This window comes from Manis javanica, chromosome 13 (assembly GCF_040802235.1).
Source record: "Manis javanica isolate MJ-LG chromosome 13, MJ_LKY, whole genome shotgun sequence".
Lineage (NCBI taxonomy): Eukaryota > Metazoa > Chordata > Mammalia > Pholidota > Manidae > Manis > Manis javanica.
In genome coordinates, this window is record NC_133168.1 from 56,728,334 (window position 1) to 56,982,440 (window position 254,107).

At 39.9% G+C, this 254,107-nt stretch overlaps 2 protein-coding genes and 1 long non-coding RNA gene across 5 annotated transcripts; 1 reads left to right on the top strand and 2 right to left on the bottom strand.

Moving 5' to 3' along the window:
- Positions 1–28,234: 28,234 nt before the first annotated feature.
- PERP (p53 apoptosis effector related to PMP22) lies at positions 28,235–42,383 on the bottom strand. Its single transcript, XM_017665317.3, has 3 exons — positions 42,058–42,383; positions 32,735–32,875; positions 28,235–29,687 (listed from the first exon to the last, which is right to left on the bottom strand). Exons 1-3 carry the CDS (start codon positions 42,269–42,271, stop codon positions 29,461–29,463), a joined length of 582 nt encoding a protein of 193 aa, XP_017520806.1. The 5' UTR covers positions 42,272–42,383; the 3' UTR covers positions 28,235–29,460.
- A 42,276-nt stretch (positions 42,384–84,659) lies between these two features.
- Positions 84,660–239,887, top strand: ARFGEF3 (ARFGEF family member 3). 3 transcript variants are annotated; one of them, XM_036994810.2, is made up of 35 exons: positions 84,660–84,922; positions 93,692–93,743; positions 121,208–121,289; positions 124,112–124,243; positions 144,109–144,177; positions 154,679–154,801; positions 158,055–158,097; positions 160,274–160,352; positions 168,099–168,203; positions 169,099–169,432; positions 174,613–174,725; positions 175,474–176,384; positions 184,311–184,477; positions 185,505–185,670; positions 188,961–189,068; positions 189,400–189,615; positions 189,776–189,886; positions 191,591–191,741; positions 192,984–193,304; positions 195,270–195,403; positions 195,770–195,886; positions 197,334–197,479; positions 199,048–199,227; positions 205,356–205,500; positions 207,061–207,183; positions 211,508–211,611; positions 213,302–213,446; positions 217,437–217,565; positions 219,466–219,642; positions 222,056–222,170; positions 222,943–223,045; positions 223,291–223,422; positions 225,598–225,719; positions 229,633–230,854; positions 232,045–239,887. In XM_036994810.2, exons 1-35 carry the CDS (start codon positions 84,838–84,840, stop codon positions 232,234–232,236), a joined length of 6,654 nt encoding a protein of 2,217 aa, XP_036850705.2. In that variant the 5' UTR covers positions 84,660–84,837; the 3' UTR covers positions 232,237–239,887. The 3 variants fall into 3 exon arrangements, with proteins under 3 accessions (XP_036850705.2, XP_017520577.3, XP_036850708.2); XM_017665088.3 differs by lacking the exon at positions 195,770–195,886; XM_036994813.2 differs by lacking the exon at positions 144,109–144,177.
- Positions 144,184–154,636, bottom strand: LOC108399990 (uncharacterized). Its single transcript, XR_001853788.3, has 4 exons — positions 153,859–154,636; positions 149,182–149,267; positions 146,114–146,244; positions 144,184–144,887 (listed from the first exon to the last, which is right to left on the bottom strand). It is a non-coding gene; the product is annotated as an uncharacterized lncRNA (long non-coding RNA).
- Positions 239,888–254,107: the final 14,220 nt, after the last annotated feature.

Consider the following 254,107-nt stretch of genomic DNA (forward strand, 5'->3'; position numbering starts at 1 on the left):
AGGGATTAGGAGGGGGAGGAGTGGGCAAACTATCTTAGGGAGGTGTTGAGAGGTATGATTGGCTAAAGGTGACATAATAGTCAACTAGAAACTTTTCTTTCCAAGAGGGAGGAGGCTGACATCTGGGTCTTAGTTGGCACATCAGGATGGAATTCAGGGAGAGCTGTCCCCTTTCCATATACGGCACGGACTTTGGGGTCTGGTCTGTTCTCCCCCTATGGCATCTCTCTGTTCTGTTTCAATGTCCTTGCTTTTCCTTTCTCCAGCCTAACACCTAGCACAGTATCTGGCACATGGTAGGCATTCAAAATATATTGTTTGAGGCCTTAGATCCACTCAGGGCTCCTCCTCACTGAAGAAATAAGTTAATAATAGCTAACATTTATTGATTGCTGACTAAGTGCCAAAGACTGTTCTAAATGTTTTAATATCTAAATTAATTGCAACACTCCTCACAACCACTTAATGAAGTAGGCATTATTATTATCCACATTTTACAGTTATAGACAATGAGGCAAAGAAAAGTTAAGTAACCTGTCCAAGGTTACACAGCCAGCAAGTGGTGGAGCCAGGATTCAAACCCAAGTAGCCTGGCTCCAGAGCGTGGGTGCTGATGCGTAGGCAGCGCCATTTTCCCCAGGGGAGACCATAAGCGTGGGTCAAACACAGCTGCATCTGGCTCAGTATCAGTGAGAAATATTCCTAAAGTGAAAAAATAAGACAGTGCCTCTTGGCCTATAATCAAGCTCTGAAATTATGACACACATGTAAGTCCAGAAACGGAAAAAGTTGAGACACCTCCAAGTTCTGAACTAGAAGGGTCTTTGATGCCAGAAGGTGAAGACAGCGATGATTTGCCTGCCTCTCGCCCAGCTTCCTGCCCTTTGATCCTCTGCCATCAGCCAGAGTCTCCTCCCACTGGGCACGCTCCCCATACCACCTCAGTTGCGCCTCTGAACTTCATCAACAGGTGGGGCCCTGCTTCAAGCGGCTCGGCTTCACTTAGATGTTAATTTAACCTCAATGTCAGGATTCTCCTGACTCTATGCTCCGAATAACCCCCAGCTGAATCCCAGAGCCTCTGAGCCTATTTAACCTTCAAAGCCTCTGCCAGTTCCTTTCCTTCCTCCCAGGATGAGAACTTTGCTCTTGGAGCCTCCTTTTCAGTTACATCCTGTTAGCTTTGGTCAAATCATCTGGCTCACTGCATCTCCACACATTGTCTCCACTCAGCTATTATACATGCATATGTGCGCACACACTGCTCCCTGCCAGCACCCTAACCTGCCTGGCTAGACCTCCCAGCTGCCATGGCTGCCTAGATGATCAGCTCCTGTCCCTTTCACACACTGTTCTCCACCCGCCTGGACGCCCCACGGCCTGCAGCTGTATGTGCCCTGCGCTGACCCCTCAGTTATGAGGCTGCTCAGAACAATAGCTCAACCCTTGCTGAGATCAGCCAAACTGCGCTTTCCTCCTTCACCCACGCAGAGCTACGTCACTGCCTCACAGCCGTGAAGGTCTTCCTCAGTTCTCCGGGACAAGTTGACCTCTCGTCCTGGGTCAGTCCAGAGTACCTTCAATAGATCTCTGTGAGGACACCTGCCACTAATGACATTTACTTTTAATATGTGTAACAAGGTAGAGAACGTTCTCTGCCTTAGCAGCAGGCATGAGACTTCTCCTAGGACAAGAAACACTTCTGTTGGAAAGCATTTTCTTAAGATCACTTGGATTCAATGAGTTCCATTATGAACTATCGTCTGGTGCTAAGACCTCAAAGAAAAAGTCAAGACCACATCAGAAAAGGATGAGGAATCAGGGCAGGTGGGGAGAATAAGGGAAGGAGAAACAAATGGCTGGGGAGAGAAAGAGGACAACTGTCACCATACAAAAGTCTACACACTCTATAATGAGACTTCTTCCCCGAGAAAACACAACTAGCCTTATGAGTAGGTTGTTGCAAGAAAGTAGCAGTAAGTTTGGGTTTGGCATCTAGGTGTGTTTGAAAGGAATCAGAAGCAGCATGTGTAGACACAGACCCAGAGACAGAGGAATCTCAAGCCCTTTGGAATTAGTCGTACATATAGATACATCTTTTTATATTTACATTTCAATAGATAAGTACACAGAGATATCTTGGGAAGACTTAGGGCTTCCCAGCCATGAACTGGAAATCCCAGCACCTCCAACCAGATGTCAGACATGTGTGGAGAGCAGGGGGTGGGCAACTGATATCTGAGCAGCATGTGTGTCCTCTGTTAAACACAGAACTCCTTAACAGCAAAGAACATGCCTTCTGCATCTTTGTTCGGCCTTTCTTTTAGCACAGTGTCTGCCTGGTATGCACAAGCTACTCAGCAAATATGTTATGAATTGGTAAATTACTGCATCTATTCTGAGAGCAGCCCTACCTTCCTAGGTTTATGCAAGATGTCCTTGTACCTTCTTGTACCCTAAGTGACTAGAAACTGCCATCTGAATAATCCTCAGCACGCCTTGTGAGAAACCATCTCCGGAGAGTCACCAAGGCAGTGAATTCTGTTTTGTCGCCTCACTTGTGTGGGCAGAGGGCACAGAGCCCTGGGCAGAGGGGCCGCCGTACCCGCAGGCCTCCAGAGAGTGCTGAGGCCAGCCTTCCTGAGTCAGTGCAAGGGTGTGGCCCCTGCGGAGGTCCCCAGGTGCAGGGTGGGAATGCTCTCCAAACCTGGGCGTGGAAGGGCGAGGCAGGGTAGGGAGGAGTCGTGTCAGCTTCTGTGTGTGCATGTTTATTTAGTTCTCACAATTATGCTCCCAGACTAGAGGTTGGGTGTGAGAGCTATCCCTCTGTGAGAAACTAGGGGCCTTCAGATGAGACATAAGAGCTACGATAGTTTCAGGATTACTGGCCCAACATAAAAACTGACACTTGGCCCTATTTTGATGCATCCCATCCCCTTTACCTAGCATTTGAGGCTCTCCTCAGCCGGGACCAGTTTATCTAGCCAACTGAAGACCCTGAGGCCATCAGAAGTTGACCTCACTTGCTAATTTGGCAGCTATGTGGGTTGGTCCCAAGTAACAAAATTCCCACAGAAATCCTAAGAGGAGGGACTCTAAGAGACAAAGCCCTGGTTTGATAATTGAATGAGCCGCCCATTTATCACAGGGGTTGTTAGTCACTAACCAGAAGACAGGTAGCCTTGAGTTAAAGGGCCAGTTTATCTGATTTCTCACCAGCTGACTTCTGTGTGCAACTCAACAAATGAGTATTTATGTTCTTTCTAGATCTGTCACCATCACATAGGAAGCTCAAGCTATGTGCACTAGAACACCTTATTTTCCTGGAAACAATTATAATAAATGCTACTTACTCGCTCTTACTAAAACATGCCAGCCCATTATCGCTCAGGAGAAGGGATCACCCGGAGGTCTTACAATGCCTCTTGTGGCTCTTGCCACATTGCCTCTTCACCACCAACCAAGTTCACAGAAAGAATGAACAGTTGCTCACTTGGGTTTTCCTTAGCCAGAGACTGATGTCACAGCTATAAAGGCTGCAGGGGGTAATATTCAAGTAATAATGACTAGAGTCATAGAAGGAATATTTGTACTCTGTTGCCTGCAAAGAATACCTATGCTAATGAAGCACTGAGGTTTCTCACAGTTGCCCCATGGGACTCTCAATGTTGAGCACTGCCTTGACACCCAACCCCCTACTCCCACCACCACGTAACAACATAGGTTTTTGAGCACTTACTCCTCACAGGCATTGCCTTTAGAGCTCCCAAGTGTTGACTCATTCAATACTCACAACCTTCTGTTGTAGGCACACTTACTACCCACTTTTGACTAACAAGGAAATGTAGGCTTGGGCCCATTGAGTATTTTGCCCAGCAGTATAGTTATTAAGTTGTAGAACCTGGATTTGAACTCAGGAAGCCTGACTCCAAGACCTATGGGCCTAGCTGATACACTCTTGCAAAATCAGAATGAGAGAACAGAGAAAGGAAGGAATATGTGAATGGAATTCATAACCAACATGAAATTAAACTATTGAAATTGAATAAACAGAACCAAAAAAACCCCATCAGGACAAACTATGCTTTCATTAACTCTGTAGTTCTCTCCATTTCAATCTGACATTGACCTGCCTTACTTTAGGGATATGGAGGCCACAGTTAAAATACAGGGGGGGAACCAGAAAGTTCGCTTTGGGGTTTCACTGTTTGGGTAATGTAAAGAATTTCCACGATAGTTTGATTATCCAGTGTTTTCCTTCCACAGTGAGTCAAGATCCTAACCCCCTACTAGAATGTAACTCCATTCAGTTGATGTGACCAATTTGGGAAAACCTTAAAACATTTCTTTCCTCACTGGGTCATAGTCAAGAGACAGCATAAGAAACACCAGCTGGGTGCTGGGCTGGCATTCAGAGCTGTACCATCTTTTTATTTTGGTAGCAAGGACCTTCCTGTCACCAACCAAGTTCACGGAAAGAATGAACAGTTGCTCACTTGGATTTTCCTTTAGCCAGAGTATCTGGGGAATGGCAGGGTAGAATACATCACAAATAGCAAATGTCAAAGGTCAAATGTATTTTTCTCCTTTCTCTATCCAACTATTTCCTCACTGCTGGTGACTGAAAACACATGAGATACCTGTCAGACTCAGGAGATTCCAGTGCCTAATATCTTCAAAAACATTTGACCAAAGTGTAATTTCCCTTATTCTACAGGGAGATACTAAATCAGTAAATGTATTTTATTAGTTGATTTGATTATTGAATTTTAGTCATGGATGTGTTTCATTAATCCAGCTGCTGATCTCTCAAGAAATTTGGTTCTGGTTAGCTTAATTCTGAAAAAGAGGTGTTTAGAATAATGTTTTGTTATCCCCCTTACTCCCACCATGAAGCTAACTTTATCATGGACATCTCTTAATTGGATCTAAATATCAAGAATTGAACCCTTAAGAGATTGAATAATAAGATGGTGTCCACCATATGCACTCAGACTGGGAGCTGGAAAGCAAATTACAACCCAGGATCTGTCTTTCTACTTCAGTCCACAAAGCAGGACACGTTTTCAAAAAAGAGTGAACTTTAAATTATAAACCAGATTATCTAGGCCCACAGACCCATTTGTGTTTATTTCACACATGTGATCCCCTAAGCCTTTTTTGAATGGCCCAGTCTGTCTCAGCAACGCTTCAGGGACGTGAGGGTAGAGTCATATGTCCACATTAACCTGACGGCTCAGAGAGGAAGGACTCTTTTAAAAATTCAAAGTAGAATTACTATATAATCTAGTAATTCAGCTTCTAGGTATGTACTCAAAAGAATTGATGACAAGATCTCAAAGAGAGATTTGCACTCTCATGTTCATAGCAGCATTATCCACAATAGTCAAGAGATGCAAGCGACCAAAGAGTCCACTGACCAGATAAACAAAATGTGATAAATACATACAATGGAATAGCATCATATGGCAAGAGCTGGGGTAAGTTGAAGCTTAAAGGAGAGTAAAAATCTCAGGATACAGAACAAAAGTAGTATGGCCCAACTGTACCTCCCCATCAGGAAATTCTCCTTTTGATGAAACCAACCCAATTGAGAAGTTGGACATTTTTCCCTTTTTAAGTAAAGTTGCACATCCTACAAAGATAATATCCCCATCTTGCAGAAGAAATAACTGAGATCAAGGTAAGTTAAGTTTCTTTCCCCAAAACAATACAGTTTCAGATGGTAGTATAAAAAGTGAGAATTGTAGCACGTAGTGTCACATTACTGATTTTCAAACTTTTGGGATTATAGCATTCTTTTAAAAATCTTTTCTTAAATTGTAGTAAAATACATGACATAAAATTGCCATCTTAATAATTTTTAAGTAGTGTTAAGAATAGTCACAGTATTGTGCAACAGATCTTTAGAACTTTTCATGTGCATAACTAAAACTCTATACCTATTAAATAACTCCCCATTTCTCTATCCCTCCATTCCCTGGAAACCACCATTCTGTCTCCTGTTTCTATAATTTAATGGCATTGGACATCTTATATAAATGGAATTATACAGTATTTGTCTTTATTTGGCTAGCTTATTTCACTTAACATAATATTAAAGTTCACCCATGTTGTAGCATGTGATGACATATCTTTCTTTTTTAAGGCTGAGTATATTCCATTGTATGTATATATCACATTTTGCTTATCCAGTCACCCATCAACAGGTACTAGGGTTGCTTCTATCTCTTGGCTATTGTGAATAATGCTTATGTGAACATGAGAGTGGAAATATCTCTTCAAGATCCTGCTTTCAATTATTTTGGGCATATATCCAGAAGTGGGGTTGCTAGATGATATAGTAATTCTATTTTGAATTTTTTTAGAAACTGACTTGCTTTCCATAGTGGCTGCACCATTTTACATTCCCATGAACAGTGCACAAGGATTCCAGTTTCTCCACAGCCTTGATAACACTTGTTATTTTCTGTTTTGTTTTTTTGATAGTAGCCACCCTTATTGGTGTGAGATGACATTGCATTGTGGTTTTGATTTACATTTCCTTAATGTTACATTTCCTTACATGTCCTTAATGTTGAGCATCTTTTCATATTCCGTTGGCCATTTATATATCATCTTAGGAGAAATGTCCATCAAGTCATCACCCACTTTTTAATTGGTTCATTTGGATTTTTGTTATTGATTTGTAGGAGTTCTTTATATATTCTGGATATTAACAAGTTATCAGATATGATTTGCAAATGTTTTCTACCATTCTTCAAGTTGCCTTTTCACTTTGTTGATTGTGTCCTTTGATGCACAGAAGTTTTTATATTTGATGCAGTCCCATTTATTTTTGCTTTTGTTGCCTATGCTTTTGATGTCATATCTGGAAATCATAGCCAAATCCAATGTCATGAAGCTTTTTTCCTCTGTCATCTTCTGGGGGTTTTATGATTTTAGGTCTTACATGTGTGTTTTTATTCCATTTTGAGTTAATTGTTGTATATGGTGTTAGACAAAAGTCCAATTTAATTCATTTGCATGTGGATATCCAGTTTTCTCAACACCATTTGTTGAAGAGACTGTCCTTTCCCAACTGAGTGGTCTGGGCGTCCTTGTTGAAAATGCACAATGCCCCAGTTAGGCTGCCTTAAAAATTTATGATTAAAGCTCATACATATTTGCTTAGTAAACATGAGATTTTCTTTGATGTAAATTACTTTGTTATTCCTCTACTTCTTGGATATGCATTTCAATGTCATTAATTATAACAAAAATAACAGCAACAACTTTTGCATTGATCAAAAATTAGTTGCAAGACAATGACAGGATTATTGTGCATCAATGTGCCTCATCATTGCAATTGAACACCACAGTGCTACAGTGTAGTCTCTCATGGTAAGTATTTCTTGGAACCCAAGAATATTTTGCCCATCCTTACTAAGCTATTTAATTGCATTCAATGAATCAAAATTAAATTTTATGACTTCTGTGGAAGGCATCATTTTAAAACAAAGTACATAAATAGAGCTAAACAATAACTGCCATTTGACTCATGAATGAGTAAGAAGTATGTTGCTCATAGTATCTCAATATTTAATTGAAGCATAGGCCACTTCATCTTGGGTCCTTCTGTGAGAATGAATTGAGTCAAGAGTACTGGGAATTAGGAAGCTTGGTGTCATGATATTCTGGTTCTGGATGTGTTACAGATAGAGAATCACCAGCAACATCTCCAACATGAGCAAAGCCTTATGCAACAGAGGTTATGAGCATGTCCTACTCTTCATTCTGCTGCTGTTCTTGTGCTGTCTAAGGATAGCTTGAAGAACAATAGCAATCTGCACTTAATATACCGATCATTAACTTGACCACATAGCCTCAGTGTTCATTATCTCTAGTTTTACAGAGGAGTAAATATTAGGTCTATAGAGATGAAATGTTCAGCCAGAGGACACAATAAATGATCAAGCATGGCACTCAAATTCAGATTCCTAGACTAGTAACTGGCTTTCTTCATTCTGCTGTTTTATTGATTTTTAAAAATTAATCTAAACATTATTTATGAGCATTTGCTACATAGTCTTTAAATACACAAAATACAAATATTACTTAGGTACTGTTTTTCACATAGCTGCATTTTTTTTAAAATTTGGCTTCCATGACACAATGCTCACCTAATATTTTTCCTTCCTCACTTCTTGCTCCTCTCAACCTCCTTTACACCTCTAGATGTTGGCAGATTCCAATGTCTTGTCCTTGCCCTTCTTCTTTCTTTTGTCTATGGACCCTATTCCAATCCCATGATCTTAAATAAAATCTTTATGCTGATGAGACTTGACTTCTCTTTTGAACTCCAAGTAGATATATTCAACTGCTTGCTCAACTTCTTTACTTGGATATCTAGTGGGCTCTTCAAATGAAATGTCTAAAATAGAATATTTGGTTTTCTTTCCAAAATCTGCTTCTGCTTTTGGCTTTCAAATTCACCAAAATATCCAGTTGCTCTGACTAAAAATGGAGGCATCATGTTTAATTATCCAGTTTGTCTTGTCACTTACCACTTAAACATAACCATACCCAAGCAGTACTGTCAACTCTACCTCTGAAATATATCTGGATGCCAACCACTCCTTTCCACCCCTGACATATGGCCTTAGTCAAAGCTTCCATCTTCTCCGTCCTGGACTACTAAGGCAGTCTGTTAACTGCTGCCTCTGCGTCCAATTTATTCCAGGTACACCACTCTGGTCTCAGTCCATTCCCCAGTTAGTAGGAAGATGATATTCTAAAAATACAAATTAGATAGTCTCATTCCCCAGCACCTGCCAATAATTCCCACTGCAAGTAGAATAATATCTGAAATTTGCAAGATCTGGCTTTTGGCTATTTTGCTGAACTCATACATCCCAGCTCACTGACATTGTTTCTGTTCCTCAAATATGCCAAGTTGAGTCCCAACTCGCTAATTCCCTCTGCCAGGAACACCCTTCTCTGAAAGTTTCCCTTGGCTCTCTTCTCTTCAACATTCTTTTCTGAGCCCAGATGTCACCTTCTTAGTGAAGCCTTCCCTGAACAGTTAAAAAAAAGTCACCACAGCTCCATTATCTTCTCTCCCAATACCCAGATTGTGTTTAATTTGGGTCTGCCTAAATCATTTCCTTTATTCAATTAGCTTGCTGACTATCTTCACCTGTCAGAATGTCAGTCTCATGAGGACAGGAACTTTGCCCATCTTGCTCACCTCTGGACCGCCAGTGCCTAAAGTAGTGCCTGTCACAAATTAAGTGTGCAATAAACACGTTCTGTGGGGATTAACAGCAAAATGAACAAATACAGAAGGCTTGTAAAACATGGAAGATCATTAAAAAACATTTTTCACCTCATTTTCCAGAGATAGCCACTCTTTATACATTTTCAGGTTTATTTTTTAAACCTCTGTCCTTTCTCTTTCTCTTTCTCATTATGTTATTGTGTATATAACAAAAAATATATGTTTTTTTCATACATACTATTTTATAGACTGCTTTTATCACCTGGCAATAACTACTCATCATATACCCATGTCAATAATAATTATTATAAAGTTTAAATATGCCTGCTTAAAAAATAAAAAAGGAAAAAGTAAATAATGAAAGTCTTATCCCACTCAATCCAGTTCTGAGAAGTAACTACTGTTAGGATTGTATATATTATTCCATGGTTCTTCCCCTATGTATATAAACACACACACTGCATAGACAATATTACATATATCTATAATATATATATATAATATATATAATATATATAACATTACATATATCTATAATATATAATATATTATATTATATATAATACATATAATATATGTAATATATATGTAAATAACTTTGTATGTATATACATCATATATGGAAAAAGAAATTCTCAGAAATAAAACTTGTCTTTTTTATTTCAGAATATATTCAGATCTTCTCATGTCAGAACATGTTTAAATTTTTAAGGGCTTTTTAGTCTTTAAAATGCTTGCAGGGTGGGGAAAGAGATAAGCCAACAAACCGATTCCTGCTTCAGAGAGGTTCAGGAATTAAGGACGAACTGTATCTCTGAATGCAGGGACTCAGGGTAGGACTGAAAACAGGAGGATAGATTCAAAACTTTTACAGGAAGCATACAGAAATCAAATTCCCTCCCTCTACTGCACAGTTAAGAGACTTCTTCTTCTCAACCTTGGCAGAAGACTAGAACCGGGCCCAGAGAGTACTGGGGGCAAATTAAGGCACTTGTTGAAAAAAGGTGGGTTATGTTTAAGTTTACACATTCAATGGTGAAAGTCCCAGCCAGTTCTGCCACTGGCTCCTGGAATAGTAACAACCAGGCTCTGCCTTCTCGGGAAGAGTAGGAAAATTCTGCTTCAAGAACGTGGTCTTCCCAAAAGACTCACGTGGATTGACAGTTTGGAGTCCTCCAAGGCACCAGGTTCACCTCCTTAACCTGTGGTGAGGGCACTCGCTGAGGCCAATGAATATCCATGAAGCTTCCAAACTAGACTTTTTTGTGGCTTACTCTGAAATTTAAATAAATAGCCAGGAATCACCAAACATCAAGAACAGCCTCCAAATTGAGAAATAGAGGCTGAAACATACACATAAACCATCAAAAAACTGGAGCACAAAGGAAAAAGAGACATGAACGGGACCAGAAGTAAGCTTCAAAAACGTATTATTAATATCTTCTAGGACATGAGAGATTTTGCTTCCACAAAATAAGACAGGATGATGATTTTTAAAAAAATAAGAATAAGAGAATAATAAAAAGCTCTTGGAAGTTAAATATATAATAGAAGAAAAATTATTAGAGTCAACAAAAAGATTGAAAGATTAATATTGATAAAACTAATGCAAAAGAAACATAAGAGAGATGAAACATTGAAGAGAAAGTAAAATAAAAACAAAAGACATGGAAAAATGGAGAGAAAAAGACAGAAAATTAGAATATGTACGAAGAAGTCCAATGTATGAATAAGAGGACTTACTCTAAGAGAGAACAGAGAAATGAAGCATTTCAAGTGGATAAATACTGACAATAAGGCATATTAGAAATTTCAGAGCATGAAAATAAAAATAAAATACTAAAATATTTCAGAGATGAAAAAATTAGTTAACAGCCAAGGTTTGAATGGCATCTCAAGGACAGCACGCAAACAAGAAGGAATGCTTTCAAGTTCTGAAAGAAATTATTTCCAATCTAAAATTTTAAGTAAATGAGAAATGAGTCAAGAATTCCAGTTAAAAAGTTTAAGAGAATGAAAATGAAATCATTCACTATGAGACTCAGCTGACAACTACATTCCCATAGTCATAATAATATAAAATATGAATGCTGATATAACCAAAATAGTGACATAACACCACTGGGAAATTGGAAAGCAAAGAAGCCTCTGTCTGTGAACATGCATGCCTGTGCACATGTGTGTACACTGTGTGTGTAGGGATGAGTAGGGTAGATACAAAAGAGTTATATCTTTATCTTCCATGGTAAAAAGTCAGTATAAAATTAAAAACTCAAGGCAAAAAGGCACATTATTTTGAAGGATGGAGGTAAATATCAGAAGGAATGACTATAAAAGTTTTCTGTGGTTGCTTCAGGAACATGGACATGAAGATTGAGGAGAGACTGGTTGTGGCCTGCTGTTTCCATGATAAGCTTTTACATTACGTGACTTTAAAATTTAGCATATGTACCATTTTAACTTTATATACCTTTAGTGCATTTTTGTAAGTTCAGCATACATAAATATTATGTAAGTTTCAGGTGTGTAACAGTATTCAATAACAATATACATTACAAAATTTTCACCATTGAAAGTGTAGTTACCATCTGTCACCATATGAAATTATTAAAATATTATTGACTATATTCCCTATGCTGCACTTTTTGTCCCCATGACTTATTTACTTTATAACTGGAAGTTTGTATTTCTTAATTCCCTGCACCTATTTCACCCCTCTTCCTCCTCCAGACACTCAAGTAGTTTCCATATTTTCGCTATTCTAAACAATGCTATTATAAACATAAAAGAGTGGATATATCTTTTCAAATTAGTGTTTGCATTTTCTTTAGGTAAATACCCAGGAGTGGAATTACTGGATCATATGGTATTTCTATTTTTAATTTTTTGAGGATCCTCCATAGTGTTTTCCATAGTGAATCCACCAATTTACATTCCCATCGACAGTACAGGAGGCTTTCCTTTTTCTACATCCTTGCCAATACTTACTATTTCTTATCTTTTTGTTGCTAGTCATTTTGACCGGTGTGAGGTATTAACTCATTATCTGATTTCCCTGATGAATAGGGTTATTGAATCTATTTTTGTGTGTCTGTTGGCCATCTGTATGTCTTATTTGTAAAAGTGTCTATTCAGGTCCTCTGCCCATTTTTAAATCAAATTTCTTTTTGCTGTTGGTGGTGTGAGTTCTTTATAGATTGGGATATTAACCCCTTATCAGATATATGGTTTGTAAATATCTCCTCCCATGTAGTAAGTTGCCTTTTCATTTTATAGATGGTTTCCTTTGCTATAAAAAAGTTTTTTAGTTTGATATAGTCCCAATTGTTTTTTTCCTGGGGAGTCAGATCCAGAAAAATACTGCTAAGGCCTATGTCCAGGAGTTTACTGCCTACTTTTTTCTTTTATGAGTTTTATGGTTTCAGACCTTACATTCAGATCTTTAATTCATTTTGAGTTTACTTTATGTATGGTGTAAAAAAGTGGCTCAGTTTCATTCTTCTGCATGTAGCTATCCAGTTTTCACAAATCCATTTGTTTTTAGAAATTCTTTTCCCCATTGTATATTGTGCCTTTGAGATGGATTAATAGAACATATTAGCATGTGTTTATTTCTGGGCTATCCATTCTTTTCAGTTGATCTATGTGACTATTTTTGTACCAGTACAGTACTCTTGATTTCTATAGCATTGTAGTGTAGTCAGAAATCTGGGAGTGTGATACCTCCAGCTTTGTTCATTTTTAAATCAGATTTCTTTTTGCTGATCCAGCTTTTTGCAAGATTGCTTTGGCTGTTCTGGGTCTTTTCTGGTTCCATGTAAAGTTTAGAATTATTTGTTTTAGTTCTGTGAAAAATTCTATTGGTATTTTGATAGAGATTGCATTGAACCTGTAGATTGCCTTGTGTAGTATGGACATTTGAAAATACGAGTTCTTCTCATTCCATATGGTTTCACTTAAATGTGGAATTTGAAAAACAAAACAAAACAAAAAAACAGACTCTTAAAAACAGAGACTGGATGGTTGGTTACCATGGAGTTGGGGAAGGGATGGGTGAAATAGACAAAGAGGATATAAACAGGTACAAATATCAAATTATAAAACTTAAAATTAAAAAATTACAGACTTCACAAGGATGGAAACATAACATAGGAAATATAGCTCATAGTATTTTAATATCTTGATATTAAAATAGTAAACTACAGACAGTAGGTAGGTACACTTATCATGGTAAGCATTTAATAATGTATCACTAAGTTGTTCATCTAAAACCAATGTAGAAATGTATAAATATTGTATATTTATATTTTTATTTATATATTTATATTTTAGGTAATATATAATATTACAATGTAATATTTTAGAAATACAGTATAAACTATATTTCAATTTTAAAAATCATAAAAAAATAAAAGTATTCTTCCAATCCATAAGTATTATATATTTTCCTGAACTTCTATTATTTTTAATTTCTTTCTTTAATGTCTTGTAGTTTTTAAAAATACAGGTGTTTTACCTCCTTGATTAAGTTTATTCCTAGGTTTTGTATTCTTTCAGTGCAATTTTCAATAGGATTGTTTTCTTAATTTCTCTTTCTGCTACTTCATTATTTGTATATAGAAATGAAGATTTTGTATATTAATTTTGTTTCCTGCAACATTACTAAATTCATTTATTCCCATAGATTTTTGGTAAAGTCTGTAGGGTTTTCTGCATGTATTATCATTTTATCTGGAAATAGTGTCAAGTTTTATTTCTTCCTTACCAATTTAGATGCCTTTATTTCTTTTTCTTGTTTGATTCCTGTGGCTAGGACATGCAGTTCTAAGTTGAATAAAACTAGTGAGAGTGGACATCTTTGCCTCGTTCCTGATTTTAGGGGAAAAGCTTTCAGCTCTTTACTACTGAGTATGATGTTAGCTGTGGGTTTGTCATAGATAACCTTCATTATGATGGAGTATGTTCCTTTAAACCAGCTTTTGTTGAGAATTCTTTTCAGAAATGGATGTTGAATTTTGTAAAGTGCTTTTTCTGCATCTATTGAGATAATTATGATTTTATCCTTCATTTTGTTAATGTGCATATCACATTGATTGACTTAGGGTATTGAACCATCCTTACATCCCTGGAATAAATCCCACTTGATTATGGTGAATGATCCTTTTAATGTATTTTCAATTCTAGTTTGCTAATATTTTGTTGGAAATTTTAGCATGTATGTTCAGCAGGAACATTGGTCTGTACTTTTCTTTTTTTGTATATTTCTTTGTCTGGTTTTGGTATCAGGATAATGTTGGCCTGTAAAATGTATTTGGAAGCATTCTGTTCTTTTCAATTTTTTGGAATAGCTTGAAAAGGATAGATATTAACTCTTCTTTAAATGTTTGATAGAATTCTCCTGTGAAGACATCTGGTTCTGGAATTTTTCAGGAGTTTTAAAATTACTGCTTCAATTTCATTACTAATAATTGGTCTGGTCAGATTTTCTATTTCTTCATACTTCAGCCATGGAAGATTATATGTTTCTAGGAAATGATCCATTTTTTCTATGTTGTCCAGTTATATGTCCATATAATTTTTTGTTGTAGTTTTTATAATTCTTTCTATTTCTGTGGTGTTTTAATGTTTTCATTTCTGATTTTATTTGAGTCCTCTCTCTCTTTCTCTCTCTCTTTTTTTGATGAGGCTGGGTAAAGGTTTATTAGTTCTGTTTATCTTTTCAAGTAAACAGCTCTTAGTCTCATTAATCTTTTCTTCCTTTTTTTCTTTTTTTAAGTCTCTATTACATGTATTTCAGCTCTGACGATTTTTATATCCCTCCTTCTAGTAACTTTGGTCTTTGTTTGTTCTTCTTTTTCTAGTTCATTTAGGTGGAAGGTTAAATTGTTTATTTGACATTTTTCTTGTTGCTTGTTTCTTATGCCTTGAGGTAGGCCTGCATCACTCTAACTTTCCTCTTAGAACTATCCAATTATTTTATGTTCTTTCTTCTCTTACTCTTTTCCCTTGTTGTTGACGGCTTTCTTTAGTGTTGTACTTAGATTCCCTTCTCTTGCTACATCCTAAAGATTTTGAACTGTTGTGTCTACATTTACATTATTTTCCAGCTATCTTTTTATTTCCTCTTTGATTTTTTCATTGACCCATTGGTATTCAGTAGCATGTTTTTAGCCTCACATATTTGTGGGGTTTCTTTTTTTCAGTTTTTTCTTGCAATTTCTAGTTTCATACATTGTCAGAAAAGAGGCTTGATATAATGTGAACTTCTTCAATTTATTGAGACTTGTTTTGTGGCTACCATGTGATCTATCCTGGAGAATGTTCCATAAGTACTTCAAAAGATGTGTATTCTGCTGTGTGGGGATGGAATGTTCTGTATAAATCTGTTAAGTCTATCTGGTCTAATTTATCACTCAAAGCCACTGTTTCCTCATTGTTTTTCTACCCAGATGACCTATCAATTGATACAGTGAGGTGATGAAATCTCCAATTATTACTATATTACTGTCAATTTCCCCTATTATGTCTGTTAATATTTGCCTTCCAACATTGTATTTCAATGTTAGGTGCATAGATATTTACAACCACATATCCTATTGTTGGATTGATCCCTTCCTATTATGCAATGCCCTTCTTTGTTTCTTGTTACAGTATTTTTAAGTCTAATTGTCTGCCATAAGTATTGCTACCACAGCTTCTTTTTTGCTTCCATTTTCATGGAATATCTTTTTCCATCCCTTCACTTTCTGTATGCATCTTAAGGTCTAAAGTGATTCTTTTAACAACAGCAAATAGATGGGTCTTGTTTTCTTTATCCATTCAGTCACCCTACATCATTTGATTGAAGCATTTAATCTATGTACATTTAGCATAATTATTGATAGGTATGTAATTATTGTCATTTTTTAATTTGTTTCTGGTTGTTTTGTAATTCTTTTATGTTCTTTTCTTCTCTTACTCTCTTCCCTTGTTGTTGATGGCTTTCTTTAGTGTTGTACTTAGATTCCCTTCTCTTTATTTTTTGTGTATCATAGATTTTTGGTTTGTGGTTACTACAAGGTTCATATATAACATCTTATGTACAGTTGACCCTTGAACAATATAGGTTTAAACTGTGCAGGTCCATTTATACACTGATAGTCTTCAATACATGTACATTATCTGTATTTGGATGTAAGGCACCACATTCCACAGGTGGTGTTGATAGAAATGTTAAAGGAAAAATGTACATAGTGGCCCATGATGGGATCAAACCTGTAACCTTGCTGTTATTAGCACCACACTCTGAGTTTAAATGGCCTCTATCTGGACCAGAGAGAAATATCAGGATCTGAGAGGAGCAGAGGTCAGGGCAACTCAGAGAAAGGAGTTGAGAAACTTTGCCCCTTCAAAGTGCTCCCATCTCAGCCTGGACATGACCCACCTGCAGCCAGGTCTCAACTCTTCCAGGGACCAATAGAGAAGCCAGTTCACCCTCTGTTTGATCTCTTTTCTCTGTTGGATCCTACAACCCTCCCATTTTTTTTTCTATTTTTCTAATTTTTATTGCATCTGAACCTAACTGACCCATTTTATATATGGTAGGTTTTTAGTAAAGTTTTGGGAAGTCAAAAGTTACACTTGGATTTTCGACTAAGTACATTTGTTGGTGCTTCTAAGTTATTTAAGGGTCAACTGTATATAGCAGTTTATGTTAAGTGGATGACTGCTTAAGTTCAAACACATTCTAAAAACACTCCATCTTTACACCCCTTATACCTTGTAGGTCTATGTCATATTTTATATCCTTTTACTTTGTGTGTCTCTTAACAAATTTTTGTAGATATAATTGTTTTTACTACTCTTGCCTTTGAACTTTTATAATAATTGATCTACTACCTTTACTGTATTTGCATCTACCAGTGAAATCTTTTCCTTTCATAATTGTCTTACTTCTTGTTGCAGTCTTTTTTTTTCTGCTTAATGAAGTCCCTTTAACATTTCTTGTGAGATCACGTAAGTGGTGATGAACTCCTTTAACTTTATTTATCTGGAAAACCTTTACTCTTTCCTTCAATTCTAAATAATAACCTTGCTAGGTAGAGTAGTCTTGGTTTTAGAATTTTCCTTCCAGCTGAATATATCATGGCACTCCCTTCTGGCCTGCAAACTCTCTGCTGAAAAATCAGCCGATAACTGTATGGTATTTCTCTTGTTTGTAACTATTTTCTTTTCTATTATTGCTTGTAAGATCCTCTCTTTGTCTTTAACTCTTGACATTTTAATTATTATTTGTCTTGGTGTTCACTGTAGGTTCATCTTATCTGGGGCTCTCTGAACTTCCTGCATCTGGGTGTCTGTTTTTTCTTCTAGCTTAGGGAAGTTTTCAGCTATTATTTCTTCAAGTAAGTGTTCTGTGCCTTTCTCTCTCTCTTCTCTTTCTGGGACTCCTCTAATGTGAATGTTAGTACACTCTATGTTGTCTCAAAGGTTCCTTAATTTATCCTCATTTCTTTGTATTCTTTTTTTCTTTTGTTGTTCAGCTTAGGTGCTTTCCACCACCCTGTCTTTCAGGCCACTGATTTGTTCTTCTTTATATTTCAATTGTTGTTTTCTTCAGCTCTGATTGGTTCTTTTTATACTTTCTCTTTCTGAAATTCTCATGAGTTCATCCATTCTTATCTCAAGGCTGGTGATCACCTTTATGGTCACTACTTTGAATGCTTTATGCTTATCTCTGTTTTGTTTGGTTCTTTTTCTGAGGTTTTGTCTTAAGCTTTCATTTGTCTGATTCTCTGGGTTTGTTTCTGTGTAATAGGTAGATCCCGTACCTGGTTTTAAAAGCAATGGTCTTATGCAGTTGTCCTGTGGGACCCAGTAGTGCAGTCCTCCCAGTCACCAGAAACGGATCCTTCAGACATGTCCCTTGTGTGGTCTATGTGTGCCCTCCTAGTGTGACTAGGCTGTGACTGCTGTGGGCACACTAGTGTGAGAACAAAATAGGAGTCAAGTTGCTATGGAGGCAGAGAGGAAATGGAAACTCTAAGTCCAAGGAAGTCTGACAAAATCTTGAGGAACATCACTCTCAGCTTTCCCCAGAGTTCGAATTTATCTTCTTCAAGAAAATTTCTCCCATCAAGGGAGGTATATTACTCTGGATTCTCCAAAGAAACAAAGCCAGTAGGAGATATCTATATCTACACCAATGTTTCTGTATGTATTTCTCTATCTATCTACTAGAAAGAGATTTATTATAAGGAATGGATCACGTAGTTATGGAATCCAAGAAGTATCAACATGTGCAGCTGGCAAACTGGAGACCCAAGAGAGACAATAGTATACTTCCAGTCCCAGTCAATGCCTGGGAATTGGGGGAGCTGATGGTGTAAATTCTTTAGTCCAAAGGCAGAAAAAGTGAATGTCCCAAGTTGAATACAGCCTGAAAGAGTAAATTCTCTTACTTAGCCTTTTTGTTCCATTCAAGCCTTCAATGAATTAGATGAGGCCCATCCACTCTGGGGATAACAATGCCTTACTAGTCGATCAATTCAAATGTTAAATTCATCTAGAAACACACCCAGATTAATGTTCAACTAAATATCTGGGCACCCTGTGGCCCAGTAAGTGAACACATGAAATGAGCCATCATAGATGGGAAACCCCTAAATAGTATCTGACTCAAATATAAGATGGCAGAAAGAAGAGTCCATTCAACTGGGGGAGGTGGTTTCCTAGATGGGCTGCTTTATCTAAATAATGACAGATGGGATTTTTTAGGGGTGAGGAGGGATCCAGCACATTGCTTTTTAAAATATATTTTATTGTAGTAAAATAACATAATATTTTCCATTTCAACCATTTTTAAGTGTATAATCCAGTGGCATTAAGTACATTCAGTGTTGTACAACCACCACCACTCTCCAGGAATGTGGTGGAGGCAAAACCATTGTGTGAAAGATCACTCTTGGCAGAGGAAGAGTAAGCTTCCTTAGAGAAATAACATACCAAGGAACTGTAACAAGTTGTCTCTGATCAAAGTATAGAATGCAGTAATGGTGTGTGTGGATGGGGGCAGGAGTAAGACATTGAGAAGAAAATGACTTCCAACATATGAGTCTAGAAAAGCAGACAGAGCCAAATCATGCCAGGTTGTGTAAACTATGCTATTGAGTTGCAATGTAATCCTATCAGTATGAGAAGCAATGGAAGTGAATGAGGCACAGAATCCAGAAGTATGTCCCAGCCAGACTTCTATTAAATGATGACAGGTCTGCATAGCAGATGCTGTTGATGCCCAGCCTGAAGGCCCCTTGGCCCACCCTGAGTACCCCCTGCAACTGCAGTGGATGGTTGCACATCCCAAGCAACTCTGTCCCTCTGAATCTTTGCCTGAGGGATCTGACTAGCTTGCTTAGCCCATGCACAGGACTCCTTTGAGGTGCCGATGATTTAATGTCCCCAAGAGAACCCTGACCATTAAGGGACTGAAGTCAGTTTACAAATACTCCAGCTTTTGCATCTGTCATGGGCCAGTTCTACTTGGTTGCTCAGAGAGTCCACAGCAGAATTGATCCCCAATTGCCTGCAGTAGTGACCAGTAGTAGTACCATTAACATACACTTTATTGGCTTTTTTCCCTTCCCTATATCACTGTTCTCACTTTGTCATTTGGGATTCCTGGGATCACTTTTCAGATACTACCAATACCCAAATCTTTGTCTCATGTTCTACTTTTGGGAATAGCTGATCTAAGACAATTGGTTCTAGAAGTGGTCTCAGGATAGAGCCTACAATTGGCTCACTTGAGACTGGCAGAGTGGTCTCTCCCTTAGCAGCGGAAAGCAACCTCCCATTGCCTGGAACCATACAAAGACCTCACTTGAGTCAGATGCCTCACAAGATGCTAGTGTTCTCCCAATTGCTCCTTGCTTCATTGCTACCAGACTGACTAGTGTGAGGTCTTAGAATATCCTGAAAGGGGAAGTAAAATTCATGTGACAAGAAGAAATGGCTTATCTACCAAGAAAGCTGCAGGACCTGGCTAACATGTACAGTAGGCATTGAGGGAACATCTATGGGAGTGGATCTTGAGGCTGCTGGACTGGGATAGACTGGTAGAATGAACAGCTCCTCAAAAAAAGTAAACCACCCACTTAGAAACAACTTGATTACATGGGTCCTTCCATTCTGGAGGGAGCGATAATTCATTCTTCCAGGGTTGATGTGGATTTTGGTTTCCTTCTCTGCCTGCAGTGCCCCTGCAAGCCCCATTATGAAGTCGTCAAATTATTGACATGAGATCCTACGTAACATTTCCTTACACCGAGGGAGCCAGTATATCACAAAGGCACATTACCATGAGATCCACCCATCTCTCCATGCACTTCATTTCCCAGGAGCTGTCAGCCTGATAAAACATTAAAACAGCTTTCTGTAGTCTCAGTTAAGATACCAGCTCACAGACTTTTCAGAGCTTGAATTAGCCCCTTGTACCTTCACTCCAGGATCCTATTTGGGGAATTTGTGCCTCCTCTAACAGAAAATTTAGGCTCTGCAGAATTAGAAGTCTAGGTCTCCAAGTGGGTTTGTCTGCCAGCCAGGGCACCCCATAAGAGCTCCATGGAATCTGGAGCTACTGCCACTAGTCACTGTGTGTTCCTCAGGCAGGTAGACAACAGGCCAATAGTCAGAGTTAATACAATGTGCTAATTCACCCTGATCATCACAAGGGACTATGGTTGCTGTTAGAAAATATCAACTAAAGCCTCAGCAACAGCTACAGCTATGGGGACTGTAATTCATTTCACTAATCCTCCCGTTTTTATATTCTACCTAGAGACTATGGCCACAACTGCCTTGAAGCAACAGTATTGGATTGTGTGGGGCAGAGACGGTCTAAGCAAAGCCAAGAGTGGGGACTGCCGCAGACAGTGTAGAGGTCCTGTCCATGTCTCCTTAGCTCTGCTCTGATTTAGCCCACAGTAGACAGTTGCTGTGCACACCAATAGCTTCCTGCCCCAAGCATGTGTCATTCTGCTTCTTGACCTGAGCACATTACCTGGCTCCACGGGAGCTTGCTCTGCCTGCACACAGGACAGCCCAGATGCCTGGATTTAAATCCCAGGAGTAAATCTCAACAATGGAGGACAGCAGTCATTGGATAAACACCCAGCCTCCCTGTCCTTCAGGAGAACTAGTTTGAGGTGCATTTACACAGCAACTCAGACCCAGTTGCAGTGATCCAACTATACACACACTTGATTGTGTTTTGTCCTAAGCTCTTCTACTCTTCTCATTCCTTCATTTGTGCTTCTGGGGGTCACTTCCCAAGTAAACTTCCCACCCCCTAGTCCTTATCTCAGGAATCCAAATTAAGGCAGTGTGCCATGACAAAAAAGGGAAGTGTTGTGATGTCAAACTCTTCTTGGTGATTTATAATTCACTTATTATAGTCCAGAAATTTGTATAGTAATAAAAAAAAGCAAAAAACAAAACAATTCTTTAAACTACATTTATATCTATATCTCCCAACTATATTTGTCTATAGTTAAGAGAATGGACTTTGCAATCAAACAGACCTGGTTTGGATGATGGCTCCATTATTTACTTTGTAAGTCAAGGCTTCAGTGTCCCTAACTCTATAATTGAGATAATAATGAATCTACCTAATGACATGTTGTTGAAGTCAAGAAATAAAGCTTGGCATAGTAAGGGGGTGATAAAAGGTAAGTATTGTTGTAATTAGTTGGCTACAGAATCTTTTTTAGTAACATCCGTTAACATCTAGAGCACAAATCTTTTTTGGAACTTTTCCTACATAGTCCTCTAAGAAAAATCTGACCTCTCATCTTGTGCTGAGGATATTAGGTCATAATGCTGTATAGTGACTTTTCTTTTACAAAAGTCTTAAAGGCCTTTATAGAACTCAGAAAGAAAAGTATTCCTATCAGTTAATTCCTGCCAATGGAACGATGTTTAACAGGTCAGCTTGGCAACAGCATATAAGCCTTATGACTTCTTCTTTGAGGATTTTCACTTTGCCCATTTTTTCCAAACTTTGTTCAGTGTAAAAGATGTTTCAGGAGAAATTTTTGTGTTTTAAGAGTGCAGACATTATCGAACTCATGCTGTGATGCCTTGCCCACCCCCAGGTTGAGGGAAAGATGGGGCTGCTCTGTAACCAGAACAAACACAGGGCCCAAGCCACTTTCCTCATGGGCAACCTGCTAAAACAAAGACCACGGAAGTAGCAGCTTCATATCCTCTCGTTCTTCCTTTACTTCTCAAAGCAGCCCCGTGATTACACAGCTATTGATTCTGAAAATTTTTCTTACCTCTTAGTACAAAAAACTGTGGTGTGAGGGAATGCAAAGAGCGAGGCATATTTTATACATAAGCCCCTTAGCACCGAAGCAGCTCAGCAGAGACGTGCAGGTGGAAGGCTCTCTGCTTGAAATGGCTCTCGCTTTAACGACTCAGCTTTACTGTGGTCCCAGGACAGCATCCTCCATGTAAACATGAGCGACAGCACATCCCGTGATTCTCAGAGAGTCTCACTGGGGCAATTAGGCTAAGAATTAGCCAGTGGTAACTGGAAGCTTACCGTCAATCTGCTCAGTCAGGAAGCGCAGAAGAAATACCCTGAGCTGAGGAACTTCAATGTGGCACTTTTTCTTTTTTTTTTAATATGGCATTCTTTCCCTTGATGTCTGTGTATTTGCAGCATGTGTGAACAGAAAAAGACACACATCATTGGACTCAGCTTTGACTTTAATCGATGATGTCTCTGAATGTTGCATTTACCTTTTAAAGACAGAAATTTGAAAATGGGGTATACATTCATTATGGTACTAAGTTCCTGATGCTAATGACGAAAGCTGCCTGGGTTTTGGAGCCTTACAGAAAATCTGGGGAGGCAAGTGTGGAGAGCGTGCAGTGGAGGACAGAAGACTTGACTGACTTCTTAAAACACTACTGGTAGTCATTTTCACCCTGACCAGGGCTTCACTTTGCAGTGGGGACTGTTGCACCATGGTATCTGGATGCCTTGATCCCAGAGCCAGGGCTGCCAGGTGGGGCCGGGCAGCTGTGTCTTGCGCAGGGCAGCCAGCCCAGGGTGCTCCCAGCAGAAGGCTGCTGCAGTTCTTCCCCTAAGTAACAGCCCTATGGTGACCCCAGAGAGATAGCCAGGAAGTGTCCTGCCTGGATAATCCACTGCCTGAGACAAAAGCATTTGGGTTTGTTTGGTCTCTGCTAGGAATTCATTTTATCTTGTTAATATATCCCGTCTCCATGATCCATCTTCTGACCACCTAGGCATTTTCAGACGTGGAGATTATTCCAATCATGGCAAATGACAGCTTCATAAATGTACTTCAGTCCATCAGTCTTCTATATATCTACAGTGAAACCAGTTTTTTGTTTTTGAAAAAAGGTTAGACATTGAGGTATTACTTGATTACTTGACTAGAAATTGGGTGCGGTAGCATTTGGAAATAGGAATTGTCACTGAAGCATTTCAACTTAAGAAAATTTACTGAGTAAATAGGAAGCAGAGAACAGGGACACATGATTTGCATATGGAATGTGCTTTCCAAGTCTCACTTGGCAATTCATTTTTAGTGATTAAATTCAGAGCTTCTATTTCAAATCTGTGTTCCCTCATAAAAGTAACTAATTCAAAAACAGTTGATAATAGCAGGTTAATTACCCTGAATCTTTGTACTGGAAAAACTGGCTTGGCAAACCATTATACAACCATCTATTATGATTATTTGATGACTCATATTATCACTAAGACTGTCTTATGCCATTTAAATCTACAAGATTGCATTTCTTCACAAGAAAACTGTCTTTAAACACACACACGCAGACTTCCAAATTTTCCTTTATTTCTGCAGCTAACGTGAGTAAATACTTGAGATTAGCAATACAGCACAGATTAGCATAAGTGGAACATCAACAGTATGACGAGCTCAAAACTTCTTTTCGTTTCTCTTTTTGGCTCTCTTCCCACACCTGAGATGTGTTATACTCACCTCCACCACACCCAAAAAACACACCCAGATTCTCACCAGAATTGTGAAATCCAGGAATAATGAACTGTATGTGTAACAAGGCAAACGGAGCTCACTGAAGAATTATCCCAAAAAGCAAAGTCATCACGGACAGGGCCCAAGGCCAGTCTGTCTTCAGGAATTTTAAGACCTGAAGCCACTCTACAGAGATAAGATAAAGCAATCTTTTGACACCGATAGGCCTGTTTCCAAATTCCACTGCAAAAATAACTTGTTTCAGAAAGAGTAAGGGAAAGAAGAGGGAAATCAAAAAGAGGGGCCCGGAGGTGACCTTTCCTGGGAAGAAAGTGACCTTTTGTTCCCAGCTTCCCTCGGCCATCTGCTTCAGCCCCTGGCAGCAGTTACAATTCCATCCTTACTACAAAATCTTGCGCATTATTCTTGTTCAGTCATCCCCTTAGAAAGCAATTTAGATTTCAAAATTGTTTAAATTTCTGTACGGTTTCACTAATAGTGCTTCGAATTTCTTTCTACAGAGGGAAATTAAGTATTAAAGGCCTATTAAATATGTTTATTTGTACCTTCCACCTAAATTAAAGTCAAGGTGTCAGGAGCTCCGACAATTGCTTCTAAAGACACAATGTCTTCCCCGAATGTGTCAGGCTTTGCTCATCTCTGCTCTATTTTATTTGAAGATTTGTGGGTTTGGAGGTGGAGGGTTAAACAGTTAACTTGTGACTCAAAACATTTTTATATTAAAACATGCATGGCTGTATTTCAGATTAAATATGTGTAAAAAGTTAAGATAAAACTGAGGGTTATGCATTCACTTTCCTCTCTTTGAGTACTTGAGTGAAAAAGTTTTAGATGCAGTGATGTAGGAAAGTGAACAGGAACCCTTCTCCATGCCTTTCTATTTCTGATCAGAAATATTCCAAAATAAACCAAAAGCCAAAAGGATGAGATATGGTATATCTATGTCTGTGTACCCTCTGTTCTATGTGAATGGCTATCATGTGTTGACCATGTGTTTTCTTTCTCTAATATGTATTTTAAAATATCCTGTAAACAATAATTATGACACAACATTCTATACAGGGAATGGGTGATTTTAATGTCTAAAAAAAAAAATCATACTTCAGTTAGGACCAGTGGTAACAGAAGCAGTACATTTTAGAAAGGCTCATAATGGACGAGGTTGAGGAACCAACCCCAACACTCTGGGGGGAGGGGAAGCCTGAGAATCCTCAGAGGGTAATAATGCCTATCGCACTACGGGCCCTGCTGCACCAAACAATATGGTGACACTGTATTTTCTATCTGTTATTACTGCTGTGATTTACTGGCTGTCTTAAGAAAGTTACTTCACATTCCTATATTTCCATTCCTTCTCTGCACAATTAAAAATAATTAAATCTGTGTCAGAAGGTCTAAGTGAGGTTTATTTAGGCTCAGATGTGGGAAGCACTCAGAACAGAGCATGCTATTGAGTAAGCATGATCACCTCTGGGTTTCGCCCACAGGTAAACATGTTAGGTTAGCTGTTCCACTCTGGAAGTTGGGGTGGGAGTGTGGTGGGGGGCAGGGGAGGCCGACTGGCAAACTCCTCCTGGGGCAGACCTCTAAACCCTGACCTCCACGCTCCTCCTTTCCCATTGCTACTCTTCTCCACGCCAACTCCCAGCTGGGTACCTCTTTGCCACTTAGCAAACAGCACAACTCTTACTTTCCCAACAGCCAACTTGAGTTTATTCGGGGTCGTGGATTCACTACATTGTTGACAGCGTCACTCATATTTCATCTTCCAGAGATTTGACAAAATCCCTGGTTAGCTAATGGACCCCCTCTCCTTACGGATTTATTCCCTCTGGTACTTGTTTATTATTCTCTACTTTTTTCTATACTGGTCAGAAATGAGGTATGTAATGGACTCTACTCCACTGCCTTGACTCAGAAGCTCCCTGGAATACAAATAAAGTTTTTCTTCTACACTTGAGGGTTATTTATGCTCATGAACAAGTCTATATTCACTTATTCAATGGTTCTTCTAACTAAAGGAATACTTTTCCATTTTCCATTTTAAAATTCCTTCACATTATTAAGATTTTAGTCATCATCTCTAGTTATTAAAATCAACTTGAAAAAACAAACATACAAAAACAGCATCACTTTAGCTTTCCCTTTCCCAAGAATTTTTAAGTAAATTAACAACCAAGCAGATACACATACAAAGTAGTGAATCAGAGAATTTGAAGAAAAACGGATCATCATTTCACAAACAAGGCTGGGATCTCAAGTGGGGAGGTGCCCAGGCCTGCCCAGCTAGCAAAAGCCAGAGTAAGGATGGTATTCAAATATACCCTTTTCAGGTAGGCGGAGAAAAACAGAACAAGTCAATTTAGCATTCATGTCTATTATGTTATAGGATTGTCTTTGGGAGTTTCTAACAAAAATCAACTAAGTTGTGACTATACTCTTCCATTGTTTTCATTTCCTTAAAAAAGAAAAGCCTGCCAAACTTTATTGTCAGTCCTGCAGTATATGGTTTTGAAGCTAAAGTAATCACACTCCATAGTTTAGCTTGTGTGACAACCGACAGACCTTGACATATTACTCTTTGTTACATGCAACAATAAATGGCACTTACCATTCCTGACTACTTATAGTGTGAGAGTGAGATAATTGTTTGGGAACCTAGAACTGCTTATTTCAAGGGTGGGGACTCTTAATATGACCGCAGAGCCCAAACAGGCTCAGCTTTACCATGGGAAATCGGCAAGGCACTGTTGGCCTTCAGAAGGTTTCTCAAATCCATTCGTTTCCAACATTCTCTTGAATTCTCCTGCTGTTTATGACAAAAAGATATCTGTCCTGGTGAATGGGAACCAACAACGAATGTAGGATCTCTACCTTTGAACAAGGCTAAAAGAGGAACATGTTCACCCAAGTAATGATATTTAGTGTGTCTTCATCACAAACATTTCAAGTTGAAATGTTTCTATTAATACAGACCATTGGTCCCAGGAAGTTGTATTTTTCTAATGTGCATTTATTTACTGAGGAGAGGAAGACAAAAGTTGGACAGGAAAAAATCCAATGTCAAGAGTGCTTGCCTTAGAGAGCTTGTATCTGAAAGTCATTTTCGTGTATAGTGTGAGACCCAGTTTCTTATTCTCTAGATATCCATTATCTTCTTGAGTTAGCTGTGCTACGACTTTAAAGGATGGCATTTTTAACCTTGTGAATTGCCACTTCAAACCCTCTACCTGTTATAGAATTTACTTTTTAAATTTGTGTAAAGAAACAGCCAGACTACATTCTTTTGAATTTATGGTCAGAAACATTCACCTTGTATTTGGAAAAACATAGAATAATAATTTGCTGTCTATAACCAGCTGGCCAACAGATTCACTAAGAATAAATACCTCCATTCTCCTACCATGCCTCTCTGCAACCCTTCTTCACATCTACATACACCATAGTAGAACTAATTTACCAACCATGGTGGAAAAACACTACCAACCTGGAAGGTGGACAAGGAGAAAAGAGGTAAAGAGACTACTTGCCGACCTACCTTAATGGAAGAAGATCCTACCTTAAGCAGGAAGGAAGACGTCAGGGACAATGAGAGGATGAACCTTCAGCTCAGCCACACAAATGTTCCCTGGCATCTGGACCTATCAGAACTCTTACTCCATTCCCCTCTGGTGGTAGCACTGGACATATATAATTATTTGATATCTGTGTACTAGGTATTGGCCACTGAGGAAGAAGTTCAGGAAGCAGACTACTAGAATCCATTAAAGTTCATTCAAAAATTAGTATCGGACAACTAAAATGAGCAAGAACCTTACAACTAGGGAAAAGCAACTTTTCATTTTATCCCATGTTCTTACTATGCCACTCAAAGCATCTTTAAAAACTCCCTTCCCCAGATTTGGGGGGAAAAAAGCAGAACCAAAAAATTACAAACTGGAAACAAGATTAGAACACCTGGTTTATTTAGGAAAATTCATAATGAAAACTGCAATTGCTTATTCTGCAACTTACAAAGTAACAATTTGATATAGAAAATGATTTGGCTTTCAGTGTACAAATGGTAAAAAATAATAATAATCCATGTGATAATACATTTGACCTTCAGCAAAATCTCACATCCCTGAATTCTCCTGTTGCATGTTTTACATCATATGTTTTAAATGTTTACCATGGAAGACCAGGTTTTCAACTATATTTAATTTTTTGCTTATCGTTGCAATCTGTCAGAAGCTGTGTCTATATGATTAGAGCCCAGTCAAACTTGAGATGAAAAATTCAAGCCATTTCTTCTCCTTAGGCTGTTTTAATGTTATTTTTGTAATAGGAATGACCTTCCAAATGCCTTATTGAACAACCTGATCATATCTATCAATCATGATGAATTAGATCACTCTATCTTTCAACCCTATCTACTCATATAGACACAAACAGTAGATTTGTTAATGTAGCATTTTCCCACACCCAACCTTATAAACCACTTTAAAAGAGAACATTTCTTAGCACTTCACTATGTAAGGAGACCTTACTACTGCAACAGGCTTTGGCCATGAAAGAATACTTTCTTAAAGGCCCTATCAAGTTAACATGAAGCTTAGCAAAATAATTATTTAGGGTACTAATTAGAAACTCTCACAAATGATATGTATTTAAGAAGCTGTTATGCTTCTTTAAGTAGCTGAAGGCTAGAGAAAATATTTATTTTTTTCCATTTCTTTTAGAATACTCGGTCATTTATTTTTATCGGTATCTCCCTTTTCTCCTTAGCCCTTAATAGACCCAGTTCATTCCATCTGGGAAACACAGAAACTTGATCAGTTTACTTAAATCTTTGAAGCCTTCTTGTTTTTACTTTGTAAAGTGGTTAAGTTTCATATTCATATTCTTTTACAAATGCAGTATAAATGATATGGACAGATACACAAAAATATTGGCATAATAGTTAAAAGAAGTTAAGTCCTCTTTAACTCTACAAAAGCATATATAAAAGATGAATATGAAACCGTAACACCATTTAAGATACATTGTGTCCCAAATTATTTTAGCATTTTGACTACTTTAATTATATGAACACTGCCCAAAAATAGGTTCAAAGTACTCTGGGGAAAACAGTTTTTTCCTCTGGAATCCATCCTGGAAGCAGAAATTGTCTTCTGCTCCTTCCCCACCTTAGGCAGATGTGTAGAAGTACCTGGGCTTGGCATTGCCCAAGAGATCATCTTCATAGTTGGGTAGGCAACAAAAGAAGAAGGCACAGCCGATCAGGATGATTGTGGCTGCCCACCCGAAGCCGTAGGCCCAGTTATAGATGTAAGTGATGTTATAGTTGTCATGAAGGTTGAAGGTCTGGGTGTACTTCACAGGGTAAATTACCAGGGAGATGATCTGGAACACAGCTAAAGTGAAGAAATAACCCCAAAGTATGAATGCAAGCACAAATGAATGAACTGTAACAACAGATTAACTCCCTCTTCCACTACGTTCTTGTCTTTAAATAAGTGTTAAATCCACTTAAACAAGGCTAATGGAAAGGAATGGGGAAAGCTAGTTAATCATAAGCCAAAAAGGCTATTGAATATTGCATGTGAGATGCCTGACACTGAGTAGTATTCTGAATATATGAAATACAGACAAAAAACAGAGAATCACTCTCTAGTACACGTAAAACATTATGCATACTAAAGTAATAGATGCAAAATGTGGTGTGCAACTGAAAGCAGGGCGGTAAAAAAGAGTCTATTTTTGTCACCTTTGTACTTCCAATGCCAAACACATAGTTAGTATTTTCAGTGTTAGCAGAAATAATACATAAACATGTACATACATGTGTGCATGCACACATACAGCATAAATGACAATATTGATATAAAAGAATACACTATTGGAACACTCAATAAATGAATGACTAAATGAACAAACTAATGATATGAATGATTGATTTTATATATATTATCATTGTGTATACTTTGCCACAATTAAAAACAATCCTAGTAAAACTTTTTTGTCCATCTTAGCATTAAAATATTAAGATCTAGTAATGGCAACCAGACCTAGTAAGAACCAGAAAAACCTGCACAGCAGGTGAAAATCTGAAGAAAAAATAGAAATGAAGAGATGGAGGGCTGAGAGGAGAGAATTCCAGGCTAGGGGGAGAGAAATAAAAGAGGGAATAATCATGGTTGTCTGGGAAAGTGTAAGGGAGGATAGATGAGGAAAAACATATGTCAGGAAAATTTCTAAACTCTTTGGTATAAGAGTCACATTATTACAATTATTATTGTAACATTTTTAAACAATTCTTAAAATTAATCTACTTTTGCAGTCTTTTACAGTGATAATGTGTAATTCCACAAGTTATGATGAGAATGCACATGCTAGACTAGGTTACTCATTTTTTGTACTTGTATTTCATGGGTACCGTGCCAGGTCATAGGGTATGAACAGATTTTCACACTGTAACATAAAGACGCTACTCTCCCCAAAGGGGTCTGTTAGCTGTGCTCCCAGGAATGTACCAGGAGTGTGTAGTTCTCACACCACTTTTACTTTGCAGGATTAAGCTGTTTATGTGTTAGAGAGCTCTAGAACTAGTTTTCTTTACAATAACACCTACAACCCTCTCAGCTTGTGATGGCCATTACTAGATCTTAATATTTTAATGCTAAGGTGGATGAAAAAGTTTTGCTAGGATTGTTTTTAATTGTGGCAAAATATATACAACATAGCATTTATCCTTTTAATCATTCGTGAAGTGTACAACCCCTGGTTAACCTCAAATCTATTTCTGTCTCAATGAATTTGCCTATTCCAGACACTTTATATAAGTGAAATCATAAAATATTTGTCCTTCTATGTCTGATTTCTCTTAATATACTGTTTTCAAGATCCACATTGTAGTATATATCAAAACTTTATTCCTTTTTATGGCTAAATAATATTCCATTGAATACATGTATCACATTTTGTTTATCCATTTATCTGCTGATGACCACTTGGGCTGAAAAATGATGCTATGAACATGGGGTGCAAACATCTGTTCAAGCCTCTGCTTTTATTTTTTTTGAAAATATACCCACAAGTGGAATTGCTGGGTCATATGATTCTTCCAGGGTTTTTCAATGAATGTTGATGTCCTAGGGTATTATTTCTAATGGTGATTTCAAAGGGTATCCATCCAGTTTTCTAAGACTTGTGAAAGGAAGATGTATGAAATGTGTTTCTTAGATGAGATCTGATAAGTTTAAACTACAAAGAGTCAATCAGAAGGACAGATGGAATTCAACAAGGTTCCTTATATATTTTGAGATTCCAAGCCTTGTCTGATTTTAAGATATTATTCCAAAAGCAAACTCTGAAACATGAGGAACTCTAGAGTAAATCTTATTTTCAATCAAGAGACATCTTCAAACGTCCAGGTGAGGGCTAGGCCTGCACAGGCTGCTCTCCAGGGGCCACCTCCTTCCTCTCAGCAGGGCCTTTTTGCCCCTCAGCCAACCTACCCTAGCCTCGGCCAAACGCTTTTTCTAATTTCAGGGTACCAGCACAATGTGGTTTCCCCTCCAGCTCATGCTTGATCTCTTGGACCCCTTCTTGTCACAAGGCTTCTGACCTGTTTCCTAGATGACCATCTACTCACCTAGTATTTGTACCCAAGTCTGTAGTTGGATTTCTGCTTTGGTCCCATGAGCCTATGTTGGTACCTTGAGAAATGACCTTTGGCCTTGCTGTGCCCTTACCCACACCTTCTCTTTTCCCTCCCTCAGAAAATCCTGTTCTGCATCCAAGTCCAGCTGTGAGGCTGGAGTCCTGCCCTCTTTACAGACGTCCCTAGTGCCAGGTGCCCACCTAAAATTTCAAGTAAGTCTTGTGCCTAGATTCCTAGTTCCTATGTTCCATTAATAAATGTTCACTCTGAGCCCCACCCACCTGCACAACTAAATTCCCCACCTGGCAGCACTGGCTCTATGCCGTGGAGAAGCAAGTCCCGGGGTCTCCCATCCTACCACAGAAAACCCTCTATGACCCACCACATTCTAAGATCGTAAAACTCCTTCAACAAGTAAAATGGCTCAGGGACACTGCAGTCCCCTCGGCACGGGGCTCGCAGGAGGCCAGTGCTGGGAATATTTGCAGACACTGCAATTCCAGAGCTGACCCAGCCCTGGTCCTTCAGGGTATGAATGTCACTGGTCATGTAGTCACCTACTAGAGATAGGGGCATGCAGAGTGAAAGCCTTCCCAACTTATATGGGGAGCACAGAATACTATCTGGGGTGCGGGAGGAAAGGAAAAACATCTCTCTTCTACTTCTGCTCTTGGAGGTATATTTTCAAGGAACAGATCACAAACTGTAACTGTCAGGGGTCTTCTTTGTGGACTGGACATTATTATACTGATGTCCACTGAAGGTATGAGTGAAGAATTGCTGGTTACACAGTCTTACCAGCCAGGGCAAGGAGGCCTCCAATCACTCTCAGGAAGACGAGCATTTGGGGTCCACAGAGGGCAAAGAAGGAGAGGATGAAACAGATCACCAGGATGATAAAGCCGCAGAAGAGCATGGCAGCGGCTGCCCTCCCCCACGCTACAAGGGAAAAAAAACAGCAATTAGTAAGACAGACATGCCAAATTTAAAAATCACTATCAAAGCATCAATAGGAATTTTTTTCTATTAATTATCTGAGTGGAAGGACAGGTTTTCTTTTGACAATACTTAAGATCTCCATATCTCAAGGGAAGACGAGGCAATTCTTATGCAGGACATTAATAACTGCCGTGCAGTAATGCCTTCTCCCTCGGTTTTTGGGCAAATATTTGTATCTCTGAAATGAAAGTTATACTTCACTAAACTGTTTCCCATTTCATAAATTGGCCATATAAAGAGATATATTTAAAAGGTTCACTCAAGTTCTAACATGAAACGACAACAATAAGCATTTCTGGTATTAAACCATCCAAATTACAATCTCTTTAGGAAATGGTTCAAAGACCATTAAAAGGATCTTTGTTTCATATTAATGTTTGGTTCCCTGCAAAAATAATCATTGAAAATATACTCTTATGACTAAAGCAGTGAAATAAAACAATTCAATTATAAAGTAGCTGCTATTTTTAAACAAGTGTAGGTGCAAATAACCTTTCTAATTTTTGGCTAAGTTTTAACTTCTTAAGTATTCAGAATTTTCTGCACAAGAGTTCTTAAGTATTGATACTGGCCCACGAGCAGTCAGGATGCATGGCAATAGAGGTCTAGGTTTGAAGATGTACCTTGCTGTCATTCTACTCTGTGTTTCTAGGGAGAACCATGATAACAGGCTAACAATACCAGTCAATAATTCCCAGTATTTCACATGCACTGATCTTTAAAATCTCTTCGCACACAACCTTCTCTCTAAAGGTAACAATTTTCATGAAGGCCAGGTACTAGGGTAAGAACTTGAGCACACTAGCTCACTGTATCCTCACAATAATTTTTTTAACATTCATACTCTTACTGTTTCTTTAAAAATGAGGACATACTAAGACTCTGAGAGTTCAAATAACCTGCCTGTAGCTACACAGCTGGTAAGTGGTTTAGGCAGTTTGATTTCCAGCCTGCCTGAATCCAAAACATGGCTCTTTTTTTAATAGATAATTTACATACCATAAAATTCACCTTTTCAATGTGTACAATTCAGTAGTTTCTATTGTCTTCACAGAGCTACACAACCATCACTTACAATCCCAAAATTTCCAGCACCCCCAAAAAACCCCATATCCTTTAGAAGTCATTTCCCTTTCCCCACCTGGTCCAGCTTTTTGCAATCACTAATCCACTTTCAGTCTCTAATAAATTCGCCTATTCTGGACGTTTTATATAAATGGAATCAAAGACTATGTGGCCTTTTGTGACTATCTTCTCTCACCTAGAGTAATGTTTTCAAGTTTCATCCATGCTGTCTTTCCTTTTTGTGGCCAAAAAATATTCTACTGTCAGGCTGTCCCACATTTTATTTATCCATTCATTCATTAATGGATGAGCCTGCACTCTTACCTATTACTCTTTATGGCATTTGAAAAGGAGAGTCATGAGCACCTCTGCCCTGGTTTTACTCCTATGCCAGCACAACTCATGTGACAAATGTGTCTTTTCTTAATTCTAGGTCATTCAATTGGTCAAAGTTAAAGAGAGGGCACCACAGAAAGAGCAAGGGCTTCAAAGGCAGCTGAATCTCACTTATACCCTTCCTGCCTCTGCCACTGATTAGTCACTGTCAGTCTACAAATCTCTTAACCAATGCTAAAAATGCCTTATTTCAAGATTATTCTGAGGGGAAGAGCCCTTGTGTGAAGCCACAGAGCTCTTAATTCACCAGTCTTCACTGTTCAAAAGTTCCTCGTGTATTCCTACAACTTTTCTCTAGTACCTCCAGTTTCCACTTGATTCTACATTTGCACGGTTCTGCACCATCCCACAGAGATTGTTCCTCCATTACCCACTGCATGTTCATACCTTCACCTGTTACAGACAAACCTGGGCTAAGTTCCCCTGTTCCTGTCCTCAACCCCTCTCTCCCTCCAGATTTTTAAAGGACTAGGCATAATAGGTTATTAAGGAGAAGACACATTTTTATGTCTCAGAAATACCATGTTTTCCCACAAATGACCCCTGAGTGGCACTGGTCAGAATGAGACTGAAACAGTACATGAGTGAGCCCAATTTTATATTAATAATTGTCATGACTTTGCTCCAAATCTTGCTCTTCCTATAAGACCTATAAGACATTTTAGGAGCAAGCTAAAAGAGAAATGTTTTATTTTAAAATAGAAATGAATAAAGCAAGTGTGAAATTTGGTTAAGTCTCTTTTATCACTTTTGTTTTGTCCTTTAAGTAAGGGAACTATGCTTTGGGAGACATTAATTAATCAGATCACCTCAAAGTCTAGCCCAGAGACCACGGAGTCAAAATCGTCTGTGGTGCCCTTAAGAATACAGATTCCAGTGCCTCCCACCCAACCCACAGAATCAGAGCTGGAGAGGTCATGCCCAGGAATCTGAATTTTCCTAGCATTTTCCTAATCCACACTGAAGTTTGAGGCCAAGTAAGATAGATGGTTAAATTCCTAATAAAAACAGATGCAGCACTGCCCAAAAAGAGCATATAAGTTTCAGTATGTGACCTGTTGTCAATTACAGTCTGACTCCCATAGATGTTTATGGCTACTGCCAATCATTAAACTCAATTATTAAATCCAATCATTAAATTCAAATAAGTAGATATTAATGTTTCTTTTTAAGTTGAGTTCACAGGTTAGAAACTCCAGTGAAAGGCCACATACCTATATAAGCACACAGTAGAATGTAAACATAATGGAAATTAATTGCATAGTAGAATGTGAGTTTTCAATAAAAACAGGAAAAACTTTCTAGCAAAGCATACATTTCATGACTAAACTTTGACAATCACAGATTAAGGTTTTAAAACTGTGGCTAAATAAATTACGTATGATGTTGCTATAAACAGTAATACAAATTATTTTTCCTGTATATCTGAGGAAGATTAGTAACAAGCAGATTATTGCTATTATTACATCCTCTAATGTTATAGCTGAGGTATAATTTACATGTAGTTTCAAGTACTTGAATTAAACAAAAGAAATAGCAAACCAATTCACCTAGCCTAGGAACATAAATATAAATACACACCATTTTAAGAACTTTTCCTATTATATGTTAAATCAGCCGGTGTCTTGCTTATTTGAAATGCTGAGTCTAAAGAAAATCAAAATGGAAAATTAAGCAACATCGTGTCTTAAGAAGGGCTGCCCTGGAAGTAGAATGTGTAAAACCTGCTCCCATAGCATGGAAACACCTACTCTGAATCATTTAGCTACCCATTAAGGTAGAAATCTTGGCATGGTTTATAAGATCCTGGTTGATAAATCCAGATCAGTGACTATTTTATTGCATGATGAACTGAGCCTACCAGGTCTGAGCAGGGTCCTCCCAGCCTAATACTCTGCCTGAGAAGGGGACCCACAGCCATGGACTTCCGACTCAGCACTTAACCATGACATACATTTCAAAAAGTTAAGATAAGTCTGAATCCTAAGTTGCTTTGGTCTCAGTTATCCAGAATGAGCCTAGTACCTACAAATTTACCCAGTCCTTTTGGGAGCTGTTTTTATTTTATATTATACAACAGTATAAATTATAACATATTTACAAACCCCAGTGGAAAATGTCAACTTTGACAACTTACCCTAAAACTACGTCTTCCATGATTCAACAGATGGTCCTCAGGTCTTGGAAGGCAGACTGTTCATGTTTATCTCTTCTAAAGACAAGTCTGTCCTTCCATTATTTTACATACTAAATTTTATTGCCTTTCTTAATTGTATGTGTAAGAGAGTGGAGAAAGTCCCACTGTCAATTATCATTCTCTGAATTGAGGCCACAAAAGCCCACAGCACCCTACGTAAATAGGTTCTGTGTTTGTGTGTAGGAGTGCTTTTTGTTTTGTTTCCTTAAGGAAAGAACAGTTCAGCATTCTATATATAATCTGTTGTGTCCTGAGTTTATTTTCATAAAGTGCCAGCTGCAGAAGTTCATGTTATCAAGGAAACCAGCAGTGGAGAAATCCACTTTTAAATAAGATCACTAAAGATCCATTTAGATGAACAACAGTTTACAGAATTTTGCTATCACTTGCAAAGATTCAAGAACATAAAAACCATTCAAAGGTCATTAATGAAATTCGGAGTTTTTCCTAAGAGAGGGTTTTAAGTTTTTGATGTGAAGAAAATGCCGTATCTTTTCTCCAAAGCTGATGTATGAACACACAAAGTTGCAAGGCAAGTGCAGCCAGGAGAAGACCAGTAAGGTCAATGGACAGGAAAAGAGACAAGGTAAAAAATAAGGAACTTGAATGTCAAACTAGAAACAACAAATCAATCTGAAGCTTGTGAAAACTAAAAAAGAAAAAAAAGAAAAAAAAAGACTTTTAAGACAATTAAAGTTTTAGGTAATATTTTGGAGACTGTCACTAATTTTTCCCCCAAAGTTAGTATTTCTTTTAATGTGCTTGCTACATTCTTCAGTAGTTTTACACATTCTTCAGTAGTTTTACATGAGCCCCAAACATTGACCAAAACAGCATTTGGCCTAGTCCCTTACTCAGGGCCCTGCAGACACTAACCTGTCACCCAAATAGAGCAGTGTCCCTTTCCAGAACAAAGGAGTCATCTACAAACACCATGAAGGCCCTGCCTAGTGATTCAGAGCTCATTTTTTCTATAGGGTTCTTTATGTCACATCCAGGCAGAACTGAAAACTGGATAAATCCATAATTGAAAAAATTTTTTAAATTCTATCTACAGATAAATATAATCATAGGTGGATGATATATTAAAAAGATTGTGCATGTTCACTGAGATCATCTGCAATCATATAGGCCAGGGTTTCTGGAACTTAAGTGCTTTCAAATCACCTGGGGATCCTGTTAAAATGCAGATTCTGATTCAGCAGGCAGGGCCAGGGACGATAGTCCAGGAACCTCCCAAATAATGCTGATACTGCTGCTCGGCAACACTTTGAGTAGCAAAAACCTGGAGGACAACTCCTAACAGGTCTCCAAAAAAGTCTGCACTTAAAGAAGCGATTCTGCGAAGTTTTAGAAGGCAGGCAGTAGAGGAGCGGCAGGGCCATGTGGGAAAGCATTCCGTGGTGGCTGTGAGAGTCTTCAGGGCTCTCCAGTCTCCCCTGAAACTGAGCCAGATGGTAACTATTTACTCTTGTGTTTTTGTAGAACCAAGAGACTTTACCCCTTTGTGGTCTTAGTGGGGAAATCATCCTACACAGGAAGATATGAAAACAGGGAATTGTACCCCAAATTGAGACAAGAGAACTAGCAGGGAATTTGGGATCTACCCGCAAATAGTTGAAAGTCTGTCCAATGGAAGAAGGCTGGAAAGTAGCATTTACAGGGAAGCACATTTCAGTTCCGTTGGTATAAGAGAAGTTAAGTACTTTCAAACTGCATCATCCAGGGAACGGAATTAAGTTGCCGGACAAAGGGGAGAAGCTCAGTGTAGTCGTCCGTGGTGCTGATAGTGGGGCTTTGGTCAAATTGCTGTTAGGTGCATTCCACTCCTAATTTTGTAATCTGGGAGTCTGTCTCCGTTTATAAGGAAGAAGACAAGTCAGGGCATGAAAAAGGGACTGAGGCTCTCAGTTGGTTATGCTAAGTGCAACAAATGGCCTAGATCACTGGTTCCTGGGTTTCTAGATTTTATTTAAAAAATACATCTATGTTTTTTAATTATAGAAATCAACAGTGGCCAACTTTTATTTTGCTAAGCAAGGATGGGAACATGCACTCGCAAAAAGTAACCTGTCTACTAATGCCTAATTTCCATGAAATGAGAGCATTTTAATACTTCATGCTGCCACAAAAAGCCAGCCACAAAAGCATAATCTCAAAATGAAATCCTTTAAGTTGAATTTAGCCTAATACAAACCTGTTCACTTTGTACTTATTTTTCTCATTTCCTGTACATTTAAGAACCAAAGGGCTAAATGATCTAAAACTATTTTATGTAATATTCTGATTCTTTAACTTCATCAGTGGCCAATTTCATGTGAAAATAATACTATATATATTCTGGTGGTATTCAAAGGATGTCTTTGGTAAAAATGAGTTCAGATCCAGTGCAAGCATTCTGCAGCCTGGCCACACTGACTCCGATTGTCATTCTCGGTGCATAACCGCATCCCCAAGAGTCCCCACCCTGACAAGCTGGAGTTTGCCTGGGGTCTGAAATCTGTTGCTGATGCTTAAAACATCCTCCTGATGTATTCTTTCTGAAAACTGGGGAAAGGTGCTGGCAGTGCAAAAATGGTATGCATGAACATGCAAATTTAATTTTGCATTTTATTTATAGGTATATTAGAATGACTATTTCAATACTTAAATCTAGATTTTCTACTTTGAAAAATACAAACCATGACTTTTTAAAAAAATTCAAACAAGTATCTGTTACATAGGGTATTTATTATCATGTAAAAGAAAATATTCAGTGTAATAATTTGACTCAGTTATGAGGGAAAATGAGGTGATATGATCCTCTGAAATTTATTTTTAAAGTGTTAACAGTGAAAAATATAATATTCTGATTTTTTAAAAATTCTAAAGAACTACTTGCCTGTATAAAAAAAATCTATAGTATTTAGTATTATTGCCAATACTTGCCAGGAATAACTTGTGTCTTGAATACCAAAACGACCATATTAATGTTATGAATATGAACTTGTAAAAGAGTTTACAAGCACTTTGTAATAAAAAGGCATGTTTTCTTAATAAAATGGTAAAACACAACATTTATTTTTTAGTACATACCAAGAAGTACCGTGCCAAAAAATGGATATACACACTCAATTCCCTATATTGAGTTATCATTTTAATAGAAGCCTTATTCATTGTACATATGTGGGAGTGTTTATACATATGTAAACTACTTACTACATTTCAGATAAAGTATGACCTCATGTAAACATATTATTTTTGACAAGGCCTTATGGAGGCTATCTGAAAATCTCAAAAGCTCAGAGATAGCCTACTGCAGGAATGTATAATTTCCATACTTGTGAGACAAAACTAGCTGAGTCCAGAGTTGGAACGAAGTATAATAAACACTCCAATTCATCTTTGCCTACAGTAACCTTAGATGGGCCTCTCCAGAGAATTCGCATCCATTTTTTTCTTCTCAGGGTCACCTCATTAAAGTGGATCCTGGATTCATGCTATGATTCCAGATCTTGAGCAAAAACTGTATCTCACCCATTACTGGCAGTAATTATCTTTGCAAAGGTCATGGGAATAACTAAACTAGGATGTAAGAAAATCATTTATGAGAATCAGTCTTGCTGCATCATAACGGTAATAATAGATTTTTCAAGATTCACTTGGAAAACAACTTTTCCAAAAACCAATTTCTATATCATACTGAAATATAAGCAATATATTGGATCAGTGTTTTCTTCACAGTTAAAAGAGCGAATGCTTTGGATTTCCATCTAATTAAAAAATTAAGAAACACAACCTGCTGATTCCCTCCATATACAAGGCACCTATCAGTGGGAGGCTGGAAAAGCCACACCCTAGGACAATGAGCTCATCCTGCAAGTCATGAAAAATAAAAACTGCCTTGTGCAGGTTTCACAAGAGGGCTGTGGTTACAGCCACAGCCTTGCAGGTCAGATCATGTCCCAGGAACAGTGGCTGGCTGATCATAGCTCTGCCCGCACCCTCTCCTATCTGCACACTAACCTTCTTCATATGTGGAGGATTGCTGAGTATTGTTTGGGTGTGTATCAGTCTTTCCAGTGAGGTGTGATTACCGAGTCTGTTTAAAAACACGCCTTTTAAAGCAGACCTGTAAGTTCCCTACAAGGGTCTGAGTTCCAGTGCTTTTTAACTAAAAGATAACATATTATTTCAAAGACATTAATTTCTTGTAACATCCCTAAAGACTTGGGATAATACAAATCCTGGCAGGGCTGCTGTTTGTGTTTTAAAAGAGAAAAAACACAACCTTGAAAGAAAGAAGGAATTCCATGCAGTCTTTACATTTTATTGCCAGCTAATGAGGACCATGTTTCCTTTTGTCAGAAAGCTCCTGGTAGGAATATTTCAGACAATTCCATGGTAGGTAAGATACAGAACCAAGCCTGGGATACAGGGCCCCAGAACCACAAGTACGAAGAGTCTTGCTGGGGGGTCTGGGTCACTTCGACATAAAGAATCCAGCCAAAGGTCCTATCAGAGAATGAAAAATTGGCAGAGACGCCTTACTTCTCAGTTTTAAACTATTTAACTCAATTGGGAAGACCCCATTCCGCAGTATTTGGCTTTAAATTTCAGATTATGCTCATACTTAAACCTTTGTGTCCCACATCCCCCACACAACAGACTCCAGCAGTTCCTCAGTTCCTCACGTCTACCCTCCAGAGCGAGTGGCACCAGTTCCAGCCCGGCCGTTACCAAGTCAAGCACCCAGGCCTCCCCCGTCCTGGAAAAATATACCATCAACAATATATTAAATTTGTCAACTCTGCTTCATTTTGCTAGTGTAGGAGACATGTTTGCTGTTTAGATTTCAAATCAGAGTAAAATAAAGATTTCTAAACAACTGCCTCGCTTAAGCCAAAAGACACCTAAAACAAAGGCTAACACGAACTAACCTGATGCCGGATGACTGCAGTATCTATTGAATCTTACCTGCTAAACTTTGCCTGAAAAGGCTTTTTTAATTGCAGAAGGGCTGCTTTCGTATAGTTCATAAACGAATACACCTACATTAGGGAAGGCACGTATTTTAACATTTATATTTTAATCATAAGAATCAGAGGAGGAGGAGGAGTGGGAAGAAATTTCAGTAGGTTTCCAAAAAAATATACTTTGTTCAGTATATTTACCCACCTAAACCTTTTAAATGGCTGAAAATCACCTTTGGCACGAACCCGATAAACCCTATTTAAAAAACATGTTTTGAATTAGGGCCGTTTTCTCCCAGCGTTGAGCCCGGTCTTGGGCACTCACAGCTTTATTTTGTTAATGTAGGGTACAGGAACCTAAGCTCTAAAGAGGTTTGTTAGAATCACCCATAGCCCCTGCTCCTGTTCTGTCCTTCACGAATGGCAGCTTCCGAAGGCGGCGCCCTCCCTGGGAGACGGAGACCGCGCGGCAGCTGCCCGGAGGGCTTCCCGGAGGCGGCGGCGCTACTCACCATACTCCATGAGGCTCTGGCAGCCCTCCTCGAAGGACCCGCTGCCGCCGCCCTCTTGCCAGCATCGCCACCACAGCGAGGACGTCTCCTGATGGTTGCTCGACTGCAGCCAGCCGCGGCCGGCCAGCGCGACGATGTCGAAGGCAATGGCGCTGAGCAGGAGCATGGGCAGGATCCACCTGCAGCGCTCGCAGGCCAGGCCGCAGCGCAGCATCTCGACGGGGGTGGCGCGGACGAGAGGAGCGCGCGGGGCTCGGACGCTGGCGGAAAGTGGCGGGCGAGCGCGGGCAGCGGGACAAAAGGGAAGAGGCCGCGGGGAGGCGGCTCCCGGGCGGACGCGGCTCGGGGCGCGCGGGCCCCACCTAGATTCCGGTGAGTCAGAGCGCGCCGCCCCGACCTGCCCCGCCGGGCCGGGGCGCAAGGGGAGAGGCGGTGCCGGCTCGGGTTACACCGGGTGTGGGGGCGCTTAACCCTGCCCGGAGCGGCCCGGTGCGGCCCCGCGCGCCTCTGCGCTTCCCCAGCCTCATATGAAACCCTCCGACTTGATCCAGTCGCACCAGATGTTTTTCTTCTCAGTGCTTCAAGGTGTACACGTTTTTATCTGCTTAACACCAGCTAACTAACCCCTGATGGCGGATAATGGTCTGATTTTCAACAATACCATATTTAAGTTTCAAGCAGTTTGAGAAGGATGTTCAAAGTGTACGCGCGGGTCAGTACTGCCCTCCATCGAATGCCTGTGCCAAACCCAGGAGCCCGACCCGGACCGTCCCTGGCGGAGGTGGGCCCTTCCTCCTGGCTCCACCTTTGTACCTTGTACCAGGGCTCCGTTCATATGCTTATCTGTTTACAGGCCTGTCTTTCCGCTGGATCACCAGGTCGTTGACAGCGGAGACCTTGTTTTATTTAACTGTGTATCCCTGGTGTCTAGCACCGTTTCTGGATCTTAAAGGGAACTCAATGAACATCTTGGACACACTGATTTTAGCAGATGCCCACTTGAGTCTTGGAAGTGATTTGTCTAGCTGCCTCAGACACCCTCAGGTCCTGTCTGCTGAGTCTACTCCCTATCACAAATGTCTTACCTAGTGAAACCCTCCTTTACTCCTCTCATTTACTATTTGAGATTTCTCCAAATAACAACTATAGGATAGCATGCAACCAGCACCTAAAATCCCACTACCAGCGTCCTGGCCCTGTTTCTGTCACCACTCTGACCCTGCAGGTGTGGTAGTGAAGGTGGGGGGCACCCTGGAGAGGGACTGAAGAGAAACAAAACCTTGGTGTCAGGCACCAGGGTGGCCTTGGGCAAATGATGAAAAACATTCAAGGAGAGTCATATCTTACTTTGTACCTCCAAAATTTCTTCTCAATCCCTTGCCTTTTTGATTAATTTGATATGAAAGATGTGGGAAATACTTAGCAAAGCTTATTAACATTTAGTCCTCAATAGAAACAGAATATTATTTTTCTTAGCTAATTCTCTGGCAATTTTTGAGGACAAAAAAATTAAGTACTGAGAAAATGAGTGTCTGAAACCACGTGAAAGATTTTCCCCAACCTTAATTTTACAGAAGTCAAGTTCACATATTTTCATTAGAGACAAATATTTTCACTTTCAAAGAATAGCATTAATAGGGGGTATTCCATGGAGAATTAACAGCATGCAGTGTAGATTGTTAAAGAAAATATACTCTCCAGGTTCTCAACAGTAATGAAAACATTTAATTAACTGCATATAATATATTTGTGAGAAAAAAAGTCATATTCTTACAAATAAGACAGTACTGATCATGAGCAAAGCGGTTTCAGACTGAGTTTCATTGGTATCTTAACATCTCTGAATAATTATGGACTAAATATAACTTATTTTTCTTCTTCCAATACACTTAGGAAAAGAGCTTATTGCTGTTGAGGTGAAAGCAAGGAAAGTGAGAATTTCTGGAGGAGACTAAACTCACCCTGGTTTGGTTCCAACAGGAACGTATTTACATGACTTACATACAGAAGGTGAAACCAGTTAGACCAGATTCAGATCTTTTTTCAAACTAGTTGTGTGACATTGGGCCACTTAACTTCTTTGTGCCTCAGTTTCCTCATCTATAAAATGGATAGTGCTCGCCCCATAGTGTTGTAATGAGTATTAAAAAAGCTAATACAGGCCTTGTTCAGGATAGTGCCTGCACATAAAGAGCCACACCTAAGCGTTAATGATGGTGGAGATGACTTTCATATATTTTCCCACTCTAATAAGATTGGAAAGGGGCCTTTTTATGTTTATAAGGAGGAAATTCCATATGAGCACCAACTACAAATAAATCACTGTTGTCTTAGACAATGCAGTCATTCATACTAGCCGTATTGGTGAAATAATGAAATGTAAGTGGATAGTAGACAGTTAAATAGTTCCCCCAGCTGGATAACCTGGGGATTGCAGAGCGCTTGACAAGGTAAATTGTGCATGAAAAAGTTTTTATTTTTATAAATTGGCTGGGTGGGGTCATAGCTATAAAAGCCATGAATAATACAAGCAAAAATACATAGTTTAAGAATGTGTATAATTTAAGAATAAAAATATGTAGTTTTCAACTCCAGAGAAAGTAACAGTAAAGTAGCCGTAACAGCTAACTAACATTTGCTGGGAGCTTACTGTATGCCAGTATTTCACATCCCGATGAGGTCTGTACTATTATTATCTTCATATAAATGAGAAGACAGGGACATGAAGAAGCTAAGCAACTTACTCAAGACCAAACAGTCCCTGAGTGATGAAACACTTCACTCTAGGCTGTTTGATACCAAAAACAGTGCTTATTTACCACAATAACCACTCATAAGCATTTGGAATATATTTCTCCAAAAGTGGCTTTCTTTCTTCCTTCTGTGTGCCTTTGTAAACATCCCAGCTACACCAATTCGCTGCCAGACTGGAATCAAATGATCTGCATGTCTGCTGCCATCTCTCACAAGGAAAGCAAAGCTGTAACAGTACGTGGAGTACCCTATCATAGTAGAACAAACACTGGACAGAAAATCGGGGAATCTGAGTCCTGGTTCTCACTTGCCCCAGGTTCTCTACCACCGGGAACACACCTATTTTATCAAATAAGGTTGGATTTACTAGCATGCTGCAGCAGGGGGCTGCACACCACGAGAATCTGGGGATGTCTCAGTGACAGTGTGAGGAGGGCCTACTAATGAGATTTAGGCTTACGTTAGGTAATTGTGGAGAGGGTTCAAAGATGTAGGTACTTTGTTCTGAGTTCAGTCAGGCGGAGCAGTATCTTATTTTGTAGGTGCATGGTGTTTTTGTTCCTCCTGTACTTGGCTATGATTATGGAGCGCTCTTATTTTTTGTGTCTTGTCCTACCACAATTACAGAATGACCTTGTCTAATGTTAATACTCTGTGAAATTATTATGCTCAGCATTGGATCATCACAGCCTAGCTACTGGCTGCCAGGCCAACTACTAACATCAGAGATTGGCTTTTTTCTTTCTTTCTCGCTGGTTCTCCGTTGACTCTGACCACCCATCCTTTCCTTTACTACTGGTCTTCCTCTGACTCCTGCTTTCACCCAGTGTTGGATTCTCCAGGATCCTTTCCTTGTACTACTTTGTTCTATACATTTTCTTTGTATTAAATCATCCAGTTTCATAATTTCAACCCCTACCTATATATACATGACTTGCAAATACATATCTTTAGCCCATACTTTTCCCCTCTGCTTCAAAATTTTACATCCAGTTCCCAGCAAGTGGCACCACTTGATCTCCCTCAAACAATCTAACCCCAACCAGTCCAGAGTTCAACTGCCCTCTCTTTCCTCAACCATTATCTTTTTTCTGTAGCCTCTGTAGCACCTCCATCATCTTGGCCACCAAAATTAAAACTACAAGATCATCCTTGACTCTTTTCTTTTATATCCAATTTAAATCCGGTAATTTAAAGTGCCATCACCTCCTGTACCTCCCAAGTATTTCTGCAATACAGACTCTGCTCCACACCTACTGCTCCTACCCTGGTTCATTTGCCTTTAGGGCCACAGCTGCCTCCAAACTGTGCCCCATCTCCAGTTCTGAACACTCCCCCCCTCCAGAATCCATCTTTCACAAACATGAATCAGGCTCTGACACTCTACTTGTACCCGATTCCTCATCACATCTACAATCAAGAACGAGATTCCTAAAAGTGACGCACAAATTCCTCCATGGCCTGGCCCCAGCCTCTTCTGTCACCTCTGCTTGCATTCCCATCTTTTTGGTTCCCCTCAACCGATCACAATCTGAGTCTGCTCATGCCACTATAGTGAGAAGCTCTTAATAAGAGTTTCAGTGCCTTCTCAGTTTATAAATCAGATGGATATCTTTAAACCTTATCCAAACACTGTGGTGTTCAACAGTGCTGACGACATCCTCCTGGGAACTCGTACCGCTTCTGCCAGAGCACTCTCACTGGCTTCTTACCCATCTGACTTTCCTTCTCATTTCCTCCTACTGTTCACATTCTCCCTAGATGATTTCAAAAAAAGGAAAATCCAGTCATTTTTTTCCCTCACATCGATGATACTATTTTTTGGCTATATTCCTGATGTTATTATGGAAAAGCTTTCTTCCCAGGTCCCTCTCTATTCACTTAGGTGCTTGCTACTGATCTTTAACGATCTGCTTTAGACCCCTTGTTTCTCAAGAAAACGTCTCTGAATCTTGGCATGTTCAATCTCTTCCCACCTCCAATCTAAAATAGCTATGCACACTTTCCCAAGAACACTTAAAACATTATGTACTAATCACATTTTTATAATAATATTTTTATGTCCCAGTTACACTGTGAGGTCCTTGAAGAGGGTGGTCATGTCTTATTTGTCTCTGTAGCCCTCGCACCTTCTCTAATGCAGGTGTTAAGTAATTGTTTGATGAATATATGAATGAATGAATGAATGAATGAATGGCTTTGTCAAAGCTATAAAACTCGCCCTCTCTGAGCTGCAGCAGGTTCTCATTCATACTTGCTGAGGTGGTTACAAAATGAGTTATATGGAAAAGTGTAGCTCTAAAATGTTATGCAAGTACAGATAAATAAAATTCTAAGAGTCAAAATTGAAAAAAGATATATTTATTTGAAACAGTAGATGGCAGTAGAATATTATTTTTAGCATAACATTTGCAAGACTTAAAATTGACCAAATACCCATAGAAAAATGAATTCACATGGTATGATTTTTTTAAATGCTTCTACACTTCAGTTAAGAACAATATGTCCATATTGGTTGATTAATTGTAGCACATGTACTATACTAATGTAAGATATTAATAATAGGGGAAACTGGATTCAGGGGGTTATTGGAACTCTGTACTGTTGAAGATTTCTGTAAATCTGAAACTATTCAAAAACAGTTCATTTCTTTAAATGCCTTATTGCTTGATATATAATTTTCCTCATACAAAATAATAAATGTGAAACACCAGTATCAGTCATTTTCTTCATATAAAATTAAATATGAAAAAAAATACCAATAATTAACTCTTCAAGTTTTAAGATTTTCGGTATCCCGAAATAAAGGTATTTATTTATTTATCCATATGGATAAATACCATTTAAACATTTTATTGTTCTGTTGTAATGATAAATGTATTATTTTAGAAAATCTGAAGACATAAAGTGTAAAAAGAATAAATCACCCATAAATAACTGCCTTTTTTTTTAACCAGAGATAATTACTGCTAATATTTTTACTTTCTTAAGACAATTTTTTCTGTGTGCTCTGATAGTAGAGATTCTCGCTTAGCTTCCAAGAACCCACATTCTTCTGCAGACTTTTTTACAGGCATCCCTAACGTCTGTAATCTAACCAGTGGTGTTCATCAGGGCTTGGTCCTGACCCCAGCTTCTCCCTCTACGTTCTCTCTTTAGATGACCTCAACTATTCCAGTGGCTTATATACTTTAATGGAAACTTCCAAGTTCATTTCTGGTCCAGAATTCTCTTCTACACTTCATCAAGCTGAATGTCGCGCAGACATCTCAAACTCAAAACAGCCCAGACTCAGCTCTTTCATCCCCTAAATATCTTCTTCTAACCCTCTTCCTTGTCTTTTCCATATTAGTGAACGGTGCCAGCATCCACTAGCTTCTTAGAAGACACCCTCGATCCAGTTACCCCACATCCAACCCATCAAAAAAATCTGTAGCTGCCACCTGCAAAAATATACCTCAAATCCACACGGTTTTCCCAAGTCCATATTATCACCCTGTACCAAGCCACCATCCTTTCTCACCTGGACTACTGTATAAGCTTCCAAATAGGTTTTCTAACTTCCATTTTTATCTCCTTCAAACAGCCAGAGAGATATTTAAAGATACAAATCACTTCCTACTTAGGATTTAACAAAGCAAAAATGTCCATGGCCCCTGGATTGCAGCTGACACTGCTCCCTGTGGGCTCCAGCCCCTGGCTGGTCCCTGGTGGAGGAACTGATGTGGCTTTATGTCCTGGTAAAACTCTGACACAATTTCTAATTATTGGAAAGCACAAGAAAAAAAATGTTTGAATCATCATAATCCTATCATTTACCTGGAGATAAGCACAATTAATGTTTTGATATATTTCTTTTTACGTCTTTTTTTTCTGTATGGACATATACACACATACATATATATGCATGTATATGATTTATACATACTGTTGGTTTTACAAAATTAGGATTAAACTCTAGACATAATTTTGCATCCTGCTTTTTTTCATTTATAGGTAAAATATGATTCTTTTGAAGTTCTTTGTTCATATTGCCAAATAATTTTTCCAGTTACACTTACCACCACTAACAGTGTTTAATACCTGACTCATCCTGCCTTTGCTACCTTTGATTATTGTGTCTGTTTGGATCTTTGTATTTATTAATATATATTGTTTTCCTAGGGAGCGCTTATTGAGGAAATAGTCTAGGAATACAGAGAGGGCAAGGGCTCAAAGCCACTGGCTCAGCGCTCAGGGATGCAGGAAGTTACTGCCACCAAGAGATGCTGGCACCAGTGCAGTGCGCTGTCCTGGGGCTCTGGGAGCAGAAAAGAGGGCCCATCGCTCTTGGCTCTGTAGGAATCACCACGATTATTAAGAGTGGGAGACGGGGCTGATTTTGGGCCTATTTGTTCTCTGTGACCTAATTCTAACTGAATTCCAATTCTAAACCCCTTCCTAGGACCAGGGTGGCAACATTCCAAAAGGGATTCATTGACCAAAAGGGACCCAATGACAGCCTTCCAGTAGGTAGGAGCAACTAACATTTGTTAAAAATTGCTATGCTCCAAGGACTCCACTAAGTTGTATTACAAGTAATGTTTAAATTCTCACAAGTATCTGCAAGTTAAATGCTTTAATGCTATTTCACAGATGAAAAAAGCTGAAACTGAGCAATTAAGGAAATCACTCTAGTAAATAAGAAGATTCAAACTCTGATCTTGCCCAATGTCCATGCTATGTCCACTCCAATGTATCGATGTCATGATCTCTGAATGGAGTAAAATGTGGTTTCTTAGGTAAGCACTGCATTTGGAATAAACAAGTAAATAGAGTTATTGAGGTATTACTGTAGGCATATACTATGTGGAAATAGTGGTTAAATCTCAACATCAGTTCCAAACTTTGAAAGTCATTAAGTAGCTACAGAATGAAATACTGAGCTCTGGAACTCAAAAGTTTAATTAGAAATAATAAAAACTAACATTCACTGAGGCTTGCTAGGTTAACACTATTCTTAGCATATGATATGTGTTAATTTCTTTATTCTCAGAACAACCCTATGAGGTAAGTGCAATTATTGTATCTACTTTGCAGATAAGGATACTGAAACATAAATAGTTTAAGTTACTTGTTTAAGACTCAGCAGTTGATGTTAGACCTGGGATGAAAGCCGAGCCAAACTTCTTGGTCTAAGGCTTCAGCACCTACCCACTGTGCATGTAACAATAACAGCAACTAACCTTTAGATGGCACTTAGTATGTGCCAGTCCCTGTTTTAAGCTCACATTAATTGTCCTTATCCTTACAGTATCATTAGCAGTGTACATCTGTTGCTTCTACATTACAGGTAAGAAAACCAAGGCACAGAGAAGCTAAGTGACTTTCCCTAAACAACACAGCTAGGCAGAGGCAGAGCTGGGCCTTAAACCCAGACATTTGGCTGCAGAGTCTGCATGATTAACTCCCAAAATTGAATTTTAGTGTGCATATTTTAAAATTTATTGGCACACATTTGAAATTTATAGAACATAGCCAGTATATGTTTAAGACTGCTTATCTCTCCAAACCAATTTCAACAATTCCAGCGTGTGTGCACATACCCTTTTCTAGCACAAAAACGATAATTGTGTTCCTGGGACAATCACTGAAATGCAGGTTATATAGTCTAGGGTTATTTCAGTCTGGAAAATTCCCAATAAATATTTAGCTAAAACCTCAATGTGTAATATGTGCCCTTAAAAAGTACACTTTCTAAAAATATATTCACAAGATAGGGAAGGGGATGGGAAAGCACAGGACCAGGTTGAGCAGAGCTGTATTAAAAAACTTTTTTAATGAACTGAAGAAACCATCAATGTTTGGGAGAACATCTGTGTTTAAAATTCACACACTTCAGTCTGTTTCTGATATGGACATTCTATTTTATTTGGAGCATTCCGTGAGTCCTTTCCTGTTTACATCAGACCCACATTATGAGATCATGTCAGCTCAGCCCATAATGACATCTTGGAGACCACTTGGTCTCGTGTCCTGTCTGTACACAGGTCTCCATGTTCTCTCCCAAACTACTGACTTTAAAAACTTCCAGAGGAAGGGTTATACTTATCCTTTTAGTGTCCACTCAATATGCCAGGCTCCATATCTCTTGATCTCAGGAAATATTATTGGAAAATAATAAATTTATGTTCCATATGGATAAAGATAAGAAGGAGAAAAATATTCTTAAATACATGAATGTTATGTAATATTAGCATCTCTGTTGAGGCAAACACATTCTTAACCTCAGGGAATTTGCATTTGAATCAGCTGTCACTGCTGTGCAGAGAGAGCCACAGTCCAAAGGTTTATTAATTTATTGTTCAATTACAGAGTATTCAAATAACTGTGTTAGCTCTTAGAATTAGAATATTAATTAGAATACAAGGATATCTTCAAATATTTTTGACAAGTTGTCAGACTCATTTTTTTCTAGAAGAACACAGCAAAATGTGACATTTCTTGTCCCTTATTGTATCATTGTCACTCTTTCCATTCACTGGGCTCAAATGAAGACTTCTCTTATCTAAGTAAAGCAAAATCTCTAGTGATTTTGGTGTCCTAGGACACACGCATATGCACACACACAATATATGAAATAAAAATGCTCTGTTTTAGTAAACCAGTGGTAAATGTCTGGTTTGAGAAATTTAATGTATGAATAAGTCAATTATTAAATTCTTAGAAATGTGTATCTCTTGTGATCTTGACATACAACTAGAGAATACTAGTGGGCTTAGAAAATTTAGAGATCACTGAAATTTCAAATGGTAAAACACAAATGAATTATGAGTTTTCTTTTTTGGTGTTTACAAACCACTGTATGAGTTAAGAGAAAGGGACAGAAGTTATACGATTCCATCTCGAGATTGTTTAAACACTACTAGTACACAACAAACGGTGTGATAAAGCTCTGCTTTCGTGACTATTTTTTTCAATACTTGTAGACATCACTCAACCTCATTCTCTTTTCATGCATCAGAATTCCAGATATAAACTAAACACAATTTAGTCAACCATTCTCCTATTGATGGATATATAGGCTGTTTCCAGCTTTTTGCTCTTGTAGACAATGCCACAAAAAACATCCCCTTGTATATTTCTGCAAGTATTCCCTCAGGATAAATCCCTAGCCATGGAAATAATGCATCAAAGATGATAGGTGAACTGATAGATATTAACAAATTGCCCTCCAGAAAGGTGGCCATTTTCATTTTTACTAAAAATATGTGAGAGTTCTAACAAATACATAGAGTTTTATGAATGTTTTCACTTTTGACAGTTTGGTAAGTGAAAAAATATGGTATCTCTTGATTTTCAGCTCATTTCAAGTGAGGTAGAATGTGTGTATTAGGCTTTTGTATTTTTTAATAATTTAAAATTAAGAATGTATTGAACTTAGGTTTGCTGCTACTCAGAACAGAAAATATGGAGAAGAAGTAATCTCTAATTGCTCCAATCTGTATTCAGTACTGAAGGACCCAGTGTTTTTTGCTTGTTACTTCCATTTACACGCCTCGGAAATCTGCCTATGAATGCCTTCATAAAAACGACTTCACATGCCTCAAGCTTATGAATGTAGTTGTGATTCCCTCTCCTCCAACACCAGATGCAATGGTGTATTGTTTCCCTACATGTATATGTATAACAGTAACAATATTATACACAGCAGTAACAGTATTATAACTCCATTTGGGTTCTTGGACCCAACTTCACTGCGTGTAAATATGTGGGAGGGGGTCTTCCCACACATACTTAACACCAAGCAGTTCTCAAATACTAGCAGGGTGTCCGAGAACTCAATTCTGATGCTATCTGCCCAGAGGCAGCACCAGATTCCCCAGGTTAAGGGCACATCCTGCAAGACTGCCCTCCACCCCCCTCACTCTCAACTCCAGACACTGGTTGCAAGCCCCAGGCAGTACCTGGGCTTCTGACCTCCCAGCTACAGATTGGAGGTTCCCACAACCTCCCCCTTAGGTTTGATTAATTTGCTAGAGCGGCTTACCAAACTCGGGAAACCACTTACATTTATCAGTTTAATAAAGGATACAAGTGAACAGTCAGATGAAGAGAGACACAGGGCAAGGTCCCAAATAAAGAAGCTTCTGGCCTTGTGGAGCTTGGGGCCTGGTTTGGTGGCATCTGGAGGTGTTCTGGGTCCCCAAGCATAGAAGCTCTCCCTGGCTGAGAAGCAGGACCCAACTGAGCAGAGCAGAGCAGAGAGATAAGCTCTTCTGCACAGTTTTTGTGAGGCTTCATTGCACAGTCATGATTGACTAAATTATTGGCCATTGACTGATTCATCCTCCAGCCTCCATTGTTGGGTGGGAATCAAAAGTCTCTCATTAACATGGCAAAACGCCCATTTCACCTTTAAGACTTTGCAGTGTTTTCAGGAACTGGGGATGAAGACCAAATATACCCGGGAAATATGTATTTGGTCATATGACCAAATATGTATTTCTTATGATTCATTATATCACAGTAATAAAAAAATCAACAGAAACAGAACAGGGTATAACCTTATCCAATTAAGACTTATTTGCTTATCATAAAAGCCAAAGTCCTGCAAACCTTTAATTATTAATATTGATAAGTATAACATTTTGTCTATGTATAAATTACAATTTGTTTACTATTATGTTTGTTTACTAAATTGACATATACTTTTGTATTGAATAATTTAGACAATGAAAATAAAAGTAATGTATACACACTAAAAATTTCAGGGAAAAAAAGGGCAAGTATGGTTTTAAAATATCAGTGATATATATTAAAAGATGGAATTTAAAAACTGAAAAAAAAAAAAAGTCAGAGTCCTTTCTGAGCCCTAGAAGCCTCTCCCAATGTGGCCCTTGCTATTCTTGCCAGCTCATCTGGTGCCTTCTGGCCTCTCCCTCACCACGCTCCCCCCTGGCCTCCTTCCTGTCCCTCCAACACACCAAGTACTTTACTGTCCCACAGCCTTTACAGTTACTGTTTCCTCGCCTGGAATGCACCTCCCTAAGCTCTTCACACACTCATCCCTCAGGTTTCAACTCATTTCCCATCTTAACTAAGCACCCCTGACTCAGTTACTTTAACACATTAAGTCTGTGTATTAAGGATCCCCAAGACCACACTCAGACTCAGTGATTTGCTAGAAGAAAACACAGGACTCACATAGTTGTTATAGTTACATCTGTGCTTTATGACAGTGAAAGTATGCAAATCAAAATCAGCAAAGGAAAAAGGTGTATGGGCCAAGTCAAGGAGAAAGCAGGTCAGTGCTTCCAGATACCCCTCCCAGTGGAGCCACATGGAGATGCCCTTAATTCTCCCAGCAACAGTGCATGACAACATGTGTGAAGTATTGCAAGCTGCACTGAGCCTGGGTGTCCAAGTTTTACTGTAGATCATTCACATAAGCTTGCAGTGCCCATGGGACTGACCTTAACAATTAAGTTGCCAGCATCCTCACCTATGGGTAAAATTGCAATATTTGCAGAATCTCTTGCCTGGCCTTAGTGCATCTCCATATCAATAGGTGTTTCCAAGGGGTGAAGAGAAGTAGTCCATCTCCATATTAATAGGTGATTACATGGGGGAGCAAGGGCATATCTGGACTAGAGAGGTTGGGTGGGTCCCTTTTTGCAGCCCGGTCACAAGAGACACACATGGGTGACCTAGAAGTGGATGACTGCTTGTAGGCACTAAATGGATTTCCCCCAGTTTATTTCTCCCTTTGACTGATTTCAGCTTCAAGGGTAATTTGCCCTGGGCTGGGAACATATTTTCCCCCTGGAGTTACACCACCCCACAGATGTCAAACTGACACAGCAAGACCTCAGGGATTTAAAAACGCTTATTAGGTAGGCTATTCCAAGGGTCAGAGGTTATGTCCCAGCAACTGGTCAAGGGCCAGTCAGCCTTTCTTTGTACTGTGCAGTATTTGAACAACCTGGGTCTGCTAAGCTGAACGTTTATTGCATAGTATGCAAGGTCTAGTTTATTGATCCATTGCTTATTGATGTGTGTCTTCCCCCCTTAGGAGATGGTTCCACGAAGGCAGAAAGACCCTGTCTGCCTCCCTCAGTGCTGCACACCTGGAACTTAACCTAGTACCTGGCACAGACAGACACTCAATAGATATTTGCTGAAGGAATACATGAATGAGTAAATGGAACATTACAATGACTTCCTCTTAGCTCAGCTTCTCCTGAGAACTTTGCCACACTGATACACCTTGAGGGCTTGGAACAAAGCTGCAACATTTTCATGGGGAAAGATAATCCTCTAAAGTTAAGTTCTTATTAGCATAAAATTCCAAGCATCCCTTCAAACAATTTTTTAATTTCATATTATTTGGCTTGGGATGAACATTCTGAATATCAGAAGTTTGAGAAATAGTTTTGTCTTTGTAATGAATTTCACTCTATTTCAGAGCTTACCATTCTCAAATTATAGCAATAATTCTCCTGTAATGTTTTCTGAAACATTTATGCATTCCTTCAATTTACATTTTAGTAGCATCTTAATCTTTTGAACTTCCTGATGTGGAAATATCTTTTTATCTAATGCCATAATTTCTTGTAATGTATCCCAGTGGAGTAAAAACATCCTTCAAGAAATGAAGTAAGTTTCCAACATAGAAAATTTGTGCTTTTTGGGAGGAGGAGTGTTTTATGATTACACTGCCTGATACTTAGCTTTCACCATCTGTGCTGCCCACTAATAATAAATAACAGGAGAACGACTCACAAACATATAACAGAGAAAAATGATTTAAAATCCCTGTTTCTTTCATTAAGAAATGCTGCTAAGAAGACATTATTATTCGTGATAATTCATGATTCAGGCACAAATTATAAAGTGAATTGGACATACATGATAGAATAGTTGGTTTCTAGGACTAAAGATTTCCTACAGCTGATGATGCCAGGGTAGGACCACCTTGAAGAAGTTGATGGCATCTTTAGCATTAAGGCACCACAGAAAGCAAACTGTTTAAGGCATAATGCTTTGGGCAGGGTTGGTAAACACAGGGATAGTTTTGACTGTATTCATAACAAAAGGATTGTTAGAAAAGGAATAAGATGTGGGATGTATGTAAGCTAGGCAGATTTGCATAATCAGAATAATAAAAAATCCTGCTGTAGACATGAATTTAAGCCCTATCTAGAGCCACAGTCTCCTGCTAATCACACTGCTGTTTCAGCAAGTGAAGGTCCCTTGCTTTTGGAAAAATAATTGCTCTGCCCTGGTAAATCAAATACTGATAATGATAGATGCTATGCTAATCCTATACTTTGGTAATAATAAAAATCACCTGGGTGCTTATTAAAATCATAACTTTGTAGGCTCCAGGCCTATAAAATATGTTCTTGTAGTAAGGGAGGGGTATGTAAGATTTATCTTCCCAGTGGTATGCTGAGCTAACAGGAAAATGTCCTAGACAAACCAGGCCATATGGTCATTCAACAGTAGGTTTGGATATATATTTACCAAGAACACCATATGATTCTTGGAAATACTAAAGGAATTAATCTCCCTCTGTCCTTCAAGACCAAGGTACTTTTAGGAAGTTTCTACCTGAAGGGAACCCCCTGCTATGTAACAAGGAAGGGCCTTCCAGGTAATTGTCCCAGTTTGTCTAGAACTTAAAGGATCCCCAGGACACGGGACTTTCAGTACTAAAAACCAAGGCAAATGGGGATGAGTTGGTCACCCTGTCGTGGTCACCAGCTTCCCATGGTTCCAGCAATCCTTGACTTTCCCTGGCTGTGGTCACATCACTCTGATCTCTGTACCCATTGTCACACGACCTACCTCCCTGTGATGTGTGTATGTGTGTGTTTCTGTCTCCAAATCTCCCTCTCCTTTCTCTTATAAAGATACCTGCCATTGGATTTAGGGCTTACCTGGATCCAGTATGACTTCATCTTAATGAATCACATCTGCAAAGACCATATTTCCATAAGGTCACACTCCATAGGCCACTCTGAAGTTCCCAAAGGATATGAATTTGGGAGACGGAGGGCACTATTCAACACGGTATAGCATATAAGCTACATTAATGGAAAAAGAGCTATTTTAAAAGATGGTTCCTAGAGTTCCCTTTGTTTGGAGATTCTGCTATGCAGTATTCCTATTCAGAATTTATTTACCTGCCCTGTGGTCTATTTAGCATTCCCAATCCACTAGCTCAAAACCCCAGAAAGACAAACACCATTCCAAACACACAAAGATGGGGCAGCTTGGTAACAATATCACCATCTGAAATGTTGAATTATGTTTCCCAGCAACACTGACTTGACTAAGTTTTGCTGGCAAGTTCTCAAACGTGACCTAAGAATTATATACTGAACAAGAAGGCAACTGGGCCTTTTCATACATATTTTTGGAGTTTGACAGGGACCCCTTGAATAGAGCTAACTTTATCAAACATCCAACTCTACTAAGTTCATCCCATATATTATTTCATTTAGTCTTCCTAATAAGTGTGTGATGTGCATTATTAGGTCCAGCTTCCCACAGTCTCTTTTCTTCTCAAGGTTATTTTCTTAGAAAAGGGACTTCAGTTCTCATGAACTCATTTATTCCCAAGACCTCCTCAGAGGTCAGCAGGGATTGGTTAACTGTCTGCTGGGGCACTTTATCTCACTTAGAAAGGCAAAGCTTAGTAAAACATAGGAAGTAAAGTATTAGATGGACTTGCTTCCCTAAGCAGAAACAAAGCTGTCTTCCATTCATTATTCAAAAACACTATGCACTTACCACAAGCCTCAGTGAATGTTAGTTCTCCTCTTACACTGGGTCATCAGGGGTCTGTGAACAAGCCCCCTCTCCACTACTCCTACTTCCAGCTGACACCTGCTCTCCTTTCCTGAGCTTCCAAAGGGAGTTGAATATACCTTGTGCTTTAAGACCTCTCCTACACAGCTGGCTCCAAAGCCCTCACTGCCTAAAACAGCAGCAGAGAAAGAAGGCAGCTGGAAGCCTATACAAGAAACCTCAGACACATGGGAATCCATATTTGGGGAGGCAGGAACAAACTGCCTCTCTAATGGGGGTCCCTGAATCTGGCATACACCCACCACTAATGGCGATTCAAAGAGAGGTCAGATGCACTGAGTCTGTGGCCAGTGAGGTGGGAAAGGAGACATACAGATGGCCAAAGAACACATGAAAAGGTATTTGGCATCACTAATCACCAGGGAAATGCAAATCAAAACCTTAATGAGCTATCACTTCACACTGGTCAGAATGGCTAGTGTCAAAAAGACAAAAAATAGCAAGTGTTAGTGAGAATGTGGAGAAAAGGGAACCCTCATGCCCTGTTGATGGGAATGTAAACAGGTGCAGCCACTACAGAAAACAGTATGGAGACTTCTCAAAAAATCCAAAATAGAAATACCATATGACCTACAAATTCCACTTCTAGGAATTTACCCAGAGAAAACAAAAGCACTAATTCAAAAAGATATAAGCACCCATATATTTACTGCAGCATTATTTACAATAGCCAAAATAAGGAAGCAACCTAAGTGTCTGTTGATAGATGAACAGTTAAAGAAGAGGTGATATATATATATACAATGGAATATAACTCAGCCATAAAAAAGAACAAAATCTTGCCATTTGCCACAACACGGATGGCCTCAGTATTATGCTAAGTGAAATAAGTAGACAGAGAAAGACAAATACCATTTGATTTCAGTTATCCCTGGAATCTAGAAAACAAAACAAATGAGCAAACAAAAACAGAAATAGGCTCATAAATACAGAGAACAAACTGGTGGTTGCCAGTGAGGGGGTATGGTGGGAGGCTGGGGAAGTTAAATGAAGGGGATAAAGAGGTACAAACTTCCAGTTATCAAATAAGTTATGGGGATGAAAAGTACAGCATAGGGAATATAGTCACTAATAGTGTAATAGTTTTGTATGCTGACAGTCACTACGCTTATTGTGGTGAGCATTTCATAATGCACATAAATGTTGAATCACTAAGCTGTACACCTGAAACTAATATAATACTGTATGCCAACTATATGTCAATAAAAATTAAACACTAGTCACATGTCTGCACTGTACACATGGGCCTAAGAAAAGCGCTTTTAAATACAGTGGCTCGGGGCCACCCAGCTCCAGAGGGAGCTCCTCTGCTCAGGCAACCTCACAGCGGGGTGGCAGCTCCCAGCCACCACCGGCTGCAGCAGCCTGGCTCCCAGGAGGCAAGACCAGCAGGAGTCACCATGTGACATAGCATATTAATGATCTCAACAGTATTGTGTCCCTAAAGGACGTTGCACTTCACAAAGCTTACTGAATGAAGTAGTGTATACTTTCTTTTACTCTTTCAGACAGATCGTGTATATAGATATATCCAAGATTGCAAAAAATATTTTGTTTAACGTATGGATTGAAAATGTTCACTACATCACAGTCAATTTAACTTCTTAAAGGACAACAGCTCATTCTGACCCATCTTTCTGTGACTCACAAGAAAAATAGATCAGGTTTCAGGAACTTCTAATCATTTTTTTCTATATAAACTAAGTCATGGTTTTCAGAATTGAATTTATAAAGTGTTATGTAAAGATCATTTCAAACATACCTAAGAAATAGATATAATTTCATAAGGGCTTTCCTGTTTTCTTATATGTGACAATAAGTTTCCTCCCCAGAATGTTTGTGAAGGGAGGATAAGCACACCCAGGTCAATTTCTATCAACTTTGGGTCCCAAGTACTGTATATGGACTGAGAGATGACGGGTGCGAGCACTGGGGCAAAAAGCCAGGAGTCCCAGGTTCTCGCTCAAGCTCTCTAGTAACTCACCATGTAAACTAAAACTTCTCTAACATCTTTCTGCCTTACAAATCTTTTCTATAATGCAAATATATTCAGCAAAGCTAGTCATTTTCAAAATGTAGCCCCAAACCCCAGCTGAACTTTCATTCTGACTTTTCTCATTCACTCCTACTGGAAATGCAAGAGCCTAATGAATAACCCAAGTTTCATTCCTTTCTGAGTTTGGAGATAATGATCAGGGCAGGAATCAGACAGACTGAAGAGCGAAATTTGGGTTTGATTCCTGAGAGAAGCTGGACTAGGGAAGGTAACTTGCGTATGCTGCAGCAATGGGCGTCCTTGTACATCTACCATCTAAGTCACTGGGCCACTGGGCCCCCTCGGGCCTTCCTCCATGGACGGACAGAAAATATATGTGTCCGACAGAGGGGCTGAGTCCAAAAGGAACAGAAGCCCGGAAGAAACTGAGCCAAAACATTCCATCTCTTTTTCTTAACCAACCACTTAGGTCATCCTCTTGCCATGCAGTGGGGAGGGAGTAGATGCAAGCTAGGCAATTTCCTCCCATATTCCTCCCTCCTGGAAAGTGGAATAAACATTTTTAAAAAATTGATTGCAGTAACAATTGTATAACTCTATCAAAGTATGAAAAATCAATAAGCTTTACATGTTAAATGGGTAAGTTATATGGTATATGAATTGAATCTCAACAAAGCTATTGTAAAAAAATCAATAATATAAAGTATATAATCAATTTGTATAAGGTGATTTAAATGAAATTCATTGGAAAACATGTTACTAAAGCTCACGTAACAAGAAATAATCTAAATAGCTTCATATTTATTAAAAATCATAGTTATAGGGGGCGGAGCCAGGATGGCGGCATGAGTAGAGAAGCGGAACTCTCGTCCCAAAACCACATAGAATTATGAAAATATAACAAAGACAACTCTTCCTAAAATAGAGACCAGAGGACACAGGACAACATCCAGACCACATCCACACCTGCAAGAATCCAGCGCTTCACAAAGGGGGTAAGATACAAGCCCCGGCCCGGCGGGACCTGAGCACCCCTCCCCCGGGCTCCCGACAGGTGGAAAGAAACTGGAGCAGTTTTTTTTTCTTTTCTGGTGAGTGCTTTTTGGAAGCCTTAAAGGGACAGGGACCCCAATACCAGGGAAATAGGGCAGTTAGACCGGTGAGCGGGCGCCTGAGACTGGCACCTGAGGACAAAGATAATCACGTGTTTTTCCCTTTTTTTTTTTGGTGAGTGCTTTTTGGAAGCCTTAAGGGGACAGGGACCCCAATACTAGGGAAACAGGGCAGCAAGACTGGTGAGCGGGTGCCTGAGACCGGCGCCTAAGGACAAAGAAAATCGCGTGTTTTTTCCTTTTTTTTTTATTTCCTCTTTCATTGTTGCTGTTGTTGTTTTGGTTTGGAGAGTGCTTTTTGGAAGTTTTAACGGGGCAGGACAGGACACTTAGCCCAGAGGCAGGGAATCTGGGGATCTCTGGGCACTCTAACCCCCTGGGCAACAGGGAGCACAGAGGCCCATTACAGAGAAAAATAGCCTCCTGGCCGCTCCCCCTCCAACAGGGCTCCACCATTTTGGAGGAGCAGCCCCAGCCAGGCCACGCCCACAGCAACAGCGGAGATAAACTCCATGGCAAATGGGCAGGTAGCAGAAGCCCTGTCTGCGCACAGCTGACAAGCATAAGCCACTAGAGGTCGTTATTCTCCCAGGAGAGGAAGGCCACAAACCAACAAGAAGGAAAGCTCTTTCAGCTGTCACTTGTACCAGCTCTGCAAACTATCTCTATCACCATGAAAAGGCAAAACTACAGGCAGACAAAGATCACAGAGACAACACCTGAGAAGGAGACGGACCTAACCAGTCCTCCTGAAAAAGAATTCAAAATAAAAATCATGAACATGCTGACAGAGATGCAGAGAAAAATGCAAGAGCAATGAGATGAAGTCCGGAGGGAGATCACAGATGTCAGGAAGGAGAGCACAGAAGTGAAACAATCCCTGGAAGGATTTATAAGCAGAATGGATAAGATGCAAGAGGCCATTGAAGGAATAGAAACCAGAGAACAGGAACGTATAGAAGCTGACATAGAGAGAGATAAAAGGATCTACAGGAACGAAACAACACTAAGAGAACTATGTGACCAAGCCAAAAGGAATAATATTCATATTATAGGGGTACCAGAAGAAGAAGAAAGATGAAAAGGGATAGAAAGTCTCTTTGAAGAAATAATTGCTGAAAACTTCCCCAAACTGGGGGAGGAAATAATCGAACAGACCACGGAAATACACAGAACCCCCAACAGAAAGGATCCAAGGAGGACAACACCAAGACACATAATAATTAAAATGGCAAGGATCAAGGACAAGGAAAGAGTTTTAAAGGCAGCTAGAGAGAAAAAGGTCACCTATAAAGGAAAACCCATCAGGCTAACATCAAACTTCTCGACAGAAACCCTACAGGCCAGAAGAGAATGGCATGATATACTTAATGCAATGAAACAGAAGGGCCTTGAACCAAGGATACTGTATCCAGCACGACTATCATTTAAATATGATGGCAGGATTAAACAATTCCCAGACAAGCAAAAGCTGAGGGAATTTGCTTCCCACAAACCACCTCTACAGGGCATCTTACAGGGACTGCTCTAGATGGGAGCACTCCTAAAAAGAGCAGAGAACAAAACATACAACATATGAAGAATGGAGGAGGAGGAATAAGAAGGGAGAGAAGAAAAGAATCTCCAGAAAGTGTACATAACAGCTCAATAAGCGAGCTAAGTTAGGCAGTAAGATACTAAAGAAGCTAACCTTGAACCTTTGGTAACCACAAATCTAAAGCCTGCAATGGCAATAAGTACATATCTCTCAATAGTCACCCTGAATGTAAATGGACTTAATGCACCAATCAAAAGACACAGAGTAATAGAATGGATAAAAAAGCAAGACCCATCTATATGCTGCTTACAAGAAACTCACCTCAAACCCAACGACAAGCACAGACTAAAAGTCAAAGGATGGAAAAACATATTTCAGGCAAACAACAGTGAGAAGAAAGCAGGGGCTGCAGTACTAATATCAGACAAAATAGACTTCAAAACAAAGAAACTAACAAGAGATAAAGAAGGAAACTACATAATGATAAAGGGCTCAGTCCAACAAGAGGATATAACCATTCTAAATATATATGCACCCAACACAGGAGCACCAGCATTTGTGAAACAAATACTAACAGAACTAAAGAGGGAAATAGACTGCAATGCATTCATCTTAGGAGACTTCAACACACCACTCACCCCAAAGGATAGATCCACCAGGCAGAAAATAAGTAAGGACACACAGGCATTGAACAACACACTAGAACAGATGGACCTAACAGACATCTATAGAACTCTACATCCAAAAGCAACAGGATATACATTCTTCTCAAGTGCACATGGAACATTCTCCAGAATAGGCCACATACTAGCTCACAAAAAGAGCCTCAGTAAATTTCAAAATATTGAAATTCTGCCAACCAATTTTTCAGACCACAAAAGTATAAAACTAGAAGTAAATTCTACAAAGAAAATAAAAAGTCTCACAAACACATGGAGGCTTAACAACATGCTTCTAAATAATCAATGAATCAATTAACAAATCAAAATAGAGATAAAGGAATATATAGAAACAAATGACAACAACACAAAGCTCCAACTTCTGTGGGATGCAGCGAAAGCAGTCTTAAGAGGAAAGTATATAGCAATCCAGGCACACCTGAAGAAGGAAGAACAATCCCAAATGAATAGTCTAACATCACAACTATAGAAACTGGAAAAAGAAGAACAAATGAGGCCTAAAGTCAGCAGAAGGAGGGACATAATAAAGATCAGAGAAGAAATAAACAAAATTGAGAAGAATAAAACAATAGCAAAAATCAATGAAACCAAGAGCTGGTTCTTTGAGAAAATAAACAAAATAGATAAGCCTCTAGCCAAACTTATTAAGAGAAAAAGAGAATCAACACAAATCAACATAATCAGAAATGAGAATGGAAAAATCACGACAGATCCGACAGAAATACAAAGAATTATTAAAGACTACTATGAAAACCTATATGCCAACAAGCTGGAAAATCTAGAAGAAATGGACAAGTTCCTAGAAAAATACAACCTCCCAAGACTGACCAAGGAAGAAACACAAAAGTTAAACAAACCAATTACGAGCAAAGACATTGAAATGGTAATCAAAAAACTACCCAAGAACAAAACCCCGGGGCCGGACGGATTTACCTCAGAATTTTATCAGACACACAGAGAAGACATAATACCCATTCTCCTTAAAGTGTTCCAGAAAATAGAAGAGGAGGGAATACTCCCAAACTCATTCTATGAAGCCAACATCACCCTAATACCAAAACCAGGCAAAGACCCCACCAAAAAAGAAAATTACAGACCAATATCCCTGATGAATGTAGATACAAAAATACTCAATAAAATATCAGCAAACAGAATTCAACAGCATATCAAAAGGATCATACACCATGACCAAGTGGGATTCATCCCAGGGATGCAAGGATGGTACAACATTCGAAAATCCATCAACATCATTCACCACATCAACAAAAAGAAAGACAAAAACCACATGATCATCTCCATAGATGCTGAAAAAGCATTTGACAAAATTCAACATCCATTCATGATAAAAACTCTCAGCAAAATGGGAATAAAGGGCAAGTACCTCAACATAATAAAGGCCATATATGATAAACCCACAGCCAGTATTATACTGAAGAGCGAGAAGCTGAAAGCATTTCCTCTGAGATCGGGAACCAGACAGGATGCCCACTCTCCCCACTGTTATTTAACATAGTACTGGAGTTCCTAGCCATGCCAATCAGACAAAACAAAGAAATACAAGGAATCCAGATTGGTAAAGAAGAAGTTAAACTGTCACTATTTGCAGATGATATGATACTGTACATAAAAAACCCTAAAGACTCCACTCCAAAACTACTAGAACTGATATCAGAATACAGCAAAGTTGCAGGATACAAAATTAACACACAGAAATCTGTAGCTTTCCTATGCACTAACAATGAACCAACAGAAAGAGAAATCAGGAGAACAATTCCATTCACAATTGCATCAAAAAGAATAAAATACCTAGGAATAAACCTAACCAAAGAAGTGAAAGACTTATACTCTGAAAACTACAAGTCACTCTTAAGAGAAATTAAAGGGGACACTAACAAATGGAAACTCATCCCCTGCTCATGGCTAGGAAGAATTAATATCGTCAAAATGGCCATCCTGCCTAAAGCAATATACAGATTTGATGCAATCCCTATCAAATTACCAGCAACATTCTTCAATGAACTGGAACAAATAATTCAAAAATTCATATAGAAACACCAAAGACCCCGAATAGCCAAAGCAATCCTGAGAAAGAAGAATATAGTAGGGGGGATCTCACTCCCCCAACTTCAAGCTCTACTACAAAGCCTTACTAATCAAGACAATTTGGTACTGGCACAAGAACAGAGCCACAGACCAGTGGAACAGATTAGAGACTCCAGACATTAACCCAAACATATATAGTCAATTAATATTTGATAAAGGAGCCATGGACATACAATGGCAAAATGACAGTCTCTTCAACAGATGGTGCTGGCAAAACTGGACAGCTACATGTAGGAGAATGAAACTGGACCTTTGTCTAACCCCATATACAAAGGTAAACTCAAAATGGATCAAAGACCTGAATGTAAGTCATGAAACCATTAAACTCTTGGAAAAAAAACATAGGCAAAAACCTCTTAGACATAAACATGAGTGACCTCTTCTTGAACATATCTCCCCAGGCAAGGAAAACAACAGCAAAAATGAGCAAGTGGGACTACATTAAGCTGAAAAGCTTCTGTACAGCGAAAGACACCATCAATAGAACAAAAAGGAACCCTACAGTATGGGAGAATATATTTGAAAATGACAGATCCGATAAAGGCTTGACGTCCAGAATATATAAAGAGCTCACACGCCTCAACAAACAAAAAACAAATAACCCAATTAAAAAATGGGCAGAGGAACTGAACAGACAGTTCTCTAAAAAAGAAATACAGATGGCCAAGAGACACATGAAAAGATGCTCCACATCGTTAATTATCAGAGAAATGCAATTTAAAACTACAATGAGGTATCACCTCACACCAGTAAGGATAGCTGCCATCCAAAAGACAAACAACAACAAATGTTGGCTAGGCTGTGGAGAAAGGGGAACCCTCCTACACTGCTGGTGGGAATGTAAATTAGTTCAACCATTGTGGAAAGCAGTATGGAGGTTCATCAAAATGCTCAAAACAGACCTACCATTTGACCCAGGAATTCCACTCCTAGGAATTTACCCTAAGAACGCAGCAATCAAGTTTGAGAAAGACAGATGCACCCCTATGTTTATCGCAGCACTATTTACAATAGCCAAGAATTGGAAGCAACCTAAATGTCCATCGGTAGATGAATGGATAAAGAAGATGTGGTACATATACACAATGGAATACTACTCAGCCATAAGAAGAGGAAAAATCCTACCATTTGCAGCAACATGGATGGAGCTGGAGAGTATTATGCTCAGTGAAATAAGCCAAGCGGAGAAAGAGAAATACCAAATGATTTCACTCATCTGTGGAGTATAAGAACAAAGGAAAAACTGAAGGAACAAAACAGCAGCGGAATTATAGAACCCAAAAATGGACTAACAGGTACCAAAGGGAAAGGAACTGTGGAGGATGGGTGGGCAGGGGAGGATAAGCGGGGGGAGAATAAGGGGGGTATTAAGATTAGCATGCATGGGGGGGAGGGAGAAAGGGGAGGGAGGGCTGTACAACACAGAGAGGACAAGTAGTGATTCTACATTTTGCTATGCTGATGGACAATGACCGTAAGGTGGTTTTTAGGGAGGACCTGATATAGGGGAGAGCATAGTAAACATAGTATTCTTCATGTAAGTGTAGATTAAAGATTAAAAATAAATAAAAAAAGAAAGAAAGAAGAGGGGGATTACTCCTTGATAGGATAAAACAATTGGTAAATCAAAGATTAACGCATGCTTTAAATATCCTTAATGTTGATCACTTAAAGGGTGTCACATGATCAGCTATGGAGGTACTCTTTTCTGATAATATTCCTTTCTCTTAATAAAAAAAAAAAAAAGCAGTTACTGTGTGCTGACCTCCAATGAGTTCTACACAGTGGTATGGAAGGCATGTCAAAGTGTGGGCAAAGGGTCTGTTTGTTTCTATGCAGAAGATCAAGGCCTAGCTTGGCTACCCAGAAAATGAACTAAGATACGATATGAGGAGGAGCTTCTGGCATCAGCACTCTCTGGAGGACTCGTGCCGGGGGATGATCATCAAAAAGCCTCCACAGGGATCCGGGTGATGCTGCGGTTGTGGCTGCGTCCACCCCACCGTTTCCTGGACTTGCCATTGGAATGAGGAGGGAGATGTCTAGGCTGGCATGTGCATACAGTGACACAACGAATTTGACCGGATCTGTACTGTTGGAACTCAATCAGGAGTTGGGAGGGGTGCAAGCTGTGCTCCAAAATCTTACGACTCTATACTATCTACGGTTAAAAGAACATATGGGATGTGAACAGATCCCACAAATGGGTTGCTTTAATTTGTCTGATTTCTCTCAGACTGTTCAAGTACAGTTGGACAATATCCATCATATCATAGACTAATTTTCACAAATGCCTAGGGTGCCTAAATGGTTTTCTTGGCTTCACTGGAGATGGCTGGTAATTATAGATTTGCTTTGTTTATGTCACCGTATTCCTATTATGTTAATATGTGTGTGCAGGTTAGTTAGTAGTTTAAAACCTATACATACTTAAGGTACTCTACAAGAAGATATGTCAAAGAAATAATCAATCCTCCCATGTTTTCTTCCATATGCTACCTCTATAGCTTTTCTTCTTCCTTCCTATTACAACCCTTAAATAGAATTCGTGCCTCATATCGAATTTACCAAGTATCATAATTCCTCCAGGTCGTAAAGATACCTCGAGACAAGTGCTGGGCATAGAAGCCACAGGGCATAAATCTGCAAAGAAGTAAAAAGCTAACTTTTTCAAACAATATGGCTTCTCTCTCACTTACCAACTTTACATTTTCCTGTATGGCCCCGGAAGATGACTGGTTAGCCAGAGACAGGTAAGATTCCTCAAGGTAGGAACAACCTAAGACAGGCACAGTCGCAGGGGGGCCATCAGGTGAGAAATTGGGGATCAACAGAGGGGAGGCTTAGAACCTCACCCCCCCCCCCCCCCCGTGTTGAGAGAAAGCTTCTGCATCCATGGATGTTTTATTGCCCTTGTGTAGCTCGGATTAGCACATAGTCTACAGGCACACACCTGATCATCTACAATTGCTCTCTTACAACACTAAACTATGTTTTCTACCTTTATCTTGCGTCTACCTACCACTTCAGCAGTTTATTAAAAATAAAAATAATAATAATAATAAAGGGAGAAATGTGGGATCCACATATAAATCAAGTATAAAAATTAAACGAATATTCATATTTGACCTGATTGTTTATAGTTCATAATGCGTGATCAGAACCGAAAGTTTCTGTGATGAATGCCCTTGTACTGTTCACCATGTAAGAATTTATTCACTATGTAAGAATTCGTTCACCATGTAAGAAATTGTTCATTATGCTTCAGAAGATTGGAGACTGACGAGAATTAGGCTTGAGATGGATTAATGATTGTGCATTGAGCATTGACCCCCCTATACAGAATTTTATTGTTGTTAACAACCATTTGATCAATAAATATGAGGGATGCCCTCTCAAAAAAAAAATCATAGTTATAAACCCTTCCACAAAGAAAAGAATAGATCCAGACAAAATCAATGGTGAATTCAACCAAGCATTCGAAGAAGAAATAATACCAATTCTACACAAACTTTTCTAGAAAGGACAAGAGGATCAGCACTTCTCACTTCATTTTATGAGGACGGCATTATCTTGATACCAAATCCAGAGAGACCAAATCCATAAGAAAACTACAGACCAATATCCCTTAAGTATATATACAAAGAAAAAATGCTTAACAAAATATTAGCAAATCAAATTGCACCAAATATAAAAAGGATAATACATAAGACCAAATGAGGTTTATTGCAAGAATGCAAGATTGATTTAACACTTGAAGATCATTCAGTGTAATTCCCCATATTAAAAACTAAAAAAAAAAAGCATATGATTATTTCAATAAATACCAAAAAATCAGTGGAAAAAAATAGAATGCACATTTGTGATAAAAGCTTCAAGAACACTAGAACACTAGAATAGAAGGGAACTTCCTCAACCCAATAAAGGGGATCTACAAAATTCTTCAACTACCTACATCATACTTAATAGTGAAAGACTGAGTGTATTACCCCTGAGATGAAGAAGGCAAGGACCTCAGTTCTTAACATTTTATGTGTTCAGTGTTGACTATGGAGCTTGAATACCTTTTCATATGTTGATTGTCATTTGTATTTCTTCTTATATGACTTCTTATTGCCCAATTTTATCTGGTGTTACTTTTTTTCTTATCCTTTAAGTACCCTGTCACTAAGAATATTAAACCTTTGTCATATATATTGCATATGTTTTTCTAGGTTGGTCACACTCTTTTTAGTCATTTGCTTTTAATTTTGTTGATCACTTTTATAAAAGTTAATGTTTTTATGAAGTCTAAACATCATAAATCTGTCTACTGCCTTTTACTTTTTGAAATTAAGGTACAGACATCCCAGAATATGGTAGTTACCAATCAGAATCTTCATCCCAGGAATCTATATTTTGAAAATGTTCTCTGTATACTAGAAAAAAAACTCACCTTAGTGAAGACACGAATAACTTTATAAGAAGGTCAAGAAATTGAATTTTCATGACAAATGTCAACTTGGTCATTTTTTACATGTTATTTAATATATATGGATCACCTTCCAATAAACAAGTTAGGACTCTCCCAATCTTCTAGATCAGGTATTTACTGATCAGGGTCAAATTATCTGCTCTACAACACCTGCCCAATGCTGACGTTTGAGAGACATGGTTGGTATATGTCCCGCAAATGGTTCTGAAGATCACCCATACCTTTTATTTTCCTTTGTATCTCGTGGATAGAATGAGAGTTCCTGTGGCCAGGATTCTCACCTAGCCCTGGTTGACTAGCTCACTGTACAGCTGTGGGCAATACATGGCTGTTGACTCTATATAAAGAGCTCTGCCCAGTGCTCTGGGCACAACACGATGGCAGGGCTGCAAGGCTGCCTAAGAATAATTAGAACACAATGTTTCAAAACTGTTATATTTGCAAGCATCCCCTGACTCAGAAACACTCCACTCAATAATACAAATGAATGATTACTACCACTTGCCCACAAGTCTTCTCCTATCACTGATACCCTGTTCTTCAGGGACCTCCCCCTATCCTTGACACCCTGATCCATGGAGCTCTTCCCCACCATTGCTGTGGAGAACACCTATTTGTGGTCTCTCCAGTCAATAGCATCTCCAACCATTCTTCCCTACTGAGAAAATCAGTAGGAGTCTCAGGACTCAAGAGCCTCAGAGTTTGGGATTGAAAGTGTGATGTGATGGTCAGGTATCTCCTTCTGGGAATGCTAAGAACTGCATTCAGGAATATATCATCCACAGGATGGTTTAAGTTAAAATTTTGTGAGTTGGGCTGAGAATGAAACCACCATTTACAACACTTCCAAACATAGATTTAACAAAATATTTTTGGGATTATTAACCATTCATAGGTTAGGATTGCCTATAGAGTGAATATTAATATAGTAGAGTGAATGCTAATATGGTAACTTGATTTTTTTTCACTTGATAAAATATTAAATGCACATTTTATCTTTAATATTAAAGCCTAGTCTGATTGTAAGGATAAAAAGGAAACTGTTCCTTTCTGGGGATGTCTGTAGCTAACTCAGGGGAGCTCCCAGCCATAAAGGCCAGCCGAATTTTTTCCCCTTCAAACACATGGCTGTTTAATGCCATTCTACATTTATTTGTGTATTAAAACCATAAGCTTCTGAGGATCATGATCTGTGCTTAGAAAACAATATACATATGGTTCCCTAGATCAAAAAATAACTGAGTCACAGAAGAGAAACATTCAGCTTTTCTCATTCTGAATGTCTTCAAAGATCTCTTTGGGGTATGTTAGAACATTTTTACAGTATAAATTTCCAAGTGTGACAAAGGCAGATCATAGCAGTGCTCTAGAGAAGATCCCTGCATAGGTTTATTGCCCAATAGACAACATTTCCTTCTACTTCTGGGACCAAAGGTTTCTTCTCTGAAAAGCAGGCCCAGGGTTAGCATTCCTCACTTGCTACATCAGTCCTACCCCTCCAGCCAGAAAACTCAATCAGCCACTTAAATGCACACATGATTTCTCCAGGTGTCAGGGACTCCCAGGGTCTAAATCACACCCAGGAGAGTTGTAATCAAGGAGTAGCACATGGCTACTCCTACAGGCCAAGTAAGTCTGGTTGATCCTGGTTCTCTTTCCCAGTTCCCCTTGACTTCTATACCCAGCCACAGATTAGAATTATTTGAAATTAGAGAGGCAAAATCCAGTTTGCTTGATTCTTGAATGCATCCTCGGTCCTAAAAGAAAATTGCTTTTCTTCCAGCCACTAAATTATTGACTTGATGAGTCTCTCAGAGTTTGCTCACAAAATGCAATCCTTTATCTAAATGCGTGCCTTCCTCTAAAAAGATCTGAAATAGTTTATTTGCACCCATAGTAAATGGACAGTTAAAGTTTAAACATAAGCCAGAACATAGTAGAAACATGAAGATGGGTATTTCTGGACACCTGGAATAATATAAGTATAATTGTTTACTCAGACATTCATATGTATTTTAATTAAATAACCACCATGTGTCAGGCACCATTTGTAGTACTGGGCATCTAACAGTGAGCAAATCAGTCATGCTTCTTTCTGGGCTATTAAACTACTTGCACCCAGAAAAGGTATCTGAGCTGGACAGTGACCAGCACAGTGATAGTGTTAAAAATTCTGAGGGTGGATGTGACAGACTTTGGGGGACAGGAAGGAGAGATAGAAGAGAAAGGAGGGGCAGAAAAGAGGGAGGGAGAAAGAGAGAGAGAGAGAGAACCATGAGAAAAAGAAGGCTAGGACTGAGGTGTGCGGTTGCCCTGATGAGAGCCAGTAAAGATGACAGAAGTACGGTTGGAAAGTACAATTTGAAAAAAAGAAAGAAGACAAGGGAAATGTGGTCTCGCAGAACCCAGTAAAGGAGTGTGTTCCAAGCAAAGATATCAGTGCTATCAAAATGCTACTAAGAGACACAATAAAATGGAAGTCTTGTCTAAGGTATTTAACAAATAGAGCCCTAACGGTAGGTCAGGGCTGGTTGAGCAGTAAAACAAATCATGTGGCAGGGGAGGCAATGGGAGAAGCATAACAGGAGGGGCCCGGACCTCCCCTCTGGTCACCTGGTTCTCTTCTATTCAATATTCAGGTCAAAGCTTCAGTGGTGCTACTTGGGGGAAGGTTCCTAACCCCAAGACAATTTTTCGGAAGGGTATCTAGTAGCTCACAGAATTTTAACAAGAAAGGCTGCAGAACTAGGCTTGGAAAACAGGCCAAGTCAAGTCCAAAGCAGACCAAGTGATGAGGCATACAGTTTCAGGATCCAGTCTCCATGTTGGGGGTGGGCAACCAGCCACCCCACACGGGCTCCATCGCTGCGATCGCCACCAGGTACAGGGGGCAGCTGCCATTGTCTCACTGTGGGAATGAATTCCAAACTGTCCCCTGTTCCTCCACTTTATTAAGTTGTAGAAGGGAAATCATCCACAGGCAGGAGGGGATACAACATTTACATACAATATAAAGGGTGATAAAGTGAACACTTCTGTAGGTACTGCTGAGTCATGATTTTGAAGCCACTCGAGTACTCAGTGGAGGATTTTCCCCTCATTCCCTTCATGTTGGAGGTGACTTGTCTTTATAGTTTTGCATATTTTTATGGATTTATCACATGTTTGTGTCCCCAAACTCCATACAGCATTGACAGTTCCACTCATTTTTGTACATTATATGTAAGTGAGATCACACTGTATATGTTCCTCTTGGACATGTTGTGAAATTGGGGTTTCTAATAATATATATTTGATCTTTGTTCCTGTTTCTGGCACAGAGCTCCTAAAACCCTTGAAATTTCCTAGGTCCTGAGAGCCATACTGGTATCTTTTGTTGTTGATGCAGTGGCTTTTGCACCTCACTTCAGGGTGGAGGGCTCGTTGTCAGGAAAGCCAATGCAGGATCAGAGGACATATATCCCACCCCAGCCTCACCTCCAAGGAGAGGAGAGGGGCTGGAAGCTGATTTAATTATCAGTGGCCAACAATTTAATCAGTCATGACTATGTGAGGAAGCCTAAAATTACGGGGTTCAGAGAGCTTCCAGGTTGTGAACACGTGGGGATGCGGGAGGAGTGGCATGCCTGGAGGGAACATGGAAGCTCCTTGCCCCTTCCCACATCCTTGCTTCAGCAGCTCTCCATCTGGCTTTTCTTAAGTTACATCCATCTACAATAAACTGATGATCTATTAAGTAAAATGATTTTCTAAGTTCTGTGAACTGCTCTAGCAAATTAATCAAACCCAAGGAGGGGGTCATGGAAACCTTTGATTTACAGCTGATCAGTTAGAAGTACAATTGACATCCTGGACTTGGCTATTGGCATCCTGAGTTGTTGAAACTTCCCATCTATAGCCAGTAGGTGGGAAATACAGGTAGCTTGTGCCTGGCGTCTGAAGTAGGATGTGGAGGGCAGTCTTGCAGGAATGAAACCTTACCCTGTGGAATCTGATGCTGTCTCAAGGTAGATAGTATCAGAACTGAGTTGAATTTTTAGACACTGTTGGAGTCTGAGAATTGTTTGTTATATGTGTGGGGACCCTTCCTCTCTCCCAATGTTCAAATTAAGCCTCAGAAAACTGAAAGATATGTTTCTTTACTCACTGTATGTTTTTGTGATTTGCCCAAGTTATGTGTGGACCTATGGTTCATTTGCATTCTCTACTTTATTGTTTTAATATACCAAGACTAATATATCTTTCCTACTATTCATGGAAGCATTGTCTTTTTCCCAGGCAGCAATGCTGCTAATTATACACCCATGCCACCTACTGCAGGCGTTTAAGATTTCATTAAGGATCTATATGGAAAATAGACTTTCCAGGTAATAGGGAAGGCGCATATTGACTTTTACTAGGTAATGGCAAACTGTTTTCTGAAATGTTTGTAACTGTTTATATTCCCACCAGCAGTGAGGAGCTCTCCCATTCCTGTACATCTCCATCAACACTGGGTAGCATCCAGTTTTATCATCTTGGTAAAGCTGGTAAGAGCAACAGAGTGCTCAGTCTTATACTGGTCTGAAACCAGGTTCCCTACTTAATACTAAGTCTGATAGTTTCCTTTATGTTTATGGGTCATGTGTATTTGCTCTTCTGCAAGATGCCTGTTTATGTCTTTCATCCATTTTTCTTTTGGGCTTTCTTTCCTAACTGATTTGTCGAAGTTCTTTATATATATTTGAATATAAGCCCTTTGTCAGATTATGTATTACAAATATGTTCTCCGAACTTGTATTGCCCTTTGATTTCCTTAATGGTGTTTTCTGATGAATAGAATTTCTTAATTTCCCTTAAGTTGTTTAAATTTTTGCATCTTGTTTAAGAAATCTTTTCCTCTGAGATCATGGAAATATTTCTCTTCCATTTTCATTTAAAGGTTTGGGGGTTTTTTTTCGTGTCTTTTCCAAGGTCTTCATTTAACTGAATTTTGTTTTGTTTCTTAGGTATGAAGTAGAGATCCATTTCTTTTTTTTCTATATAAATAGCCAATTTTCTTCATATCACTGATTAAAAGATGAACTGTCACCTTTCCCCACTGATCCACAATGTCAACTCTGTCCTACATTTAATTTCCTTTTAAAAGGAAAATATCTGCTCAGGGGTTTTAGATTCTGTCTCATTGGTCTGTCATCCTATTCACTGCCCATCCCACGTTGTTTTAATCACTATAACTTGATAGTTAGTCTTGATTTCTGGCAGGGCATGTCCCTTTCTTATTCCTTCTTCCTCATAAATGGGTTACTTCTTCTTGACTTGTGTATTTTCTAATGAAACTCATTTTAATTTATTACTTTTCTATGCCCAACTAAGTTTTAGAATAAATATTTGTTAAAATGTCTGATAGGAGGTACTCAATAAATTTGTATTCATTTTTCTCACATCTTCCACAAAAGTCAAATTGTGATCCTTGAATAAACAAATTAGAACCTCAGATAATAATATAAATTTTGCTGAGAAGTCAGAATAATGTTCCAGGGGACCATTTAAAGCCTCTTTTGCCCGCACATTTACCAAAGCCCCCTTGAGCTCCATGAGTCTTTTTTACATTCATCACAAATTACATTGGAATTAAGTTTAAGAGAATGTTACCACATTTTCTTATAAATGGTAGCAACATAAAGGGATAACAAGAAACATCACAAGTGCTGTGGGTTTTAAAACTGATTTTGTTTTCATTTTGGTTTTTATGGCACTATACATAGCTAATTAAATTTGAGAAAAAAATTCCCTTTAATTTGATGACATGATCTCACAAATTCCCTTTCTTTTTTTTCAGTTATTCTTTTTTACCCATTTATCCCACCTAACCCCCACCATCATCTCTGACAACAACCAATCTGTTCTCTGTATCGATAAGCTTGGGATTTTTCTGTTTTTTGTTTTTGTTTTGTTTTGTTTTAGTTTTCACATATAAAAAAGATCATACCATATTTAAATGTCCATATTACAACTAATTTTATAAACCATCTTCAAATTAAATACTATTTTCCTAGGCTGAATTTAATACAAAATTGAATTTAATCCAAAAATATGCTCATTTTATTTATGATACCTATTTTGGTTAAACAATATTGCAAACGAATTTCTTTAGGGAGCACACCTGATGTGAATTAGGCATCAGGGTAAGTAAAAAGATCAGTGATTTGAATATCAAGTAAAGTAAGCTTGAAAGGAAGATTTGAGCTTGAAATAGATACTTAGCATCATCAATCTAGGTGTTCACATCCAAAGCAATAGTAAATTCACTAGATATTACCAGACTTGAATATTTTGCTGAATTGGGACTGTTTCTTCAATGTTCATAAACTGGGAACTATTAGGACCCTTAACACTTCAAGGAAGGCTTCTAGACCTCTATCTATTCCACTATCTATTCACTTCTCTTACACTCAACAAACGTCTTCCTTCTTCACAAAGAAAATGGAAGCTATTATGGGTAGCTCCCACAAATTCCTGTCTCTACATCAACAAACTAAACACTATCAAAACCCAGTCTTCTATCTTCCCCCCCTTATCAGAGATTGGCCTTCATCCCCTATCTGGGCAGTGACTCTATTTGTACTCTAAATATCATCTTTCTCTTCTCCTTAGGATGCTTTTGTCAACCATTAGGCAGGCTGCCTCCTACCTCTTCAACTTCTCCCTTTATATCTATTTTCCTTTTTTCCAAATTTTATTTTTAAATGAAGTGTATTGGCATATAACATTAGATTCAGGTATGTAACAGTGATTTGACATTTATATGCATTATGAAATGCTCACCACAATAAGAGTAGTTACCATCTGTCACCGTATAAAGTTATTACAATATTATTGACTATATTCCATATGCTGTACTTTTCATTCTGATAACTTATTTATTTTATAACTGGAAATATCCTCTTAAAACCCTTCACCTATTTCTCCCATTCCCCTGCCTCCTTTCCCCTTGGGCAACCATCAGTTTGTTCTCTGTATTTATGAGTCTGTTTCTGGGTTTGTTTGCTTGCTAATTTGTTTCATTTTTTAGGTTCCACATGTAAGTGAAAGCATATGGTATTTGTCTTTCTCTGACTTATTTCAATTAGCATAATACCCTCTAGATCCTTCCATGTTATAGTGAATTACAAGATTTCATTATTTTTCTATGGCAGAATAATATTCCATTATATGTCTTTATGATATCTTCTTTATTCATTCATCTATTGGTGGACAGTTGGGTTGCTTCTATATCTTGGCTATTATAAACAATGCTGCATAAACATATGAGTGGATATATCTTTTTAAGTTTGTGTTTTCATTTCTTTAGACAAATAGCCAGAAGTGGAATTACTGGATCATACAGTATATATATTTTTAATTTTTGAGGAACCTCCATACCCTTTTCCATAGTGACTGCACCAGTTCACATTCCTACAGGGTATGAAGGTTCCCTTTTCTCCACCTCCTCACCAACACTTGCTGTTTCTTGTCTTTTTGATACTACCTTTCTGACTGGTATGAGATGATTTTGATTTGCCTTTCCCTGATGATTAGCGATATTAAGCATCTTTTCAGTTGTCTGTTGGGCATCTGGAAAATGCCTATTCAGGTCCTCTGCCCTTTTCTTTTTTTTATTAAGGTATCATTGATATACACTCTTATGAAGGTTTCACAAGAAAAACAATGTGGTTATTACATTCATCCCTATTATTGAGTCCCCCCCATACCCCATTGCAGTCGCTGTCCATCAGTGTAGTAAGATGCTGCAGAGTCCCTATTTGTCTTCTCTGAGCTACACTGTCTTCCCCGTGACCCTCCACACACCATGTGCACCATCATGATACCCCACAATCCCTTTCTCCCTCCCTCTCCACACACCCTCCCCTTTGGCAACCACTAGTCCCTTCTCAGAGTCTGAGTCTGCGGCTATTTTGCTCCTTCAGCCCTGCTTCGTTGTTATACTCCACAATGAGGGAAATCATTTGGTATTTGTCTTTGTCTGCCTTACTTATTTCACTGAGCATAATACCCTCTAGCTCCATCCATGTTGTTGCAAATGGTAGGATTTCTTTCTTTCTTATGGTTGAATAGTATTCCATTGTGTATGTATGTACCACATCTTCTTTATCCAGTCATCTATTGATCTCTGCCCATTTTTTAATAATATTATCTTTGTTTTTGTTTTTGTGTTGTATTGTATGAGTCTTTAGATATTTTGGATATTAACCCCTTGTCAGATACATCATTTGCAAAAACCTTCTCCCATTCAGTAGGTTGCCTTGTGGCTTTGCTGGTTTCCTTCACTGCGCAAAAGCTTTTTAGTTTGATGTAGTCCCTATCATTTATTTTTGCTTTTGTTTCCTCCCCTAGGGACACATATTCAGAAAAAAATTTGCTAAGGGTCCAGATAAGACTATATTTTGCCAGATGTGTCTCTGCAGCAGTCTTACCAATGTAATAACAGAAGAACGAATTTGTGTAACTTGTATAGCAGAGGCCTGGTGTCATCTACTCTCTCTTTCTCTTCCTATGATGTAGAACACAACCTGCCAGGACCCATCTTTGGTTACACAGATGGGAACTGCCTCAGGATGGTGGAGCAGTAAAGTACGTGGTCCTTGAATGATCTCCTGGAACTGCTATACCAACTTGCACCACAGACATGGGGCTTAAATTAAGAAAGAAATAAAAGTCTGTATTCTGCAAACCACTGTACTATTGGATCTTTGTTAAAGCAGCTTAGCCTTTCCACTAATACATTGACCCATTATATCATACTATAGTTCTTGATTGTTATGAGGAAAATACTAAGTTATATGAACTCAAGAATGGGATTCACATTTTTCTGTTTAAAAGCAATTTCATTGGCCAACTTTTTTGGAGATATTTCAACCACAAAATTAGCACATATAGCTCATATGCTTTGATCTTTTAAATGAACTGAATTTGGATCTGCAGAGAAAGAGTAACAGTATATTTCAAGATGTTGAATATATCCAACAGTTACAAAATACATTTTAAGTAATCACCATAGTTGCTCTATGTCCTCAACATTTTGCAACACAGGAAGAGAACACTATTAATGAAGACACTTTGAATGGAATAAAGATATTAATGATATTGCAAGTCCCTGTCTCAAACTTCAAACCTTTTTTAAAAAATTTAAATATCAAGGAAAAGCACGTGGATAAAAGATTCATTTGTTTTTCAAAATCCTGAATCTCTATTTGAGGTAAGAGTGATGCCCAAAGTGGAAAACTCTATGTTATTTAAATACATTGAAGATAGATTATAACTTTATAGCCATTCTAGATTATGATTAAGAAAGAACTTGCTGAAATTTGTTATTTCAGTTGCTCAGTAGAGTATCTTGTTATTAATAGCAACCAGGGCAACCTAATGTGTGAATCAGAGTTTTTAAGCCACATAACTAAAAACAGTGGGAAGAAATAGGCATCAAAGTACAAAGCACCTGGGTCCTGCATCTAGCACTGTCCTCATGTCTCCAGCCTGGGGGGCGAAGAGCAGGCAAGCATGCCTACAACACTGAAATAAAATCATACGTATTAGTAATTCCACTATCTTTAACAATGAGTATTGTTTTATAAACAAAACTTTGTTCAGGTTTTTTATATATCCATACATATATCCTATTCTGGGTGGCACAGCAAATAATATTTTCTACTGTGAGTTGATTGTGGAAAAAAGTGCTCTAACTATTCTACTCTCATTTTTCCTCACAGCCAACATCTTGAGTGGGTTGTTCATACATGTGTTTCTACCCGCTCTTGATCCACTGCAAGCATGCTCTGCCCTCATTCTTCTGAGAAAGGCTTCCTAACTAAACTCTTACACCCAGTTGATCCTTTCTTGTATTTATCTTTGTCCTCTCTGTGGCCATTTGTGACCTGAACACTACTTTTATTTACTCTTTCTACCACCTTAAAAAAAAATAACACTTTGCAATTATAGAAGTAAAAATGTTTAAGGAAAAAATAAACTCACTTACAACCCGATCAGAGATAAACACTTAATATTTCATGTTTACTTTCCAGTTATATATATGTATTTTTAATGTACATTCACATCAAATATTTAAATAATCAGAGTGAGGTCATTTAGTGCATAGAAGTACATAGCATTTTACAACCGTATTTCCTTTAACTATATAATAGAAATCATTTTTCATGTCATTCAATATTCCCCTCCCACATTATTTTTAAAGGCTGTATAGTTTTATGGATACATATATCATGGATAATTTATCCATTTCTCTATCATTGGACATTTAGATGGTGATCAATTTTTCAGAAATAATTGAATGACACATTGAAAGCCTTGTAGAAAAATCTTTATCCACTTTCATAATCACCTGCTTAAGATGAGTTCCTGGAAGTGGGATTGCTGGGTCAGAGCCATCTCTGTGCTGTATATACATCCAGAATCCCTCTAGGAATGTGGTTATTAGTTACCCTTCCACCATGCTGGACATTCCACCTCTCATGACATGAGAGGAACCAATTGGCTAGCTCCTTACAAGGAGCTAGTATTTTAAACACAAGGTAAATAGTATTTTAAATCTCTTAGCCAATGTGATTGATTTTAAAACTGAATTTTATTTCAAGTTGTGATCTTTGATTATTAAGTGCTCAAAATTTTTTTCAAGGTTATAAATCATTGTATTTGCTGTGTGAACTGACTTCACATTCATTGCCTATTTTTTTCAGAATGTGCATCTGTTATTCAATACCTTGTAAAAGCTTTTTTAAAAAGTTATTCAAACTTTAAATCACTAAAATCAGATTTTTTTCTAGTTTGTAGCTTAAGTAAATTTTTTAAATTAAAAATACAATAAATACTCTTTAAAAGAGTAGGAAACTTGAAGGAACAAAACAGCAGCAGAATCACAGATCCCAAGAATGAACTAACAGGTACCAAAGGGAAAGGGACCCGGGAGGATGGGTGGGTAGGGAGGGATAAGGGGGGGGAGAAGAAAGGGGGTATTATGATTAGCATGCATAATGGGGGGTGGGAGAAAGGGGAGGGCTGTACAACACAGAGAAGACAAGTAGTGATTCTACAACATTTTGCTATGCTGATGGACAGTGACTGTAAAGGGGTTTGTAGGGGGGACCTGGTATAGGCGAGAGCCTAGTAAACATAATATTCTTCATGTAATTGTAGATTAATGATAACAAAAAAAGAAAGAAAGAAAGAAAAGGGGGATTACTCCCTGATAGGATAAAACTAACCGCAAATCACCGATTAATGCGTGCTTTAAATATCCTTAATTTTGATCATTTAAAGGGTATCAGATGATCAGCTATGGAAATACATTTTTCTGATAATATTCCTTTCTCTTAAAAAAAAAAGCAGTTCCTGTGTGGTGATCTCCAATAAGTTCTTCACAATTGTATAAAGGGCATATCAAAGTGTGGGCAAAGGGTTTGTTTGTGTTTATACAGAGGATCAAAGCCTAATTTGGCTACCCAGAAACGAATTAAGATACGATATGAAGAAGAACTTCCAGCATCAACATTCTCTGGAAGAGTCATTCCAGAAGATGATCATCAAAAATCTTCAACAAACATCCTGGTACTGTTGCAGTTGTAGCTGCATTCATCCCACCGGTTCCCGGACTTGCCATTGGAATGAAGAAGGTGATATCTAAGCTGGCCTGTGCATACAGTAAAACAACAAATTTGACTGGATCTATACTGTCGGAACTCAACCAAGAATTAGGAGAAGTGCAAGTTGCAGCACTCCAAAATCTTGCGATTATAGACTATCTACTGTTAAAAGAACATATGGGATGTGAACAGTTCCCAGGAATGTGTTGTTTTAATTTGTCTGATTTTTTTCAAACTATTCAAATTCAGTTAGAAAATATCCATCATATCATTGATAAGTTTTCACAAATGCCTAGGGTGCCTAACTGGTTTTCTTAGTTACACTGGAGATGGCTGGTAATTGTAGGTCTGCTTTTGGTTGTAGGTCTGTATTCCTATTATGTTAATGTGTGTACGCAATTTAATTAGTAGTTTAAAACCTATACATGCTTATGTTACTCTACAAGAAGATATGTCAAAGAAATAATCAATCTTCCCATGTTTTCTTCCGTCTGCTACTTCTATAGCTTTTCTTCTTCCTTCCTAATTACAACCCTTAAATAGAATTTGTGCCTCATATCGAAATTACTGAGTATCATAATTCTTCCAAGTGGTAAAGATACCTCAAGACAAATGCTGGGCATAGAAGCCACAGGGCATAAATCTGCCAAGAAGTAAAAAGCTAACCTTTTCAAACAATATTGCTTCTCTCTCACTTACCAACTTTACATTTCCCTGTATGGCCCCGGAAGTTGACTGGTTAGCCAGAGACGGGTAAAATTCCTTAAGGGAGGAACAACCTAAGACAGGCACAGTCACAGGGGGGCGCCATCAGGTGAGAAATTGGGGATCAACAGAGGTGAGGCTTGGAACCTCACCCCCCTGTTTTGAGAGAAATCTTCTGCATCCGTGGATGTTTTGTTGCCCTTGTCTAGCTTGGATTAATACTTAGTCTACAGGCACACACCTGATCATCTACATTTGCCCTCTTACAGCACTAAACTATGTTTCTACCTTTATCTTGCATCTATCTACCACTTCAGCATTTTATTAAAAATAATAATAATAATAATAATAAGGGAGAAATGTGGGATTCACATATAAATCAAGTATAAAAATCAAACAAATATTCATATTTGACCTGATTGTTTATAGTTCATAATGCGTGATCAAAACCGAAAGTTTCTGTGATGACTGCCCTTGCACTGTTCACCATGTAAGAACTTATTCACTATGTAAGAACTTGTTCACCATGTAAAAACTTGTTCGTTATGCTTCAGAAGATTGGAGACTGTTGAGAATTAGGCATGGGGTTGATTAATGATTGTGCATTGAGTCCCCTATACAGAATTTTATTGTTGTTAACAACCATTTGATCAATAAATATGAGAGATGCCCTCTCAAAAAAAAAAGTAAATAAAAGAGTAGGAAACACACACATACCATTTAAAGGTAAATTACTCTCTTTCCTCCTTTAATCCACCCCATAAAAGGTCATTTCCTTTTTAGTTTTCTATGGAACATTTCAAATAAAGATTCTACATATTGAAATAGTCAAATCTACTAAGTCTCTTTATTTCTCCTCCTCCCCATTTATTTTTTGTTTCTGCCTTAGCTGGTTTGTTAGAAATAATGTTAATACATCAAAATGAGTATATTCACTTACATTTTTGTCTAAATCTTTTATAGTTCAATCACTATTAACTCCTTAACACATTTGCAATTTATTTTCCTCTATGGTATAAAGTTGTGGTATACATATTTTCAAACAGTTAACAGTATAGTCTAACAATTATATTACATACTACAGTATGTAATTTTTAAAGCACTGGAAACCTGTTTCCAAATGATGGCTTCATGGGGCTTGTGGATGGTGAGTACAAGGGTCCTTGGGGGCTGGGATTTTGCAAGTTTTGCCTCCTCAGTACCAAGAGGGCTTCAGGAGCAGTCCAAACACCCCTCCTGTGACACCCTCTTATGACATCCCCTTTCTGGCTGCCCTCCCATGTCTTGTGTTTCTGACTGCTCCTCTGTGGGCACTTGCATCTCTGCACATCATTCAAGGGTAAGAAGCCCCCCAGTTTCCTCCCTGGCACCTGCTCTCCCCATTCCATCCATGGCCTCCTGGCAACCTTTGCCAGTCCTAGTAATTCTCAATATTAATGTCTTTCAAATCCTCATTTCTATCCCAAAGCCCTGTCCTGAGGTCCTGCCCATAAAAGAACCCCCATTTCAACTTGAAAAATGTTTCAAATTGTACTCATACACTCCCCGGATTCCAAACCCTCTCTCCTTCTCTTCAGCTTGGAAGGTCAGAGCATCATCCTCCCATTTTCTGAAATGAGAAACCTGGAGTCTATCCCATATACTACCACCCCACCTAGTCAGTAAATCCTTTGCTGCTTCTCCTTAAATATTTCTTGCCATATTTTCCTCTGCTCCTTTGCTCCTGCCATTGGCCTTATTTGTCGATCCCTGTAGAATCTTCTTACTGTTCTGCCAGCTGTCAGCCTTCTCTGCAATGTATCTTCCTCACTACCACTACAGTTACATTTCTAAAATAAATTGAATATGCTTAAAATCCTTTCTTAGCCCCCAATCGCGGCTGTCCCAACAGAGAAAATGAGATTTCGAGTGAAATTCCTGCTTTCCTCTCCTTCGTTTCTCCAACAGCCATGCCAAGTCCTCAGGACTTGGAAGTTTCTGAAGCACGGGTTGCTCCCTCAAGGTTTGAGGCCCCGACTCACACTGCCTTCCGCACCCGGCCTCCCCTGCCGGCCGCGCACGTCTGCGAACCACGATCAGCCGAGGGGCTCTTCGTCGGCGAAGCTGTCCCCGGCCACCCTCTCGCACCCCCACGCGTTAGATGGGCCTCTGAGGCGTGGGCCCCTGCGCGCCCCCTTTTTGCAGAGGAAAACAATTCAGCTCAAGAGAGGGAGGGAAAAGGAGGAAAGAATTTTTAGAAGGGTTTTGGATTCCAGGACGTGTTTTGAGTCCAGTTCTCGGTGGTTTGGAAAGTATCAGCCTCTCTGGGCTTTGTTTCCTAGTGTGTATAATGGGGAAATTAACCAACACGAGGGAGCGCTCAGTACTTTTGGGCAGAGTCACCGTCCCTTCCCAGGTAGCGCCCGAGCCTCGAACAGGATGGCCCAGAGGAGCCGTGTCATTAGCTTGAGTCGCGATCTCACGGCGAGGCCCCAGCGCGCAGAGGGCTCCGCGAGCCGCGCCGCAAGGTGGGGCGCCGGGAGGACAGCGGCGAGGCCCCTCCCCGCCCGCCGCAGACCAGACGCTGCCTCCTGCCGAGCCCGGCCAGCGCCCGGCCGGCGAGCCAGCTCAGGACATCCGCCTCCACCTTTCCGCTCGCGCTCCTGGACCCGCCGCGGCGCCAGGGCCAGAGTCGCGGCCTCCCGCCGCCGTCGCGCGCGCGGAGCGCACCTGACCCGGGCGGGCGGGGCGCCGGGAGGGGCGGGGCGGTGGGACTGACGTGGCCGCGGCATGGAGCCGCCGTGATTCATCAGCCGCCGCGCGGGGGCCGGATCGGGGCGAGCGCAGCGGCCGCCTAGGCGCCCAGGGCCAGGCAGCGGCGTCCCCCTGCCGAGCCTCGCGCGCGCTCTTCTCGCTGCTGGCGGCCGGGTCCCTGCTAAGGTCAAGATGGAAGAGATCCTGAGGAAGCTGCAGAAGGAAGCGTCCGGGAGCAAGTACAAAGCCATCAAAGAGAGCTGCACCTGGGCCCTGGGTAAGCGCACGGAGCGGGGCGCCGGGCACCTGCCGGCCGATTGGGCGCCCACCCCTGGCTCGCCGCCGCCGGAGGGCCTCGCGGACCGAGGCTGACACGGCCGCTCTGCGTGGGGGTTTTCGCTGGCCAGCTATTACAGATGGCATTTCGCGCAGTTGCGAGAGTTGCCTCGGTGAATTGATGTAGAATATGAGGGTTTGGGTTCGGGCGCTGACATCCATTCTCCTCCTCTCTGGTCTCTATCTTCTCCCAAACCTAAACGGGCACCCGCCGGCCTCCCCGCGGGGCGGCTCCCTTCCGCAGACCCCAGCACCGCTGGATGACGGTCACCCATCCACGAGTTAGTCTGGACCACCAGCTAGTGCGAATCCTGGGGCCTGATTCCGACGCGCCTGAGAGGAAGAGGGAGTTGAACCATCAACCACAATCTCGAAACATTGGCGAGTGTAACCGGGAGGAAGGGCTTATTTAATTTGATTTTCCTGATAGAAGCTAGCTTGTTAAGTATTAGCTTTCACGGTTCTTGTACGTGAAAAATAACAACATATCGGTGGGATTGTGTTACCTCTGCAATTCTTGTTATCTGCCCTTCAGACGGGTGGGATTTTAGATTTGTGAGCTATTCAAGCAGTGAAACAAGTTCCAGTTAGCAAATTTGTGTTTCCCACCAGAGCTGGGTTGCAGAACTCAACCTCAGAGGGAACTGAAAGATACTTCAATTAGTCAAGAATTTGGGCAATCACAATTGTCTGGATGGGAATGAAAAGAGATCAGGAGAATACTTTGGGGGACAGCGATGCTTCTCGAAAAGGAAAGGCAAAGGAAGACCCAGGACAGCTCTGTGGGCCCCTGGCCTTGCCCAAGCATGCATGTGATTCCTCAGTTGCTATTCAATTAAAAAATAAAATTGAATCCCTTTCTCTCTCAACCAAAAATCAGCCAGTGCTTGTCATGACACTGTAGTGTGGTGCAGTCTGAAAAGAGACCGAGAAGTGCCATTACAGGATTTTCTACTGAATGTAGAATTCTGATGGTGTTTTAGGTGACTGTAGTATTTAGTTATTTAGAGTCATTTAGAGTTAATATTTAGAAGGTCTGAATTCTTGTATATTTGTGTGTGAGTGTACAATCACAGCAACATCATTTTTATTTTACATCTGCCTGTCATCACAAGATTTTCTAGAATATTGTCTAGGAAGTGTATCAGGTAGGCAGAACCAGAACTTGACCGTTTTGTTTACTGTTGAAGAAAAATGGACCAGATATGTAAGTGAGCAGCCAGGCTCTTAAAGCCACAGTACTATTTTTGTATTTCCATTGTCATTCAGCAGAGTGATTTAGAGATTCTGCTAATGAAGGGTCACAGATGGCTGGGTAACATAATAAAGCAGGGCTCAGTTGTGTTCTAAACATGCCATTCCTCTATTTTGCTGTAAGTTAAGTAGATTTAGATAACAGGGAGAAGAGGAGTAACCTAGTGGTTTTAATGTTTGAATTTTGATACTGAACGTCTTGTTAAGTTACACTGCAGTGTTGTTGAGTTTAGGTCCCTGATGCCACCTGGGAAGCCCAGAGAGGAGGCAGGTCAGTGATTTGAGTTGAGTCTGAGGTCCAGCCTGACTGTAGGAGTAGATGTGATTCCTTTCCCAGTGACTGTTCTCTGGCTACCAACGGGAGATGTAAGCATATGCAATAGTTAAATAATAGCACAGGGCATTCATTTTGAAGGTTGGCATGAATAAGCCAGGAAAACAGATCAAAGAAGAGGTGATAATGTGGGGTCCAGAGTGTGTGTGTGTGTGGTGGGGGGATTGATGAGAGCCGGTAGGGCTTTTGAAGTGGATTCGACCGAAGAATGGATGAGCTTTGGGTTCCTCTTTTTTGCTTATTTATTTAGCAGACATTTATTAAGACCCCTGTACAGAGCAGTGGGATGTAAGGGTGAATAAAATGCTTCCTCCCGTAAGGAGTTTGTTCGATGGGCATGTTGGAGAATACAGCATAAACAAAGGCATAAAGATATGGTTCCCTGTTCTCTCTCCCTCCTGAATCCACATTCAACTATTCCACCATTTTTTTTAACTATAAAACACTTGCACTCTTCAATGCCTATAATATTATAGATTTAAGTGTACTAGCCCCCTCCTTCCTTCTTACTGTTCCCCCACCAAGGGTACCCCCATCTCCAGTAACTACAGTTCTTTCTTGAATATGCTGTACACTATACACTTCTGTGCCTTTGCTCATCTAGTCCTTCTGCCAGGAATTCTGTTTTTCTTTGTTTACGTAGGAAAACAACTCACCTAAGAAAACAGTCCTTGAGCTCCTCAGTCAAATCAGTTGCTCATCTGGGTTCAGAGCCCTACCCCTCACGACCTGCTACTTTCGATTATGACTGATTGTGTGCATAGCTGCTCTTCTAGGAGCAGGATAACTGAGAAATATGTTGGATTCAAGAGACCAAAACAACTAATTTAAGCTAACTTAAGCAAAATAAAATTTATTCACTCTATTAACTAAATATCCCTTTGAAGGCTAGCTGTGGGTTGAGTTTGGTTCAGGTATGCAGTTTTAAGGAGCATGCTTTGCTTTTTTGTGGTGACTAATGTGCGCTGAATGAGTCTCCGCAGCTTTGGGCTGGTGAATCATCACCTATAGACCAATCTCATGAGAAAAGGACATCAGCCCACTTAGACCATTATAGGAAACAGGGGTCACCATGACATTTAGAGCATCACAGAAGAGGAGTCATCTCCCACTAAGACTGTCACAGAGAGGCGTCACCTCCACACTTAGGCCATCACAGGGGAAAGGGCTATTTTCCACTTGACCCATCATTGGCTCATCTCAAGAGAGGGGGGCTCTTCCAGTCCTGGTGTCACATGTTGTGGCTTTGTCCTGATGGGTCATGTGTATCCCGGAACCAGTCCTCTCACTAAGGAAGGAAGTGGGCTGACTGACTTAGACCTGTGCTACAAGGCCCCCTGAAATCCCAGAGTCAGGGAAGGGTGGTTTTCTCAAAACAAAACTGAGGTGATGCTTCAGAAGGCAGGGGATTGGATGCCAGTCAACCAAAAGCCAATGTCAGCAGAGTGGGCAGGAGCTTCCTGAGCTGAGGGACTACCACTCTGGCTTCTTTATGGTTTCTGCACCTACAATATGACAGGCAGATGTGCAATAAATAAATTAACACATTAATGACTTGTTTGGTTTTCAAGTGATATTCACCTTTTTTTCTAGTGATCAAAGTTTGTGTATTCATTTTGGAATATTGAGAAATATTCAAACAATATAAAGAAAAAATTGCAATAACCTGTAATCTCAGCACCCAGAGAAAACACTCATCATGTTTGGGAGTATTTCCCTTCTGCAAGGTGATTCTGTATTTGGCAGATTGTGTTTTTTTGCATGCCTGATAATTTTTTTATTAGGGTATCATTGATATACAATCATATGAAGGTTCACATGAGCAACATTGTGGTTACTACATTCAATCATATTATCAAGTACCCCCCCCACACACCCCATTGCAGTCACTGTGCATCAGCATAGTAAGATGCTACAGAGTCATTACTTGTCTTCTCTGTGCTTTACTGCCTTCCCTGTGACATTATGTGTGCTAATCACAATGCCCCTTAATCCCCTTCTCCCTCCCTCCCCACCCTCCCCACTCACTTCCCTTTGGTAACCCCTAGTCCCTTCTTGGAGTCTGTGAGTCTGCTACTGTTTTGTTCCTTCAGTTTTGCTTTAGATTGTTATTGTTTTTTAACTTTATTGTTTTCTTCTACTTTTTCATGAATACTTCTCTGAAAATTGATTTTCCTAATGGCTACATAATAGTTGGCAAGGAATATATATGTATCTTTCCTGTATTTCAAACAATCAGGTCGTTAGATATTTTTCTTGTGAGGGAGGAAATGGCCTGAATAGGGAGTGGAAAGGAATAGGGAAAGGGTCAGTTTGTGGGAGCCTGAGAACAATAGTTCCTCTAAGAACTGACAGTCCCGGAGGCTCGTGGCCTGGGAGTGGCAAGACGCAATAGAGCATAGAACTGGAAAGTACCGTGCTGTCATTGTAGAAACTTGTAGTATTTTACATATATCAGGGACTCAGAGAATGGATCTGGAAAATGGAGGAGAGGAGAAAGAAAATCAGAGGCTGGAATGCCAGGCAGGGAAAGACATTCTGTCCAACCACCATTCCTTCTATCTTCCCACCCACTTCTCTTCCAGCCACAGTCACCTTCACAGTCAAACTTCAGAAGTATCTTTGAGGACCGTGCCCATGTCCTTACTTTCTGCTCACTCATTTATCCTGATCTGACTTTGCCTCTCTCATTCCACCAGTTCTCAATGAAGAATGAACACAGCCCTCAGTCTGGCAGACTGTTCTCACACTCATCTTACAGGTCCCCCCAGCCACACTGAACATACCGGGAACCCCCTTTCCCTTGCCCCCATGACCACACCCTGCCAATTTCTATCATGCCTCTGGAGCTGCTCTGTCTCCTTTGCCAGCCCCAGCTCCTGCTCCTTTCCTCCTGCCTTCCCCAAAATGTTGAGATACACAAGAGTTAGCCCTGAGGTCTCTTGCCGTCCGACCAGCCTTACTGGAGTTGAACATGGTGTGGATAAAATGAGAGTTCTTGTGGTCAGGATTCTCACCTGGCCCTGATTGACTGGCTCACTGCACACCTGTGGGCAATAAATGGCTGTTGACTCTATATAAAGAGCTCCACCCAGTGCTCTGCATGCAACACGGCGGCTGCAAGGCTGCAGAAGAGCAGAGCAGAGCAGAGGCTGGAGCAGTGGCAGTGGCAGCGCTGAGGACAGAGGCCCAGAGGATGGCTGTGTGGGATGGCTGTGTGGACAGAGGGGCCCAGAGGACGAGACCGGCTTGCTGCATGAAGACTCGCTCTGAATTAACAGGATTTTAGTGACTGACCTGCCACCTAGAAATAAAGTTGGGTGTATCCCTTTCACCCCAAGAACGTTTTGCTGTCAGTTTCTTTGGTCACATTGAATCCATAGCAAACTTACCCAGGGCTGAAACCCATTGGCAAGACACATGGTCATACCTGCAGCTTCAGAATGTGCTGCTGGCATTCATATCTCTAGTCTACACCGGGCTCTGACACCCAAACCTAGGGTCCTGGAGTTCTGCATGCTAGAAGACTTAACATCTGCCTTTGGCTTGGACAAGGCTTTAATGGGACTTGTGCTCGAGCAGAAGAGACAGCCCTGAAGAAAGAATCTTCAGCCTGGCTGTCCCGAAAAGAGGTGGGGAGGGGTCTTTAAAACCTAAAACTCACACAGCTGCTAATTCTGAAGCCAAGATTATCACCAAGAAGGCTAACTCCAGAGGCCGTGCTCCTGATGGCTGATACACCGCCTCAGCCAAGTGATTAATAAAAACAAATGAAAATGTTTACAGCCTCAGTCATCAAATAAGCAACACCAGGGATGAAATAAAACTGTTTGGTAAAGACACAGGGGACAGACCCAATCAGATTGATTTCACAAGACATTTCAAAACCCAATAGGCCATAACGGCTTGCAGATCATTATGAAACATTGAACAGGGCCAGGTCCTTTTCTATTGTCACAGCTACCTACTCAGTGTCTTCACTTCAATGACACAGACTCACTGTGGCTGCTCTGTGACTTCCCTTACACTTTTCCCTTTTTTCTAGCTCTTTCTTAGCATCTGTAGAGTCGGGCACTGTTGCACATCTTGAGTTGACTGTAAACCCCTTTATCTGATGAGGAAAACTGCAAAGATTTGGTTGTTCAGTGTCAGAACCTCCCCTTGGGGAGTAGCATCAAGTTGTCCAGGGCACTGGTCCTGCCCTGCTTACTGCCGGGACTTTGAGCTGCTCCCCGCACCTGCAACTCAGGGCTTTGCGTTCCTGCAATCCTGTGTCATCTTAGGCCTGACCTCAGTTCTTGCACTTCCTCCTGCAGCCTTGTGGCCACAGCACCACTGACCCCACTGATCCCATCTCTCTGTTTATGGATTGTCTTGCTCACATCCCATTTGGCCCCACTGGCGCGAGAGGCTCAGGTTCTGTTGTCATGTTTTGACCTGTTCTTACCCCTGAGTCTCAGGGACACATTTGGTGTCCATTTTTCCCTCATATCTCTTAGCAGAGTTGGGAGAGATGTTTCTCCTTCCCCAACCATGAAAATGACAGGGCTTGTTGACTCTAAGCAGTGAAGAGAGAATTTTTAACACACAGTTTGAGCTGAAAAAGTAAGACAAGTTGGAGTTTGTGTTACTGGGATTTCTAATAAGAAATACATATTTGGTCTTTGTCCGTGTTCCTGGCACAGAACTCCTAAAACTCTTGGAGTTTCCTAAGTGAAGAGAGCCTTTAGTCTTTTTTATGCTAATGAAATGACTTTGGGCCACCTCTAAGGGTGGGGCTGGGAGCCAGCAGAACCCACGGTGAGATTAGAGGGTTGGAACTTTCATTCCCACGCCCAACCTCCATGGAGGGGACAGAGGCTGCAGGTTGACACAATGGCCAGTGGCCAATTATTTAATCAATTGTGTCTCTGTTATGAAGCCTCCATAAAAAAAAAACCCCAAAGGATGGGGTTCAGAGGGCGAGTTGGTGAGAACATGGGGGGGTTTGAGGAGAGTGGCATGCTCAGAGGGCACAGAAGCTCTGTGCCTTTTCCCCATACCTTGCCCTATGCATCTCGTCCATCTGGCCATTCCTGAGTTACATCCTTTTAGAATAAACTGGTAATCTAGCAAATAAAATGTTTCTCTGAGTTCTGTGAGCTGGTCTAGCAAATTAATCAAACGCAGGGAGGGGGGTCTTTGGAGCTTTCAACCTATAGCCGATTGGTCAGAAGCCCACTACCACCCCTGCCACACTAGAAGTGGGTGCAGACTAGTTAAAGCTACTGAGATAGAACAGGTTTTTTAGGGGAAGCAAATAGTGACTGTTTAATTACCACTACAATGGGAGATAGCAGTAGGGTAAATAACCCACAACAATGGTAAAAGGTTAAACCTCCAGGTTGGATTAAGGAGATCTGGGGCTGAGCCTTCAAGTCAGTGTCCCCAGCTATAGTGTGATTAAAAAGTAATCTACCATGTCATAAATGTGTGTGAGAATAAAGATGATGCATAAAGTGCTTTGTGAACTTGAAAGTCTCTCACAAGTTACTGTGTAAGGATACTGAGACAGTATTTTCAAGGAAATACCTTTCCTCGATTTTTATTGCAAGAATGTAGCTTTTTAGCTAACTGTAACTTGATTAAGTTGGCATTCTGCTTCAGGTTAGGAATTTAACTCTTCATTCTGTGTCTAAATTAGGGCTCCTGGACCCAATTCCAACATGCCCTCCACCCTCCACCTCTACACATACACACCAAGCAGTTCTCCGATACCAGCAGGGGGTCCAATAATTCAGCTCAGTTCTGACACTCTAACTGGAGACAGCATCAGATTCCACAGGCTGAGGCTTCAGTCCCACAAGACTTCCCTCCACGCCCTGACTCCCCTAGACTCGGGCTGGACCCCCCCAGGCTGTTACCTGCACTTCTGCCTAACTGGCTACAGATTATAGGTTCCCATGCCCTCTTCCTTAGGTTGATTAGTTTGCCAGAGCAGCTGACAGAACTCAGGGAAACACTTGCTTAGATTTTCCATTTTATTAAAGGATATATGATATGGGATACAAATCAACAAGCAGATGAAGAAGTGACAGGGGGTGAGGACCTGAACAAAGGAGATTCTGTTCTCCTGGAGCTTGGGGCCTGACTTCATTCTGATTCCCCAAGCATGGAAGCTCCCTGGAAAGGGAAGAGGAGCCGAAAAGCTCTTCACTTGGGCTTTTATAGAGGCTTCCTTACCTAGTCATGATTGCCTCAGTCATTGGCCACTGGCTGATTCAACCTCCAGCCCCTCCCCTCTCCAGAGGTGCGGGGACAGGAAGTTCCAACCCTCTAATCACATGGCTGGTCCCTTCGGCCACCAAACTCTGACCTTGGGTGGAGTCCAGAGTCACCTTCATTAATAACAACACCCATTTAACCTTTATGGTTCTGATGCTTTTTCAGGAACTGGAAATGAAGACCAAATATAACATATCTATTTCTAATAAATCATTATATCACAGTGTCTCTATAAGGAAGTGCATCCTAATTTTTAACCTTTTCTGAGGAAATTTCTGGGGCTATCAAGGGAGAAGGATTTTTAAGTACAGATGACTTGTATATAGATAATTAAGAATGGACAAATTTCTAATTATAGGAATTTAAGGGGTGAGAAAATCAAAGTTCCTAAGGCCAGGATTCTCACCTGACCCTGGTAGGCTTGCTCACTGCACATGTGTGGGCAATACGTTATTACTGACTCTATATAAAGAGCTCTGCCCAGTGCTCTGGGCTGCTTGGGTGCAGGAGAGCAGAGGCTGGAGTGGTGGCAGCGCTGAGGAGAGAGACTGAGATGGCTGTGGGGCACAGAGAGGCTCAGAGGCAGAGACTAGCTTGCTGCATGCAGACTTGCTCTGAGGTGGATATGATTCTAGTGCTTGAAATGCCACCAAGGGAATAAAGTTGGGTATGAACCCTTTCACTCCAAGAACGTTCCATTGTCATTATTCAGCCTCACCGAATCTATAGCGAACTTGCCTGGGGCTGAAACCCATTGACAAGACACAGGGAAAAAAGAATCTAATAGTGAAGTTTATGTACAATGCGGATTCTCAGTCTTTACATATTTGTTTTTAACTTTCTAATTTTCCTTTTCAGAAACCCTGGGTGGTGTGGATACCATTGTCAAGATCCCTCCACACTTGCTGAGGTAAGATGACTGGAGTTGTATAAGAAGTAAACACTGCCCACTGTGTTTTCCTGAAGGCCTGAATAATCTCCTTGGCTTGCCGCATTTCACTTGCTGATGGATGGCTTTTCTGCACGCATGAATTGGTATATCTCACGAGGTTAGCATTATGGGAACCTGACTGCACTACTTTCCACCTGTCTGTGGAGTGCATGAAGTCAAGTAAGCCAAAGGAACCAGCTGTTGAAGTAAGGGGTGAAAGGTTAAAATTGGTCAAGGAGAAAAATGACCAAAACTTAAGGGAGGATGTGGACGGTGGACAATATCTTCCACTACAGATGGGAAATGGTACCCCTTTTGGGGGAAAGCAGCCCCATAGCAAGTGGATTTAAGCTTCTACTAGCCCCTTGGCTGGACACCATCTCACAAACTCTGTGGCCACATGCAGCGGCCTGGAGTCGGTGAACCTATTTCCCCACTTTCCTCACTTCTCACTTTTCACCCTTTCCCTGTCACGAGAGAAATACATGCCTTTTGAAAGAAATTTGGAAAGAACAAATAAGAAAGTTGCCCATAGTTACACCACTGAGAATAATTACTGAAAACAAGTTTAATAGATTTTCTGAACAGATATGTTTTGCCCACACACACATTTTTACAAATAAATATGAATTTTTTACAAGATTGTTTCCTGCTTGTTTTTGTAGTTATCATCATAAGAATATTTTTGAATGTCAATTATGTTCTTCAAAGTAAAAAATTGCATATTCTTCCATTATATGGCTGCTATAACATAATTTTATTTTATAGTTTTCTTATTACTAGGCATTTGGATGGTTCCAGATTTTTTGACATAATTAAAAATATTGAACTTACAGTGTTCTGTTGAGTATAGTTTCTGTGTTGTCAGGACATTATGATTTACTAGGTATTTTCTCTCTTGTCAAGTAGAACGAACAAGAATTATGTTTCTGTCTTTTTAAAAAAATTTATTACCTCTCCTATAGTATCTGCTTCATGCTGATATCTCTTAGAGAACTCACGTGTTAATCAAACTGAGTGTACTTTGGTGTGTGTAAAGCTTCTAAAGGGATAGACTATCTGGCAGCAATATTGTTGCCTACAGTGTTCAGCTGGGGTATCCATCCGTGCACAAAGGAGAATGAAGAAAAACAAAATCATGGATGGTTTAAGGGAGATAATTTCCTGGCCTCCAGCTTCTAAAGGTGCCCTTTCTTAAAACTGATTTGTCACATCTCCTTTTGTACCTCACCTTTCATCACCCTTCTCCCTCCTGACAAAGGAAAGCACAGCGATTACCCTTCCCACCCCAGATCTCTCTGTGCTGTGTTTTCTGGGATGCAAAAATCGCTTCCCACGCAGAAGGACTATGGTAATATTGGCGTCTGTGTTGGTAAAGGGGATAAATATAATGACCAGAGCAAACATCTTTTTTGCAAGTTTGTTTTTTCTTTTTAGCTTTCAGTAAAACAGGGAGGTCCTAATCTAGTTATAAGAAAATAGATGAAAAGGGTTTTTGATAATAAATCTGCTTCATTCCCTTATTTATGTAAATAAGTTTTCTTACTGCTGAAATGTATGTAAATGAAAAAAATTGATGTTAAACCCCACTTTATTATAGCAATAAGGAATATTGCTATAGGTATATGAACTAATTGAGGGGAAAAATAAACAGGCCCTATCCATGTCTTTAGAAATGCATTTCCAACAAAATTGTACTTCCCATGTTAACTATATTAACATTCTTATAAATAATTACTAATGTTTGCATCAGTTGTGTGCATTAGTAATGATACCTCAAACCAGAAGAAAATTGAACATTTTTAAGCCTTATGGCCACAGGAAAGTTTTTAAAAAGCACTTTATGCACATTTTTTTGTGATAGAAAAATAGAATTAGGAAATTAATAAAAGCCTCACAAGCATTACAACATATTAAGAGAAAATTCTTTAGGGAAGTGGAATGGAAATACAAATTCAAGGAGAAAGGAAGAAAATGCAGCAGTTTTTACTGTTATAAAATTTGCTCATATACTTTTTTGATGGCTGAAGGTGCTTTTCAAATTGGTGTGGTAGGTAGACATCATTTAGATACATTTATGTTAGTGATAAGTTTTAACTTAAAATTTAAAAAATTCCAATATGCCAGAATTATAGCCTTTGCAGTTAAGATTTTAATGAAGAAATTTAAATGTCAACTTAAAATATGGGAAAAACAGAATTTTTAAGTTTTCTTAGTGTGTATTTGAGCATTAAAGTTTGACACTGCTCTGAAGGTCATTTCCAAGTCCAGAGAGTTGTTGAACCTTACCCCAGGGCTTTCCGTGGTTCTGGGTATGATAAAAGTCCTGCCCTTAGTGGTGGGGCAAGAAGGTGACCGTGATACCAGCAGAGGTTTCTGGCCCAGTGGTTGGGAATGTTCATCAAAAAAACCCCCGTATTTTCCAGCTCTTGTTGCGCATTTGTGGCCAGATGAGTTGGAGAAAATACAGTGTTAAGGGCCTAAACATGTTTGGTCCCTCTTTAGCCATGTAGCTTTACTTTCCTCCATGGCCTTGAGATTTACCCCAGTGCCAGTCTGCCACCTTGTACAGCCCACAGGGGGTAGGCACAAAATTGGTGGGAGGAATGCCAAAGGAGGAACTGTGAATGAATGTATATAGGTGTCTTTATAAATCTTCACCATTATTAGAATTTAATTCGGACTGTTTATCCCAGTGATAAATAGCTGGTGATGCATCCTTGTATATTAAGAGATTATGCATTCTTGTATTCCAGGTGTGAGTAAGGTCTGTCAGCATTCTTGTACAGAGAACTGAACCATACGAGTGAGACATAGCAGATGTGAGCCTTGCGCTCAAAGGTTTTATATTCAGAGGGAGGAGAATGAAGACATACATAGCTGGCAAACACTGTTATATGGCAGCAAATGTAAATTTATTGTCGAATTTTATACATATAAGGAGGTTTCAGTTTGACTATGGTTCACAATTGTTGGGAGCCTTGTAAAGCCTCTTTTAGGGTATGGGAAGAAGCCATAATTAGAACAAAAAGAGTTATTTAATCAATATTAGTCTAATTTACTGTTTCCCTTTATTATTAGGGAAGTGATATAATGAGGAGATACACCATAATGGGCTTTTTTCCCTTTCTTGTGAATCAATCTTCCTTTAATCCTTTGATCCATTTTCCAGGCATTTTTAAACCCAGAGAGCACTTTGTCCAGTCGTTATGTTTAAAATGACATCTGTTGTTTGAGCACCTGCTCATAAAAAGCTAGCTACTGTAAATATTTGCTCATAAGAATTTAGATGTAGTAATTTTTTCAATTATATTTACTTTTATATGCTTATTTTATGCTTATATTTAATATGTGAGAAAGAAACCAGATTCAAAAACTATTTCTTGTATTCTCCTTATTTTATATTCAGATTCAGTTTCCATTTCTGTTACATAATCACCTACAAATGATTATTTGCAGATATTTTGTTATTACAGGTTTTGGAAAGGGCAATAGGGAATAATTCAAATTTCAAATACTTTTGCTGTACTGCTTTTCTTTTTTCTCTTGCCGTTGATTGCTTTTCATGTCAAATATGTTAACATTCTGATAGCTGCTAATATTGTTTTGATCAGTTGTGTACATCAGTATATTGGAAGCTAATCGAAGCCTTGAGAGACCTATTGTCATACTATTATATTTTCTTTTGCCATTGCTTGCACTGAGGATTTCTTATACACACTTATACAGTTGTTCAGGTGTCACATGAATGATTTCAGTGACTCTGGTGACTGAATTCAGTCATGCATAGGGCCTTGTAGGGGAGAAACCCACAATAAAATGTTTTAGATGGAATTAAGGGGCAGACAGAGGCATTGCTTGTTTCTGCCCCAGGCTCTTTCATTGAACAAATGCTCGCTGTCATTGCTGATATGATGAGAGCGTTCGCAACCGGGATAGGAATTCAAGCAGAGCGCCCAGTGAGAGTCAGTATCAGGGGTGGAGAGAGGTCCAAGGAACCCATCCTGTGGAACAGTTCTGAATTTGTTATTAGGTAGTTATGTGAAACTCTCTCCACCTCCCAGCCCTTACCTGGGGCTGAAACCCATTGGCAAGACAGCTAAGCATCTTGGTTTCTGTCCTGATTTGAGTGGAACCTCCATGGTATCTGCCATCAGGGAAACAAGCTCTTTTCCATGACCAAAGCCATGTTTAGTAAGACCCCTGTCTTGCCAATGGGTTTCAACCCCATGCAAGTTCACTGTGGATTCAGTGAGACTGATGAATGACAATGGAATGTTTCTGGGGTGGAAGGGTATATTACCCAGCTTGTTCTCCCGGCAACAGGTCAAGCACTAGAATTACATCTGCATCCAACAGTCTGCAAGTCTGCAATCCTCCATTTCTGCTTCTGCCAGAGCACTGGGCAGAGCTCTTTATATAGTGACTCAGTCAATAATAGCTTATTGCCTATGGGTATGGAAGCAGTAGTCAAGCAGCAGGCCAGTTACATCATTCAAGTAGTTTAGGTTCAGGTGAGGATCCTGGCCATAGGAACCTTCATTTTATCCACCCCCCCCCCCCCACTCCCAGGATCACCTCTCCCACGTGCATTAGGGCTCTCCTGAAGACATTGCCCAGCCCCATCCCTCCTCCTTCCTGGGCTCATCTCGTAAGTTGCGATAGAGCCTGCTTCTTGTAAGTTGTCCTCCTGCATGCCAAAGCACTAGCCAAAACAACAGCTCTGAGGTGTTTGGTGAGCAATCCAAAGCTCCCTAGATGTGGGCACTGTACTGCTAGGGGGACATTTTCTGAGCTGCTTTCTTCCTCACAGTTGTCTACTCTGTGTCCTATAACAGGCAGCCTTTCTCACTTCCTTATCCTACTTATCCTTGAGGCCAAGCTCTGGTTGGTAGAAGTTACTCTTCTCTCCTTTTTGCCCTCACCATATTTCACACCATTTTCTCATGGTGCTTATTGGTCAGGTATGTAGCTGTTCAGGGGTTCTGTTCTTAGTCCCTTGCCTCAAGAAGTTCACATATATACATTACTCATCTTTTCATTCCCTTGTTCAGTGCCCTGTAAATGTTTATAGGCTGACGCTGCCCCTCCAGACTGCATTGCACACCCCAGGGGACATGTGCCCTCATCTCCTAGGTTCTTAGAAAACAGTATTTGAAAGAATCCGTGCTGAAATGGAATCTCAACTTTGGCAATATTTCTAATATCTCATTGACTAAAAGGGAGGTCCCAAAGAGGAGACCCAGAAACCCAATACCCAGTCCATTGACCTCAGCTAGAACAGACCTGAATCCCTCACTCTTGTCTCAGCCAAATCCCTCACTAGCCTAACAGTATCAGGGTGGGGAGTTGGTGGTAGCCACTGGTACACTGATTAATGTCCTATGTCCAATAACTGAATATATGAGGCTTTCAGCTCTCACTAGGTTCTGTGAAGAGCGTGTGGCATACCTGCCTGCCCTGTCTCACCCCCACTCCTATCCTGCTCCAATCCAGGCTTTTCCTTTTCTCTTAGTCCAGGTTACTTATAGCAGGACTGGTACAGATGAGATAAAACAGTCAAGGGAACGTTGAGCTGTCTTGTTAAAGGGCAGCCATTGGCAACAGACCTCTAGTAGGCCTGTCTTAGTGCCCCTGTGGGAGAGTCCCAGGCATTACTCCAGCCGTGGCCCAGCTGCCTTGTCACTCACCTTGTCTGTGATTTTCCAGAGCCATCCTCAACCTAATTACATTCCCCTTGCCAGTTGTATTTCCCAGGAGAATCCCAACAACTGTTCTTCCCATTTGTCCTTAAGGGTATGTGCTCCCCACCCTCCTCCTGTCCCCACCCTGTCTGAGCCTCTGCCCAGCCCTCTGCTTCATTTCGTCTGTCTGTTCCATATACTTCCAGCTCAGAGGCTGACATTTTCTTCCTTGTCTTGATTTGGGGATCTACTGCTCTTTCATGAAGGATGGGAGCACATTCATCAATATCTAGGCTTGGAGAGAACCTACCAAAATAGCTTCCCTTCTTTGTATGGTTTTACTTTAACTGATTTTTTTGCTATTTTGTCTGTTTTAGTGCTTTTAGTTCAATGCTTTGAACTCCAAAGCAACTTCTATAGGATGAGCACATTTTTTGTTTTTCAACTGAAGAAATAACATATCCACAGCAACTGGGAAGGAATTTTAAATGGATGAGGATGGCAAAAATCACAATAGCAGTTTTTGGCAGGCAGTTTTTATCTCATCATTGTTCCTACATTTCTCGTCTGATGGGGAAGTGTTGGGCTCCCCTTGCGACCTTTTACTGTCAGGAGGAGGAAGCAAAGGATGTTAGTGTAGAATTCTCCAACTTGTGCTTCCTGAAGGGAGGCTGTTAGCCTAAGTGCAGGCCAGGTGCTTCTAATGAGGCTGCCACATTATTCCAGGTGAACTGTAAACATCTGTGCTTTCCCTGGATTTAAATTCATCTTGAAGTCTCATCTCTTCTTGGTATCTGCCTTTCCTCCTGACTACAGCTGACCTCTCTTTGCAGAGGCATGCAAACATAAGTCAATTTTGGCTCTGTTGATCTTTGGCTGGTTCTGCAATAGGGGAAAAAAAAGAATAGGTTTCAGACACTTGCATTAGTCTAAGCCTGGCTCATTTTCAGTCTTTGAGAATTCTTGATCACAGTAAGCCATTAAAGGACATACGGAGGAAGATATTGTCAACCTTACTGGGGGCTAGTGGGGACCATTTAAATAAACAAAGACTTGCCCTAGAGTCAACCCGAACTGTTCCAGCCCCTGAGATCATGCTTTCCCTAGACAAGTGAGCAGAACGACATTTCTGTGTGTTGGCCACCAAAACTCATCTGCGTGGAGGACATGGAAAGTGAAGAAGCCTTTAGCAGTGGGGATGCTGAAAGCTGTGTTAAAAATCAAGGTGCCCTGAAGATATAGTTTCTCTTTTTCCTTTCTCTGCTGCTGTGGAAGACAGGGTATTCCTGTTACCCTTCAACCCAGCGTAAGTCACAACACTGTATTATTTTCTAACTTACAAACAGCTTGTTCTGCCAATGTGTTATCTGCCAGCCTGGTAAACTAATCCTAATGGTGTTTGTTTTCTATTCTTTTGATAAGAAAGACCTGCAATTAGTTCCCAATTATAAAGCTGCTCCTTGTTAATAGGCCCAGACCTAAAAGTACTTTTACATACAGACAATTAAAGAAGTGCATAACCCACCCAAGCTAGGATTTAGGCAATACTGGGCTTGAGGGACATTTTGGGATGTGAATGAGATGTTTTTCATGTTCAAAAAACAGTCATGGCTGCTCACCTTTGTGACAAGGAGTTGTTTTCTTTATTTCATAGCACTTGGCTTTAAAGAGAAGTGTTGGAAACATAATTCCATTTTGAAAAAGTGTAACAGCCCCATCATGATTTTTTTTCTTAGTCCTCTTTGTCCTTTGCTGTGTGGGTTATCCTGTGCATGTTATTCATAATTAAACTGTGTCTTCCAGGCAGTTTAGGTCCAAATTTCCTGATTTCATTTCAAAGCATGCCTCTGAGAAATTATTTATATTGATGGCTTATAAAAGTGTATTTCAAGAGGTGGTTAGGGACCTGGGTGCATTGATTCAGTGATGTAAATGGTTCAGTGAGGTGTTTGTATCTCTCGTTTTCACCCTTTAGAACTTTTCTACTGGGAAAGGTATAGTGTGAAGACTAGAATCACATTTAGTTTCTTTGGATGTCTTTATTAAATATTTCATATGTTTAGCATGTTTTTATTTCAGTGCATATTTATGTGTGGTTGATGTATAATCAGTGGATTATATAACCACACACTGCCCTGGTGTATCTTTTTCAAGTCCAATAAATTGACACAGACAACCTCCTTTACCCTATTTTATAATCCAGTACTCTGTTAATATGATGCTTTTTAGCATGCTTAACCCTAATGATTCATATTCTTTGGCTAAACTTGGGACTCATAATTAACATTTAAAAAGTCATTGCTAGGTGCCAGGGACCCTGCTAGCTGCTATACTTGCGGGTCTCAATCCTGACAGCTCTTCTGTGAGGCAGCGGAGAGGTTATGTAGCCAGCCAGACTTTTCAAGCCAGCCTGGGGCTGAGTCAAGACTCCTGGACTTCAGAGTTTACTGGCTTAACCCATTATGGGGTATTACCTCTCCTATTATTGATTTAATACAGAGGTTTGTTTTTTCTTACCTGTAATTTATGTGAAAAGCTGAGATATGTAATAACTAAATTTCAGGCAGTAAATTACTTGCTGAAGCACCATTATTGAAGAAAACTCTTGGGAAATCTGCTATGTTTAGCCACTGCTCATTCATGAGTGCAACTTTCTAATATAGGAGTAGGGATAAGAATGCCATGTTGAAACCACTTTGAAAGCAATTTCCAAGGAGCCAGAGCTTTTAAAAGAGGGGATGTCCTATGTTCAGTTGAAGGAGAGAGCCATGAATTATTAGAGCTATTGAGATTAGTGTGTATACGTGACTTTGCCAGGAAATAACCTAAATTGACTTTTCCTCTCTGTAAGGCGGAAGGAGACCTTAAGATAAAAGAGGCTCTAGTCTGGAATTGATCTGAGCACCCACGGGGGAAGCCTGAGTAATTATGTAATTAACTAACCTTACCTCTCTGAGCTTCTGCTCACTTGATTGAGAGAAGAAGCCGAGAGCAGCTAGGGTGGTTCCTTTAGAGAGGTTTAAGATGAGCGAACCGGCAGGATTACCCAGCACAGATTTAGTGTAGGGCTCTATTTTAGGCCTAAACAAAAGGAATGCATCTAGAATAGATCACATTCAGAGTGGCAGCAGACCTGGGCTAATTTTTAATTAAATGAAGTCCAGAAAGAACTGTGTATTTCAAAGGCATTTTTTCCCCTGAAACTGTAACTTCCCCATTGCTTTCTTTACTTAGTAAGTGCCATTTTGTTTTTCTGTTTTTGCCAGCTGGGACAAAAACCCTGCAAAGACAAAAGGGGTTTTGTATGCTTATTTCAGAGACCCGTTGGTAGAGAAGAAACTGGGAAACTGTGTCCATCTGTGCTTTGTTGGGGAAAGGGCACCCAGGTTGAGCTAGGACGACTGCTGTATCCACCCTGCAAGATCTTAACTCCTACTCTGCAATAAATCTGGATATGGAAGACAAGGCCATTAACAGTGACATTTGCTGAAACGGGGAGGAAAGTGTTCGTGTATTTCAGAGATAATAAAAACATAGATGAAATGTAAAGTCAATGGGATATTTGATTAAGAAAGCAACCGATTGTTAGTTTAAGGAGGGTGCGCCAGAGCAACCCAGCACAGCAGCCGCCTTTATAAATATTTGTTTGTGATGATTGCCTTGCAGTTCTCAGTCTTGAATGCCGACATCTCAATCGCAGGTGTGGAGCTGTGAAAGGAAGGAGGACAGCGCGAGGGGTTTCTGGGCTCTGGTAGAAGAGGCGGTGGCAGGGAGTACAGGTGTGCTGGGCTTGGAGTCAGAGCCAGGCATGCAGTGTTCCGAATGCCGGGAACACGGTGGGGAACAAGGTGAACTCCTGTCCAAGAGCACACCAGTGGTGGAGGGGCAGGGGAGCGGGTAATGGTGATACCCAGTCCTGGTTCTCCCTTGGGTGACCACTGGGACCCTGAATTAGCCATGTTGCCTGTCAGCTTCTATGAACAGAAATGGACCCTGAAAGTGGTGAGGGGTCTTCTTTTCCCAGTGTGATTATTGACCAACCAGTGAGGAGGCAGATCTGGAGACACCATTGCAGGCCATGGAGATGGACTCGGTCTCTGCTGCAAGGGCTCAGCATGCTCGCATGCTGCCTCCTGTCCAGGATGAGAGCCTTTGTTTTACCTCCTCTGTCCTGTATATCTCCTCAGCATTAGAGCAGGAGAGAAGCTTCCAGCCCACGGGGCTTGGCTCAAGTCCCTTTGTGTTACTTACATGTATTTTTTTTCTGGCTTTTCTGAGACACTGACATAACCTTGTGTAAGTTTAAGGTGTACATCATGATGACTTGATATATATATATATATATATATATATATAGTGAAATCATTTCCACAGTAAGGTTAGTTAATATCCATCACCTCACATACTCATTTTGTGTGTATGTGGTAAGAACTTTTAAGTAAGATCATACAGCATTGTCTTTCTCTGTCTGACTTATTGCATTAGCATAATGTCCTCAAGGTACATCTATGTTGTCATAAATGGCAGGATATCCTTCTTTAAGGCTGAATAATATTCTTGGACACACGTGTGTGCCACATTTTCATTACCCATTCATCTGTCCCATGAATGCAGAAGCTCTCAGACTTTTTGTCTCAAGACCCTTTCCACTTTTAAAACTGAAATGTTTATTTTAAATTCTGGCATCTGAAATAAGGGGACTAGAATGTAATGCTGTTCTACCAGAGTGTTCGTTCCTCTTGCATTTTTACTTATGGCCTCAAGAAATTTCTTTGAGCTGGCCTCTTTTGTGGCAGTCTATGATGAGGATGGTTGTTGATGGGCTTTTGGGGGTCTGGGGAAGAAGCCAAATTTCCAGTAATACTGCAACACACACCTGCCTAAAGGTAACAGTGTGGTTTGGATTTTTAGCAGAAACATGCAGAGGTTTTCTTAGTTTAGGAGGTAACTGTTGGCATTTGTAAATCCCTGGGCCTTCCATCCTTTCCTCTGGAACAGGGACCTTTGGTTGGCTTCCCAACATCCAAACACCCAGTGCCCCCAACAGGACCTGACTGGTGAAAGGATCTACCTTTATTATCAGCCCTGTGCTCCAGAGGAGCCCACCCTTAGCAGGCGTTGACAGTCTGGTTTGGCCATGGACATGTCCTGCAGCAGATGTATCGGAAGGGGACGTGAGAGGGGTGCCTCTCACTTCAGCCTCGTGAAGGTGAAGTCCTTTCTCCCTCTGAAACTTACCACATTCAAATGATGCTTGGAGTGCCTACAGCTCTGTTTGCAGCTGCAAGGGGAGCCAGCCAGGGGACTGACACACACAGGGCAGGTCAGCAGAGCAATGGAAAGAACCTAGGTTCTTAGTTGTGTCGTTAGACCAACTTCCCTAACCTGGGAACCAACCTGCCCCCTTGGGGAAGCCTCTCAGGGAGTTGGATTTCTGGTTGCTCACAGCCGAAAACACCCTTGCTGACACAGCCTCTTTAAAGGAATCCGTGGGAACCTAGGGCCCAGACAGGAAGACGAGCCTGGTGAATGTGGCAGCCATCACAAACCTGGACATTGGCTGATGGGCTCCTTTTCTTTTTTATAGCTGCCTTTTGGGCATTTTGTTGTCCTTTCTATTTCTTCTGTAGGATGAGGAGAAGGACATTCTAAATTAAGTATTTGGTAACCCTGGTGAAACAGAGAGTAGAGCTGAGGCATTTCATTTATAAGGTGTGGGCACCTGGAGATGGGGCTCTGGTGATCTCTCCCACACCTTGGGTGCACATGTCCACGCTGTAGCCTTGTCCCACTGCCAGAAATAACTTTTACTCATGTGCTCCCTGAGCTAGACTCTAAACTCCATCATGTTTATGTCCAGGGTCCCTGGGGTAATGTGCCTGCCCCACAGTACTGAAGGCTACACATTATGGAACATTGATACATGCCAGGAATTGGACTAGTGACTTTATGCATTATCTCATTAAATTTTACAGTTAATACAATAACTCTACTAATATAATCTGTCTTTTAATGATAAGAAAACTGGGGCTGGAGGGGTAAAATCATTTGCTTGAAGTCACACAGCTAATGTATGATAGAGAATCAAATACAGGTCTGACTTGAAAATTGTTCTTTTAAATAATGGAGTCTATGTCTTCAGTGCATAATTGTGGAATACCTGTCCTTTAGATATGTTAGGATGGGAATTATCCTAACATATTGTGCCTGTGTATTCCTTCAATTCCTCTGTCACCTTTGGGAAGTTATTGGGATAGAAGGCACGTCTGTGATTACTTGTACATTGACTCTTGTCTCAAGATAGGCTTTAACAGAGCATGTAAGTTAGGAATGCATTCAGCAGCAAGTACCGAAAGCCTAATTCACATTGATTTAAGTGAAATAGAGCCTATTTTCCTTGTATAATAGACAATCTGGAGGTAGGCTCTCAGTACTGTCCAGGGTTCTGTTTGCTCTCCATTATATTTGGCTCTTTATACCACAAAATGGCTATTGCAGTTCAAGTCTTCACATCGCTGTCCAAGACAGAAGGCAGAAAGACAAAAGGCAGAAGGGCAGTGTCGGCTAAATAGATCTGGTCCTTTTTATCAGAAAAGCACAAGTTTTTCTAGAACCACACAGGAGGCTGGAAAATCAGGATTTTCAGGAAAGACCTAGACCTATCTTAATCCGTCACTTAGGGCTGACCCCAGTGACAGCCCAAGCCAAGTCGGAATCTTGTTGAGAAGAAGACTGCTAAGACTGCCAGCTACACATGTCAGAGCAGTAGAGACCATTAGGATTTGAAGACGTGATAGTGATGTCCCCATCTTTGCAGAGAAGACAGCAGAGGCTTCTGAGAGAACACAAGTGTCTAACCCAGGACAAAAGAATAGGGCTCATTCAGCTGCTCTTCTCCCTGTGCCTCTCTTACGGTTCTGTAAGGTGTTTGCATCCAAAGCTCTTTCATATCCCCACTCAGCTTATCCTTCCCATCCTTTTGAAGGAGCCTAGGAAGGGCAGAATCTTCCTACTGTCTTGTGAATAGAAATGACGCTCTCTGAAGAGAGCTAAGTAACACACCCAGGACTATACCCTACAGTTCTTGGCCAGAATGAAACCACAGATCTCCAGGTTGGGGAAATTCTTTGAACAGAGTCCACTGCTTTCTGTGATAGAGTGATTTTTTTTCCCTTATTCCTTTCATGCTTAAAGCAGAGCAGGGGGGCTCCCTGCTCAGATACCCTGGGCTTTCAGTTGGGCAGGCTCAGCCGCCATGGCATCCCAGCCAGGATGGCCCTAGCTTTCCAGGGACAACTGCGTGTAGAGCCCAGCTCACATAATGATACTGGGTCCCTCTGTGTCCCCAGGGAGAGAGGACAGCCACCTAGTGTGGCTATGGGGAGCAGCGATGAGTAAGTGCTCATAAACTTACATGTGCTCATTTATTTCCCAGGTGGATTTGACCCCATCTTTCAGCAGCAGGATTCCTGGTCATTTTGATCCTGCTCAGCATGTTCCTACCTTCCTGGGCTGGAACTGAGAGTGCCTCGGTGTCTTTTGCCACATTGGGAAAAACACTGTGATGTGAATAGTGTGTCAAGTCACCATAGTAACAAGGCATCAGTGCAGCTGGAATAGTGTTTAGGTGGAAGAGTCAATTCCTCTCTGTTTTCTACAGTTTTGGGAACTCTCCCAGTATATTAGAGTAGAAAATGAGAGGGGGTCCTTCCTTTACCTTATAGAAGGAGAGACACCTATGGTCCAGAGAGAGCTAAGTAGCACACCCAGGGTTATAGCCTGTGTTTGTTGGCCAAAATGAAACCACAGATCTCCAGGTCGGGAGAATTCTTTTAACAGATTTCATTGCCTAGACGTCTATGTAGTGAGATTTTTTCAATAAAAATAAATAATTATAGCAGATTAACAGCTATAGCATTTAAACTTCTTGAGTACTTGATAAATGTATTGACAAATTTCCCTTTCTTCCATGTGAAAATATTTATCAGTCTGCAGGATCTTGGCTTGTTCTCACTGATTTTTGTGGGTACCCATATATGAACTTAGGCAAACTCACTACGGCCCCTGTATGGATTTAGGGCATTTTCAGCCAAGCCTCCTACAAATGGCCGTGTTGCCTCTGTTCTTTGTCATCTCTGGTGGTTATGAATGCCAAGAACAGTCACACTAGGCCAACTTATTGTAGCACCCACGGGGAGGAGGATATTGACAGCCCTCTGGTCCAGACAGAGCACAGGCCCATTTTCACACCCGGGGCTGAGATTGTTGTCCAGCGGCTTTGCTCTCCTAGTTTTACTGTCTTGATCTTTAACCCCTTCACTAAAAACACAGTCTGCTGCTGTTTTTTCTCTTCTGTACATAAAATGCTGAGCACACGTGTTTTTCTCCCAGTACATGTTTCATTTGGGGAGGTCAGGTGGTTACTGTATAATGGATCTGATGCTACCTTAGTGGAATAAAGTAGGCGTTGTTGAGGCACTGTTACAAATGCAACTGCCTTCAGGGTGACTGGTTTCTAAGGCAATTTAAAACAGGCTGAAGGGTAACTGTCATGCCCAAACACAAATGCAGCCTGTAAATTTATCCAGAGAAACAGTCTTGTCATCAAGTCAGATAGTGCCAGACCTGAGGCTATCGAGTGGCAGATTGATGTACTCAGCTGACTCTACAGGCTGGGAGAGGGATGCATAGTCTATAATATGTTGTAGCGGATAGCTAATAAGGAAGCAAACCAACCATTTTGGCTTTCACCCAAGGCCTAATTTTTGAAAAGTGCTTATAAGGCAGAATCTGTTGGGATGTTCAGTAGTTGAAACACCACAGACATAGTACCTCTGGGAGAAGTTGCTGTTTATGGGAATATAAAATTTTGCATCATTGTTCTCTGCTGCTTGTTGCCAAAATGAATTGCTTACAGGGAGTGGTCTCTACACATGGATGGCTGAAAGCGATTTTTGATGCCTACCTGGAGAGAATTTTAGCAGGGGACAAAGGCTGTAACTTCAAAATATAACAAGGCATCAGTTTCTTTCCCCAGCTTGACTGGCACATTTTGTATACACATTTATTTGATAAATTAAGTATTTAATTGATGAGTAAGATTATGTATACTTAAAGTGTATAGCATGATGATTCGATATATGTATACATTGTGAAATGATTACCACAATCAAATTCATTAACACATCCAGCACCTCACATGGTTACAATTTTTTGTGTGAGGTAAGAACACTTAAGATCTACTCTCAGCAAATTTCAAGTATAAAATACTTTATTACTAACTATAGCTGCCATATTGTATATTAGCTCCCTAGAACTTACTCGTCTTATAACCAGGTTGGTACTAACATCTTCCTTTTCCTCTACTCTTTAGCCTCTGGCAACCACCATTCTTCTCTCCCTTTGAGATGGGCTTTTTTAGATTCCACATATAACTGAGATCATGCACTATTTGTCTTTCTGCCACTGGCCTTTTTCACTTAGTGTACTATACTCTAGGTTCATCCACATTGTCATAAATGGCAGGATTTCCTTCTTTTTTATGGCTGAATAGTAAGTATTCCATAGTGTGTCAATAGATATCACATTTTCTTTATCCATTCATCTGCTGATGGACACTTAGGTTGTTTCCATATCTTGGCTATTGTGAATAATGTACATGGAAATACATTTCTTTAAGACACTGATTTTGTTTCCTTTGGATATATAACCAGAAATGGAATTGCTGGGCCATATGGTAGTTCCAAATTTAATTTTTTTAGACATCTTCCTACTGTCTTCCTTAATGCCTACACCAGTTTACATCCCCATCAACAGTGTACAAGAGTTTCCTTTTCTCCACATTCTTGCCGATACTTATTATCTCTTGTCTTTTTGGTAACAGCCATCCTAGTAGGTCTGAGGTTTTGATTTGCATTTCCCTGATAATTAATGATTTTAGCACCTTTTCATGAACCTATTGGACATTCATATGTCATCTTTGGAAAAATACCTATACAGGTCCTCTGCCCATTTTCTAATTGGGTTTTTTGTTTTTTGGGTGTTCAGTTGTATGAGTTATTTATATATTTTGAATATTAGCCCCTTTTCATGTACATCATTTGCAAATATATTCTACTCAGTAGGTTGCCTTTCTGTTTTGTTGATTGTTTCTTTTGCTATGAAGAACCTTTCAGTTTGATACAGTTGACCTTTATTTTTGCTTTTGTTGCCTGTGTCTTTGGTTGTTATCCAAAAAATCATCACCAAGGCTGATGTCAAGGAGCTTTTACTGTACATTTTCTTCTAGTGGCTTTGCAGTTTTAGGTCTTACATTTAAGTCATTAGTCCATTTCAAGTTAGTTTTGTTGTAATATGGGGTCTAAAAGGTATCATTTTGTCCTATAGTATGAAATACACTTGTTTTAAAGTGTTTAGAAAGTAAGAGAATATGCAAATGACACACTTGTGGGGAAAAATGTAATCTGTTTAGGTTATGAAGTATGTTCTTACTATAGAAAATTCAGCAGCCTATAAAATGTAATTATTGTCTTAGAATGACATGTTCCTTGAAGTATTTGGTAAGTTTCATTACATCCCTATTTTATAGATGAAGAGATTGTGGCTTAGAGAGGATAAAACTTGTCCAAGATTACCCCGTAATAACTGGTAAAGTCTGAACTTTAACTTTTGATAGCTAGATGCAAAAATCAGATCACCTAGAGATAATAAATCTTAATATTTGGTTTATTTTCTTCTGAATGTATATAATGAAGATTAGGTCACAAGGTATGTATTGTTTTTTAACTTGCTACTTTCACTTAGTATTTTACTGAAAAATGTCTTCTAATGCCATTAGGAGTTCTTTGAAAACATTTTAAGGGCCATTAAAATTCCATCAAATTGGTATACCACGGGAAGAAAAAGTCATTTTAACAATTCCTCATTACAATTATGATTCTAAAAATTGGGCAAAAAACTGGCACAAATTCCTGGAGATTTTCACCTTTTTATATGATACGGTCTCAGTTTTTAAATTTAGTATGCCCATTGTAATACTGGTAGGGCAGGTCATTTGCTTAGTAGAGGATTTCCCAAGGGCATTCATTACAAGACGATCATGAGCCAAGGAGGGTTAATACATTCCCACCGTAATTTAACAATATTGCTAACACCTGTATAACCAGCCACTGTGTCCTGTGTCATGGGGTTGAGGAAGGCACTAACCCTGCCAGGAAGGCCTCTAGAAATTCTAGTAGGGTCAGGCAGAAGTGTGAAGGAGGGTAGGATTTATAGAGATGGATGGATGTATAAAAAGAGAGGCTGTGCAGGCTTAAGTGCACTGAGCGTGTCTTTGATGAAAGGTGGTCAGCCTTGAATGGCACAGTCTGCTTCGGCACCGGGGCTTAAGCTCTAAGGTATGGTCCTTGGCCTTTCCGTGTATTCAAACTAGCCAGGTTCTTAGCTTGTACATCTTCAGAAAATTTGACAATTTAATGCTGGAAGTTTTATTGCTGTAGACAAAAAGTCAGTAAAAGTTACAGATACAGATTTTTCTATTTTCTGGGACCTATTGGTCTGTACACTTTGTATCTGAGCATGCTATTCAGAAGGAAACAGTTCTCAGTTGTACCTGTCTGGAGAGAAGTGGGGCTTACTGCATTGGCTTTCATGTGCTGGGTTGTTTTGGGGGTGAACACAGGACAGGTACAACTGAGAACTGTTTCCTTCTGAATACAGGACAGCTGAAAAGTCAAACATTTTTAATAGTGTGGTTAGTTTCCAGGGATGCATGTGTTTTGTTTGCTCCACATTGCAGATGCCTTTCTCCTCTCCTTTTAGCTTTTGTTCCCTGGTGATGGAGAGGTAACACATTGCTATTGAGAATGTAGGCTTTTGTGTTATATAGTCTTTACATTTGAATCTGGACTTATTAATTTACCAGGTGTCTGAATGGGCTCCGTGAATCTGGGAGCCTCCATGTCTTGAACTGTAAAGTGAACTCGATAATGTCCAGTTCCCCAGTCCTTGTGAGGCTTAACCGAGGTAGCACAGTGAAAGTTCACAGCCCACGGCCTCCTCTGACGGACAGGCTTGTCACGCCTCTTCCTTTCAATACCTCCTTCTCTAGGACAGCCACCCAAACTATTCCTTGTTTTCCTAAGTTTTAACGGTATGGTTAAGCTTTTAGTGGGACCTAATGCTTTATAGTAGTTAGGTGGCATGGGACAAATTACTGACCGTCTCTGAGTCTGTGAGCTCACTGATAACATGGAAATAATTATCTATCACATAGTTTTGTAAGTTCTCAATTAAATGAGGTCATATATGTATGACACGCCATGATGCCTGGCATAGGGTGGGCCCTCAGTGACTGGTGGGTGCGGGTACTGAAAGGCCGTATCTTTGAAGGACAGTGTTCCTTCTGCCATCTTCCCACGCAGCACAGCTTCCTCCGACTTCTCTTTGGCTAGCGTCCTTTCTCCTTCCCACTCACTGGCTGGAGGGATTTTTCTGAGCTTCTGTCCTTCTTTTGCATACCTTGTGCTTTTCTTTGGCAGTTTCATCTACTCCAAGGCTTTGCCTACTACTTTTAGATGGATAACTTATAAATTTTTCCTGAGATCCAGACTAGTATATCCAGTTTCCTACCCATCACCACTTGGGCGACCAAAGGAACTTTGACCTCAAAATATACAAAATATAGTTGTTATCCTTCCTACCTCCTTCCTCAGATTGTTCTTCCAGGAAGTCTTCTCTGCTCCACTTCTGTGTTATCTCTAGGTTCTGCTTCTTCATTTCTATTCCTGAGTATGGCCTAAATTCCTTGTACTTTCAGCACCAGGCCCTTATAGCAGAGTGTTGTCCCTTCTTCCAGGCTTTCCTGCCTCCAGAAACTATAACAAGACAATGGCAACAGTATGAAAAAGTACCATGAGAACAATCATTTGTTGAGTGTGGACAGCATTCTAGGCACTATCATATCACCCTGAATTCTGGACAAGGTGGTACTCTGCTCCTTCCTGGGCCAAGGGAACATTCCTACCCAGAGCCCTCTGTGCCTACCCTCTCAGCTCATGTTCTCAGTATTTGGACCTCAGAATTCCCCACTCAAACTCCATTGAACCTCCTTCTAGAAACTGCATGTGGGCCTCTTCCCCAGCTCTGTCTTTCTGAGCAGATGGTGGCACAGATGTATGTATCCGTAGGCTCAGGCGCTGGCCTCAGGGCATCTATTTGGATGAGTTGTGGTCTGAGATTGGCCTGTAGGCTGGGATGTCCATACCTGTGCCTGTGAGGCCCCTCGTGGTGCAGGACAGAGCCAGGGGTTGGAAGAGAAGGGAGTTGGGGCAGTGGCCTGTGGGAATGTTGTAAATGTTAGGATGGCCATGGGCATTCAATTAGGAATTTTCTGATGAAGCTGCTTATCTAATCATTGTGATATTGCTCAAGGTAGGTAATATTAGTTCCATATTTTTAGGTGAATAAGGTGAGAGTTGAAGAGGTTAAATACTTAGTGCACAAGTTGTAATTGGCAGAGCCTGAATTTGACCCCGATTAATTTGACTTAAATATTTTTCCATGATATTCTACTTTTTAATCCATTCTCTACATTGTAGCCAGAGTCCCATTTTGTAGAAAATGTCTGAGATCGTATTATTCCCTGATTTAAAATCTTCCACTATCTACTCACTTTCAGCTGACTGAAGGCAGTCTCTCTGATGTAGCATTCAAGACCCCTCAAAAGCTGGTTCGAATCTACCTTGCCAAACTCATTTCTCACCAGTCTCCCCTCCATGACTTAATGGGTCATAATAGGACATCAGCTCTTCCACCAACCCACTCTGTGCCTTTGCACTCATAGCCCCAGCTGGGCGTGTCCTTTCCCTCTTCTTTACCCAACTGATCAAGTCCCATACTTTCCCCTCCATCTCAAAGCTAAATGAATACCACTTTGTCCATAAAGACACTTGACTTTTTCTAGGTAGGCTCTCCCCATCCCTACTATACTTTCACAGTTGGTTGTGCCTACCTTAGTACAGGTGCTTGTTACATTGTACCTGTGTTTGCATGTTATCTCTTATCTATTACCTCCTTTAGATTGTGGGTCCCATTTGACCAGGAACTGTGTGTCTCATTCATCATTATATTTGCAATATTTCATACAAAGTCTGGGCATATAGTAGGCTAGATAAAATTTATTTTGAAACAAGATCTTTTATTACTAAAAATTTTACATAATTCTCAACAAATGGATTATTAGCCATTGAGGAATACAAATTTTAGTTCTGACACTTGTGTTGATCTGTTAATGTACTGGTTTTATAAGTCTTTTTGACATCATAAGTAGAAATTTCTGTTTCAGAGAAAAATGTCACTTTGCATTTAGTTCTACAGTTTCACTGTCATACCATATAAATAGTGAGAAGTTATTATAATATGTATTCTCTGTGAGCTTTAATAGGCCAGTGAGTTCCAAACAGAATATAAAGAAATCATAGTCTTGCCTCAAAGTGATTAGCTTAGTTTTTTAAGTTTTCAGTTACCATAATTTTTTAAGTTACATAGACTTTTCTGAAAGATACTTAGGCCATAGAGTTGCTGTTTTTTCAAGAGGTGGCCATCCATTTGCATATGATTATCAGCACATAAAAAATAGTGTGGTATTGTCCAGCTAATGTTCTCTTCTTCTCTAAAACTTGAGTATTTAGGGTAGAGTTTTTGTTGTTGCTATGGTGGTACATTTCTACTTGCCTCCTCATGGCAGAGATTCCGGGCAGAGTCCTGCTTCTAGATCGCAGTTGGAGCATTTTCATCATGAAAAAAGTCATTACATAACAGAATGCATGTGGTTTTCTGTTAAAGAGCAGGGAAAAACACTTCCTATAGGCATGCTGTTAGTATATTCATACTATAAGTTTGAAAGTTTGATTGTAGAAAAATATGTCAGAGAAAGAAGCAAAATTACATTAAGGATACTAATTTTGGATTATATATATCACTAAGATAATTACATTTTAGGCTCATAAGCAAGCTTATTTTCAGTCAGAAAGGTTAGTTTGGGAGAAGAAAGAATTCAAGCAGTGTTTGAAAGATGGTAAGGAAATATTTTAGGGGAAAGGAAAAAAAAGTATTCTAGGAATATGGCCCAGTTTTTGATGAAGTGAAAAGAGTGGTGACTTGATTAAAGAGGTGGAGTTAGCACAGAGCAAGTTCAGGAAGGATTAGATGGAAGCCATTATCAGAAACATGGCCACTCAGGGATCTAAGCCAAAAGCTTTGAAAAAAGGGAGAATGTGTTTATGTACAGGTAGGAGAGGGCTAACTTCACTTTCTCTGTTTCTAGAGATAATATACTTTATTCTTAAAATTTTTTTAATGTAGAAGCACATAAATGATAAAAATTTTTAAATGTAGAAACACATAAACAATAAAACCAAAATCATCCAAATTCCCAGAAGACAATTCTGGAGGTGTTTGGGGAAATTCCTTTCTGTCCCACCTCTTCACCCACTCTTTAGATTTGTAATTTTTTATTTCAGGAGTGAAACCATGGTTTGGTATATCCTACATTGTATTCTTATTTTTTAAGGTTTTGTCATAACATTTTCCAAGCTTTTTCCTGTGTCAATGAAAGCTTTTCAGAATACTTTTAAATATTGTTTATTATTTCATTCTATGGATACACATAAAACATTTAAATAAAACTATCGTAAAAAATCTTTGCCATCTAAACTTTGCTACATCTATCATTATTTCTTTAGAAAAGCTTCATAGAATAGAAAATCTTAGGTCAAAGCATATTAATGTTTTAAACTTTTGATATCTATTGACAAATTGTTTTTTATGAAAGTCTAAAAGGGCAGAAACTTTCCATGGTGCCAACAGGAACATGGTTATATGAGGAATTGTTAAGTGTGTTGATGAAGGTGAGGAGTGGTTTAGCATTTCACAGTGTAAAAGACAATGTGTAAATGATTGACATTGGAGATAATGTGAAGAAATTTAAGGATGGATTGACAATGGACAGAAAGAACAGTTTCTTTTTGAAAAGCCCTTCACAGGCTTGCTGAATGTAAAATGCTTAACCCAGTTCCTGGAATAGGGTTTGAGAGTGACAGATGGTAACCATTAAGGTCACATGCTGTCGAAGAGCTGGAGTTCAGGATCTCGTCACTGCTCCACCTCTTGTCCAGGAGTTGAATTTTCCTCTCGTCCCCTTGTTTCCCGCATCAGTAAATGCCAATAATGTTAGTCCCTCCTCACTGGGTTGGGTGAGGCTTAAAGGAGAACATGTGTCTAAGCCCTTAGCCTGGCACACCAAAGGCTTTAATAAATGGCGCCTCTGTGACTGTCCCTTATATCAGTTAGGAATCCTCTAGTTCAAAGTGTCAGAACTCTCAGTCTAAAGAAGAAAGATTTTGTGTTCAATGCAAAGTACTGTGTCTAATGGAATGAGAAAGTCACTTTGGTCTTTTTATTAGACTTGCTCATCTTTATAGGTTCAACCAACTTTCAGATGACCTTGATGTTAATACTTAGCAGGCATTTTCCTTTTTTTTTTTTGGTTATCAGAAGATGAATTTATGTTTGCCCCTATCTTGAACAGGAATGATGTCTGTTTTTCTCTCTGTTCTATACTTAATGCCAAGTCCAGTGCCCCAAACATAATAGATGCTCAGTAATTATAGAAAAAAGAATTCCAGAACAACCTTCTTTATCCAATATGGATTTGATGTCTCTTTTTTCCTCTGCAAATTAAAAAAAAACAACAGAAGCTTAGTGTTTTGCCCCAATTTCATAGAATTTACATCTTATGAACTTCTTACAGCCAATGGACTTTCATTGCCATAAATCCCTTTGTATTGTTTGGGTGATATTTTTATGTACATGTGTGCCTTTTATAATAAAATGATAGATAATAATAAATTGTATATCTTGAGGAAAATATGAGCATAACCCCATTATATTATTTAGGATTCTTTTAATAGATTGAATAATATAAAATTGCCAATATTCAACCCTTTCCAGCCTACAAAGATGGCAATTTCATATGCTCAGCTTAATGATTGCAATAGGCTTGCTAAGAAATCCTGAAAGCTTGCTGAACAACAGGATTTTATGTTCTTCATAATTTCAAATTGCTGGGGCCTAAAACAGTTTCCTGAAGGCTGAATCTAATCTTTGTTGTGAAATAGAAAAGGATTGATACTAATAAAATAATTTCATTAAAATCAAAATGAAAATAGAAATAAATTGGAAACATTTTAATTGCTGTGAAGAGAAAATCAATTAAGGAACCAATTCAGTTCCAATTGGCTCAGTGGAATTGGCTCTGGCAAAGTTTAGTCAATGAAAAGCAATCATTGTTGGTAGAAACTCCTTAAAACCTCAGTATTCATAAACCCAGAGAATACAATCCCAAGTGTCACAGCAAGAGGGAGAAAGACCTTCTGCACTCAAACTGATGGTGACTTCCAGGATAAGTGTTGGCTATAGCTTGAGCTCAACTACGTTTTAAAGCCCATTCTTTCCACTCATGCAGACTGCTGGTATCTTCTCATAGCTGCACACCAGCTGCTAAATATATAATGCATTGCTTCATGAATGAGCACTCAAAATAAGATAATTTACATTACTTGTTTGATGCCTGTGGTGGACATTTGAATGGCTATTTTTAAAGCAGTATGCCCTATGCTGTAGTAGGTGGGAGCTGTCTGCTGGTTACCGGCATCGCAGTAGAGGCCTGAGATGGGGGTTTTGAAGACACATGGTCCAAGTTTAAATCACAACCCTGTCATTTGTAAGCATGTGACCTTGGACAAGTAATCTGATCTTAGTTTGGTTTGTCAACTATTAAATCTCTACTTTATAAGGTTATACAAATAAAATAGTAAACACCGATGTGTGAGTATGGTACTTTGCACATACAACTCACGGATTTTCAACCAAAGTCATGGTTATTATACAAAGGAATTCAGACAGTTATTGAATAAGTGGTTTAAATCATAGAATCCTAGAATTGGAGAGAGTAGGCAGAGCATAGATAGGTAAGGTGTCTTTGTGCTCTTTCCCATGTGGCTCATCAGAGAGACATTAACCTAACATTCAGGAATGTATGTGGTTATACTTGAAGTTCATGTTTGTGCTTGTGCTGAAAGATTATTTTTGGTAAATCCTAATTTTCCCCCTATTTACCTTTTTTAACTTCCCTCTATCCATTGTTATCTTCCGACCAAATACAGCTGATCTGTGAACTATGACAATGCAGCTAAGGAAATAGGCTCAGTCTCCTTGACACAACCAGACACAGTGTCACAGGGTGATGTCTTCCTCATGCATATGCAGCACTACTAATTATTCTTTATGAAATAATGGCATGTCAGGACATGAAACCTAGGGCCACTGCCTTTGTTTAATTAAGCAAGAGTGAATTTGTACATGCCTGTGCATAAAAAATAGTCACTTAATGTAATTGAATATTGATTTCTGGCATTCCTTTTCCCAATGAGGAAGCATCTAGAAAGACCAAAAGATGATTTATTCCAATCCAGTATGCATCAAGGGAACCGAGTGTGTGCCATGTTGCATCTTTATTATAAATTAGATCCTAAGACCAACTAACAGGCCTGTTATCCTCTTTTATTAAAGTCGCTTTTAAAAAATTAAGGTGACAGGGTTTTTATGATATTGCAGAACAAGCAATGAAATCATATGTGCCCCAAGAGCTTCATTAATTTCCCAGGTGTGTTCATTTTCTACTGAAGTCAGCATCTGAGGCATGTAATGCTAATCTAGGCAACTGCTGGCTCTGAGCAGATGAGAGATCTAAGGTCCTAAGGAGAGTTAGTCATCCTCCTCACCTTCTAACCTTCTACACACACACACACACACACACACACCCATCCTCCTCACCTTCTAACCTTCTACACACACACACACACACACACACACACACACACACACACACACACATCCCAACCTCTCTCTGTCTCAGGACTCAGCTTATCATCAGTTCAAAGCCCTTCGTAGCAGCACCCTATGCCCAGCCAGGTAACACAACGCAGAAATTCCCACCATGTTGAGCAGGGTCCTCTTCCCTGGAGGCAGGGGGTCCTTGTGGAGCTGGGCATAGGGGGAGGGGGGGAATGAATCCCTGAAATGATTTGTACAGTTCTCTAGGAAGAGGCCCTTTTGTCAGATTTTTTTCTGCGTTCACAAATAAACAGATCCTTCTAGCTTTTTCTCTGATCATTTGATACAAAAGGGTATTGGAAGGAATTTAGTGTTGGGGGAGTCAGATGGGCTTCCGTTTGGATTGTCTCCCACAGATTTTAGCAGTACAGCTTTGGGCAGGCTACAAAACCTCTCTGAACCTCCATTTTCACAAATGTAACTCATGAAGAAAATGAAAGCACTTGCCAGGTCTTTCCAAGCACCTGTGATGGTGCCTGGCACACAGTAGACACTCAGATGTTGGTTGAAAGGATGGTTGGGTACACTGATGCAGTACCTAGATGAAATCTCTCAGTCTGCTTCCTCAAAGCACTTATTTTTTAAGAGAGACCTTGGTGCTATAATTGGTTTTGCTAAGATCCTCCCAGGACAGTTAGCTCCATGTCCTATGCAGAATTTTTCTGGTACTATGACAAGATTAGATCTTCTTATCCTATGCTGAAAAATCATGATCTGTGCTGGGCCTTTGTCTATATCAGAACTGGTCAAACAACAGCTGATAGGCCAAATCTGGCCCGTTGCCTCTTTTCGTAAATAAAGTTTTATTGGAACATTGCGATGCTTATTGATTTGTCTATTGTATGTGACTGCTTTTGTTTCTGTGGCCGAGTTGAGTCTATAGACTCAAAGCCTAAAATATTTATTATCTTTTCTTCATAGAAAAAGTTTGCCAACCCATGATATAATCTATAAGGACTACTTACTACAACCCCTTGGGACTAGTCCTAAGATGCCCTTTTTATGGATTAGGGAGCTAAGATACAACAGGGTTAAGTATCTTAATTGAGATTGCACAAATTATAAATAGTTAAGGTTTGAATCCAGATCTGTGTGACTCCATAGCCTATATTTCCTCCATTCTAAACAGTTAGATACCCTTCAACTCTGCCATAACCTAGCTGAGCATGCCTGGTGACCATGACTGGCATGGAGAGCGGTTCAGGGAGATCCCTGCAATTGTGGTGCAACCTGGCATTCCCAGCATTTGTCACAATACGGCTCAGGGCGGCAGTATAAATCACGTGACTATATATGCAGGTGAGAGTGGAATGAGGGTTTCAAGGACTAATACTGAATATGGCAGAGAAATATGGGTATGCAGTTGTTCATATGCAAACATGGTGCTGCTTCCCAAGGTCCAGCAGGTTCAGTATTTCCTAATCCAATCAAGTGTTTACAGATGAAGTTCTGTGATTCTTCTGTTAATATTCCATCTGCTGATGATTCTGACTTCTCACTTGACTTTCACCCTTCCAATTAATTTTTCCAAGTTTATAATTATGATTAAGGAAAAGAATGAAATTGAAAAAAATCAATTGCCATATAAAAGTGGGCATTGCAACATTGGATTAGTGTGGGGAGAGGTGAGAAGGATTAGGAAGGTGAATTTTATATCCGAGAGTCTGTTTTATTCTGTCTTTGTGGCCAGCATTAGGGAGTGTTGATGACTCCCAGTTATTTGTCATGGAGCTGCTGATGGAAGATTCCATGGAAAAGCAGCAGAGCTGCAGACTGGACAGGAAGGAATCAGAGCTATAATTAACTTTCTGTTTCATTGTGTTCTGCACCAGTGGCCCTATTTCTCCAAAGACGAAATCCTGTCGTCATACCCTGTGGCTTTCAGACTCTCTAAAGTCAATGAATCTTTTCATTTATGCTGACAATATAAAACAGATAAAAATGGGATTGCTCTGGTTTAAGTTGGGGTGGAGCAACCTGGTAAAATTAATATTTCATTTGTTGTGCCAGTGTAACTCCATGGGGAAATAATAGGTTGATTAAAATTCTTGGTCTGTTCTTTAATTATTTAGAGTGAATGTGTCTAACAGAAAGATGTTTCTCTTTATAGCCCTTTTGGTTTATTCCTAACATATTTTGGTGCCCAGTTTGTTTTTTTAAGTTTTAAAACATCTAAGTTGTTTCTCATGTATTTGTTTCTTCCATGGCACCAGGTACTCGGTCCAAGCTGTTGATACTTTGTTTGTAGTTCTGATTTGGACACATGTCTGTTAACAATCTATCACAAAATTCAGATCTATCTGATGGAGACGAAAGAAAAAAACTTAGAACTTAGAAGTGATTATTGAAGAGTTTGAGCTGGGGAGAAATTGATGAGCTAATAGGATTTCAATTTATATTGGTGGTGAGGCAGTCACTTCCTGGGTGAGGGAGAGATATGAGCGAGGCATAGAAATCTATGTAAATGGTGCTTCCTCGATTTGTTCACCGCAGGTATACTGGCTACAAACAGTTACATTAATTTGGGAAAGACCAAGGCCTGCTCATGGACATGGTCCCTCTGTGCAATAATTAGTACTCCAAAATGCTTGTTTGAGTATCCTTGCATTTGCTCTTCTATAGCCCTACTAAGAAGGCAGGTGCAGAGACACTCTCATTTCTGCACATGTTTTTTAAAAGTCCATGTGGTTATCATTTTTGTGTATGTACGTGGCAGCATTTGGGGTTGGGTGTACCTAAGGCTCATATCACTTGCCTGCCAGTTTTGCTAAGCTCACATGTTGTCCTTATTTATGTGTTTGCCAGAGAGAAATGCTTGCTGCCTCTCCAGTTGGCTTTGGAATCCAAGAATGTGAAGCTCGCCCAACATGCCTTGGCAGGGATCCAGGTATGGCTCGCACTGAATGCATCTGGGCAACAGAAATTGACAAGCCTCGTTGACATTGAAAGAACAAATAGTTAACGTTTTAAATATTAGCTATTTAAAGCCCAAGAGAAAAATTTGACTGAACTTAGTTAATAACCATAGAGGATGGCAAGATTTTCTTATATTTACCAGCATTTCTCTGTGCAGAGCATTCTCTAGTTGAGCCTTCGTTGTCTGACACAGATTCATGGGGACCCATGCAAGCCCACACAGAAATGAAATAGCTTTTGTGACATCCAACTTTTAGGAGAGTAAGAGATGCTGAGAGAGACAACTCAAATTCTCCACCAACTAAAAACTTCTATACATGCAGTATCTGTGGTTCTGTGTAATGAGAACTGATGGGAAACCAGAAAGATTTTGTTTTGTTGTTTATTCTACATTAGGTTAATGAATGGATTAATGTGTTTTTTTTTTCATAGCATAATTGGGAAGACAAAAAACAAATGTGATCTAATCAGAAAAGTCAGATTGCTTGAACACCTTTCCTTCTCTGAACATTTATTCATTTGTATATTACACCATACATAATTGGTCTGATTCCAACAGTGCAAAGGTGATGGCTATATAAATAAATAGACTTTTAAGTACTTTGGTTTCTAAGTGACAAAAACTGTGAAGTTCAAGCCTGTGGGTTTTATTCATTGTGGCCGTAAATTGGTGGCATTTATACGTGTCTTTCTACATCAATGTGTACTATTTCGTTGTTAGCTCTTTAAATTCAGAGAGGTCCCCCATACCTTTTAAGAGGCAATACATATGAAAGAGTGAGAAAATTATGACTTTTTTCCTTGAGTGGATTTGAATTAGATAATATGTGTATTAATATACCTTAGCAGGTGACATTTTTTAACATTGTCAATAATGTTATCAAAAACTCTTTCTCCAAGGAAATTGTGCCAGTCATAAAAATGAGTGGGAGTTGGTTTTGACCTCTCATTTTTATTTCCTTTTCTCTAGTACTGTGTAGATGTTCCATTTAGTTACTTTTTTTTTCTTTAAACCCTTAAACATTCTAAGTTGCAGTCCATGTTTTGAAGGACTGACTTCATCATGTTAAGTTCAATGACTTGGTGAGCAGTGTCTTCCCACACCTGTTACCTCCTATGAACTTTAGGCACTTGTTTAGGGCTTCCCAGTCTTTATTACTTTAGGTAAAAACAGGCAGCTCTGGGCTACCCTGCATGCACTGCATGATAGTGAAAAATCTCTTTTGAGAGAATACAGGCATAATGTCAGGGAGTCCTAGAAGGTTTGAAATACTAGTTTTCCAGATCCGTAAAGGCATTCAGCTCCAAGAGGGTGTTATTACACTGAATGAATCAAAAGTCCATAAGTTCTTCACAGCTGCAACTCATGCAGAATTGGACAAAGCAAATTTAACAGGAATAAATATAAAATACTACACTGGGGTCTCAAAAATCAACTGCCCCAGGACAGAATGAGGGAGAACAACATAATTGCAGCCCTTGTGATTAAGAATTAAGGGTTTCGGGATGTGTCAACAGAGAATGCATTGTGACTTAAAACTAAGATGATTTGATCTGAGGGTATGGATAATTATGCATTACTGTCTTTTGGATTTTGCTTTTAGGTAATAAACACATTTAATTATCTTACATAATGACAACTGTAAAGGTGGTCAGTTCCAGGTTTAGTGTAGCAGCTCAGTGGTGCCACCAAAGACCCTATTTCTTTCTATCTTTACCTTCTACCATTACAAAAAAAATCTTAAGACAATTTTTTTAAAGCAGCTTTAGGTTTACAGTAAAATTCTAAGAGAGGAAGATACAGAGATTTCGCATATATCCTCTACCCACCCCCACTTGCATAGCTTCTTCCCCCATTATCAACACGACTCCCTAGAATATAGCATTGTTTTCACCAAAGATAAGCCTTTATTATAATCACACATCATAGTCACCTGAAGTCCGTAGTTTACCTTAGGGTACACTTGGCATTACTCTTTAATGTCAGACCACCCTTAAGGTGTTATTCACTCTGGAGGCTCCATTTTAAGCAAAAGAGCATCTGTGAAACCATATGTCAGGAACATTGGAAGATGCCTGAGGTTTAATATGGAGAAGGAGAGACTTTAGTGGACTTCATGCTAACTTTAGATATTTAAAAGCTTAATCTATGTGGCTCCAGGAAAATAGAAGTCATAGGCAGGTAGGTTTTGGTATAATCTGAGGAAGAATATTATGAGAAATAAGAGTGGTCCTAAAGAAAAGGGCTCTCCTGTGAGGTGTAATGACTCCTAAGGGAACTCATGACTGTGAATGTCCTCATTTAGGTTTTTGTGGGATTCATTTTCTGATGAAAATACATTAAGATTTGTGGGTTCTGGGGATTAACTGAAATGCCAGTTCACATTAGGAAATAAAGTGGTAAATATCTGCAAGAAGATCTTGTTTACAAGACACTCCTTCCCTGTGACCAAGCTGCATTCAGAAAGGCTATGTGTGAGTGTGACTGTTGTGAGGCGTACATTCATCCTCTGTCCTCACCAACCCCATAGCCTATATGGCCACCATGTTAGAATTTTGCTTGATAAAAGTGAGAAGGAATTATCTAATAGCAGGAAAATGTCTTCCCTGAAAACCATTTACCAAAGGTTTGATGCATTTCCCTTTTTAATGGCACATAGGAGTCCTTTCCTAATGGCCTTCGGCTACATTCCTCCTGAGAAAGAAAAATCATCGTCAATGCCTACAAGATACAACAGAGTAAGGCAGCAGGGGAAAGCCTGTCTGTGATCATTGCCTTGTGCCTCTTTACAGAAGCTTCTGTCAGAAGAGAGGTTTGTATCCATGGAAACAGACTCTGATGAGAAGCAGCTGCTCAATCAGATCCTGAATGCTGTGAAAGTGACTCCTTCCCTCAATGAAGACCTGCAGGTGGAAGTGATGAAGGTTGGTTTGACGTGGCTACCAGTTTGTGTCATTGGGGCACTAGCGAACTCTGACCCCCCACCCCCAGCCCTCTTTGTCACCTTGAAAATACATACCTCTGCATTGTGGCCATGCTAACTCACCCTTCGTTTGGGATGTGTGGTTATTATCCTTGCCCATGGTCTCCCAGAATCACCTTGACTGTTGAACAGAAATGACAAGTAAGTAAAAAGGCACCATTTCAAAACATCTGTAAGATTGTTGGCCTGACCCTGAATATTAAATGTAGTTCAGAAATGTACAGAAAGTTTTCTCTTTTGAGAGAATGCATTTGAGTAGTTTCAGCTCACAGTAGGTCTGATCATTCAGTGTATTCTGCGTTCCTGTATATAGTAGAACAAAGCAAAGAGCAAATGATGTTTTGACATGTACTAAGGCTTTAGAAGAGTCAGTTCAGAGGAAGGAAGACGACTATCCTTGGGAGCCAAATAATAGTCACATATTTCTTTCCATCCTCAAATTACGTGAACCTTATCTCCCACATTCCAATGACCATCCCTTTTTGGGGATGGCATCTCCCTCTCCCCTTTCCTCTTTTCCTCCCTTGAGAATCACCATGATTAGGATCCCTATGTTGACCCTGGAGTGTGCTATGTCCTGTGAATGAACAGTGAGTTGAACAGAGAAGGTTGGAAGCCTCTGCCCCAGAACAGCACCTTGGTCAGAGTAATGTAACCCAGCTGGAACCAGTGAGCTGGCTTTTCATAGTGCCATCTGTCCATTTCCTTCCTAGAGGAATGTGCAGAGAAAAATAGTTAAGAGTAGTTAGGGTCGTATAAGGGGTGGTTTCTTCCTGGAATACACTGAAGGATTTTTGTCTTGGATAAGAGACTTCACTCTTCTGGGTTTCATTTTCTTCAATCGGAAAAGAAAGGATTGACTTCAGTCATGACATTTTCTTAACACCCTGGGGTTCACCCCAGCCCTGTGTTTGGTAATTTAGTGCAGGGATTGAGAGCTCAGATTCTGAGGCCAGACTCTCTGGGTTTGAATACTTATTCATTTCTTCATTGGTTGTCTTCAGACAGATCCTTTAACCATTCTGTGCTTTGGCCTCCTCATTTGTAAAATGGGGAAATAGTAGCACCTACCCAGTAAGATTGCGGTGAAGATTGAATAAGGTAGTACTTGTAAAGAAGTTAGAGTATCTGGCACAAAGCAAGTGCTTTAGGAGTGCTATATGCTATTACTAGTCCTATTCTTACCTACTGCTGCTGAGTCATAATCTCAGTGGGTGGGTCTAGGAATATTCTTAAACACAGCAAACATTGAGAATCCCTCAGCTAGCTGATCTTTAATATCTCAATTGTCTTTAACTCTCTGTGAAAATGTACAGCTCTGCCTTATCCTTTGACGTATGTTTGGCAGCTGTGCATTCATAGGAACTGAAGGGTAACCACCTCTGGACTTGGTTTATTTCCCTACTATCTCTGTGTCACCAAAGAGAGAGGCAAGGCCAGCTGCCATGTTAATTGCTTTAGTGACTTTCAAGTTTAGTCTGTTGACTTCTACTGTTAAGTCTACAAATACTGGAGGGTGAGCTTTGACGTCATACATTCAGAGACACACTGCACAGACACACCACCCAGACTTTATGTTATTTTGGAAATACTCTCAGGAGTACAGCTTTCTGTAGAATGCAGGAATTGGTATTACAAATTTAAATGAGAAAATACCTATTCTCCTAGGAACTGTGGTGAAGCAGGATGTTTAATGGCTATGTCAATAGTAACACCTGTTTTGAAAACGTATCCTTCCTAATTCCAGCCCAGCAGTACCTCCTGGTAGCCTTGCTGAGGACGAGAGTTGACACATGTTAACTCTACTGGAAATCCTGGGAGGCTTATCTTAATGGACTTCCTAATGACACCACAATAAACCTTGGTACTTATAGTTAATGTGTGGGAAGAAATCAGCATTGTCAGAAAAAATAATCTGAGCTGCCGTTCTTTACAATTAGATTTTCAAAGTGCTTAAACAGTCAAGGGCCTTTGTCACATACTATATTTTTAACTATTTAAACATTGGAATTGGAAAAAAATTTTCAATTCACAACAAACCTAGCCTTAAGCAATTTTTTTTGTAATAAATGTTATTTCAGACATTTTTAGCCAAGCATTTAGAAAATTAACAATAAGGTAACTATACTTTAGAGCAATATTATTAGCACTAAATGAAACTTTGGAGATGGTGGTCTGACTATGATAGCCCACACGTGAGGGCTTCATGATCAGTTCTTATTACTGAGATTTAGGTTGCTTTTATGGATATAAAGATATATCCAAATTATAGCATTTATGGCTTAGAAATAATACATTTAACACCATTTTTCTATGCATGAGGAATTTCAGTTCTAACTTCAATCAACTTTAGATTATTTTATAATTTTATAATTCTGTAATACTTATAATGACCCAAGTAAAAACTCTAAAATAAGCCCTTCTTTTGCTAATACCATTACCACATTAAAATGCTTTTACCACTTGTTCTCCCAAAAATTGTATTAAAAAATATGCCGGCAGCATCAACTGGGCCTCTCAGTCAGTGATGATGGGGCCAACCCTGCCCAGCAGTGCACCTGCAGTAGTTGCAGTCAGGTATTGCAACCAGATGGGTCAGTGTCCAGCCTTGCCCAGCAGCAGTCACAATCCAGTGACAACAGGAGGGTGTATACAGCCCACACAGAGGGCACCCCTGGAGCACCTGGTTCTGGTGACCAAGGATTGCACTTCTGGGTCCTAAAGAATGCCTTCTATATATGACAGCTACTTTTAAGACCCTGAGACACAGAAGACATATCTAATACATAGAAACAAACATGGAATCAGACAAAATGAGGAGACAGAGTAATATGTTTTAAACTAAAGAACAAGATAAAACCTCAGAAAAAGAACTAAATGAAATGGAGATATAAATCTACCTGATAAAAAGTTCATGGTAATCATCATAAAGATACTCACCAAACTTGAGACAAAGGATGGATGAACTCAACTTCAAAAAACAGAACGAAAATATAAAAAGAATCAATCAGAGCTGAAGAATACAATAACTGAAATGAAAAGTATGCTAGAGGCAATCAACAGCAGATTAGAGGATTCAAAAGAATAGATCAGTGATCGGGAAGACAGGGTAGTAAAAATCATCCAAGCTGAACAGCAAAAAGAAAAGGAATTTTTAGAAAATGAGGATAGGTTAAGATATCTGGTGCAGCATCAAGTTTACATTATAGGTGTCCCAGAAGAAGAGAGAGAAAAAGGGCAGAAAACATATTTGAAGAAATAATAGCTGAAAACTTCTCCGACTTGGGGAAAGAAGCACATCTAGGTCTAGGAAGCATAGAGGGTCCCAGCTAAGATGTACCCAAAGAGGTCTACACCAAGACACATAATTAAAATGTCAAAAACTAATGACAGAGAATCTTAAAAGCAGCAAGGGAAAAGCAAATAGTTACATACAAGGGAACTTCCATAGGCTACCAGCTGACTTTTCAGTAGAAACTTTGCAGGCCAGAAGGCAGTGACATGATACATTCAAAGTGCCAAAAGGAAGAAAACTTACAAGCAAGACACTCTACCAAGCAAGGATATCATTCAGAATTGAAGGATAGATGAAGAGGTTTCCAGATAAACAGAAGTTAAAGGGATGTATAATTACCAAACTGGCCATACAATAAATGTTAAAGGGACTTCTTTAAGTGGAAAAGAAAAAGCCAAACTAAAAGTAAGGAAATTATGACAAAAATGTCACTGGTAAGAGCAAACATAACAGTAAAGGCAGTAACTCAATCACATATAAAGCTAGTTTAAAGGTTAAAAGGCAAAAATCGACAATACAATACTTACTGTAAAAAAAATACAATAATTATTTAAGGGATGCACAAAATAAGATGTAAACAATGATATCAAATATATAAACATCAGGGAGTAAGTGTGTAGTGCTTTTAGAATCCATTTGAACATAAGTGACCTTCAAGTTAAAATAGACTGTTTTATACATAGGATGTTATATATGAACAGAATTGTAACTACAAACCAAAAATTTATATAATCAAAACACAAAAAATGAAGGAATCTAAGCATAACACTGAAGAAAGTCATCAAATCAAAGGAAGAAAGCAAAAATAAATAATAGAAAAACAAAGAATTACAAAGACAACCAGAAAATAATTTTTAAAATAATAAGTGCACACTTACTATTTTAGGCCAGAAATAAACCCTCACTTTCATGGTCAAATTACAACAAAGGAGGGAAGAATATACAATGGGGAAAAGACTCTTCAATCCGTGGTATTAAGAAAATCAGAGAGCTATGTGCAAATGAATGAAACTGACCACTTTCTTATACCATATACAAAAGTAAACTCAAAGTAGATTAAAGACCTAAATGTAAGATCTGAAGATATAAAACCCCTGAAAGAATACATAGACAGTAAACTCTTGAACATTGGTCTTAGTGAAATATTTATTTTTTAATCTGTCTCCTCAGGCAAGGGCAACAGTGAAAGAAACCATCAACAAAACAAAAAGGAAGCCTATCTAATGGGGGAATATATATGCAAATGGCATATCTGATAAGGGGTTAATATCCAAAATATATAAAAAGCTCATATAAGTCAACACCAAGAAAACAATCCAAGTAAAAAAATGGGCAGCAGACCTAAATAGATGTTTTTTTCCAAAGAAGACATACAGATAGCCAACAGACATACATAAAGATGTTCACTATCACTAATCATCAGCGAAATGCAAATCAAAACCACAATAAGGTATCTCCTCATACCAGTGAGAATGGCTAGTATCAACAAGACAAGAAATAACAAGTGTTGGCAACAATGTGGAGAAAAGGGAAGCCTTTTGCACTGTTAGTGGGAACGTAAATTGCTGCAGCCACTATGGAAAACTGTTATGGAGGGTCCTTAACGAAATTAAAAATAGATACCATGCTATCCAACAATTCCACTTCTGGGTATTTATCTAAAAAATGAAAACAGTAATTTGAAAAGATACATACACCCCTATGCTCATTGCAGCATTGTCTACATCCATGATATGGAAGCAACTTAAGTGTCCATCTGTAAAGAAGATGTGGTATGTAGCTGCAATGGGATATTACTCAGCCTTAGAATGAAATTTTGCCATTTGTGACAACATGGATGAACCTAGAGGACATTATGCTGAGTGAAAAAAGTCAGAAGAGGACAAATATTATGTGATTTCACTGAAATGTAGAATCTAAAAAACAAAACAAAACATTCCAAGCAAAATTGAAGCATACTCATAAACACAGAGAACAAATTTGTGGTTGCCAGAGGGGAGGTGGGGAGGAGAATGGGTGAAATAGGTGAAGGGGATAAAGTGGTACAAGCTTCCGTTACAAAGTAGGTAAGGTCACAGTATGTAAAGTACAGAATAGAAAATATAGTCAGTAAAGTGGTAATAACTTTTTTATGGTGACAGATGATAATTACATTTACATATTTATGGTGAGAATTTCTTTGTTTGTAAATGTCCAATACTGTGTTGTACACCTGAAACTAATATAATGTTTTATATCAACTATTCTTCAATTTGAAAAAAAAAATTGAGAGATAGAGAATTAGGTGAGTCCTCAGAGGGAGGACTGGACCTCATTACATATGAAGGGTATGTTATTCTTAGGTTTTCTACATAACGTTCTTATGATAAATTATCTAAACTAGATATTTCCTGTAAGAGTCTTCCAGTCACTTTTTTTTAATTAAGGTATCATTGATATACATTCTTATGAAGGTTTTACAGGAAAAACAATGTGATTACTACATTCACCCTTATTATCAAGTCTCCCCCATACCACATTGCAGTCACTGTCCATCAGTGTAGTAAGATGCCACAGGGTCCCTACTTGTCTTCTCTGTGCTACACTGTCTTCCCCATGACCTCACACACACCATGTGCACTAATCATAATACCCCACAATCCCCTTCTCCCTCCCACACCCCTCCCCTTTGGTAACTGCTAGTCAGTCCCTTCTTGTAGTCTGTGAATCTGCTACTATTTTGTTCCTTCAGTTTTGCTTCATTGTTATACTCCACAAATGAGGAAAATCATTTGGTATTTGTCTTCCTCCACCTGTCCAGTCATTTTTTTATTAATATTTTGTAGGTAGAGAAAATCTTTTAAAATGAGATATGCTAGACATTTTGGTCTGAGAATGCTATTCAAGAGAGACAAAGCTGCAGCGCGCAGTTTTTATTTATGTCTGTCCAAACCCAGCAGAGTACATTTTTATAACAAATCGCAGATGTTATTTTTAAAAAAGCTGTATCATGCATTTTACTCACACATTGCTCTCTGCTAGTGTTTGTAAACATGAGAAATTGAACCATGTCATGCTCTTAAGTGTGGCTATTGTATTGAATTCCTGAAGAGAAAATCATATGGTTTCCACTTTTAGAGACTTTGCAAAGATTAAACAGAAACTTATAATGAAACCCAAGATTTCAACGGTAGTGTTCTTGTTTAATAAGAAGGCCCTAAACTTTTAATTGGAGGGTTAAAAAAAAAACAATGATGCTTATGATTAGCACACATAATATAACGGAGTAGTGACTCTATAGCATCTTACTATGCTGATGGACAATGACTGTAATGGGGTGTGTGGTGGGGACTAGATAATAGGGGGAATGTAGTAACCACAATGTTGCTCATGTGAAACCTGAGCATGAGATTGTATATCAATAATACCTTAATAAAAAAAAAAGTAAAAACAAAACAATGATGCTTGCTTCTGGCAAATTAAGTAGGAATGAGGTTAGATTATTCAGTCTAGGAACTATTCTACATTGTTTTACTATCTAACAGGAGGGGGAGAAACTTTGATCTACTGAAATAGCCATGAATCCAAATAAAGGTTTTATAGCTTTGAGCAAATAAAGTGTCAGAACTGTAGAGAATCAGAAAGAGGGTTTCTCTGGAGATAGATTACCTTTGAAATAGATTAGTAGACAGCAGGGGGCTACTTAGTATTTAGGTTCAATACTTGCTGGCTTTGGTAACATTTTCCCATGGTGTGTGCCATTTCCATAAATGCCACGCTGACCTCATAGGAGGCAGGTACTAATGACCTCTCTGACTAGAGCAATTAGGACTTCTTTCCCTTCTCTCTGAGAGAGAACCTTTAGTGAGGTTATTAACTGATACAGCTGGCTGAGTCTTCAAGGACTGAAGGGAATTATGGCTGGTCATCTGCCTCTGTAAGTGTGTCAGAGATGAGAGCTCTCTGGCTGCCCTGGGGAGGACAGGCGGCTTTGTCGATAAGAAACCATATGATACTAGATCCTGAGAAAGCATTTGATGAATGTTCTGTTATGGGATGTCTTGTTTTATGTGTATCTTTAGGTAATAGAAATGAATATTGGTGCAGTGCTTTATAATTTTCAGAGGAGAATGACAGGGGCTGATTATGTAACTTTTATTATGCATCAGACATTCTGGTAAGTACTTTATATTCATACTCAGCTCACCCACCTAGTGAAATGGTGGGGCCAGCATTTGAGCTGTAATTCAGCCTGGGCCCAAACCTGTGCTCTTAAGTGGCGGCTCACTTTTCTTGCCTTCTCAGTCTATCTTGGAGGAGGCATAGGTGGCATTCATTATTACTCCCATTTTAAAGGTGATTGAACAGAAAAGTTAAGTCATGGGCTAGTAAAGGGCAAAGCTAGGGGTGGCTCAAAGTCCTGTGTATTTTCTTTGTTGTCCCATGACAGTGTATTCCCACACTAGTTCCATGAGCTATTCAAATATAAAGAAAGAGTTCAAAGTCTCTTACCCACCAAATTATCTAATGGCTCTGGTGTGTGTGTGTGTATGTGTGTGTGAGATACAATTAGAGGAAGGGAAAGAGAATATCACTTACTATTGAAGTATTTTCATATTTTATAATGAAAGCCAATTATAATGGTGAGTGACTCATGGAAAAAGAACTTACTATCTGGAGCCAGTAGCCCTGAGCTGTGAATTGTTCATTTAGATCTCTGGTCTCTCAGTTGGTAGAAGACAGTGCTTTGAATATGTGCCAGCACTTCAGTGAGTGCCTTGCTCTGCCAGATGGAAGGACCACCTCTAATCTGTTTTAATGGCAGCCTCATATTTGGGCCATCTATCCAATTGGTTAGTCCTGATGCCCCTAACCGGGCATTTGGTTTTCTAGAGTGCCTTATGGAAGGAATGATTGTTAGTGAAGTCCGAGGGCAAAATGGCTAAATTGTCTTGCTTTCTCATTACAAGGAGAAATCCCTTCTTACTCTAAAGATGCTGAGACATTTTAGAAGATTTGCAGCAATCTCTAGTATTACAGAAAAATCCAGTGTTTGATGAAAAAGGTTAATTTCAAAAGTATGATTGTTGGAGGTTGATCTGAGGTATTTACAATGTATTATTTCTGTAGTTAATGCAGGGAAACCTCGAAATTATGTGGTTCTGCTGATTAAATGGTTCTCAAACAGCCCTTCCTATTCCTTCTGCTAAGATTGAATGACAACAGACGTTTTCTAATTTGTACACACATTGATAAAATTCTTACTAAGTTTTTCTCCCATGCTTCTTTACCCTTTGGCATAATTGCATTAGATGATAAAAAATATGTGAAAAAGTAAAGGGCAAATACTGAAAACTTAGAAATGTGATTTTCCTTTAATTTGTTAATGCATTGTTTCATGTTAAAATGTGAACTGTGTGTAAACGTTGTTTTCTGTAAATGTAATTATATCAGTCTCCCTGCATGCAACTTGGTGGAAATATCTACAAATATGATATACACATGTTATTTGTACCGCAGAACAAAATCAATTCAGGGAACATATATTCTTAGCTTCAGGATTAACTCCAGTTCTCTTTAGGCCATTGCAGTAATTTTTTAAATTCCATTATTTTCTAAGATGTACATTCACATTATCTATTAATTATTTTTAGCACTATAATTTCCAAGTGCCATCCCATTTGAATACATTTGAGAACAACTCTGCTACGTGTTTTAAAACTTCTCCCCGTAATTTTTTTTTTAAGCAAGTACAAATGAAGAGGCCCTCAGCACTTACTGTGGATGTTCTAGAGTTCCTAGTAGAGTGGGGAGATCCTCCAATTTTTTCAGTCATTTATTCTGCAAATATTTGATTGCTTCCTGTGTGCCAGGAACTGTGCTGGAAGATCCCATGGTGAAGAAAATGAAACCAAAACCAAAGAAAAACAGAATCATTGTCTCTTTGGAGGCTAATGATGGGGCTAGAAGTCAATGAAATACATAAATACATATAAACTGTGATAAATACAATGAAAGAAAAATCTCAGGAGCTCAAAGTGTATTTATCACAGGGCGTGATGGAGGACAGATGAAGAAGAGGACAGCGACAGCTCTTCTTAAGAGGTGTCTTTTAAAGCAAATAAGATCTAAGGCATGAGTAAGAATCAGGCCAAAAGGATAGGGCTGCACAAGGTAGGATCCATTGCAGCTGAAACAGAGCAGAGGCTTATTTCTCTTTTACATAAACTTAGGTCAGACCACATTATCAGAGACACTCGTTTCTTGGATTTGTTTCTCCACTTTGTGGTCCATGATGGCAACCAAGCCCCAGCCAACATATCCACGTTCCAGCCAACTGGCAGGAGGAAGGTAAAGGAAGAAGCTTTCACGTACATCCCATTGGCCAGAACTCAGGCCTGTGGCAACACTCAGTTGTAAGGGAGGTTGGAAAGATATCGTCTTTATTTTGGAAAGCCATGTGCCCAGAGTTCTATTCTTAAAAAAGAAGGGGAGAGTGTTGAGAGATAACTGGCAGTCTGCCACAATCATTTATCCCATGAGAATCATAGTCTGGCTTATTTCCCCACCTCAGGAAGCAGCTGGCGCATCATCCCCTCTGCCACCCTCTGCTCTTCCCTCAGAGGGAAGGGATGACTGTGCATACAGAGTAGTAAGATGTTACCTAAGGCCCAGTGGGCTGACTACCTGCCTATGTGGGGAGCTGCACATTGTAATCTCTCTAAGTACTTAGCCCTAAACTCTTGATTCAGGTATGACTAGAAAAGTTCACTAGTTAATGAATGAAACTAATTATATATTGTTAGTATTATGTTTTATCCCTTTGGTGCCTAGCACAGCATCATCACAGCATCTGGCACATGGCTTACTAATTGCTTGGTAATTTAATTATTGATTAATGGAGAGGAGAAAGAAACACATATGGTAGTTTTCAGTGGCCCACCAGGATAAACAACAGTGGAAACTAAAGTGATTTTAAATAATAATCTGTGTGAGTTCGATAGTGAGAAAATTTGATACAGATTTTGCACTTAAGAATTGAAATAACCTCACATCATCAGACCCTCCTTTTTGAGTGAACTAAAGTTGGAGTGGTTCAGTTACTTGGCAGTGTTTACACAGACGTTGGCAGCCGAATTGCTTTTTCAACCATTTATATTTTTCTGGAAAGGCTTTGTAGCAAGGCCAGGAGCTGATATGGTGTTTCGCTGTGTGGTTTTGGATAGGAGAAGAAGAAACCTTTCCAAACTTGTATTTGAGTTAATTGCAAGTTTAATGTAAGTAATACAGCTTCTGAAAAATGATGAAACATAAAGAGGGAATAGAAATCTCTTACAGTAGATAGGAGCTTATTGAGGTACCTTTAAGTGACCATATGTCTTCAAGAATAGGAGAATGGCATGGTGTGACTGCTGTGAAACAATCACTGGACTCAGCTCATGTCAAACTTCTTGTTTCTGTTTCTTCTTTTCAGCATATCTGGTAGCAGAGTGGTAAGGGCACAGCTTCTGGAGCTAGAATGCCTAGTGGCCTTGGGAAAGTGACTTAATTTATCTGTGCCTTTATTTTCTAAGCTATAAAATGTGAATAATAATGATGCATACCCTAGAGATATAGTTTGTCAAATGAATTAATATAAAAGAAGTGCTTACAGCTGTGGGTGGCATGGTTCAGGCTGCTTTTAGCTTTCATTTTGGTGACAGTTATTAGAAAAGAATATGGTAGCATAATAATAAAATGGATACATCTGAATTCATTGAAATTATCAACCAGAATGTTAGAAATACCATTTGTACTGCTTTAGGAGTTTCTTCTGATCTTGTTCCTTCCTCAGTAGCCCCCCTCTATACAGCCTAATTACAGGTGATTTTCTTCCACAGTAATGGAAAAGAAAAGTGTATGTTTGCCTTATGTATTTCTGGTTCCCAAAAACGGATCTCAGCATATTTACTACCACTGAACTGTACCTTAAAAGAATTTGGTAAATTATTATATATCAGTTATCCATCTAAATATAATTAGGGTCCTAACCATTAGCTGTGATTCCACTGTCTACTGAAAAGTTCCCACTGTATTTGTGCCAATTAGTTTCTCTTCCATCCTACTAGGCAGATTTCATATGATTTGGACATTCTAGAAGAACATTATAATTATTAATTGTTTAATATACAGAAAATCAAATTGGCCTTAGCCCTTTAAAAACTCTATCTTGAAGGGCTTGATTGGGCATGTCTATAAGCACCAATCATAAAATTATGAAGAGCCTCCTATCTATATGAGCAGAGACTATCTGAGGCACCCATTCTAGGGAGCATAAAAGAAGGAGTATAGGTGTTATCTGAGACATACTGGTGAAATTTACTTCTTAAATTTCAGCTGTGAGATTAGGTCAAAATAAATTAAACTGGAGAAGATAATTCATTGAACTTTAAAATTTGGTTTCTTTTGGACTTTATTTTCATTGGTTTGTCCAGTGAATATATTATTACCAACAATGTATAAAACCCTATAGAATTAGAAGCAAAACATTCAAAGACAAGGGTTTGTAATCTAATAGGAAAGAGATAAAGAGGTACACATTTGCCATAATTCAAGGTAGCTATGTAAATTGTAGCAGAAGGAGAGTTCGATGGGGAAATTCAGAAGCAGAAACCACCTTCCTCTGGGCAGATCAACATTTCAAGGAGGGGATACTCTTTGAGTTGGCCTTGGAAAGGTGTGGGGAATTCAGATAACTATAGTGGAAGGGAGGGCATTCTTGGTAGAGAAGAAAAGTCCCAGAGATGGAAAAGTATGGTATATAAACTGGGATTAGTGAGGGGTAGTGAACCCTGAGCCTGGAGGTTGAAGGAGATTCTAGGAGGCCTGGTCAGAGTAAGCAGGAAAGCAACATGCCCAAAGCTGAGTGTGAGCTGTTGATGTTCGGGGGAAGAAGGAAGGGATTTTCAGGGTGGTCTGGGAATCGGCAGAACCAGATCAGAGTCGCTGGTGAAATGTCTTATTGTAAGAACCTAAGCAAGAGGTCCTGAGGACTTAACCCGCGTTGGTGGCAGTAGGAAGGGGTCCATGCAGCCGAGTGCAGAAAAAGTGCAGCTATCTGCACTGAGCTGATCTGCAGGAAGAGAATCAAGAGCAGTGGTGCCTGGCACTGGCGTAGGTGATAAGTAGGTGAGAAACGGAAAATCCAAGATGATTACGGATTTGGAGCCAGAGTTTCTGGCTGAATGGTGGGTTTTAAGGGGCCAGCTGAGGAGAGGATAGTCATATTGTCAGATACTAAATTATCATAATATTTTAAACGAATAATTTAAAAAATTCAAGTAGTTTAACCTTACCGGCTTTCTAAAACTAGAAAAAATTTCATTGTCAATTCCATCACCAAGACTGATATCTACATATTCATTTCCAATCAATCCATGTGTTTGCCATTATAGTCACCATATGTATAGGATTTTTTTTCTTGCTTTTCACTTAACTATAGATTATAAGCATTTCCTACATGGCCATATTTATTCCTCTAAGTATAATTTTAATGGTTGCATAATTAAGAATTTTAGAACAGGAAGAACAGTTAGCTGTTTACCGTATTAGAGACTTAGTGAGGTTGACGTGATTTTCATGAAGTTGTGTATATTCATTTGTGATGTTTAGAAGCTGAAATTAAGGCTAGAAACTTGGGAGAAATGTTGCCCCTAGACAGAGATATGTGAGGCAGAGGTAGGAGTTATGAGACTTTACTAAGGAAGAGGATTTAGAAGGAAAAATAAGAATAGAAACAGTTTGTTTGTTTATTCAAGTGAATTAGCTAAGTTCATTTTAACTTAATATTTACATATTTTTTCCCACAGATATTTCTTAGAATTAAGTGCTAAGGGCACATCTGATGAAGGTCAATGAATATCAAACATTACTAGTGGCAATAAGTAACGGCCAAAAGAGAACCCAAGACATGACTGTAACCAATGAATAATCAGAAATTTTTTCCATACTGGGTCTTCAGGACCTCTAGCCAATCTTCAATTGACTAAAAATTTAAAAAATCTCAGAATAGCCATTTGCCAGAACTTTGGCCAGTTGAGCCAGACAGTGATTTCTGTAACTACTTGTTACCCCAGCCTAAAGTAAATCAATTTAAGTCATAAGTGGTAGAAGTTTCATGCAGTAAAATAATCTGATTCATTTTCTTTAGATCAAAATGAAGATCAGGGTTGTAGCTCAACTACCTGTTGTTAACCTTCAATCCAAGATCTCTGAAGCACAGTGAAGGGTCAGTGTCTTACCCCAGATCCCCTCTGAGACTTCTGAAAGCAGAGTGATGTTGTAGAGGTTCTCAGCTATATCCACAAAGCATGTGGGGTATAAAATACCAGGGGGAGGGAGCTCTATTGCCATCCAGAGGGTAGAGCCCAGGGCTGCTGCCAGAGGTCCTCCAACACACAGGAGGATCCCCACAAAAGGAATTATTTGACCCAAAATGTTAGTAGTGTTGATGTTGAGAAACTGATCGAAATAAGAAAAAAAAATGCTTATCTTGAGCATCCACATTTTAAATTTAGATGATAATAAATTTAAATACATTTTTAAATGTTAGTACTAATAAGTCTTCTGAGATTCTATATGTGCACTTTGTGACCACCCCCAGCCCCACGCTGTCTAAAGGTAAATATTCTGTCATTCTTCTGACTTCAGAAGGCTGAGCCTGCATTATTGTTTGTTTGTGGACCATGTGGGAGAGAATCTGTTTCTGTGTTGTGGCTGAGTCATACTTCCGGCAGCACACACTCCATGAAGCTGCATGTGCAGAAGGTTGGGCACATCACATCCAACTCTCGTAGAAAGGCATTTGGTGTCTCAGTATTCTGCTACTAGTCACTGAATTTTGGGTCCTTGTTCTTGCTGAATTTGACAGAGTTAAAACCGAACTGGAATGTTTCTAAAGAGAAGGAATCATGCAATTACTTTTAATGTTGTGAAGTCTCAAGCCAATATTCATGAAGGCCAGATGGAAATGTATATTAAGTAATAAAGCTAAATTTTCAACCGTAATCAGAGTAAGGGTTGAAATGTGCCTGACGTTCAGGATTTTAAGAAGTCTGCTCCTCTCTGTGCTCCAGGAAAGACAAGGTCCTCTGGGAGCTGTACTCAAATTTTTGGGTGCTTTATTTGAGTTTTAGTAGATTATTTTGTTTGGTTTGATTTATAAATGACATCTGGTATTTGGAAAAATGAAATGACAGTCATCTCAGGAAACAATTGTGTAAATTAAGATAATTTTAATAATTTAAGAAAGGAAAAGAAGCATTCCTTGTTTATTCAGTATGCCCCCATGTCCTCAGTGTGCCTTAGGGTGGGTTGATCCCTCAAAATGGCTGGTTTCTTTATGGAAACCTTGTCTTCTTCCCTAGGGTTAATTTAGTAATGATATATGTTAATAACATGTGAAATTAAGAATTCCATGAAATGATGAAAACAGCATCACAGCTCTTGCACTATGGTTAAACCCTGGTAGACTTTCCCAGAGTACAGTTATCTTCCCAGTCATAAGGTTCATCCAAGTTATTGTTAAGCCCTTATTTTTTGACTGTGTTCAAAATCAGATTTTAGCCCTGCAAGGTCAGAGATCAGGATGTCCTTTTTGTTGACTACTGTATGCTCAACAGCTAGCACTAGATGTGACTCTTAGTAATACCTCAGTATATACTTGTCAAAAAAATGAATGGGAGCCTGAGTAATGTAGCACACAGGTAGACGAAAAGTGGACGTGGAGTATCTAGTAAGTTCAAGAATCACTTCTTCCCTCCTGTGTTCCCTGAAAATGATCCCATAGGAGATTCATTTGGAACCTTGTTAGTAATGAAATTTTTGAATCATAAATCTCACAAGTTACCATTTACTATATTAAGTGCAAAAGGTAGACTCTCACCAGAACATAACGGGAAATGTCAGGTGGGAGAAATATTCTGTTAGTCTTGGGGAGATGCCCCCTGGTCAGTAGAGATGGTTTTTATCTCTGTCTGGGTGATGTCCTGCCAGATGGCTGGATATTCTGAAAGGAGCTTTACTAAATTCTGATTGTCCTAACCAGGTCATCTGAAACCCCAATATGATTACCTTATATGGTTGCAGAAACTGCCTTTAGCCAATCCCACCACCTGGATCTGACGTTCAGATTCCCAGGACAGTTTTCTTCTGTATGGTTGGGTTGTCTTAACACATTTGACTTGGCACATAGATGCACAGTCCCATTAAACTCTGTGAGGTTGATTACTTGCGTGGACAATGCATAGGCCAGGACTTGCTACACATCGCAAGGCCTAACAAGGTCCTGTAAACATGGTTGACATCAAAAAGTCAGACCTTACTACAAAGTTGCGTATAAATCTAATGGGAAGTGGAGAGGGCACAGATTTAAATAGTACATGTCAACTGCTGTAAATGAATGCTATACAGTAAACCCTTCTATTTTCTGCCCATTCTGTAATTGTCACATCTGTAGCAGTAATATCTTGTTTTATTCATGTTGAACAAAGTGCATCCTTGTTCTCCAACATGTTACTTTATTAATATCTAATATAAATCTTTGTGAAACATGGGAATGAGAGAGGTATGAGAGATTTCAGCCAGATTGACTAGAATGGCAGAGAATATAGGTGGGGAGAAGAATGGTAAAATGATACCATGCTTCAGACATGGGTGGCCATTGCCTTCTACTTGTGGAATTCTCGGCGTCCCTTCTCTAAATGCACCCCAGTCAACTCATTGCCACAGAAATGACTAGGACCTGTCTTTAAATTCAGCTACATCTTATTAAGCATCTTCTACATCTGCTTTATCACTCTGATTTCTAAAATGCCTTAGTGTAGTTGTAATTTGTTGGCCTAACCAGCCCTAAAATAATAAAATGCAAAGCACTTAATTATAGGGCATGTAAATTGATGTGCCGTAAGGTTCCAGCCTGTTTTTCTAACATCATCTCTGGCCTCTACCTTCATACTTCCATGCCTTTACTTGTGACCTTTCCTTTTGCTTGGCACATCCTTCCCTCCCTCCTGTATCAGTGTGTTGCTCCTATGCCTCCATCTCATCTGTGAAGTCCCTCTTCCCCAAAGTTATGTCTTCGAGCCTTCAAAGTTATCACATGCCTCACAATGACTGTAGCACTTACCACCATCAGCCCTGAAATAACAGTGGCGTAAGCGTTTGCTTTTCCACTGGGTGGTGAGTTTTTTGATATTGCAGATTGTGCTTGCTTTTTCTATTTGTGACCCCGTAGCAGTTTATAACCTAAGTGAATAATGGCCTGAAAGGGACATCATGAAGGAGGGACGAAGCGGAGCTGCATCAGATTGATGAGGATTTCAGGCAATATGAATCGGGGGAAGTGATCAGTAGTAGAATGTAGACCCCAAAAGATTTATGCTTTTGAATGTGGATGATCTGATTGTTTTCCCCTTAAAATGTGCCTAATAGTCTGTGCTAGAATGGCCACTGTGAGCTACATTGAATGGAGACTTGTTTAAGCTCTGTGAGTAGACAGCCTAGAGATATGTGCCACGTGCACTGTGGTTTTAAACCATCATTTAATTTATTTGTTCCTCTAAACATCTTTGTGAAGTGGGATGGGAATTTTAAAAATAAGGGCATAGAGGACATAGGCAAAGTTACACAGCAGTTAAGCACTGAATCTTGTTACTGGGACACTTGTGTTTTTGGCTGAACTCATAGCCTCTGCTCTGTTAAGGTTTCAATCATCAGGGAAGCTGTGCCTGATATAGAAACCACATCACGGTGATGAGATGCCCTTGGGAGAGGATTAATCCAGGGTATTCCTGATCGGAAGAGCACATCCCTATCTATCCACATCTGTCTCCCGCTGTTCCTGTTGTGACCATGTTTTCCAGATTCTTATCACTTGTGCCTGATTCTTAAAATAAATCAGCTTAACTTTCCATACTCATTTTAAATTAAGGGGTTGCTTCTAACTCATAGCAGCTATTCAACTATAGTTTTTTAATGATTGGAATTTTTATTAGCCCTTGTAATGATTTTTCCCTTTCCACGAAAGGCTTTGTGTCTGTTTTCTCTGTCCCCGTAGATCATTTGTGGAGTCATGGCCAGCAAGCTAGATTGCAAGATGCTGCCTGTCACTCAAGTCCCTGCTGTTCAGTGATAATGTAGTCAATATGCTTTAATGACCCTGCAAGGGATGTATTTTTCATGGAATTGCCCTCCTTATTTAGGTGCTGCTGTTTTCCTCGAGGCCAACGTGCTCAGAATATGAATGTAAACTTTTTGCCCTCTCATTAATGCAATTAGAGCCAGACACTTTAATTTGCTGTCACCCTAAATTCCCTGTACCCAGCCTGCCTGTGTTTTAATCCAGTGAATTAATGCTTGCTAGGACTTGGGCACATTAACCACTTCTCCATTTATCATTTTTGATAAGTCATTTCTGTCTTCTGCATCATTCTTACTAGATGCTGTGACCATTATATATATCTTGTGAGTCACGGGGGGCCTGTCTGCCCTGTAATTAAAACCTGCTGTGCTTCCAACACAACAAACAGTGCATGAGCTTGCTAGCTTCAGTAATGTGCTTCACCATCCCGGGAATGTGTATGAAAACATGGAATTGTATGCCTGGAATGTGTAGTTTTTAGTGTCGGTCATACCACAATAATGAAGTGATAAGCTTCACTTTCCTTTCATTGTTTTTTATTGTTTTTAGTTTTTACATCATATGAGAAAGCATAGAGGGCCTTTCAGATGCCCACTGGATGTTACAGCCTAATGAGAAGATTAGAAAGAAGTAAATAAACAACCCAGTCATTTATGGGACTGGTACATGCTCTGAGGTTAATGAAACAAGATGCTATAGAGACCATTACAGAGAGGGTATCAGGGAAGGCTGCTTGCTTCCCTGAGGAGGTGACACTTGAGTTGAGACCTGAAAGAAACCAATTAAGTGAGTGACATGAGGAACAGGCATCGCAGGAGCCAAGACAGGGAGGCTTCAGACAAGGTTACCATCAAGTACAGAGACATTAGAAGACATGGCCTCTTCCCAGGCCAAATCAGGTCCTGGTGGCACTGCTGCCCACAGCTTCCACCCGTCTCGCAGACCAAAACCCAGCCCGAGACAGTCCTTAAGGCAAGGAAAGCCTTTTCCTCTGAGGCCATAGGGCAGTTGCTCCCGCAGTCCCTCTTTCAGCCAGCATGGCACTGACACGATTTTTACCAGGAATTAGCCTGGTATTTCAGGCACCTTAGGATCAAAGACTGAGGAGCAGACCCACAATTAGCTTAACTAACCTTGTGACTGAATTGGCAAAAATCCATTTTCCCTTTTTTAATTACATACATATTTGCTTTCTGTGAGGGAGCCGCTGCTCCTGGGGCTAGCCTGGCTAATAACTAAGACTGAGGTGAGAGATTAGGAGAATTTCCTCATTACATCGGAGGACCATAGTCTTCAGTGTGCTGATTAGGTGTATATTCTGTGTTAGGTGAGTTTGCTAGGCTTCAGTGCTGTGTTCTGAGTTGGACAGAGCCAACGAGAAATATCCCCAGAAGGCTGCCACTCACAGGCCAGGCTGCAGGCAGAACATGGCTGCTGAGTTTGGGTGTGAGGAGCAGACACCAGCACTTTCACATCTCCGAAAAGAAAAGTTACAGTGTTAGAAGCCAAACGGACGGTGTCCCAAATTGGAAGCAGTTCTTAATGCCACAGGCTTTTATTGATCCATTCTCTAATAGCCCTATGAGTAAGAAGTGAAATTTCTCATGTTTGTTAACAATCTTGCAAATGTTGTCATCTCATTGTCTATATATCTTGGAAAATAAAGGGAACCTGGGACTAATAAATAAATAAAACCCCGGCAGCATTCTGCAGGAAGGTGTAGGAGGGAAGATAAAACTGCCCATTAAAGAAATTCAAATCCCATGTGGATTTGGAAAGGGGGCAGGTGCAGAAAAGTACAGCAAGTGACTCCTGGTTCCAGGAAGAGGTAGAGACGGTATGGAGTAGTGGTTAGGGCATGGCGGCAGGTTACTTGGGTTCCAATCTCAGCTCCACAACTTGTTTCCTGTGTGCCTTCGGCAGCTTATTTAATTATTCTAAGCATCAGTTTCCTCATCAGTAAAATGAGGACAATAATAATGACACTTACTAAAAATACCAATCTAGGTAATTCATGTACAGTGCCTAGGACTGAGTCTGGCCATTTGGTTTTCATTATTAGTGGCCAGATCCCCTGGCGCTGAGGAAAGCTGTTTCTGGCCAGTAGTCTTGCAGTGGTCCTTCCCCAGGGGAAAGGATAGCTGCCTTTGCTTTCAAAGCATTAGTCCCTATTTTATTGGGCTGTGTATGGCCATAAGGAGAGAGCAATGGGTGGGTCAGAAAGAATGTTAGATAAAGCAAAGAATGAAGGAGCCAGATGAGGGCTGCACAAAAGGCATCTGACATGGAAATTCATTACTAAATGTTTAACCCCTTCTCTCTTCCTTCCTCCCTTCCCTCCTGGTTGTTAAAGGTTTTACTCTGCACAACCTACACCCCAACATTTGACCTGAGTGGGAGTGCGGTGCTGAAGGTGGCAGAGGTGAGTGCCCACTTCCCGTGGCCCTCAGGTGCCGCGTGTGCTTGTGCTGCCTGCTCACAGCTGCTTTACCCCCAGTTGGGGCACATACTGGGCGAGACTGAGCCGCAGCCCTGGGGTGAGCGCTTCTCTCATCCTTCCTCGGGGGAATTTCTGTGAAGGAGCTGGCCTGTGGGAAGCAGGCTGTGTGGCCCTGTGTTCTGCATGCTTTGGTTTGAGTAACTTGAGGCTTTAAGCAAGGAAACAATAGTACCGGTCCTCCCAACTCCACTGCACCTCCGTGTCACACCTGCTATTGCTCTCTTAGCCCATTTGTCCTAAGATTAGTTGAAAAGCATTTGATTTGAAAAACTGGTTTTTGAGAAACCAAGTATGAGATGTAGAGAGATGTTTATTGATTAAATTCCAACCGTGCCTCCTAAATCCTGATGAATGCCTTTCGTAACTGTTATTGGAAAGCCTTCATTTTTCCATGTGTTGCAGCCTAGAGGAATACATACCTTCCAGCACTCTCAAGAGTATGTCCAACAGAAAACTTGGCTTCTTGAATGCCTGGCATACGCCTTTGGCTTTTGGAAACATCATCATTCCAAAGCTGTACTTTAAGAGACTTACAATAATTTCCTCCCGTTTCTTGAAAAGTGTATCTTCCAGATTCCTATGTTTTGACAAGAGTATGCATGCAGACCTCAGAGGCAATGACATTTTGAATTCTGAAATTATGGAGAAAAAGAAGCCTAATTATCAGCACTCATAGATATATACACACACACACACATATATATATGTATATGTGTGTGTGTATGTATATATATATACATATATATATATATATATTTAATGGTAATGATTATAATTTATTGAGTATACCAGATGGATGCTTAGCACTTCGGGCAAGATTTCTTTTTCTTTTTCTCATCTTTATTGAGGATTATTTGTATAATGGACAAAAATTCCATACAATTAAGATATTCAACTGGATATGATGTGTGTGTGTGTGTGTGTGTGTGTATATATTCATTCTGAAATAATCACTATAATCAAGTTAATTAATGTATCCATCAACTCACATAGGGAACATTATCATGGGTAGTATTTATATTGGCCTCTATATGTGCTTCTTACAGTATTGTGTGGTATTAAAGAGTGAACATTAAGAGGAAATTATTTTTGAGCCCATAGAACAGTTCTGTGTGTCCTTCAAAAGAAAAAGAAGCAGTTGACCTTTCACTAGAATATAAATCAATTCGCAAATGCATGTCTATATAGATACAAAGAACACTTTTCTTTAACGCATTTATATGCTTTACTCTATATGAAAGTAAAGAAATAGAACAGCTCTCAGTACTTTTTCAGTTGAATTTTGATATACCTGTGTGCGCTCTTATTTGTAGGTGCATGTGTGTGTGTGTTTGTGTTAAGAACACTTAACATGAAATACAGCTTCCTAACAAAATTTTAAGTATACTACACAGTAATGTTAAGGCAATATGTTAAGGCCAGCAGATCTCTGGAACTTATTCATCTTGTATAACTGAAACTTTATACCCATTGGAGAGTAACTCTCCATTTCCCCCTCCCCCAAGACCCTGGCAAACACCATTCTACTTTGTATGAACTGGACTATTTTAGATATCCCCTGCTGTTTGCTTTTAAAATGACAAATGTAGTTTCTGATCCAAGCAAGGAATAGGATCAGCCTGTGAGAGCCTGTTAGCGCTTTGCCTTGTGAAGGAGGAGAAAGGAAATGAAGCCTGTGGCTGCTCAACGGAATGGTGTTGGTTCCCTGCTGATGGAGGTGGGGTGGGGCAGGGCACAGGTAGTTGCAGGACCTCAGGAAAGGGGGACGCCACCAGGGATTCCCAAGCTGCCCCTCAGGAGGAGGACTAGGTTGCCTTTATCATCCTCAGAGAAAACAGTTTTTGAAGGAGAATCTAACCGATTGGAGATGTAATTCCTGAACAGCCAACACACGCTGTCATGGACCACCATTGGCAGGGTATTCATCGAGAGTATCCGGAAAACCCACTTAGGGCCCATCCGGATAGAATGAAACATCAAAACCAAAACCTATAAAGGAAAAACAAACGTTTTTGTGTTTTTGAAAAGTATCTCAGCCTAAGACCAAAGATAAAGGCATTTGAACTTAGTGGTGAAAAGCCAGGGCCTGGAGTCCCACTCTTTGGTCATAAACCCGAGCTCTGCCACCTCCTGCTGTGTTGCCTGGGAGACTGGGTTTCATGTTTGCTCTCTGTAAAAGCAATACCAATAGTACCTATCAGTGCGCTTGTGCCGATTAGACAAGAAAAACAGTCCATGTACAAAGCTTTCAGTGCAGCCCCAGCTGCGAGGCAGAGGCTGCTGGTGTTAGGAGCTATAGGCTGATAATGATGTCCAGGTCTCCACTAAATAGTGTTGAGCTAGTGAGGACTTTGAGAGGATGGGCCACTGATCAGGCCAGCTTCCTCAGAGAACAGTCACAAGTTGGCACCCCCTTCTTTTCCCACCTGGAGCCTCCAAGATCCCTTAGTTGGAAACGAGTTCCCAGTAGAACGTTGGCATGAAGGTAATGAAACAGAGGTCACACCATCACAGCAAAGCGTGTTACTTCCAGGGCTGTCATTGACTTTATAGTTCATGATAAAGGCTTGGGACTCTAATCCTTTGAAGGAAGTACTTGGTAAAGATATTAAAAATAAGCTTTTCATCCTGAATTTGATAATGGGGCTTCCTTGTGCAGAGTGCAGGCTCCCAGATGTTTTTAGGCCCTGCCTCTTCTACAGACCCATAGGTAGATACTTCCACCTCCCTGTCTATGGTAGGTGGGATTTATGATTTAGGCTGCCAGTTCTCCCCAGCCTCCCTAGATCTCCCACCGTGCTCTGGTGACTGGATACCTGGGGAGATTCTCCCGCACAGCAGACATATAGAGACTGCTTTGTAATGACCACAAGCATCACTATTTCAAAGTGCTTTTAATAATGGCGATGTACAGAATTGCTCCTCTATGCTAGTATGGACCTGGTGTAGACACCGGCTTCAAGAGAGTAAGAATCTGACTCTTCTGGCTGGCTAGTCCTTGGAAAGGACATTTATAAGCCAGTCTGTGGACAGAGGCTGAGTGACCTCTGAGCGTGACGAGCACTACAGATGCCAGGGCCAGGGGTTCACTCTACCCCACTGTACCTATCAAAAAAGCCAGCAGCAGAAACACCCAGGAAAGTGCTCCTCCTACTGAGAATAGCAGACCTTTATCCATCAGGCACGGCTGTAGCACAGCTCATTATGCCCGGCAGAAGCTATAATTCTGAGCTCTCTGTGGCCATTCCCTCTCAGAGTCAGTAATTCTGAAGAGGCATGAAAATATATAATGTCATTTGTTGTGGCAAGACAGGAGTATATAAACTCAAAGACAATGGTATACAGCTATACCTAACATTTATTCAGCACTTATCCTGTGGCAGCTACTGTTTTAAGAGCTTTACTTATATTAAATCATACTATACACATAACAATACTGCAAAACAGAAATATTATCCTTATTTTACAGGAAATAAAATTGACATAGAGAGGTTCACCAACTCTCTGAAAGTCAGACATCTAGGAAGTGGTAGGACCAGGATGGTACGACTGCGCGTGTGGTGTTTCCACCATGTGGCACGTGCTGTCATCAGCCCGGCTATGGGAGACCCACCTTACACTCTCCCAGGTGTGAATGGTGGTAACCCTCAAAGGGGTACTCCTCCCCTCATCCCAAACCATGAGTTCCCTGCAGGCACCATGTTGAGGTTAAGCTAATCTTTCTTCTTATCTTTAAAATACATTTTTTAATTAAGAGAATATAGTATGCACCAGCTCACTACTAACAATGATTAAAGATCAGAAATAAGAGGCAGATTTATAAAGGTCACATAGGCTCCTATATTATGTTGACTATTTCTAGTAGATACTTGATTAAACTTTGACTTCTCCTCTTTACCCTCCTGAAACTAACTCTCACATATGAGGTGCTTAAAAATCACAGTTTTGGAGACCTTACTTTTAAGTAGGGGTTCGCAAAGGCTACACATTAGAATCACCTGGGAAGTGTTGGCAAAAATAAGATGTCCTGGGTTGTCCCAGAAATTCTGAGTTTTGGGGGCTTGGCAGGACCCAGGCACACAGATTTTGTAAAAGCTCACCAGGAATTCCACTGTAGCGGTCAAGTTGATAATAGCTGCTCTGACGGCTACTATGCTGTCCTTACAAACTGTTGGAAAACCGTACTGAAATGAGCTGTTGTACTTTAAAACCCCAAGTGTACCTAACCGCCCAGATGAGCCAGCCGCACCTGGGAGCTTGTTAGAATGCAGAACCATAGACCCCAACCGGACCTAGGAATAAGACTGCCTTATAATAACTTCCCCCATGTGATTTATTGCATATCAAAGTTCGAGAAACACTGCCCCAAGTGAATATAGATATGATCTCATTTTAAATGACTTAAAACTCAGGTGAGAGCTGCCTTGCCTCTCAGCAGAACCGTCCTCTGGATGGTAACCACACCCCCATACCCCTCAGTAAGTACACACTTTTGATTCTTCAAATCTACCTCCTCTTTCATCTTCTCCCACCAAACTGTCACTAGTATTTCCCCTTCGCCAGTGCTTGAAATATATCAAACATGTTTCTTAAGTGTTTTAGCAGTTTAATCAGCTGCGGAGCTATCCCATTGTTTCCTCTGAATATATGTGTTTTCACCAATAAAACCCTTTGTCAGCCTTTGGAAAATGAGGGAAATGGCCCCCATTCCAATCTTTATTTATGTAATCTGGCTTAAGGTGGGCATGGAGTAGACCTATTTGTATGAAAAGCATAGCAAAAACTTATAAATACAAGCATATGCATCAATAGTTACAAATACTAAATTACTAGATGAATAGGTGACTTAAGAAAGGATAAGAGTGGAATCATCTGAAATCATTGTTTACTTCAGACACACAAAATAGGAATAAATATTTTTCTTACCAGCCTTCATTTTGTATTTCCTTAAAGTTGGAAAATGGCTAGAGCCTTTCAGTTTTCACCATAGCAATTGCTTAAGTGATGCTTTTCTGTCAACAGAAAGAATTACCACATTTGAGTTATGCTGCCACAAAAAATAATAGTAGTCTATAGACTTACTGAAACCCAATGATTTTGCAGATTCTCAAATGCTTTTTGCCTGCGATTTTAGTCTTTGAAAATCTATATCTCTAGTTTTAAAGCAGGACATTTCAGCCTGAAACAACCACTTAGCTCCTGGAAGCTTTCTTGGTTGTATCTAAATTTTTCATAAAAAGAAGTGTTTAAATTAAAAATTATCTTTTTTCCTATTGTCATTTTTTTTATACAACCAGGGAAACAATTTATGAAAACATGTACAATAAACCATTTAAAACACCCATGGGAATGTTGGGACAAAATCCAGACATTCTCTTCTTTCTTCTCTGGTATACCTAGACTATTGCTCAAGAATAGCGCTCACCCTGAAACCTGTTGAACAGGAAACGGGGATGTGTACTTAAGTATGAAAACTAAGAATGTTTCCCCAAGGTACTGCTGACACTTTGAAAGGATCATTAAGCACTTAAAATGTAAATACAGGGCAGCCATCATTTGTGGATACAACTTTAACTTGCTTAATTAAACTGAGTAATGAAGGGTTTTCAAAACAGGGTCTTGCATGATGCAAGAATAAGAAATAGTACCAAATTTAGAAATGGACAATGATGAAATATCAAATGTATGCTTTCTGTTCAGTTTCATGAACAAGCAATACTAAGAGTCCATATAGGTACATAGTCCTTCTTCTCTTCACGAGTTGAAAGCTGGACCCAAGATTTCTCTTAGTATTATGCCCAAATTAGCAGAAACATTGAGTTTTCTGAGGATAGTTAACATTAATTCTGGAAAAAACTGGAGTAAAAACAGTCAGTCTGTGGTACAGGAAGAGATGGAACCATAGCCAGAAGCTCTGTGAAGCTAATTTGGAGATGTTAATGATACTGTTCTATTCGAAAGCTTTGGGGTATATTCTCATGCCTGCTGAAGGCTCCTCTGTGGGATTTTTCAGAGTGAGAAAGCCCAGTTTGGGAAATGTGTATTTGCTGGTTTGATCTTATTAACACCTGGGAAACTTCCAGACTTTGTGCCTGTACTGTGCTGTCATTTTCAAGGAAAGTTAAAGACCTTTTTTTTTTTTTTGAAGATTTTTACTCTTAACAGACTTCCCTCTTTCACTCCATCCATCCATCCATCCCTCAGTTCCAAAACACTGGTTAATAAAATAGCTACTAGTCATTGCATCCTTAGGGCATATAAATAAAGAGCATTTCACATACCTTCTATTCTAATCTTTATCACAATAAGCTAGATGAATTATCCTAAAGGAAGGTAAGGTTAATTTGCTTGCCCAAGTTTCTACAGCTGAACCTTCAAATCCAGACTTTTTATGTTTTAAGACAATGTTGTTAACCGCTATGCTCTGGTGCCTCCTAGCTACTCTCAGTCTTAGAAAACGATAGTAGGGTCTTGCCATAATAATATTGGCAGCTGACTGAAATTCTTAGGACTCTTAAAAGGTCCACCTTGGACCTTTACCAAGGCAATTAGATAATGGTTATGTGGTGTTTTTACATGTGAAGCAGAAGTATTGATGAATTTCACTTTTTTTCTGACCATAGATTCAAGTGACCATCGGCAGTGTGCCGCTTTTTTGAGTATTCCACCAAGTTTATTTTCTGAGTTATTATCATCAGAGCATGTGAAGTTTATTTCTACTTGATTCCCCGTGGGAAGTTTAAAAAAAACAGTGAGATTCAAGACCTGCTGCCAGATATTCCGATTTAATGATTCAGTCATCACGAAAGTACTTTTTTTTAATTGGGCTGACTTGTAACTCCCGAAATGCTCTGTGATACCTTTTTTAAAGTCTCATGTGTTAGCATTATTTCTGGAGCAGTCCTCAGATAAAATATTCAACAATTAAGGAGCAGATAGTCTCCAGATACAGTCCAGAAGGAGAGGACACAGAAGACCTGACCCGTTTATCCCGGAATCATCTTCTTTGTTATGTTCTCTCTAAGACTGGGAGGAGTGGCCCCACCTCCTGGCGAGAAAACTGGCCCAGGGGGCCTGATCAGCTATCGCAAACCAGCTGCGTCCCCTGAGCTAAGGAAATCCCGCTCGAGGCGTGTCTCCCCTTTTCCTTCAGGAAACCCTTTTGTATTGACTCTGTACTGGCTCTGGTTTATCTCCTTGATGGTGTCTGTTCTTTGGCTACTAACTGCCAGATGGTCTTTGAGCAGAGTAAGTCCTTTTGCAAGGAATTTCCACACTCCCCTTTAACCCCTGGCTTGCATGGCTCTTGAAGAACTTAACTGTAGTCAGAAGATGCATAGGGCAACACACAGATGCTCTCTGCTTCATTTTGGGCTGGGTCATGGGAGAGAGGCTAGTGTAGACCAACCAGAAGGCTGTGCCTGGGTAGGTGCAGGAACTAATGAGTTGAGGTGTCTTAAGCCATTTTAAGTAGGCCAGCATGAGCCAAGAAGAACACGGAGAAGGAAGCAGGGAGTCAAAATCATGGCTGTCCGTGGATGTCCGGACACTTGCAGAATTTCCTTTTAAGTTGAGATCCAGAAGGAAAACCAACAAATTTCTCTGCCCAAGTATGGTTATCAGACTGACTTATGCACATATTTTTTAGGAATAATAAAGCAACTTCAGTTCACCCTGTGTGCGTGTGTGTATGTGTGTGTGTTTGCATCAGTAGGACTCATTTGCTGAGGTGCTTCCTGTCACAACCCACCTATTACAGCTGTTCAACTGGAAATGGCCTGGCCGCTGAGCTGTCATCATGATTCAGCATAGAGTTTAGACTTGTAGTGATAGTCAAAATTTTCTTTGGTTCTAACGTGATCAACAAGCATTCATAGTCTTCCCTATGTAAAAGACATTGCTTCTTGTAGCTTACTCTCTAATTCTTTCTATTTTTTATCACCATACATCATTTTTCATCTCTATAAAAATTTTCTATTTGTAAACATCCTAGCTCTTCTCTTTATGGAACTTATTCAGTATCATGCACTATTTTAACAAAACTGTACCACTAACCCCCTTCAGATAGGAAAGAGAAGGTTAAATGCAAGTTCGTCAAAGCGGAGGTCATACGTATTTTGCAGAGCTAAGCACATTTCTGTTGTGGCAACTTATTAAAATTTGTCACCATTTTGGTCGATACTGAATATGGGCTACATTCTGTTAAGCTGCTTCATATTTAATAATAGTGATTTTACAGTGGGCTTAACCTAATACTGTTATTTATCCATCTACTTTCTTGATGATAAAAGTCTCATTGCTTATGTGTAGCTTGCAGAATTATGTTTTCTTGTTCTTTTTCCTTCTGCTTTTGGGATCTCTTTTGCTTCAAGTGTTAGCATTATGTTTTTGCTCCTGTGTTTACCATGCCATAAAGCTGGATGTCCACAAATGCATGAAATAATCAAAATGTCCATTAGGAAACTCCTCACTGCTGCATCTTCATGCATCCCTGGCAGTCGGGGCCTGTGGCTTTTCATGAAGTCTTTGACCTAGCCCTTTGGGCCTGTGGTTGAGGTGCAAGACTGAGGTTTTTTTATGCAGCCTTATGAAAGCAAAGGGCATGGGTTGGTAGAAGTGGTGTTGGAGATACTAAAATAAGAAGTTGATGAGCCCCTTCTCAGAAATTCAGCCTGCCTTGGGACTTGGTATTCTCTTAGCTTGTCTGATTCAGTGTTCTCATTTTAGCACTGCCCTGAGGTAGAGGAAAAAAACATTCACAAAATGAACACTCACTGGCCTTGAATACAGTGTCAGATTTATCATGGAAACCCTGGTTCTGTGAACTTCATTGACTTACCAACTTATTATTATTATATCAAGTGTAAAAAGCTTTTCTCTCGGATAGCTGATAGAGCATTTCTTTCTGGGTACCTAAAGATAGTGATATGATCTGATACATGGTCATTTTTATATTTAAAATGATACCCTTTTATCATATTCAGTATTTATACTCTCAAATTTAGCAGAATGACCTTTTCAGATTAATACATCTTTTAAAAGAGTAAACATGCTTACCTCTTCCTTAACAAAATGTAACAAGTCATTTCCAGTGTTGTACATGTAAACATTACAGTGGTGACATTAAAACTCAGAGAAATACATTTGGTATTTGGGAAGCTGTTATCTGTATATAGCACTGTTTGTTTTGCATAAAGGCCAGCTCCACCTATATGCTTTCTTTCATGAGTCTAAAGTGACTGATAGAACTTTTTAAGGGGAAGTCGTATAGTGGGTATGGCTCTCATACTTAAAAGAATTGTGTTTCGGTGTGTAGTTCAGTTCTTTCATCCTTAATGCTTCTAAGGCTTTGAACTCCCCCTTAATTTGTCAGTGCTTAGAGATCTTAAAGATCAACAGTTATAAAGATTTCTTGGGAGAATGTAAGATTTAAAGAACACTCTTAAATCATGGACACAAATAGTGCTACTGTGCCTAATTACACTGTGCTGAGTTGGGTTTCAACAAAGTGGAACATGACACTTTTTGATGTCTTTGCAAGATTTTAACACTATTTCCTCATGTGTAAAAGTACAAGCCTTTGAGGATCAGACAGACATTTACCTTTCACAGGAGGCCTTGCAGCAAGCAGTGCAGAGGCTAGACTGGCTCTCACGTGTCAGCGTAGGAGCAAGAAGATGAGATCCGCCTCAGTGGGGGCAGTCACCTTGGCTCAGGAGCCCTGTGTCTCAACCGAAGAGGAGCCTGTAGTTCTGTGACAACCCAGTGAGCAGAGTTTGCAGAGCCCCCTCAGATGATGTGACCAATGACGAGAGTCACCTAGGGAAACCCAGCCTGTGACTTCTCACCAGGTCTTTGTAGTTCTTTCATAGTTTTCCCAGTTCAGATGCAGCTTTGTAATCAGGGGACATTTTTACCCTAAGCTGCGCTGCCTAGTAACACAACTGACATTCCACTTTTATCAGGTTTCCAGAAGAACACAGCTAGAGAGTTAATCCAAGGTCAAACTTGTTTACAGAGCAGGAGAGAGGATTTCACTAGCCCTTTCCCTACACTTCATAACTCAGGAGTTGAATTCTCTTCCTGTTTTGCCACAGAGAGAGCTTTCCCTGATTAATTTCTAGCCCCCTGAGTTTGTTCTAGATAAAATTATTTGGCGTGTTAAAAAACCACTAATTTGCCTTCTCCTATGATGTTCAGAATAATAAACTTCAAAGAGTGATAATTGTTAGGGAAATACTACTTTTCCTATCTTGAAAACAAATTTCCAGGCATTTTATTTATACAATTCATTGATAATTAGTCGTAACTCAGGCTGACTTTCTATTTAAGAGGGACTTAATATCCTGTGTTGAATTTCAAAGCATGTTGGTAATGAACTGATACCTACAGAGCCTGTATGTTGCTCTTATTTCTTTACCAGGTGTGCATTGAGACATATATATGCAGCTGTCACCAACGCAGTATAAACACAGCTGTGCGGGCAACTCTCAGTCAGATGCTGAGCGACTTGACCTCCCAGTTACGACAAAGGCAAGAGAACACGGTGAGCCTTGCGGCGTCCACATGTTCACCACAGCCTTGCTGGTCTATCTGTGTGTACCTGCGTGCTGTGTGTCCCGCACCCCAGATGCCCCTTACTCCCCGCTCGGGCTGCTTCCTCCGAGAACAGTAAGAAGGGCTTGCGTGGCTTAGAAGACACAATTTATTTGACTAAATTAAGCTCTTTAAATATATTTTTGCCTGTTTCACCCTAAAGCTTTAGGAGCTGTTTTTCCTTACAGTTTCTAACATTTTTTAGTTATCATTTAAAAATTCACTTTCATTTTTTTATCATTTTTTTAAACTCACATTGAAATTTTTATGTAAAAATATTGTGATATATTCACAAATACCAGAATTTAAGAAAAACATCAGTTACCTACAAGCCTAGAGATTTGGTGTATTTGTTTGTCTTGGTTAACCAAAGGATGGTGGCAGGAGGTCCCCTTCACCTGCCCATGACATCCGGGTAAGCTGATTTGTCTTCTGTCTGTCATCAATGCCACTAGAGCTTTTTGCTGTAAACTTGAACAGATTGTCTAAAATGAGCATTCCCAGGAAGGAATGTAAATGTAATTGGTTCCTTGTATATATTATCTCTGGGAATGTTAATGAGGAGATGATTCCTCTTCACAATTGGTTGAGCTGTTTAACAAATCTGCCTCTGTAATAATTCAGATTAAAATTCTCTTGAAATCTGCAAGTGTTCCAAAGTGAATACTTTATTAGTTATCGTTTTAAAATAGGAATTCTCAGTGGCAGTCCCAAAATATCCCAGAGATTAATTTTACAGAATTTAAGATGGCATGTTTAACTTCAATTATTCCTAATTTTTACCTTCCACTATTTTCCAATTCTTAGAAGCACATGGGGTTGAGTGGAACCTTACAGATTATCTAGTCAGATTACTTTATCCTTCATTTTACAGATGAAGATGAAGCCCTGAGAAATGAAATTGAAATCTAAAACTAATGAGTTTATCAGGCAAAGAGCCAGACCAAGCCTCTGGTCTCCTAACTAACTCCAAGTACAGGTTATTAATATGGGCTCTGGTGGCTAATGTTGAAGAAACAACACTAATCTGAAAAACCAAATATTGATTTATTTTTCTGTTTGCTATGTGCAAAGCCCAAGTTTGTATTTAAAAAAAAACTGATATCTTGAGATATTTCTATTACTTTGGCTTACTATAGCTAAAAACTATTTAATTTATACTAGGATGCTGAAGATGGTAGTATGCAAATACTAGTTTAAAGGAAATTGAAACTATGAATAGAAGATATATTAAGAAAAAAGTATTATTAATGGAAATAGTGCTAAGACACTGAGAATCCTTATTTTAATACATAGTCACAGTCCGTACTTGCTAAATGGCAACATGGTGAAATATTATTATAGTAATGATAGTTTAATGTTTTAAAATGAAACTGTGTAGTTTCAAAGTGATTCCAATTATATTAACTCATTTAATCTTCTTGTTTTTAATTTTAAGTAGAGTATAAGGTTGCAAATGAAATGAGTCTTTTAAATAAAGCTCATTGCTCTTCTGTAAGAATGGCAAAAAGCGGAGTTGTAGAAATCTGGATAAAACTGGAGGGTTACCTGCCTCTGACCATTGCATTAGGTGACTAATTAGCCTTCTGGTCCTGCTAATTACTGACCACCTGGACTTACCCCAACCTGAGGCAAGATCCCAAATTAGGTGGAAAATTAGAGTTTCCTGTTATTTCTTTTCTGTTACTCATGCAGTCCCTGGTGATGTTTCCATGTCCTACAAAAACACAATTCTCAGGATGCTAATATTTGTAGCATATGTGATGTCTACTAAAAGGAGACATAAGTTTTACCACCTGAGAATGGTTGCTTTTAAAAAGCTATTAAAGGTGTGTGGTAAGAATGGTGAGGTTTGCTCTAAGGGGGCTGTATGTTCTCCCATTGGGCACTTAGTATTACCTGTGGAAGTTGAGATGTGTATAGTGTATAGCTGGACCCATCCCTGGAAAGATACCATGGGCCACCTCAGAATTAGGAAGACTTAAATACAATGAAAAGGAAATAATTCCAGAATGCCCAGTGCATTAGCATAAAGTATATTTTCAGCCTAATATGTATCCCCACTCCCCACCCCAACTACCAGGACAGATTACATGATTTGATTTTGTATCCTCAGAAACCCTGAGTTATTATCAAGTTTTATTATTGGATTAGTTAGATGATGAAAGCCATTGTTAAATTATAAGTTAACTAATTTCAAAAAACAAAAAATGCCACATGCAAATATTTGAGGAGTAGGTGGTAATGTTTCTTCTGTTCTTAAAAATGATTCACATGTACTCCCTCCAGAAAACTTGCATTTAGCCATGTGCTGAGCTATAGACGCTGTCATAGCATTTCACAAAGAATGCTGTGGAAGCAGCTGAGCTTGCCAATTAATGAACAGAGAATATAGAAATATGTGCCTGTGACACGTTTTGAGAGCAGCAGTGCCACAGTGCAATTTATTTGAATGGTAGCTGATGAGCCTGAAAATGCCCTCTTACGATCTCCCAGTGCTAAGAGGCAGAGAGATGGAAGAGCCTTGCTACTCTTCAGCTTCAGTCACCAAATTCTCCCTGCAACAGGAAGGGGTCTTTTAGTAAATGTCTTCCCTTCCTATTCTCCCTTCACTCAAAATTCTGTCCCTACCCTGAGCAGAGAGTTCTGGATCTACCTGACGAAGGCTTAGAGTGGTCTGGTCACATAGTGGGAAGTTAATATGCTCCCCCACCAAACAGGAATGGGTGCTTCTGGCCAGCAGTCATCTTTGGACCTGTATTTGAAGTCCAGGAACCTGATCATTCTTATAATTAAGAGACTGTATTCTTTAGGTGCCAATTAAGTGTAGTCTGTGACTTTGGGAAAAATTGTTATCTGTGCAAAGGTAACCCACCTGTTTAAGCAGGTATTGTCCCATGTCATAGCTCAGCACCCTGGAATCTTAAAGTATACCAGGGGGCTTAAACTTCCACCAGGTGTGCAGACTGCTGAATGAATTTACTTTTGAAGCCGCTAAAAGCTCAGTTCCAGACATCCTAGTCTTTTCATAAATACCGTAAGTAATGACATGCTATCAGGTCCTGGACTATGTGTCTAGGTAAGTTCACTGAGCCCAGAACATGCAGAATAGCATTTTGTTTCCTAGAATTGTCCATTGTCTAAGAGTCAGGAATTTTCTTGCTTGAATCTCCTAATTTTCCTGTGTGTATCTCCCTTACTAGATAATTGAAAACCCGGATGTTCCACAGGACTTCAGGAATCAAGGTATTGGATTTGATTTTTGCTAGTTCAGTTTGAAAACCGAGTATTCTGTGTGCTTGGTTTGGAGATGTGAAGATGAGTAGGAACTCAGGCAGTTCACCACATTCCTTGGAGGTTTGGCTTAGCTTTGCCTTACCTGCTATCATCTGATCAGCTGCCATCTTCCTTCTGTTCCTATACGCTTCATGCCAACTTTACCTACTGCTGTTACAGCTATGTGGGGGAAATTAATGCCTCACATACCTTCCTGTTGGAGGCTGTCTTTTTCAGTTATTTTGCTCTCCATAAGGTCAAGCTTATTAATCATTAGAATGAGGACCGGATAGAGGGTGTAGAAACCTGATTGGCATAATGTGCTTTGTGCCAGAAGTATGCGTGTGAAATGCCAATTTTTTTTATGAAAAATGAGTTTCACAGGAAATCTTGCAGAAGCACAGACAGCTCAGCTAAGTGGGAGATGACATCAGGTAAGAAATTTCATTTTGACCCACAGGAAAAGAAAACATAAAGGTCTACATAATAATTGGCAAACGGTGTTATTTTTTAAGAAATGTTTGGTCATACTGTTTTCTGAAAGAGATGGAAAATTCAAATCATCTAATTAAAAAATTGAAGCACAAGTTTTATTTCATATTTTATTCAGTAATTTAGAAAAAAATTGGAAAAATCTGCTTTTCTTTGATATTTTTGCCCATAATAATAGGTAGGAATAAGGGGATTGGGTAGAGAATAGGTGAAAAAGAGAGGGAACGAAAGGGAGAGAGAAGCAGCTAAACAGCCACCATTAGAGAAAAATAGTAAAAAGAAGTAAGAAAGAAAGAAATACTTTAAGTCATTTTCTACAGTGTTGGTTGACTGTGTTGTTTTAGTCACATCTTGCTGCATTCTTGGGCTGAGGGCCAGAAAGTGCTGCAGCATCGTACCACCTACTGGCACTCCCAATAAATGGTCCCGCATTTTCCCCCTGCCTTTGCCCATCTTTGGCAATTGCACTTGCTATAAAATCTTTACTTTAATGTAAGACAGTTTCATAAACCAAAAAGGAGGTCAAAGTCCTCTTAGTTAAAGATACAACTTAAAAAAAATACATTAGTGAAAAATTGATGGGCTCATTTGAAATGTATTTAAATCTAAGCTTCAGGACTACTTCTAAGTTTTATTTAAACTATGTTTTATCACTGTACCTTATCATTTCTCAATTTTTTTCCCTGCATTTAAATCATAAATTTTGAGGATTAGCCAGTTCTTTTTCCCTGCCCTTCTCCAACTTTACTTTTATTTTCTCTTATACTCTTGCCATTTTTTCTCCATCTTCCTTGATCTCATGGTCATTTATTCAGGTATACATTTATCAAACACTTAGCCACATGTGTATAGGTCTTTATAGGTTTATATTATTTTTGAAAATGCTTCCATTTATTACTTCACCTGGCCCAGCAATTCTATGAAATTGGTATTATTTATCCCATCTTGCCCAAGGGAAAATCTAAGCTTACTCAGGCTCATGCAGTGCACTCAACAATTTGTGGACCAGAACTTGAACAGATTCCAGATTTCAACCTTTTTCCAATACACTCCAGTGTTTCTGTGGGAGTTTTATTGCCAGTTTCTGAACATAAATATGTTTGGAGGGAAAATTATTTTTTTCTGACATTGGCTGTTGTTCCATTAACAACTAAGACTGTTCCCTGCGGATGCCAGACAAATAGTTAAAGTAGGTAAAGATGATAAATAAATTATTCTGCCTTCTTTCCATAGTTTCTTAGTTTGAAAAGCCCATCTTTCTAACATGCTTTCATATTTTCTCTCTCTGGGATACACCTCAGATCTTCTCAGAAGACCCAAAAATTCAAGAAGTCAGAATATTGAGATAACATTTGTCAATTGTGTTGTTTCTTAAATTAACCAAATCTCTTTTTGTTCAGTGTGAATAAATTTTATTTATTATAAGAAATAATCTCTTATTTTCTTTCTGGAATATCTGGAAAGTGTTTTACTTTAGAAATGAATAATTATACTTAATTCTTTCTTGTGGTCATTTTTGTTGTGTAAGGAAGTCTCCACATCTGAAAATCTTTTCATTCCTGAAAACATCACAAGGGAGGCTAGGGAGGACTGTTGAAGAAGCTTCTAGTGGCCCCTGCCAATGTCTCATGACTATAACCTTCTCTGTGTGAAGGGTCGACAGTAGAGTCCCTCTGTGATGACCTTGTCTCCGTGCTTGCTGTTCTGTGTGAGAAGCTACAAGCCGCCATCAAGTAAGTACCGTCAGCATTGGTGCTTTTATTCACCATTTGAATATTTACCAGTCATCCAGTGGTCTGTTTCTGAAGCAGCTTTTGTCTAGACTGTTACTTAAAATCACAGATTATAGAGACATTTGTTCCTCCACACACATACTCCATTGGTGTTCACCTGTCATTTCTGAGAAATCTGTTCAGTGACCTCGGGCAAGCCCAAATTAGCAAATACCATTACTGAAGTATTTAATTTTCTAATGGGAAATGGGAAAACACCTTGAAAAGAAGAGTTAGTCTCTTGAGCATGGAGCTGAGGGGAAAGAATGTCGGCTAAGAGTTGGTTGATGTGAAGGCCAGTCCTAACCTGGGTATATCCCAGGTGTGTGACTCCAAATGAGTCTTCTCATCAGCTGGGCTGCACTTTCCTCATCTGTTGAATGGCAGGGTTGGGCTATGTCATATTTCTGTATTTCGTCTAACATTTTACATTTTCTTAGGCTCTGAGCCCACATGCATATCTTTAAAAGAACACATTACTCTTACTTTTGTATCTTTTTCATTTTTTTTGCATGCCAATTTAATGTTAGATGATAAAGGTGATGTCCATGGCTCCAACTCCCCATGCAGTAACACATTGAGATAACTTAGACATCTATAGTAAAGATAAATCATAAAATAACCAGATTTTCCAAGATGAGATGAGAAGTCTCTACCAGCTACATATATCATTAATTGCAAAATTCTACAATAAGATTCTGAAGTGCCCTCTGAGTTATGAAGGACACATGCAATTATCATATACTGGTTCCTGGAACATTTGATAATTTAGAAAACTTTCACTTGGAAAGTTTTATATACTGTAATCTTATGGGAGAGGTAGTCTAGTTGCAGACATGAATGAGGTCTCATTTTGCTGGAAGAATTGCAGAAACTTGTTTTTGCTATTTTTGGGCTTTTTATGAACACAGGATTATTTTTAATCTATGCTTAGCATTACTCTTAAAAGTTATTGCCAAGTGATTTCTACATCAGTACATCAGTGTATCCATCAGTAGTTCCACTAGGTCACCTGCATATTTTGACCAAATTAAGCTCTTTTCAGATCAGGCACTTTAAAAAAATGAAGAGACCTATTTACTATATAGGCAATACAAACCAAAAAAGAAATAACTCTTAACTTCTTCCATACCCCCAGGCTCCAGGAAGGCATTGATTTCCCTGAGAAGGGATGTGTCTGACAGCAGATGCGATTTAAATGGCTCCTCCTGTACCCTGCTCATGATTCCATCTCTCCTAACCATAGAAAGTTGGAGCTGTAGGGCTGGAACTCAGATGATTATCCTAACCACAGGGCTCTAACACTGACTATAGTGACTACATCTATAGGGACCCCATGTAACCTGATTTCCTTGAGACAGTCCCAGGTTATGCCTGTTGGGTATACTTATGATCACCTCCCACTTCACTCGCAACAGTGTCTGGCCAGGGTGGGTTATATATTCACTCTACATATTCGGGACCAGCATTTAGATCACTTCTAGTGCTAATTCCTCCCCACCCCTGCCCAGTTCCTCTCCATCAAAGCTGTTATATCAGAGCTGGGATGTTCCTCATTGGCTTGTTTTCTCCTAAGATGTAACTGTGTGTGGTGTTTAATCACTATTGGCTCAACTGCACTATCTTTGCTGGACTCATTGAGTAAGACTCCTATTCTCATCTCATTAATCTTGACTTTGAGCAAAGATCTCAACCACCCTAAACTTATGGGTCTGATAAAATAATCTATTTATTATTATTATTATTATTATTATTATTATTATTATTATTATTATGTAATATAACATTAGTAGTATAAAATATATTAGGGATTTTGAGAACATGTACTTAAAAGACAGTTGATGCCCAACAGCCAGAGGTCACCAGGAGCACCTGAGGTTAAAACAGAATTAGGTTTATTAACTTGTTATAAGCCATGGCATCCAGTGAAGGGGTATTAGGAGGGATTGTTATAGGATTTGAACCTGAGTTAGGTGATTTGGGGTGAATTCAAGAAATTGAGGGTCTGTTCAAGGATTGGGTACTATCAGAAAGTGGGGCAATCCTAAGGCATCTGAGTTTTTATTAACCAACAGGTTTTACAGATGGGAGCTAGACTTGTCATGGGAGTAGAAGCAGGAGTCACTCACAGAGTGAAGAAAAGATGATTGGGTCATTTTTGTGGCTGGACATATTTCTTTGTAATCTCTGTTCTGGCATGATCGCTGGCAGACTTTCATTTTGTTCCATCACCGTCATGGAGAGTCCTCATCTGATGTGAACACTCTGTGACACTGTCATGTTCACCAGGGGAGCTTTGCAGCTGGCTGGTAGCAACTAGGCTGTTGCCTGCTGTCAACAGTGCTGCTTCTCCACCTACCTCCTCAGGTCTTAGCGTTGTGATGGAATAAAACAAAGGCCACCACAACTTTGAAAAAATACAAAGACACATGCATTATCTTGCAGCCGAGGGGGAAAAATATAGGCTAGCCATTTTTTCTGAGTAGTTTGCTAAGGAAAAACTAAAGATTTTAACCACTGGAAAAGTGGGAGATCTCATGGTAGTTATGCCATTAGTAATTAGAAACTAACCATCAGGATAAGTCAGAATGAACCTATAGGTCTGTAAATGATAGATTTAAAACATACCATTGTTCATTGGTCAGGAAAGAGTCTTCAGCTAGGTCCAGTAAGAGCTCAAGTTCACGGTTCTTTAAAAACCAGATGACTCCAAAATCAGCAACAGGGACCCCCATCTGCACAGTGACCATACGACCTGGTTTACCTGGGACAGTCCAAAGTCATGCCTGTTGTAATGATTGTAGATATTCAGTGTTGATATCTTCTAGGAAGTATGGGTATAAGTGGACTTTTTTCAACTGCACAGTGCCTAGCATGTAATAAATGGTGGATATATACTAACTCTGACATGGTTTGTTTACTTTCAGAAGTGCCGATGCTAATGATAGTTTATGGTGCCATTAGAACATTGAACTGACATTGGAAATTTGACTTCAGATTGTTAAGAAAATGCATTGCACAAACATGGACACTAGTTAGAAACTAAAGGTCATGGATTTCTATCAATCACTGAAAAAAAGGGAAAGGGTTTCTGAACCATATGACTTGAGAATAGGCTTTAAATGGTGAAAGTAACTCATGTGACACATGTATGTTTTTCAAGGGTTTCTCATTGGACATCAGATTAAAGATGGTGTTAGGCATGTTTTTCCAGAGCTTAATCGTTTTTATAGGGTTCTCCTGGCTGACTTTGTTTTTCATCACAATTCCCCAGTCACATTCTGCCTCTGGAGATGGTTCACTTTGGTCATGGCTTTCCCATCTCAATTCCGTTACCCTAAGATGGGGTACCATTGCTAAGGAAGCCTTGGGTGCAGCCTGCTGAGTGCAGCTTAAACAGGAACCCTGGAAGCCCTCTGGTCAGCTTGTGGGAGGCTCGTGGCTGCTCTCACTGGTGGTTCTGTTTATTCCCCTTGTTTCCATACCTTTTAAAATTTCTTCTCCTTTTACTACCTTAACTACTTTTATTTCTATTAGTAAAACTTGATACCTCTCTTACCTTCTCTGAAATCATTTCAGTGCTTCCCCTCCGCTACCATTTCCAGAATCTGCGCCCAAGTACTTTGTAGGGCTGTAGCTCTGTGGGGGTGTGTATTCATGATGTGTTCAGTCTCTGAGGAGGATTCGGAAAATGCCATCAGGTAACAAGAATAACTCACATGCCTTGGAGATGCGGTATTAATAGAACTCTATATTAGACAACTTGAGTTACACAATACTGTTTAAATCCAAGAATTTCTGGATGGAAAATTGCACCTAGAAACATATTTATTCATTCTCTACATGGTGATGTCCCACCACCCTCTCCTACTTCCCTCTCCTCCCAGTACCTTATGTCAGAGAGGAATCTATACCAATCCGTGAGGCAAGGCTACGTGTTCATATTATGTGCTCTAAGCAAATGTCCATACTACTTCTTACTCTCTCTCCTTTTTCTAACTAAATTTGAACTGTTTCTAAGGGAGGCAAAGTCAAATGGTTCAAAATAAAACAAAAGTTAATTCTAAAAACCCCAGAGATCCAGAACATGCTACCAGATGGCCCTGGCAGTAGCCTTGCCAGGACAGGTGGCTGCGTAGCCTTCCCGGCCACTGGTCCACCCAGAGAGTTGTTCTCCATGCATGATGTGCTTGGGAAGAAATTAGAGATGAGCAGAGATATCAAGCAGGTAATCAACCTGCCAGCCATGAAATGCTTAAACACAAAGCCAAGCAAAGAGACTCACAACCATCCTAAGTAGGCAGATTTTCCCTAGTGCATTCTGAAGGAGTTGGCTGGTTTCTAGACTCCTTTCTGCCCTGTGCATTCCACATATTTGTCTGTCTACAGTCAGACAAGTAAGAAACCCACACACACTGGACACATGGACATGTGTACCTAGTGAGGGGCATGCTTGGGAGATGTTTGCATTTCAAACAGCTCCTTTGATGACATGACTCATGCAAGGCCACGAGCACCCATTTTTCCAGACTGCCGCAGCCCACAGGAAAGCTGCCACATTCTGTCTCCACGGAGACTCCCAGGCCAGTTACCTTAGCAATGCGTCCTCTCTGTCATCCAGGCTGATGCCTGGCTGTGCCAGGCTGTGATATCGTCGTGGCACACTTGGTAGATACCATGGGAACTTTGACTGCTCATAGCTTTTCTGTGCATTTATTTGCAGTGATTTCCAGAATTGAGACTCTTTATTGGCCATAGTTATTTTAGTTTTGTGATACTAGGCTGTCAGTTTGAGAGATAAAGAGACATTTTTGAATTGGGGTATTTAAGATTATTTTTCTTAGTAATGAGTTAAGCAATTGTTCAGAAAGATTAGCTGGAGACTATTGCAAAAGCAGTTCTTTCAGAACTGAGTTTTGAAAATGTGGCTGTTAATACTGTGGTCCTTCTGTTTTACCCTCTTGAAGCCATTCATTTTTATAGCATCCAGAATGACTGTTCTAAAATATCAATCTGCTCATGTGGCCCTTCTACTTGCAGAATGAATTTCAGACATGTTAGCATGGCCCATGAGACCCCTCCCGGTCAGGCCCCACTGGCCTCTCCAGACCCACCCCTTGCTGACAACAACCTCACACTTTATGCCCCAACCACACACCACCCCACGCTTTATCTTTCTAGAGGTTAGATACCACTCCCATAGGCTCTCATGGGAGCTTGTGTTAAATTATTCATTTCCAGTACTTCCTACGCCATGCTTTATCTGCTTGCTTACTTGTTTCTCTAGTAGCACAAGAATGAAGAATGTGCTGTTTCTGGTCAGGACTTACGTCCTGTTCAAAAGTGTAGGGAGGCTTGTAGGCATAGAGTATAAAAAGGTAAAGCCCTTTCCTTGTCCAAGAATCGCTAATTATGTCTTGCCTTTCTTAATCTTTCTCCAACCACCATTTCCTCTTGGCAAATAGTAATAATTTTTTCAATAAATATGTTGGAGAATTTTTTGTAGATTTGTGACAATTAAAAAATAAATGTTCTCTCTCTGTTTTACTTTATTGCAAGAATAAATATATAATATATAAAAAGCCTTTACCCATCTCTTCTTCCACTTTCAGAGTATGGTATAGTAGATCCAAATATAAGTGGTTATCCCATTTTCAAAGCAATGGCATTATTTTAATCATTGTAAGTTTTCTTTGGACAAGGGAGATCATTGCAGAGTATAAGTCAGCAAAGTTTTAGTTTTTCTGTAAAAGTTTCCTGTTCATTTTGTTCCTGTTCTGTTTTACAACACTTTAAAAACATAAAAACCTTAGTTCACAGGCCTTGGGTAGGATTTTGCCCCTGGATTGTAACTTACCAACTGGTTTAGAACCTAATATCAACTTTACAGACATATAACCAAGGTTTTTCAACATAGCACTTAAATGGGGGGCCACCAACCCCCTGTCTAGAATCTTTTGTCTTTCAGCTGCACAGCCTTTCTCATGGCTGCTGCGTGGATATACCTGAGCTTTGGGACTGTCTGGTGTTAGATTTTCTTCCTTCCTGTTTCCTTCAGTCTCTAGTCTTCCTGTCACTGGTCTCGCCTGTCCCTTTCATCCCCTTCTCCTAGGAGATATTTGAACTTAAGGGCACTAACTTTCCTTTTTATCATTTACCTTAAATTAGAAGGAGAGACACAATCAAACATTATTTTCACAAGCACATTTCCCCTTCTTCTGAGCAGGGTTTCCCCCATTTTATACAGGATTCCTGAATGAATTCTCTTAAAAGTACAGTTAACCCTTGAACAACACAGGTTTGAACTGTATGCAGATTTATTTTTTTTCAATAAATACATTGGAAAATTATTTGTAGATTTGTGACAATTTGGAAAACACTTTTGTTTTCTATATTTTACTTTATTGTAAGAATATAGGGTGTAATACATGTAACATATAAAGTACATGTTAATCAACTGTTACAAGTAAGGCTTCCCATTAATAATAGGCTATTAGTAGTAAAGTTTTCAGGGAGTTAATAGTTACATGCAAATTTTCCACCGTGTGAGGAATCAGCATCTCAAACCCCCTCATTGCTCAAGAGCCAACTGTATTGATTATGTATTCATAGTGAATGTGTCCTTGAACATTAATTTATTGCTTACTCTTAACTGTCACTTGACACTCACCTGGATTTTAATACTTTCTGGTGGGTTAGGCAGAAAACTTAATCTGAGGATAAGAATGTATATCCCATAAAGTTGTCTTGTTATTTTTTTAATCTGGCTCTATTGAGTAACCCCATAGGATAATTCTAAGAAAATTAATTTGTCCATTGAAAAACTGTTGCCATCAAAAAATCAAGAAGAAAAGTCAAGTGCAAATTAGTAAAGCATTACCTTTTAAGAGATAACATGGTAGGTGGTCTTTGGAAAGGTTTAGACAATTGGACATATTAAGAATTAACATTTCTGAAATAAACTATGGCATTTAGTTAATAATACATCAATATTTGTTCCTTCATAGTAGCAAATGTGCATACTAATGTAAGATGGTAATTGCAGGGCAAGCCGTGAGCGAGGGTGGGTACAGTACCACAACTCTGTTCCATGCTCAATTTTTCTGTAAATCTAAAGCTGTTCTACAAAGTTCACTAATTTAAAAAAATTCACCCTAACTGCATTAGTTGTCTATGGCTGCCATAACAAAGTACCACGAAGTGGAAGGCTTAAACTACAAAATTCATTGTCTCAAGGGTCTGGAGGCTTGGAGTCCACAATCAAAGTGTCGGGGTTGGTTCTTTCTCAGAACCACGTGGGAAGGATCTAGTCCAAGCCTCTCTCCTTGAATTGTAGATGTCTGTCTTCTCCCTGTGCCACTTCACACTGTCTTCCGTCTATGTATCTCCACATCCACATTTCCCCCATTTTATATGGACACCAGTCATATTGGATTAGGACCCATCCGAATGAGCTCACCTTAATCTTATCTGTGGAAAGACCCTCTCTCCAAATAAGGTCACATTCTGAGGACCCAGGGATTAGAACTTCAACACATAAATTTGGGGGCACACAGTTCAACCTATAACATTACCTCCCCCCCACCAAAAATTAGCACTTCTGTAATGCCCAACATTTTTCCAAGTGTTTCTAAGTTTTCCACCCATCACTTCTTTAACTCTGCCTTTATTTTGCATGTGTTTATGCATGGTTTTGTTCTTCTACAGTGATACTCAGCAGCTGCAGCTGCTGTACTTGGAGTGCATCCTGTCGGTGCTCAGCAGCTCCTCCTCCTCCATGCGCCTGCACAGAGGCTTCACAGACCTGATCTGGTGAGCGCTCATCCCGGCACCCCCATGCAGCCCTGGGGGCCTTGCTCCTTCAAGCTGTGTCTGCAGGTCCCTCCCCAGAGTATCTGGGACCAGCCAGTTGTTGCATCTATGTGTAAACGTTTTAGAGGGAAAGTAGAGAAATTGCTTTGTTTACATGTATCAAACCACAACACAGAGAAATTGATGATTATTTTAATAAAACAGGTCCCCAAAGGCCTTCTTGCATTTTGTTTCCAACATAGAATCATGAGACTCAGGGAATGAGGAGGTATTTTCAGGGTTATTAGTTTGTGCTCAAGGCATATAGAGGCACCCAGAAGTTGTGCAAGGGGCAAGAGCTATTGGATGTTATTTTGAGTCCTGGCCTGGTACATTCTCCATCTCATTCTGAATACTACTCCATCAGTCACAGAGAGTCACACAAGTGACAGGCTTGCTGGCAGGCAGCCAGCTGCTCTGGGCTCTTGGGTGAGTCCACAGGGAGGAAGTCGGATGACAGGTGTCAGCGTATGTCAGAATTTCAAATTAACTTCTCACATGAGAAGTAAAATAAGTTCGTCATTTATAGTAAAATTTTATAACTAAGCCACTTAGCACTCTGAGTCTTTCTTCACATACCAATGGTTTTTAATACTTCTCTTGGTGTTTAGTGAGTTTAATGAACTGTCTGCGCCAGAGTTTAGCTTGAGCTGTGAGAAGAAATACTCTGTCCATGTCCTCAGCAGTGATGGAGAGACACGGAAAACTGGGGGCAGGTCGTAGCCCTAAAAAGGAGCGGTAAAGAGCCCAACTTTTATTAGGCTTTCCTGTGTTATTTGATATTTTCCCTCAGGATATATTCACATTTGTCATTTGGCTTATAGTGACACTTACTTTTCCTCCCATCCCTTCCCAGGAAGAACCTCTGCCCTGCCCTCATCGTGATCCTGGGGAATCCGGTGCAGGACAGAACCATCAGCTCCGCTCATGGCAGCGGCGCGGGCACCGGCGTGGTGTCGGACGCGGCGGGCTCGGGAGTCGCGGACCACGGCCGGGGCTCAGGCTGCTCCTCCTCGGCACCAGCCCTGAGCGGGCCTGTGGCGCGGACCGTCTATTACGTCGCGGCTGAGCTGGTCCGGCTTGTGGGGTCGGTGGACTCCATGAAGCCGGTGCTCCAGTCCCTCTATCACCGCGTGCTGCTTTACCCCCCACCCCAGCACCGGGTGGAAGCCATCAAAATAATGAAGGAGGTAGGGAGGCCCTGAGGAATGCTGCGCTTGCCCGGGGGCTCTGAGCACAGTGTCGCATGCACATAGGAAGCACTCAGCACATGGATGCAGTCACCTGTTGGAGCTTTATTGCCACTGCACAGTATGCAGTAACTGTACCGTTAGGGCTGGGGTGTGCGTGCGTGTATTGGGAGCCTGGGTCAGGAGGGGTAAGTGCTCACAGATGCAAAGCCATTTGATCATTTAAGCTTCGTGCATCTGACTGGGCCGCAGGGTGATGTCATTCTACTCCCTTAGGTACTGTTTGTGCAGATGTATGTGTTTATTACCTTGGCTAAAATTAGATTTCAAGATGATTTTATGCTCAGTTTGTATATTATCCAAAACGGGTATTACTAATCACTGATTAGTAAAAAGAATACCATTGCCCCATTCCTTCTTAGGCCTCACATCTCGCAAATGGCATGACCCCAGTGAGAATATAAAGGTTGTCCAGCTTATAATAGCCATCCCAGTGTGCTCCTTCGTGGTCTTGAGGAGGAATTAGGGTTATTTTGAAGGTACTTCAAACAAAGATTCCTCTGCTTTCTTAAGCCAAAAGAAAAGTGACCAACATTTTTGTATTTGTAAACTTGTATAAAGGTCGTATTATATTTGCTTTTGGTACCTAACACCAAAAAGAACAGAGGAACAAAATTCCCTTATTGATCATTCATTTATTTTAAGCAATATTTGCTACTCACCAGTTTCTAAAGCTTAATTTGAAATGCTTCTTGTTGTTTTAATGAGATTTGACTCTAATGAATAATGGAAAATAAAGTTATGACCTAACATTTCTAGAAATGGAAGAGAAATTCAGATCAAATTGCTGGTTAAGAAAATCTGTGAGCACACAATAATGACCATTGTTTTTTTCAAGCCTACTATATACCAGGTACTTCACATGTATTACCTTTAATATTCTTAGTAAGTTTGTGATGTTGTGTATCAACTTTTACCAGTGAAGAATGTTTCTTCTTTTCCCCATCTGAGCTTCAGGCATGAGAAATCAAAGGGTTAGCTTTAATAACTCATCACCCCTATGTCAGTGAACACAATACAGCTTTGGAGGCAAGTGAGACTAAACTACTTCATTACCACCTTGACAGCAGTGGCCTGACTCTGGAGACCTGGCCCTGCTTCTATTAAGCTTTTGACTTGGGTAACAGGAATGGACTTCCCTGAATAAGCAAGAAAAGAAGAGAAAAGGGGCCTGGCCATGCATGCTCAGTTCCTTCTCTTAAATTCACCAGTCAGGTCAAAGATTCCTTCTCCACTGGGAAGAAGTGAGAGAAAGAGAGAAGAGAGGCCCAGGATTTTATTCCCTTCCACAAAGAAAGTAATGCTTCAGAGGGTCAAATGATTTGCCTGGAGTCATAAAGAGAAAGGGTGCAAACCCTGGTCATTCTGACCCTAAATCCTTGGTCTTTCCTACACCATACTTATTACTGGACTTGACATTTGATACTGAATGCAAATGATTCTAGTGGCTCCTTTCCCAGCAGTGGTGCAGCTGCCCATTCTATGAGCTTGAGTTTAAGAGTTGGTTCGAATCCTCTCTACCACTCACCAGCTAGGTTATAGTTGCTAAATCATTTAACTCTGAATTTACAGCTTTTTTCATCTGTCCATAAAAGTAATATTCTAAAGGTTGCAAGTTCAAAATGTGATCAAGTTTTAATAAGTACTTTGCAAGTTTAAAGTACTAAACAAATACTTGGTGTACTTATTGCTACCCTAAAGAAGAGAAAAACAAAACATATGGAGGCTGAAAATAGCTGGTTCTCATTACCTCCTGCCTAGAGTAATGAACCAGTTCTAGCTAGTCTCCTGTCTTCTGCCTGTCTATTTTCTTCCTTTTGTCTTTCTGGACTTATGTACATAAATCACCACTGTTGACAGTTTTTTCACCCTCTGTTGGCTCCTTATTGCTGCTCCCATCAAGTCTGAATTGCTCTCCCCAGTTTCAGACCCTTCTGTCATCATTCTCCTTTCGACCCTTTCCCAGGATCACCCTCATTCCATTTGATCCTGTTTTGTTCAGTGCCCACCCTCTTGCCTCCTCAGACACCCTGTCCCCTATTCCCATTGGCCCCTTCCACTTAACAGAATTGCATAGTTGATTACAATAGTGTAGACAGTGCTGGCACTCCACATTAGCTTACCAACTCTCTTAGGAAAATAATATCTCTGTGTATTATTTCACAGTACAGTGTGGAACGAACTTCTCATCTCTTCAAATATATTTTTGTATATGTTGTTTGTATGCATTTCCCCCTGTGTCTTAACACTACAGTGTTTGAATCAGAATCAGCATTTCATAAATCTTGACTGAATGATAGATGGACCTGAGGACAGAATATCTGCAAAGAGGGTATTTCATAAGCATCAGCCTTTCCCTCTCTAAGCTGACAGGCACTGGAGTTGTTGCTACCCATGGTAGATCCATTTGATACCCAAATGCTAAGCAGATACTTTGCTCATGGAGTGTGTAGGTGTCTAGATGTATTTTAAATAATAACTTCTTTACTACTACAAAGGAAATTAGTTCTGTTTTCTCCTTTTTCATAGACTTTCTAGCTTCCCAGGCTATTTTGCTGGGCAGGGCTGGAATCAGACACCAGCCCCTGAGGATCATTCCAGGCAAGGCTGCCCTGTGGCACACAGCAGACTAACATGGACCATGTTTTTCTGGAAGCAACACCTTCACTTAATATAATAACACCAGTAATTTGGGAAGGTTGGTTACCTAGAAACCAAAATGTGCAGGGTTTATTCACACAAAGAAAACCGCTGAGCACCTAGGATGTTTGTTTAGCCTTTTGGAGTTTGAACGCCTGGTATGTTATTTCCCTGTTCTCTTCGTCATTTGTGCTTCTGCCAATATGCACTGTGGGACTATTAATGAAAGACAGGACATGTCATTTTTCAAAGTACACTTGCTTTTCTGTTTCCACTTTCCCCTCAAGTGAACAGTAATCAAAAAGTATACCTTGCTTCCTTTTCTCTCTCTCCCAGGGTTCAGCTTTAGGAGTTCCATAATCTTGTCAGACCTGTGACAGCCCAACCACTGATAACACCTCTTTCATTCCCACCTGAAGAAGCTGAGATGAAACATGTCTTGCCTTTCTTTAAGTATTTGCTGAGGGTTCTTCAGAAGTCTAATCACTTAGACCCCTTTCCCTCCAGATTCAGAAACATCTAAGAAATAATCACAAGATTAATGTGGGAATTAAAATATATCATCTAATTTATGACTGGTAAAGTTAGATGAGAGAATGTAATGGGCTCCCACGAGAAAAGTGCAATTTCCCATTCCTATCCCTCTGAAACACACTTATCTTTCTAGCAAGAGATGGGACTGATAGCTAGAGGCCCATAGGCCTCACCACTTCACTTGGGTGCAGACCTTGCAGTCCTGGCAGGCAGGCAGTATGTATGGGGGAAAAGGGGAGGCAGAAGGTAAGAGAGAGAAAGAGGATAGATGACTTCACCTCCAGCGTTTTCACTCCTCTTTTAATGTCAAAGAAGTCAAACATGGGGAGGCAAGTGGTAGCTTCATTCTGTGCCTCCAAGAGAGCAGAAGTTCCCAATTTCTGGGGTAAGAAAGAAATATGAAAAGAAAAAAATAAGAGTGCCTCTTAAAATATAATTTTTTCTACTTTATAATGTACCTTTTACTTTAAAATACACCTTTCCCTATGAATATAAATCACTTTTAAAATAATGGACATAGTAGTAGGATGTCTGCTCCAGTACACTTAATTATCAAATCATTCCTTGAATGATTTAGCCTGAAATTGAATTTTCAGTAAAGACTTCTACTGTAGAGAAATATGGCCTGTAGTTTTCTTTTTTTGTGGTCCTTGTCTGGATTTAGTATCAAGGTAGTATTGGCCTTGTGAAATGAGTTTAGAAGGGTACTGTCCTTTTTGCGGGGACAATTTGAGAAAGACTGGTGTTAATTCTCCTTTGAATATTTGGTAGAATTCACCACTAAAGTCATCTGATCATGGAATTTTGCTCTTGAGGAGGTTTCTGATTACTGATTCAATCTCCTTATTAGTAATTGGTTTATTTGGATTTTTATTTCTTCATGATTCAGTCTTGGAAGGTTGTATGTTTCTAGGAATGAATCCGTTCTTCTAGGTTGTCCAATTTGTGGGCATGTAATTATAGTCTCTTATCCTCTGTATTTCTGTCATATCAATTATAACATTTCCTCTTTTATTTCTGATTTTATTTAAGTCCTTTCTCTTTTATTTCTTGGTGAGTCTTCATAAAGGTTTGTCAACTTTATTTTGCAAAGAAACAGCTCTTAGTTTCAGTGATCTGTCCTAGTGTCTTTTTAGACTGCTCTCATCTTTATTTCCTTCCTTCTACTAACTTCAGGCTTCATTTGTTCTTTTTCTAGTTCCTTCAGGTGTAAAGTTAGGTTGTTTGAGACTTCTCTTGTTTTTTAAAATAGGCATTTATCACTATGAACTTCCTTCTCAGAACTGCTTTTGCTGCATTCCACAAATTTTGGTATGTTCCATTTCCATTTTCATTTGTCTCCAGATACTGATTTCTCTTTTGATTTTTTTCTTTGACCCATTGGTTGTTCAGTAGCATGTTGTTTAGTCTCCACATATTTGTGAATTTTTCAGTTCATTTAATTGATTTCTGGTTTCATACCATAGTGGTCAGAAAAGATGCTTGATAAGATTTCAGTCCTCTTAAATTGATTAAGATGTGTTTTGTGGTCTAACATATGATCTATGCTGGACAATGTTCCATGTGCACTAATAAATCCAGTTTTTGAAGCTAGCCAACCTGGTGGCAAAATAAGAGCAAATACAGGAAAGTCTCACTAAAAAAAGAGATGCGAGTGCTTTATAGTTCTGTGTTATACTATTTTTTTAAACAAGTCCTCAGAGAATTTGCTTTGTCAAGCCAGTCCTGAACCAGTCCTAAACTGGGACCTGGGAACCCAGTGTGTTCTTTATATCAAGAATACCTAGGTCAGCTTTATTAAGATTTATAGTTCCAGATAGTTGTGTTTCTCCTTAGAATGTATCACTCAGTAGAGAAAGTGCATGTTTATTTGATCCCACAATTTTAAAACCTTGTGGTTTTTTTATGATACTCACTTCTCTGGTTTGTTTATTCTTTTTTTTAAGCTACTTGGGAGCCCACAGCATCTCTGTAATTTGGCAGGACCCAGCTCCACTGAATCAGAATCCAGAAAAAGATCAGTTTCAAAAAGAAAGTCTCATCTGGATCTGCTTAAACTGTATGCTACATTTCCCTTTTTGGTCTGTGTTGCTTGGTGAAGACTGCTTCACTAAATACTTTTACCCTTGTTTCCAAATTCCTGAAATTTTTATGAATCTGCATTATATGGAATATTACTATTTAATAATGTACCCACAAACCATATGAGAAATCTTACCTCCATTTATTATAATCATATAATCTTCCATATTTTCATATTGACTTAAAACCCATTGTACAAAATGAAATGTACAGAATTTATTCATTGGGATTATTTTAGGGAAAAACTTTTTAAATAACAATAGTGTCGCTCTAAGATTCATTTACATGTAGGTCTCGAATATTATTTGATTTATAATAGTTGTATTCACATGCATGTGCTCAGGAATGTATTTATTTTATAGAGTATTATCATATACCCATTATAATTATTTTCTGTTTGAAAAACTGAACATGATACAAAAGGAGATTATTCAGTATCTGTCCTTGTGAAGATTGTAAGTTCCCATCTGGAATTTTTGTTTTACCCAAATAAACCAGACAACCAAGAGAGAGTGTGGCTCAAGGTGGGTCACTTTATATGGAGGTTTTCCTCTGCTAGCCTGAGCACATTTGTTTCATTTACGTTTTGCCCAGAATCAAGTTCATGTAAATGAGAGTGTCTGTTTTGGACATATACTGTTTATCAGTCTAACAGTTCTTGTTTATTTTGGAGCATGTCTCCATGTTTCATCTATTGATGCTGTTTTTTCCTTGGAACCCTTTAGCATCATGGATGGCATGACTGAAGCATGCATCAAGGGTGGCATTGAAGCTTGCTATGCCGCAGTGGCCTGTGTCTGCACTTTGCTCGGGGCCCTAGATGAGCTCAGCCAGGGCAAAGGCTTGAGTGAAAGTCAGGTCCAGCTACTGCTTCTGCGCCTCGAGGAGCTGAAGGATGGGGCTGAGTCAAGCCGAGACTCCGTGGAGATCAATGAGGCCGACTTCCGCTGGCAGCGGCGAGTCCTGTCCTCAGAACACACGCCGTGGGAGTCAGGGAATGAGAGGAGCCCAGACATCAGCATTAGCGTGACTACAGACACGGGCCAGACCACTTTGGAGGGAGAGTTGGGTCAGACCACGCCTGAGGACCACTCCGAGAACCACAAAGGCAGCCTCAAGTCCCCAGCCCTCCAGGAGAGCAAGGAGACTCTTACTAAAGTGTCAGAACCCGAAGCGGTAGACCAACCAGACGTTGTTCAGAGAAGCCACACGGTTGCTTACCCTGACATAACTAACTTCCTGTCCGTGGACTGTAGGATGAGGTCCTACGGATCTAGATACAGTGAGAGCAATTTCAGTGTAGATGACCAAGACCTTTCTAGGACGGAATTTGATTCCTGTGATCAGTACTCGATGGCAGCAGAAAAGGACTCGGGGAGGTCTGACGTGTCAGACATTGGGTCGGACAACTGCTCACTAGCTGATGAGGAGCAGACTCCCCGAGACTGCCTGGGCCACAGGTCCCTGCGAACTGCTGCTCTGTCTCTCAAGCTGCTGAAGAACCAGGAGGCCGAGCAGCACAGCGCCAGGCTGTTTGTGCAGTCCCTGGAAGGGCTCCTGCCTCGCCTGCTGGCTCTGCCCGGCGTGCGAGAGGTGGACTCGGCCCTCCAGAACTTTGCCTCTACCTTCTGCTCAGGTTAGTCAACAAGGATATATTCAGAGCAGTTTGCCTTAAAGGGCAGTCACCATCTTGTTTGTTTGAAATGCTCAAAACATCATAGTGACTCTGGGTTTCTTAATATTTAGAGAGAGCAAGGGAATGTAAGACTTGGTGTTTGTCTGTTTGAATTGTAGGCACTGTTCGCTGGAATACACCATGAGGCTGGTGAACGTATGTGTTCTGGAGTAAAGGATAAGAGGCGGCAGCAGCATTCTAGAAAGCTGCTGCTGACTAAAACAAACTGACAATCTGTGATTCTCAAAACACTGAATTCTTAATATATTTCTACACCTTCATGTCTAAAAATCATAGAACAATGCACTTTTGGTATTTCAGCATGTAAACTATTTTGAATGAGGTCTTGAATCAGATGCAGATTTTGATCAGAAGCAGGCATCCTTGCAATATATTCTGAATTCTCCTGAACTTCCAAACACGTATATTTCAGGGTACTTTGGTAACATCAAATTCCTAGTGTTCGTGCATCTCTTTTTGTCCTCTCTCTGTCTCTCTGTATGTCTCTCTCTCATACACACACATGCACACGCACATACTTCTTCAGTCAATATTTATAAGGAAACTTCACTGTGCTATGTGCTAAGGATCCCAAGATATGCATGGCTCATTCTCCATAAATATTTATTGACTGCAGATTGCTGAACTTGCTCTTTGGTTCCTAAAGATGTAAAGTTCCTGGGCTGAAGGAATCGTAGGTACAGCCTGAGTTGGAAGGGAAGTTCCCTGCTCTTTAGAATGAGTTTGGTAGGGCCTCTGAACTTGTGCTTCTTCCCAGCTAGAAATATTCATAGTGAAAGATGCTGGGTGAGAGAAGCCTGCTCTGACCAGCTTGATGTCCCTCACGCCAAGGCAGGGAGCCCAGCAGACAGCAGTGGTCCCCAGGCACAGCTGTGTATCAGGCCATAGCGCTACCACTGGTTGCAGTAATGATGGCCTTGAGTCATCAAGAATAGGCAAATTATGTTTAAGACTGTCGGTTTAAAATTAAAATTATCCATACAAAATAACTCAGCTGCATACATTTCAGCATTTAAAAATGTAAGATTTAGCTCTCAGATAACTTCGTGTTTATAAACAACATCCCCCAGTAATTCCGCTTGAATGAGTTGTCACAGTAGTAAAGACTGTCTTCCAGGGACCCTGCTTCATTTCCTGTGACAATTAGGAAATAGAGTCCTAGCAAAGTCTTTTATACAAGTTGAAGCTAAAGCAAATCTTCACATTAGTGTGTTTGTGTGATTCAAGTCATTACTAATTTATAGTGCATGCAAAACAGGGCATGAGGGAATGTTTTATGTGGCTCGAATGTGGGCCCATGAATGTTGCAAACCGCTCAAATTTTAGAGGGCTATAAAATGTCCCATCAGGCTCAGTATGCTGTGACATTAATTATTACATGTAGACATCAATACATTGAAAAGAGACTTCAAAATACATTAGTTGTTTCCAAATACAATCTTTAGTGATTGTCAGTAACTAAATTAGTCATTTGTCTTATTAATTCTAATGACATCAGCAGCACTTTTACCAGTTAGGGGTTGCTCTGTATATCCCGTCACCACCATGGTTCAATGGGGCCATGCTGGCTGTTGCTGGAGGTCCCCCAAAGCTACTGGGCACCAGCCTGGGGCCACCTCTGGATGGACGCAGTGCTTACTTTCCCCTTGCCAGGGTCACCTCCCAGATGAAAAGATTAGTAAAAGAGGGACGGCTGTACCCTGCTGAGCCACAGAGATGGCAGATTTCCTTTGTTCACCCAAGAGACGATTATAAAAACCAAAACAGGAGAAAGAACGAGGAGAGTCTCCCTGAGTCACAGCCCCTAGATACTTCACTCATTACTTACTTCAGTGTCAAAAGCTCCAAACCTGTTTTGCCAAAAAACTCCCACAAAGCATTTGTCTCTGACTTGTTACCCAGGGTCTGCTGTCCCAGCTGAGACCAGACTCGCTCGGCATGTCTCAGGGACTTCTGTTCAGCTAACATACTGTTGAAGTGAGTGTCCTTGATTCCACGTGATTCAAGGGAGCCTTTCTTTTGAAAGCAGTTAAAGTTTCTTATGGTGGGGGAATTCGAAAACATTTGGATAAACGTGGGTTTTATAACAATGATAGTGGATATGAGCTGTGATAGCTGCAGAAAGGTTCCCTGGATCCTGGATAGAACAAAGTGGCATCTGTGTAAGGTGGCTTCTCGGGCACTGAAAAGCGAGAGCCCGCCTCACACAGCAACCGATCAAGAGCATCGTATGCACTGGGTGTTGGGATTGCTGTCCTTAGATTAGTGGTGGTCAGTTGTAATCTTGAAATATACTGTGACCAAAAGTGAGACTTATTTGCAAGCAATTTGATATTTATAAAGTACCAGATTTCATAAAAGATAATATAGCAAGTATGAATCTCAGCTGTGTAAGAATTACCTATTTCTTTAAATTAAAACGAATCTGTCTCCAGACCCCCAGCTTGCCTAACTGTCTGGATATTTGATCTCTGCTGATCCTTAGGTCCCCATCCTAAGGTATAAGCAGAGTTTATGTGGGATCTGGACAGGGAGGCCCCTCACCTCTTATATCACCACTGAGCCCCGACTGTCCCACTTCAGGGGCTCTCTGGGGGTCCCATGGTTTTCCTACCTCTCTGCCAATGTGGGGCTTGGAATGTGCTGGCCAGGCTGGGAGCTGTGAGTACCACTCTTTTCCTCAGGGGTCCTGCCAAGCCTCCAGGTACTGCCAGGCAGCAGGCAGCCAGAGACCCCCCAGCCTCTGCCCAACTGGAGGGGGGGGTCTCCCTTCTCTGCCTTGCTGCCTACGGCTTCCTCTCCTCACCTCTTGGGAATGGACCACAGTCTCTGGGAGGAGCTCTGGCTCTGTGGATACAAGCCCGGGAAGGCCAGTATGCTGTTGCCATCTTGCGTTTTGGGCCCTGTGATCTAAGCACCCCCAAAGATGGTAACACATATTTGCCTCACTGTCTTTGTGGAATACAAAAGGTAAAATACCAAGAGAAAACCTCAAATAAGTAAATGAATATGTTATCCTGCCTTTATCCATTATGATTAGGTTTATTTGCATAATAGAAAATCCAAGTGATTACTTAAGAAAGAGATTCATTTTCTGTCCCCTAGATTAAGTCTGAGGTAGGCTATCCAGCGCTCCGTGGTGAGGGACCCCGGCTCCTCCTGTCTTCTGCCCCACCCCTTGTTAACATATGGCTCTCAACCTAAGGTTGCCTCGTTTACCAAGACGGCTGCTGCTGGAAAAGCTGCAGGCTTCACGTCCATGGCCAAGGCAAGAAGGAAGGGGGCTCAGGAGACCATGCTCTTAATCAGCACCCTATGCCATTCTAGGGCAGGTGGGTGGATGGAAGAGTGGACAGATGGATGACCTAATCGGAGATGCTGTTCAAGAACACAGAAACCTCTGGAGGTGATTTGCCCTGGTGAAAAACCCAACACAGAATAAAAACTGCAGCCCAGCAAATGTGTGACAGTTTCCCAAGTACCGAGAGACAGACACCCATGGAGACATGGCATCTCATTGACTCCTGGGACTACATTAAGGGAATGGAAGAAACTCCAGCTGAGATTTATTTGTTGAAATGTATACAGTAGCATTACTTCACAGCAAAAACATTAGCTATAACCTAGATGCCCCCAAATAAGGGAGAAGTTGAAAGAGTGATAGTATATTAATTTATGTAGCCTTTTACAATGATGTTTTCAAATAATATTTAATGATGTGGATAATGGCCATAATGTAATTTTTAAAAGAATTCAAAATTAACATCAAAAGTTTAGTAATATTTATATCAGAATGGTATGCTTACAGATTATTTTCTTGTCCTTCTTTGTATCTTTTTCCAAATGGCTAAAAAAAATTTCTTATGATTTCCGTCATCAAAAAATAAAACACTAATGTTACATAAAAATTAGAACCATAGACTCAAAGAAATCTGTTACAAAGCAAAGTCATATGAATATCACAAAGGTTTAGAATGTAGATAATGCCCGGTATTGCTGACTGGGTGGAGAGGTGTTCTTACACACAGCTGGTAGGATAGAAGCTATTGTGGCCAGATCTATCAAACGGAACATTTTTCTTTGTTTTGCTCTTAGGAATTTGTCCCACAGATACACAAGCAGAAGTGCTAAAAGTTACTTTATCATTTGATCCTTTTTCATAATTGAAAATACATAAATGCTCACCAATTGAGCATTAATTAAATAAATTGCAATACAACCATCCAGTGGTATATGCATAGTTATCAAAAAAGCGTGAGGCAGAACTGTGTTAATATGAAGAGATGTCTAAGATGCATTGTTTGGAAAACAACAAATTGCAGCACAATGTATTTAGTATGACCTCATTTGTGATCATACTCAATTATATTTCCACACTGTACATACTAAGAAGTGAGTCTGCTGGAAAGGGATATCACTGGGTCATGGGAGAAGCAAGGACCATTGTTCTTTATATTCTTCAGTACTGTTAAACGCTTTACATCAAGTATTTAATGTTTGTTAAAAAAGAAACATCAAATTGGCTTAGGCATGGAAGAGACAAGGTCAAATTTTTGCTCTTGTATCCAGTCTTTCACTGGTAATCCATCAAGCCCATTCTCCTGTCCCTGACAATAAAGGATGCCTTAATTATAGAGGGTGAGAATGAACTTCAGTTACAGAACACTAGAAAAAACAAATAGCCAGAATGTGTGAACATAGTTCCATAGTTAGTTACCCAAATTTAGTAACATTTAAATGAGACCAGTCAGAGGATAAACGGAAGATAAGAGTATCTATTGGAGAGGATAGGGTAGGGTGGATGGAATCTCTTCACAACATCAGAAGCGAGTACAGCATGGCTTAGTGCAAAAAGCCTAGAGTTTGGGCCCAAAAGCCTTGCCATTTCTACCTACATAACTTTCAGTAAATTACTTAGTATCTCTGAGGTACTTTCCTTACTGGTAAAATAAAGGAACATTTATCAAATGAGATAATGTATGGAAAGAGATTGGTCCTAGAAAATAGAAAGCACTTAATAATTTATAGCTATTGTGTTATTTCCATTATTAATATCACCAGTGAACTATATCTGGTGTGGCAAGAAAATGATTGGCTTCCTTAAATAGACAGATTAGATCTCCTTTTGTTTTATTCTCAAATTTGCCAACTCTTTGTAGTCTAAGAAATTAATCTGCACAGAGAAAGAAGCCAGTACCATCAGATTGCTGCTAACAAGTCTGACAAATTATTTCAGAACTCGGCATATCCATTATGTTGTCACACTCTGCTAATGACTTAGGTCTCTGTGTCAGACACATTAGCTGCCTTTTTTACTCTCAGCATCTGAGCATGTGCTCAGTTTTCCAAAACATAGTCCAAGGTAAAGAGTAGCTGGTTTCAAAATTTTTAAAGAAATGATTACTGATGTCTAAGATCATAACCATTTGCAGATTATTTTTTTCTGGTTCACAGACCCAAATACTCCTTTCATCTATGATCCAGAATGGTTAAACACCCAACAGTGCTGAGTGGTGCTTTCTATTTACCATAGAAGGGGACTGATCTTGCACGGTTTGTCTCCCCCAGAGAACTGGAACCCACCCTACCTTAAGAGAACTGAGTGTTCCTCTGGACCATCAGGGCTGAGATACACAGCTCATGTCCTAACCAAGGATGTCTTTTTTTTTTCTAAATCCTACTCTCAACCTGGCCTTCCTTTTATAAATAAATGAACCTCAGCCCATGATTGCAAAGTGCCCTCTGTAAATAATCTCTAAAGGTACCCACAAAGTTCTTAAGAACTCTATAAAGCAAGGCAGAGGTAATGCCTAATCTTTGGCTGCCAAGACGGCAGTATTTTATACAATTTATACACTTACTCCCAATCAAAAAATGTTTATGCAGTTCTCAACTGTAGTAAAGGTCTTGAAGTTTTTTCAAGTTCAAAAGCTTCTTTTGGTCCATATCCTCATTCAAGCACATTCATTAAGAAATTCACAGGGATACAAGTACACATTCCAGTCACAAGTTTGCATTTCCCATTTATTGGACTATTATTCTTGAAAAATTTTACATTTCCTGTAAGAGGTACATTTTTGATGAAAACATGACTTCAGACATCTGAAGAGTGTATGAACGTGTGTCATCTGCGTGCACATATTTAGGATGGGCTGTTTCCCCTACATCCCTAAATCCAACTTCAGAGTTTCTGCAGGAACAGGCGGAGGGCTGGGGCTGGCATAGTACCACATGAAGAGAAAGCAACTTGAGAAATTTTGTCACCCCCAAGCTCTCCAAAAGTTTGAACAAGGCACCAACCCTCTTCGGCTGAATGAGCCCATCTCTAGAGCATAAGATAGTTGTTTGGGTTTTTATTCCTTTCAATTGATTTGTATAAGGTGCAAAGAGCCCTTCAAGATGAAAACCCTGTTATGTATCAAATGTTTAGAAAAATACTGGAGGGGGGCACCAATAGCTATTCTTCTATATATTTTTTGAAACTTTTTTGTTTTTTAGCAACTTTCCTGCGATAAAATAAACATACCTTATAATTCACTCATTTAAAGGCACAATTCAGGGGTTTTTGATACATTACCTTACTGTTTATTTTAATTCTGGTAAAACATACATATAGCTTAAAATCTGCCATTTCATCCATTTCTAAGTGCATGTTGTAGTGGCACTACTTATATTCCCAGTGTTGTGCAACCATCACCACTATTCCCAGAACTTTTTCAGCGTCCCAATGAGAAAGTCCCCTCCTTCAGCCCTTGGTAACCTCTAATCTGCCTTCTGTCTCTATGAATTTGCTCCTAGGTACTTCATGTAAGTGTATTATACAACATTTGTCATTTTGTGTCTGGCTTATTTCAGCATGTTGTTGACAAGGTTCATCCATATTGCAGCACGTATCCAAGTTCTATTATGTGTATAGACCACATTTCGTTTATCCACATTCATCTGTTAATGGACACTTGGCTGCCGCCACCTTTTGGCTGTTGTGAATAAAGCTGCAGTGAACATTGACATACATGTATCTGTTGAAATCCCTGCTTGCAATTCTTTTGAGTGTACTGTGTACCCAAGGGTGTAATTGTTGGGTCATATGGTAATTCCATGTTTAGCTTTTGAGGGAACATTATTACTTTTAGAAAAGTACGTATTCGTAAGTTACACTAAGCATCTTGCAGGCACTATTACATCCAGTTCTCATAGCATACTTGTTCATTCATTCTTATTTATTCAGCAAATATTTCTTCAGAATCTGCTGTATGCCAGGTACTGTTCTAGGCACTGGGGATTCTGTAGTGAACAAAACTAACAGTTTCATCCTCCCCGATAGACAATAGTAGTGATGACTCACAGTAAACAAATAGATATTTATGTAATTCTGGGTAGAATAAATACCATTGAGGCAATGGGGAAAAAAGGGTTAGGAGCAAGAACATTCAGGGTTGGTGGTAGGTGGGGAATGCTATTTTAGATGGAATTGAAAGGAAAGGTCTCTGAAAAGCTGACACTTAAGCAGAGTCCTGAAAGAATGGAGAGAACAAGTCATACAGACATCCTAAGAGACTGTTCTGGGGGGGTTACAAAGACAAATGCAAAGGCCCTGAGGCCAGCCCAGGCTTGGTATGTCAAGAAACAGCAGACAGGTATGGCGGCTGTGGGGAGGAAAGGAAAGAGGAGGTGAAGTGGGGTTTTATGATACTGTGACAGAAAGCCATTGGAGAGTTTGAGCAGGAGACAGATGCTGTCAGTTATTCTGCCTATTTATAGCTGAAACCAATCCTAGCACTAGGACTGGTTTGTGACTTTCCATATGCAAGTCTTGCCAAGCACCCTGTTTGGCAGCCTCAAAGGTCTCTTGATTCCCTCCCATAGGCATGATGCACTCTCCTGGGTTCGACGGGAGCAGCAGCCTTAGCTTGCAGATGCTGATGAACGCCGACAGCCTGTATGCGGCCGCACACTGTGCTCTGCTCCTCAACCTGAAGCTCTCCCACGGTGACTACTACCGGAAGCGGCCCCCGCTGGCGCCGGGCATAATGGTGAGACTGCCTCTGTGCACACCCCTCTGGGACCCGTGGGACCCATGGCTGGAAAGCCGAGCATCAGCTCGGAGGGAGGGCGGGCACAGTGCTCTTTGTTGCTCATTGCTTGGGGATGGACAATTCTGAGGCTGTGGAGGATGGAAGGGGGTTCGGGTCGGTGTGCACAGTGCTCCAGAAGGTAAAGAGCCCCGAGTGCCAGCATGTGCCATCTGACGGCTACCCAGTCATTTCATCCACTGGTGTCTATTAAATACACACATGTGCAAGACACGATCAAAAACATGTGATCAGAATGTTAAGTGACATCAGTGATGTGCAGGGAGTCGTCCTCTTTGCTGAAAATGAAGGCATGCCATTACAAAAACACTCCATTGTCTTCCAAAGTGTACCTGGACATAGTCATGACCCAGAACTAAGCTTCCTAGTGGTCAGTAATAAAGCGTCTCCTGCAAGGCTTGGAATGAGACTGATGGTGTCATCCTGCATGGGCTCCCTTGCCTGGGCAAGCCACTCCATAGGGTACCCTAATATGTTTGTGAGCCTAAATCCATGGAGCTGCATGAAGGAACTCAGCAGTCATATGTTTACTTGACAAATAAATGATTCCCAAGGGTAACTGGTGGCTTCATGAATAAAAGTCAAGAATCTCTTGAAACACCTATGTTCTTTCTGGAGGCACATTCCATCTCTGCTGCTTTGGGACAGTGAGAGGAGAGTGCTCTGTTAAAGATTTTCCTGCAGTTTCTAATCCTCCCACACATCGAAGAATAAAAATACAAAAGACAGAATCCCTAGTCCTTCTATGGATTTCTTAAAAAGATACCACAAATGAAAACAACTTCATGAAGTTTGAAATTTCTCCATCTCCGTTTACCCTTCCCATGCCACCTGCTACCCCCATTCAACAAGATTTTGTTTCTCCCGTAAGCCTTGACTCAGGGGACCTGGGGAGGGAAGAGGCAGAAAAAGACCCTGTTTGTTGCAAAGGATTGCATTTGGCCACCTTCTCGTGTGATCTCTGTAGAAGGAGTTCATGAAGCAGGTCCAGAGCAGCGGGGTGCTGATGGTCTTTTCCCAGGCCTGGATCGAGGAACTCTACCATCAGGTGCTCGACAGAAACATGCTGGCAGAAGCTGGCTACTGGGGCAGCCCGGAGGATAACAGCCTTCCCCTCATCACCATGCTGACGGGTCAGTGGCTCATTACATGGCTCTGTGGCACCCAGTGGGCCAAGGGGGCTTGTACCACAAAGCTTCCCTGGCAGTTGGTGACAGTTCCAGGGAAGTGTTATGAATTCACCTCAAGTTTTCTGCCCATTTTCTATGTGGGACTCTGCAGACCTCACTGTGCCCCATTAGATAAGGGCTATTTAGCACCAATGTCTGTTGGTGTAGCCTCTTCTAGATATGAAGTACTTTCTGGGCATAAAGCCCAGAATTATTCCTGGAAACTGTCACGTGCTAATTAATACCCTGTATTGTGCAGTGCTCCTGGGAATTTGCCAGTAATGTTAAATGTTTGACTTTAAACTTGGCTTAATTCCCATTTCCTCTCCATATCAGAAATCCTCCCTCACCTTTCCAGATGAAACAGAAATTAAAATAATGCCAAATAGTTGTCTAGCATCTTTGTCTTCAGTGTCTAAAGTTTCTAGAAGTTTCACATGAAAGTGTGGAGAGCAGTACAGGGTCATGAAACGATGTTTTTGGCAGAAGCAGCCGTACATGGTTTTTCATGGCTTAACCACAATGTCAGGTGAAGATCAAGGAGTACTCAAGAATTGATCATCAATTAATTAGGTCTCTAGGCTCATCCCGTATTTGATGTGAGTTCTCAGACTGGTTTCTGGTTTGAGTTATCCTCTCTGGCTCCAGCTGACAGGAGGTGTAGAGCATGGCCCCATGCCTGACACCTTCCCTGGCTGTCTGTACTACCACATGGCCTCACACAGCTTCACGGGGCTCTGCACCAGGCAGGGCACGTCGTCAGGAGAAGAATGGGCTGGGGCGGGACAGTCTAGCTGGGAGGCAGAATTGATTGCCCAAAGGGTCTGTTACATTGCCCGCAGTTGATACTGGGGGTTCCTACAAAGGTAGCAGAGTGTGCTCCAGGCAGGTGGAGCCCAACAATGAGGAGTTTGGGGTGAGGTACGATTTAAGAATCAGGCAGAGAGTGGAGACATACTGTGAAGTCTGTCCACAGCAGGCAGAGTCCTGGCTATTGGCCTTTGGGGTCTTGCTGCCAGACCTAGAATGGAACTTGGGCAAGCAAGGCTGGGTCCTAAACTTGAGGGACAGGTTCCACTTGTTTTTTATTAATCATGATATTATTTACATCCTTTTGAAAAGTAGGAACTCATGGATGTGTAAGACATTTATTCATTCCACCTGTAAGCAAAACTTGGTTTCCCTCTGTCTTGACAAGCTCCCTTCCGTAGGGATTGAAGGTACTACTTAGAGCCTGTAAGTATCTTGGAATTTGGATGAGGATCCTAAACATGCCAGCTTCAATTTTCAATTACCACAGCTTTTGCCAAAATTAATTTCTATGAATCTCTTACCTGAACCTTAAGGAAAGGAGTCATTCAGTAGGTATAAAAGTGAACAAATAATAGGCTATTCACAGCAGCCACATTCATCTGTCATCACTGTTTATCAGCCATCTCTTTCATAGTGGATAACCTTCAGCTCAGTTGCTGAGTGCCTAGGAAGTTATCTAACTTTAGAAAGAAAGTGGTAGAAAAACATACTCTTCTCATAAGAATTTTACAAAATAAGGTTCTGTGATTCTTTGTAGCAAATTCCAGGTATTACATCACAAGTGAATTTGAGCAGCAGTTAACCCAGAGCTTGGAAACTTCCAACTGCTGTTTTTCATTATTGCAAAGGAAAAGCAAGAACAATCTGGTCATCAGCACTGTACTGATTGTGGCCCTTTCTGATGGTCATGTTGAAGCATTATAGAAATGTGGAATTTTAGCACTTAGGAAAACATTACATTACTTGAATTCATCAGTCCTTTTCATAGCACGTAAGAAACATTGTAACTTTGATAAATAGCAATTTCTGGTGAATGTCATTAACCCATTTGACCATGAGTCAAACTGATCAGTGAAACTGGCTGGTTCCCCTGTTAGTAGCCATATAGATTTCTCCCTGCTTTTTTCTCCAGTTTTATGGAGGTATAATTGGCATATAACATTGTATCGGGCCACGGTGTACAACATAGTGATTTGATATATGTATACATAGTGAAAGGATCATAGTAAGTCTAGTTAACCTCCATCACACATAGTTACAGCTTTTTTTCTTGTGATTAAAAAGTTTTAAGGTCTACTCCCTTAGCAACTTTCAAAGAGATGTGTTGCCAAACATCTCTAGGCTTCTTGGAGTTAAAGTAAGAATCAAAGGTGTAATGAAGTAATTTTCAGACACTGTGCAAAGAAGTCTCATCCTGTTGGAGTGAGCGTGAAGTTCTAAAGTCAAGGAATAACCTTATGCTGCCCTCTTTCCCCCTTCCCTCTCTGTGTGGCATGCAACTGGGGTAGCTGCATTAAGCTTGTGCGCTTCAACTCCAACGTCACAGCTCCAATAGTTGCTTCCTTCACACTAAGGAGGTTGGGACCCAGAGAACAAAGTACCTGCCCCCAGGCTACAAGGCTCCTTACCTCAGAGCTAAGGCTGAATAAAGCCCAGCCTTCTCAGCTCCAGCCAGTCTCTTCTTGCTAGCACATTAAGGAGTGGTTTGTTGAGCTAATTCCATAGATGAGAGTTTGTTTTAACAAAAATTTAAACGAGGTGAATTAAGATCTTGTACTGCCCTGGAGTGCATGGTGTCATAGAAAGAGATGTGGATGACCATGGAGGGGAGTCAGAAGATACGAATGCCAAGTCTGATTCTTTCCTTCAAAAACCTCAGGACCTTGGGCAGTTAACTTCTTGATTATTTATTTCCTCCTCTGTGAAATAGGGAAAAAATAAAAATAAAAAGCCTATCCTACCTACCTGCTTAGAGTTGTCGGGAAGATCTAATGAAAAAAATATCCTGTGAGAATACTTTTTATCTGACCCAAGAGGCTTATTCTCTTCTTGATTCACATGAGGAGGTTCTGAAAGAGAAATCCATATGGGAGTAACCTCTACATATAAAAATTTGGGAATAATGATGTTTTCAATAAAAGGAGTATTCAGAGATCAGAATATCCTAAATCAATAGATTTCTCTAACAACAGATAACAATTTATCTTTATTTTTTCAAATTAAAAATGTACAACTGGTTAACAGAAGAATGCTTTGGCAGTGAAACAAAACTGGACTGAATGAAAAAAAATATTTTTATATTCTGATATAAGGTTGCTACCCACTTGGTACCTAATAGATCCAACAGATGTTTGTTGAGGGAATAAAAGAATATTGCGGGAGCTATTTGTTTTCGACTGGAGTGTTTTCATCAAGGAAAACCTTGCTTTCTTCCTTGACAGATATTGATGGCTTAGAGAGCAGTGCAATTGGGGGCCAGCTGATGGCCTCAGCTTCTACCGAATCTCCTTTCACCCAGGGCAGGAGAATCGATGACTGCACAGTGGCAGGTAATGACTTGTACCTTAGGTTTATGGATACATGCATTATATGTGTTACTAGCAATTAAATTGTTATGTGACAGTTTTTTGTGCTGACATAAATGAACTAAGATTTTTGTCTTGGCAGAAACAGTGCCTGATGGAAATTACATAACATCACCCAGCTGATGATGCGACATCCATTATTTATAACTGCAAAGTAAAACGCAATCCAGGGAATTATACTTCCTATAGCAGAATTGCATAGTACTGCTAATTTAATGGTCCAAAAAAATTCTGTGCCACTCATTGCCAGGTTGTTTGTGTCTCTGGAAGTGACCCCCACCCCTTCATGTTCTAGGTGTGGCGTTTGCTCGCTATATTCTGGTTGGTTGCTGGAAGAACTTGATTGATACTTTATCAACCCCCCTGACTGGCCGAATGGCAGGGAGCTCCAAAGGACTGGCCTTCATTCTGGGAGCTGAAGGCATCAAAGAACAGAACCAAAAAGAACGAGATGCCATCTGCATGAGCCTCGATGGGCTGCGGAAAGCAGCGCGACTGAGCTGTGCTCTAGGTATGGTGGGATGATGCTGGCTGACCCACGGACTGAGGCGTGGCCCTGAGGAACACACTGGGAATGACCCTAGCAGGAAACATGTCTGTTCGAAGGGCTTCTGTAGGTGAATGGTAGAGAATAGGCTCCATAAAGGGGTAATTGTTTGTTTTCTCCAAAGGAGTTGCGGCTAACTGTGCTTCAGCCCTTGCCCAGATGGCAGCTGCCTCCTGTGTCCAGGAAGAAAAAGAGGAAAAGGAAGTCCAAGAACCCAGCGATGCCTTAGCACAAGGTAAGAGCTGAAGGGCCAGAGCCCATCTGGTGCCATATGTGCACTGTGCATACACCTACCCTTGCACACAGACATGCTCCCCATTACACATGTGATACGAGATCCCAGTTGCATCACAGGCTGGGGCCTGTTGTTAATGGCTGATCCCACAGAGTGCTTACAGTGGATCCCTCTGGAGACGAGTCATTCTAGCCCCTGTTGATAGGAAAGTGCTCCTGATTGCTAACAGGAATCCTGTAGGCCAGAGGCCCAGCTGGCTGACCTGTTCATGCCTGTCTCATCATCTGTCCACCAGCTTTGGTACTTCACAGAGTGTGCATTGGAGGACCCCTAGATTAGAGTGGGGGAAGCAGAATGGCCAGTTTTCCGAATAGTGAAATCAAACAGATAGAGGAAACCCCTAAGAATTTTATTCTTGTCAGAAACAAACCTGAGCTTTGTGAATTCAGGATAGAGTTGATTTTTAACTTATTAAAATCACTCAATGAAGGTGAGAATTATCTAGATGTAAGGAAAGAGAACGGCCTTCCTAATAGCAATGGAAGATAAATGGCAGGCAATGAACAGAAGGAAAAATGGGTTGCTTGGTCCAATTCGTACTAATGCAATGTGGCTGGTATATAAAATAGCCAGTTCTGTAAACAGTTGGCATGTTTTTAGCTGAGAAAAGCAGGTTAGGTCAGTGTTCCTCAAACTTGGCTAATACATAGAGACCCATTTGAAAAGAACTCTCACAGATCCCAGTGTTAACTGAAAAAAGGGTTACCACAATTGTATTAGTATGTACAACCACAAATTAATTTAAATGTTTATATTTAAAGTTCTTGAACAACTATAAAACCAGGTCTAATATTCAAAATGTATACAAATAAAAAATAAATATCACATCCATGAGGCAAATGATGCTTTTCCAAGGATCAGTTTGCCTCTCACAACAGGAAAATAGGTAAAGCTTCCTCTGAAGTAAGTGTGCTGTATTTTTGGGTTCTGGACCATCACTCATTTATCCCACCAGATCCATCTTCCAATGACTTAAACCTTTATTCATGGAGGATGTTGTCATTTGGCCTTGCCTTGACATTTTGCATAATTGACATCTTAAGTCATCTTCTGCATCCTTTCTCATTAGTCATCCACAATAAAAAAGAATTATTTGAAGATCACAAGTGTAAATGTAAGCTCAAGGAGTCAACTAATATGATAATTTGTAGTTATAAAGCAGTCATCATGGAGCTCCAAGTGTACACACATATGTTGTTTTAGATGATCATCATCAGAAACACATAACATTAAATAAACCTCAGAAAGAACTTGCTGACTGCCAGGAGTTCTTGCTTATTATCAATTTGAGTATACAGGGGGGGGAGAAGGGTCTGGACACAGATGGCTTCAGCTGGGGTCAGCACATGCCGCCCATCCTCACTGCTGGTGACTGACCCAGAATCCACAGGTGGTTCTCAAAGAACTGCACCTACCAGCTCAGGACCATACAACTTCTGAAGCCACAGAGCTGGGGTCACCAGTGTCTGTGGAGCCTGTAGGCTGGGTAGCTTGCATGCTGACCTGCCAGTGAGGAGCTTGCTGCCAGTGGCATCTGTCATTTCCCTTTGCACGACATCACCTTCTTTCCCTGTCATCCTTTCTCTCTCCCTGTCTGTCTCCCATTCTCGGAGTGTTTTTTTACTGAATGTCTTTCTGGTACAGTGAAACTAAAAGTGGAGCAGAGACTGGAGCAGATCGGGAAGCTGCAGGGGGTGTGGCTGCACACAGCCCACGTCTTGTGCATGGACGCCATCCTCAGTGTAGGCCTGGAGATGGGAAGCCACAACCCGGACTGCTGGCCACACGTGTTCAGGTGCATGGCGGAATCCCCACCCCCCTGTCAGTTACACACCTCAGCACCTGTGAGATGAAAACAGACCTATAGTTCCACAGGGCTTCTATGCCTAAGACAGCATGTCCCCCCAGGCACTGGCATTTGGGCAGACCCAGGATGAAGGAAGGGGTGCCGCCCACGGCCCAGGCAGGGCATGGGCTGGGCTGTTGCTTACCCTCCTTAGACACACCCCATGCACCGAGCTCAGTTTCAGCAGAGTAGCAGCAGGATGTTCAGAAGCAGAGCTCAGGCACCCAGATCTTGCCCAGGGCACTGGCCAGATACTCAAAGCAAATACCCATGAGTGTTTTTTGAGTTTCAAAGAGAAAAGCATGCAGATCATTCAAGGATTGAAAAGCTTATCTTGAAAGGAACATATGAAAGAGCCAGGATGAGTCAGCTTGGAGCAAAATGGGTTTTAACATACTGCTCTTCATTGCTCTCACAAGCAAAATGGAAAAAGGAAAAAATTTAAATGGTACCCAGGCAATTTATATGGAATCAAAAACTGGCCTGATTTTTTGAAAATCAGAACATCCAGGATGGTCTTCACCAGTAACTGGACTTATTCTGGTATATGAGGGGCCTCATATGAAGTATCTGAGTCCCAGGTTCTATTGGGAGCAAACAACTTGGAAGTTGGCAGTTTTACCGTATGTTGTGACTCTTTTCTGTGTTTACCATGACTGGGGACCAGCCCACTCCTGACCCTGACATAGTTATATGGTGCTATCAGGACCAGGCGGGAGATGGCTGGGCAGAAGCTCTGAGAGGGACCCCTGGTGAGCAGGGCCTGTTAGCCACGGGCACACTCATTCTGGGATCCTGATGTGAGGAAACACATCCCAAGTCCTAATCGGAGCACTAGAGAGAGGGGGGAGAGGGCTCCTGGGGGAAACTCACTCCAGCAGCCAAAGTCCATATGAGCCAGTGAGCTTGACAGCACAGAACTGGGTGAACAGGGCTTCGTTACCCACCTTTCTCCCAGCGTGGAGTAAGGGAATCTGAGGAATCCTTACCCTGTTTATCCTACCTGCATCCAGGCTATCTGGTCCAACTCAGAACAGTAATATATACAGTGAGGGGAGAGAGAGAGTGGCTATGACAAGGAGAAAAACTGGGGAGGACTGCAAAGTGGGCTGAATTTCCTTTCCGTCTCATGATGGGATTTATGGAACTGGCCCACCTGAGCTACACGGCTGCTTGTCTGCCTCCTTCTAGGGTATGTGAGTACGTGGGGACATTGGAGCACACTCACTTCAGCGATGGCACCTCTCAGCCCCCTCTGACCGTCAGCCAGCCCCAGAAGGTGCCACAGGGCTCCGGACTCCTTGGGGAGCCAGAGTGTGAGGACTTCCCCCAGGAACAGAACCTGGAGCAGGAGAGCTCCCTGAGCGCAGCCCCTGTCATCCAGCCCCTCTCCATTCAAGAACTCATCCGGGAAGGCGGCCGAGGCCGGGCCTCTGACTTCCGCGGCAGCAGCCTCATGACCGGGAGCAGTGCTGCTAAGGCCGTGCTCACGCTCTCCACCCAGGCTGACAGGTAGGCGCCTTCCGCACCCCTGGGCCGCTCGCAGCCCAGCACCCAGACCCCGTCTGCAGCACACCTACCTCTTCTGGTTTCAGAATCATCACAGCACCACTTGATTTGTTAGCCAGTTGTGTAAACCTCTTGAGTTTTTGTCAACATACTGTCTCCCTCCATGCCCCACACTTAGAATGAACTGTAGTCTAATGACTAATGCTGGGGGCTGCGAGGCAGGCCACCAGGGGCTAAAGCCGTGCTCCTCCGTGACCTGTGCAGCTCCACCTGCCTGACTTCCTCATGGCAAAGTAGGGTCACTCTCTCACACGGCAGGCGTGAGGTTAACTTACTTAGCACACATGAAACACTTATGACACAGCTTGGCAAACAGTAAAAATCCATCATTTTTATGATAATTAATATTTAAAATCCCACACCCGGAGTGTGATATGTTATTGATTGATGCTCCCAACCACGTTAAGGCTGAGAGGGAAAAAATCAGTAATAACCCTAACTGTTTGGTGACACTCCTTGATGTTGAAAGTGCTTTGGGTCACCAGTCACTCTCCCACTTGGTCATTGTGCCCCACAGCAGGGGCACAGTGAAGTTTATGCAGAGAGATGGGCAGCAAGGGGTGGGGAAGGGGGAACAACATTCACTGAGGCTTAGAACACCTGAGTTCTTTCCTGGCTTTGACACTAACCAACTGCCATAAATAGTCACACTGAGACTCAGTTTCTTCATCTGCTAACTCAGTACAGTATGTGCCAGCTCAGGACAATAATCGCTGTTTCCTCTTTATCCAACAAGGTGACCAAGAAAGAGTGTTGGCATCTGGAAAGTAGCATCCAGGTCTCAAGTGGGGTGTAATAGTCATGATTTTCTTACTAGGAAAGAGGGAGAAGATGTGGTCAATAGGACCCAGAAACTATATGATAATTAAAATTGAAATAACAAAATACCAAGAAAAAAAAATATTTGCTTCAAAAATTTGTGAATGTTGAAGCCACTGATTCCCATCTTAAAATTTGGTGTCTCATGTTACCCCTTCCAAAGGGCTCATGATTCAGTTTGTATTACAGACGGTCTCCTTTGGCCAGCATGTGGCCACCCACGGGGCTGCTCTTCCTTCCAGTGTCCCCAGAGATTTGGAGGGTGGGCAGCAGGACAGCCCAAGAGCAGCGGAAGGCTGGTGTGCCTCGGCCACATAGACCAGTATTTGATCCCAGCACTCCAAATTCCATTGAGCCTCTGACCCTCCTCTAAGCCCTGCTCTCAGCTTTCCCTCCTCTGAATTGCTAGAAATGTCTGCGCCCAGCTGAGTGGAAAACAGAAAGAACCTGCAAGGTCTGTTATGTTAGGGGATATAGGTTCTTGCAGTGAGTTCTTGAATGTTCACCATGTACAGGGCTCTGGGTGTATGAGTCAAGAGAACATACTGTACAGCACAGCCATTCAGTACAACTCATGTACAAAATTGTCCCTGTTCTCAGGAGGGCTTATGGGATTCATTATGTATCCTCCTCAAAGCCAAGCCCAGTACTATATTCATCAACTGCAGCCTAGCAAAAGCCTTAGCTAACTTACTGGATTTTTCTTTATTACAGTTGGCGTTTCTTTATTACAGTATGAAACTGAAGTTAATTCTAAGGATTCCATTCCCAGTTACTCAGTTTCTAGGAGCAATGGTTTGCCGACTTTGAACTTCCCACCAGATGTTTTCTGAGTGCCTACCATGGCTGAGCTAAGCCATGGGGAAGCAAAGATTTTTTTTTTTAAAATACAGTCTGTGCCCTTTGGATTAAAATCTCATAATTGGAGCAGAGTCGTACACAGTAATAATAGACATAATAATACCATACATTTCTTTATAATTGTTTACACATTTTCATTAATCACATCTAACAAAATTACCATAATCATTCTGCCATAAAGACGTCACTGAATTGTTTCCAAGTAACAAATCTGTTTGCTTCATCCAGGCTCTTTGAAGATGCTACGGATAAACTGAACCTGATGGCTTTGGGAGGTTTCCTCTACCAGCTGAAGAAAGCATCGCAGGCGCAGCTCTTCCATTCTGTCACGGAGACGGTCGATTACTCTCTGGCAATGCCAGGTAACTCTGTCCCCGACGACACGGCCTTGAGGTCAGCGGGAAACAGCCCGGATCTCTGGTACCGGCAGCCTGCCTGAAGACCTGAGTCCACATTCCCTTCACACACTGTCACCCTGGCAGAGTCTGGGTGAAGGTTTGCCACTGGGTGGTCCTGGTCTGGAGGTGGGATGTGTGTGGGGTGGCCTTTGCAAACGGAAATGTCACCACTGCCCCTGCCTGGAGCTACTCTGGGCGGCTCTACTAAGTGGTGTGCTTGTGATACTGAAATCGTGAGGCTGCTCAGCGTGCCGAGAGCTTCATGGGAGGGCGGCAGCCCTTCTCCCTATCACAAACCACACCTCTTGCCTCGGTCCCACCAACTTACAGAAGCAGATACTGATTCCAGAAGGGACTGGAAGAACAGGGGAGAAAAACAGAAGGATCAACAGAAGCTTCACGTCATTCTTAGCAAAACTTCTGCCAGGGTATATCCTTTAATGATGGGTCAGTATCACTGCCGTCACCAATAAGGCCAGGTGAAGGGGAGTGGGCCTCTTGAAGGCCAGCCTGTCAGACAGGGATCAGAGCAATACTTGCTTGCCCGAGGGTCCCAGATGGGTGGCAGCTTGCTCACAAATGCAGCTGTCCATCTACAGCAGAGGTGGTTGTGCTGAAACGGTAGCTTCCTGGTGAGTTCAGCCAGAGGCATGGAGCTACATGCTGGGTGATATAGTTGGACTGCACAACATCTGACGTCCCTTCCATCATTAGGAATCTGAAATTCTAAAAGTGTAATGTGTTTGGCCTTTTGAGCCTACTGTAGATCGTAATTGGAGAACTACAGTTCTTGCCCTGCTAATTTTTAACAGACTTTAAAACCTTAGCTAAACCTGAACCCAGCAGTCTTCCAGAGCATCTGTGAGCCTGGGGCAGCCTTCGTAGTTTTTGCAATGGGTATATCAGCAGGCTTTGAGCTTCCCAGATCAGTGAACAAGGTCAGGAAGAGGCCGCAGACCTGGGAGGAGAAGCCATTTGCTTTGGAACCAATCAGATCTGAGTTAAAATGCACCTTTGACCTAAAATGCTTCTGTCCTTGACCACTTAGCCGCAGCATTGTCTTGGGCAAATCAGTTCACCTTTCTGGCCTTCAATTTCTAATCTATAAGATGTTGATAATGCCATTTCTTAAGGTTTGCTTTAAAAATTAAGGTGATTAAAGATACACAGAGTAAATGTACAGTGAATGTCAGTGATTATCATTAGTGCCATTTTGAAGTTTGATATGGTAAGGCTAATTGGTTAGGATCATTTGGGTTAGAAGAACTTGATAACGATCAGCATTTTGGAGGCGGTATAGGGGAAGTAATAGGACATGAGCAAGAAGAAAGAAGACGTGACACAGCAAAGCAGCAAAAGATCATGATAAGTATGAAGAATGCCCGTGGCTACAGTAATGACAGTAGTTAAGACTACTCTGTGCCAGGCCTGTGTTCATGAGTATTACCCACACTTAATCCTCAAAGTAACTTTAAGAAGTAGATACTGTTATCCCCACTTTTACAATGAGAGACCGTAGCCTAGACGGGTAAATGTCTCGTCCAGTATAACCCAGTACCACGTGGGGGAAGCAGGATTTGAGCTCAGTCTGACTGCTCAGGCCTCGTCCCTAACCATTATGCCATGGCCCCTTATCAGCAAGCACTGTTCACACTTCTCACCGTAGGCACTCGGGAGGTGGTGGCAGGCAGGAGAGGCGGACCCTCACCTTGCTGTGCAGACCACCTAGTTCTTCCTTGAAGCTAGGGTCCTCTCCTCTCTTCGTTAGCGCACACCTAATAACCCTACTAAGCTGAGTACGGTTCTTTGATTTTCATCCTGTCTCTGTGCTCGAACAGACTGAATTATTTCTGAGTTTGGGCCTCATGGCTTTTGCTGTCTTACCCCCTTGTAGGAGAAGTTAAATCCACTCAAGACCGAAAAAGCGCCCTCCACCTCTTCCGCCTCGGGGATGCCATGCTGAGGATTGTGCGGAGCAGATCACGGCCCCTGCTCCACGTGATGCGCTGCTGGGGCCTTGTGGCCCCACACCTGGTGGAGGTGAGCACCTGGAAGGTGGGAAGCTCAGCAAACTCCCGCAGCACAGCCTGCTGTGCTGTGCGAGATGGTGTGTGGATGAAGAGCTCAGCAGTGACAAGGTTCCCATCACCTGGTCACAAACATCACAGTCCTCTGAGTATACTTCATGGCTTCTAAAGAATCACCCCAGAGGGCAGTGCTACCTGGTCTCACTCTGACCCTCTGTCTTTGCAATCACATAACTTGGCTAGAGGCTGTACACAGCCAGCTATTCACTCTGTGATCCAGGATCAACCCAAGTCTGTAGCTTCTCTTGTATGCATGAATATAACAATACCCTTTGTTCTTGCCAGTCCTTCTTTTCTAATAGCTAAATATAGTCTGGGAAATACCCTATAAGTGGGGGAATCATACATCTGGTCTTCCCCATAAAGTTAACGTGAAGCCCCCTTTCACTCTCCAAAAGGGAATAATTTGAGAAATCACATCATACCACCTGAGCATCTCAGGACATGATGACTGGCCATGTCTAAGCTAATGGGGAAGTTGTTGCCCTGTTTGCCCAGCGATACCTATTCCTAATAACCTTTTAGTGCTTATCTGGTAGAGCTGTGTCATGGAGTAATTCACTAACTGAAAACATTCTAGTAAGGAAAATGGGTAGAAAATAATAACTTAGGTATGGAACAGTGTATCAGTTTATCTTTTACCTAATCAACCACCCCAAAAACGTAGTGAATTAAATTAACAACTATTTATTTAGCTCATGATTCTGTGAGTCAGAAATTTGAGCTGGGCTCAGCTGGGCCGTTGTGCTCTGAGCCAGGCTTCGCTGACCTCAGCTTGCCCTACTGGTATACCTGTGATCAGCTGGGATGAAGACGGGCCAGCTGGCTCATGAGGGACTTGGCTAGGAAGGCCGGATACGTGGGATTCTCTCCGTGGTCTCTCCTCCCCCCGCAGACTGGCCTGGGCTCATTACATGGCATCCTGAGGATTCCAAAGGAAAGCAAGAGGGCAAAACCCCAAACATAACTATTTTTCAGTTCTCTACTTACATGATTTGGTATTGTTCCATTGTCCAGAGCAAGTCACACATCCAGGCTCATGGGCAGTGTGGGAAAGAAGTACTAAAGAGCATGAATACAAAGATGTGAACCAGTTAGAGCTTTACTGCTGCAATTAGCCCACCTCAGTGAAGGACACCTGGCTCATTTAATCTTTATATGTTTGGGGCATGGCTAAGAATGAGGGCATGGGCAGTTCCAGTTAGGTTCTGGTGTCTTTGTCAGCATGTTGTATACTACCCAAGAAAACTGTCATGTTACAGAAAAAAAGAAAGAAATCATTAAAAGCTCTTATTTTTCCAAGAACATCTGAGTGAAATTGGAGGTGTGTCCAATGAATTGGTTAAATTATTAAAAACTGAATTTTTTGGTGTGTTGTTCTTCCATACCTATCCCTTGGGATTTTTTACTTTAACAGATTTGCTGCTTCCATGTCCTTATAGTGAGGTGGGCTAGGAACTTCAGAAAACAGCTTCTTGCCTGACATCCTAATGTTGTTCTACTCTCTCATGGATTTTGCAGGCTGCCTGCCATAAGGAAAGACATGTCTCTCAGAAGGCTGTTTCCTTCATCCATGATATACTGACAGAGGTTCTCACTGACTGGAATGAGCCACCTCATTTTCATTTTAACGAAGCACTGTTCCGACCTTTTGAGCGTATTATGCAGCTGGAGTTGTGTGATGAGGACGTCCAAGACCAGGTGAGGATGTCCTGGTGGTGAGCACCGTCATCATTGGAGCTGGCTCTAACTGAGCACACTTTCAGGCACTGTTCTATGACGTTTGCATGTTTCATCTTTCCAGTAATCCTTTGTGGGATCTGTGACAAAGAGAGGCTAAGCAATTTAGCTAAGGACACATGATTAGTGATTGGTGGAATTGGAGTTTGAACCTAGGCAATCTGGCTATGCTGGTCTATACTTGGACCTCGCCTATACTTTTAACTGTTACCATACCCTCTACTGAGAGACAAATGCCAAAGGAACTAACTGGACACTTCATATCGGGCATGATGGTGTGCTAGAAACTCAGATCCTCTCTTCAAAATTTACTAAAAATTTTCAGTAACGGTTAAAAATTCCTTTTAAATACATTGACATATCAGCAGGAAAGTAAGGAAAACTAAGGTGCCCAAAGCTAAGTAACAAGAAACCAGAGAAGCAGGCAAAGCTCTTAAGACGGATTCTGCTATGAAGGAATTTGCCTCGGGTGAAGCTGAGTTCTGCTTAATAACATTCTTGAGGCCACCAGAACCTGAGAGAAATCTCCATGCAAACCTTATAGAACCGTTGTTACCCTCAGGCCACGGCTGAATTAGAAATGAATGGGGTACTACCCTCCCTGAGTTATATCAGCCTCTTTCTAACATTGGCTCTTGGTGGAGATAAAATAACTCTCCAGAATTTAAAATTACAGGCTAGCCCCTCTGTGCGGTCAGGGTAGGAAATTGCACCACCCAGTGGTCTGAGCAGCGTCCTGTAGGCGCTCTACAGAAGCAACGGAATTCTTCCCTTTGGAGGGACTCATTTCAACTCAAGTCACAAAAGAATCTCACAAAGTTCAGAAATATGTGAATTTACAGTATTTATAAAATACCACAAAACATACAGAAACAAGGCAATACTCAGAGGGAGCTGCTGAAACAACAGATGGCACAACCACAACTAAAAAGAATTGAAATATTGGATCTTTCATTAAAAATATTAAATGAGAATGAAGGAAAATATGAGAGAATACCTAAAGACTAGGTTGGAGGATTCCAATAATGGTGAGCTACGTAACTGAGATCAACTTCCCACAGGGAACAGCTAGAAAAAGTTGGATTAAAAAAAGCTTTTTAATCACTGGAATAAAATAAGGAAGTGAATAACTGTGAGGCCAACATCTAGGAGAGAAAGAATACCTAGAGGTGGTGCCTCATGTTTGCAGCTGCTTTTCCTGAAATGGAATCTACTAATTTCAGAAGAGGAAGCTGAGAGATTGAGAAGCTAAGCTCAATTGGAGTACAAGACATGCCAAATCTAGTAACTTCCTGACATCTTGGGTGAGAACCATGAGGAGAAAGGGACATAGGAGAAGGAAGGGTGGTAGACTAGTCATAGCAGGAAATAATCCCCATCTTCAGACAAACCCAATACTTGATATGAGATTGGGTGACCTGAGATTTCTAGAGCCTACAATAGGCACAAAACACCCCTCTGACAGAAGATAACATCATTCCAAGGACTGAAATTATTTCTTGGTTTGCATATGCAATGTTCACATTCAATAAAAAATAATCAGACTCATTAGGAAATAACATGTCCTTGAAAACAAAACCAACAAACAAACAATAAAAATATACACGCACACATACATACGTAGCCAGGTATCCAGATATCGGAGTTATCTGAGATAGACTTTAACATATTATGCTTAAATATGTTCAGAAAGTTTAAGACAGGGAGCACTTTGGCTATGGTGGCATGAGAAGTTAATGAATCCTCCTCACAAAAATCAAGTATAAAACAGAACAAAATGGAAGTTTCTCCAAAAAACTGAAAATAGAAATACTGTTTGACCCAGAAATTCCACTTTTGGGAATTTACCCAAAGAAAACAAAACCACTAATTTGAAAAAGTATATGCACTCCTATATCTATCACAGCATTATTTACAATGGCCACGGTATGGAAGCAACCTAAGTGTCTATCTACAGATGAATGGATAAAGAAGATACAGGACACATATACAATGTAATATTAGCCATAAGAAAATGAAATCTTGGCATTTGTGACAATATGGATGAACCTAGAGGGTATTATGCTAAGTGAAATAAGTCAGGCAGAGAAAGACAAATACCGTATGATTTCACTTATATGTGGAATCTAAACAATAAATGAATGGACAAAACAAAAATAGACTCAGACACAGAGAACAGACTTGTGGACGCCATACAGGAGGAGGTGGGAGGATGGGCAAAATAGCTGAAGGGGATAAAGAGGTACAAACTAGGAGTTACAAGTTACAAGGATGGAAAGTACAGCATAAGGAATATAGTCAATAATATGGTAATATCTTCATATATTGATATATGGTAACTACACTTATGGTGAGCACTTAGCAGTGTATGTAATTGTCAGATCACTGTGTTGAAATGAATATTATATTGCATATCAACTATATTTCAATTTTTGAAAAGACAGAATTGTCAAAAGCAACCATTTCAGTGCTTTGGATATTGACCAAGGGGCATACAAGAAATTGAATAGCATTTATGCTTAAAAATAGTTCTTGCTAGAACTTTGGTTAAGAACAGTGGGAGTCTGTGACCTCTTGCCAAAGACTGCACCCAGCACCGTTACTACCATGCTGTTGGCAAGAATAGTAGTTTGACCAGTGTGGGACTAACTTGGAAAATCAACAGCTTTTCTTATATAAAGAACAGGCTTAGTTTAGAGAAAAGGAAAAAAGATCATTGGTTTGTCAACTAAAAGTGGGGAGTTCCTTAGGAAGTGAACGAACTGGGAATCCTGCAGCTTTGCTAGCCTAAGATTGTAGTAAGAAATATAACATGAGTTTCTAGAAACCAGAGATTCATGGGAGGACTAGATAAGTTCCTCACACATTTCTGGCAACTGAAACTTGGACATATGCAAGATAGACTATATATATCTTATCAGAAAGTAAAATACAAGGGAGACTTAAGAACTGACTGAATTTGGAATATTGTCTCCAACCTAGATACGTGTTGGTTGGCACGGGGTGGAAGCTTTAAAAGCTCCAGTGTGTTTGAGTGCAATCTCCCCCAGTGTAGCAGCTGACCACTAACCTGTGCAAGCATGGGGATGAACACTAGGAAGTTGGACTAAAAAATAAAAACAAAGAAATTAAGCAGGCCCATTGGTGCCTCACATGTGGGAAGAGACAGTTTCCACAGTTGAAGTCCAACTCCTTAGTTTAAAAAAAAAAACAGAAAAGTAAATCAGAATCCAGCATTGCTACAATTTATTTCTAAAATATCCATTTTTTGGCAAAAAAAAAAAAAAGACATACAAAGGGACAAGAAAAAGTGACACATACTGGGATGGGGAGTGGGGCAGGAGGGAGGGGACAATAGATGGTAATTGATTTAGAGTGAGTCTAGATATTAGACTTGGGAGACAGACTATAGAACAGCTATTATAAATATACTGAAAAAATTAAAGAAAAATGTGATGACAGTGACTCAAAGGTAGTCTAAATAGAGAAATGGAAACCATGAAAAAAATGCAAATTCTAGAGTCGAAAAGAGCAGTAACTGAAATGAAAATTCCACTAGATGGGCTTACCAGCAAGATTTGAGATGATAGAAGAATCAGTGACCTTGAAAATAGACTAATAGAAATGATCCATTCAAAAGATCAGCAAGAATTAAGTTTGACCAAAAATAAATAAAGCCTTTGAGACCTGTGGGGAAATACCATGCATACATGTAATGGGAGTCCCAGATGAAGAAGAGAAAGACAAAGGGGTAGGAATATTTAGAGAAATAATGGGACCCCAATTAGCATCAACACAAGGATGTCCTCAGTAGATATAGTCAACCTGCTCAAAGAAAAAACTATGAGAGCAGCAAGAGAAAACCAGTTCATTACCATGTGAAAAACACAATAGGTTTAGTTGCTACTTCTCCAGAAAGAATAAAATTCAGAAGACAATGTGAAATAACATATTGAAAGTGCTGAAAGAAAAAAAATTGATTAATAAATAATTCTAGAGAAACTGCCCTTCAGAAATGAAGTAAAGACATCATCAGATAAAACTTGATAGAATTTCTTGCCAACCAACCTTTCTTATAAGAAATACTAAAGGAATTCCTTTAGACTAAAAAGAGATAACAAAAGGTAGTAAATCAATTTCATAAAAAGAAATGGTACCTATGTGGGTAAATATAAAAGATTGTATACAGTTTTTCTCTTTCTCTTAATTTATTTTAAAATCATAATGTTTAAAGCAATAACACACTGAATTTTTAGATTTATTTAATACTTATATTTAGTATTAAAAGATATAAGTAACAGTAGCAAATATAAGGGAGAGAAAACAGAACTATTTAGAAGCAAAGTTACTATAGTTTGCCAGAATTAAGTCAGTATTAACTTGGAGAATATTATGATTTATTGAAGATGCATACTAAAATCCCTAGGGCCACAGTGAAAAAAGTAACACAAAAAACAGATTAAAGATAAACAGAGCAATTAAAGTGATACACTAAAAATATATTTAACAGAAAAGAAAGGAAGAACAGAGAAACAAAACACATTATATATATGAAAAATAAATAGTAAAATGACAGATGTAAATAGGATCATAGCAATAAAAGCATTAAATATGCTTTGATGAAGAGATGCCCAACATCATTAGCTATTATGGAAATAATCAAAACCCAAATGAGATAGCACTTCAAACCCATTAGGATGACTTTGGTAAAAAAGATAATAACAAGTTTTGGTGATGATGTGGAGAAGTTGGAGCCCTCATATGCTACTAGTGAGAAGGCTAAATGTGTTTCCTCCATGGAAAACAGTCCTCAAAAGGTATTCACCCAAGAAAAGTGAAAACATTTACCCATATAAGTCTTGGACACAAATGTTTGTAGCACCATTTTTCATAATAGTCAGAAAATTAGAAACAACCTAAATTGCATCAGCTGATAAATTGATAAAATACATATCCACCAATGAAATATTCTGCAATAAAAAACTTAAATACTACATTGTGCTACAACATGGATGGACCTTGGAAACATTACATTAAATGAAAAAAGCCAGTCACAAAATACCACATTTTATATGATTGCACTTACATGAAATGTCCATAAAATTAATCTATAGAGACAAAAAGTAGATTCGTGATTGCTTAAGGCAAAGGGTAGGGTCATGGAGTGGGAATGACTGCTAACAGGTACTGGGTTGGCGGGGAGGTAATGAAAATGTTCTAAAATTAGATTGTGGTGATGGTTGTTCAATGCCCTGAATATGCTAAGAAAACATTGAACACTATAAATGGGTAAATTTTATTATGTTTATATCTCAAAGGTATTATTAAAAAACATGAATTGACTCAGCAATCAAGGTGGAGATTGTAAGGCTATATAAGACAATAAGATATTACAACGTACAGTCTGTAAGAGACAGATTTTAGATTCAGAGGCACAAATAGATTGAAAGTAAAAAGACTGAAAATGATATGACATGCGAACAGTAACCATGAAGGAGTTGGGGTGACTGTCTTAATGTCAGGCAAAATGGACATTAGTATGATAAATATTACTGAAACAAACTTTAAAACCTTGGGTTAGGCAACAATTTTTTTAGAAATGACACCAACATGATCCATAAAAAGAAAAATTGATGAATTAGGCCTTATCAAAATTGAAAACTTTTGCTCTTTCAAAAAACTTTATTAAAAAGAAAAACAAAAAGACAGGGCCAACACTGAAAAAAATATTTTCAAATCATATATCTCAGGAAGGATTTGAATCTAGAGTGCATAAAGAACAACAACTCAATAATAAACTGACAATGCTGAAAGGACAAAACCCCAGTTTAAAAAAACAGCAAAATATTTACAAGTGGTTAATAAACATATGAAAAGTTGCTCAGCAACATTGGTTGTTAGCAAAATGCTACGACTAACCATGTTCCAAAATTTGGAAGATTTTCAAGTGAGTTTGTCTGGGTTCTGATTTTTCTCTTTCACTAAAATTAACCCAGAAATAGGAAGTATAGAGTAATCACACTTTGCAGAAATCCTCCTGCTTCTTTTAAGGCCAGGGTTTTAAGTGCCACTTCCTTTGCCTCTGCCAGGTGGTCACATCCATTGGAGAGCTGGTTGAAGTGTGTTCCACCCAAATCCAGTCGGGATGGAGGCCCTTGTTCAGTGCCCTGGAAACAGTGCACAGTGGGAACAAGTCCGAGGTGAAGGAGTATCTGGTTGGTGATTATTCCATGGGTAAGAATGTCTGTTGATTTTATATCCTGGAACTTAAATGAATTCATTTATTAATCCAGTAGTTTTTGGTGGAATCTTAAGGATTTTCCAAAAGTAAGATCATGTCATCTATAAAGAGAAAATTTTACTTCTTCCTTTCTAGTTTCAATACATTTTATTTTTTCCTGCCTAATTGCTCTGGCTAGAATTTCCAAAACTGTTACATAGGAATGGCGAAAGTGGGAAGAATGTATGGATGATTCTGTTACAGAGCATGCGTTCTTTATGCCAAGTTTCATGCTATCAAAAGAAATTGAGCAATAGGGAAGACTGACATTCATGTTTTCTCAGCAGGAAATAATCTGGAATAGCAGGGACACAAATTCTGAGTTTTACCAGGAGATCAAGAGTCCTGAGCATTATCAGGCCCTGCTCTTACTGACAGATCAAACAAAAGACTAAGGGGCTTCTGTTGTTTCACTTATACATAACTGTGTTGCATTTATTCCTAAAACCAAGAAGAAAATGATATCTGCTTGCTAATAAGGGCATAAGTATCATAACACAGGAGAATCCAAATTAGGGAGATGGAGTATGGCTAGAGATGGATGGGCACCTGTAAAGCACACCCAGTGACCAAGGGTGTTGTGTCAGCAGTCCCCAGGACCCCACATTCAGAGACCTACCAGAAGGGCTCAAGGAGCCAACTACAGTTGTGCTAAGATTTGTTACGTGGCTCAGATTGATGACCTGGCTTACAACTAAGACTTATTATGTCAATATAACAAGGGCAAGCCAAATTATAAGGGAAAAGGACACAGAGTCTGGGGGAAATCCCTGTACAGGCTTCTTGGCGCTCTCACCCACCCTGGAGGGGGTTCTATGGAGCTGACTCTTCCCCCAGTAGTGAAAATGCAGCAGCATGAGTGTAATGTTTGTGTTCAGTGAAGCCCAGAAGAAACCCAGCTGAGGGCTGGTCACATAGACACCCATGGCCTCCACGGACAAAAAATTCTAGACTCCCCAAAGGAAAACAGGTGTTCTGAATACACCATGTTGTTTGCACAAACTGTGTAGGCACAGCGGAAGACCCTCATCAGTTAACTTGCCTAGAAATATTCTGAGAACCAAGTTCCCAGACAATGGCTAGCCTGGCATTCCAGCCTTTTTAAGGATAGCAGTCTCAGACCTTCTGTGTTAACTCTTTCCCACACAGGTATGAATAAATTAGTGTATGCCATTAGGGGTTTAGCCAAACCTTCCCTTCCCTGTAATTCTGTGGGCAGGAGAATCCCAGAGGCACACATGTGTCATTGCCCTACAGATCTGCACATTGCCTCCACGTGCTTGCAGCCCTTGGCTTGGACCTCATCTCTTTACTGAGCTTTTTGTAGCCTTCCTGCAGCTCCCCCTGCAGGCAAAGGTGAGAAAGACAACATTGGAGCCAAGCCAGTGGTCCAGCCAAGGCCTGGGCTTTTCTCCAATAGATCTTTTCCAAGACTCCATGGAAGATGCTGGGAGTATAGGCAACCTGAAGAAGAGCGTTAGCTTTCTTAAAATTCTGCAATCTTCCTCCCGCAGGAAAAGGCCAAGCTCCAGTGTTTGATGTATTTGAAGCTTTTCTCAATACTGACAACATCCAGGTCTTTGCTAATGCAGCCACTAGTTACATCATGTGCCTTATGAAGTTTGTCAAAGGACTGGGTAAGTGAAGTCCTCCTTTCATGCCTCATGACAGCTGGGGACTATTTCCTAGATGTTTTTGTATAGAGATCCCTGGAGACAGGCCCCCGGATTGCCTGGAGCCAGCAAGCATCCTGGAATATAAGCAGATGGTTGTGTACTCAGAAGCAGAAAACTTACTGTAAAAGCTGTTTGGATTTTTTCCAGGATTGGTATTTTTCACTGTGTTCATGGACTAATCTCGTAATGCAGCATGTTTTCATTCTATATGTTATTTTACTCCAACTTCTGTCTGAGTCTTAAAATATTCAATAATTGCCCTATACAAGAAACTATCCTCCTTGGTGTCACATAATTAGCAGCCTGAATTTGAGTTCCCACCTCCTTCTAGGCCAAAATCAAGACTGCTTCCAACTCCCTGCCCTGGGCCTTATCAATCATAAACATATTTTATGTAAAAGTCCCCCTCCTTTGAAGCCTCATGTATTTCAGGAACTACCCAGTAGATTTTATGCTTAATTTAGGAATACTTTAAAAATGTAGAGTCTTGCTGTATTGCATGACGTGCTACCGCAGTTTGTTATAGAGCATGAGTTTATCTGGGGTGAAATAAAAGGTGGGGCAGTTAGTTAACCCAAAAATTTGGAAGGAACTTAAGTCTTAAAAGTTTTGAGAATTTCACCATGGAGTGCTCTTAGACCTGGAGCCTGAGTTTAAACAAGGAAAAGATAAGGTTCATAATATTCTTTTTATATTCTTGCTAAATAAGCAGCCATTCCTTTGCAAAAGAAAACTGGACACAAAGAAACTAGGTGACTTCACTCATTTTCCCCGTCTTTTCTAACAGGAACAAAAGGAAGTTTCAGGATGGAGGCTGGAGGCCACATGTCTAATCTGTAGCCCATCCTTGTTACCTCCCATTGTCATATATCCTCACGGTATCATTACATATACCCTGCCAAGTAGAGGACTGGGCTGAGGAACACCCAGGGCAGCCACTGACTTACTGATTTTATATACTGAGCTTCAGAGGAAGATTTCTTTTGAGCAACAGAATAGTTTTTTTTGAACTCTGCTTTATGTTAAATAGAAGCCAAATAATTTATTATCTTAAACAAAGACCTAACACATGAATGCTTGCATTAAATAGTAGAAAATCCAGTTCTTGTTTAGGAAAAACTCACTCCTGCTGTGTGTGTCCCCTTTGCCCCCATATTACTATCACACTCACACCACTTCTGACACTAGATGTATGGAGTTTTTTTCACACTAAGCAATTCTGTGCAACACCAGCTGGGTGTCCTACAATTCAGTTCCGTTCTGACGCTACCCAACTTAGCTCAGAAACTGCAGGCTAAGGGCTCAGGCCCACGAGGCTGCCCTTGCCCCACTTCAGGTACCAATCGTAAGTAGCAGGTCCCCAGGTTACCTACCGCTTCTGTCCACCTCGGCTACATGTCAGAGGCTCCCAGGACTTCTGCCCCTTGGATTCGTTTATTTGTTAGAACAGCTCACAGAACTCAGGGAAACACATTGACCAGTTTATTATACAATAAAGAATATGATAAAGGATAAAGATGAACAGCTAGATGAAGGGATATGTAACTCAAGATCTGAAAGGGTCCCGAGCACTGGAGCTCCTGTCCCCTCAGAGTTAGGGCGTGCCACCCTCCTGGCACGTAGATGTGTTCACCAGCCCAGAAGCTCTCAACCCAAACCCAAAGTACCAAGTACCAGCCCGAACCTCATACTTTGGGGATTTCCATAGACACTCCCCCACATAAGCTATGATGGATCATTAACTCTTTGTCTGTCTCTGGAAAGTGAGGATGGGGCTGACAATGCCGAGCTTCTAATCACCGTCTGGTCTTTCTGGTGACCAGCCCCCATCCAGGAGCCCACCAAGAGCTGCCTCCTTAGAAGAGAAGACACTCCTATCACCCAAGAAATTCAAGGGATTTAAGAGCTCTGCCTCAGGAATTGAAGTCAAAGTCCAAAAATTAGGACAAATGATGTTCCTGGTGCTCTTTAGCATCTTCCCACTTAGCAAATGGCAAGGGTTTTAGGAGCTCTGTGCCAGGTACCAGGGCAGAGATCAATATGTGTATTTTCTATTATGTTACAGGCCTCTATTTCATTTAAGGACCATTATTACTGGTAACCTATTGTTCACTGAGAAGCTGAGGGGCTGCCAGCTCTGTGGACACAACAGCTGGACATTCTAAGGGGACATAAAGATGAATAAAACATGCTTCCCATCTGTGAGAGCCTCACAGCCTCTTCTGGGAAACAGACATGTAATCAATAATACAGCTCAGTAAGATGAATACTTTAAGAGAGGCTAGTTTAAAAAAAAAAAAAAAGCCATTTAAGCCAAGTGAACAAGCAGTGAACAGATGTCTGGTTAGTGGAGGCCCACGCCAGCTTCAAAGAGGAAGTGACATTTGAACTCTGACAAGTGAGCCTTAGGTTTACTTTTCTAAAAATAGGGTACGTTGGAGGCACCCACACAGAAGGGGTGGTGGAGATGAACTGGAAAGAGAGGAAGGGACCACGGTGTGAAGTGAGGTGACCACGTGTAACATTAGAAGCTAGACTCTGGCAGTTCACATGTCCCTGTAGGCAGGGACAAGGGGCTGCAGACAGACACCAGTGCTGCGGTAGCTTGGAAGAAAGTAGACAGGAAGGAATTGGCTCTAGCCTATTGTAGAGGTGGGATCTACAGGGGTTGGGCCTGCTCGGATGTGGGGCCTGAGAGGAGGTGCTGGGGATGATTCCTGTTCCCCAAGTTTCTTACAAGGACTTGTATTACCCAGAATTGAGATATATAAACAGATAGCAGGCTAGATGTGGAGGAGAGGAAAAAGTAATGAATTATATCCTTGGACATTTGGACACATTCAGTTTTTTAAAATATTCAAGCAGAGATGCATTGTAGCATGTTAGAAGTCTGCAATTTTGTCTTAGGGAGGGAGTTGGGGCCTGAACATAGAGCTGCAGAATTATCAGTGTGTCGTGGAGAATATTTAAAAGAGACAGGTTCTATTTTTTTCTGTGAATTAGAAGGTGGAGTTACTTGTACTGCATACCACTCCTGGTCCAGGGGCTGCCCTGTGCTTGGACTTTGATGTGAAAAAGCAGTGTAGGTAAAAAATAAATAAATAAAACCTTTGCAACACTCACTGTGATCAACAGGCTAGGAAATGAAATTTTTTAAAATTCCCACTTAGTTACTCCAACATGAATTTTGTCTGTGTTTTTATATCACAAAGTGAGTTAATCTAAACCACAGGTTGGTAAACTATTACCCAAAAGCCTAGCCCAACCCACTGTTAGCTTTTATAAGTAAGTTCTTTGGAACACCACCATGACCATTTGTCTATGGCTGTTTTCATGCTGCAATAGCAGAGTTGGGAAAAGCCTAAAATATTTACTACCTGGACCTGTACAAAAAAATTTGCCAGTCTCTGATCTGAGACATAAGAAATGTTTATCTTTTCTTCTCATTTTTAAGGAGAAACATGCCTCTTTGTCTGTCTGAATTTTAACTAATGCCTAGTAATTATGTCTGTTTACCCAGAGGAGAGGGTGCTAGTTGCTGCGATTATAGACATTTAGAAACAATTACAGTGCTGTGGAATGATTTTATTAAAAGTAGTGAAATAGATTCATTGCATGTGAAAAAGAATAATACTCAACTACTCTTTACCTATGGAAAAATCTAGATACCCTCTATAGATCTGTGAAATCTCTAGGTGTGTACAAGAAATAAAAGTCATTTAACTTATATAGCCTCCATCCCCAAGCTCCAGATGTTTAGAATCTTCCCAGAATCTTTATCGTCACTGTTTAGTACTGAGCACTAGCAGCAAATGAGGTACCTTTTCAAACAGAGACCTCCTGCTTCATTCCAGCCAAGCACATGGCTTGTCTCTGGGATCATCCTCTGTCATCAAAGCTTTAGAAGTCACACCATCAACAGCAGGGACCCAGTGAGGTGAGTGATAGTGCCCGGGTACAAGAGAGCACCATCTAGCCACTGGAAGCCCCGTGGAGAATACAGAAAAGGAGTTGGTAATTTATTGGAAAAGGGAGTTAAGACAAAACAGGATAAGCAAATAGGACGTACAGTGTGGTCCCGCCTATATGTAACCTGTACACATGCAGGGAAAAAAAAAATGACTGAAAGGATTTGTCTCCAGGTTGTACAGTGGAAGGTAATTTTTCCTTCTTCTATTTTAGTAGACATTTGGTGAACTGATGCTGTTTGAATGAATAGGTCTTCTGTTGTAAGGTGAAAACAAGGGTAATTTTGTTTGTTTCTGTCTCCCTTTGCTGCCCCCAGGGGAGGTAGACTGTAAAGAGATTGGAGACTGTGTCCCAGGACCAGGAGCCACGTCCCCAGACCTGTGCCTCCCTGCCCTGGATTACCTTAGGCGCTGTTCTCAGGTACGGGAATGCTCATGCTGAGTCCGGGCCCTGAGACCTGCCTCAAAAGATACTTGCCAAAATACGCATGGACTCTTGCTGAAGCCCACGAGAGGTACTTGCTGCTGCCTCTGAGCAGATAAGGCTTAGATTTGGAGTATGACATTTCGTCCCCACTCCGTGAAAGAAATAAATAATAATATAGTAAACCACTCAACTACACCTGCAATCTCTGAAATTTCTCTTTTGTACTCGAACACATGAACTGCCATAATCTCTGTATTTGTGTCAGTCTTTAGGGGAAGGGGTCATGAGGTCATGGGACATCTTCCTGATAGGGGGATGGGGGCACAAATAGTGAAGAGAGATATAAAAAAAGTAAGAGGGACATATTCAATTGAGATCTAGTACTGAAATCCTATAAAACAGTGCTTATCAAAGTGATAGTGACCTTTGTCGTGCTAAGTCCAATAATTACCTGTCCTTATGTCAAATTCTGGTGGAATAAAAACAATACTCCCTCCATGAAGCCCTTTCCCTTCTGGCCTCAGTGACAACTTCTCGGGTTGGGGCCCCAGGCCTCTTTTTGTCTCTATCTTTCACCTCTCCCTTGGTGGTAATGTTAAGCTTCTTGTTTTTAGAAAAGATGCCAGCCCTGGCTGCTTCCTCCAGCTACCTCCACAAGGCCCCAAGTGCCATGACCCCAGCTATCTTTTCACCCTGAGATCCTTCCCCCCCCATTCACTATACCCTAAGCACACAAATGTGCTCTCTTCAAGGACATCCCTCTCATTAATGCTCAGGCCCATTGCTGTTCCCTCTGCCTGGAAATCTCTCTCCATAATCTCTCTCTGATATTCCTTGTCTTCCAGATCTCATCTGAAACCTCAGCTTCCCAGGGAGACCAGGGTTTGGGTGTCCGCCAGGTCCATGTCAACATGTCCCACACTCCCTAGTCACTCCTTCTAATATCTGCTGTCTAATTTTTTCCTGCAGCATTTATGTCAAATTTTATTTATTATTTGTGAGAAGATAATTCTAAGTCTCACTCACAGCTGTTTCCCTGGTTTCTAGAACAGTACAGGCAGAGCAGGTACAATTCTAAATCATGAAGAGCCTTGGGGGTTTATGCCAGTAACAGAATCTCTGGGGGATGGGTCTAGCAGTGAGAGGACAATCAAGAATGCAGGGCGGTCTGGGAGCTCTGCTCCTGAGACCGTCATCTCTTCCACCTTGCCCACAGATTCCTCCATTCCCCCACTTGCTCTTGGCCCTGTTTCCCAGATGTTGACTCAAGGGAAGGGGAAATCAGAGTCTGGTATCCCATTTACCTACGGACCTTCTTAGAAGTCCCCGCAGAACACCTCCCGTAGGCAAAAATTCTTGACATGTTTTACGTTTCCCTTGGTAGGTTTACAAAAGTCTGTGAAATTTGTAAGGAATTGAGATTCTGAAAAAAAATTATCTGTAGGCTTTTCCTCTACCTTCTTGTTTCTCTTGGATGCTATTTCTCCTGCTTCATAGGATGGCTCGCTCTTGTGGGCAACCTGTGAATCCAAATCACAAACAAGCCAACTTTGAACCTTTCATACATCAGGAGCTTTTCTGGTTTTCTCTCACCCTTCTATTTCTGGCATATAATTTCATTCTTTAATAGTCCATGTGCAGCTTTTTCTAATATGTAATTGCAATTTGGCATTTTTTTATTCAGTTATTGGCCAAAATCTACAAAATGCCCTTGAAGCCAATATTCCTTAGTGGGCGACTTGCTAGCTTGCCTCGAAGACTTCAGGAGCAGTCAGCCAGCAGTGAGGATGGAATTGAGTCAGTCCTGTCTGATTTTGATGATGACACTGGTAAGCTCATTGATTGGACTAAACCAGGTTATTTACTATTTACTATGTTCATACGCCCAGAAGCTTAAACCTTAAGTAGTTTGTAGATGACAAGGGTGAGCATCCATTTATGTTGTTATTTCTAATTCTAACAAAATAAGTCTACCTAAAGTTTTCATGGACTCTCCAAATATATCATGTCAAATTCAGATGGTACCTCCATCTAAAATCACTGCAGATTTGTAGATTCTACTGAGTATATAGTTTCTAACTCTGAGTTCTCCTGAATTTAGCAAATTGGACTGTAGTTGCTTTGTGCATTGGTACTTAAATGCTGGTAATTGTCTTTAATACCTTCTTCTAAGGAAGCAACCATTATGTAATTACTTCCTGCAAGACTATTTGATTAGAGACTGGGGAAATGAAGCCGTGACTGAACAGAGAATCTGTTTGGGACTGGTGAAACTGAAGGCTCATTAAAAGAATAATTTTAAGGAATGTATTTCAAATTAGTTTGTATGTAATTTCCTGTGAATTGGAGTTCAGTCTAGAATTTTGGATAATTTTCAGATTGGTTAACTCGTGCTTGTGGCCTTCTGATTCCGCAGACCCTGTTCTGTTTCTAGATCTAGAAATGAAACAACTTCTTTAAAGAGGTCTAATATCCGGACATAGGTTATTTTAAACCCTTGCAAAAGTACTTCTTCAGGGAGGTGTTTTCATTCACTATTTTGTTTTTAATTGTTGTTTCTGTCTTTCTTTTCTGTTATAAATTCATTTATAGGGGTGGCTAGATGATTTACAGTTTTCCATAGGGACTATAAACAGTAAAACCTCACTAATTCAGACTAGTTTTAATGAAAAGCTGTAGGAAAGAATAACAATCTAATGTAGAGAACAATTAAGATATTGGAAACTGGGTGTTGCCTAACAGTTTCATTTTATGATTTTAATTATTGGATAATTTTTAGTTATCTTAAACCTCCAATCCAGACAGTTGTATGGAGAAGCTAATGTTGTTTATCTGTAATTTGGTTTTCAAATGGTTTGTATTTTAACAGCAAGCAATCCTCTTCCCATTTGTGCAAGTCATTAATCCATTGTTTTTCCAGGCAGCCTACTTTCTTATGGATAATGTTCAGCTAAGCACCTGTCTAAAGTTTCCCACATTATAAATTCATTGAGGGCTTTAAAATTGTGATTATATATGTAACATACCTAGGTGAGAAAAGAATAAAAGTGAAGGCTTTAGGTTAGTATTAAAAATTAATTCTCACCATTGATGTTATTACTATGGTTTCCAAAGACTTTTTTTCCCCTAATGGAAATTTCAAACATATAAAAAACTACAAACAATGGTATAATAAACCTTCAAGTACTCATCACTTAGCTTCCACTATTATTAACTTGTGGCCTATCTCTTATTAAATATATTTACACACGCACACATACACACACACTCTCACACTTCCTGTCTCCCTCTCCCCCACCCACTTTTCCTTTCCAAATTATTTTAAACCAAGTCCCACACATTAAAGCATTTCTACTGTAAATGTTTCAGTATGTGTTCTTTAAAGACAAAGACATAACCATAATGCCATTTTTACACCTAAAAGTTAACAGTCTTTCTTTAATAACATCAAATATCATTTCAGTGTTAACATTTCCAATTTTCTTATGTCAGTTAATTTTCAGGATTCACATAAGATTTCACACTATATGCTTGGCTGATATGTCTGTTAAGTGTCCTTCAATCTATAGATATTCCTCTCCAACTCTTTTTTATCCCTTTGTAATTTATTTGTGGAAGAAGTGAGATCCTTTGTAACATGGAGTTTTCCATTTGGATTTTATTGTTTGCACACCCTACAGTGGCGTGTAACTAGTTTTTCTCTCTTCTGCATTTCCTGTAAATTTGCTTGTTCACACCTGTTTATATGTTGAGGTTCAAAAGAATTTCTTGTCACCTAGTTTTTTTATTTACTGTCCATAGATTTAGTTTTGCCTCCTATTAATGGGGATGTTCAAAACTGTGGAAGTAGTTTTTTTTTAATGGAAATATTTTAAAAACTGCCATCTTTTGATACCACTATCTTTTGCAGGAAAATTAGAACGATTAACATTAAAATGTAGGGTTGGCTATTTTTTTTACTTCACTCTTGGTCTTTCTGTATGAAGCTAGAGAAATTGAGTCCTTTCTTTGCCTCTGTTATCTGAGCTGTAGGTTCACATATTTTTAACATCAGTGATGAGCAAGAATGTTGGCATTCTTGTGTGTAAATACTTGTGTAAGTGCTTGTGTAAATGGCAAAACTAAACTGTTTGAATCTAGTAAAATGAATCTCATGCTTTTTCCCTCAGTAATGAACAGCACTAAAAGTTAGTTTCTTATTTTAAAGATGAAATTCAGAGGAGGAGAAGGAGAGGGGTTTGGACTGAGAGGTGTACTGCTTAGGGCAGATGAATCTGTTGATTCTGTAAGCATCATTTCCCCATCTGTGAGCAGTATTTACAGTGCTGTGTGTGCACACAGGATTGACAGAGTGCCAGAATTGCAAACTGCAGTATGGACAGGTGAATTAAAAATAATTTATAGATTACAACAAAGAAACTAGAGATGAATGGTAGACCCTTGGAAAAATTGGGGCACTAACAAGAGCAAAGAAAATAGACTAGCACAAGCAACAAATGACAAAACAGGTAACTTGGACTTCATCAAAATTAAACACTTTTGTACATCAAAGGATATTATCAAGAAATTGAAAAGACAATGAAGAATGGGAGGACATATTTGTAAATTATATATCTGATAAGGTTTTCATATCTAGAATATATAAGGAATTCCTAAAATTCAACAACACAAAGACAACCCAGTTTAAAAATGGGCAAGGGACATGAGCAGATACTTCTCAAAAGATATAGCAGTGGCCAATAAGCACATGAAAAGATGCTCAACATCATTAGTCATAAGGGAAATTAAAACCACAGTGAAACACCAGTTCACATCTACTAGGATGGCTATAGTTAAAAAAAAAAAAATAAGAGAAAATAACGAGTGTTGACAAGGATGTGGAGAAATTGGAACCCTCATAGGAATGCAAAATTATATAGCCTTTATGGAAAATAGTTATGTGCTTCTGCAAAAAGCTAAACAGAATGGCCTTATGACTAGAAGCTCCCCTCCTAAGCATACAGGACTGCACAGACCCTTCTCCTCCGGCATTCACTGCAGCCTTATTAGCAATAGGCAAAAGGTGGAAACAACACAGGTGTCTATCCACAGATGAGCAGACAAACAAAATGTAGTACATGCATATGATGGAGTATTATTGATCCATTAGAAGGAATGAAGTTCTGGTACATGCCAAACCATGGATGTACCTTGAAAATATGCTAAGTGAAATAAGCCAGACACAAAAAGACAAATATTGTATGATTCCACTTACATAAAATATCTAGAATAGGCAAATTCAGAGACCAAAAGTAGATTAGAGGTTACCAGGGGCTGAAGTGAGGGGTAGAATAGTTACTGCTTAATGGTTAGAGAGTTTCTGTTTGAGGTAATAGAAAAGTTTTGGACATAGATAGTGGTGATGGTTGCATGACATTGTGCGTGTAATTAATACCACTGATTGTACACATAAATATGGTGAAAATGTCAAATCTTTGGTGTGTATTTACAATAAAATAATTTTTTCAAAAGACTGAAATGATGAAACTAAAAGGATATTTTATTATTTTGCTTTTATCAGCTCCCAAGACATCTGACACTCATTTCAATAGAATAGAATTTACATACCGTATCACCTTCATACTGAAGGTTTTTTCCTTTGAATTTTTCAGATCATGTAAATCATAGTCTGTCCATGCTTAGAGCATGCAGGGCTCCCTTACAGGGTAAGGCCTCACACCCAGCAGCACATTGGTAAGCTGCAATGTTTAGTTTGGTCCTATGATGATTCTGTATTATGCTTAACTGAATTTCAAAGAGATCTGCCTTTTGTCTTCTAGGTCTGATAGAAGTCTGGATCATCCTGCTGGAGCAGCTAACAGCGGCTGTATCCAACTGTCCACGTCAGCACCAACCACCAACCTTGGATTTGCTGTTCGAGCTGTTGAGAGATGTTACCAAAACACCTGGTAAATATTTCTATGTCTGTCTTTTTGGGGAGTTGTTACACACAGAACTTTGTTCAGGAAGTTATTTCTGTGAGTGTCTTACCTGTTTCACTAGCACAGAGCTTCACTCATACTAGATACTTAATATTTGTTGAAGGGTTTGACATAGTGATGTTTAAAATACATCCTGTTTACATGTCTTTCGCCCAGTCCATTTACAAATCATGTGGTAGCCATGGATCCCTGTGATAATTAGGCCAAGGCTGGGGTGTCAGTGTCTCCATGAGCCAGCTGCCTTTGCTCATTCGTGATTATAGCCTTCCACTTTAGCTCAATGACACATAGTCTTGGTAGTAATAATGCACTGTCAAGACAGCAAAACATCTTGATTAAATAAAGGTCATAGATGATTGGATTTGGAAAAAAACATTAGGTGACCACTTAGTATCCTGACAGTACAAGAAAAGAATGGCCCTTAAGAATTTATTTCTTGTTCAGAAAGAATTAATCAATTTAGCATGCACATTTACACATGCAACTGTTCCCAAGATCATAGAAACTTTGTAGAAATTGTACTTTTCACTAATAGAATCAGAACCACAAATGAAACCACAAGATGAGGAGGTTTATATTCAGCATAAACTGATGAAATCTTCACAGCTGATACTGCTTTAAGATTCACTGCAAAGTTTATACCAGAATTTTTTCAGAAAAGCCAGCATAGCTGCTCCCATATGTTAAAAGACTTCATCCAAGAATAAGCAGGTATTTTATAGAATTAATTGTATGTCACTTTTTTATTGTGCAAGTACCATTTTCTGTTTCACATTGATTGCTTCTAAATGTGCATAAGAGCATTTAACCCAATAATTCTACTCCTAGCAATCTGTCACCAAAGGAAATTAATAACAGTGAAGACAAAATGTACATATAATGATGTTTTCCAGAACATCTTGAATACAAAAAATGATGAACACCCTAAATGAAGTAAATTATGATAAAAGCAGTAAATATTCTACAGACATTAAAATTAGTATTTATGAATAATATTTAATGACATGAATAATTGTTTACAAGGCATTATGTTAAAGTATATATACTATGGAGTACATTCTCAAATTCATGAAATTTTATGCATTTACAAATAAACATGTACATTTTAAAAGTACTAGAAATAAATATATCAAAATGTGATTATCTCTATGGGTGAGTTTTTTCCTTCTTTGTATTCTTATGTTTTCTGTATTTACTACCAAAACTATGCCTTGCTTTTGAATCAGAAATTTAAAAATCCATCAACATTTCCATGGAGATTTTCTTTATAGCATTGTCTATAAAGCAAAAAATTTGAAACACCTTAAATGTCCATGGATAAGTAAAACTGTTAAATATACATACAATGGAATGGCGATAAAAATGAGGAATATCTAAATTCACGGACAGAATGATCTCCAACATATATTAAATGCAAAAAATCATTTTGCAGATGAGGGTTATGTTATCCCATTTATATAAAAGTAATAAAAACAAAGCACTACTTTTCTCCATGTTTCATGTAAATATATGTACTTACATTTTAAAGAGTGTTCTTATATGCATATATGTATCTGCATGTTTATATCTGGGGACTAAGATGTTGCTCAATTGATATTTTAGCTTAATGGGTATTATTTGAATTTTTTATCAATATATACATGTGTTACTTGCATACCTAAAATCATGCAGAAACAGAAAAAAAAAATGCCACTGACGACCATATAGTCATTCTCCAAATCAGTGGTAAATTCGTTTTCCCTGCACCTTCCGGAGAACAAGGAGCTCCTTTGAAAGAGATCGGCAGTTTCACAGGATGGCTGGAGCGTCCCTTTTATTACAAAAGAGATGCTGTGGTCACAGTTCTGATGCTAATTCTCTTTTTTAGGACCAGGGTTTGGTATCTATGCCGTCGTTCACCTTCTCCTTCCTGTGATGTCTCTTTGGCTCCGTCGTAGCCATAAAGACCATTCATACTGGGATGTAGCCTCCGCTAATTTCAAGCATGCCATCGGTCTATCCTGTGAGCTGGTGGTGGAGCACATTCAAAGCTTTATTCACTCAGGTATCTGTGGTACCAGAGCATTTCATGCCGAGTATTTCTTTAGTGGGGAAGTTCACTGCCTTAAAATGCTTATAAATACCTAATGCAAATACCAGTGTATGATTTTTGTCCTGGGAATTATTAACATACAAGTACATGGTCAGTGCCAGCCTTCTAATAGATTATCAGAAAGAAAATTGATACCCATGTGTCCTCTACAAAATTATCAAACAGTATACTTAAAACACATGTGTGAGTAAAAATAAAATACCATTAAGGATATTGGACCATTGTGAGAGAAGAGGCAAGTTCAAACATGTATTAAAAAAAGAAAAAGAACTACCCCTGTAGCCTGGGGGTGAGAGCGGATGTATCCTGTTGTCCTCCACCTGGGGAAGCTAAATGGAGGAGGGCAGGGTTTTAGAAAAGGCTTCCATTAAAGGCAAGTTGCTTAACAGGTTAGGGGTAAAGAGAAGTGTCTTAGTGTCTGCGGCACTGTGAAAGAGGGTTGAAAATGTGGGGTGGTAGTATGCTGACGTCAGCAGATGGAGACGGAACTAGAGTCAGGGAAATATGTCAGTTGTGGTACCAGTGGGATAACATTTGTGAAATTCAGATTCTTGCTCATGATTCTGGCTTTGGGAAGATCTAGAGGTTTGAGAGCAGAAGAAAAATCACTGCTAGCACTCAAGGTTATAAAGACAAGGGAAAGGCATACAGAAGGATAAAGGAAGAGGTGAGGTCAGAGCCTCCCTTGTTGGAGAGGTTAGAGAAACTCATGGGAGATGTGGACCCCATGGGAGGGTCAAAAAGCAAAGATAGGAAACAGGCATCTCCACTAAGGAAGGATAGTTTCCCTGCAAAAACAAAAACTAAGAAAGAAAAAAAGTGGGTGTTTCCACACGTTGCAGTAACTGTATCCCTACCCCTGTAGGTGCTCTTGGCCAGGCCATTGCTTTGCGCAGCACAGGACCTTTAAGGATTCTATTGAAAGTTGGTTTTGTGGTGTCACAAGGACTTAACAGAAAATAATACAGCCATATTCCTAAGATTGGGCAAATAAAATGTGATTTTTGGAAGTCTTATTTTTTTAATTTTTAATTTTGGAAGTCTTATTTTCTCCTGCATACTGGGGATAATGTGCAGAATGAAAGGTTTAAGAAATAGGACAAGAATATTTGTTTTCTAAGAGCATTTATTATTTTTATTACTATTATGTTTTATTGAAGTATAGTTGATATACAATATTATGTGGGTTTCAAATATACAGCATAGTGAGTAGACAGTTAACTACATTGTTAAATGCTCACCCAAGTTAGTGTAATCACTATCTGTCAACATAAAAAGATGTTAGTTATTGATTATATTCTCTGTGCTGTACTTTCATCCCCATGACTAATTTATACTATGATTGAGATTTTTGTGCCTCTTTATCCCCTTCACCTATTTCAGCCACCTTTCCCCCATGGTAACCACCAGGCGCTTCTCAGTGCCTGTGAGTCTGTTTCTGTTTTGTTCATGTGTTTTGTTTTTTAATTCCATATATAAGTGAAATCATATGGTATTTTTTGTCTCTGTCTACCTGGCTTATTTCACGTGGCACAATACCCTCTAGGGTATTATAACCCATGTATGTTGTTCAAATGGCAGGATTTCTTCCTTTTTTATGGCTGAACAATATTCCATTGTGTATATGTACCACCTCTTCTTTATCCATTCATCTATTGATGGGGACTTTGGTTGCTTCCCTATCTTGGCTATTATAAATAATATGGCAGTAAACAGGGTTGCACGTGTCTTTTTGAATTAGTGATTTTGTTTTCTTTAGGTATATACCGAGAAGTGTGATTACTGGGTCATATGGTATTTCTATCTTTAGTTTTCTTGAGGAACCTCCATACTGCATTCCACAGCGGCTGCACTAATTTACATACCCACCAACAGTGTAGGAGGGTTCCCTTTACTCCACATCCTTACCAACACATTCTATTTTCCAAGAGCATGTAGCTCAATTTAATTTGACTCTCAGTAGCAAGGAAAGATTGTGTTTTGTTTTTCCATTTTTTTAAAAGAACTTACATTTTTATGAGCTACTGTTTAGGTTATATAATTGTTCTCTTCTGTTTAGATAGGTAAATTATATACTTAACTTTGAAAATGTACATCAACCCATAAAAGTAAAACATTTATTTCATCTTGATATATCTAGAAATTGGGTGAGACAAGCTAAAATTGGGTAAAAAAATCCAAGAAAATTGTTGCAGTTGTTTTGGGGGGGTGGGTTGGTATGACCATTTTTCCCATTGTTCTACTTTTTTTTCCCAGATATTTACATATCTTTTATCACTCAGACTTGCCTCTTTTGCTACAGGTGCCATTTCAACCCATTCCTTTACAAGAGTTGAGTGAAATCTGATTTTAATTTTTCCTGTAGACATCAGGTACGAGAGCATGATCAACACCATGCTGAAGGACCTCTTCGAGTTACTGGTGGCCTGTGTGGCCAAACCCACAGAAACCATCTCTAGAGTGGGATGCTCCTGTATTAGGTGAGAAGAGGGTTCCGTGGCTCTCCAGAACATGAGAGTTTTTACTATGAAATCCAAGGGAATTAAATTCTCTTGTGGTAGCAATCCCCTTGTTGGATTGTTTTTTTTTTCAAATAAAAATGCCTTTATGCTCATAATTCATTGCAGTGTTCAACCATCAAATATTTACTATGTAACATGTTATACAAGGGACTCTTTCATAGGAAGCAATGTATGCCAAGGTCCCTACCGTCAAGGAGCTTAGAGCCTATTCTAAAGGATACAACAGAGGAAGCACATGAAAAATTATAATATTAGGGGGTATAACTGCCAAGGAGGGGCAAGAGGGCTGGGCAGTAGGGTGGTCAGCAAGGGCTTTTTGTATTAATGACACTTGGTCAGATCCCCCATGGAGGGTGAGATTCTGATAGGTGGTGACTGCGTGAGCAAGCAGGCAGCATGAACATAATAAGAATTGTAACGGACAAAAGGGTTGGGTTTTTTAAAAATTTTTTGTCTGTTATTTGTAGAGGAATAGTAACCTGGGGCTAGAATGATAAATGAGTACAGAATCAATATGTTTTTGCATGCAAGCCTACGTTGAAACATTGGCTACTTTGTAATGGGGACCCATTGATACCAATCCTATTTCTTAAACCATTGTAATCTAAGTAAGTGACAGCAAGACTTGTAAGGAAACTAGAATAAATCTACATATGCATCTGTAAGGGCCTAAATTTCGTGACAATAATGTGCATAGATTCAAGGTTTGTTTCCTTGCTGCTTTTGGCAGGTACGTCCTCGTGACAGCAGGCCCTGTGTTCACCGAGGAGATGTGGAGGCTGGCCTGCTGTGCACTGCAGGACGCGTTCTCTGCCACACTCAAGCCAGTGAAGGTAAATCCCAGACAGGAATCAGCGCAGGCTCCACCATTCCTTGGTGTCCAGTGGCTCGTAAGGGGCACCTGGATTTGGCCTTCCACCCCCATAGCAGCAGTCTCCCTTGGGAGTCTTAACACAGGGTGAGAAAGACATTGCTGATCAGTACTTTTGTCCCAGACACAGTGACAGTGTCAGATCCGAGGCAGGGCCTGGAACCATGAAGCAGGGCGCACCAGAGAACGTCTGCTGTGTTTCCCTAGGATCTGCTGGGCTGCTTCCACAGCGGCACGGAGAGCTTCAGCGGGGGAGGCTGCCAGGTGAGGGTGGCGGCCCCCTCCTCCTCCCCCAGTGCCGAGGCGGAGTACTGGCGCATCCGAGCCATGGCCCAGCAGGTAAGGATTAGGGCTTCTGGAAGGTCTTGCATTACAAGCTGTGTTTCATGCTCTTTAGGACACTGACCTCTTGCCAGTACTATTCTGTACCAGGAATGACGTTTACCCAGGCAACAGGGTTAGGATCCTCACCACTATCTCTTGCTCATTGCATCATCCAGGACCCAGGTCAAATAGTATCCTTTTCCTACCTGGCCAGTGCACCTCATACATAACTTGACTTACTTGGACTGCTTACAAGTATTTACTTAAATTTTATTGTTACTGCCAGACTATGAATGCCGAATGGCAAACTTGATTTTTCTTCTTCTGTCTCCCATACAGAGCACCAAGCTTAACATGCACAAGTTGCTTAATAAATTTGAACTGAATGTAACTGAGCAGTAAAACCGAAATGTACTGACCTATACAGGAATCACCAATGACTTTTCTTCTGATATATGTCAGAAGTCACAAAAGTTGGCTATAAGCTTCTGAGCAGAGAATATATTGTGTATATGTGCCTTGGTATTCCTAGGGCAAGGCTTATAGAAGGTGCCTTGTGAATGTCTTTTGAGCCAGTGAATTACTGAATCACAGAAGGCCTTACAGCATCAGCACAAGCTTCAGATACGGCTCCAAACACTTAAGTGATGTGTCAGTCAGCCTCTAAGAAACCTGCATGGGGCTCTCATCAACAGTATAGTTAAGCACTGTCCTTAAGTACACATATATTCATAACAATGCAATTTAAAATAGAAAAAAATAGACTTAGTTCCCAACAGCCATTGAATGGCTGAACACTCTGTCCTATAATAGCAACAGACTTATTTGAATTGTGTTCATATGCAGAAGATAATTTGCATATATGTATATGTGTGGTATGTATTTAAAATATCAAGCAGTTTTTATAAATATATATGTACTGTTAGACTGAATTACATTTAGGAAAATAAAAGTGAGGTGGACATTATCCAAAGGCTCCCCTTCTCTACAAGATCTGTTTATCTAGGTCAAGAACTCAGTCTCTTTCACACTGTCAGTTGAGAAGTTTCCTGGCCAGGTCTGGCATCCAAAGGGCTTTCCCCAGAGCTCTTCAGACAGTGGGACAGGAACCTCCCACCTTCAGCTTCTCACATCATCACTGACAACATTCATAACATCCCAGGGCTTGATAACTCTGCTGTTCTGAAGGAAGAGAGCTGATCCCACTCAAGTGTCCCTGGCCAGCCTACAGAGGTCAGAACAGAAGAAATGTCATATGGCTGCAATGAATACCACTTCCAACAGCACAGCCATTGTGGACAGCTGCAGGAGCAGTAAGCCTGGCTAGGAACTGTAACAGAGAGGCCAAGAGGGTGGTCCTCAAACAGCCTCTAAATAGGAAGCTCTAACAAGGGCTAAAAAATTTTCCCCTGTGCACACAGCAATCTCTTCAACCACATGCCACCACCCAGCAAGAACATGAAAATGTCAGTGAAATCCTCTTCTGAGCTAGGTCGCTACTGGAGAAGAGCACAGACCATTTAGTGAATTTTTTACGTTTCAGTGTTTCTTTATTCCTCAGCCCCAAATCATCCTCTTCTATTCATCCTTCAGATAACCCAGGATTCAATAATCTGATAATTAACATATTAAAAAATAACAAAGATTTAGAAAGAAAATGCTCATATTTCCAAAGGGAAGTAGTGGAGGTAGGTAAAATAAAATCATCTGTACAGGCCTGGAAATGGTTACTATTTTCTTAGTCGCATCTCCCTCTCTCTAGTAGAATAGCAAGGCCCCATCAGTAGTTCTGGCAGGAGAGGTCCTAGTTGAGTTTTATTCTTGCCTTGAAAAGAAGATGATGCCAAAATCAGAGAAGCTCTTTTACAAACATAGCCCCTCTTTATTTACTCTTGATTAATATTAGATGTCAGTACTTACTATCTGGAATGTAATGAATTGTCACGTGGTGCCATTAGTGTCAGCAGCTAACATTTATAGAATGTTTACTCTTCTGTTCTAATGCTCTGCATATGTAATATACACGTTAATTCTTTCATGAATAAGTGAAGGTTTATTCATACCATGTAGGAAACCATCACTTTATAAATGAGAAAATGAGTAGGAAGAATAAGCAGCTTGCCCAGCGAGTCCCTGGTAGTGTCGGATTGAGGGTGGTGGGGCTCTGACCTGTGCCGTGTACCTGTGCAGGTGTTCATGCTGGATACCCAGTGCTCACCAAAGACTCCCAACAACTTCGATCATGCTCAGTCCTGTCAGCTCATTATTGAGCTGCCTCCTGATGAAAAGCCAAACGGACACACCAAGAAAAGGTAAGCAGCTAAGCTTAAACTCTACAGGGCCTTTATAATGGGAAGGTTCATTTATTGTCAGTTCTTCCTTATTGTAGTCCAAGCTTTAGCTAAGAATACTGAAGACATTTGTAGAATCATTTTTAAAAGGCTTTCATAGAAATTGTTAGTCTTTTAATCAGATTTCCCACATTTCACATGTATTAGTTTGTTAGGATTGCCAGAACAAAGTACCACAGACCGGGAAGTTTAAACTATAAAAATTTATCCTCATAGTTCTAGAAGCTAGAAGTCCAAGATCAAGGTGTTAGCATGGTTTCTTCTGAGGCCTCTTTCCTTGGCTTCTGGATGGATGTCCTCTCCCTGTTATCTTCACACGGTCTTTCCTCTGACCCGTCTGTGTCCTGCCTCTCCATCTCACAGGAACACCAGTCACTGGATTAGGGGCCACCCTGAAGACCTTTCTCTAAATACAGTTACAGTCTGAAGTACCGTGGGTTAGGAATTCAACATAGGAATTTGGGGAGGACGCAACTCAATGCATCTATAACATTATATACATTATAATCTTTTTTTTAAATTATAATTTGAAGTGTGATTCCTTTTGTTTCAGTAAGAAATATATCAACTTCTCACAAGTAATACAGCTGTCAGGAAACAAAAAGGTCTGAACCCACCACAGGAAACTTACCCATTTTAAATACCTGCCTAAAAACTATTGTTTCCAGAGTTGAAGATGTAGACAATGACTGAATTCAATAATCTGATAATTTTTACAAGATTTAGGAGTTTTAAACTTTCAACACACTAATAGTAGTAATGATAAGTACTTGAGAACTGTATGTAAACTCTAGGGGCTAAACATATCTATCCTCAGTAATCCATGCAGAAATATTCCGAGAAGGTGGGCCACTTCTATAGGAACACCCAACTGTGACATGGTGGGGCCAAAATCAAAATCGTTTCCACTTTAGGGAGAGTATGATTTTTCCAAAAAGCTAGTTAGTACAGCAGCTTGACTAATAAATCTGTGTGAAATTTCCAGATACTAATTTTTTTGGTCAAGTATATGGTACAAACAAAAAACAATAAAATAACTATGAACCTGCCATCCAATCTCAGAAACAGAACTGGGGAGGAATACATGGAGTATTGGTAAATTTCTATGTCCTGCTTCCCTCTGCTGCCATTCACTCATTTTTATCTGCTTTATGTACCCAACAAAGTGTACTCCTTTTTACATCTTTATGTATTGATCTGTTTCATAATTTCAGTTCTTTTCCTATCAGTCTTCCTTTTTTTGTATGTCTGGTTCCCTTCCAGACAATTACTCTTGATGAAATATTTCTGAAGTTTTTGAAGTACAGAAAGGGAAAAAAAGAGAAATCATCTGAATTCACTTTATAAGTAAAATATAGGGAAAATAGAATAGCCTAATATTCCTGTTACTGCTTTAAAAGTTTTTATAAGGTCAGCATGATTCATCAGTTTCCTTAGTACTTTCAATAGACAATTATCCCCTCAAGTAAGTATAACAGAAAAACACATTAAATTCTTCAGTAGAAGCCATTGTGCCTATAACATTCCTTAACATACTTAAGAGCTCTCAACCAAACTATCTCTTATGCATTCTTGTATTTGACTCTTATTAGCAGGGGCAATTCTTAAGAAAAGTTTGTATGCTGGTCAGGTGCATCCTCAATGGTCCACGCTGAAATCACCCATGGATAAAAACACCTAAATTAAAACCAGATTATAATATTTAAATAAAGAGAAACCCGGGTGTTGTTTTTAAATTGCTTGGACATTGATAGCTTCAGTATTGTGAAAATCCACGTAATCTTAATTAGAGCTTTAAAATGTACTTTAAACTACGAATCCCTTTATCTCTGATACCAAGTTCAGCATGTTTTAACTCAAGCAGTTGTTGTTATGCAGTTAACTCTCAATTATCTAATCCAGAGGCTTGCTTTCCTTTGCATTTTACGTCAGAAGCAGGAAGGGAGAATAAGGTTCACCACTTCCCAGTCCCCTTCTTAAAGGGTGTGCTGAGAAAACGGTTGAAACCCTTAGGTACCACAAATTGCAAGTTCTCTGTTGATTTGTTTGCTCCAGATCTTTCTTGTCTTCCATCAGCACCAATGGTTAAGAGTTGCACATCCACAGTTATTTCATTTCAGAATCTTTCTGAAATTTTGATCTCTTCAGTATTGCTGCTTCTTTCCCTGTTTTCTTATTGCTGCATCATTTAGCTTGAGCCTAACATAAAGTGGATTTTCTGTCCTTTTCCCATGCATAGTCAGCATTTTATATCCTCTAATGTGTCATATATCCAAACAGAGTACCTTGGTTGATAAAGATGCTCCATAATTCAAACACAGACTTGCCTCAACCTTCTCTTTAAATGTGTCCTGGCAAAGGGCTTTCCATTTCTCAGGGATAGTAACAGAAAATATGCTGTGGACTATGTCATTTATACCTCCAGAAGGCTGATCAAACTCTCCATGCTGGTTGTGCTTCCTTCTTCAGGAGTCCAGGCTGCCAGGGGAGGCAGGTGTCAGGGCCATTGGTCAAGGAGAGCATTCCTCCAGGCTGTGATCTGGGTGGGTGTCTCTACTCCCAACCAATCTGTTTCTGTTACTCGATTTGTTTTGGAGACTTACTGCGTCGTACCCTCACCAGACATTTTCCCAGGCCCTGGGGACAAGAAGCTGAATAAGATACTGCCCTAGCCCTTGAGGACCTTACAGTGTAGTAGGGAAGACAGCCAAGGGAGCAGATTTAAGTGACCAGCGATGGGATGTCCCTTTTTGTTAGTGTCCTAGAGTAGAGGACTTGAAGCACGAGACCAAGTTGTTGGCTTGGGAGCTCTCTTCATCAGAAGAATGTGTATTCAGGGTTCCTAATACCTTAACTTATCAAAAGTTCCTTAAGTAGAGGCTGAGGGGAGGGGGAATAGGGAGTTATTGTTTAATGGGTATAGAGTTTCTGTTTGGGAAAATGGAAAAGTTCTAGAAATAGGGAGTGGCAACAGTTATACAACATTGTGCATATACTTAATGCCACTGACTTGTACTTTTAAAAATGGTTAAAATAAGTAACTTCTTCTCATGGGAACGTATCCTATACATAACAAAGTTACTAAGTGATTTGTTAGAAACGGTCACTATGAATGACAATCCTCTGCTCCTCGTTCACTCCACCTTTGCCAAGTGTACGGTGTTCCCTCAGTGTACCACCACACAAAGGGCGAGTCAGCCTTTAAATATATGGAAGGATTTTTGTACTTTTCTTGCTTTAGAAAAGTGATTTTTAAATTCAAGATCATAAAACAAAAACAAGTATTAACATCATGACTGAAATCCATATTATTAATAAGAGTTGTCATAATTTTATAATTCTCCAGTTATGGGAATGAGTTTGCAACAGGATGGCATAAGCTATTTTCATGGAGTTCTAAGAGCAATAAAAAGAACATGAAACCATAAACCCCAAACCATACTGGTAAATTAAGATATTTGGTAAATGTAGTACCTAGAATTAAAATTGTTTTCTTAGTACAAGACTCCAGACAAAAGAGGCCAAATCACCAAGTGGCATTGCTGCTAGTACTGCTTATCCCGAATGTGCCCTGATTAGGAAGAGCTCTTCCTATGTGCGTCCTAAGGCTGTTGACAGTTGTTAATTCTATAATTCCTGGAAATCTTTATCCGTCCCCACTTCCAGTCGGAGTTCAATCATGATTAAGGAGTTCTTGACACTTTTTAAATCAATTAGTATCTCCCCAAGAAGTTTGCCCTTTTTTAAGGGAAGCATTAAAATACAAGTAGTTTAGTTTGTAATTTTACATATATTCTGAAATGTGTAATATCTGAATTGCTTTAAAAAAATAAGGCAGAAGGCTACTAATCAAGCCCTTTCTTTTCATTTGAAGTGTTTCTTTCAGGGAAATTGTAGTGAGCTTGCTGTCTCATCAGGTGTTACTCCAGAACTTATATGATATCTTGTTAGAAGAGTTTGTCAAAGGCCCCTCACCTGGAGAGGAGAAGACGCTCCAGGTGCCAGAAGCCAAGCTGGCCGGCTTCCTCAGATACATCTCCATGCAGAACCTGGCGGTCATTTTTGATCTGCTGCTGGACTCATACAGGACAGCCAGAGAGTTTGACACCAGCCCCGGGTTGAAGTGCCTGCTGAAGAAAGTGTCTGGCATTGGGGGTGCTGCCAACCTCTACCGCCAGTCCGCAATGAGTTTTAACATTTACTTCCACGCGCTGCTCTGTGCTGTTCTCACTAATCAAGAAACCATCACTGCTGAGCAAGTGAAGAAAGTCCTTTTTGAGGACGATGAGAGAAGCACAGACTCGTCCCAGCAGTGCTCATCAGAAGATGAAGACATTTTTGAGGAGACTGCCCAGGTGAGCCCCCCGAGAGGCAAGGAGAAGAGGCAGTGGAGGGCCCGGATGCCCTCTCTGAGCGTCCAGCCCATCAGCAACGCGGACTGGGTGTGGCTGGTCAAGCGGCTTCACAAGCTGTGCATGGAACTGTGCAATAACTACATCCAGATGCACCTGGACCTGGAAAACAGCCTGGAGGAAGCGCCCGTCTTCAAGAGCGACCCGTTCTTCATCCTTCCCTCCTTCCAGTCGGAGTCGTCCACCCCGTCCACCGGGGGGTTCTCAGGCAGAGACACGCCTTCGGAGGATGACCGGGGCCAGGCGCGGGAGCACGCGGCCGAGGCCCTGGGCCTGAGGGCGGGCGGCGGGGAAATGCTGCCTCTGCCCCCCAGCCCCAAGGTGGAGAGGAAGGACCCCAGCCGCAAGAAGGAATGGTGGGAGAACGCAGGCAACAAAATCTACACCATGGCGGCGGACAAGACCATTTCGAAGTTGATGACTGAGTACAAAAAGAGGAAACAGCCACATAACCTGCCCACATTCCCCAAAGAAGCCAAAGTGGAGAGGAAGGGAGAAGCGCTGGGCGCCAGGGGCCAGGACTCGCCGCTGCCTCAGCGCCCGCAGCACCTGGTGGACCAGGGGCAGATGCGGCACTCGGTCAGCGCAGGCCCCGAGCTGCTGCGCCAGGACAGGAGGCCCCGCTCGGGCTCGGCCGGGAGCTCCCTGAGCGTGTCCGTGAGAGACGCCGAAGCACAGATCCAGGTGGGTTCGGGCCGCCGGAGAGCAGGGGGCAGGCCAGGTTCCCGGTGGCAGGCGCGTGCCCCGCGCAGAGCACTGCTGCACATTCTGAGATTTGCTAGCTGCCAGTGGGAGACCCGATGCAGTTTCCCTCCCATGTCAGCGGGTTGCCTAAGAGTGTGTCAGCATGAAACTGACAAATCGTTCTGAGAATTCCTCCTATTCAGGAATCATCTGTATGGGTTATAACAAATTGTTCCTGAAAATTAGGCACCCACCTGTATAAGTAAAATGAAGCAAAAGCTGATAAAGTGGCATTGAATCCTGAGTTTACAGAATGTCTTCTGTGCATCTTTAAATGCTAATTATGAAGAATGAGGTAAGGAGACAGGCAAAGTGAATAACTGTGTTCATCTCAGGTTTTTTAAACCCATCCTGAGCACATAAAAATTCTCATTCTTCAGAGGGCTTTGAGTGTTTGTGTTCCTTCATATATTTAATATTTGTAATTCCCTGGCACATCAATGAGCTTGGGAGGAAAAGAGTGTTGGTACTATTTTGTTCAGTTTAAGAATAGACGAGATAAGAGAAATGTCATAAAAAGCCCTGGAAACATAATCTGGATGTTTATGTTTTATTGTGGACTCCTGTCACAGGCATAGCAAATTAGAAAAGCTTGGAACCTCAGAGTCCATGACCAGAAATATGTTCTCAGAATGAACACAGAATAATTCAGAGTCCACAAAAAATCATCTTAGACTAAATCTGCAAAAGAAAGTCCAGTCAAACTGAGATGTCTAGTCATTCATTCTCACAGACAACCTTGACGATGGATCTTAAGTGCTGTTTCATGTCTTGGAGATTTGTTTATCCTAAAGTAAGACAGACCTATTCCAAGTTTTTCTAAACATTTATAGAGACTACTGATTAAAAGTGTTGTATGGCTTATGGAAATCTCATGAGAAGGCTCGAAAGAATTTCTTACAATCTGAAAAATAAGATTTGCATAATTTGTGAAAGCTGAGAATAAGATATTCCTAGTATATATGAACTTAAAATGACTATTACAGGCACATTAAATGAGTAAAGACTAATTTTTTGTAGCTAAAAGTCTGAAAAAGAACATTTGTAAATTGGCAGGTCTTAGCCATATGTGAAAGTCCAAATAAAACTCTAGGAAAAAGCTGCCAATTCTCCTAAATCCTTTTTCGTAGGCATGGACCAACATGGTGCTAACAGTTGTCAATCAGATTCAGATCCTTCCAGACCCGACCTTCACAGCCCTGCAGCCAGCAGTGTTCCCGTGCATCAGCCAGCTGACCTGTCATGTGACTGACATCAGAGTTCGCCAGGCAGTGAGAGAATGGCTTGGCAGAGTTGGCCGTGTCTATGACATCATTGTGTAGAAGACTCATGTTGATGGAATTCAGTAGTGACAGGAGAATATGCCTGCCAGGCGAATTGAGAGTATTTTCCCCACCACCAGCCCACTGAAACTAGCGTCTCAGAGAACAATCAGCTGCTCCCCGGCTCATCAGCACTGGGGCCATTCTGGATACTGTTTGAATCTAGATAATACAAATGATAACTCCAATTTTGCACATTATCTCAGAAGAATCTCCATTCCTTGATACATTTCTGAATCTTCAAGTTTATTTCCCAGTGCTTTTTGCCTGCGGTGTTACTCCCAAATGGGTCACTCGCAAGGGCCACTCCTTTGAAAACACTACATCGATCCTTTTGATTTTTTTTTAATGCAATTGCTAAGGAAATATTTGCTGGTAAGTCAGGCTGATGTATAAGCACTCAGACATCTAGTACTAGACATTATCCATTGGAGGAAGATTTATATTATGGTTATGGGTTTGGCAGGAAAGAAAACAGATGGAAAAATATATTCTTGGGTATCATAATCAAGAAAGGGATGACTTCCTCTGTAAAACATTCCAGAACATTTCAAAATTGCCCTAACTTGTCAAGATTTTCCAGCTGGTATTCACCGGCTTTTTATCTTAAGGTACTGTTGTGCCTTTATTTCCCTATTTCTAAAGGAAGAAAATTCTTTCCTGGCTGAGTTTTAAGTCTGTGTCATGGCAGCCTCTAACAGACAGTGCCCAGCTGGCTGATAAACAGATATTGCCACAAGACATGACTGACCAGCCACCTCATTAGTCTCTGCTTTTGCTCTCAAGGCAAAAAAAGGAAAGGGAAAGAAAAAAATGGTGCCTTAGTCCCTTGTTGCACAGACATTTCTATGCTCCACATGAATATAAGGTGTAACATTTGGTTTTTTAAGAAAGCAAAGCATTAAAGTGCTACTCATTTTATATCATCACCCTTAAGAGGAAAGGAACTCAGAGTTCTCCATCCATTGAGCAGATTTCTCAGGGAAAGGGCAGGACGTGGGGTAGGAAGATAGCTAGAAGGGGAAGGAAAGGAGATCAGGATGAAATCACTTTAAATTTTAACAATCATATGAAATCATGGTGTTATTTATACAAGCATTAGACTCAGAAGAAACTAAAAGAGAAGAGAATACAGAATGAGATTTAGAAAATTTTTTCAATTTAAAATATATCTCCTCTCTGGTAAGTAAATTTGCCATATGTCTGAGGTCCTTTCATTCAAACCAATATTGTGAATATTTCTCATTAAATATTACTCATTAAATATTATTTATTATTTCTTACTAAATATTACTAGTAAATATTTCTCATTAAATATTACTAGAAAATTAATTTGAACCTTTACCTTATTTATAATATATTTGATACCTCTTAAATTATAAGGAAATTCCTCAGTCAAGCCCATGCAAATATACTCTAGAAAGTAGTTAGTTGCTAAGACGTACATTATAATTTTCCCAACTCCAAAAAATGTATTCATAATTGAAAAACATAACTGAAAAACAAAACTTCAGTATTGAAGTAAGGATTTAAAACTCACAGCGCTGGTATTTGTAAACTTTGTCTTCTTTGAGGAATATGTAACTACAAAGTGAAGAGGAAGACAGGGTCCCCGGATTTATTCACCTAAAAGAAAGAACCTTCGCATTCAGTGCACCATATAGAGATCACCACGGAATCCAGATGACATTTTTCCAATTCCACAAAACACTCTTTGCCTTCAGCTTTGACTCCTTAGACAGTAAGTCAAGGTTGAAGACAGATCAAGTGTTTGACCGTAACCGTGAATCATTGGGATAGTAATGAGCTGTATTCTATACTTTGGAATTTTTATATTTTGTAAGTAGACCTGTAAGTTGGGTAGATACTTTTATTCCTTTTTAAGAAAAGCAGTATACCCTTATTCTGGTTTGGGTTTTCTGGGTTTTTTGGGTAGGTCATCTGAAGTTTGGTTCTCTTTCGTGAGTGTGAGTACTACAGAATTACAGGGGGGAAGATGCTTCAGTAAAGCAGACTTTAAATAAGAATAATTACAAAATGTTTACATGTAGCAAGTTATACAAAGTAAAAAAATTTCAAAGAAAGCCAGTCTCCATTTATGGATGTCATGTCCCAGAGTGTGTTAATTGTTTAGAACTCAGAATTCATTCTCCCACAGAGTCTATATTATGGGATCCAAGGCTAGTTTATGAAAATAAATTTACCCCATACTGTGTGCAAACTAACTCCACTACTAACCCAGTTATGGGTCCCAGGAATAAAAAGAGGAGGGAATGTACATAGCTCTGAACCTACAATTTTACAAGAGGGTATTGGCCCCTTCCACCGTCTTTTTTACAGCCCACTGCCAGTCCCAGTGTGCCCTGTGCCACATCCAAGTCAGATTTCAACCGGAAAATTATCTAAGTCATAGAAGTCCTTTCCAGAAGTGTTTACAGTTGTCAAAAAGAACATTGCTTGATGCAGATAATCTCTAATAAATAGAACTTCCGGTCACAGTGAAATCAGCTGCATTTTTCCAGGATGGAGAAGAAAGGGAGATACTTAGGAACCCTTGGTAGATTAGTGGTCCTTTCCCAGACTGCCCCAGTGAGTTCCTCACACTCTTCCTGGTGTCTTGGTTTCTGCCTTTCCCCATCTCTTCCTTCACTTCCTCCCAAGGTCTCTCGAAGACCACGGTCAAGGCAGCCTTTGTAGTTAAAATTATTACTTTATATTCACAAACCTAAACAGAGTAAGATTTTGCACATTGCTTTTAGATGCCCATATATGCTGCCAAAATTGTTACCCTGAGATTAAGATTTAGTCTTTTTCTATGATTTTGATAAAGTGTGTATCATAAAAGCACCTGGACAACTCAAAGTGCATAGGAATTCCTGACTGAAAGGCTCTGCCAAGTATAACACACTCTTCTCCAGATTCCTCTGTGCCATGAGGCTGTAGGCTTGATGGAGGGTGCACAGGTTGTACATAGGCTCTCTCCTAGCTCTAGCATCTCCCAATCAGCCTTAGACAATAAGTCAAGGTTGAAGACAGATCAAGTGTTTGACCGTAACCGTGAATCATTGGGATAGTAATGAGCTGTATTCTATACTTTGGAATGCTTAAGCTACCTGGTTACACCATCTTGTTTTTTCCTCCCATTATTATTATTTTCTAGCTTTCTCCATCAGCACAAAACTAGGGCACCTTTTACCACTTTTAGGCTGTTTAATTACTGACTGAGGCAGATGCTAACCTACATAACCACTCAGGTTAAAATACTTTCAATCAAAATGATGAAATATTAACAATTTGAAAGTAACTGTAAATGGAAACTTCTTGCTACAATATCACTAGGCTTTTTGTTCTTGTTGTTTTAAGAAGGCTTATAGAGAGTCAGCTGAGAGAGTCAAATAGCCTTAACTGTATCAAGATAATGCAATTATATAATAGGTATCCTTGACTTCCCCCAATATGTCACACAACTGCTTATATAGGAAGGTTTTCTTTCTCAGAAAGGAAAATCCATTCATCAATCCCATCAAATTAAGCAGAATGAAGACCTTTGTTTGGAGCTGATAACAATAGCAAGAAGTTACAAACAGCAAGGAGGAGGTGACATTTGTTGAGTGTTACTGTGAATGTAGACCTTTATCTATGTTACCATAGTTCTCAACATAACCTGGTGAAACAGGTATTGTTTTCCTCATTTTTTTCACCTGAGGATATAGACACAGACCCAGAGAAGAAATTTACCCAAGATAACCAGTAAATGGCAAAGTTGGTTGTAAAAGAGGTAGTCCTGAATTCAGAGGCCATGCTCCCCAGCACCATGCTCTCAGTGCATAGAGTAAACCCTTTAGTGTTTCAAGAAATTAAACAGTTAAAAAGAGTGGAGAATATTTGATTGATGTCCCAGATCTGTTAAGTTATGGGGACTTTTCAAATAGAATTTAAAAAGAGAGAGTGCTTATACATATAAAGATAATTTATAATATTTTGGGTATTTGAAAATAAAGGAAACAAAATCTAAACATTAATCTTAAAGCAGACCCTCATTGGTAATTTAGAGAACTTGCCAATTTAGTTGGAAATGATGGAATAGTAATGTTCATGGCCAGCTGTTATGCAGAAAAACACAACACTCTGTCTGGAATGACTTGCACGATTTGTAAACCTTTTTCAATTACCATTTAATCACTCCGAGTAAAGTGCCCTGGAGCTAACAGTGTCTCTCTCTACCTGCTTGCCTCGGAAGTATACAGTACTTAATTGGTAGGGCATCCTCAAAGTTTGGAAATAGGCAAAATAAGTGATAATGATTTTTCAAATGCACATGCTTTGAGGATGAAGTGACTGGTTAGACAAGACTGTTTAAAAATTCAGGTACTGAAGGCATCAGGTCAATATACATAGTAACTATGTGCTAAAACACCTAAATATTTCTACTTACTTTGAGGACAAGGAAAAAGGCAGGAGGAAAATCCTGTATTTTCTATCAAGCAGATGACAGAACCTACCTATGCTTGGGTACCAGTTAGGTTATCCTAGTGAGATTTAGTGTGGCCTTACAAAAGCAAAGGACTGCTTTTAAGCATTTTTACTGGAAATATGAGCTTGTTACTCAGCAAGATTTATGAAATTGGAAAAGAACTCATAATTGTGCCTCATCAAAAACAAAAAAAAAAGTATATTCTCATTCACTAGTGGAACAATCTAGAAAACTTTGTCTATCTCTCTTGTGAGATCCTCTTCCTCTGCTTGTGTTGTAATGTTTGTATTTTATGTGAAAATAGCTAGGAATTAAAATTTTGGACTCGAACACCATTTAGGTTTCTAAAACACAAAAATTTCTTCAGGGAAGACAGATCAGAAAAAAGAAAAAGATCATTCCCTAAGATAGTTGAAGAGAAACTCAATTGAGAACAGTGTTCTAGTTCCTCATAAACAGTAGCACTACTTACTAACCACATTTACTAAACCCAAGTCCCACACCACTAGCGCCCTACAAAACCTGTCCCCCTCTTTCTAAGTGATAATGCGTGGGGCTGCGGGGAGGAGAGACTGCTGACCATCTTGACAGAACTGCAGTCAACTGCTGATGGATCTCATTCAGCCATGGTCCTTCCAGCCTTTTCAACCACCAAGAATTGCTTGTACTGTTAGTTCCTATCCTGAAGGTTTAAGTAGCGGTTGTCCACTATCTTTTAACTTTAGAATAGTGATTCTCACACTTTAGCACACATCAGAATCACCTGAGGGCTTGTTAACACCCAGAGTGCTGGGTCCCACCCAGAGTTTCTGATTCAATAGGTTTGGAAATTTACATTTCTAACAAGTTCCTCCAAAAAGCAATGCAGTGGGTTTGGGTTCCACACTTTGAGAACCACTGCCTTGAAAAATTCCCAACTACCACCTTTGAGATCAGCCTGACTTATCAAGCTCTAGAGAAAAACTGAACTAAACCTTGGGCAGACAGCTCGGGATTGTGTTGTCTAAGCATTCCTGCTCAATCTTCCCAGTTTCCAGGTCTATTATACCAACAATTGGTTTTTCACAAGCTAGAAGACAATGAATGTATAATTTCTATGGAACAGTGAAATCAGTGTGAGCTCCTCTTTGTATTCAGGATTATTGAGTCTATGGATGATTTGTATCATGTTGACCCTTTGACTTGTACTGAGGTGATTTTAAATTTAAGTATGTAGTGTTTGAGTCTCTTCTGTCCATATAGTTTTAATGAGATGTTTCCATGGTGACTCCATCTCAACCTTGGCTCCTGGCTTCCAGAGATTTTTGAGTAGTTGCTAGCTTGCCAGTAGTTTTATATCTCTTATTAGTCATCAAAATATCAGCACTTCAAGATGATATTACATTATTTGATATACCTTCATCTTTCACTTAACTGTCTGGTATAAATTAATGTTTTAATTTCCTATATTAGCTGTAAAGAGTCTGCCAAATGGCTTCATGGAAATTTGCAAACTGAAACAACTCCCTTTTAAGCATACATATGCCTGTTTTAAAAAGGACTTTTCAGTAAATATGTTGTCTTTGAGTTCATTTGCACGATGAGACCATATCCATTATCTCATCTTCCCAATGATGGGAGAAATGTCAAAGTGTGTCAATATGCTTTGGGAATACAGTGAAATCATGTTAACTCAAATACAGGTGGGGCCTTATTTTATTTCTTAACTCTATTCAGTTTTAGCTTTGGAAATTCTTTTTAACATTAAAAAATAAGGATCATGGAATAATTCAAGAGAAAAAAATTAAGTACCTTAAAAATCATCATCTATTTATTAACTATATTAATTACACATATTCTTATTGATTTCGTGTTTCTCTATAAAGATGTATACTTAAATACCCTGACATCATTTAAATTACTTTAGATTGTTGTATGAATAGAAAGTAATGACTATACTTAACTAGAATTACTAAGATCAGAAAACCTATCAATGGTATTAAGGACTCAAGTCCTTGCCTCTGTAGAGAGAGAGATATTTCTTGTTTCACTTTTGTTTTTCATAAGCTCTTTTGGAAATTATGCATGCATTTAGTTCTTTTAATCATAATTGATTTAAGTGTAAATTTAAAAAATTAACCTCTAGGAATAATTTATGTTTGATCTATTTCACCAACTGGTGCCAAAAAAGGGAGAGAGGACGGAATCTAAAAGCCAATCTTTTGAACCACTATGAACTTTGCCCCAGGCACTACCAGCCACCGGTGGTCATTCGTGGCTACCTCACAATTCTGGGCCTGCTGCTTTGTGTTCCTCCCTCTGCTGTTCTCTCATCTAATTTTTGTTGGAAGTAGTTTTCTCTAGAAAAAACTGGTTTCCCACTAAATAGGCAAAACTGGATAAAGATGAATGCTTTTGATATTTTGGGCTTCACTCTCACTGAAACCATTAGTAGAATATCCGGGTACGGCATGAGAGGGGCAGGAGGAGGTGCCTAGGGAGAAAGGCTGACATGGGTTGTTTTTGTTTCTCAGTTGGTTTTCTGTAGAAGAGGTGGGGGTATGGAGCTAAGAATAAGAAGTTTATTGCCCTAACCATGCCAGGAGACTATTATTCAAGATTATTTTCCTGCTTTTCTAAGAGGAATAAATTTAAATTAACAGCATGGCAAACAGTTCACCTAATACCATCTCCCAGTCTACATAAAGCCAGTGGGTGGTAAGGGTCCTTTTATCTTTTTGCGTGTTATGCCAAAGAATCTATTTATTTACATTGAAAATTATAAATAAATGAAGCTTTGTGTAGCCATATAATTTGAGTCAGTATACCATTTTATCTATAAGATGCAAAATTCATCCTTGCAACCCCATTCACCAGGAGCCTTGAAGCATTTCTTTCACTCCAAAGGACTTGTCAAGGAAGTACAATTTTTATTTTGCCTTCTTAGTTTGGCCATGTTTATTTAAAAAACAAAAGAAAACCGAAAAACACCCTCCTTTATATGTTGGTATAACTGTTTGATTTGATATGATCTGTCCATTTGTTTAACAGGTCCCTGTAAGCAAGCTTGCAAGTGTATTTTGTGTACATTTTATCTGAGGTAAAAATGAAAATTCTAAAGAGAAAATATTTTAAAAGAGACTGTATTTATGTTGCTTGTGTTGTAGAATAAAGATTCAAATGCATTAAAAAATGTAATATGTGAAATTATTTTGATAGATGTATTCAGGAAAGAAAATTATTTATGTAAATGTCCTATGTTTGCAGAATTCTGCCAGAAGAACTAGGTTCCTTTCCATGGCATTTCATAACTGACTGGAGAGCCCCCCTTCCAATTCCGTAACAGAGACATAGTCACTGCTGAAAATTTGGTGCATGCCTAGAAAATACATTTGAAGAAATACATATATATTTTTATATATATACATACATATGCCAATGTTAACTTATAAAAAGGTGGCTTACTTTACAATATATTGTTTTGATTTTTTTATGAGTGGATATCAAATTCATATCAGTAGATATTAATGTAACTGATCCATTTAAAAAACTGTTACCTTTTTTTCATAGACTAAATCCTTCAAGTAATAGAAATATTATTAAAAGGTAATATTTTAAAGAAAAAATGATCACCTTTAACTTCATGATCTTATTGGATTGCAGTTTTAAAATGAACTGTTTCAAGAGCCTGTAAATAGTATAAGCTTAGGGCTCACCATTCCCAAACGGAATAAAAATGCTGTTTGCCCAATGAAGGGATAAAAGATGTATAAAATGGCATAGAGATGGAATCTCTGTATATGACCTTAAACAATGATTCTTTCATTCTAAATCATACACTGGTAATCTCACAGTTCTACTGCTAAGACTCAGTCACTTCCATCTTTTGGATGAAATAAAAGTAAAATAGATACTAATGTACTTTGCATAAAGACATCATAAACATAAGTGAACAACCATGTTCATAGATGGAGACAGCTGTGGTGGAGTACGGAAGGTTTGGGCCTTAGCAGAAAAGCAGAGCTCACATCCCAAGGTTTGCCCCTTCTGGGAGTGGGAAAACCAGACAATATCTGAGTACGTAAGTCAAGGTTTCTACTCTGTAAAATGAATATAAACTCTTATCCAAAGTGTTTCAAGATACCATAAAAGCCCCAATGCTGTAGTGCTTTGTAAATGCTAATACCTAATAAATGCTAACTACCATGTGTTGGCGATAACCCATTTCATAAATAGACCTACTGTTTTACAAGATGATTTATACTTACCTAACGTGTACTTATCCTTGACATTAATATCCATGAATGCGCTACAGCACGGCTTAGCATTTTGTGCCCATCTTATAGGAAGAGGTCAGCAGTTCAAATGCATCTCTTTAATTAAACATTTTGGAAATAAATTATAGGTCAATTAGCCAATTCTTCCATTATTAATTTCCAGCAATGAATACAATATGTGCATAAATCTGTATGTATTTCTTTAGAGACTTGGTATGTTTCAACTATTTGGCTTATGATAAAAACTTGTATTATAATTTAGCTTTGTTAAATATTTCATAACACTCATTAGAAAATTCACTTTTGCTTTCCCATCTGGCATAAAAGTCAGTTCAATATGCAAGTGAAAATAAAATTGAAGCATAATGCAATATTGTGGCTTTCACATACTGACCAACATTCCTATTATCTTAAGCCTTTGTAAGAGTAAGTATGTCTTTAATATCTTTTTAGTTTGCTTTTATTTATAGAATCCTAGTTACAGTACCAAGTCACTGGTGCCCAGAGTCCACCCTGCTAATCTAATGTGGCTTCACAAAATATTTTGTTGTCGGAAAAATGACCTATCCAGTTTAATCATCTCATCCTAACTCAGAGGTGGAAACAGAATAATTAAATCTCAGAGAAGTTTAGAAGCAGTTTCTAACTCAGAAAAAAAAAAAGTGCTATTTCAATATGGAGGTATCAAATTCACAACAGTTTAGAGCTGAGAACTCAAGTATTGAAATTCAAGTGACTTTTATATGATTTCCTAGCTTTCCTTATATCAATATATTATTATTTGCTATATTGAGCCTATACAAACGATGTAAGGATATGAAACAACATTCTTTGCCAGCAACTCTAGCAGAGACTAACCCTCAAAAAAATAAATTAGATGTTAAATGTTGTGATGAAAAAGGCTCCATTATAACTGAACTTGAAAAAGATGAGTATTGAAATTGTTATCCAGTATAAAGGAAAAGATACTGTTGGCTATATTACAGTTCAAAGTTCCATACTCCAAAGTTTGTTGTAATCTGATCCTAGGATGGTCATCAAATCAGTAAATACTTGATCGATTTCCCAATATAACAATGGATTATAAAAATAACATTCTTCTAAAAGCCTACATAGATATATTTTTCAAGTGGGAGTAATACATGTTAATACAGACCTCTCAGATCTAACCATTTAGAAATGGCTTCTTGGAAAACTAACTGGGCATATTTGACATCTGTTCTAAGCCTGCCAAATGAAGACTCAGGCAGTCTTACATTAGTACATTAGTTACACTTCTTACAGTAGTACAGATGTAGAGAGTTAAATTGTAGAATGTAAAATTGGAAAATTTAATTTAACTCGCTCTTATTCCTATGGATGGGGGAAGAGGGAGAGTTCGTAAAAACTTTGGGGATTAGAGCCTAGGGATAATAACATCTACTCTCCGGGTCTGTCAGCCCCCTGCCAGGTTTGGGGGAGCAGTAGTCCTCCCTGCTCCGCCCCCCTCAGCTGAGCACACTGCCTACTCACGCTACTCCAAGCAACCAAATGGAAAGAGGTTAACAGAATCATTGAGCTGTTTCCGAGGCTGCCATTGAAAGGATGCACGCGATTTGGTAATTATCAGAAATAACTGGGACTGTGTCATGAAACTGTGGACTGGCCAACAGTCAGGAATGGTTCCAGATGTGGACTTAGAGGACTAAAAACCAGATCCAGAGGTTTTAGATGAATGCTCCCAGGCCACCTTTCTTTAATACAAGGTTTCCTACAAAAGCATTAAGTAGATTTGGATGGCTGAAAAGTACACGTGAAATACTATAGTTTTTGGTTTTCTCCCAGTATGTTCCCTATTCAAACAGATAGTTGGCACCAAGGTTCATTGTTTCAGGGGAGGGAAATGATGAGACAAAATGACAAAATGACCACAAAAAAAAAATTTGTCCATCACATTCTCTGGTTCTTATATTCCAAAAGCCTAAGCCACACACATACACATACACATATGAATACAGTTGTGTGTGGTTTTTTAGTGGGTTTTAAGGGAAAGATGCCATGGAAAAGCAAAGTCTAGAAAAACTCTAGGGTGGAAACATGAGGGGAAAGAATCTCTTCCTCTTTGACTACAACTCAATTCCCAAGGCTGGAAAGAAGAAGAGGTTCAACGGCAGAAAGGTCAGCGAGGACCCCTGCACTGGCAAAATTGTAGGGCCCAGAGAAGAAGGCCTGCATGGTGTTCCTTCGCTGGCAAAAAGTCTCAGTCCCTGGGGCGTCTTGCAGGGCAGCAGAAAGATCTCCACGCCTCGACTCATGCTACAGAAACAGCAGAGTGAGCAAGCCAGTGGGGCAGAATGGGAGTTTAGTTGAGTCAGAGAAAAATAAAATTTGAAACATGCAGTTGTGGGCAGAGATTTATTATATTCGCTTTTGTAGCAAATCTAAAATCACGTTATGTCTGTTTTGTAAGGCAGTTGGAATGGAGGGTTGGAGGGAGAGAGAGCTGCCCCTACAAATGCAAAGTTATTGCCAAGGAAGCACCAACAGAGTTGTTGGCAACTGACAAGGCCCCACTCCAATATCAGGGGCCCTCAGCGTCCAAAAGAGCGAGGCTCCTCAGCAGGTCCTCTTCCATCAGGGTCCCAAACTCCCTCCCCTTGGATGTGGAAGCCATTTTGACAGAGGGGAGTTTGGTTCCTCGCACCGACCAGGGCTCCATTTGCTGCAAATCGACCAAATGTGTCCCCCACCAGGTTCCGTATCCTTCCTTCTACTGGCTTCTGTGGGTTAGGCAACTCCCCTCCCTTTCTGCCAGTGGCTGCACTAGTCCCACTGCCTGCTTTAGCTAGCCAGCAGAAGACGCCTCCCACTAAATGTGGATTAGAACCAAATGCAGACTTAGAACTGTAAATGGTTTCTTTAAATAATCTTCATAAGGAACATAACAGGCCAACAGTTCACTGAATGCCTCACCCTCCATCACACACATACATGCCCTCACCTGCAGTCCCTTCTCCTGCTCTAGCTCATGTAAGCACCTAGCTCAGCCACCCTGGACAGTCTCAGACTGTAATGTATGTAAGTACCCTGTGAGTGACTGGTGAACCTGTGGATGTCTGGGCCTGGCCAAAGAATTACTGACCCAGGAAGAAGGGTGCAGGCTCAGGAATCTGCATTTTGACAAGCTTTCAAAAGGATTTTGATACAAAGAGCCTATGGATCATTCTTTGAAAATTATTCTAAGGGGTTTCATCTTATTCTGAGATCCTCACTCTAAGAATCTGGCTCTAAGAATCTGATATATAATCTGACTAAAATTAAAAGCTGTCAGTTTGGCCCTAAATAGAATAGATGGAAACCTAGAAATAGGTAGTAGTTATGAAAGCTTCCACCCCACCCCAGGTAGCTTCACTTTAGAGCAGAGGTGTGTAACCTGGGGTACACAAAGAAAAGTCCATGAACAAGGAAAGGAAAAATTATAGCCTTATTTTCACTGACTTCTAACTGAAATTGAATATGTCCTCCAATTTTGAATGTAAGCACCTAACCACTGTGATGATGGCAGGCCCTGTGGCTTGTTCCCCATGAAGACCCAAGGCTTCCCCAGTTGCAGATCCCTCAAAACCCTTGCACTTGGGAAGCACTTGATTGCTATTAGGACCACTGCTCAATCTTGAAACTCAATACACTAATGGGGAAGAATACATACCTATTACTGTTTCCAAAGTTGAGTATTTAGATAACCACATTGGTTTCCCTTATAATAAAATGTATTATATGCACATATAATAAAATGTATATGCACTTAGAGTTATTTAAAATATTTAAAGTTATTCTGAAAAGGGATTCATAGACCTCCCCAAACTGCAAAGGAGTCCATGGCACAATAATCAGTTAAAGGAATCTTGTCCTAGGATTATATCATACACAAGGGCAGCTGCAAATCTGAGGCAAACTCAAAGTCAAAATTCAGTTTGGGACACTTTCTCACATCACGTTATATTCTTTTGAGATCACCTGGGATTCAGCAGTGTCACTCCGAATCCTAGATCAGCACTGTGATTAGAAGCAAATTGCTTAGGTCTGCGTCACATGCCTTCATCTGCCACGCGATGGGGCTAGTGAGGTGATTGTCAGCATCCCCTGAAACATTAACAATCCTGTTTGCCTGACCACAGTTCTGACAGCAAGGCAGCTCCTGTAAAGGCTCCTGTTTTGGAGGCATTCAAATGCGGGACAGTAGACAGATTTTCTCCTACTAAGGAGAACTATCTCCCTGCTAGAGAGTAAAGCTTACTAAAAATACATTTCTTTATGCATTCATGAATTTCACAGACTTAAAATTCCAGTTGATTTGGGTTTTTGAAGACCATAAGAAAAAATAGAATGACCTAAAATTTCTCTTGATTCCCATTTTTAAATGAAAAATTCAATGTTTTCATGTCAAGATTGGCCCTTTAAAAAAACAAACTAGTCTCATGTAAATTTCAAAAATTGCTTTGAACGAGAAATAGTTCAAAAAATAAAAACAGAGCTAACAGTGTTTAAAAATGAAATCAGTGAAGTATAAATCAAAAGAATTTTACATTCTTATGTAGATTCAGTTTGCTATTAATGAATGTATTAGCACTTTGGATGTCTGGCACCAATGTGATAATTACTAAGCTAATATTCTAAAATATTCAATAACTAATATTGACAATGATTTTAAAAAGAAATCTGATGGATAAATTGTCAAATGTATTGATCATCACAATCTTAGAATATTCACCAGCAGACTCTGAAATAAATCTACAGGAATTTTACTTATAGCACCAACAATGGTTGTCCAATCATTTTTGTCATTCATTATTTTCACTTCTAAAATGTACTTAGAGACACGCGAAGTAAGCTTTTTCTTAAGAAGGTGAGACTATAGAGACAAATTTCTAAAGGAAGGAACCTGGCTAATCCCTGTTAAATCTGTCCCAGAAAGAATGTTTCCTGTCTGAATGGAGCATCAGTTTGTAGAGAACCTAAAAAGCCCCAAGTCCACATCCTCACCCTCTCGAGACTCCATATTTATTCACAATGTGTCCTCTTGTTCTCACCAACGATTACAAGGTAAGCTTCCCAGATCCTTCTTTACAAATGGAGCAAGTAAGGGCTCTGAGAAATGGAAGGGACAATAAGTTGCTGAAGGTCACAAGGCTAACAGCTGGTAGAGCCAGACTTTAAACCTAGATCAATCTGACCATACAGCTATGCTCTCCCCATTAAATCAGAAGACCTTGAGGGAAAACCTAAAAGGAAATCAACAGCCTGGATGAAACCTTGCCCAGTGTAGCATCTCCAGCCCCAATCAGCTGAGATCACCCGCAAAGCTAAATTCAACCTTTTTTTAAATCTGTACTCGCCAAATAATTGTGTCACATTAGTCCTCACAATGAGAGACAGTCTGGTGTCATGACCATGGGAAATACAGAATAAATCCATCTGCTATAGGAATAAGTAACATGAAGTCATGTAGGAATACAACTGATGGTTGTATTCCACCCCACAATCTAGCATTTGCCAAAGGAGAAATTGAGAGTGATAATATTGAAGACCAACTTAAAGGTCATTTTAAATATCCGCAATTTTTAGAATTTCTAATTTTATTCTGCATTAGGTTATGCTGTTGAGAAGCAATGTATTCAAACCAAATTCCTTCAGCTTCCTTTAGAAATATGCCTTCACTGAATTAAGATTTAATGTTATGCCCTCAGCTTTTAAAGAGGATCAATATGAGAAATCACAAAGTTTGTCTGCCATAAATCTATATTAACAGTAGGTGTCCATTACAATGTGTTTGTACTCATGTGTTTTCTTAGCTAAGGAACCGTGAGACCAGTTTTTCCAGAATTCAAGGCCAGGATCCTTGACAGCGATTATTTGATCTTGGATTTGATATTGACTCTTCAAAGAATGAGTACTTACTTTTGTTTTGTTTTGCTTTAGCTTCCAGGAAACTCAGCTAATGCAGGCTCAAGTTGAGGAGTAAGGGAAGAACAAAACATAGGCACAGGCTACTCTCTGCATTTAACTCTCCTTATAGGCTCATCACAACAATTCAGTGAGGTGGTTTCAATTCATGTCTTCTTAGGTCAAGGAATGTGTATGGAGATAACTTTCCTAAGGTTGTCCAGCTAGGAAACACTCAGCATTCAAACTCAGGTCTGCTTCAACATTCAACTCTTCCACCATGTGGAAAGAATTGTCTCCCTTTCACTCCCTGGTAACAATCATCCCCCTGCTCTTTAGTTTTACATTGTTTTTATTAATAAACAATCTTAAAGCCTTTTTTTTAAGCCAGTAATATATGAGGCACATGGAAGTAAAATATTCCCTCAAGACATATGTGATGGAGCTAACTCTGTGATACACCAGCATAAGTACCTACAGCTTCTCTAAACAATACAAGGGTGCACCGGACACCCAGAGTTTTAGGTCCATACTAGCCAGATACTCTTCAGTGGCATAACCCACAGAGTCGGACACAGGTATCCTTCAATCCCACTTCAGCCCCTCAGCACCCACGGAGAGAGGGAAGAACGGTTTGCCAGTCTCCCTTTAGAACACATTTTTGTCTTAAGAACTGAGACCAATAGCAGGAAGAGCTCTCAGAGTTAAATTTCTGTTGAGTTTTTCAATTCTCCTTTAATGACAGATCCAGCATTTCCTATCATCACATTAGCTAACATTGAGCACTTACTAGGTACAAAGCATTTTATTAGAGAGAGAAAGCTTAAGCTTAAAGACATTACCTAACTCACCCAAACTCCTTCATTATTAAGTGGTGGAAGTAGGATTCAACCAGTCTGGTCCCAGGGCCTATGCCTTTTACTACCTGCCTACAAGCCTATTCATAAGCCCTTCAGCATAAATAACCTAAAAAGTTATAAAGCTCATCCAACAACTAAACCCAAGTAGCATTTATGTATAAATATTAAATCTATGTTAATCTAGAATAAATTCAGTGGGATATAGTAATGAATATTTAATTCTCATGATGTCACAAGATGGTCTAAATATTCAGAACAGTAAGAAATTAAAGTTATTAGTTTGTCTTATGCTTAACTCAAAATCTAATAAAGAACTATACACTAAATGTATCCCCCAAAAGTTCATATGTTGAAATGTAATCCACAAAGTGATGGTATTAGGAGGTGGGGCTTTTGGGAAGCGATTAGGTCACAGGATGGAGCCCTTATGAATGGGATTAGTGCCCTTATAAAAGAGACCCCAGAGTGGTCCTTGCCTCTTGCACCACGGGAGGTCACAGCAAGAAGACAGCCACTACAAACCAGGAAGCAGCTTCTCACCAGACACTGAATCTGCTAGCTCCCTGATCTTGGACTTTCTAGCCTCCAGAACATTGAAAAATAAACTATTGTTATTTATAAGCCACCCAGTCTGTAGTATTTTGTTACAGCAGTCCGAACATACTAAGACAGTTATCCTCTAGAGTTGTGCTTAATTGCTCTTGATTCAGTTACAGTGATGATCTAAAACTGCTCTACTATCAATAAACTCCCCTTCCTTGCCATTTTTTCTGGACAAATCCCTCCTCCTTCTCACCTTAAATGAAAACTAGTTTTCCTGATGATTCCACATTCCTTGAAACCTTCTAGGCATCAGGCCAGAAGAAGTACAGGCTATCTCCAGGCTCCCCACCATCTATTTCCAGACCACTGTTCTGACTCTTTTCTCCTTTGTGACATTGACCCACTTTGTTCTCCTGGATGTAGCCATCTTTCTTTTCCCTCACTTAATATTTATCCTGTTTTCTTCTCCAAGATGATTGGACGGGTTGAATAGCAACTAGGATGTGGTCTAATCCTTATGGTACAGTCCATGGCAATTACAAGAATCAAGAGAACATTTCCCCAAGATCTGGTTCAGTACAGGTTACAATGACTGATTGCTAATTCAGCCACTGTCACCAGTCTTTCCACCTATAGTAATTATTTAAACAAATGCTATTGTCTGTGTACAAATATGCCACCCCCATCACATCCAGACATAAGTAGCTTAAATTTCTAATTGTATACAGAAAATATCTTGAAGTGTAAAGGAGAAGATAATGTTACCACAGTTATCAATTTTTTGCTAAACAGATCACATCTCAGTCTAAAATTTCTGTCCTTGGGTTAATTCATTGCAATTCAGGACTTATACTAGGAGGAAGGATATCTCCTACCACAAAGGGAAGGTCTATCCTAGAAATCAGCAACTATTTAAAACCCCCAAAACTGCAGTTTTCCAACTTTAAGGGTTTTTTAATACAATCTTCATATTTGTTTAAAAAATACATAATACAATCACACACATAAACACACAATCAGTATATATACTAAAATTTCAAAGTTAATAGAAAAAGTGGTCAGTTAATTTTCTTGTACATTTCATTTTCTACTTCTTGTGCACTGATTACTCTGATAAATCAGAAAATTTGTTTTTAACAAGAAACAGTTTTCTGGGCACAAAAGTCCATGAAAAGAAAAAGATAAAATATCTTCAGGGCCTTTATTATGCTCATTTCCACTATGTCTGCTCTTTCCTTAACCCAGCACATTCCAGCAGCCTCTCAAATGTTCTAACTCCAGAATTTCCTGTCAATTCATCGTCCACCCACACTGATAACTTAAGATGTTGTTTGTCTCTTTTATTCTGTTTTAAAGTGTAAAATTATGAATTTACCTTTTATTTTTGACAGAACATAAGTGTGCTACTACTATTGTGAGAATACAATTAACATGCACACTTGTGGCCCTGGGGGCTCAACATCATTCATTAAAATTAAACCAATTTTAATAAACTGTTGGTTCATCCTCCATCCCTGGCCTCCTCCTACCAAGCTCTGGATATTCATACTACTACTTCTGGTCCTAACCTTCATTCTATGGTACTTGAAAAGACCATAATTCTTTATTTAATCACTAAGTTTCTACTGAGTACGTACCATGTGCTGAGCACTGTGGTACAGGTTGGACAGACAGCTAGACAGTGGTGCCCAAGAAAGCCCCCCTCCTGCCCCCGTGGAGCTCCCTGTCAACTTCTGCTTGTCCAACAATTCCTTTAAGCCTTCAAGCCTGCCAGCCTACCAACTCCACTCCAGGTACATCTTGTGTACACAGATACAACCTCACAGCATTTTTCAAAAAGCATGTTTTTGTAGAGGTCTAGGACACCTATGGTAAAATGTACCAATTTTAAGTGTAGATTTCGATAAATGTGACAAACATAAAGCTGTGTAGCCAATATTTCAAGCAAGATAGGGAACATTTTCATCACCCAAACCATTTCCTCAAGCTCCTTAACAGTCAATCATCCCCTTCCAACCTGGCCCTTGGTAACCACTGATACGTGTTCTGTCTCTATAGATCTCTTCTTCTAGAATTTCGTATAAATAGCATCATACAGTATGTAATCCTTTTGCATCTGGATTCTTACACTAAGTGTAATGCACAGGAAATTCATCCATGTTGTTGCATGGGTCAGTAATTCATTTCTCTAAATTGCCAAACATTCCATTCTATAGATTCTCTACAGTGTTGGCCATTCCTCAGTTGATATACATTGACTTATTTTCAATTAGGAACTTTTAGAAATAAAATTGCTATGAAAAGTCATATATGTCTTTGCGTGAAAATGTATTTTCACATCTCTTGGGAAGTACCTAGTTAGTGGCATTGGTGGATCTTAGGGTAAATGTGGGTTTTACTTTCATAAAAAACCATGAAACTATTTTGCATGAGAGCTTGTATAGAGCTTTCATTCTCTAATATGTAGAGGTCTAGACACCTATGGTAAAATGTACCAATTTTAGGTGTAGATTTCAATAGATAAGCTAATATGAGAGTTCTGGTTACTCCATATCCCTGCCAACATCTTCCATTGCCATGGTGACTGAAATATTTTAAACTCCGTTTGATCATTGCATTCACCTCCTTGGGCTGCTGTAACAGAATGCTAGTGACTGGGTGGCTTAAACAACAGAAACTTATTTTCTCACATTAATATCTTTTTAATCTCATCCATTCATTCTAAAGAGATATGTAGTGACATCTCACTGAAGTTTTAATTTGGATTTCCTTCATAGCCAATGATGTTGTTGATCTTTTTTGTGCTTATTTTCTATTTTTCTCTTTTTGGTGAAATAGCTATTCATATCTTTTATCATTTCTATATCAGGCTATTTGTGTTCTTATTATTGTGCTGTAAGAGTTCCTCTTATATTATGGGCACAGTCCTTTATTAGATATCAGTTTATCGGTCTGTGCCTTGTCTTTTCATTTTCTTAACAGTAAATTCTGATAAGCAAGTTTTCATTATGATGAAATCAAATTTATCACTTTCAATTTTGGGTGGTTCTTGATTTTCTATCTTATCTAAAAAATCTTTGCCTAACCTAAGTTCACAAAAAATTTATCTTGTGTTTATAAGCTTTCATTTCTCTTGCATAGATACATAGCAATGTAGGTGCTAGATCCTAGAGTATATATATATATATATATTTCTTCCTGAGTGAGCTTCACTCAGAATTTATTAAGTTAAGTTGTCAAATTTATTGGCCTGGAGTTGTTAATAATATTTCCTTAGTATTTTTTAAATTTCTGTAGTAACCTTCCCTGTCATTCTTGAAGTTAGCGATTTTGCCTTCTATCTTTGTTTCTTGATCACTCTAGTTAAATGTTAATTGCTTTTATTGGTTCTTTTCAAATAACTAGCTTTCAATTTCAGTAATTTTCTCTACTTTTGTCCATTTTCTATTTCTTGATTTCTGTTATCATTATTCTTCTTCTCCTCTGATTACTTTGTTTCATTTACTCCTTAAGGTAGCATTCAGTTTAAAGCACTTTTAAATTTTACTTGTGATTTCTTCTTTCATCTTTGTGTCCCTGAAAAGTGTGTTGTCTAATTTCCAGATATTTGGAAATCTTTCCAGATATCTTCCTACTTATTTTTATTTTAAATTCCAGGGAACATGATTTCAACCCTTTTTGATTTATTAAGCATTTTTCTGGCCCACAATGTGGTCTGCCTTATTGAGTGTTCCATGAATACCTGAAAAGAATTCCTATCTTACTGTTGTTGGGCGAAATGTTCTAGAAATATTAGCTAGGTCAATTATATTGAGAGGAAATGCTGGAACTCCAATTATAAGTGTGGGTTTGTTTATTTTTTCTTTAAATATTCTTCTGTTTTTGCTTCATATACTGAAACTCTGTTAAGTATACATATTTAGGATTGCTAATATTAACTAACTGACCTCTTTATTATTATGAAATGTCTTTTTAAATCTGTTACAATAATATTCCTTACACTGATATCAATTTATCTCATATTAATATTAATGATATGAATCATTTGGTTATGATTGCATAGTATACTTTTTATATTCTTTTCTATTTGGTGAAATAGATCTTTATATTTGGATAGATTTGGATCTTTATATTTAAAGTTGATTTTCTGACTCCTAAAAGAAAATATAGGCAGTAAGCTCTTAAGACATCAGCCTTAGCAATTTCTTTCTGGGCATGTCTCATGAGGCAAGGGAAACAAAAGCAAAAATAAATAATTGGGACTACATCAAACCAAAGAGCTTCTGCACAGTGAAGGAAATCATCAACAAAACAAAAAGGCAACCTACTGAATGGGAAAAGATATTTGCAAATGATATATCCAACAAGGGGCTAATATCATATATATATTAATATATTTTATATATATTAATATACATAAAGTTTATCAACTCAACACCAAAAAAAATCAAATAATCCAATTTAAAAATGGTCAGAGGACCTGTAGACATTTTTCCAAAGACAACATACAGATGGTCTATAGGCACATGAAAAAAATGCTCAACATCACTAATCACCAGGGAAATGCAAACCAAAACCACAATGAGGTATCACCTCACACCAGTCAGATGGGCTAACATCAACAAGGCATGAAATAACAAGTGTTGGCAGGGATGTGGGGAAAAGGGAACCCCTGCATGCTGGTGGCAGGAATTAAATTGGTGCAGCCCTTATGGAAAGCAGTAGGGAGGTTTCTCAAAAAACTAAAAATAGAAATACCATACTCCCAGCAATTCCACTTCTGGGAATTTACCCAAAGAAAATAAAACCATTAATTTGCAAAGATATTTATGCACTTCTATATTTATCACAGCATTAGTTATAGTAGCCAAGATATGGAAGCAACCTAAATGTCCATCAATAGATGAATGAATAAAGAAACGTGTGTGGGGGGGTGGGGGGTTGGGGGGGAATGTTATTCAGCCATTAAAAAGAATGAAATATTGTCATTGTGACAACATGGATGGATGGACCTAGAGGGTATTATGCTAAGTGAAATAAGTCAGACAAAGAAAGACAAATACCATATGATTTCACTTATATGTGGAATCTAAAAAACAAAACAAATGAATGAACAAACAAACAAAACAGAAATAAACTCTTAAACACAGAAACAGACTGGTGGTTACCATAGGGGAGGGGTTGGGATAATGGGTGAAATAGGTGAAGGCATAAAGAAGCACAACATCCAATTATAAGTAAATTAGTCATGGGAATTAAAGTACAGCATAGGAAATACAGTTAATAATATTGTAATCTCTTTGTTAGTTGACAGATGGTAACTACACATACCATGGTGAGCATTTAGTAATTATACAATTGTCTAACTATATTATATACCTGAAACCAACATAATATTGTATAGCAACAATATTTTAAATTTAAAAAGATTTTTAAGAGAAATAAATAAAAATTAAAGTTGGTTCTTGTAGAAAGCTTACCATTGCCTCCAGTCAATTGGGCATAAACAGAAGCCTGTGGAATAGTTGCTCATAGAGGAGACTAAAAAAACAACTACCAATTAGACTGAAGAAGAACAGAGTCAGGATGTTATGAAATCAAGTAAGCAAGCATTTTAAGAAGAGAGCATTCAGCTAGAACATCAAGTAGGATGAAGAACAGTCCACAGTTGATTAAAAGTCATGATAACTTACATCAGACCAATTTCAGGGCAAGGGTGAGGGCAGAAGCCACACATAGGAGAAAATAACAATTGGGAGAACAAAAGGCAGAAGCAATGACCTTTTTATTTTTTTATTTATTTTATTTTTTTATTT

Excerpts from the sequence above, each read along its gene's own strand:
- PERP (XM_017665317.3), bottom strand. The coding sequence starts at position 42,271 with ATGCTGCGCTGCGGCCTGGCCTGCGAGCGCTGCAGGTGGATCCTGCCC. Across the intron at positions 32,876-42,057 it reads CCAGAGCCTCATGGAGTATG|CGTGGGGGAGGGCAGCCGCT; the intron begins GTGAGTAGCGCC and ends TTTCCCTTGTAG. Across the intron at positions 29,688-32,734 it reads AGGCCTCCTTGCCCTGGCTG|CTGTGTTCCAGATCATCTCC; the intron begins GTAAGACTGTGT and ends TCTTCACTTTAG.
- ARFGEF3 (XM_036994810.2), top strand. The coding sequence starts at position 84,838 with ATGGAAGAGATCCTGAGGAAGCTGCAGAAGGAAGCGTCCGGGAGCAAG. Across the intron at positions 174,726-175,473 it reads CATCTGGATCTGCTTAAACT|CATCATGGATGGCATGACTG; the intron begins GTATGCTACATT and ends GGAACCCTTTAG. Across the intron at positions 223,046-223,290 it reads CCACACTCAAGCCAGTGAAG|GATCTGCTGGGCTGCTTCCA; the intron begins GTAAATCCCAGA and ends GTGTTTCCCTAG.